The sequence below is a fragment of the Archocentrus centrarchus genome, chromosome 9 (genome assembly GCF_007364275.1).
Source record: "Archocentrus centrarchus isolate MPI-CPG fArcCen1 chromosome 9, fArcCen1, whole genome shotgun sequence".
Classification (NCBI taxonomy): Eukaryota; Metazoa; Chordata; class Actinopteri; order Cichliformes; family Cichlidae; genus Archocentrus; species Archocentrus centrarchus.
The window spans coordinates 14,881,626-15,122,918 of NC_044354.1; the positions used below are offsets into that span (position 1 = coordinate 14,881,626).

Below are 241,293 nucleotides of genomic sequence, written 5' to 3' on the forward strand. Positions count from 1 at the left end.
GTCACTAGTGTTTGTTCTCTACTGAAATGTTTGTCAAGGATGGCAGTTTCACTGGCAGAAAATACTGTGTCCTCTGACTTGTATTTTTCAGAGTTAATATATTAACAGCTTTTAGTTAATGAATTGCAGACAAGGCTAAGGGAGAGAAAAAGATAAATCCTTTTGTAAAACTTAAAAGTTGGTTCACGGTTTGGTCATGGGAAAATGGAGATGGCATTTGCTATCTGATCTGGTGTTAAATTTAATATTTGTTCATTCGTCCCTGCTAAATAGGCACTGCAAACAATCCACACTCAGAGCAGTCTTGATCAACTAGTACAGTTAGTCTTTGTGCTCCGGATTTCTGCATTTGTTCTTTTTATGCTGTTTTCCACCCCTCCTATCAGCTTGCAGCTCAGACTCCAGTCTCAATGGCCTTCTGTATGTAGACACTGAATAGGCACTATACAGCCTCACTCCTCCCCCACCATTTCTACCTCCCTTCTTCCCTCCCTCTTTTGCTCCCTGACAAGTGCATGTCCCTCGACACTCACCCTGACGTCACAGGTGACTCGAGCCGCCCTGTGGTGCTTGTTTCAGCGTGATCAGTTTCTGAATCAAAAGTTGAGGCTGTGGTGGCTGGCTGTCTCAATGCATCAGGTGTGCATGCAAAGAAGCAGGGGGGGAAGAGGAACAGCAACCAGATGAATGAGCTGCGCAGCACAGGACGTGATAGGTCAGCAGGACTAGAAGAAGAAGAAGAAGAAGAAACAGCCTTTATTGTCCCACAGAGGGGACATGCTGTGTCTATAAAGATGTCGAGACCTAAGAACAGCCTCTGGAGGGAGATGAACTTGTATTAATTATCTGGAACTGAACGATGATGTAAATAAGCGTTACCACTAGTTTCTCTTTGGATTTATACATAAGGGTAAGAAATGCTCCTCTAGTCTTTCTTTTCAAAAATGATCTTTCTTTTGGAAAATTGTGAACTTTCTGTACTTTTCCAGCACCTTCCCCATTTAACTAAATCTACTCATGTTTACTCTTAAAAAAATGTTGGTCTCAATCTTTTGAGTTCCTTTATTTACCAAAAAAAAAAAAAAAAAATTCATTTTTCCAGTGCAGTTTCAGCTTTTGATATTATTGCAGGGGAGAAAATTGTCTTCACACTAGTCTACTAGTCTTGAGGCGACAGTTTGTTGTGATTTGGCGCTATATAAATTAAATTGAATTGAATTGAATTGAATACAGTTGTGTGCAAATTGCAATACCTGAACTATCCAAACAGAAAAGATACACCGCTCTTTTAGCTGTGTTTGGCCAGTCACATTTATTTATTTAGGACCGAGACAAACATAAACGCAGGCAAAGATGAAAAATTTAGTAGATCTACTTTAAGCCATGATCGAAAGCTGGCCTCGGTCCAAAAGAAGAGGTGACAGTGTGACCTACTGGTTACCAGGAAACAACAACGTGCTTGACAATCGGGATTTTTTTTTTTTTTTCAGCTGAGAGAAACTGTCACAATTCCAGTTCAGCACCACATACTACAACTATGATGTGTGATTTGCTAACGTGATTATGGACAAAAACATTTAAGTTGTTATCCTTAGATCAGGCTTGCAAAACGCGTCTAGATTATTTAATTCCTTAATAATAACAGTTGAAACCTGTGATTTATTAGAACTATCGAAACTTAGCACAAAAAGTAAGGACATTTCTGTTTGATGGATTATTGCTTGTTGGCAATAAATCCTACAACGCGGGATGGGACGCTTGATACTATCGTTTCATCACTTCGAAAATGAGGGCTCACTTGACCGCGGTTTTCATCACCGTGTCGCGCTTCCGACGTTTGGAAACGCTCATGTGAAGTGCGGTTCAAAACGGTCATCATGTGACGGTGGCTAAGCGAGGATTTGGTGTGTTTCTGGGCAGGCGAGGCGCAAGGATTCACTTTTTTTTTTCATGAACCTGTCATTTGGGCTACGCCTTGTAATTACTGAATGAATGTTTTTGATACTACCTCTTCTATTTAGTGCAAGCGTATGTATAGTTCATTATTAATTTTGCTCTGGATTGTGGAAACCAATATAGGCTATTCAGTCACCAATACCAAGAGTGTAAATATCGGCTTATTATAATATTTCTGCCATGTAGATGAGAGAAAGAGAAAGAAAGACTACTGGGTGAACTCTACTGACTTAGAGAGAGAGCGGTGCACTGCGCTGTAAATTCGTCAAATTATCCAAATAAAAATGTGTCTGTGTAGGTTCTCAGTCATTCAGGTCCTCGCATTTACCAGATTGTGGAGAATCCCAGGTATTTAAATATCCGGGAATAAAGAAATTTTGAGAGGTGAAACGTCTTCAAGAAACTTATATAAGTCCAGTCGGGATTTTTTTTCCCTCAAGCCCCAAAGACTATCCCATTAAAAGAGAAAAATCAAAGAGGCAGAAATTTTCAGCTTCAACTCCCATATATTATCTAGTTTATTTGTTTGTTTTTACTTTAAACAGAAAACGTTGATTTGCAGCATCAAGTGACTTCCTCCTTGAAAGTGAGGATGATGATTATTTTTTAGTGCAAAAGTGGATCAATGAAGTCACCACACAGCTGACTGTGAGCGTTGAATCCCCAACACATTTCCATTTGTTTTGCATTTTCGAGCTTTAAAACTAGCTGCACACGCTGTAATGAGCTTTTAGTTTTAAAGAGAAATGGAGGTCAGTCCCAAAGTCTGGTGGTGCTGTTAACCCGCATACTGCACAGCCAGAAGTATTCATATTGTTTAAAAGAAGAAAAAAGTAAGAAAAATCTCATCCAGTAATTACAGGCAACCTATTTCTTAACAGTTCTCATGACAAGTGAGTTTTTTTTTTTCTTTTTTATTCCCACTGACCTTCCAGTGTAAAGATCTCCTAAACAGCAGGAAAAAGGCTGCAGGTTCAGTGTAACCAAAACCCATGCCCATGTTACAAGATACAGCACCCACAGCAGGATAGGGTTTTAAATAAAGTTAAGAAAAGTTTCTTTATGGTTCAGAGGTTGCTCGGAATTAAAAAGGAATTGGTCAGTGTGAAAATGTGAAAATGACTGTTGTGATTGGTCAGGATAAGGTCATGGAAATTTAAGAAATGTTAGCCCTTTTTAAAAAAAATGTGGGTGCAGTCTTTTCTCATTATATTGCATCTTATAAACTGTTTCTTGTGCATTACACTGAAACACTAAAGAACTGAAACAGCCTCATGAATGTCAATACAGAGCGTGAAAATAGAATTGTTCTTTACAGTCACATCTTGTGGTCTTTAACGGTCTCAATATTTTTCTTTCCTTGTTTGTTCGGGGATTTCTCCAAAACATGCTTTGATCATACTTATTGATAGTCTGTTATAATCAGTAACTTTGGAATTGTGCAGGGCTCATCATTGTTTCGCAGAAAAGCATTATAAAGATGTAGCGATAAGAAATTGGTCAGCAGGTGTCACTGGGGAGACGGGTTTCAGATTGTTTCGAAACTTTGATCCAATTGATCAAAAACGCTGTTTCAGTCTTTCACAAAACCTTGCTTTGCTCATCACTACTTATACCACTGGATAGCCTGTGTATTTCCCCATAAATGGTGTCACATCTGTAAGGAAAATGCATTTGTGGGTTGAGCAGCAGAGTTGAGTGTGTGGGCCACGCCCACGAAAAACTTACCATAGCTTCTCTGATAATGCTAAACAACATGTTCTGCTGAGTCTTGTTTTGAGCTTCTGATACAACAGGTGCTGACAATCAGGTGCCAGTAAGGCACCTGATTGTCAGGGACAGGCCACGGAAATAAGGCCACAAGAAGATGGCTTTGCCAACCTGTCAGCACTTACAGACCCGTCGCTATGGGCGGGCCCTAGGGGGCCGTGCCCGCCCACTGATACGCTTGGGCCCGCCCTGGCCCGCCCACCCAAGCCAGATCACTAATCAAGCTAATAATAGTGGTGCCCCCCCTGTTGGATTTCATAAGCCCCCCCTTAAGAGTGAGATCTGGCGACGGGACTGAGCACTTAGAAACTGTAGGCAGTTTTCTACAGATTTCCAGTCGAGATTTGCAGGTTGATATAGCTGACGCCTCTCTACCCAGACAATCTGTGGTAGACTAAGCAGCCAATCTCCGGTCTCATAGGGCTGCCAGGAGGCCTGCCATGACTGTTCTTCACTATCAGGGCTGTTTGCACTGGTGTCTGCAACATGTGCCCTGGAACCCGAACACGTGGAGGAATGTTATGTTCAGCAATGAGTCCAGATTCTGCCTACCATCCCGTGTGACCAGCATAAGGAGGGGTTGACAGGCTGTTGTGGCTGTGTATGGTTCTTCCACATGCTACCCCATGAGGCCCCTGTTTGTTGAACAAATAAATTGTTGAATTGCCAAATTGTTTCTTTAGTTTTCAATCATCCAATACACAACACCAAACCAGAGTCAATAACAGAATAAGCTGGTTGGCATTGGCAGAGTAGATTTGGTAAGTTTTTTATGAGCGCAACCCACATACTCAACTCTGTTGCTCAACCCACAAATGCATTTTCTTTACAAATGTGACACTCTTTAAGGGAAAATAAAAAGGCTTTCCAATGGTATGATTTATTGCCATGAAGCAAACACAAATTATCTTACTTTTTGTGCTAAGTTTACTTGCCATTACAATAAAATACCAACTCAAAGAACCCCTTTATGTCATGAATTTATTTATTTTAGCAAACTTTGATATGGGCTGTTATTCCAGAAAGAACTGAAATGATTGTTGGCATAGGATGGTGTGTTTTTTTGACTCACGTTTAGAGCAATGATGGCATAGGAGCCAGTAATCCAGGAATTTTCAAACAGCTGGCACAACACTGACTTACATTTTGGAAGCAGCAGCAGTACACAACAGGCAATTTAGTGCTGTCATAGCAGGGAGCTGTCTGGTGCTGGCAAAATGGCTGCTGTGCCATCACAGACTGGAACACTTCCACAAGTCTGAAACATTTGCTTCTTTTCTTGCCTTTTGTTCATCTTGTGCCCACTCACTTATCTCGAGACACTCTGCTAGGGCTCCACTCCAGATTAGGAGTCACTAGACTAAACTACAAAACTGTATGAACATTTAATTTTTTTTTTTTTTTTTTTAACTTAAAACAAAGTTCAGTTGTGGTCAGAACTTTACATGCACTCATCAGGGGCATGGATGATATGGTAATTTTGTATATTTATTTCTTTGAACTGTTCTTTTTCCAGGGTGGAATGATTGTACAGCATACATCTTTAATGAGTTTAAAAAACAAGAACTCGTGCACAAGTTTGAATTTATTTGGGATTTTCTCTAATCCACACAAGGTCAAAAGTACCCTATACTTTTGCCTCAAATATATACATACACCCACACTAATATTTGGCTAAATGTCCCTTAGCAAGTTTCACCACAACCTGATGCTTTTTGTAGTGATAAACAAGCTTCCGGCATATTTGTGGCTGGATATTTGACCACTTTTCTTGGCAGAATTGATAGAGTTCATTTAAATGGTTCGTTTCCTGACACAGACCTGGCTTTTAAGTATAGTCCACAAATTTTCAACAGGTTGAAGTCAGGACTTTGGGAAGGCCATTCCAGAAGTTTAATGTTAGCCTCCTTTATCCGTTCCAAACCCAGTTTTGATGTGTGGTTGTAATTGTCCTGTTGTAACACCCACTTGCATCCAAGTTTCAACTGTCAAGCTGTTGATTTCAGGTGAAGCTGATTTTGGAGGTAGTCCTCTTTCTTCATTATTCCAGGCATTTAGTGCAATACAGCAGAACCACTAGCAGCAAAACAGCCCCAGAACATGATGCTACCACCATCAATGCTTGACAGCTGGTACAGTGTTATTAGGCTTGAAAACCTCACCTTAACTCCTCCAAATATACCTTGTCATTCTAGCCAAATAGCTCAAATCTTTGGCTTATCAGGCCATGAGACATTTTCCAGGAGGCATTTGGTTTGTCCATATGGCCAGCTGCAAATTTCAAATGTTTAGAAATGGCTCCAGAGACCTTCCCAACTTGTGTAAACCTACAATTCTCCCTCTTAGATCTTCACTGAGTTCTTTGGACTTTCCCATTGTTTTGAGTATTAGTCAATCCAATGAGTGCTGTCAAACAAATCCTTTTTATGCTGGCAAAGAGAAACTACCAGTTATAGTTGGTCATTATCACTAATGAGAAGTTAATAAGCCTTGATCTTGTTAAATTTAAAGCTATCATAGAACCTTCAGCACCACTTGTTAAAAGTTTTAAGTGAGTGCATGCATATATACACTGCTCAAAAAAACTAAAGAAACAGTTTTTAATCAGAGTGTAGCATCAAGTCATTTAAACTTCTGCCATACTGATCTGGTCAGTTAAGTAGCACAGGGGGTTGTTAATCAGTTTCAGCTGCTTTGCTGTTAATGAAATTACCAGCAGGTGCACTAGAGGGGAAACAATAAGACAACCTCCAAAAAAGGAATAATTTTACAGGTCCTTGACCCACCAGCAGGACTGCTGTCTGCTGCTTTTACAAAGAGGATGAGCATTAGCAGAGCTCTACAAGCTCCAGCAGCCACTGGTGTGAATGTCTCTGACCAAGCAATCAGAAACAAATTTCATGGGGGTGGCCTGAGGACCCAACTTCCTCTAGTGGGTCCTGTCCTCACTGCCTGGTACTGGGGAGCCTGATTGGAATTTGCCAGAGAATACCAGAATTGGAAGGTCTTCCACTGGCACCCTTTTCATTTCACAGATGAGAGTGCAGGTTCACCTTGAGCACACGAGACAGATGTGGAATCCACATAGGGGCCATTCAAACTACTGAGCACCATTTTGAGTTAATACAATGAAATTTAGGTAAAATGGACTGGCCTGCTGCATCATTTTTTCACTTTGATTTTCAGGGTGTCTTTGAATTCAGCCCTCTGTAGGTTGATTGTTTTCATTTCCATCAATGAATGTGGTGGCATTTCATTCCTAACACATTACCCAGTCCATATCAGTATAGATATCAGCATGATTTTTTCTCCATTGAAATCTGATATTTTTTCAATGTGGCTGTATTTGAAGCTGTATGTATATTTTTGACAAAAATTATAAATAAATTCAAACCTGTGCACCTAATTCTTGTTTTTAAAAGTCATTAAAGATGTATGCTGTGCAAGCAGTCAACTTTGGAATAAGAACAGTTCAAAGAAGTCATTAAAAGTCACAAATTACAATGACATTCATACCCATACCAGTTTGGTTAGATAATGTCACAAATTCCAGGTAGTGAATTTCACTTTGTTATTTATGTAGCTGAGTGAGCAGGTGGGTCACCTTACCGCAGTCTGCAGGGGGGGGGGGGGGGGGGGGGGGGGGGGATGCAATATCACTTTCGATGGTAGTGCATTATTTATTTTAAGGGAAACTGAGAATCACAGGGTCAAACATTTCAAATCAAATATGTTGTTTTCTGTTTAAAACGTTCTTTAATTAAACACAATATGTCCAATGTCAGATCACAGGATGTTTTAACATTAGCTATACCTCTTATTCAGTCTGAACTCAGAAAAACTGGAAATGGTTTGCTGCCTTTGAAGGGAACGAGCTACAAAAACTATGAAACTTCATTCTCTGACTTCATGGCAACATTTTAAAAGATCATATTTATCTGCAACCTTACTTTCACATATTTTTCTTAATTTTTGAACATGTATAATTTATCCTTGTATTATGTGTCTGAATTCTTTTTTTTTCCACAAGTCTTTTTGAAAAAGAGATCTTAATGTCAGTGAGGCTACTTGTTTAAATAATGGATTTAATAACAATAATAATGAAGTAGACAGCCAAGTGAAATTAGGAGAACCGCATGTATGTGTCAACTGTACTGAAACACACCTCTCAGTGGGTGCATATTCTTGAGCACCTTAAATTATAGTCCACTATGACTCTGTTGTCCATGTAAAATTACCAGTTTGTGAATCTGCTATTAGTGAATCACTTTAAATTGTTTTACCAAAATAGCTGCTAACATGACTCGCAGCGCTTCCTACCCTCTGTCAGGGTGGTACCCTTGTTCCAAATCCACTCTTAAAGTTACACATTAAATTCTGCCCTTCCTGAATGGTAGATCCAGCTTTCACTGGCTTTTGTGTGCACATAGTGGAACAAAGATCTTTGGAGTCAATTTACAATTAAATACCCAAGTAACTATCTAAATCAACAAAAATAATTTCAAGTGTTCTTATTATGTTTGTGACGCTTGCTTCTTAAAAGCAGATAAAATGTCAACTATTTAAGCAGCTTCCAGGCAGAAAATGTGAACCATGGTAATGGTGAATTTGAAAAATGATTATGAAGATTAGATTTGTTTTATGTTTTCAGGTTATCTTTCTTTCTGCAGGACCATGACTGGCAAGCAAGGGAGACAGTGGCGGTCCATGTGCAAAGGCCTGATCCTGGGGACCCTTCTGACCAGCTGCATGATCCTAGTTTACTGTGTCTCCAACCCACAGGTCCACTTCAGCGTCCCTGAGTAAGACTCCTTATGCTGGTGTTATGTCCACACAAGTAATTTTTCTTGTTCCAGCTTCTCAAGTGGAATGAATTGCTGCTTTTGTTTCTTTTGTGCTGCAGCAAATTTTGAGAAAATTGCCACAAACCTCATATGCTCTGATTGTCTGTTTTCATTTCCCTCTATGTAGGGTTCCAGTGCCTTATTCCTGCGCCCACCGTCCATCTCAGTTCCACCCCAAACTAATCAAGAACAGTTCAGAAAAATACACCGCCCACCCCTGTGTTCCTAAAGTTGATATAATGTTTTTGAAGACCCACAAAACAGCCAGCAGCACCTTCCTCAACATCCTTTTCCGCTTTGGGGAGAAACACCGGCTCAAATTTGCCTTCCCTGACAGCAGAAATGACTTCTTCTATCCATCTTTTTTCCAGCGCTCCCAGGTTAAAGACTACAAACCTGGAATGTGTTTCAATATTATCTGTAATCACATGCGCTTCAATGCACCTGAAGTGGCCAAGTTGCTACCTGTGGACACATCCTACATCACCATCCTGCGAGACCCTGCAGAGCTTTTTGAATCCTCCTTCCACTACTTTGGCCGCCTGGCGCCTTTTACTTGGAAGATACCAGGTGATGACAAGCTGACTGAGTTCCTACTTCACCCCCATGAGTACTTTGATCCAGGAGGCTTCAACTCTTACTACCTCAAGAATCTACTGTTTTTTGACTTTGGACTGGACAACTCTCTGGAAGTGGATGATCCGCAAGTGGAAGAAGGAATCAAGTTCATTAGTGACCGTTTTCAGCTGGTTATGTTAGTGGAATACTTTGAGGAATCACTTATCCTGTTAAAGGATGCCCTCTGCTGGGAGATGGATGATTTGCTCTTCTTTAAGCTCAATGCCCGTAAGGGATCCACTGTGTCTAAACTTACTCCTGAGCTGAGGGCCAGGGCCCTTGAATGGAATGCTATTGACTGGAAGCTATACCAGCATTTCAATCAAACTTTCTGGAAGAAAGTAGATGCGTACGGGCGGCAGCGCATGGCTGCAGACGTGGCAGAGCTCAAGAAGAGGAACAAGGAGATGGCATCTATCTGCATTGAGGGGGGCCATCCTGTGGAAGCTGCCAGCATCCAAGAGACAGACATGCAGCCCTGGCAGCCAATTGGAGAAAAGTCTATCATGGGGTATAACTTAAAGAAGAATTTAGACAAAGCACATTGGAAGCTGTGTCGCAAGATGTTAATGCCTGAGATTCAATACTTAACAGAGCTTGGAGTGAACCTTTGGATCACCAAGCTGTGGGGCCATGTCCGAGATATCATTAACTGGTAACTGTGAGCATGAGGGGCCAATTCAAATCTGAAACACTGTATTAAGAAATCTGACTGCATGACTGACAGGCTGAGAGGTTAAAAATCTGTCACATTTTCTGTCTCGTTGCTTGTTTGCATTATATATGATTATGCACCTTTTCTGTGTACATGATGAGAGCTTGAGAAAAAGAATTGCCCTCACTGTCTACAAATACATAATCAATTTACTATATGCAGCTGAGGCTTAGTATTCTTCACTGTGAGTCACTTTTCAAATGTTTCAATGTTTTTCCTCTCAGATGTCAGCTTGTTCTAATGGATTACTCTGGAGAACTATGGAGTTCTGGATTTAGATCTAGAGCACTTTTGTGGATTTAAAAAAAAAAAAAACCTCTTTCCATCCCTGAGAAACCTGTGGGGGTTTTGAAAACATGGAAAGAACATTAGTTGGTTTGAAATAAATGAAGTCTTTGGTGTCCATCGGATAAAATACATGTGAAAATACAAAATGTATGTAAGCTTCTGTCTGTGGAGGACAAAATCAGCCATAAATTAAAAAAAAAAAAATGGGGGAACAAATATATGCCTTTGTCATGGCATACTTTTTTTTTTACTTTACAGTTACCAGCATTAACTCTCAGTTTACTCCAGAGTCCCATCAGTGCTACTTCTAAATCAAATAACCAATAGTGTTATTAACTATAAATGTGCGTCTCCAACATGTCTGTCATGAAAAATGTCTAATAAATAAAAGCAAAGGAAACAATAAATCAAAAAGCCATTACAAAACTATGCAATCAGCAGTAAAAAAAAAAAAACTTTTTGTTTTTGTTTTGTTTATTGCACATGGAGTTTTTATAACATAAATCTTGAGTTTCCTGCTGTATCAGTTTCTTTTCTTCACGTGGGAGCTTTACTCTTTAGTTTTTGTTTTTCAGTATGTAACAATGTGCTGCTCTGGCCAGTTGTTTTGGGCAGTGTACTGACAATGGACTGGTACTTGTGTAGTGAGCAAAAAAAAAAAAGCTAAAGCATTTGTCTGCCTAATAAGGTGAATCCTACCTAATAGTGTTAAACACCACTCACATGCGTTTATACAACCTTGCTATCAGAGCCACTTAATTTTTTATTTTTTTTTTGTTAATGCTCTATATCACTTACTTATTTATGTAAATTCACCCATAATATTTATTCAGTATTTGTTTGAATTCAGTGTTGTTCCTTTTTTGCATTTTTGGCCACAGCGGCTTTTGTTAGCAGTGGAGAGAGACAGTAAATGGGGGAAAGATACAGGGGAAGACACGCGGGCAAATTGCGCCCCACCGTATGTGGTCGCCTGCTTCACCACTAAGCCACCCAGGCACCCTAATGTTTTGCATTATTAATGGGTTTGTCGATCTTGTTTAATTAAGCTGAAATTTCCTGATTTTGTCCTCCATACAATAATTTGTTGTTACTAGCAATATATGATCAATCTTATTCTCAGAGTAAATTGAAATGTAATATCGCTTATTTAAAATGATCATTTCATTATGTTGAGTTTCCTCTCTGTGACAGTCTGTTTCATTTTTACTGCAATATGTGTGCTAAGATGCATGACTGCCCTGGGTGTATTGTGTATGGATGTACATGACCTCCCAGCATCTCTGAATTAAATGGGTTAAGATAAGTGACCATACTGCATCAGCCTTTTGGGAGTGAATAACAGTTCACAATTGTCCTGTTAAAATTAGCATATGTGCCGATGATGCCCCAAAATGGTAGCAGTTCCACACTTACCCATTAAAGCATTTATTTTGATGATCAGTGTTAGAAAATCGTAATTACATCCACTGTGATTTACTGATGTAAAAACAAAACAAAATAAATAAAACATGAAAAATCTAATGGGTATGTTTTTAATAGAAACTGTGTGATCACAATAGTTTTCCTCTGTTTGGCTGAATTCCTAATAATTGTGACATACTACAGTACAGATACAATCATGGAAGGATTCCCTCTGTTAATTCTAAGTTTTTAAATATCAGAATGTAATATAAAAAAAAAGTGTTTAAAAGGTCTTAAAATTTAGTAAATACAAGAGATGAACAGCAACACATGACATGTTACACTATGCCATTATTGATTTAACAAAAATTAAGCCAAAATGCAGAAGCAGTGTGTGAAAAAGTAAGTATGCCCTTATTTATTGCTTCTATAGGAATTACGAGGGTAAGTAGCAGCCTCAAGAGAGCTGTGCATAAACAAATGCTCGCAAACCTCAATGAACTGAAGCAATGTTGTAAAGACGGGTGGGCCAAAATTGTTTCACAGGACACTGTGGAGGAATTTTGGTCCTGTGAGACACTGATAAAGAAGATGATTACCTCAAGTTACTGCTGTTAAAGGTGGTTCTACAAGCTGAATCATTGCCAGTAGTAAATAACAGAAATATATGGCATGCTTTTTAAGTAGAAATATGCATACATTCTCTCTGCTGTTTAGTTTGTTTGCATACCTTTCTTTTTACTGTAGCCATACTGACACTAGAACTAACAATGTTAATAAAGCTCTGTTACATTAATATTACCTGCATGACAAGAACAGCAGCTGTATTTAAACATTCATTAAAAAAAAGTAATGAGCATTATTCCCTGAAGGGAATTGCCTTCAGTTTGTCAGTTATTTATCTGTCAGGGTCGTTTTAAAAACTGATTACTCCAATCAACACTCTTTATAATGACAAGCCCCTGGTCTTTAAGTAAAATATGCAGCATTTATGTAATATGTCCTATTGGAAATGATCACTTTTTATTGATGCACTAATGTGCACATACTGCTGGTCAGATGGAGGATTAAAAGCGTTTTGACTCCGCCTTTTTTTAAACAATACAGGAAGCGAAGTATTTGAAGTACACAGGGCTGCGGGGGCGTGGGTTTACAGCTGTGCTTTTTAGTGACTGTGCTTTTTGTGTGTCTAGTACCATGCCAGCATAGGTATTAAACCGGTTAGCCAGATGTTTTAGCGCTGTTTGTTAACTCGTCGTTTTCTGTAGGTAACTGATGCTTGTTTTGCGGCGTAGCACTAGCAGGAAGCTAACTGGCTAGCTAGCTAGGTTTAGCTTTGTGCTTTAATCACGGAGTGGAGCTAACAGTTCTCTGGAGGACAGCAGCTTCAGTATTTAACAAAAGAAAAAAAAAAGACTTGGGTAAGAGTAATACCAATGCCACACCAGAATTACTGGTGGTGGCAGAAATATTAGCTCTCACGCTGGAGGCATTAACAGCGCCGCTAACTGTAGGCGTCCCTGCAGATGAGTGGCCCTGACATCTGATTCAGCTGGGGGAATTATTAACAACAAAGTAAAAAACAGAGAATGTCCTGTAAATCAACTAAAGTGGCCCCGAGTGTTGATTTCGACCACAGCTGCTCTGACAGCGTGGAATATCTGACGCTTAATTTCGGTCCATTTGAGACTGTTCATCGCTGGAGAAGACTCCCACCGTGCGATGAGTTTGTTGGTGCAAGGTAAGGTTCGGACATGTGAGCAGTAGCTTCATTAAAGCGGAATACCTGTGGTCTTACTGAACATCATGTGGCTTCACGCAGGCGTAGCAAGCACACTGTTGTGGCGTACAGAGATGCAATATACGTGTTTGGGGGAGACAATGGGTGAGTGCTACAAGATCTTGTCAGACATTTTTCTGTTATGTTAGTTATATTTATATATATGTAACAATTCTGTGTCGCCCAACAGGAAAAACATGCTGAATGATCTGCTCCGCTTTGATGTGAAGGACTGTTCCTGGTGTAGGTAAGAATACAGCCTTACCATAAGGCATATAGACAGACTATATACTAAAATGTGATTTAACACCTGTCTATAATTCACAGAGCTTTCACCACTGGAACGCCACCTGCACCCAGATATCATCACTCAGCTGTAGTCTATGGCAGCAGCATGTTCGTTTTTGGTAAATAATTTTATTTAAAACAAATATCCTTTGTTTTATCCTTTTCATACTCAGGTGGCATTCCTGTAATGTTTGACTCTGATATGTTTTAGGGGGCTACACTGGAGACATCTACTCAAATTCAAACCTGAAAAACAAAAATGACCTTTTTGAGTACAAGTTTGCTACAGGACAGTGGACTGAATGGAAAGTGGAGGGAAGGTAATGTATTAACTTGTGTTTTTGTTTTGTTTTTCTAAATGTTGTGGATTGCGTGCCATGATATTATCGTATCATGGCTCCATGGTTCCTATCCTTACTGCTTTTGGTTGTCTGAAAGATAAAATGTTGGAAAAAATCTATGGGCTGATTTCTCAGAATAAGGTTTAGAGCAGGGGTGCCCAAACTCCCGACCCGTGGGCAACTTCTGGCCCTGCCCGCGAATTGATGTCAAAAATAACGTAAATTTGGCCCTTTGAGTTACTTTTTTGACATTTCGCCTTCCCATCCAATTAAGAGGGTTAAGCAAAATGGCAAAAAATTTGCGGACCGGAAGTAGGGCCGGGGCCGGAAGCGGCCCGCGGGTTGGGAGTTTGGGCACCCCTGGTTTAGAGTAAGCCAGGAGTAAGCCTTAAGAGAGCTGCTAACCTAAAACTAAAGGGGCTCACACTGTGCATGGTTGCCTCCTACCATTGCCAAGCATGACTATCCCCACCCCCAAATCCTCTACTGGCCTCCAGTCACACCAACCTTAATGATCCAGGCATGAGTTCATATCAGTTTGTCCTAGCCTCAGCTTCTCGTTTGCTCACGCTCTCCATTTTACACACAGACATACTGTAGAGAAGTTTTCTTGCAGAGCATTTATTCTTTTCGTGGCTTCTTAACTGGGGAAGCACTGACACACTGTCCCCTCACATATTTGTTAATTACACAAGGCAGCAGTCCTTGAATAAGCATTCAAGGAAAAAGCATTCTTTCGGTTGATCTATTTAGGGGTGGCTACAGTGGATCAACTGCCTCCATCGCACAAAATCCCTAGCATCCTCTTCTGTCACACCAACCCTCTGCATGTCCTCCTTCAGTACAGCCATATAACTTCTCTGTGGTCTTCCTCTTTTCCTTCTGCCTGGCTGCTCCATCTTCAGCATCCTTTGTCCAATGTATCCACTATCCCTCCTTGCATCTTCAATCTAGATTGACAGCATGCTGGATTTAGATTTACTGTTTGCTATTTTCAATTTGTATAAGAAATATTGGCAAGCCAAACACAAAGCATAGTGAACACATTCTATATTTAATCCCATTGAAGAGCTGTAGTGTGAAAGCAACTCTGTCTTCAGCAGTCATTTCTCACCTCAGTCATGGGCACATCAGCTTGAACAGTAGTGCTGCTTGAGGTATTTTTGCAGCACAGTTGTACCAGTGATCTCTCGTCACTAAACATAAACCCACTATGTCATCATCCCTGATATTGAGCATACAATCCTGAGTCATGAGTTGCATCTTTTTAGCTGTGAACAGTGTTGGGGAAACTCTAAATTAGGAATGCACCCACCCATTGCATTGATTAAAGAACAGTTCAGAGTTGATGAACACTATATATCCACCCACACCTGGTAAATATTCACAGGTGTATGCTCTTTAGAGTTGTTTCAGCCAGCAGCATTAGGAAACTTGGAAACCCTGCCCACTTTGAGAACTGTTCTGCATACAGTTGGTTCACTAGAATCACTTAAGTCACCAGTTTCACATTGAAAAATATTACAGATGCCAGTTATGTCATCAAAATGATAGATGGTTGGTGTTCATATAGATATTGCAATTAGTGATTGGTTAAAAAAAGTTAAGCCCACCTCCTTCAAGAATTCATTTAAGCTTCAGTTTAGTCCTAATTCTCCATCTTGCATTCTGCTCAGTTTAATTCAGAACAGGCTAAATCTATAACCATTTAAAGTCTTTGCAATCCCTTTGAGTTACATGGGCAAATAAACAATTTAGTCTGTAATTATTCTTAAGCCTTGTCTGTGAAACTCGTCCTAAAAATCCTGCGTCTCTGTTTCAGCTTGCCAGTAGCCCGATCTGCACATGGGGCCACAGTCTACAGTGATAAACTGTGGATATTTGCTGGTTACGATGGAAATGCCAGGTATATTTAGAAATGTCCTCTTTCGCCACATACCCACATGTATTTGTTTTTGTATGTAAACTTGGTTATTTCCCCTTGTGTAGGCTGAATGACATGTGGACCATCAGCCTGCAGGATCGAGAACACGCATGCTGGGAAGAGGCATGTTTAATTCATTTCCATAACAAAAGAGAACATAATTTAAAGTTCAAGATTTGGAAATTCTGGGTCAATGTTAATGTCCGTCTTTCTGTCTTTGTGTCCATCAGATCGATCAGAGTGGTGAAATTCCCCCATCTTGCTGCAACTTCCCTGTAGCTGTATGCAGGGACAAGATGTTTGTGTTTTCTGGTCAGAGTGGAGCCAAGATCACTAACAACCTCTTTCAATTTGAGTTCCAAGGCCACATGTGAGCAGCGTCCTTTCTTATGGACTTCAGCTACTTAGACTATATTTATCAGTGTTACCGGAGACTCATAACTCCATCTTCTCAGGTGGACACGTATACCAACCGAACATTTACTGCGGGGCTCCCCTCCACCACCACAGAGACGTTACGGACACACTATGGTCGCCTTTGATCGCCACCTGTATGTATTTGGTGGTGCTGCTGACAACACCCTGCCCAATGAGCTGCATTGCTATGATGTTGACTCTCAGACCTGGGAGGTGATCCAACCCAGCCATGACAGTGAGGTATGAAAAGGTTTGGAAAATTGAGATTGTATTTGCAATTTCATTCATCCATTTCCACATCTATGGACACAAGAACTGTGTCAATAGATGTGTTAGGTGGATGGATGATATCACAAGGTGAATTATTAAACAAGATATTGTTCCTGTACTTTCCACTTGTACTTTTTCTTGTTTTATATAATGCAAACAAGTATGTTTGCAAAAGCTGTTGAGAGATTTTTGCAAATATTTCCTTGTCATTTTGAGTTTATATACTCTTCATTCATCACTGTTGGACAATCCAAACAATGTATGTATTTAATCAAGTTTGTACAGATACATGCAAGATCATTAATACTATTATAAATTTCAATGGTATGGGGATGGCTGTGGCTCAGGTGGTAGAGCAGGTCATCTGCTAATTGGAAGGTTGGTGGTTTGATCCCTGGCTGCTCCAGTCTGGATGCCAAAGTATCCTTGGGCAAGATACTGAACCCCAAGTTGCTCAAGATGCATTCATCAGAGTGTGAATGGGTTAATAAGACATGTTGTATAGAGCACTTTGAGTGCTCAAGTAGAGTAGAAAAGCATGATAGAAGAGCCAGTCCATTTATGGTGTTCTTTTTGTGCCACCCCAGATGGGCATTTAAAAACATTTAGTGACTTTTTACCTTGCCCACTGATAATTGGAGGGAGGTTATGGTTTCAGTCGTGTTGATCTGTTAGCAGGATAACTTGGAAAATTATGAATGGATTTTGATAAATTTCTGGAGTTGTTGGGGGGTGGTACAAGGGACAGTTGGTTAAATTTTGGTGGTGATCTGGATCATCATCTGAAGCCGGGAGTTTTTTTTTTAAAGGATTCTTTACTTTTGTGAAATAGAAACAATATTTACATATTTGAGGATTACTCAGATAATTAGGAACAGATTTCAATGAAACTTTGTGGAAATATTCTTTAGGGCCCCAAGAACATATGATTTCATTTTCAAGGTCACCAAAAAAAAAAAAAAGCCTTCTCTCATCATTCGCAAAATTTTTCAATTCATATCTCAGTGAATTTTTCATCTATCATGATGAAATTTTGTGCTCGGATATAAACAGTTAATGTTAACTCATTGTCCTTTTTTTGTTGTTGTTGTTTGAAATTAAAATACTCACAATAATGCAAAATGAACTGCAAACCCAACACAAAAATCACAAACACATATATAATTCATATCTCAGCAAATGTTAGTTTTTCTTTTTTCATTTAGTTTTTTTAGCAGATGCCATTAGGGTACATAAACGGAATAATATATATCCAGATTATAAATGCCATTATCTGTTCATGTTGATATAATTTTTTAAAATAAAAATATGCAATCATATTTTACAGTTTTTAAAAGCAAATACAATACATTTCCAGGCTTTGTTATCTAGTAATTAATGATGGACTATGACAACATTTTTTTCCTTTCCCCCCCTCAGATGCCAAGTGGGAGATTGTTCCATGCTGCTGCTGTGATTTTGGATGCCATGTACATATTTGGTGGGACTGTGGATAACAATGTCCGCAGTGGGGAGATGTACAGATTCCAGGTTGGTGTCAAACCATCTCATTGCTGAGATATAACAATGCTTATGGTTTTAACAAAAACCTGTCCTGCCTTAAGATTCAGTAAAAGTTTTTCAACTATCAATTTTGCAGTTCTCGTGCTACCCAAAATGTACCCTCCATGAGGACTATGGCAAACTGTGGGAGAACCGTCAGTTCTGTGATGTGGAGTTTATTCTGGGTGAGGTGAGTTTTCATTGCTGTAAAACTGGGGACAAGCCTCTAAACTGAGGTGGGGTGCCCATTTAGCTCACTGGATTGAGCAGGCGACCCATATGCTGGAAGGTTATTGCTGGGGCCTGGGTTTGAATCTCCTGTGGGCCGTTTGCTGCATGTATTCCACCTGCCCTCTCTTTAAACTTTCCTGTCAACTCTCCTCCTGTTGTAAATAAAGGTTCAAAAGTCCAAAGAAAATACTTAAAAATTCATGGTGACTTTCACATGATCTGCCTAACTTAATTTTTTTTCCACTTGCCTGACTCATTGTTGTGTTGTTTGCAGAGTGAAGAGAGAGTCTTGGGGCATATTGCCATAGTGACTGCAAGATGTCAGTGGCTGCGGAAGAAAATCCTGCAGGCTCGGGATAGGCAGCGACAGGTTGGAACAATGTAGCAAGTACACCTCATCTCCTCTGAGACAGATAAGACTGTCAGTGTTGTGAGAAGATATTTATAAATATGAAAAATCAGGCAGTTCATGTAACTCAACTGTCACACACCCCAGAAGTCAGAAATATTCCTGACATAACTTCGAGCTCCTGTGTTACCATTCAAATATTAAATGGCTGAAAACTGTTAAAGCTGAACTGGGAGAAAGTTAAGAGAGGGCACACCATCATGATATTAGAACCTTTGTATAATATAAAGCAGTAGACATTGAATTGAATCTGTAGTCTCTACTGAGTTGATTGACCATGCTGTGTGATATGATGACATTAAACAGCACTTTTTTTTTTTTTTCTTGTAATTTGAAAAACAATGAGCACCGCAGGAACAATTAGCCTGTCAGAGTTGGGGCAGGTTTATCACTGTTATCAAGCTGTGCACTGCCTCAGAGACATTTTAAATGGCCAGTACAAACATGTTTTCATCCCCCTCGAGGCATAACAGATTGAAGAGCACTCTGAACTGTTTTTACATCATTCTGATTTGCATTTCAAACCGCAGAAAAAAACAGTGGTGGGGGAAAATGAAACCTCCACTGAAATAGGTGAGAGTGGAGCCGTTGTCAGACTGAAAGCGTAATGGATTGATAATTATCTGTAATATCAGGCTAGCACTTAGTATTTGTCCAACCAATTTTGTTGGCACAGAAAGGGAAACTCAAGAGGTTATTGCTTGTATCAGTTAAAAAAATAACCACTTCCCTTCAGACCTGATGTGCAAATTGAAGCTGCAAATGTAGTAATTTTAGTTTATTTTTAGCTTATCCAGCTGAGGCGAGGCATCCATCATCTGTCCACAGTTCACAAGAATTCCTACTCCTACTACAATACTGGTCAGAATTTCATCAAACTTACACAGAATGTTCACCTAATGGGTCTTAACCCAAATTGTGCTCAAAGTCCAGGTCTCAGTTGTCGTTTGACTGGCAATAATCTGTGAAATGTAATGGACTGTGAGCTGGATGAGCTGCATTCTCTAAAATTCTTTTTTTTTTTTTTTTGAAAATTCTGTTAGTCTTTCTCTAAAGAAAAGCTGCAACGACATGCTTATTGGGAGCTGGATGCTTTAATTAAAACCTATTTACCCAAGCTTGTAGGTGTGATGCAACACCACATATTCATATAAGCATCTGTAAGAGTGATGGGTCATTGGTATGTACATTGAACTGGAATCATAACACGTGCATAATTTACTGTCTTACAGAAGACAAAACAGGAGAGCAGTGAGGAGAGGGACGAAGGAGCAGCTGGAGGCCCAAGGGATATGCCAGCAGGCAATAGGCCATCGGGCACGCAGCCACTGTTGGAGGTAGCCATCAGGGAAGCAGAGGCCCAGCCTTTTGAAGTCTTAATGCAGTTTCTCTACACAGACAAGATCCAATACCCTCGCAGAGGTACCACTCTGCTCATGCTCCTTGTGTTTGGATGGTACCAGCACTGGTACCAAAGACAGAGAAAATATTTATTCTTGGTTGTATGTGTCTACACAGGTCATGTGCAGGATGTTCTCCTGATTATGGATGTCTACAAACTGGCCCTTAGCTTTAAGCTTTCCCGGCTGGAGCAGCTGTGTGTGCAGTACATTGAAGCGTCAGTCGACCTGCAGAATGTTCTCAGTGTCTGTGAAAATGCCAACAAGCTGCAACTCGACCAGCTCAAGGTACATCCGAATTAACTGTTAACAGCTGAAAAGCTTGTTTTACTGACCTCTAGTGGTTAAAGGTTCTTAATTTTGTTCCACTGGTTCTCAAACTATGGGGCAAAGACCTGCTGCAACTGGAGTGTGGACAACTAGAGTAAAAATTTGGAGTGAGGGTGCCGGAGTCAGCGGATGCTGACCCTTTTTTTGTAATCATTAAAACGCAATTTTCTTTTGTACATGATCAATTGAAAATTATGGTGTTTGGGACATGAACCGTTTTTGTGGTTTCTGAAGTGGGTCATTCCATGTGTCTGTGGAGTTGCCAAAGGATGTGAAACAAAGTCAGCTTTGTACTAAGCCACTCTTGAAGATTGGATAAGATTAGGATAGGAAAAGGATTGGTTAATTTGACACTAATATAAGACTTTTTTTTTTTTTCCTTTCTCCAGGAACATTGCCTGAATTTTGTGGTGAAGGAATCACACTTTAACCAGGTGATCATGACAAAAGAGTTTGAGCATCTCTCCACCCCACTGATAGTAGAGATTGTTCGGCGAAAGCAGCAGCCTCCTCCTAGGGTGTACTCTGACCAGCCTGTGGATATTGGGACCTCCCTGGTGCAGGATATGAAGGCCTACCTGGAGGGAGGCGGCTTCGAGTTTTGTGACATTATTCTGCTGTTAGATGGTCATCCACGGCCTGCACACAAAGCCATACTGGCAGCTCGATCCAGGTAGAGACAGCATTTTATATAGCTATAGCAAGCTGCGTACCTGTTTTTTTTGGGGGGGTTTTTTGTTTTTCTACCCTGCTTAGGCGGAATTTGATTTCATGTGGATTTTATGCTCCTGTGTTGACAGTTGCCTCTCATAGATGTAATTGCATTCTTTAATCATTGGATCTTGTATCATAGTTTTTTTTTATGGTCCATTTCAGCTTAATAATGTGACTAATCCATTTTGTACTGTTACTCCTCAGTTACTTTGAGGCAATGTTCCGCTCGTTCATGCCTGTGGATGGTCAGGTAAATATATCCATAGGTGAGATGGTCCCAAGCAAGCAGGCCTTTGAGTCGATGCTGCGTTATATCTACTATGGCGATGTCAACATGCCTCCAGAGGATTCCCTGTATCCTTCTCAGTTGCAGAGTTTTAGATGTCACTTTGCTGGGTTAAAGGTTTTTACCCACAGCCCCTCTTTTTAACATTTCTGCAGAATTAATTAAAAACATGAAATGAGCAACGTAATTGAAGGCAAAGGCAGCCTGTGATATGAGGCACAGTTTCTGTCCAAAAGCATACCTGTCTTCCAGCCTAGAGATCTTTCCTGCTGTTCAGATCCTTAAAAAAACAAACAAACAAAACCTAGACGTTATATTCCTACATAGAGACTTGTGTTACTTGTACAGTACAGTTTGTATCAATAATGGTAAAACTGCTGGCTCATCAGGAAAGCACTCAGCATTTAGGCAAAAGATTAAAAACAAGGTGTAAACTTGAACCCTGGAAGTATTCATACATTAGGAAATGGTTAAGTTAAGAATTAATGGTGGTTGGTGTTTAGAAATAGTTTGAAGTGGCTTAGATTAGGGACATGATGGAATGATTCATAAAAATGTCAATGCCAGAAACAAAACAAGACCTTGAATGTTTGTATTTCGAATTTATTACATTTGCATGGTTTCATATAATGAGTGTCTAATTCACACAAAAGCAGTTTGCAAATTCAACTACATGGGCTGTCCAGACACTCAGCCTTATGTTTTGTGTAAAATAAAAATCAAAGAGTTCTATTGGAGTGTTACATAGAGAGTGAACTTTGTTCACTTCCTTGACTCTTGATAAACAGCTATCTGTTTGCTGCACCATATTACTATGGGTTTTCTAATAACAGGCTGCAGGCTTACTGCAAGCAGAATCTCGAGATGAACGTCACTGTGGAGAATGTCTTGCAGGTATTTGTGTTTTTGCCCAGGGGGGAGCAGTGACCTAATTGAACAATGCTGTCCCGTACTTACTTGCAGATACTTTTTATTTTGTGTATGTGAATCATTTCTTCACTCACTTCTCACTCACTATTCTTCCTCAGATTCTTGAGGCAGCCGACAAGACCCAGGCTCTGGACATGAAGAAGCACTGTCTCCACATTATTGTCCACCAGTTCATCAAGGTGGGTGGGCTTGTATCCGAAGCCCTTGGGGTTTGCTGCCCACTCACTGCAGCTGAGCTAACCCTCTAGTCCCATCTTCTTTGCGGGAGACTGACACCTTTTGTCCTCTTAGTGGATCACCCTCCATCTACTACGTGGAGAGGAGACTGTTTACAGGCTGACCGGCTGTACAAGCATCTCATCACATTGCGATGAGGGTCAAAGTGTCGCTTTGATTATTGTTTGTTATCCAAAGGAACAAAGAAGCACTCAATTTTCACTTTACTCCACTGGAGTGTTAGCTCTTCTGTATTTCTGTTAAATTAATTTCTTTTATCTTCATTTTGTTGTGCATGAGCAGTCAAGTGCCGCTTATTCCCCATTTTTGACTCATTGTCCTATCTTCATTTAGTGTTCATTTTTCTTTCTTTTTTTTGTTCTCCTCCCCTCCCAAAGGTATCCAAGCTCCCCAACCTGCGGTCTCTCAGCCAGCTGCTGTTGTTGGACATCATTGAGTCACTAGCTACACACATATCCGACAAACAATGTGCTGAGATGGGCTCCGATATTTAGGATGACTCTTGTCTACTCTTGCAGAAGCCATGCATCCCTGCTGCAGCTAGTCATTCCTTGCATGCGTCATACCCCATGCAACTGATGCCTTTTTATCCACACTATATCAAGTTGTTCTTGTTTCTCCCTCTGCATCTCAGCGAGGAATGAAATCAGTGAAGGAACCAGATTGTATTTAGAATTGTCAAATAGTGTAAAATTCTGTTTTTATGTATAACTCAGCTTTTATTTATTTTGTATAGATTTTTTTTCTGCTCACTGCTGCTTTTGCATTTTTGATAAATATTCAGCTTACTGTAAGATTTCATACTTGTGACAATAGAAATATAATAAATCTCACCAGATGTGTTCTCAGTCATCTCAGTAAAACTTTACATCCATTAAAGTCAAATTGGTTATTTATCTAAATCTCTATTCATTGAAGTTTGTATTGTTCACATATATCATGTAGGAGATAATTCAAATCATGTAAAAATCTTTGTAATAATTCTTACCATTATTAACAAAATCTCTATCCATACAATACTGAAATGAGTATTTAGTAAAATTGTTATCATGTACTCAAAGCCTTAATAAACCTCATTCAAAATGAGTCGTGTGTTTCTGTGGTTCCCCCTGTACTCTGATTTCTAGGGCTTCTTGTGAAATGCTGAGCTCACTTAAAACCCAAACAAAATTCTGCTTTTTTAGAAATCACAGTGTAGCCATTTGGTGTCTTATCAGTACACTAAATTATTATTGAAGTTTCTGCACAATCATTTTGTCAAATAAAAAGAGTATCACAAAACTTAAGTTATTTTGAAACCCCAGAACTGATTGGTTTGATCTCTTTTTAGACTCAATAGTTCGTGGCAGGTTGTGTTTTCACAAATCTCCTGGGCTCTCACATATGACTTCATTCTTGAGCCCAAATATAACCTTCAAATTGCTTTTAAATCCCACAGTCATCCCAAGCAAAGAGCCGATAGCGACATTATATCAGCTCAGGTTAAAACCACAGCAGTTGCTTTCCTAACTAGCTTTATGCAGGGCCCATGCTAGACTGGATCAGCAGGAAGGTTGTTCTGCTGTGATTGGTGTTTAGGGTTAAAGCAGGTTGGTTCAGGCAGCAGTCCTCATCCAGTCTAGTAACATATGGCCTTCTCGGTGATAAAGTTTTTATTACTGCTTAGATGAGAAGTGTATGCCTCAAATTATAAGAATTTTAAATACCTGAACTTTACAGTGGAATATTCACACTTTTAGATTAGCCTTGAATACTGGTACCAATGTGAAATTCAAACTGCTGTCACAAGCTAAAGCCATTGTAACTTACATACTGTGTAAGAAAGCTGAAGGTCAGCCCTTGACCTTTCATCAAATTAGCATGTCCTTCAAGGGTTTCAGTTTTCACAGATCTATGCACGATAAGTTCGGACAATGCTCCTTGGTTTGAGAGGATGAACTCCTTTTGAATCTGTAAGGTTTTGCATTGCAAAGATTTTGGTTTTCTAAATTCGATGTGTTACTGGTTCTTGTATAAGTAGTGAGGTCAACCTTAAAAAAAAAAAAAAACTCAGTATGATTTAAATAACACTGAAAAAAATGTAAAATAAAATGTTGCATGTTTTGAAAGTGTATAGTAAAATTTGTTCATGTGACTAAGACAAAGGTTTGTCCTAAATGCAGAGGCATTATATTGGTTTTCTCTAAGTTGGCGGTTGTACAGCAGCATCTGTTACAACCAACAGAGGAATTCACAAAGTGCTGGACTCTTTTGGACTGTTTTACTGCTCCAGTGAGCACAAAGTGCTATTCATAGTTGAGATACTTGAAAAATTTGGCAAATCAAAACAAACATCTTAAATAAAATATATATCTGACCAAACTAATCCTCAACTTTTCAAGCTGGATTGAATTTCATAGTCATGTGAAAGGGTAACTTTTATTTCTTCTTTTTTTTTTTTGTGCACCCCTCATGCCCAGCTCGCTCATGTTTCATTCAAGTTGACTTGTGCACACACAGAGCCCAGAATCCCTCTGGTCATATCTGGTTTCATTTAAAAACAGAGTTCGTTGTTCGCCGTGATGACATTGAACACTGAGACCAAACAGTATGGCTGTTGTTATGCCATGGTACTAGATTATCTCCTACTTATCAAGTGCATTTTCTTAAGGAAGTAAGAAGTGGGCTGTCCAGGTCTGTCCTGCAGGTGGGACGGGCTACAGAGCCACTTGGATCTCTTACCTGCAGTTACTTAGACTTGAGCACAGATTCACAGCACAGACCTCATCGTACAAAGGCAGAAGATGGTTTTTTTAACAACTGAAATAATGCAAAGGACTGCGCTCTTTGTGACGGTTGGAGGCTTGGTGACATCTCTGATCACCACCTTCCTTCCACACTGGAAGACAATGAACTCTGATCTTAATGAAGTAGAGAACTGGTTCTCTGGGCTGTGGCACACCTGCCTCTACACTGAGGAGGTGGGAATTCAGTGTAAGGCCTACGATTCCATCATGGGACTGCCGATGGACCTGCAGATCTCCAGGGTGCTCATGTCAGTGTCTATAGGCACTGGCGGTTTAGCTGTATTGGTTGCTTTCCCGGGTCTAGAGGGAGTTGAGATGTGTGTGGAGCAGCCTGGTGTAAAGAGAAGACTCCTCATCTTTGGTGGGGTACTGTCCTGGGTGTCTGGGCTCACTACTCTGGTTCCTGTCTCTATTGTGGCCTACACAACCGTGGTGGACTTCTGGGATGAGGGTTTTCCTGATGTGATGCCACGATGGGAGTATGGGGAGGCCATGTTCTCCGGCTGGTTCGGAGGCTTGGCACTGGTCATTGGAGGGACTTTGTTCTTTGTGGCTGTGTGCATGGGAGACTACGACCAGCGGCCATCAAGTGTGCTAAACACCTCACAGGTGAAGCACAAGACACGGCACTACCTAAAGACAGAGGTTTTATAATTTGTTTAGTCCCATATGTGTAATATCTGCACATTCATGTACATCATATGGAAACATGACAGCCTGCCTGTGAACGATTACAGTCGTTCTACCAAGAGGCACAGAAGTTTTTTTATTTGTCCACTTCGTACTGGATTTAAAACTGAAAATCAAACTTTTCTGTGTGAAGAAAAAAAAATCTGATTCAACTATGATGTGATTGGACATGTTTTATTAAAACAATGTGAGATCATAGGTGACTGTTGTAGTTTTTATTCTCATTAAAATATGTAGTGTTCTGAAAAACAGAATAGGAGGACAATTTATTGAGCAGGACACATACTGTAGTGGAACCTCACTTAAAGGTAGGATAATAGCTGGTCAAAAATAACTTTTTGGTTAAATTACACAACCTTTGGTTTTTATATTTATTGACGTGTGCAATAAGCAATAAAAGTATGTCATACAGATTATTTTTGATAGGGAAATAGTCTACTGCTTTTAAGACCAGGTTTTTTTATCTACCCATTCATGCTCCATGCAAGAACATATATAAATATGCCTGTAATTTACATCTGCACTCATAGTGATTTCTTTCAGATTTATTTTATTTGTATAGTTTAGTCAGAAAAATGATATTCAGCTAGACTGAAACATGAATAAACTTATAGAAGCCTAAAATTAATGAACAGTAACTAAATCGTCTCCTGGTCAGTACGGAAAATGTCCCACATTAGTTGTGAGCAGAGTCTGTGTGCTCACTGCCAGGGCAGGAGTGAATAGATGAGCAGGGGTTTGCATTCTTGTGCTGCAGCTCCTCTGTGTTGAATTTCATTTTGTGGGGAGGGGGTTTGGTGCCATCAGCTTCTTTTAGAGCTTAATGTGCTCACTGTTATTGTCAGAACTAAATTAGATTTTTTTTTTAATGCTTCTTGGATTTCACAAAAAATAAAATGATAACATAATGAATGTATGTAAATCATTTGCTTACTGATTGATTTAAATCAAATTAACTTGTTAAATCTACCATATTAACTGCTAGCATTAATATTTTGGTAGAGCATTTCTTTTATAAGCCATGAATGATTCATTCACTTCTCCCTGCTCTCTTAATCTTGGTTTTTGGATGCTGCAGCTCTCTGTGACCTTTGGTAATTCAGTTAAACTGAATGATGAGCCAGTGATGTCAGATGGCCTTCCTTGCACACTGGGTGAGCCCGATAGGTCACTTTGTCATTTATGTCCACACCGCCCATCCTGGCTTTCATTCAAACATGCTTTTTTCATCAAACACAAGCAGCATGTCCACTTGTCAAAAATTAAATTAGTCCATGTGGAGAGTGGGAATAATCTTATTTGGTCTCTGTTCTTTTATTATTATTATGGTACCCCACCCCCCCCCAAGCAACAGCATTCTGAAAACACTGTAAAGGTGTTGGTGCTGCATCCTGATCATCACCCTGTGTCGCTGCTGTCATCATCATTTCCATAGAAATGACTGTGCGATTATCAGGTGAATGACCTTGTCCCAGCCTCCCCCACAGTGAGAGCATAAGGAATGGAAATATCTTGGGGGCTCATTTCTATAAGACTTGTTAGGCTATACCTTTTTAATCCTGCTCCACCTTACCCCCCTTCACTGAAACTGGGATTTACTGCAACAACTGCACTTTCAGGCTCTCTCCCTCTGCTGCACACACTGATAGAAGTGCAGCATTCACACACGTTAAGTGCTGTTTCAGTGTTTATGGCGTGCAGCAATCTCGACAGTAGTTATTTTATGCGCCATGGTGGTTAGTATAACTCCAGTAAATCCAACACACTGGTAAAGTTTTAACAATAGATGATGCCCCATGCAGCAGCACACTGCATTTACAGGAAGCAGTCAGTGCAATAGGTGGGCATGCAGACCAGGCAGTGCAGTGGGAAGGGTAGTAAGTCTTTGATCATGTTTAGCTGGCAAGTCAGGTCTTTGACATTTGAAGGCGATGCTGAAAGGATCTGAACAGAAAAGCAAGCCTGGCTGAGAGAGAGAAAGAGAGAGAGAGCGAGAGAGCGTGTTTTTAGGAAACAGAGAGGAGGGGTGTGTGGAGGAGAGCAGGGAACGGTGAGAATTCATGCTGTGTTAGCATCCCCTCAGCAACTCCATCAATACTGCATACAGCTGAGAAACTGGCAGAGGTCCTCCGTGCTGCGTTTTCAGGCTCGGCCAGCGAAAGAGAGCAACTCCCACGACCGGTCGGCTCAGTCTGCTGCTGCTTCTGCTGCTGCTGAGGGGGACTCTGAGAGGGGCAGAGCGCGCACACACACGTATACACGTACGTTCACCCACACACTCACTCACTGGAGACTCTGGTGCATCAAGAGGCAGAAGAGGAGTGCGGAGGAGGGTACGGAAGGGACACGCAGACTGGGAATACTCCAGCGAAGAGAGGCATAGGACTGTGAGGAGACCCGCGCTAATATGCTGCCGTGCTCCGCAGGGACGGCTGAGCACCAGGGAGTTTGACAGGATCTCAGTGCACCTGCTCCATGCACACTGGTAAGACACTTCATAATCATTTTACACCAGGTGCATAGAGTCAGAGGTAATTACTTTTTGTATGTTTATGTGATGCTGTGTGTGTGTGCGCGCGTGATCCCACTTATTTCTTGAAGTGGGTTTTGCCTGCATTGGCGCACTGTGGTCACATAGAGTACTTTTAAGGAAGTTGCGTGCTGTGGTACAGGGACCCAGAGAAGGATGCACTCTGATTCAGTTTGCTCACTGAAATCACAAAACAAAAACACTCACTGAATGAAATAAATGTAGACCTTGGATCAATTATGATCCCTCCCACTTCACGTATGTGAAATAATATTTTCTAGTCCGTTTACACCAGTAACTTTTACAAAAATTAGAACAGATAAAAAGTATCACAGCGCATCTACAATCATATTTTCACAGCAACCATATCTTTGTATGTGTATGTAAGTGTTAAGAAATTGGTCACTTGCAGAGCTGGTTTATGGAAGCACAGCTGCCCTGTAGGGGTGTACACCCCTCTGAAAAACTCTGTTCTAGTTTTCCATGACATCATGGAGAGGTTATCGCTCAGAGTAGCAGCAAAATTACCTGATACACCCATGTAGTGCCATTGTTAACCAGCTTCAGCTTTACAGACGGATGCATATAAAAATATATCTGTCTGAGTCAACATAAAGCCATAGGAACTTGTCTGCTCCATGAGCTCTGTATTGTTAAACAGTATATAATGCTCAGTGTTGCTTTGGTCTTTGTTTTCTTCAGCCACGTGGCAGCTATCACACATTATATCCCTTATTTACTCCCTTTTTCATTTCCAGTTAAGGCTTTTTCACAGCCTATACACTGTTGGAGTCACATGGAGCCATAACAAGGATGTCACCCCACTAAGCACAGAAAAGCAAAACTAGATACAAATATTGATCTGAATGAACTTGAACACACACACACACACACACACACACACACACACACACACACACACACACACACACACACACACACACACACAAGTTTCTTAATGGGGATTGTGATAACTAATCTGTAGTCTGTGACACGTAGGCACTGGAGTAAACAGAAATCAGTCAGAGGCTTCTCAGCATTACTGGGGACACCTAGGTGGAATTCAGCTTCATGGGACACGTGCGCTCCTTCCCTGTCCCATCTGCAATCAATACATGAACAGCAAAAAGTAAAAAAAAAAAAAAAAAAAAAAAGATCAATGATTGAAATGCTTTCAGTTTCACTCATTTGTCAGGTGCACTGAAGACTTCATTAAACTGCCAGTAAACTCAATAACAGGGCGGTAAGAGCCTGTCAAGAGAACACACTTGCTCAACAGCTGGTTTACACAATCACAAGATGATTCCTCAGGCTTATCTGGCATTTTACAAACTAGAAGAACTAACTGCTGACTGTGAGGGAAAGAAGTGTGGTCAAATATTAAGCAGCATGAGTCCTTTTATCAGCGGAGGATCAGAGACTTGTAACCTGTCAGGATACCTGCCAAGCAGGTGTTTTAAAACATTTGGGGTGTTAGGAGGTGAATGAGCCAATGAACAGCTGATCTTTTAGTACATATGGAGGTCGCAGCATGTTCCTCTTCTGCTAATGTTTATTTGTGAGCATCAATATCAATGCGTGCGATTAAATATTATCAACAGTTTCAGAGGGTGTGTCCATCAAAGGACAGGCATTTTGGCCATTGACATTTCTGCTTTGTTTCACTCACGTTCAGTTTATAGATCAGCCTCCTTTCCACCAACCAGGAGTGGCATTTTGCTAATTCTCACCTCTGACATTCCAGTAACAGGTTTTACATTTGTGGGGAAGTGAGTGAAACTGACAGCTTGTTTGCAGGCAGGATTATTAGCACTGCTTGGGGACAGGCCCAACAGTGAGCGAGAGTGAGGGATCTGCGTCATATGTTGTGAGGACCAAATCTGCTTAACCTACTTTAGTTTTGCACAAAATATCTTGGGTTTACTGGAGCTCCAGTATGGTAGCTATTTGTGATCCAATTTGTTGTTCATTAAATTTTTAGCGGTAGCAAATTATTAAAGGGGCAATATGTGAGGGGAAAGTTTTCATACACATCTTTAATCTTCAGAAAGGGTCTTTTTTTTTTTTTTTTGCTTTCTCTATTTACTGATATACGAAGAAAGCACTTGGTGGTGCTAGCCTGGATGTTAACTAAATGCAGGCAAATGTGATTGGCATAGATATTTGAATGATATCTATATATTTGATAACAGTGCAAAAATACAGATTAAAAAGATGCTTTTCCATTGAAAAGGCTGGTATTATTGGCAACAAAAATATGCATAAGTGTATTTTAGTAGATGTTTCCAACATCAGGGTTTCTTAAAGGGCTATGAGATACATCTGAAGAGTCATGAGATGATTAATGAAGTAGGAAAAAAGACATTATAACATAAAGCTGTATTATTTTTTCCCCCCATTCTTGCTGTCTTTGCTTTTTTGTGAAATATTGGATTACTTTACCTCTGGATAAGCAACTGTTTTTACTGGAAACACTCCATAAGGTTTAGAGAAGATTGCTGCCTGTGTAGAGCAAGCAGGAGGCAGAAGTGCCACTTGCTGTGATTTCACTGGACAATTACCCGTGTTGTTCTTACATGGACGCAAACAGAGCTGGCAGAAACCCTTTAACAATCCTAGGGCCCTGATACGGGCCCAAATACATGGGAAAATGAACCCCAGGAATGTTAAAGGGTTAAAAACTGTTTAATGTCCAGTTCAACTGCTCAGACATTTGCATTTTCACACGCTGCTCCACTGGGTATCAAAAAGTTCAGGGTTGCAGTGCATATGTGACTATAGACCGAGAGCTAAGACATTGGCAAGAGGTCCCTACAAAATGCCTTTTGTAAGAGACTGCAGGCCAAACAGGTCAAATCATCCATCAGCTTATCCAGAGGTGATGGATGGACATTATCACAGCTGATACCAAAGGCCAAAGTAAACAGAGCCAGGAAATTAATCCAGAAAAATGAAAATGAGGAGAGCATAAACAGATGCTTTGACTAATGGGAAGACAGGACTATATATACACACAGAGGGCCGATACGCAACAGGAAACAGGTGGGGAACGAGGCACAACTGAACATAATTAACACAGCTGAAGACAGATAGGCCAGGGCTGATAGTCACAAAGAAGGGAAAAACAGAAAGTAGTACTATCACTACAGAAAACTAACCTTCAAAGTAAAATAGAAAATAACATGAAGACAAATAAGAACCCAAACCTCAAAACACAGAACCATGGCAGAAGAACCTGAGTAAATGTAGTTACTTTCATGCAGTGTAAGCACATACATTGTGCAGATACAAAAAAATCAGTGTTAGCTGCAGAGTACTGGCCAACTAGAGGAGATCTTTCCATTTCTCATTTGTCCTCAGGAACTTTCTCCAAGCAGCGCTCCATTCAGTACTGCAAAGTTTTTTTTTTTTCTGAGGTTCAAGGACATTAAGATGTGCTCAGAATATCAAGCAGTCCTTTTGGTTGTACCTCAATTGGATAATTTGGTGATGGATTGCCCCATGTTGAGTGATACACCTGCCATCCTATGTATGCTGAGATTCATAGCAGTCAGTGAGTAACTAACTACAGTATGTGTGGGTGAAATACCAGAGCTGGCAGCAATGTGAGGGTACTGTGGAAACAAAACAGGGGGGGATTTTGAAACTCAAGGGGCCCCTGCTTCCCTTTAAAGCGCAGTGTGACGAGAAAGCTAATAGGTGTCGGAGTGCTGTTAATATTTAACAGTTTCCCATGAAATATGCATGAACAAAGGTAACAGTGTGTGTGGACATGTTCCTAATTAGCACAATTGCTTCCTTTTTACAACAACTAGCATGTTACATAGATAAACAGTGGCTGGGTTAGCTCTCCTCATGTGTACTTCATACACTACATTGCCAAAAGTATTTGCTCATCTGCCTTCACATGCATATGAACTTGAGTGACATCCCATTCTTAACTCATAGGGCTTGATATGATGTTGGCCCACCCTTTGCAACTATAACAGCTTCAACTCTTCTGGGAAGGCTTTTCACAAAGTTTAGGAGTGTGTTTATGGCAGTTTTTTACCATTCTTCCAGAAGCACATTTGTGAGGTTAGACAGTGATATTGGCTGACTCCCAAAGGTATTCTGTCAGGTTGAGGTCAGGATTCTGTGCAGGCCAGTCAAGTTCTTCTACACCAAACTCACTCATCCATGTCTTTATGGTCTTTAAGGGGGCTATCCCTAAACTGTTCCCACAAACTGTTCCAAATATGTGGGAACAGTTTGGGCTATCCCCAAACTGTTCCCAAACATGCTCCCAAAGTTGGGAGCATGACCAAAATTACCAAAATGTTTTGGTATACTGAAGCACTAAGAGTTCCCTTCACTGGAACTAAGGGGCTGAGCCCAACTCCTGAAAAACAACCCCACACCATAATCCCCCCTCCACCAAACTTTACACTTGGCACAATGCAGTCAGACAAGTACCGTTCTCCTGGCAACCACCAAACCCAGACTCCTCCATCAGATTGCCAGACGGAAAAGCGCGATTCATCACTCCAGAGAACACGTCTCCACTGCTCTAGAGTCCAGTAGCAGTGCGCTTTACTCCACTGCATCAAATGCTTTGCATTGTGCTTGGTGATGTAAGGCTGGGATGCAGCTGCTCGGCCATGGAAAACCATTCCACGAATCTCTCTACACACTGTTCTTCAGCTAATCTGAAGTCCACATGAGGTTTGGAGGTCTGTAGCGGCTGACTCTGCAGAAAGTTGGTGACCTCAGTTTACTATGCACCTCAGCATCCACTGACCCCGCTTTGTGATTTTACATGGCTTACCACTCCGTGGCTGAGTTGTTGTCATTCCCAATCGCTTCCAATTTGTTATAATATTTGAGAGCAACATCAGTCACTTTTTGTGATAACTGCAACACAAACATGGAGACAAATACATACTTGTTAATGTTAAAAACAAAACAAATACATTTTCTAATACTTGAAGTTTTCACAGCAAATCATCATGTCCAGCGGTGAGATCACAGCATGGCGATGTGTATGTTGCTGGTGATGTCACTTGCTCTGTGTGTGCAGATTAAGTGGGGAAGCTGACGTGTGCGATGGCCAGCTTGGATCTGCAGGTTCTCAGACCTCCACTTCTGCGTTACTGTTACCTCCAAAACAAGCAGCCCAGCTCGACAATCTGACTGTACCTCCCTTCCTCTCCCCCCTCCCTCCCTCTCCCTGGGTGTCCCTCAATCCTGGGCCCACCATGGGAGGATGCTTCTCCAAACCCAAACCAGGTAAACAGCATGTTTCCCCAACTCAAGCAGTGGTGGATTAGTAAAAGCTTAATAACAGCTTGGGTAGGTGTGGAAAAAGAGGTGCTTCCTTTAAAGTCTAACCTATGAAAGGAGCACAAAATAACAGAAACAGTCTGCAGTACAACTAAACCAAAGAATTTAAATTATTGTTGGAAATGGTAGTTCATTGGTCTGATGGTATATGGTGTGCTTGGTATTTTATATTTGCTATCCTGCTACTATTTCCAGAAGGGCTGGGTAATATGGTTGAAATATTTTTTTTGCAATATTAATAAGAATATTTTGTCTTTAAAGACAATACTGTGCAAAAGTCTTGACCCACCCCTCATTTCTTTCTATTTTGCTTCCACGATCTCAGATTCCAGGCTTTCTAGTAATTTTTTAAAGTGGTCTTGAGCAATAGTTCCCCAGGCTTTCTGAAGGTCTTTCAGAGTTTTTCTTTGGACACTGGCTGCTTTTTCACTCATTTTCAGTCCAGTCCTTGTACCTGACCATTTTCAGAGGAATGTTTGTTGTGTTTTTTTTAAACTGATGTAGGAATCATTCAAGCATAAAAAGGGCACCTAACCTAACTCAAGGTATGAATCAAAAGTGGCTAAAATATCTATAGCAGATGAACAGTATCTGAAAGTCATGTCCTTAAGAAACAGGAAAAAATTCAGCAAAGACCTGACACAAGACCTGAGAGATGCATCTGGCTCTTCAGCTGATCCATCTCTACTGTTCACCAGCCTCATCAGAAATGGTCTCAGTGGAAGGGTGGCTGTCAAGAATTCAGTTTTTGGTTCAAATAATTGTCAATACATATGGAGGCGGTCAGGAGAAAGGTACAGCAGTGAGTGTCTACAGCCATCTGCAAAACATGGTGGAGGCTCCGTCATGGTTTGGGGCTGCATTTCAGTCAGCGGTCAGTTGATTGAATTATGAACGCAGAAAAGTACCTTCCAATTTTTATACGCCATGCAGTACCATCTGGAAAGCATCTGATTGGCAACAGCTTCATTTTTCAGTGTGACAGTATCCCAAACACACTGCCAATGCAGTAAAAGCATCCCTGGATAGAAAAACACATGGTGGAACACTATCATGGATTAGTCATTAGCCATGGATTGGACATTATTGAAGCAGCGTGGGATCATCTTGACAGGGAACAGAACAAAAGGCAGCCAATGTGGCTCACGACTTTTGCACAGTACTCTGTATATATTACAGTATATTACAGATTATGCCAGAAAAATGCATATTCACATCAGCATTACAGCACTAAACTGTGGGAACCTGAGACCAATTGGTGTGTATTAATGTTTTAAAAAGAAAAAAAAAAGCTTTATGTTTTTATTTGAGAAACTTGTTGAACAATAAAATAAGAATATTATCATATTAATGACATTAATAGTCAATTAAAAGTGACTATAAGGCTGATGGTTAAAGTTTAACTCTGATGAATATTTGATGTAAAATTTGGAGGGTGCTGAGGGGGTTGTTGTGGTTTGAAAAAAATGTCTTCTTTTACAAATATTCGCTGCATGTGGGTGTGTTTAAAGAAATACTGCAGCTCTTGTAGTAGTTGTAAGAAAGAGCTACAGGAAAATATAACTAATTATACAAAAAGCATCCTGTTTTAATTTTGATTTTAAATGTGGTTAAAATTATGAAGTTTTTTATGTATATAGGGACTGTTTGGTCTCTTTGTTTATAATTTTCAGAGCTGCTGCTTCCAAATCCTGTTATACACTTCCTCTCAGCCTCCTCTGTTTGCAGTTTATTTGTTTTGTGTGGGAGGAATTTAAATGCTTTCTCTGCTGTCTTTGGTCATTAAGATTACATACTGAGGCACAAATATTGAAAACTGACATATGTACAATATGTATGTGATCTGTATGTTCATCACCTTAGCGTTGGTGTGCCTCAGAGATATTGTAATGACACACTCTACTTAACATGCAGCTGTATGGAAATGAGATTAAATCATCTGTTCAGTGCATCATATGGAGAATAAGTGAGAAAGATGAGACACTAGTTGTATGTAAATGATGGTGCAGAGGCTGCTGACTGTCAGGCAGCTGAAGACTAATCACAGTTCAATCTCCAGCTACTAATGCATACTCACAAATCAAAGTTAACGGGACTGTTTATTAAAACAGTCTTTCAAATGGTGGGAAATATAGTTCTAATATAGTTATAAAAATCTTTATGTAGATTCACATAAGGAACTTTTACCATCCTTGTCTCCTAAAAAGGAAGTTCCTATACAACAAGACCAAAGAAGTCAACTTAAGGAGGAAGGTGGGATACTTTTGCCTTTAAGTAAAAAAAAGCCATTTCATAACAACACTTTACCCAAGTACAAAAAGGGTAAAGATATATACAGAATAAAACAAATGTAATTCAATAGAAGATAATATTAATGTAAAACCTAAACAAAGTAGCCTATGCTAAGACTTTAAACTATGATTTATATTCTAAATATACAGTAAATACTGTACAGGACTACATTTAATCTAAGTGGGAGTAAATTTGCACCATGAGGAGATCTATGAAGGAGGGAGGCCTTTAAAGACACAACGCTGCTGTACCTTCTTCATCTGCATAAAAATATGAAGAAATAGAAAAAAGTCACAAATACTGAGAAATTTTACATAATTATCTCTGCTGTGTTTCCTCTTGACTGAATGTAAAGTCTGTGTTAAAGCTCTGGGAACTGAATTGGACAAATTGCAAGCATTAGATAAAATATATTTATATATGTTCTAAACCTGTTAACTACTTAGTCTGATCGAATGAAGCATCAGTGTGGCGATGTCTCTTTTAGCCTCAGATATTACAGCTGCTTCTGGAGATTCTCTTCAGCCGTGGAAAGCTTTCTCTTTCTTTTCTCCTGCAAATGCACTCACTACTATGATTTTCCATTGATTTTAATTAAGACTTGCTCAGCAGGAGAAAATTCCAGCCAGATTACTGTGTAAGAACCGGATGATCAGCACATTTTTCCAGCCGAACAGATAAAGCCTGCTGTAGTGAAAAAGGAGTTACACAACCACTTCTTAATGTTCACAAATATAAAGCAAACATCAGCGCATCAGAGAAAACCGAGTCTCTCCAAAATACACTCTGCCGCAGTCTGTATTTTTTGCTGTCTCCTTTTAGGAGAGCTAAAAGAGAGTTCCTTTGAGAGCTGTTCTTAAATGTCAGTGATTCCCATAAATATCACATTATTTATATTTTTTAGCATGGACTTAATGATGAGTGAATGATTGATTTATTTTTTTCATTTATTTGCAACTTGTCAAGCTACCTTTCTATTTTTTTAATACCATATCGCCAAAGATACCTTTTTCTACATTTTGAACAACTGAATAAGAGTTACACTCTAGAAGGCAGGAAAAAAAAGAGGACAGGATTGCACAGTTCTCCCTTCACCTGCTCACTGCTTTCATTTGTTTCAGCTTTTTGGAGATGTCGGAGTCAATTTGTCCCAAGGTTGCAGACATCTCTCTAAGCTGAAAGGCAAATTGCTGCTATGAAACTCTGGAGAATGATAGAAGTGAAATAAAACAGAACAGAATAATAAAGTTAAGTCCACTGGTGATTGTTAGTGTCAGTATTACCTAAACTGATTTTCATTTTAAAGCTTTACATCATTATTCAGCCAGAAGTATGAATGAACTGGATTTGTTCACACATTTTCTGAGAGGGCCATGTCTGTGCTGTGCAGTTGAAGTAAAAGTGGAACTCTCTCTCCTGGAAAAAGAAAAAGAGGTGGACGGGTTGTCGCCTAATGGCAAAGCGAGTCCTTTTGCTGACTGCAGACCTAATGGAGCCCTGGCTCACGGCTCTGATGATGACTCCACCCTTCTCCCTCTCTACCACAAACCTCGAGACTATGTGGAGGCCTCAGTGTGCCACGTTAAAGATCTGGAAAATGGACAGTAAGAACACGATAATCCAACTTTTTTATTCTCGCACCTGTTGATGCACATTTAAAAGATGATGAGATATTGATGAAAGGTGAAGCTCAGAAAGTATTGAATTGAGGAAGACTGTAAATTGCAAGAGTAGGATTGTGTTTCCTTTTGCCATTAAAATAAGGCAAACTTTCTGAGCTTTAATGGTAGCTAATGACTAAATTGTGGGCATGTTTGGAGGTCACCCAGAATCCATTCATTTTTTGATTTTAGTGTTTCTAGGTGACCTACATAGATCCATGACTACACACATAGTTGGATCCATAAGTATTTGGACAGTGATACAATTTTTGATGTTTTGCCTCTGTACACCACCACAGTGGGCAGTAGTAAATCAAACAATCAAAATGTGACTGAAGTGCAGACTTTCAGCTTCTACTCAAAGAGTCTCTGGAGCTTGAAAAAAGGGAGCCTGGACTTATTTTTGCTTCTTGAACTGTTTAGGCATTAAAGACATTTTTATACATGGTCTCCCATTTTCAGAAGCTCAAAAATAATTGGATAATTGAATGACAAGTGGTTTACTGACCGGGTAAGGCCAGTTCCTGTGCACTTTAATGATAAACAAGTGGTGCCCAGCACAACAAACTCAGCCCCAGTTGAATGTTGTCTGTCTCACAAACACCTCTTCAAACACCACTCATCGAGATAACATAGGTCTTTATGTCCATGTCCATAATTTTCCAAGGTCAAAATGTTGAACTAAAATAACTTTCATTTTATGGTCATTTTTTGTGAACGCTTTATCTCTTATAATGAGATTTGTCAGGTGGGCGATAATAGAGGAATTGAGCGATTGAATTGATAGAGAGTCAAAAATCGTGTCATATATTTGCGTATCTAGATCATATTAAGTGTTACATGTCTATGGACAATAGTGATGAGGGTAATGTGTCTTTTTTCAGCTGAGATATGGCCAAAAATATGCGTTAAATGGAGTTTGCCATGTTAAATTCAAGTAGCCTGCAAATCCAGAATCTAGATCGGATGTTCAGTTTGGGACTAGTTCTTGGCCCTCCACAACTGTGTACCAAATATCAGATTAATCTGATATTTTGAGGAAGATATGTTTTTTTGTTTTTTTTAAACTGCCCTATATTTTTCAGTTTTTCTTCACCCAATTAAAAAAAATGAGGTGATCTAGGGATCATTGGCCATTTTTTGTACAAATTTGGTATAAATTAGACTGGTAGTTTTGCTGTAATATTGTTAACAATCAGACAAACTTACCAAAAACAATACCCCCGTTCCTCCCTCCAGGGATGGGGTAATTAAGCAGATAAAAGATTTGGAGCTGATTCCACGTTATGAACTTGTATTTGGTAACTGTTTACTGGAACTCTCAGTATGAGGTCCAAACAGATGTCACTCTGTCTCTTTAAGATGCTCTTTTTATACCTTTTTATCGTGTTACAACCTATTACTAATTAACTTATTTAGTTGCAAAATGTTCCCCCAGCTGTTTCTTTTTAGTGCCACTTACCCCTTCAGCCTTTTGTTGCCCCATCCCAACTTCTATGTTTCTATTGTGAATATAATCTCATAAAATATGCATTTTTGAGATTTGCAGATCATTGTGTTTTATTTCTATATACATTTTACACAGTGTCCCAACATTTTTGGAATTGGGGTTGTAAAACCACTTGAATTAAAGCTGAATATGTGCTCTTCAATCACATTTTGACTGTTTGAGTTAAAATCCAGTGCAGTGGTGTACAGAGGCAAAATTACAAAAACTGTCACTGTTCAAATACTCTGGACCTAACTGTACCATTTGGTTTTGTGTGTTTGACAGGATGCGAGAGGTCGATTTGGGGAGTGGCAGGGCTCTATTGATCAAAGAACATGGGGAGTTCACAGCGATGGGCCACAAGTGTCCCCATTATGGAGCGCCCCTGGTCAAGGGTGAGTCATTTATTTTTAGTTATTAAATGAAACATAGCTACTAAATATTTTAGCTTTTTTTAATTTTTTTTATCATAACTGTCATAAGGAGAAATCGTTGGGGGCTAGTGGCCAGGCTGGACACCAGCCCAAAAGCAATACATGGCTTGCCTGCCTATTGGCTGACCACTCACAGGAGGCCCGTAGGGGTTAGGTGCTTTGTGGATTGGGCAGCAGTTGAGGACGAAGGTCCTGTCGATCCGATCCTCAGTTGACAAATCTGATTTTAGGAACATGGAATGCCACCTCTTTAGTGAGGTAGAAGCCTGAGCTAGTTCTAAGGTTGAGAAGTACCAGCTAGATATAATTGGGCTTTGCTCAACAAACCAGTCTCCTGGAGAGGGGGTGGACTCTGTACCACTCTGGAGTTGCCCCTGGTGAGAGGCGATCAGCTGGGGTGGTTGTATGTGTATCTCCCCGGTTCGATGCCTGCACATAGAGATTTTCCCCAGTGGATGAGAGGGTTGTTTCCCCGCACCTTCGGGCTGGAGAATGGGTCCTGACCGTCGTTTGTACCAAACAACAATTCAGTATGCCCAGCCTTCTTGGAATCTCTGGGCGTGGTGCTATAAGGTGTCCCTGTTGGGGACTCCATTGTCCTGGGGAACTTCAGTGCCTTTGTTGGCAATGACAGTGTGACCTGGAGGGGTATGATTGAGAGGAACGGCCTACCCCATCTGAACCTGAGGGGTGTCATTGGACTTTTGTGCTAACCACAGTTTGTTCATAATAAACACCATGTTCAAGTATAAGGGTGTCCATAAGTGCACTTGACACCTGGATTCCCTAGGTCGCAGGTCGATGACCAGTTATGTAATTGTGTCATCAGACCTGTGGCGGTATGTTTTGGACCCTCAGGTAAAGAGAGGAGCAGATAAGTAAGTAAATAAATTTTATTTATTTAGCGCTTTTCACAGACAGTAGTCACAAAGTGCTGTACATGCAAAAACAAAAAAGACAGTAATTAAACACCGTAATAGCAAAAAACTAATAATGTAAAGCTAAAATAATTAAACATCATAATAGCCAAAAACTAAAAAAATCAATAAAAATTCTCAGCAGAAGGCCTTTTTAAAAAGAAAAGTTTTTAACTGCTTTTTAAAAGAATCCCCAGAGTCAACTGAGCGTAGATGTAATGGTAGACTGTTCCACAGCCTTGGTGCCACTGACTGAAAGGCTCTGTCCCCCCTAGTCTTTAGTCGTGTGCGGGGAACAACTAAGATCCATTGATCTACCCTCACTGATGGCCATAAGCTCTGAGTAGAGACTGAAAGAATGAGATTGTGGATATGAGCAGTAGAAATGAGCTTCTCCTGAAGTGTTTCTGGGCTTTCCCTTAGAGACAGAGTGAGGAGCTCAATCATTCAGGAGGGGCTCAGAGTAGAGCTACCACTCCTCCACATTGAAAGAAGTCACTTAAGGTGGTTTGGGCATTTGACTAGGATGCCTCTTGAACGCCTCCTAGGTGATGTGTTTCAGGCATGTACTACTGGGAGAAGGCAACAAAGCAGACCCAGGAGAGATTATGCCTCTTGGGTTGCTTGGGAATGCCTTGGTGTCTTCCCGGATAAGCTAGAGGAGGTGGCTGGGGAGAGGGAGGTCTGGGTGTCTTTGATTATGGATCTAAGAAAATGGATGGATGGGCCATATCCTGTTATTTCAGGTGTGCTGTCCAAAGGACATGTGCGATGTCCCTGGCACGGTGCTTGTTTCAACATTGCAACAGGAGACATTGAGGACTTCCCCGGACTGGACAGCCTGCCCATCTTCCAGGTGACCTTCCGCACTGGGACTAGATCTTAACGTGTGCCAAATCACTGTCAAAAAGTGTAGACATCACTTGTGTCTGTTTGCTCTAGGTCAGAGTTGAAAAGGACAAAGTGATCATTCGGGCAAATAAGCAGGTAACGTGAAGAAGAACATGGAGAGTTCATGCAGGAAAGTAAACCGACCAATTAATTGATCTCAGATCTTTCTTTAATCATGTTCAGGCTCTTCAGTCACAGAAAAGGTCAAAGCCCATGGCCCGATGTTCAGCAGTCATAAACTCCAGCACAGGATTCAGCCATGTTCTCATTATTGGCTCAGGTTAGTGTGTGTGTTCGTCTTTATTGTTTTAAATCTCACACCTGACCCTAAATTCTATTCTCTTCCTTTAAAGAGTGATGGGCATCATTTTTTGGTGAATTTACTGTTAGGTCCAGCAGGTTTGGTGTGTGCAGAGACACTGAGGCAAGAGGGCTTCACGGATCGCATTGTCATGTGCACCATGGACAAACATCCTCCATATGACAGGCCTAAACTGAGTAAGGTTTGTACACAGATCCTGAACACATACAATGAGACAGAACTCACTTAGCCAATAACGTTACATAACAGAGGTGCTGTTTTGGTCAGCGGTGCTAAAACAAGTTCTTTGGGGAAATGTTATATACTTCACAGCAGCCACACTTTAAAGGACAATAGCTTGTGCTGAAATAAATATAAAAACAATTCATAAAAACATGTTAAAAATCCTGATAACAGTTCGTTTTCCAGCATGATCACAGAAAATATTTAATTAACTGCCAGGTCACGGTTGTCGTTACAGGTTTTAGAGTTAATATGAATTTCTGTTGGGATCTGAAGACTAATGTTAATTTCTTCCTTGTTGTTGTGGATTTGACCCATATTTGTTAGGCTTTTTTACTACTACTATGACCAGATTGAATGTAGGATTTGTTTCATTTCTGCTGAGAATTTTTAGAACAAGTTCAATAACATCATTGTTCATTTTGACTTAACAGAATTGAACAATAGTGTGGAATTAAAGGGTTAAAATAAGATTTCTAGACTGTGCTCCAACGCTTTTTTTTACTCGGTGCTACTTTGCTAACCCTCAGTCTTTAGAGAGCACAGCAGAGCAGCTGAGACTGCGCTCCACAGACTTCCTGCAGGATCATGACATTGAACTTCTCACAGAGAAAGAGGTGAGAGGTGCTGACCTTAAAAAAAATTAAATCAAGACTGATTAATGATGTTTAATGATATATATATATATATATATATTTTTTTTTTTTTTAATTGGGGCTGTTTATAAAAAATAAACTAGACAAAAATAACGAATTTTTTTTTTTAGGTGGTGGCAATAGATGTGAAAACACAATCTGTGATATTTGAAGATGGCTTGAGGATGGAGTACAGGAAACTTTTTATTGCTACAGGAAGCAAGTAAGGAAAAAAAAAAAAACAATAATTTTTCTGAACGATTAAGGAGATGAGAATATAAATGAGTAAACTGACAACCAATTGTGCTCTTGTTCCTGCTTGAAAGACCAAAACCAATGAACTACAAGGGCAAAGACGTCAGGAATGTGTTTCACCTCAGGACGCCTGAGGATGCTAACAGCATAGCGAGGCTAGCCAACAACAAGAATGCTGTGATTGTGGGAACATCATTTGTGGGTGAGACAAAGACACATTTATGAGCATATTGTTTACATTTGTGCTGATTCAAATGGGTTATCTGAAAATAATGCCACAGACTATAATAATTATTTACACTGACATCACTCAGCAGGAACTGCTTACGAGTAAAAGGTTATTTAGTGAGTAAGTAATAGTCCTACTTAAAGCAAAGTGTAATAGTAACCTTTAAATCACAGCTCTCCATGAACCACATGATTAATTACATGTATCACCATCCAAGCAAGAATTTATCCTACATCTACTCTACTGCTTAAAGAATCTTAACATTAGATTTAATGAAGTTTAATTTATATTTTACTTTGTTAAACAATAAAATGTAATCATGTATATAGTGCCAGTCAAAAGCTTACTTTGCTTCTAAATAACATCACTGCTCCGCTATGACTTTTAGTTGTTCAAAACTAATTTTAAGAAATATACATTTTCCAAAAACTTTACATTTATGAAGATACTGCCTTCATGCTTCATGCTCAGAAAGTTTAATTTTGTACATTTGTGGGTCATAGTTTTTTATTAAACTTGTTTCAGATAATGAGAAAAAACCCTCAGATGTGTCTGACTTTTTTATATACACTGCTCAAAAAAATAAAGGGAACACTTAAACAACACAATATAACTCCAAGTAAATCAAACTTCTGTGAAATTAAACTGTCCACTTAGGAAGCAACACTGATTGACAATCAATTTCACATGCTGTTGTGCAAATGGAATAGACAACAGGTGGAAATTATTGGCAATTAGCAAGACACACTCAATAAAGGAGTGGTTCTGCAGGTGGGGACCACAGACCACTTCTCAGTACCTATGCTTTCTGGCTGATGTTTTGGTCACTTTTGAATGTTGGTGGTGCTTTCACACTCGTGGTAGCATGAGACAAACTCCACAACCCACACAAGTGGCCCAGGTAGTGCAGCTCATCCAGGATGGCACATCAATGCGAGCTGTGGCAAGAAGGTTTGCTGTGTCTGTCAGCGTAGTGTCCAGAGGCTGGAGGCACTACCAGGAGACAGGCCAGTACACCAGGAGACGTGCAGGAGGCCATAGGAGGGCAACAACCCAACAGCAGGACCGCTACGTCCGCCTTTGTGCAAGAAGGAACAGGAGGAGCACTACCAGAGCCCTCCAAAATGACCTCCAGCAGGCCAAAAATGTGCATGTGTCTGCACAAACGTTTAGAAACCGACTCCATGAGGATGGTATGAGAGCCCGACGTCCACAGATGGGGGTTGTGCTCACAGCCCAACACTGTGCAGGATGCTTGGCATTTGCCAGAGAACACCAGGATTGGCAAATTTGCCACTGGCACCCTGTGCTCTTCACAGATGAAAGCAGGTTCACACTGAGCAAATGTGACAGACGTGACAGAGTCTGGAGAAGCCGTGGAGAGCGATCTGCTGCTTGCAACATCCTTCAGCATGACCGGTTTGGCAGTGGATTAGTAATGGTGTGGGGTGGCATTTCTTTGGAGGGCCACACAGCCCTCCATGTGCTCGCCAGAGGTAGCATGACTGCCATTAGGTACTGAGATGAGATCCTCAGACCCCTTGTGAGACCATATGCTGGTGTGGTTGGCCCTGGGTTCCTCCTAATGCAGGACAATGCTAGACCTCATGTGGCTGGAGTGTGTCAGCAGTTCCTGCAAGATGAAGGCATTGAAGCTATGGACTGGCCCGCCCGTTCCCCAGACCTGAATCCGATTGAGCACATCTGGGACATCATGTCTCGCTCCATCCAATCAACTTCACGTTGCACCACAGACTGTCCAGGAGTTGGTGGATGCTTTAGTCCAGGTCTGGGAGGAGATCCCTCAGGAGACCATCTGCCACCTCATCAGGAGCATACCCAGGCCTTGTAGGGAGGTCATACAGGCACGTGGAGGCCACACACAATACTGAGCCTCATTTTGACTTGTTTAAGGACATTACATCAAAGTTGGATCAGCCTGTAGTGTGTTTTTCCACTTTAATTTTGTGTGACTTCAAATCCAGGCCTCCATTGGTTAATAAATTTGATTTCCATTGATGATTTTTGTGTGATTTTGTTGTCAGCACATTCAACTTTGTACAGAACAAAGTATTCAATGAGAATATTTCATTCATTCAGATCTAGGATGTGTTATTGAGTGTTCCCTTTGTTTTTTTGAGCAGTGTATATATATATATATATATAACTTTTTTGGAACATTTTATACCAAAACACAAACGAGAAACAAGAAAAAACAATGGGAGGAAAAATATTAACCAAAGCCTGTGTAAAATAAGACCTGTACAAGTAAACAAATACCACACAGCAGCATAAAACAATGTATAATATCTCTAAAACATCAGTGTTTAACCCTGTGTCTAATTTGAATTTTGTTCATTTTATTTTAATTTACAGATTTAATGTAAAATAGCATAAAACTTGTGCTGCTGAGAATTACATAAATTTTTAATTTGCTAAAAAAAACAAACTTTTGCAAAGATATCATATAATCTCATATAATCAAAATGTTTATCTTTTATTTAATACATTTGTACACTGTACAGTTTTCAAACATTATATAAATATTTTTATCTGTAGTATATTGCTTTATTATATTACATAAAAAATGTAAAAGGGTTTAACTCTCAGTGTATCACTGCTTTGCATAATTCTGCATTAACTAATGTCTTTGTTAATTGTTGTTTATTTATTATGCTGGCAGGTATGGAGGTGGCTGCAGCTCTGACTGACAAGGCCCACTCTGTCTCTGTCATCGGGATCGAGTCGGTCCCTTTTAAAAAAGCTCTCGGGGAGAAAGTAGGGAAAGCCATAATGAAGGTAGAGACGCTCTCCTGGGAAATCAAGCTTTTCAGAACATGAAGCACTTCCACAATTCTATCATCAGCATTCTCCCTGAGAGGAAACTATTAGTTAAAATGCAAATCATGTTTCCCAGGTCAATACTTCACCACAAACGGGAGTGTAAATCTTCTTATTAGCAGTGACTGATCATGCAGACACATGAAAATTCAGAAGTGAACACTCCCTCTCTCTGTTTTCAGGTGTTCACTGGAACTGTCTGTATGTTTTTGTCTTTGCAGCTGTTTGAGGCAAACAGGGTGAAATTCTACATGCTGAATGAGGTGTCAGAGATGGTTGGCCATCATGGACAGGTATTCAGAAAGTGAGAGAAACAGCATGATGCTTGGACGCACTATCATCTCTCGTTTGATAACATGACAAAAGTCAAATAAGAAGGAAGACACTGAAAAACCTGGAGCTGATGAACTTTAAATCCTGTTACGTGAAATCACTAAATGAGCAACTGACACATCTGACGCACAGTATAACTGAACTGCAACTGAACAAAGAACATTATGCATTTTTGAAGATTGTGATTCAAGTGAATTACAATTGTGTGGCAAAAGTAAAAAACATAGCTACTACTACTGATGTGTTCACTGAGTTTGGGATATTGGAGACTGTATTAATCTCTTTGGGGAAATTATCTACATAACTTTAACTTTGGGAGAAACTGTGAGTTTACTATATTTATCATCCTATTTCTCAGGAAAGGAGCTAACTGAATGGAAAATGTATTTTGATGGTAACATTTATTTTGTGTGAGACGTGTTAATGTATCAGTGCATATACTAGTACATGACCAGCAGCTGTTTTTTTTCTTGTTACACAGTTGAAAGAGGTTGTACTGAAGAGTGGAAAAGTCCTGCGGGCAGATGTGTGTGTCATCGGAGCAGGTGATATGAAACACAATACAGAATATGTCCTTATTGTCTGCAATTGATTTAAATTAGTTTAAAATGACTTTTGGTGACTTTAAAAGTGTGTTTTTTGCTTTCCCATTCTGCTCTTCTGCAGGAAGCATTCCTGCAACAGGGTTCCTGAAACAGAGCGGCATCCACTTAGACTCCAAGGGCTTCATTACTGTGAACAAGGTACTGTGCAAAGCCTGGAGCCTCACTTAAGCTGTTTGTGTCCCATTTTGTTAAATTCTTAATTTTTTTTTTCCAGAATATGCAGACGAATGTTGATGGGGTCTTTGCTGGAGGAGATGTAGTGATGTTTCCTTTCCCACCACGCAACAACAAGAAGGTGAACATCCCTCACTGGCAAATGGCTCATGTACACGGTGAGTTTGTTACAGCTTGATCTTGAATGCATTTATACTGCATAACAAAGGCTTTTATAACTCACTGGTGTGAATATTTCTGGTTCCCATTGGCACTGGCAGGAAGGGTGGCAGCTCTTAGCATGATGGGCAGAGCCACTGAGATCAAAACTGTGCCTTACTTCTGGTCGGCCATGTTTGGGAAGACCATACGCTATGCAGGTACAGTAGGCAGGTCTTCCATCCATCTTTAGAGGAAAGAGTGTCTGAAAGTAGCCTGAAAGTATTAAAAGGAACTCATGCTGTGAAAGCAGGATCAGAGATTGAGAGTAAATGAGTGTACTGTGAAATGTTACTACGCTGCCATCTAGCTGAAAAAAATGAAGCCCCTGTGACCAAGAATTGGGCCTATATGATTTTTATTTTATTTTTTCTGTTTGTGGAGGTTATGGTGATGGATTTGATGATGTCATTATACAAGGAGATCTGGATGAACTGCGATTCGTAGCATTTTATACCAGGTAACATTTATAGATTTTTAAAAGAAAATATCTTTTCTATCACCTTAGTTTGTCTGAGTTTGTTTTGTTTTTTTTAACTATTGTGAATATTTATCTTTTATTGTGAAGGTACCTTCTCATTATTTCCTCCTCTGGTCCATCTATAGGAGTGAGGAGGTGGTTTCTGTCGCCAGCATGAACTATGATCCCATTGTATCCCGAGTGGCAGAGGTCCTAGGATCCGGAAAGACGATTAAGAAGCGAGATGTAGAGTAAGTCTCCTTCAAGACCAGAATGTGGTCATAGTTACAGTCATCCTTTTGGTGTCTCAGGTTTATGATGAGGAAATACCTGACAAATGCCATCAGTCTGACAGAAAACACAGTAAGTCATGGAGTTTGAGTTTATAATCACATGAAAAGATTTGTGCAAGCCAAACAAGTTCTTATTTTGACACACTTCAAAGCAATGACGTGCAGTTATTTTAGCATTTTAAAACTGTATTTTAAGAATATTTTCCCACTAATTGAGTATATACATTCACTGGACACTTTATTAGGTACGCCTTTCTAGTAACAGGTTCGACCCCCTTAAGATTTGCATTAATTCTTTGTGGCCTAGATTCAACAAGGTGCTGGAAACATTCCTTAGAGATACTGGTCCATATTGACATGATAGCATCACACAGTTGCTGCAGATTTTCATAACAAGCAGTTAAATAGGTGTACCTAATAAAGTGACTGGTGAGTGCATATTAAATACACAGAGTACAGTTTTCAAGTGGAGTGCCCACTCTGGGTCAGGGACTAGTTGCTGCCCCAGGTGGAGGAATTTAAGCATCTCGAGGTCTTGTTCATGAGCAACCGGAGAAGGGAACGGGAGATTGACAGATGGATCGGGGCTGCGTCTCCAGTGATGTGGACGCTGCACCAGCTTGTCGTGGTAAAGAGGGAGCTGAACGTGAACGCAAAGCTGTCAATTTACCGTCAGTCTACTTCCCTACCCTCACCTATGGTCACGAGCTTTGGGTAGAGACTGAAAGAACAAGATCACGAATACAAGCGGCATGAATGAACTTCCTCTGAATAAATGAATGAATACCTTTATTAGTCCCACAATGACTTCTCTCTTAGAGATAGGGTAAGGAGCTCAATCGTTCAGGAGGTGCTCAGAGTAGAGCTGCTACTCCTCCACATTGAAAGAAGCAACTTGAGGTGGTTTGGGCATCTGACTAGGATGCCTTCTAGGCATGTAATACTGGGAGAAGGCAACAAAGTAGACCCAGGAGAGACTATGTCTCTTTGCTTGCTAAGGAATGCCTTGGTGTTCTCCCTGGATAAGCTAGAGGATGTGACCAGGGAGAGGGAAGTCTGGGCTTCTCTGCTTAGGCTGCTGCCCCTACGATCCGGCCCCGGATAAGCAGAAGAAAATGGATGGATGGATGGATGGATGGATGACGGACAGTTTTCAAAAAAGAACCAGCATGGTTATGTAGTATTTAAATAGTTTACACAGTTGAAATTTCCAGGTAAACTTTTCTTTAGCATTTTACTTTAACCCCCCAAAATATTATACTAGTATTATGTCTTTGAGTGTGTATCTCTACAAATAATAAATTGCTTGTTATGAACAAATGTTAAACAGTAGACAAAACAGAAAAGAAGACACAGACAATCAGGGTAAATAAAGAAGAATACTAGCTGCAGGACTAAAAAACAACCATAGAAAACCCGAAGTAGAGTCTGGATGCCATAAATGGCTACTGAACAACTTTAAATGGAGATGGCCCAGTCAAAGTCCAGAACTCAACCTGATCTGAACCTAAATTGCTGTGGTGGGATCTTACGAGAGCTGTGAATAAATGAAGGCCCACAAACCTCAGTGAACTGAAGCAACATTGTAAAGAAGAGTGGGCCAAAATTCTTCCACAACAATGTGAGTGACTGATAAAGTCCTGTGAAAAACTTTTTTCACAACTGTGTACAGATATAGGACTAAAAACTGTGATGGTAACACGTAGCTATAATCACAGTGAATAACATTAAATTACACACAGTGGTTAAGAAGCCTCTGTAAAAGTCTATATGTCTGCTTGACTATTATTAGGAACTACTGGATCTGTAAAATGCAGCAGTAGTATTAAACTAGTGATGTTGGATATCTTTCTGTCCTTTTCCCCTTGTTTTTGTGATTACACTGTTCTTGTGTCTTCTGTTTCTAATAATGCTTGCACAAAAACTGAAGGATGCTAACACGACTTGGCAAGTATGGAAAATTTTTCTTCTTTTCTGTGTCACACTTGGCAGCCACTCACATGGAGCTGCAATTTATCCACTAATTTGTGATTTGGTTGGCATCTTTCTGTGTGTGTGTAATTGCTGGATTTTGTGGGGTTTTTTTTTTAGGACTGGAGACATTTCTTGGTTGATTGACAAAGGCTCTCAATGACTTCCCATCTGAAGTTCCCAGTTCTTCGGACACCTCAATATGGACACTCATGGTGCTGAGACACTGAGCAGCTAAACACAAACTAGGGGATATGACTGTCTGTTTGGGACACATTCACCTGAGAACATCACTGAAACTTGCTTTTGTTCCTGAGAGACACTTTAACGCGACAAAAGGAGCCACACACCGTCTGAAAACACTGAATGACTGTGTTGACGGGTCTTTTACTGGCGATGTCATGTTTCACAACAGAGCAATACTGGATTCAGCCTCTGTGCTGCTGCAAGATGTATCTACCTGTACACTTTTGTTTATAAGAAGCCAGGGATGGGCAATGACATTCTTTTTTGTACAAATAACATTGTATATAGTTATAATCCTGAATGCACTGTAAAAAAATAAGAGCATACATTTTTCAAGTGAATGACAGACTTGGTCGTATGCTTGCGTACAGACTGCAGATCTGCATGGTGTAACTTACTATAACAGGAGTTAAATTAAGCCCCAAACCAGAGAAATTTTAATGTAGACACATCAGCAAAGCTTGATTCTGCAACAAAACAAACTGTGTTACCACTTCAGCACCACCCTGAATGCAGCTTTAACCAACTCACCAACTCACGCTCGCAGCTTTAATTTGTGATTTATTATAATGGTTAGAAGCTTACCTCTCTGTTGTGGTTGCCTTGCTAGTAGAGTGCACAAATTAAATTCTTATTCTTTGATCATGTACTAGAGCTTACTCAATAGATTCATGTATTTTCTAACAAATAGGTAAAATGCCTCTAAATGAATAGTGAGCAATAGTAGTTTAAGGTTATTTTTTAAGCCGTCACCCCCCCATAAAGACATTATTTGTTACTAACTCAGGGAACTGAGGATTGTGGCCTGGGCTTGCCGGTCCTTTTGCAAGCAGAAATGAATTTGTTGCTTAAATATTTCGTCCCAGTTATTGCAGTTTTACTGGTTCAGAAATACTTGCAACACACTTTGGGGTAGAAAGCAGATATGTGATTACATCCTGGTGTGCCGCAGATCCCGAAACACTTGAGCCCTGACACACAAGTCAACACAGCAATTTAAAAGGCATTGTTCTCCCTGCAGAGATGTCTGGAATGGCATTTTTATAACTAAACTTTGAAATAAAAGCCTTCCAACAACAACTGCTTTGTATTACATTTTATTTTTCATGTTATTCTACCTGTTATTTGTGTGTCTGCTCTTGAGTTTATTACCTGGAAAACAGTTTAACAGTTTTTAAAAAATGTTTAATGATTTCCAAAGAAGTGGCAGAGCATAGTTTGCATGTTTTTTGACAGAGTTCATTCTTTGAATTGTGGTTGTTAAAAAAATATATAGATAAAAATCACTTGAGTCTAGAGTGACAAACTTTTGGAAACATTTCACAGTTTCACCAAAAAAACAACAACAAAAAGAAAAACATAAATTAGTAGCCATCAAGCACAAAACAAACTGGGAGTGTTCATTCTAATATTGCAAACAGCCTGTAGATGTTTTTCTTGATTTTTTTTTTTTTGGGATAAAAATAATGATGCACCGATCCAACTTCTCTCTTCTGGTACAGATTCTGAAATGTCAGCTTTTGTGTGCTTTTGACACATAACTCTTAACAATCACCTATTTTTTTTTTTTTTAAATCCAATTTCTGTGCACCACAGGCCTGTACTATGAAGCAAGATTTCATCTCATCTGGGCAGCTTTAAATTTAACCCTGGGCTTTCTGTATTACAAAAGCAGATCACTTCTTACTAGGTTACATCACCAAAGTAATTTATGCTGCACAGCTAACATGCTCTGCAGCAGGTTATGTATGAGAACAGAGATTAGCAGGTATGAAATGACCACGCAATGACCAATCTATTCTCTAGAAAATAGCATTGCCATTCCTGGAGGATCCCTCACACCTCTGTGCACTGACGGTAAGTCTGAAGTCTTTCCCTAATGGAGACGCAACAAGAATAAGGCAGCAATTGCCTCAATTTTCTGTCAGATCCTCCTGTTTTTTTCATGATAGAGCTGTAATGCCAGTAAGTCTGTTGACTTACAAAGTCAGCTTTCCTTTTTGGTTTTAAATAGGTTAGACCTTATTAAACCAGTAGTGCTTTTCCAGTCTTACTGACCAAAGTGCTTCATAAAGTGCTTTTAATACTATAATTTTCCTCTCACATACACTCACTCTGCTTTCAGCCGATATTGTGTGTGAGAGACTGCTTCATATTTTTCTAATATTATAGTTTTATGTCCCATTGTAAAATCAGTCTGTAAAATGATCAACTGTACTGCTGATGTGGAGCATTGGATCGGTGCATCTCTATGAAAAAGCAGCTCACCTGTTGACTTCTGTCAACACTAATAAATATATCTACAAACACTGGAGTGAAGGTAATATGTGGTGTTCCAATTTAAATCTATCTATAAAGGACTGGCAGGGTTCAGTGCTCATTAGCACAACTAAGAGGTACACAACAGTGCAGTGACAGATTTACTACGGTTTCACTGCACTGTGGTGTTCATGAGGTGCAAATCACAACATTTTACAAAACACAACAAAAAAACTAAACAAACAAACAAAAAAAATCACAATGTAAAACTTGCTTTTTACAGGAAACGTTGGAGCAACATTTTTTGTTTGTGACTGGACAGAATCAAACAGGTAGATGGCATTTCCAGCTTCTATTCTAGTCATACATTAAAATCTCACTTGAAACCCCCAAAGGACAATTGAATCAAATATGGTCCCCATCGTGGGACCATGCACTGCTAAAGCAGGTGTAACGATTTCTAGGTGTTTTAACTTTCTTGGGGGTAATTTTTTTTTTAGCCTTTATTTGATGGAACAGTAGAGAGCAGGAACAAAGGGAATGACACATAGGAAATGGTACAGTGAAGAATTGAACCCGGGCCACTGCCCCAATATGCCCGTCAGCATATGGGTCACCTGCTCAACCAAGTGAGCTAAAGCAGTGCTCCCATTGTAATGATTTCTAAGGCAAAAGTATCAGCTTAAAACTTACACACTATTCTCTGTTGGTTTCAGCAATGGGAATAATGTATCTGAAGTTGAGCATGCATCACGCCAGCCCAGATTCTCAGGCCTAGATCTTTAACGGGTTAAAGGAGACATTTTAATGCCTTGATAGGCCACAGGGCCCATGTGATCTTATAATGACAGAGCAAAGTTGAACTTGATTTTTTTTCTTTCACACTGTTCAACGATCAACCAGAACTTTAAAAAAACTGAGAAAACTACAAAAAAATTGGAATGAAGAAAGACTCGGCTCCATCATTATATGATCACATGGGCCTGTGCCCTGCCATGTTTGCTGCTGTTTGTTTTTTCTTTTAGGTAGGAAAGGGAGAACAGTCCTTGTCACATTTTTGTATGGGCTATAAACGGACAGTTGAATAGGGGAACATCCATGAAGCACACCAATATAATGCATGATAAAAAATGTAAAACAGCAAGGTTAAGCCACTACAAAAAAAAAAAAATTACAGTCTAAGTTCAGCAAATTTTGTTTGCTTTTTCTACTAAAATACCCAGAAATTATGCACTTCTTAAAATTACTTACTGTATAATTATTTTTCTAGTGTATCTACGGCTAAGTATTTGTAGGTAAATATAACCACAAAGTAATACATGATAATTTAATGTAATTGCAGGAGAATTAAATCACAGGCCATATTATAGAAGTGCTACCCTATGTTGAAAACATATGAAGAAGATCAGTGTCTTTCCTTATTATTTCTATCTTGACTTTCATCCTATCAATACTGGTTTAAAAATTGCCCAAAGAAACTGCTGAGAGCAGTATAGAAATAGAAAAATTAACGTGTTGCCAGGAACTTGGATTCTATCCAATCACAAACAAGAAACTCTGGCGCCACCTTTTCCAACAAGTGTTTCTTTTTGCTGCTGTGTGTGGCACCCCTGGACAATCGTACGGTACTGCTGCATGAAAGTACTCAAATGTACTGACTGTGGAACATATAATTATTATTACATGACAATGATTTATATTATATTAAAAATATTTGATGGCTGTATTAATCACACCACAGAGTAAAAAAATAACGGTAGGACTCTTTGGAGGCAAGAGAAGAATTATCAACTGTATGAAAATATTTCATCAGGTGTGCAACTAAAATGCCCAGGTTTTAATCACAGCATTGGTTATTGCAGGCATTGCTTAAAACACATTCTGGTAACACTGCGTTGAGGACAGTGCAGTGAGGTTTATAGACTGTCAATGCACGACAACAATGAGAACAAACTGTATAGAGGAGATCGTAAAAAAATGATTTGCTGGTAAAGGCAGCTCCAAGTTCAAGAAGAAAATGTGTCATTTGTAAACATTTCACATTTTTCTCACATTAATTACCCATATGCTATATGAAAAAAAAATCCAGTCACAGTACAACTTTCATTAAACAACTACAATCATAGCTCATCCAGTAATCAGTAATAAAGGCACTTTTCAAATCAGCTGATGAGATGATAATTGTTGGCAGTGATCTCAGCTCATCTAGAGCTTACACCTTTAACATGCCCATAAGTGTCTTCAGCTTACCCAGGGTCAGAGGTCATATTCTGCTGCACACTGCTGAAGATACCATTCATACAACTTACCCTGTGGAGAAACATTAGCTGTGTGAGATTTGCAGTCCTGATGTTTGATCAATGATAATATCCATGAACTGATTTTTGTTTTTTTGCCAACGCAAAGTTAAACTAGGTAAAAACACAACACTGACATAAATTTGACTGCCTTATGAAACACTGTTGTTAACAGTGGACAGTTTTAAAGCTGTGATTTTTTAAATAAAAAAAAAATAAGAGACAAAATATTCATCTAACCTTCTTAGTCTTGACAATATCTTGGATATAATCACTGTACTCTGCCATTGTCCTCTTCTCCTTCTTCGTCAGAGTCTTATTCCTTTGGCTGACAATGAAGAACATCACAGCATTAAAATTCTCACTTTCTCTGTTTACATTTGCATATACACTCACCAGCCACTTCATTGGGTACACCTGTTCAGCTGCTCCTTAACGCAAATATCTAATCAGCCAATCACATGGCAGCAACTCAGTGCATTTAGGCATGTAGACATGGTCATTATGACCTACTGAAGTTCAAACCAAGCATCAGAATGGGGATGAAAGGTGATTTAAGTGACTCAATGTGCTAGACCAGCTGCTCTGAGTATTTCAGAAATTAACGATCTAATTGGATTTTCCACACACAGCCATCCTAGGGTTTACAGAGGATGGTCTGAAAAAAAAAACAAAAAAAACACAAAGGCAGCAGTAACTCAAATAATCACTACAATGCACAAGGGTGCGAAAATGTTGTCCGGTCTGATCAGTATTGATTTCTGCTGCCACATTTGGATGGTAGAGTCAAAATTTAGCATAAGCAAATTCTGACCCTATCTTCTGATCTTCTAATTGCTGCTTCCAGCAGGATAATGCACCATGTCACAAACAATCTCAAGCTGGTTTCTTGAACACGACAGTGAGTTCACTGTCCTCAGATGGTCTCCACAGTCACCAGATCTCAAAACAACAGAACACCTTTGGGATGTGATGGAACAGGAGATTCATATCATGGATGTGCGGTCGACAAATCGGCAGCAACTGCGTGATGCAATCGTGTCAATATAGACCAGAATCTCTGAGCAATGTTTCCAGCACTATGCCACAAAAAAAATGACTGGTGAGTGTATTTATGAGAGAGATAGTTTACAGGCTGAATCTTAGCATTTATAAAATTATCTATCAATCACACCTTATATTTTTTAATGGTTTTTGTGAACAATGATGATGTAACTTTCTAAACTCCTAATTAATGCTAGTAAATGTGTTGCTTAGATCAATCAAAAGGCTATAAAATTTGTTCAGTTTAAGAAGAAAAGCAGAAAAACATTTTTAAAATGTAGATGCTGGAATTCTTTAATGATTAAACTTTTTTCAACTAATCAGTTATTTCATTATTGTAAATTAACCTATACAAGTTTATATTACATATTTGCTGCACTTACCCTGCAAAATACTTTGCCAGGAAAAGCAGGAGGTAGCAAAAAGCCCCAAAAATAATCACAAACACTACTTGACTATCTTCTGGTATCCAGTCCCATAAATACATCACAATTCCCTGTCAAACACACCATGAATAGACAGTCAGAAAGCTCAGCACACGATTAAACCACTAATTAAATAATATTTTATTGCAATATTATTGTTCCATAAGTCTCACTGCAGTGCTACATACATAAATGGATAACTGTGAAGACTTACCGTGAAGATAGTGATGGCTCGAGCTGCACCTTCACCTAACAGCTCTTCCAGCTGCTCTTTGGAGAAGGTGTTCACAATAAAACTGAGGATGAAGAGTAAAGGCAGGAAAACACCAAAAGCACCACACAGGAATGAGTGAAGAAGGACGCTTTTGTTGTAAGCCACATTAGCCCTGTGTGCACAAAAATAATAATATTGTGTTATTATACATTTATTACAACTGATAATATCTGGCAATGGTTATCTGCTCAGTGCACACATAATATATTTTATCAAGATGCTGTGGCTTGAGAGGTCAAACCTGTCCTGCTCTAGTCTGCTGCTGATGGTGGAACAAATAAGGTCACCGTCTTTCTCCAGCTGATCCAGTGTCTTCTGAACAGCCTGGTTGATGGTCTTCTCGATGGTCTGACAAACCCCATCGATCTGGTTCACACACCTGCTCGGCTAAACGAGACAAGCGGCTCGTTACTGACCGTAAAAACACTGCGCATCTCAATAAAGGGTAGTCTGGAAACTTCCACGACGAATCCTGAGGGTATTCTGACTGACAGCCTTGTGCACTTGGCAGAAAGCGAAGCTGCACTTGCTCAGCAAAAAAATGAAGTGGTGGTCTAGAGGGATGCACAAATCTACCACACATCTACCACGCAAACTTTTTGATTGTAGATCACAAGCTGCTGCAGCAATAACTCAGGACTGCGGCTATCATGGTTTATAGTCTTTACCCCACCACAACTCCAGAAGCTGTTATTAAGGTGTCACATATTTATTCTTTTATCCATTAAAAGCATAAATATTTCATTACAAACACAGTAAATTAACCAACACAAAAACATGAGGTTAATTTTACCTTCTGCGGGTTCGGGATGTATATTGTTGGCATTTCAAAGCCACATTTGTTGAGACCTGGACGGCGACACAGTTCCTGGACTATCTGCATCATCACTCTCTGATGAAAGAATTAAAATTAAAAAAAAAAAAAAAAAAAAAGTGAATCTAACAGCTTTAACTTTCTTGGAAACAAAAATAAATAATATATATCAGGTAAACCTACTTGTCTGTCTGTTTCTTTCCCAGCTTCATCTGCCTTGCTGAGGTAGAACATCAGCTTGTCGCCGCATTTTTCACTCAGCTTCTCCACAATGTTGAGCGTGCGTTTGCAAAGCGCTTGGCCCATCGGGTCAAAGAACACAAATATCAGGTCCGACTGTTCTCCTGTTCAAAGGAAAAAAAAAAACAAAACAAAATCTATTGCTTTCCTACAACACATCAGCTGTGCAGATATGTCAGCACTGAAGAGACAACTTTAAAGTACAAAAGACACACCCAACCAGGTGATGGCGCTATTCACGTCGAAAGGGTAGATCATGTCCCCGTCCACCAAACCCGGGGTGTCCACGAAAGTCACCAGGCTGAATTTCTTCTGCTTGGAGGTGGAGATCTCAGCAGACAAGTAGTCCATAACACCTGGAAAACACAGATGATGTGTGTGTGTGAAGCATAAAGCAACAGCAACACAGATGATGAATAGAAAGCTCGGTACACACAGGAAGGAGAAGCCTCCAATGACTATATTATTATGTGCTACTGGAAACCGCAGTGCGGTCAATATTTGGGAGCCTGGGGGAGATCAACGACAAGAACTCAAGTCAACTTTTATCCTAAGAACTTTGCATTTTCAGGATAGCATTTGTAGAACAGTCACATTCTGTATATACGCTGTTAACATGCATTAGCTGTGCACATGTGCTAAAACGCATTCAACTCCTGTGATGGAAACAGCAGCAGCAGCCACACCCTCACACATGAAACTTTTTTTTTTTTTAATTAAAACATTTACGAGGCCTCTGTTTTCTCACTGTCCCCTCTGCGGAGAGGTCTGTTGTCATGGTTACACACAACAGCTCTTCAACTGGCAGCTTTAGTGTGGGGCGTGGGACATAAAGCTAGCCAGTGAAGAACGACTGTGAGGCAACGCACTGAGAGGTTACGATAATCCACCACAACCATCACACATAAGCCCGAATCCCAGTCCCCACTTTACCCACTTAAATAGAACAGAATCACTATTGAGATACATCCCTACTAGTGACAAAGTAACTCCACCCCCACCCCCACACGCACGCACGCACACACACACACACACACACACACACACACACACACACACACACACACACACAAAGGAGGCCTGGCATGACACTGAGGCTGTTTCATGCAAAGAGGCAGGTGTCAACAGCCAGCACAAATCACATCCTTGTGCTGCAGTGAGCAGAGCCACTGCTGCTCTGGCACATTAGCATTCCCTTATATTTCTCCTACATCAGCATGGCCACAATATCAATAGATCTGCCTCTTATCACACGCCTAAGAAAAGTCTTGCAATATTGAGTTATCCCTGTTGTGCGAAAGACAACAACGAATTGAGAAATATTAGAAAAAAATATCTGTGTTTAGGTGTGCGCGGATTTCGTCAAGTAGCTTTAATTTAGAGCGCTGCTCGACTGCATTTCAATTAATCCTAAATAGACAAGTACAAGCAGGGACAAATATATTGATCCGTGTGGGGGAAAAAAAAAAAAGTTCCCACAGCTGAAAAAGAAAATGAGAGTTATACTCTCCGATGAGTGCTAAGTTCCTGAACTGACTGTAACTGAGAAGGCTGTGCAGGAGATCGTGTGCACAAGGAAAAGGGCAAAGGCTGCAATAATGCTGCATCGACCAAGACTAAAAAAGAAATTGTTCAGCTAAACGGGTGAAAGCAGACATGGTGCAAATATTTCTAAAGAAATCTGAGAAGCCAAGGATCTTGATTGACTAACAGAAAGGTTTTTTTGGTTTTTATGTGCAGTGAAAATAGTCAATTCCCACAGATCACACAGGCTAAACCCATGACAACAGGTTGAAAAGATGGAGACATAAAGATCTAAGTATGGAAGCATATTAAGAAGCATCTCCAAGCACATCCCAAATAAGACCAAACTGTACAGTCAGCAGCTGCTCCCACATATGGATATATGGAGCTTTTCTGATGAGTCATCCTCGACCGCTGTGACAGGTAAACAAATGCCTGATACAGCTGATTTCCAGAGGCGGCGGCGATGAAGTTGAAATAAAAATCCTGCTTGTATTCCAGCAGCAGATCATTGCGAGGCTCAGGCCTGCGGAGCGAAGCTGTTGCTGCTGGAGTCTGGGCTGTGTCGTCTCTAATGGCTGTGACATTTCTCAGCAGCTCCTCCTGACTAAACTGCACTGCTGCCGATGGGGCGTGTGACTCATACGCCATACAGTGTTCGCTCTGGTCCGCACCCAGTGAACCTTCACTCTACACACTGCCTGTCAACACTCACACACACTCCCTCCCCTCCCCTCCACTCCACTCCACTCCTCCACACTGCACACCCCCACTCAGGCAGCAGGCAACACCCAGACTCTGTAGACGACCACCACGTTCGCAGTGACCGGCCGGCCGGGCGGCGTCTCCAAGAGCGCTGCTGACGCACAGACCTGAGGAAAACTGTCTTAAAACAATATGCTGCTCACATCACAGCACTGCACTCGTGTGAGAAGAGGAGAACAGGAGTCTGGACTGATTTGTCATCAAATTTATGACTCAGTACCGAGTCATCAAGGTGAAGCACCTAATCTCAACCTTAAATCACAAAAGCCTCTAAATAAGAATTAATTATGGCCCATGAGTAACAGAGTATTAAACAGACAGATTTTCCTGTGAAGTTTCGGATGTAGGGACGAGTCTTTAAAATAGACTTTGATGAGCAGCATCCAGAAGTAAATATTCATAGGCCACCAGCAGAGCCTTATCTTAAACCTCAAAGGTATCAATCTCCTTCTGCAGTTTGTGATTACATTCATCTCCTGCTCACTATTCTTGTAGTGCTGCTGGACTAATGCTGCATCCCCCTGCTGTTCCAGCAGTTTTGACAGTCTCTTTAAACCATTTTTCTTAAATCATGATTCCAATGAAAGGCAGCCACAGTCAAAGAAACAACAATCATTCTGTAATTGTAGAGACTGATTGGAGCTGATTTTATCAATTACCACAAAAACATCTTATGCAAGAGACATTATCAAAGGCGGGGAGATGCAAAGCCCCACATTTTAAGTGAATATTCTAATGTAGAATATATACTAAATGAGACATTTAAAAATACCTCTGTTACCTGATGTGTCAAACCATTTTATGATTCAAAGACAAGAATGAAAGTCTTACCTTTGAACTCCAAGAGTGGTCGAAAGTGAGGATAGAGATGCAGCGTTGCATTCCCCTGTGAAAGGGTTAACAGGACAGTGTGAGAAATAACCTGCTTTTTTTTTTTTTCCTGCAGTCTTTCCCGCCCCTCTACAACACAGTCCTCTCTCATTTTAGTACTTTACACAAACTGGTGTGCTGCGGCTCAGGGTGCGTGCTTTAGCTCTTCCTGTACATTGGAGATAATCCTTCCACTCTGCAGCCCTGCACTCCAAATATATTATTCATACTCATCACCTTCACCACAGCAGGATATGAAAAGGTAGAGGGAAAGGATATGAGAGAGGACTGAAAGGCAGGTGTTTCCCAAGCCTGTTCTCATGCTGCAAAGATGCTTCTTTGTGTGTGTGTGTGTGTGTGTGTGTGTGTGTGTGTGTGTGTGTGTGTGTGTGTGTGTGTGTGTGTGTGTGTGTGTGTGTGTGTGCGTGTACACAACAAAGCCCATAAGTGAAGCAGCATACAGAATGAGAAATCATCCCTTGCTGAGGGAGTGCCTTCCATCAAACATACTGCTTCAGCAACCTTTATGACTGGCTGCAGCTTCAGTTCCTGTTACTGAAATTAAAAATCCCCAAATTCCTTGTGCACAAATCTAAAAGGTCACATCTAGATAGAATAAAAACAAATTTCCTAACAAATACCGAGGACAAAATAAAGCATTACAGTGAAGTGGAAGAGTTAACTGTCATGGTTTTCCTTTTAAGCTTTTTTGGGGATTCCTTCTCATAGATGCTGAAGCCTTTCTGTAGCATTGCTGCGCATGTCGGCTGTTTGCATGCTGTTCTTACCGTCAGTGATTCTCTTTTGCGTCCACTTGTGATGAAGGTAAACCCCTGAGTTTCAATGGCCACCCCCGTTTTCTGTATGTGCTCTTCAACATACCTAGAAAGATAACGGCATCAAAAGTGCATAAGATCTAAAGCAACATCTTATTTCTTGCAGGGTAGCTCCATATGAGAAAACGCTGCAGAACTATTCAGTAGACAGTGACAGGAAAAATACATTTAAGAAGCTCAAGCAATGCACTGCTTTCATTTTTACCTGACAAATAAACATAACAATAAACTTACAATTAATTAATTTCATTTATCCATAACAATCTCAATAATTGAGCGTGTTGCTTGTGCAAAAGGATGTGAACCTGTGATGAGTGATATATTACTGAATTAAGACCTCAAGAGACTAGAGAACAAATGTAAGACAGATAAAATCTCCTAAAATCAGTTTGCAGTCTCACAGTGATAATAATCACAATGAAAACATAAGAGCATCTTGAACATCAGGAAAAGATGAGTATATAGGAGTCCTAATGATTTAACAAACTAACAAATGCTGCAATACAAAAAAAGGTCACTTTAACCAATTTGTAAACAGCAACAAGTACAGAAAAGCTCTGTGTTTCTGTTTATTCCCACCTTCACCACCAATACTGTAAAAAACACCAGCAGAATGGGAGTCTGCAGGTCTCTCCTCTCTCTCTAAAATATGTGAGATCAGACAGTATAAGGGGCAGCACGGTGTTGCTGTGATTAGCCCTGTTGTCTCACAGCATGTCCTGGGTTTGAATCCACCGGCCAGCTGGGGCTTGGGTGGGTTCTCTCTGGGTTCTTTGGCTTCCTCCCAGTCCAAAGATATGCCCTGTTAGGTTAACTGGTGATTCTAAATTGGCTTTAGGTGTCAATATGGCCGTGAATAGTTGTCTCTGTGCAGCCTTGTGACAGACTGGTAACGTGTGCAGGGTGTACCCAATCTCTTGCCCCATAACAGCTGGGAAGGGCTCCAGCTTAAGCTGTTTGTCTCTGTCAGTGAAATAAACTTGGATTTTTACATTTTATCCAGCAAATTATGCTGTTTCAAAGCTCTCGGGCAGAAGTTACAATTAATGTGATGAAGTGTTATTAATTAGAAGTATTAACCAAAAATAGACCTTTGAATTTTGGATTTTTATTCAAAAAAATGTGGCAGTGATTCCTACAAAATCTAAGAAGAACAAGAACAAGATGATCATAGTGTAGTGGTTAATAGATTTGTCTAATCCAGTGGCTCTTAATGGACCAGGGTCCCCCTCGGTGGTGGCAAACGGTGATATGAGAATTAATCCGATGTTCAACATTTGCATGTTATACACATTCCCCACCTGTCATGACCCTACACCCCACAGTTTAAGAAACACAGATGCAGATGCATCCACTGTAGTGACCCCTGTAAATAAGGGAGCAGCCTAAAGGTCACTAATTCTACAGACTATGTATTTCCTACCTATAATTCAAGGGCAAAACTTTGGTTTTGCCAAAACACTCAACTGACATTCAAAATAACAAATTACATCAACAACCCACCCACCCACATTTCCTGGGGCAAAAGTGCCGGCCTGCATTCAAACCCCAAAATAATTTTTAAAAGTCATGTGTGAACAGGATGTTCCCATCACCAGTCTCTCTTTCACACATGGAACAGAGCATGTGACGGTCAGGCAGCGTCAGTAAAACGCATCAACAATAACATGTATTACCAGTTAATGAAGGAGCTCTTTCCTGCAGAGTGGTTACCCATTATCATCACAATGATCTTCTTTCTGGGAGGCAGGAGCCGGACTCCAAGGCTGTTGGCAATTTTTACCAGGCCTGAAAACACATGTTCACACAAAGCAATCAGGGAACGCAACAACTAAAGCGGTACCTTTGTATTGAGATGCTTTAGACTGGATTTTACTATAAAACAATGTTCTTTTTGTAAGTAAATCGTAACCCTGCACAGGTTGACAGTTAAACACATGGTTAAAGAGTAAGAACACCAAAATTTTACACAGCCACAGATGTGGCCTCCAAAAATTATTAAAGGTGATTTTACCCACAAAACCCTTAGACAAACTCATGTCTTCCCTCACAACGCCACTCAGTAGTGTTACTGATCACAGCTGTGAAAGGATACCAGCTTGTGCTTAATGGAGCAGCGTCTAGGTGTGTGTTCCTACTGTTATTTATTACACTATAATAAGTTTTTTGTTTTGTTTTTTAATAAAAAGGACACAGTGATCAAGGCAGCTAACATGAATAACATGATTATTGATGACTCCACACTTCTACAAATATTTAGCTGCTAGAAAACAAGGTGCTTTCTACAGACCCCAGACAGGTATAATAATCTCCTATTATTATAAAGCACACAGCAGGAGGCTCCCTTACGTTTAATAGGGCTGTGTACGTAATTCTGCATGAATGCCTACAAACAGTCAGACAGGGGCACTGCCCTGCGACGCTGCAGAGGAGCCTCTGAGGTGTTCAATGTCACGTGTTTGACACACACTAGCAGCTGCTGCAAGATGACAAACGCACACACAAACAGACACACACTATACAAGCAGCATTACACCTTTAAGTCCACATAAACTTCAGTCCGGGACTTCAGTAGTGGCACCGCTCGGCTGCCATAATATCGCAACCAGGCGTCATTTTTCTGCTTTACGGTCCTAACTTTGCTTTAGCCTTAATCCAGATTATCGGTTATTTACCGTTTTCACTGTCCACATACAGATTGTGGCACTCCTTCAGTATCCTCTCACTCGGTGTGGTGATCGCAGACTCCAGAGGGTTTGCTACAGACCGGGGCTTTCTGCCCGACATGGTTATCGACGCCCTAAACTACGCGGGGAAGGGTTTCAGGGTTGCACAACCACCCTGCGGAAGAAGCGCCCCCCTGCGGGCCAACTCTTACATGACACCTGAACAGGCAGGCGTTACTACCTCCTTGCTTTACATTTTTCATAACATTTTTGTTTGTCCATAAAAACAGATGACAAAAAAATAATATAGTGTTGCCATGTTGAATTTCCCCAAAACTGTTCCCAAAATATAGGCCACGCGCCTCTGGTGGGCCGTGAGTGGTACTGCGTGGGATCCATTTACAGCGATTGCCTCAAGGCATTTTAAGTGTAGGGTCAAAACCCTACAGTATTAGAGAGAAAACACCAACAATCAAACAATCACTGATGAAGAAGCATTTGGCAAGAGTGTGTGTTTATGACATCAACAAAGACATGCAGTTACTGGAGTAAGGTGAATTGGTGATTCCAAATTGTCCATAGGTGCGAGTGTGAGTGTGAATGGTTGTCTGTCTCTCTGTGTTGGCCCTGTGACAGGCTGGCCACCTGTGCTGGGTGTACCCCGCCTCTCGCCCTATGACAGCTGGGATAGGCTCCTGTTGCTAAAAGGAGAACTGTTGGAGAGTTTTACAGAGAATGATTTCCTGCAGTGTTATTTGTAAATCAGAGGGAGAATGAGCTCTGCTGCCTCTGTAGTGCGAGTGGAGCAGGTCCAATGGGTCATCCATTTTACACAGCAGCACAACCTTTTTGGAAATAGTTATCAAAGCATCAGTTGAATGAATGATCTTTTGAGTTACCATTTTCTAAATGCGTCATTATATTGACCACTTTTACAAAATCAAGGTCCAACATTTTTTGCTTTTATACTACGAGTAGCCTAAGTGGGTTTTATTTGGATAAGCTTTGAGCTGCGTCACATGAGCGTGTTTTTTTTTTTTTTTCTGTCTGTCTGTGGAGCTGCCGTCCTATCCAGGATCAACAAATCACTACTACAGACTGAAACTAAAGCTGAGCTGCACATTTTGAAAAAGTAACCTTAAGTCTCAAGCTGAGCAAATTCTCAGTGGCGCTCGCAGGATTAAAACAGTGATCTTGGAAATGTCACTGGTGTCAGACTTTTAGAAACTATCGTTTTATCAGTAATCTAAAGCAATTTAAACCCAAACATCTTACTCACTGTTGTCCATGGAGAACACTAAAGCACATTTATGGTTTATGCAATTAGAAATTGCATTTACTTCTTCTTAGATTCTTCTTACATGTTCTACTACATTAACAATAAATTTGGATTACTATTTTTCAGTACTCATTGTAGTAGTTTCTTTTCTCATGAGCATGAGAGCATTTTTTTTTCTTTTTTTTTTTTTTGCAATTGACAGTTCAAGTGTGAAGGATGTAACACAAAGAGAATATTATTTTAATATTTGGGTTAACAATCCCTCCTTCACCCGAGAGCAAACCTCAGCATGCAGCAGGAATGCGCTTCAACCTCTTAATCAGCCCTCCACACTGAGCTGTGGTCATGTGCTGCACCTTGCAGTCGGCTGTTACTATGTACAGTAACTGACTGGTTTACTCCAGTGCAAAATTTAGTCTTTCTAAATAGTTTACGCAAACATAATTTTACGGCAGCTTTCAAAATGAACGTGGAAGAGAGTCATGCGGATTCAAAGAAAGAGGTGAGTCACAAACCATCTTCGGTTTGCATTCACCTGCTGAATGCAGTTTGTTTGGATGGGTTTTTAGGTGAATTACAGCCGTACCTAAAGAAAAGGTGAAAGAAAGAAACCGGAATCATTTGTTTACTGTCCTGAAATCAACCAGCAGTTTTTGCACCCGTGCAGGCGATTTAAGTCGGAAATGACCGCAATAAAAATGCTTTCAGAGTTTTGCTGTTCTGCTTTTTGCGTGAAAAGTTTGCAGTTCACACATCGATGGATTTTATAACCGGGATTGCAAAACGATAGTGTGCAAAGGTGTGAAGGTTTGTACGGAAATTTGAGCAATTTAGGGTTTTTTAAAAATTATTATTATTGTTACTACTATGTAGCCCATTCAATGGATAAAGACGTCTTCATTCAAATGAATAATAGTCACGAGGCAAAACCATGAAGAGAAACGTTAAAGTCACATGAAATAAAATGGATATAACCTAGAACATTTTTTAAGCAAGCTGTGTGGAGGATTTCGGTTTTAGTTTAACAGTTTCATTATTTTAATATTAAATAAATGTCGTTCATATTTAAAATTATGCTAAAAGTACAATTTGGGGGGTTGCCAGGTTGACAAAAATCCGTTTAGTGTACTTGGTATTGAAATCTATAATAACTGCAGTTGGAATGATTGATTGTCTTCAGTTATGATGGGGATTTATGGGCATTTCTTCTCTGCCTGGAGTCTTTATGGTGGAAAAGAAAAAAACTTGTTGCACTATGACCACCCCAAATGTGTTCTTATTAATGACTTTATTAACTTTTTTAATGTTACAAATCACATGCATATCTTTTTTTTTTTTTTTAAGACATGTGCAGCATTTTCCACAGTTTACCCATCCATCTCCTGCAATTATTCACAAAACATCGCTAACTGCTTTTTCTATATTTGAAATATAGGGGGAGTCAGCACATAGCATCTTTGCTGCTGACTGTATAGCCCACAGGCATATGTTATGGCATGACTGCACATTTTTTTTCTCAGCCTTTTAAAATCTGAATATGGTATTTCATACTTCCTTTATCACACTTTTATGACATCAAACTTGTGCGTAACTCCTCAGGGTTTGGATCTCGATGTGCTTTCCTTCTTTTATCCTGAAGTACTTAAACTAGACTGCACGCGGTATTTGGATGCAGTTGAAGTGCCGTGAACTCCGAATAAACACGGAATAATTTAGCCAATTCCCCACATCCTGAGGGCACTTTCTGACAACAGATCACTTGTATTATCCTCAACATAAACTCATCCCCCGTCTACTTTAAGTTTCCTGTTGAAAGCAAGCGGCTGCAAGAAGGATACTCCGTACTGACTAATTCTGCTCTCCGCCAATGAATCTGCGACTTTAATCAAAATAGAAGTGACAAAAATGCCTAAAGAATACGAGGATCAGTATCAGCCTCTTCTAATTAAAGCAACCAAAGACGCAAAGCGGCCGAAGGTATGTGGATTGTAGTGGATTAAGAGTTTTGAGAAACAAAAGTAGGTCTGTCAGGATGGTGGGACGCGGCTTTCTGTCCAAGATGATACTGAAATGTTTTTGTTTGTGTGTCTCTATTTTTCTGGTTGCAGCTTCCAAACAAATCGCTTCTGCTGGCTGTGTGTGCTGCTGGCATTGGGGGGACGTTTCAGTATGGATATAATATAGCTATCATCAATGCACCGACAACGGTAATCATTCTGCTGCCTCTCACTGGACTTTATCCTCCAAAATATTATAGATCTAAAGGATCATTAGAACACGCACACAGGAAAATCTCATGTTTCTCTGATTTGTAGCCACGCCTCTGTGCATGAGCAGATGTCACCTGATATAATTCTAACATGCACAGTTGGCCTGATTAATACCAAGTTTAGTGATCTTAATCAGTGGCAAAAAAAAAAAAAAGTAAAAAGACAAGCAGCAGTATTTTTACATGTTTTGCACTCCAGTCACTGAGACAGTTTTTCTGTTAAAGTTTCTTCTTTTATTTCCAGTATGTGCAAGATTTCATCAACCAAACCTGGAGACAGCGTTACCAAACTGAAATGTCAGAAGATGGTCTTACCCTCCTCTGGTCCACTATCGTGTCTATATTTACTTTAGGAGGGCTTGTAGGAGCATCAACTGGTGGAACATTATCTGTGAAGCTGGGGAGGTACAGACACAAAAAGAAAAGCAAAAGAAGAACTGGAAAATTGTCTTACCTTTTGCAAATAATGGATTTGATTTTTCTTTCCAGGAAAGGGACACTGCTGACCAATAACATATTTGCTTTACTGGCTGCTCTCCTGATGGGTCTGAGTTACCCTACAGGGTTATTTGAATTGCTCATCATCGGGCGTCTCATCTCTGGATTAAATGCAGGTAAATAGATCACGGACACATAAATCTTTCATTCCTGAACATAAGAAAAACACAGATGCATGGATTAGATGTAAGATTAATAACAGCTAATGATAATGCTGCATGAAAAACCTCTGAAATGTGTTTCTGATATTTTATAGGCATTGGCATTTGTGTTCAGCCTCTGTATTTGGGAGAAATAGCTCCAACTTCATTACGTGGCGCTATGGGAATGGGAACTTCAGTGTTTATCACTGGGGGGATTTTGACTGGACAAGTGATTGGCCTCAGGTGATTATTAAACAACATTAGAGAGTTTTCCACATGTTAAAATGTTACATCCTTTCAAAGAAACATATTGATCTGAAATTCTTTTGGGATTATGCAGAGAGCTTCTGGGTAAAGAAGAGCACTGGCCCATCCTGCTCTCTACCACTTGTATCCCAGCTTTTCTGCAGTTCCTGATCCTGCCCTGGTTCCCGGAGAGCCCACGCTATCTGCTCATCGACAAAGGAGATGAGGAGGGTTGTAAGAAAGGTAAAATTTTCTGCACCGTTCCTTCCATTTCAGATCAAAGGGATTTTATGTTTTGCCAGGAAGTTCAACCTAATGCATGTGACAGTGTAAAAAAAAAAATGAAGACTCTCTTTTGCAGAAATGACCAGAGGCATAGACATTTATCTTTTCATTTCAAGCATGTGATGACATTCTGATGATGGAAACCTTCTGATAGTCCCTGTGAATTAATCAGATATGAATAAAGTGCACGCAAAGACTTCAGTTATTGTATCGTGTGTCTTTCCCCTCTGCAGCCCTGAAGCAGCTGCATGGTATAACCGAATGTGATGGTGAACGGGAAGATATTGAGAAGGAGAAGAATAACTTATCAGATTTTCACGCCAAGAAACCCTGGGAGCTCTTTGTTGATCGCACTTTACGCTGGCAGCTTCTCACCATAATACTCCTCAACGCTGCGCAACAGCTCAACGGCATCAATGCTGTACGTACAGTATATGATGCCCCTCTGAATAATCGCTTTCATAACTTTACAAAAAGATATAGAAAGGATTTTCTTGGAAAGTGAAAGTGTTTTTGTGTTTATGTGTTTTTTTTTAATTTGTTGTCCTCGTCTACATTCCCTTTAGATTTACTTCTATGCAGATTACGTGTTCAAACAATCCGGTATTCCCACCGATAAAATACCATACGCGACTGTCGGCACTGGTGCCTGTGAATGCATCACCGCTTTAACATGTGTAAGTATGAGTTTCTGGTCATGTACTTTTAAATGTCCTTTTCTCAGAATAACTCCTTACTCACCCACACCTCAAAACTGAAGACAATCAGATTTTCTCAACTGCTGAAGCAAAGCCATGGAATAGTTTCCTGCCCCACTTTTTGAGTGTTGCTGGTTTTATTTTGTTTCATTATTTTCCTTTTAAGGGTGTACCCTTGCTACCATGTTTATGCGTTAGCTGTGTATGAATTACAGCCATTTTTATACACAACCCACCATTTTCAGAGGCTCAAACTAATAATACAAATTTTTTAAATATTTGGTTGAAAATCCTTTGTGGTCAATGACTGCCTGAAATCTAGAACCCATGGACATTACCAAATGCTGTGTCCTCCTTTGAGATGCTCTGCCAGGCCTTTACTGCAGACACCTTTAGTTGCTGCTTGGTTTTGGGTCTCTTTGCTTTCAGTTTTGTATTTAATAACTGGAAAAGCATACTCTGTTAGGTGGAGATCAGGCGATTGGTTTGGTCATTGAAGGATATCCCATTTCTCTGTTTTGAGAAACTACTGGATTGCTTTTGCAGTATGCTTTGAGTCATTCTCCATTTGTACTGCAAAGGGTTGTGTGATAGGTTTTGCAGAGAGTATGGCAAAGTTCATTCTCCTACTTCTGTCAGCAGTCACATCATCAATAAATACTAGTGACCTGATTCTCCTGGCAGCCATACAGACGTGGACAAAACTGTTAGCACTGTTAAAGAAAGAACACCCTACAGTGGTCACAGGAATAACTCAAAACTGGCAAAAGTAATAATAAATAAAAATTTACTGAAAATAAACTCATGAATTGTGGTTCAACCAAATTATTTAAAAAAATAAACTAAGGAAACTGGCCTGGACAAAAATGTTGGTACCCCTAAAAAAGATTGATAATAAGTTGACCATAGGGGCATGTTAAACTAAGAGGTGTCCTGTAATTAGCATTAGCGGTGCCTTCTAATGTATAATCAGTCACTGTGCTGTTTGGTAAAATGGTGTGTACCACACTGAGCATGGGCCATGGAAAGCTAAGGAGAGAGCTGTTTCAGGAGATGAGGAAGAAAATCCCAGTTTGCCCTACGGGTGGCATCGAGTCATAGGCTTTCTTGCAGTCAATCCAGGCGGTGCACAGGTTGGTCAGTCTGGTCTTGCATTCTCGAGTGACTGCTCTATCTACCAGTAGCTGGTGTTTTGCTCCCCTGGTATCTCTGTCGATTCCTTTCTAGGCCCTGCTCATATATTGTGCCACGCGCCTGCTCATCTTAGCTGCTATAATGCCTGACAGGAGTTTCCATGTTGTACTGAGGTATGGTATTGGCTGATAGTTGGATGGGACCGGTCCTATTTGTGCTCATGGAGTGCAGGTAGCTCCTTTAGCCAGTAGGTGTGAATCATGTCAGGGCCTGGTGCTGTTCAGCTCTTCATAGTTGACGCCCTTTCTTGGATGTCTGCCACTGTGATAGTTACTGGATCCTGTTCAGGGAGGTTGCTTTGGTCTGCTCTTAGATCCACCAGCCACTCTTCCATGTAGTCCTCCAGTATTCCGCCTTCTCCAGCCTCGGTGTGGGGCTGTTCTCATATTGTTCCCCTGCCACGGAGAGTACAGCTTGGATGGTTTACCAGAGAACATCTAGTTTATTCTCCTGGCTTTTGGAGTGTGGGCATGACAATATCTCCCTTAACCTGACATCCTGGCTACCCCTTGCTGTAGTTGTACCTCATCGATCTCTAGTTGTGATAGCAGTTTCTTCTTGCAGATGTTGGAACACTGAGCTACTAGTTGCTTTGATGCCCTTTCTTTCACATCTATCATTTGTGGTGGTTTTCAAAGTGAATTATACTGTTGTGCTTTAATAAAACTTCTTGGCTTTAGAAGCTGGAATATTAATCTGCTTTTGCAGTTTTTTCACTGCATCAGATTATGTATACAAGGGAGTTTTAGACCACAAGATTCCACGTGAATAAGTCACAATAGAGCTCAGCCGTGCAGTCCAGCAATTTAACAATAACTCCGAACATTTTAGCCAGCCATGACCAAAAGGCAAGAGGTTATCGTGCTATGTGCTTTCTTATATCCACATTTTCAACTTTTGGCTTTTATGCCATTTTCACTCATGCACTGCAGCCCTGAACCTTTTCAGGCAGATGGGAAATTAAACCCGACCAACTCCAGAGATGAAAGTCTGAGTAGCACTATATTACATCCATGTGAGACAGCACAGGTAATTTTCAGTCATTTCTCAGCACACTCTCCTGAACTAAACTGAGTTTTTCCAGGAGTGACAGCCCATCTGAAGCAGACTATCTTCTCCTGTGTGCCACCTTTGAGAAAGTGCAACTCCTGACACTGAGTTTGTGTGTGAAAATGGCTTTAGTCATGTGTACTCATATTTATGACCTTATCTCCCTTAACTGGAAAACACTTGGGATGAACTTTTGTTGTTTTTTTCAAATTATGAAAAATTAAAGCATGAGAAAGGAAAACACAGGAATTTCAAAAGGTTTACATAAGATGACTGGAAATAGAAGGAAAAATACTGTAAAAAGACATGTTTGCCTGGAGTCTTTCTGGTCTTGTGACATGCTGTGTGTCTCACAGGGTATGCTCATTGACTGTCTGGGAAGGAAAGTACTCATCATGGGAGGATACACACTGATGGCTATCTGCTGTGTTTTATTCACGCTCACACTCACTTTCCAGGTAATTATCTGTAAGCCAAGAAATACATAAAAAGAAAGAGATATTTAAGCCAGGGTTTAACCCTTGTGTGGTGTTCATGTTTTTGCTACTCAGTCAATATTTATGGGCCTGATGGGCCGACAACATTTTTGTGTTTTTTAGCTAATAAATAAATAGATGGAGATTTGATGTCCTGCACACAGCTAACCACCATCTATATTGTTTTGGCTTGTTTTGGAGCTGACTGATGGTCAATAACATGCTCTTCTTCAAGCTCGCTGACTCTGAATTGAGGTGCTCACCTGGTTCAGCAGGTGGCCTGTGTACTGAAGGCTGTAGTCATCACTGCAGGGGCCTGGGTTTTAGTCTGTCCCAAACCACTTCCTGTGTGTCATTTCCCCTCGCTCTCTGCTCGCCTTCCTGTCTGCACCGTCCTAGCCGATGAAGACAAAAGAACTCGTGTTCTTTAATCTTCATCATTATTATTAAGTTTCACTGAGCAGACAATCTTTTCGCCATCTTGATCGATAAGCTAAGATATTTATATTTTGTTGTGTCCCACCCTCGATTTGCAGCTGCGATAGAGTGTGAGAAACTATAAAGTGGCTCCCAGGAGACAGAGGGTAAAATGGGCAGGAATGTGGGAGCAGACAGGTGTAAGTGTTTGAAATGTAACAATGTTGGAACCTTGTGCAGGAAAAGCAGGAGCAGAAAGGGAAAAAAACACATCATTTTTCTTTTGGTAAACACTGGGAATAGTTCCAGCAGACCCAAACAGCACACAAGGGTTAAGGCATTTTATTGTGCCTAGTTGTGTTAACATTTCTCTTGCGTAATTTTCTTTTCTCTCAGGATGCCAGCCCAGTTGTTCCGTACCTGAGCATGGCCTGTGTTTTTGCTTTCATCTTGAGTTTTGGCTTAGGACCAGGTAAAAATGTTCTTCCTTTCACTGACACCTCGATATCATCAGCTGCGGTTACACATCAGTAACAGAGATTTCTTTTGTTCCTTCCCCCATGAAGGTGGTGTGACTAACATCTTAACCACTGAGCTGTTCACACAAAACGCACGTCCTGCAGCATACATGCTTGCAGGGTCAGTGAGCTGGTTCAGTTTCTTCTTTATCGGCCTGGCCTTCCCCTTCATTGTGGTAGGTGCTCAAAATAATTGAGAGCATGTATGACGATTTTGAAACATTTTATCACTATCTGGTGCATTTAAAACAAACATTTAAACCTTGATGTTGGACTTGGATATGTCCCACTCACTTGTTTCACTTTTACAGATCGGGCTGAAGCAGTATTGTTTCCTGGTGTTCTTGGTTGTCTCCTCCTTGGTGGTGATATACATTTTCCTTGTTGTCCCTGAAACCAAGAACAAAACCTTTCTCGAAATCCAGAGCGAGTTCCAGGATTCCAAGAAGAGAAAGATCGGCTGCTCCGATGGAGCAGGGACAATATTGCTATCAACTGCAATATGAAACGTACTTTTTTAAAACAAAGTTCTTGTTTTGTTTTGTTTATTTCTAACAATATTTATCACCCAAATTAAATTATAATGATTTATAGTCCACATGTGAGAGAACCTCCTGAGATCCAGGCTCATGTTTGAGATGCATTTTTAATTTCTCCTTGTTATTTATGATTAGTTGAACCCGATAAGTATATAAATTAAGTGCCTTTGAGAAGATGTTGTTACTGCCTTACATAATATTTACCTACTTTTTTTAAAAGTGTGACCTCATATGGGGATAATGGGACTTATTTTACAGCGCAACATAATAAAGACAACATGACAGTATTAAAAAGAATGAAGTATAAGGTGCAGAAAAGCCAAAATGTAATGCCCTCATATGAAGATGCAGGGTGTCCGATTAAAACGCTCACTGGCCACTTTGTTAGGTACAGCTCTACAACTGCTCGTTGATGCAAATATCTAATCAGTCAATCACATGACAGCAACTTAAAGTATTTAGGCATGCAGACATGGTCAAGTTGGCCAGCTGAAGTTCAAACTGAGCATCAGAAAGATGATTTAAGTGACTTTGAACATGGCATGGTTGCTGAGTATTTCAGAAACTGCTGATCTGCTGGGATCAGTAGAGTTTACAGGGAAAGCTTTGAAAAAGAGAAAATATCCAGTGAGCGGCATTTCTCTGGGTGAAAATGACTTGTTGATGTCAGAGGTCAGCGGAGAATGCCCAGGTGGCTTTAAACTGATAGGAAGGCAACCGTAAGTCAAATAACCACTTGTTATAAACAAGATATCCAGAAGAGCATTTCTGAATGTAAAACATGCAGCTGGGCTGCAGCAGCAGAAGACCACACTGGGTGCCACTCCTGTCAGATAAGAACAGGAAATTGGGACTACCACATGGCTTACCAAAACTGGACAACTAAAAATTGGAAAAGCATTTCCTGGTCTGATGAGTCTGATGAGTAATATTAAGATGGTAGGGTCAAAATTTTGAAACATGGAATCCATCCTGGCTTGTATCAATCAATGAGAAATATTTCCAGAATCTGCCATGAAAGCAAAGTTCTGAAGGCAAAATGAGGTTCAACCCAATAGTAACAAGGTGAACCTAAAAAGGTGTCTGCTTAGTGTATACAGTGATGTTGGTTAATGATGAAGTTTATTGTAAACTGTAGTTCCTTCATAGATCTTCTAGTTAGTTAGTTGTTATTGTATCTGTTTAATTCAACTAACATAGATCAAGTGATCTTTATATGTACTACTCTGGTATCACAAAGGCTGGTTTGTATAACTTTTATAAAAGATGCTCCACTGAGAATTTTCAATAAAGACCAGTTTCATTAAAAATATTTTTTTTAAAGTTTCATAATTTTTGATCTAGCTCAAAGTGAATTTTGTGTGCCGTTTAGGCTGCTTGATATTCAGTTTCCTAATCTTTCAGCACAACATGTGATCTGGAGAACAAAGGGTTTGTCATGTATCACATGAATAAAAAGGGTATTAGCAAGAGTAATTGGAGAGAGTCAAAAAAGTATGAAGAAGTATTAAAAATTGCTCATAATATTAACAGGAGAGAAAATATATTGAATACATAAAGAAGAAATCTTTCATTAATTACATGCTTGCATAGTTACAGTACCAACTGACATCTCTGAGTAAATCAGAAGATACAAAGTTTGACATAAACCAAAGACACAGCTTAAGTGTAGTCTGTTGTATAAATCTGTCTCATCAAGGTAAAGTATGATTATAAAAATGTGCTCAGATGCACAAGCAAATGGAGATGGCTTGTTTAATCACAGTTATGCCACTGAGTGCTCACGCTGGCTCAGATTCGCATTCCTGCAGATGACCTCAACAAGCACAACAGCTCTTTTACCTTTGCCTTTTTTGGTCATGTATGACTCCATTGTATTTTATACAAGAATGCCTTCTAAAAAAACTAGTTAGGTGTTTGTCACAAATATACTGCTTTCCTTATCTGTGTCAGATCTATAAAATGTTCTGATTAATTGTGTTTGTTTGGGGTTTTTTTTATTACTGTTACACGGTGGAACTAACAGAAAGACAGGAGGCAGAGCTGGAGGTAGCAGAGTGGAAGATGCTCAGGTTTTTATTGGGAGTGAACAGAATAAACATGATCAGAAATGAGTACATCAGTCAGCTTGGGTTGAGATGTTAAGAGACGTAGTTAGAGGCAAGGCTAAGATGGTTTGGACACGTGCAGCAGTGAATTTGTGGATATATTGGACAAAGGATGCCGAATATGGAGCTGCCAGGGAGGAGGAAAAGAGGAAGAACACAGAGAAGATTCATGGATGTAGTCAAGGAGGATATAAAGAGGTTTGGTGTGACAGAAGAAAAATATAATCAAAGCCTATGCTCAGAAAAAAAAAAAAAGAAACGAAAAAAAGACCCATACATTTAAATTGGCATGACCTCACTCGGTCACTTGAAGGTTAAGGAAATAAAAATCCAGCCCCAGCAGCTCAGCAATGCAACTAACTCCTGATTCAGATGATATGCTTCACTTAGCAGAAAAATGTAGGCAGGCAAGTGTTTTTTTTTTTTAAACATTACGCTACTGATTTTAAGCAGTGAGCTCTCGTCTCAGCAGGAAGCAAAGACCATACATGGCCAGATTAACCTACAAGGCATAGATAAACTGTCGACCTTTGTTGAACCTGCCTTCTCTCTGTTTATTATGACTTGTCTCAGTCACTTGCAAGTTAAGGAAATATATGGTGTGTAATGTGCACAAAAATCCATCCCTAAAGATCCAACCAGCCCCCAGCAGCTCAGCAATGCAGCTAACTCCTGATTCAAATGATATGCTTCTCTGTATTCTCCACGCACTCTGCACCCTGTTGCCTTTAAGCACGCTTCAAACGCAGTTAACAGACTACTCTTGATGCTTAATATAGTTTTCTACACAACTAACAAAACTGTGAAAAAGGTGTTAAAATAATGTTTTATACAAGGCCTAAAAGACCCTGCCCGAAGTTCAAGTAATAGTAGAGGCAATGCCTTAAACTGATAAAATGTTGCCATTAGTGAAATGTTGAAAGAAAGAAATGTAAGTCGGAAAACTACAGATGTTTCAGTGTTTAAATACTGTCACATATATTTAAAAAAAAAAACAGCAAGAAAATTTTGCAAGACATCTAGAAAACATAGGGAAGGTGTTTAATATCAGCCGCGTGTTGGAAAAATGATGATAGGATGAACTCATTAAGCATTTATATATAATAATCATTATATTAATCTGTCTTCCAATGCATTAACCTCTCTCGACCACTGGGTGGTGTTTATTCGCTGATGCAGTTACAAGTAGGCGAAGAAGAAGAAGCTCCTCCCACTCAAGATGGCGATCTAGAGGTTTGGGTCCATGCTCGTTTTGTTGACATTTATTTCAAACCAATTTTACGCGTTATTAGTGGAATTACGGTTTCTGCAGCTATGTCGAGACTCATCATTAAAAACCTCCCTAACGGGGTAAGTAAGCAGCCCGCTCGCATATGAACAGACCGTAAGAGTAACCTCAGTTTGATGCCACCTGAACTTAACTGAATTCTGTGTGCAGATGAAGGAGGAGAGGTTCAAGTCGATGTTTGCTGCCTTTGGCACTGTGACAGACTGCTCTCTGAAGTTTACCAAAGATGGCAAGTTCCGCAAGTTCGGCTTCGTCGGCTTTAAATCCGAGGAGGACGCAAACAGAGCCCTGAAGCATTTCAATAAGAGCTTCGTGGACACGTCCAGAGTGACGGTATGACCTCAAACCGTGGCTCCACCGCACACACAGTCTGTGCACAGGGTTAACGGTTTGTCTGTCCTTTTTTCTAGGTGGAGATGTGTAAAGCATTTGGAGACCCCACTAAGGCAAAAGCCTGGAGTAAACACACTCAGAGCTCAGGGCAGGTCAAACCCTCTGCTCCGGCTGACACTGATGGCAAAAAGGTAGGAAACACCTGAAGACGGGAAATAACAGGATTTGAAACTGGTACTTTGTAATTACTCAGGTCGTACTTGGTGATAAACAGCATTTAAAGTTATATTATGTTGGGTTAACTGAGAATAATATAAATAGTATTTTATGGAATTTGTGTTAACTCTAATAACATACTGTGTGTGTGTGTGTGTGTGTGTGTGTGTGTGTGTGTGTGTGCGCGCGTCTGTCTGTTTTGAAATTTAGAAGAAGCAGAAAAAGGAATCCAGGAGTGTTCTGGGAAATGTGAGTAAATAAGAAACTTACATTTATCTGCTTTTAAATCAATATAAGATGGGTAAAGAGATGAGCACTGGACCTGTGTCCACATCTCTGTTACTATTTGGCACAGACTACCAAGTAGTATCTTATTCATTGGAAGTATGAATCAGATTAAAAATTTTTCTACATGAGTGCCAGAACGGCTCAATGGTTGAACGGGCGACCACATATGCCGCATGGTGGTGCAGACAGCACAGGTCCGAGTCCCGGCCTAGTCTCCATTTACTGCTTGTCTTCCCCCATCTCTCCTCCTGCTTTCCTGTCTGTCTCCACTGCAAAACTATTTAAAAAATTAATTAAAAAAAAATTTGTCTACATGAACATCATCCACCCACTCATTTTCTTCTGGTTATCCTGGTCAGGGTCGTGGGGGGCTGGAGCCTGTTTCAGCTGTCATAGGGCGAGAGGCAGGATACACCCTGGACAGGTCGCCAATCTGTCACAGGGCTAACACAGCAAGATAGACAACCATTCACACTCACATTCACACATATGGACAATTTAGAATCACCGATTAACCTAACCCCACTAAGTACATGTCTTTGGACTGTGGGAAGAAATCGGAGTACCTGGAGAAAACCTAAGCAAACATGGAGAGAACATGAAAACTCCACACAGAAAAGGTGGATTTGAACCCAAGACCTTCTTGCTGTGAGGCAGTAGTGCCAACCACTGTGCCAACATATTGCCCGTACATGAACATCAGTGATTTAAATATGTCTGTATGCTCACCAGATACTTCATTTGCTACACCATGCTAGTAAAGAGTTGGGCCCCATTTGTCTTCAGAACTGCGTTAATTCTTTTTGGCATAGATTCAACAGGGTACTGCAAACATTACTCAGAGATTTTGGTCCATATTTGTTCCTGCCACTAAATTAAAAAAAAAAAAATTGCCATCTGTGACTCGAAATTTTGAGGGTTTTTTCTCGAAATCTTGACTTAGTAACTATCTTGACCCTGTCTGCATGCCTAAATGTTCGTGCCTTGTGATTAGCTAATTAAATATTTGCATTAACGAGCAGTTGAACAGGTGTACTTAATGAAGTGGCCATGAGTGTACAATATATTAAAATTTTTTTTGAATACCTTGTCAATTTCTGTATAATATAACATTTAATCTTTGGATATCATTTTATTACCTCCTTTCAGCTGGAAGAGGAATCAGACTTTAAGGAGTTTCTGTCAGTGCATCAGAATCGAAGCCAAGTCCCAACCTGGGCAAACGACACTGCGCAGGAAGCAGCCGATCCCGACAGTAGACAGAAGAAGACTCAGAGCAAGAAGAAGCTAGCTTCAGATGATTACCTCAACTTTGACTCAGACCAGTCAGAGGATGAGGATGAGCAAGAAGAATATGATGACAGTGAAGATGAAGATGATGGTTGGTAGTGGTTGTTCCCTCTTGGTGTATGTAGTAGATGAGCAGTGTGTATAAATTTTTGGGTTACATCATCATAAAATACTAAAATTGTTATTCTACACAGAAATCTTTATCTGAAATAAACCATATGCACACACTCACAAAAAAATTGGATTAAAAATTATTAGAAAATATTTAGCCAGGTGGAGTGAATGATTTTTAATTGATTGCTATGCTGTTGCTTTCAGATGCCACTAAAGAAGCACTGAAGTCTGGGTTATCAGATATGGACTACCTGCGGTCAAAGGTGGCACAAACAGCAGACATGGGGGAGGATGACGAGAACAAAGATGGTGACGAGGAAGAGGAGGATGATGGTCCTTTACTGCACACAGACAGTGCCTATGAGAGTGGAGACAGGGAAAACATCTCAAAGGTCAAATCTTCAGTGTCCTCTGAGGAGAAGAAGCAGAGCAAAATGAAGAAAACTGCCAAGCAGGAGGTGACTGTTCTGTCAGAGTTTATCTTTTAACCTTTAACATTCAGTGAGGCACATTATTTGTTCTCACTTTCTACCTGTTTACACCCAACCGTGTCTATTTACTGCAGACCGAACCAATGACAGAGTTCACAGTGAAGCTGAGGGGAGTCCCATTCACTGTTAAAGAAGTAAGCAGAAACTTCTACAATTCAGCATTGAAATATTCAGCATATCTTATTTTCTAAATCTGTGACACTAATATTTTGTTTTCTGTAATTCCAATAGAAACAAATTCGAGAGTTCATGACCCCGCTGAAGCCTGCAGCAGTCCGGATTGGGAAGAATGAAAGTGGAAATAGAACAGGTCTGTAAATGAAAGTATTTAATGTTTCTCAACATCAAATGTCTCACCCACGTGTACTGTATGCAGTGCTCTGAAAAAGTATTTGCCCCCTTCCTGATTTCTTGTGTTTCAGATGATCAAACAATTTTTAATATTGGACAAAAATAAACTTGAGTAAGCACAAAATGCAGTTTTTAAATGAAGTTATCCAAACCTACCTGACCCTCTGTGAGAAAGTAACTGCCCCCATTTGTTAAATCATGAATCACCTGTGATTAACCACATTTTTTTTGAAAGTTAAATTCAATTTCCCAGTCCTGATTACTGCCAGACCTGTTGAATCAAGAAATCACTTAATAGAACCTGTCTGACAAAGTGAAGTATGCTAAAAGAGCTCAAAAAGCACCACAAAGTCACTGACATTTGTCAGTCTGGAAAGGGTTACAAAGCCATATCTAAGGCTTTGAGACTCCAGTAAATCACTGTGAGAGCCACAAATGGAGAAAACTTGGAACAGTGGTGAGCCTTCCCAGGAGTGGCCGGGCTACCAAAATTACCCTAAGAGCACATCGACGACTCATCCAGGAGGTCACAAAAGAAACTTGAACAAGATCTAAAGAACTGCAGGCCTCACTTGTCTCAGTTAAGGTCAGAGTTCATGATTTAACAAAAAGAAAGAGACTGAGGAAAAATGGCATCCATGACCATAAAGAACACAAAGGCTCATCTCACATTTGCCAAAAAACATCTTAATGATTCCCAAGACTTTTGGGGGGAAAAAGTTGAACTGTTTGGAAAGTTCGAGTCCCGTTACATCTGGAGTCAAACTAACACAGCATTTCATGAAAAGAACATCATACCAACAGTCAAACTTGGTGGTGGTAGTGTGATGGTCTGGGGCTACTTTGCTGCCTCAGGACCTAGATGACTTGCTGCAACCATGGAACCATGAATTCTGCTCTCTACCAGTGGCCTCATCAAAGTCCAGACTTAAATCTGATCGAGATGCTTTGACGTGACCTTAAACAGGCCGTACATGCTGGAAAACTCTCCACTTTTGCTGCATTAAACCAATTCTGCAAAGAAGAGAAGAGTGAGCAAAAATTCCTCCACAGCGATGTGAAAGACTCATTGCCGGTTATCACAAACACTTGATTGCAGTCCTTGCTGCCAAAGGTGGCACAACCAGGTATTAAGTTTAGGGGGCAATTACTTTTTCACACAGGGCCAGAAAGGTTTGGATACATTTTTTTTTTTTTTCCTTAAATTAAATCTTCATTTTAAAAACTGCAGTTTGTATTTCCTCAGGTTATCTTGATCTAATATTAAAATTTCTTTGATGACCCAAAACATGTAAAAGTGACACACATCCTAAAAAATGAGCAATCAGGAAGGGGCAAATACTATATTATACTACTGTATGCGGGTATAGAATGTAAACAGGCCAGTACATCTAAACCAGTGTGCTTTTCTTTTTTTAGGTTATGTATACGTGGACTTGCATTCTAAGGAAGAAGTGGAAAAGGCCTTGAAGAAAAACAAAGATTATATAGGTGAAATTATTATGACTTACTATCTTATTTCTGTACATAATATTTGTCTGTGTATTCGTATGAATGAGGTATTACAGGGTGTAAAATCAATGTTTAAAATATGAGTGAAAACAAGTGCAATGATATGCCAAACATTTAAAGCCAACATTTAATTGAAAAACAAAAATAGCCAAAGACATTTATACATTTATTTCTCATCCTGCCTGTGTGTAAAAGTTGTCTCGTGCATGTGTTTTCAGGAGGGCGTTACATTGAAGTCTTTCGTGTGGATCCTTCTGCGGGAAAGAGCAAGAGAGACGGAAAGGATAAAGAAAGCGACGGAAACTTCACCAGGAAGCTCAAAGAGGATGAGGAGGAGGAAGATGTTTCCGAGTCAGGTCGACTCTTCGTCAGAAACCTTCCTTACACCTGCACAGAGGAAGACCTCAAAGAGCTGTTTAGCAAACACGGTGAATTAAAGACTCCTTCAAGACACAAAAACATTTATTACAGACCTGCGGAAAGAAATGTACTCATGTCCCAACTGTTTTATGATTATAAAATCTCTACAGGTCCTTTATCTGAGGTGCTCTTCCCTATTGACTCTCTAACCAAGAGACCTAAAGGGTTTGCCTTTGTAACCTACATGATACCAGAGAATGCTGTGACAGCTCTCGCTCAGCTAGACGGACACATATTTCAGGTATTTATCTCTGCACTTCTTTATCACTTTACATGTCCCCTCAGAATTTAGCAGTGCAGTTCAGCTGTTAAATTCATCTGACCGGAAACTTTCTTCCATTTTTAGGGCAGAATGCTTCACCTGCTTCCCTCCACTGTGAAGAAGGAAAAGCTTGACTCTGATGCTGGCGGTCCTGGCTCCTCATCTTACAAACGGCAAAAAGATGCTAAAAATAAAGCTTTAAGTTCCAGGTATACATTAGCAAACCAACCCTTGCTTCTTCTTTTCCATGCTGATTTTTTTTTTTTTCCTTCACTCATACATGAATTTTCTGCCTCTGTCTAGTTCACACAACTGGAACACCTTGTTTCTGGGTACAAGTGCAGTGGCAGATGCCATTGCTGAAAAATACAACACCACCAAAAGCCAAGTCCTGGACCACGTGAGTGACTTTATATCCAGTTTGCCGTATTTTTGCCTCATTGCATCTTTTTTTTTTTTTTTAAACAAATTTTATCAAATAGTATACAACAGGTTTAATACTTAAGTACTAATCAAAAGAAGATTAAAACAGCCCCGGAATTATTAAATGCCACATTCAGTGGTATATTGAATTTACTCGGTAAGCAAAAAATTCTTTAAACTGCAGAGAGCCACCTGGTTAAAGGGTCCCAAGTAAGCATGTATTCATGAAGCTTATCCAGTAACCTGTCTGTAACAGTCTCATAGGCAGCCAACTGTGCCAGTGTTGTTATCCATTCTCCATATGGAGGTGGGTGCTTACTCCTTCAGTGTCTCAGTAATATCTGTTCAGCTCTGGTAAAATAAAGAACAATCCATCTTTTTTCAAAGGAAGAGAAGGCAGAGTCTTGAAGTTTACGTGTTGACTCTAACATGGACAGCTTTAAGATCTTTTCTTTACGACTTCAAAAATAATCTGTTGAATATTATTTCAACACTCTCTTTAAGATCAGGAGAAGTCCAAAGTACATGTAGAATAGAAGCCTCTTATTGGGTGCTTTTTGCAAAGCATGTGGACTGAGCTTCTTTGGTCTTTGCGCTTCCCTGCAGGAATCAAAGGGAAGTGTTGCAGTGAGGATGGCTCTGGGAGAAACACAGATTGTCCAGGAGACACGACAGTTCCTATTGGACAACAATGTCAGTCTGGATTCCTTCAGTCAGGTAAGTTTGATTTACTTCAGTGCCCGTAATCCAAACACGTGAGTTAAAATTTTGAAGTTTTCAGCTTGCACCCTCTCATCCACAGGCAGCAGCAGCGAGGAGTGCAACTGTGATCTTGGTGAAGAACCTTCCAGCTGGAGTGCAGGTGTCAGAGCTCGAGGAGCTCTTCTCACCTCATGGTTCTTTGGGCCGAGTGCTGCTGCCACCTTCAGGACTCACTGCAGTCGTTGAGTTTCTGGAGCCAGCTGAAGCAAAACGAGCCTTCACAAGGCTGGCTTATAGTAAGGTGTGTGTAACTTTTCACCTGCATACAGTGTGTTTTGACTGATGGATATGGAATACTTATTAACATGCCATGTTAATTTCTAACCCAGTTTCATCATGTTCCACTGTATTTGGAGTGGGCGCCTGTCGGAGTGTTTGTGGCCAAGTCAGAACCAGGTAAAATCTCTCAAACACAACCCGACAATCTTCTTGGAGAGGGTAGTATTTTCTAGACTTGAAAGGTATAATATGTATAACCAGAAAGCACCATTACTCTTTTTTTTATCAAACTATCAGAGAAAGAGGTGGCAGAGAAAGAGGAAAAGAAGGAGAAAGAAAATGAGGAAGAAGAAGAGGAGGAGGATGAACCTGTACCAGGTTCTACACTTTTCATTAAGAATCTTAATTTCAGCACCACAGAGGAGAAGCTGCAAGAGGTAGGTACTTTAATAAATACAACTTTGTTATATTTAGTTATTAACTATTTAATCACTGACTGATGTTTATGATGGTTTATTCATTTATTGCAGACATTCTCCAAATGTGGCAAAGTCAAATCCTGCACAATATCCAAGAAAAAAGATAAAAAAGGTACTGAAAAAGTTTTCAAAAATATAATTTCCGAACATATGACTGAACAGATAATACAAATTATTCATTATTATTCAACCACAAATTATAGTTTAGTTTAGAAATGAATTTTTGTAGACTCCTACAGAACTAGATTGTTTAACTGAGGATCTGTGCTTTGAAAAGTATGTAAAATTTCTGTCACTATTCAAATACAGTTTTACAGAATGTTGGAAGCGAGCACAAACTAAAGAACAGCAGCCAACTCTACATTAAACTGTTGTCATATTTTAAGTTATCATCTGAAGCCTAATTACAGGCACGCATGCTGTTACTATTGTGCTAAACATCTTTTGTTTCTCTGCATATTCTTGTGCTTATTGTTTTGGATTCCAGGCAAACTGTTGTCAATGGGTTATGGTTTTGTCCAGTATCAAACAGCAGAAGCAGCACAGAAAGCCCTGAGGCAGCTACAGGTACCATCCCCACTTCCTCAGAGACACTCTCACAGCTTTTCTCTGTAAGCAGGTTTTTGGCTAATGTGTGATCTCGCTCTTTGAATCCTCCTCCAGCACTGTAAGGTGGATGATCACCAGTTAGAGCTGAAGATTTCAGAGAAAGCCACAAGGTGAGAAGTGAATCAGAAAGTTTTTTTTTTTTTTGGTAGTTTGTGTGGGAACATGTGGACCTCACTCCTCTTGTCACTACTTATTCATTTTTTTTTTCTTCACGTGTGCAGGACAGCTGATGTGTCACGGAAGAAGAAGCAAGCTGAGAAGAAGCAGACGGGATCCAAAATCCTTGTGCGCAATGTTCCTTTCCAAGCCACTGTCAGAGAAATCAGGGAGCTTTTCTGGTAACACGCACGCACGCTATTTTTTTTATTATTCATGCTGTTAGAGCGAGCTAAATTAATACTAACATTTCCTCCTTATATCTCATCTTCTCAGTACGTTTGGAGAGCTGAAAACTGTGCGTCTTCCAAAGAAAGCAGCTGGTTCAGGGAGTCATCGAGGTTTTGGCTTTGTTGATTTCCTCACCAAACAAGATGCTAAGGTTTGTGTGTGATTTGTGATATGAAGAAACATCAATTTCATCAATACTCAATTACTGTGGCATGTAGATATGTTGGTCTCATCATTTAGCTGCATGTCCGTCTGTGGATGTCTCCACAGCCAAATATATTATATGATTTAACAATCAAGGGCACCAATAGAGGAAATACAGAGGTTATATGCATTTTACTGATCCAAGTTCTGTGATTCACAGTTCTTTCAACAGCATATTGTGAAATAAAATGTAAAAAATTAATTGTGGGATACTTTCATATCCTTTAAAAACATGTAATGCTATTCTGAATATGAGCACCTACTGCTGTTTTGGGACATTTTTGCCAAAATGCAGGGATCAAAATGTATTTTAGTCAATTGTGGTTTCAATTATGAAGTTTTGACCTTAAAACTGATCTTGTAGCATGTTGTGAAAAGTAGAGCCAACCAATGATTTTAAGTATCATTTTCAGTTTCAGTGACCCAAAATTAGTAAAATTTGACATTTATTTTGGAAGGATTTTGGCTGTTATACTGATGACCACGTATATTCCTCTGTTTTCCCTGTAGAAAGCTTTTGCTGCACTGTGCCACAGCACCCATCTGTACGGGAGACGTCTTGTGCTGGAGTGGGCTGATGCTGAGGAAACCGTGGAGTCACTGCGACGGAAAACAGCCGAACATTTTCACGGTAAATCCACCAAACTGTCAAAGGATGGGATTAATTAAATAAAAAAAACAAGTGTGCCAATTTTTAAAAATACATCTCCTTTTATTCCATCTCAGTGGCTGCCAAAAAGCAGCGAAAAGCAGAGGTTTTGGAAGGAATTCTGGAGACGATGGAAACTGAAGGTGGTGTGGAAGACTGATGTCTGCGGTCCCTGTGACAGCATCAGCACAATCCTGAACCAAGCTCCTGTGTGAAAAGGACTATGAATAAAACATGGATCTGAATGTCTGCAGGAAAAAATTATAATGAAATTATTAACTGTTCCAATTTTCTCTGGATTCCCGTGACTTATATTTTGTACAGAATGAAACCTCAAAGAGATCTGATGGACTGTTTTATATAAAAATTGTGTACGTGTTACTTTTTGTCTCATGTCTTCTTTGTGGGAGTGACTGAAACACGAGGAAGTAAGGGGGGTCTTTTATTTTGAAAGTACACCCTTTATATAGTCAGGTGACTGGGAGGTCACATGATTTGTGTCTGTAAACATGGCGTCCAGGTGTTACGGAGGTAGAAGTTTTACTGAGATTTTATATATTTTTAAAATGCTTCTGTTTTTGTTTTGCTTGTACGCGGCTGTTCGAGCAGAAATACGAACGGCTGTTATCGACAAGCAAACGGGACAGCTGTCTGTCATAGAGGGATATCGAGAGGATTTTGTGGCTTGGGCAAACTTCACTGATGATATCGACGCATCAGGGTGAGTGTTTTTGAAGCTCAGGATGATCTTTAGCATTTGTTATCAGTTAAAATTTTAAACCTTTCCCCCTAAGGCTCTGCAGAAGAAGAAGGTCGCTGGTGAAAGGTGACTGTAGGCAAATGTCGCAATTTCTTACAGAAAGTAAGGAAAGCATTGTGCATAGCTTGTTCCCTTTATTGTTTTAATTATTCGGTTAATCGTTTAGCTTATAATGTGCAGTTCCACAGACAGTGGATGTGACTACTTCTCACAGCCAAACGTCGTAAATTGTATCCACCTAGTTCAAAAATGTAATAAAAATTTAGAAAAAGGCAAAGCAGTCATCCCTTATGAAGCTGGACCAATATGTCTGGCAGTGTTAATGGTCTGATTTATTTCCATTTTCTTTTATTGTTGACTTATTGAGCAACATTTAACTCTTGTGGTTTTATTTGTTTTGGGGAATTTCTCAAGACACAAACCCAAATTAGCAGAAGTGAAACACATCACACGAAAGGATACTTACTTTTTGTGCAAAATAAGAAGTATCACACAAAAACCAATACAAACACACAAGTTGATTAAATAGAATAGTGACATACATTACTGTGCTCTACTCACATCTTCAAGAAGGGGGACTGGAGGGTGTGCTCCAACTATCGGGATATCACACTCCTCAGCCTCCCCAGTAAGGTCTATGCCAGGGTGCTGAAAAGGAGCGTTCGTCCATTAGTCAAACCTTGGATTCAAGAGCAACAATGCAGTTTTCATCCTGGTTGTGGAATGCTGGACCAGCTCTTTATCCTCCCAAGGATAATCTGAGTGTGGGTGGGAGTTTGCACATCCATTCTACATGTGCTTTGTGGACCTGGAGAAGACAATTGACTGTATCCCACAGGGTGTCCTATAGGGATGCTGCAGGAGTGTATGGCTCATTGTTACAGGCCATCCAGTCTCTGGATGGGTGGATGGATGGACATCACTGTGCAAAAGTCATGAGCCACCCCTCATTTTACGTAGACCTTTTTTAAAGTGGTCTTGAGTAATAGTTCTTTAGGCTTTCTGATGGTCTTTCAAAGTTTTTTTTTGGACATTGGCTGCTTTTTCACTCATTTTCAGTACAGTCCTTGTACCTGCTCATTTTCAGAGAAATATTTTTGTTGTTGTTTTGCTTGTTAAGCCACTAAACACTGATCTATGAATCATTCAAGTATAAAAAAATATAACTAACTCAGAGGATGAACCAGTGTTGTATCTACACATAATAAAAAAAAACATCCCAAAGATAACATAGTTTGGAGAGAGATACAACAGTGAGTGTCTACAGCCATCTGTAAAACATGGTGGAGGCTTTGTCATGGTTTGGGGCTGCATTTCAGTGGTGTTGGAGATCTTGCCAAAATTTATGGAATTATGAATCCAGAAAAGTACCATCAGATTTTGTTCCACCATATAATACCATCTGGAAAGCATCTGACTGGTGGTGTCTTCATTTTTCCGTATAACAATGATCCCAAACACACTGCCAGTGCAGTAAAAGCATACCTGGGTAGAAAAGTACACAATGGAACACTATCAGTCATGGATTGGCCGCCCAGAACCCAGACCTCAACAGTAGAAGTGTTGAAGTGTGGGATCATCTTGACAGAGCAAAAGGCAGCCAACATCCAAAGAAGAGCTTTGAATGTCCTTCAGGGAGCCTGGAGATGTATTCCTGAAGACTGCTTAAAAAAAATGGCTCAAGATTTTTGCACAGTACTGTAAACCTCATAAATCTAACTTCTCTTGAGATAGTTTTATCTTTTTTCATGTATTCTTATGCTCTCTTCAGCTGGTCTTTCTTGGAGGTCACTACCAGCAGCCAGTACAATGACAGCATCCAAGCCTACGCTGCAGGAGCAGTTGAGGCTGCAGTAACCTCTCAGGTCAGTTTAAACCTCATTTGGTCAGAAGTTCAAATATTTTTGGTTTTGTTATTCTAATGACTTGGTGTGTATGTGTGTGTGTGTGTGTGTGTGGGGGGGGGTCTTTTTTGTTGTTTTGTTTGTTTGTTTGTTTTAGCTAATCTATAAGCACTGGATGAACACTCTGATGGGTTACTGCGAGCCCTTGATGTATGAATCTGCTTACTGCGAGCGCCTTAAATCTTACATAATAACCAATATGCAGTGGATTCAGGAGCAAATCAAGAAGAACCCAAATTCACCCTACTGGTACCAGGTACTTAATGAGCAAGACTAATAAAATATTTGTTTGAAAAGGATTTTAGAGCCCATAAATCAGATGTTTTACTGTCTGTTTTTTCATCAGGTGCATCTGACATTTCTACAGCTGAAAGGTCTGGAGGACAGCTACAATGACCAGCTATCTTTCCCAACAGGGACATTCTCCCTCAACCCATTTGGCTTCCTGTTAGTAGTTACTTCCATTTCTGTAATGCTCAAACATTTTTTTCCCCACTTTTCCTGAGATTGTGAACTTTTACTTGCTGTCTCATAAGTATTTGTGTTTAAACAGACTTTTTCAAATGGGTGGCGATCTTGAGGACCTGGAATCAGCTCTGAATAAATCCAGCCAAACTCGACCCATTGGCTCTGGCTCCTGCTCTGCATTGATTAAGCTTCTGCCTAACAATAAGGAACTGCTGGTGTCACACGACACTTGGAACACCTACCAGGCAATGCTGCGCATCATGAAGAAATACATCTTTGCCTTCAAAGTTTCGCCTCTAGGTAGTTTATTGAAGCAAGTGGATCTCTTAATTGATGCAAAGATTTTCATTGGGAGTGATCAGGAGAGACAGGATTAGAAATGAGTCTATAAGAGGGACAGGTCTGGTTGAGCAGTTTAGAGACAAAGCAAGGCAAGGCTGAGATGGTTCAAACATGTGCAGAGTAGGGGATACTGGATATATTGTACAAAGGATGCTGAATATGGAGCTGTCAGGCAGGACGAAAAGAGGGAAGACCACAGAGGAAGTTTATGGATGTAGTGAAGGAGGACATGCAGAGGGTTGGTGGGACAGAGGACAATGCTAGGGATAGGGTGAGATGGAGGAAGATTATCTGCTGTGGTGACCTCTAAAGAAAGTGGCCAAAAGGAGGAGTGTCTCCTGATTCTTTTAATGCCCTGTTGTAATGTAATGCCCTTATTTACCAGTGTTCACTGTCTTCACTCACAAACTCCATTTATTATTTATAATATTAACACCAACACAATAGCCATAATCTTTTATCCAATGACAAAACAAATATATTTCCCTAAATGTTTAACTTTAGTTTTACTTTACTTCCAGCTTAAAGCTTGAGGAGTACACTGGCACCATTTTTGATATCTTCATTTTGTGAGTAAAATTTAGTGTAACTTCATTATGTGCTCTCGTGGTTTTCAGACAATTATGTTCTTCCTGGAAGAATTCAGGCGTTCTCATCTTATCCTGGATCGATCTTCTCTGGAGATGACTTTTATATCCTAAGTAGTGGCTTGGTGAGACCTCTTTGTACTTGACATTATATAACCAGCGTAATTTAAAAAAAAAAAAAAAAGGCTGCGTGTTATTTGTTATTTTGACTATTGTTTTTCTGTCTTTAGGTTACTTTGGAAACCACCATTGGCAACAGCAACCCTGCTCTGTGGAAATATGTTCAGCCCACAGGAACAGTCATGGAGTGGCTAAGGAACATTGTTGCAAATCGACTGGCTGCTACTGGCAAGGACTGGGCAGAAATTTTCAAACAGTACAACAGTGGCACGTGAGTTTTAATCATCAAAAAGAAACTGTCCAGTTGTCCTTTTTTAAACAGCATTTCTCATAATGCAATCTGCTGACACTGCTCCAGGCCGTTCTATTTTTTGGCTTGTGTTCATAATCCCAGCCAAGTTTATGTAAGATTTTTGTTGTGTCATGTGACCATCATGTGGCTTGATGATTCAAGACAACAGAGTAAGGGCTGCTCAATTGGGGCACATTTAATTGCGTCATCAGGAGTGTTTGCTGTGAACTGCTCAGTTAGTTATGAATGTAGTGGAAATTTATATGTTAATCAAACAAAAAAAAAATGTTAAATCTTTATGCTATCTTTTGACTGTGCTTTTTAGGTATAACAACCAGTGGATGATTGTTGACTACAACCACTTCACTCCAGGAAAGACCGACATCACAGAGGGGCTCTTTGTTGTGTTGGAGCAGATTCCGTAAGTCACACCACCCAAACTTGCATCAAAATAGATAATTTATTCAGTTTTTCTACTGATAATAAGTAAGCCTATTGTAACTGAAAGTATCCCCACCCCCCACCCACCCATGTTGCAGGGGACTCGTCATTTATACTGATAAAACTCAGGAACTGCTGAAGAAAGGATACTGGGCTAGTTATAACATACCGTAAGTACTTAGTATGTAAACATTAAGGTGTGTTAATCTATACCCTAGATTATGCATGCATTATTGTTCTTTAAAAAAATTATTTTGTTCATAAATGCTAATGCTTTATAAAGGTACTACGTGGAGATATTTAATGCCAGCGGCTGCAATGAGTTGGTTGAGAAGTTTGGCTCGTGGTTTTCTCTGGACCAGAATCCTCGGGCTCAGATTTTCAGGAGAAACCAGACAGATGTCACAGATGTGGATTCCATGGTTCGTCTCATGAGGTATGGTCTGTGTTTGTATTCTCAAAATGTGCTCGATTGATTTGCAAAACACAATCTGTAACAGATTTTATAGTTTGTTTTTTATAGGCAAGGGGAAAAAAAGTCACTTAATTATGAGGTGCACTGTTCCTCCTCAGGTATAATAATTTTAAAGAAGATCCACTATCAAAGTGTGACGGCTGTAATCCACCTGAAAATGGAGAGAATGCAATCTCAGCACGTTCAGATCTGAACCCAGCTAATGGAACATATCCATTTGGCGCCTTAAAGCAGAGACCACACGGAGGAACAGACATGAAGGTTTTCATTTTCACATCTCCCTTTGCCCATGTTTTAACCCATCATGCAGATGCAAGTTTGGATTTTGTTTGCCTTAAATGAAAATGACTATAGGAGATGTTCATTGAGTTTGATCCATTGTGTGTATTTCTGTGTAGCTGACTTCCTATGAGATGTTCCGAGAGTATGGCATGCTGGCAGTGAGTGGGCCAACCTGGGACCAAGTGCCAACGTTCCAGTGGAGCACTTCCCCCTACAAAGACCTGATGCACATGGGTCACCCTGATGTCTGGACTTTCAAGCCTATAAAAGTCATCTGGACTTCTTAAGTGGCATCATAGGGTATATACAATAAGGATATTAATAAATGTAAATGGTTCGTGCTATGCTGTTTGACAAAGGGAAATGGTAAAAACAATCATCACTGCTTGTCACAAAAGTGTTGAAGTGGTACAGTAGTAGTTTTATAATAGTCTACTATTTGAATAAGAAGACTCAAGAGTTGATTGTTTTTGAGTTTTCTATTTCTAATCTAAAATTGAATTCTGATTTTCACCAATCTAATAAATATGCACATTTCTTTGGAGAAATCACCAAGTATTAATACTCACATTGATACTGATGCACTTTGTCATGTTTTGATTGTAGAATGAATCATTCTGTATTTTCTGAACTTTTTAAAAAAAAATTTTAAATAAACAATGAAGGAAACCTTTTTTTCTAAATTTATTTTTTGTGTCTGTATTTTATCATTTAAAAGCCATGCAATTTATTGTTTCCAACGGTTTAACAAAAAACACGAGAAAAAAAATGCTTGCAGTTTAGTGAAGACAATGTTCACAAAACCTGGACTGTCCACCTTTCAAACACTTACTGCATAAATAAAAGAAACGACCTGTTTGGGTGGAATAATTATGCAGAAATATTTTTACAATTCAAAAGCTTTCAACTATTGTTTTAAGGTTTCCTCCTACTGTGTCTCCCTTAAACTGCACTTTAGTGTCATGTTCTAAACTCTGTTGCAAACGTACCAAGCTAAATGTGAAAATTAATTAGCTGGTAGGGTACTTAAAACCTAACACCTCGTGCACATTAATAAACATCTAAGGCCGGTGCTAACCTGTTTCCCGGCGGTTGTAATAATAATAAAGATAATAACAATGTATCTGTTTTGTCTTTGTTATAGTCTCCCTGCATTGCGGATTTTTATGTTGTTAAGAAAATGAATTAAAAAAAAAAAACAACTCCTTTCGGTCATGTGACTTTGTGACTCGTAAACTGTCATAAACTGACAGCGGTGTCAGTTTACGACACCGCTGTCGTAAACTGACAGCGGTGTCGTGTCGTTATTTTGGTGCTGAACTTCAAACTTAAATGTCGAACTTCCGTTTTCTTATCGTTAAGAAACTATCTCGGTATATTTTACCAAAACTGGCGACGTGAACAGAGCACGTTGGTTTTGAGGTATGACTTTATCTTTCAGCCAGCTAACTAGTTAGCGTCATAACAGCAGTAACCTGTACGAGCCTTTTGTTGGGTTACACGTCTGTGCTGTTGTCTGTTTTTAGACTGTATTTAATGTCATGACTGCATCGACGTATTCTTTTTCACAAACGAGTGTAGAACTGGCTACACAGTCACATGACATACAGTATGCCCTTTCACCTTTTTCATTGTTGTCCTTGTTTTCATTATGCTGAAAACGAGGTAATTTCATGCAAAGAAATGATTAAAATACAAAATCAATCATGTTTAGAAGGATACCAGTTTTGTTAAGTAATTAGCTTCATATATGGTATTTCTTCTATGTACAGATTGTATACATCTTAATGCTCACTATGACACTACATAACTAGTGTATCCATGTAAATTTAAATTAGAAAAGTCTAACTACTAGATACAGGATGTTTTCATCTACAGTGAAAGACTTTTCTTCATGTATGTGGAATATATGGCTTGTATGCCCACACCAAACTTACTGATTGTGTGTAAATACACTACTCAAAAAAATTAAAGGAACACTTTGAAAACACATCAGTTCTCAATGGAGAAAAACAATCATGCAGAATATCTATACTGATATGGACTGGGCAATGTGTTAGGAACTAAAGCATGCCACGTCATTTAATGGAAATTAAAATGATTAACCTACAGAGGGCAGAATTCAAAGACACCACAAAAACCAAAGCGAAAAAATTATGCAGCAGGCTAGTACATTTTGCCAAAATTTCATTGCAGCAACTCAATATAGTACTCAGTGCTTGTATGGATGCCTGACAAGGTCAGGACATGCTCCTAATGAGACAATAGATCTCCCAGATGTGGACCAGGGCATCACTGAGCTCCTGGAAAATGTGAGGTGAAACCTGACAGTGTCGAAAGAAGAGAAACATGATGTCCCAGAGGTGTTCTATTAGATTTAGATCAGGCGAGTGTGTGGGCCAGTCAGTGCTATCAATTCCTTCATCCTCCAGAAATTACCTGCATGCAATGGGCCATTAATTGAGTACTTATGGTACTGGGGAGGAAAAATGTGAAATTTCTCTCTTCTGTTTACAGTTCACCACATCCCAGCTGTTTGTGGATCCTGATGATGGGTTTCTGGCAGCCGGTGACTAATCTTAGAGATTATGTGTCCCAGAATCCTCCAGGAGCGACTTTTTTCCTGTGTTTGCTCACTCTTGCTATTTCATTCATCTGCTTCAGCTCGTACAGCTACACTCACACTCTGCCTAACCCAGACATAACAAAGGTAAGGATTCATTTAAACAAGATCTATTATGCTTTTTGCTCTTTTCTGTAATATGTATACACACACACACACACACGCATGCACACACACACACATATATATTTAGTACTACTACAGTACTAAATATATATGTGTTTGATATGCATCCTACAGTAGTGGATGCATATCAAACACGGACCAAGTTTCAAATAAATAATTTCTGCTTATGTGCAGATAATCCTTGTGTGCCAAAAGCTGGGGCTGCTGGCTGCTCTAAGCCCTCTGTAGCCAAAAGTTTTTTTTCTATTTGGCTCGAATCTTCTGTTCATGAGGGGCAAGTAATCAGATGAAATTTGCCCTAAAGGTAGAGGAATTAAAATGACTGGGTTCAATTGAGGCCTGACATCAAACCAGTGTGGATTATTTTGAGCAGTGACTCATGCAAAGAAATTCAAGTTGAGTCTAAAAATTACAATATAGACCTGGAAGTGATTTATAGTGGGTTTCTTTACTAAAATGAGCTCATTTTCTACCATGCCTTCTCTGAATAGATAATAGGTGCTGGTGTGCATAGAAAACATGATACTGTGCAGGCTGTGACTGAATGTACCCATTCATTCTGTACTCTGACTGCATATAAGTCATGCACTTTATTCTTTTCATAGGACTGGAACCGTGTGTTGTCTTCCTTTTCAAGATTCCAACTATGTGTGAAAGCAAATGCAAGTTCACCTGAGCTGAGTCCCTCAGTCCACCCACCTCTAATTGAGCCAGAAGAGGACAGAAAGACTTCAGTTAACTCAATAAAGAGTCCTTCTCCTGTCACCTATTTACATCTCAAGGTTCCTCTTGCTCTTGTGACTTCCAGCTCTCCAAGTGCCTCGCTGACAGATCTCAGTCTACACACAACCTTGAGAGCCAGTCAGCTACGTATTGGGGGTTAGTTGAGTGGTTTAGGTGTGAAATTAAGTGGAAATTTTTATCACTATACATTCTAATTGTAACTATTTTTACTCCCCAGGCAATGAAATTGTTAATTTGAGACTAGAGTTTCTATCTGACAACAGTACCTATACCTGCCTCACTATAAGTGCCCCAAGTAACCTCCTGCCCAATAGTGTGTAAGTTTATCATTTTCTGTAAAGTGCATGGTTCTAAACTTAGGTACTGCTTAACTACAACTATTGCTCAGTGACCTTGTGACTTTTGTTTTTGTGTGGTTTCTATGGATATGTTATATACTTAAATGAAGCCTACCTCCGGAGTGCCCTGAATCAGAGAAAAATATTTCATCCATCTATGTGGAAGCGAGCAACCAGCCGCCTGCGGCATCACAAACTTGCTACAGTCTGCACTCCAAGAACGATCCCACTCTTACAGTTATGTTAACAGAGGTAGTGTGTTGCACATGCACAACATAGCTTGTTCAGCCACAATTCAGAGATTTTTCATCCTCATTTATTCCCTGCTCCTTTAGGAGGAACAGGGTGTGGCAGTGCAGCATCTGCTGGAGGTCAGTGTGTGTCTCCTCGGAGTTTGTTTCATGCTCTGTTTAGCTGCTTGTCAGCCACATACACTAAAACGCCGCAGCCAATGGAACGGACGGAACCAACAAAGTGTAAGTCTTCACCACCCATTTTTTACAACCTCTTTGCTGAGAAATGTGCAGACTGTTTAACCTAACTTTGCTACTTTATTTACAGGAGCCCTTGATAGACAGCTGAACAATTAACTCAGCTGATGGTTGAAAGAGAGAGATACGCCATACTACCTAAAATGACATCAAACAGAAGAAACCAGTTTGTTGGTAGAGTGCTACTGACTGTGGAAACATTTGTATAATGCTGTTTTGGAGAAAGCTCTCCTAAACTCATACCAGAGACTAAAGTCAGGCTATATCAGCCTATGTTGGATCAGTTCTGACCAATTTATCTGTCTATCACAAGTTTTGCACCATTGTGAATGTGCAATATGTAAAATCCATTTGAGAAACATGGCCATGGTAGAGAAGGAGGTATGATTCATAATATGCTTATCAAAATAAAGACAAAAACAAATGTTAAAAGAAGTTGGTGCTCAAGAAATTGCTCAAAAATCAAGAAAATTGATTTAATTTAAGTTAAAATTGCTATCATATGTGCCTTATGTTGTGTGTGTGTGTGTGTTTTTTTTAATAACGAAGTGTTAACAGGTCCTTGAGTCCTTCTGTGCATTCAAATTACCAGTGTTATAAAATGATGTTCTACAGGATTTCATGCTCCTCAGAAACAAATGACTGCAGGCAAACATGTTTTTTTGCTTTAGGAAAGCTAAAGGAATATCTTTACTTGGGCTGTTTTTCTTCACAAGTAACAAAAATGTGATTAATTTGTCAGTGTCAAATGCAGGTATTATTGTAATCACTGTACTGTATGGTAACTGTAATGACAATGATTCCTCAACCATTTAGAGAAATGTAAGCCATGAAGACCTTGTATACTGGCGGTAACAGTTCATTTAAGCTATCTCATGGAACCTCTAAAAGATTTAATATTGCCTGGGGTATAAAACAAGGATGCCTGATATCTTTTCTGTTCTTGTTAGTAATGCAGATAATGACAGTGGACATTAAAATGAATTATTTGGGGGGGGGGTAACAGTTTTTGGGAAACAGCTGAAATTGAGTCAGCTTGCTGATGACACGAGATAAACAGGAAGTCAAAAAAGTAGATTTAGGATCGGATAGGAATTTAGGATGGTTTTGCTTTTATTCCCTCTGAAGAAATGTGAGATAATAAACATAAATTGCATCCATGTTAAACACACTGTAACCTGTCTAAGAGTCACTTTATGTAAAGATGCAAAACAGGTACCCTAAACTTTGAGCCAATTGTTGAAAAAATTAAGAGGAAGTTTAACCACTGGTTGATGAGAGATTTATCTTTATTTGGCTGGGTGCACTTATCCAAAGCTGAAGGTATAGCCAGAAATGTATATGTTACATTGTCACTTGATAGCTCACAAAACGTCATTAAATAATTAGACAAAGTAATTTACAACTTTATTTGGAAAAATAAGTCCCATTAGAAAGAAGTACTTTGTAATACCAGAGATTGTGGAGGTCTTGAAATTCAAGGTTTCGGTTCTCTAAATTTGTATAAAATTACATTGATTATTAAATATTCAAAAAAATGAGTGAAGTATCTGGAATATCTTCCCCCAACAACTTGTTCAGTCCTGTTGGTGGTATCAGATTCCTTTTAAAATGATGCAACTTCTCTGTTGATTAAATCCTTATTAAAATGTCCAGCTTTCATAAGCAAGCTCTGACATTTTAGTTTACAAGCATAAATACTTAGTTTGGAAAAATAAGGACATTATAATTTAATCACACATGGTTTAATAATGGCAACCCTACAGTGGGTCAGTTGCTGAATCAAATCTGGATCCAAACCAGCTTTCCTGCACTTTGTTAATGAGTTCAAATAATAAAGCAGCACCTTATGTAATTTTTTATATATATATATATATATATATATATATATATATATATATATATATATATATATATATATATATATATATATATATATATATATATAAAGAGACTCTTAATGAATGAATATAATGTATTATCTATGTGACATCCTGGCATTATGTTATGCCATTGTAACCTTTGTTGAAGCATGCCCATTTTTATTTATTTAGTCAGCTCTTTCAGTTATTGACTGTATCTTCATTATTTGATTTCATATTATTAGTGTTTATGATTTTTACCCGTGAGTATACTTTTCATTTTAAGGTAAAACTTAAGAGCTGAAAGTGATGAACTTCTGAAGCTCTCCGGAGGCCCCAGCGGACTGGTGCACCGGTATGTTATTTCATCTACGTATCGAGATGTCGTCCAATCATCGGTTAGAATCATAACACGGTGCCTTCCTATTGTCCACAGCTATTGGGTGAGTATCGAAAAATAGAGGCGGGATTTGCGCAGACCAGGGGGAAAGTAAAGACCTAACCATCGACGTTGAGGTAGTTGGATCTTCGCGGCCTCGGGGATTGCTTATGTCAAGGAAAACAAAACGTAACGTTATGTTGTATTTGGACTAACTATATTAGAGAGGAGTCCGTGCAAAGTTGGCGGCTTATGAAAGCGCTTGGCAGAGTCGTGGAAAGCTAACGCTGGCTTTATCTTCCCAGAGTGTACCGCTAGCTAGCTGCCGTTTCCTCAAACATTCCAGCGCTAATGTCGGTTAGCTGCTAATGTTAGCCGTTGATAACAGTTGCAGTATACTGTCTGAACCGTTGTAATCATGTTGTTGTAATCATATGACTTAGTCATATTTTAAAGAAACCCAGCCAGGCATAGAGCTGACTTATGCTCAGGTGAATGCACGTTAATGTCTTCACAGCTAACGCCGCGCCTGAAGACGCTCTTTGCTTTGATCATAACATTTTGTTGTTCCTCAGCAGGCCTCCCACGTGGTACTTGCTGGTACCTTCACCTGCGGAGTGGCTTGTAATTACACAGGAGTGTCTCCTCTGACTTGTTGCAAATTGTAAACACTAGCTAATGTCAGGCCATGTCCGGGATGTCAGTCAGTGGATTGAGGACGCGTGCAGATAAATCAGCAGGATTTATGATCGTTTCTTTCCTTTTTTAGAATGAACTAGTAGGGCTTCGTCGGTCAGCAAGAAGACGAGGAGGTGACCAGGAAGTTCATAGTTAACAGTTGTGAGTGGCCATGGCCTACTCCAGCTACAGCAGTCTGAGCAGGGCTCAGCTTACTTTTGAGTACCTGCACACAAATTCGTAAGTACCAATTTTTTGGCAATTAATATGCATTTAAGAACTTAACGCTACACAGAATTAGAGCTAGAACTAACAAATAATACTGACCTCCAACTCACTGCATACAGCTCACACAGCATACTTGTTTTTGCAAGATGGCTGAAAAACCTACAGCAAAACAGTGCCCAGAAATGTTTCTGTTGATGCTTTTCAACACTGTATCTCTTATTTACACTGTCTCTATGCCAGACTAATGGCTTGTTGAATAGACAATAAGATGTTGTACTGAAAGAAGAGGGGAACTTTTTCTCCTCATTTTGTTGCATGCCATTTTATATTTAAAATATTCACCAGCCATCAGAAATACTTTCTACTCTGTCTGTACGCATGCACGATTCGAGGCCTATACTGATGTTTAGTTTTTCAATTTGGTTAATAGCTGATGCTAATACTTTTTTTTTTTTTTTGCTTATTGTGTTTAGGTTTTTGTAATGTATTCTTTTTTCACTTATTTGGCCCAGGGAAAAAATTATATTACATCATCATTACTATCAGCTGATAGAAATACTACAACAAATTTGTTAGGCATATGCTGGTGTTCCATGCTGGTGTACATGACATGGGGTATAGTACAATACCAGTCAAAGGTTTGGACACACTCACCCAATGGGTGTGTCAAAACTTTTGACTGGTACTGTATGTACTTAAAAGATAAGGTTCAAAACAGTCAGGAGAAAAGGTGGAGGATTATAGTCTTGTTAGTGTGGCCACACCACACATGTTGAAATGAAGATAATAGTGCTTGCTTCAGTCAGTCAAAAAAAAAAAAGCATGCAATGTTGGTTCCTTGCCAGCATTTATCACTCAGTTTGATCAGTAATGACACAGAAAAAAAAGAAAACGTTTTACGTTTGTATTGTATGTTATGTTCAGTGTATGTGTGGCTTATGTTCAGGGTAAATCCTTTGTTGTTCTTTTGTCATAATACAGTATTTTCAGTATGTGGTAATACAGAAAAAAATGCTTACTGTCATGTGAAGGGTGGATAATCAGTCCTTGAAGATGGGCTTATAGTTTTACAGTTAGCCAGGAAATGCATACTTAACTGACAGTGCTTAATTTTATACTGACACATATTTCCTAATAAGTTTGTGGAAATTACAGTTTTTATAATTAAATAATAACCACACATAGACTATTTACGGAGTTGAGATGCTGTCAACAAGCATGTCCTCATTCACTAATGAACTTCCCATGTAAATTGTTACTGTATTAATAAAATATGTGATCTGATTTTAGAACAACCCACGAGTTCTTATTTGGAGCCTTGGCAGAGCTTGTGGACAATTCAAGGTAACTGTAATAATTTGATAAAGTCTAGTGTTTGGGAAAACTTGCATTGGCCTGATATCTTTCTTCTAGTGAGCAGAAAATCTTACATATTTTATTTCTTTCACAGAGATGCTAATGCCACACGTATAGACATCTACACAGGTACACCTCACAGTAAAACATCCTGTTTGATATACTGAAACCACTAGGTTATTCTTTTTTAATATCTGTCTTTTGATTTCCTGTTTTTGTGACAGAAAAAAGACAAGAGTTGAGGGGTGGCTATATGCTTTGTTTTTTGGATGACGGCATTGGGATGGATGCTAGTAAGTCTGACTAAATTATTAGAGGCAACTTATAGCAAGGATATTATTTTTGTAGAACCATTATGAGGTTCTATAAAGTGTGTAATTTGAGTGTTTCAACTTCTTTTTTTTTTTTATTAGGTGAGACAACCCATGTGATTCAGTTTGGAAAGTCAAACAAACGGTCTCCTGAGTCCACTCAGATTGGCCAGTATGGAAATGGACTGAAATCGTGAGTCCTTCTATGATTGTTTGGTATTAATTGTGCAGTTATACTCTAGAAGTTCAGCATTTTCATGTGAAATTTAAACGTGTTTCCACAGGGGCTCTATGCGCATTGGAAAAGACTTCATCTTGTTCACAAAAAAGAACAACACGCTGACTTGTCTTTTCCTATCACGGACTTTCCATGAAGAGGAGGGACTCGATGAGGTCAGTGCCAACTGTGAAACGGGCTAATTTTTTTTGTTGTTGTTGTTGTTGTTGGGTCATACTGTAGCCACTCACCACACATTAATTTCAAAGTGTGCTTTGATTTAGGGCTACAACGATTCCGCAAGTAACTCGAATAATTTGATTACAAAAAGGCCTCGACACAAATTTGTTGCTTCGATTCTTCGTTTAAACTCTACAGCTCAGGTGTCTCCATGTAAGTGGAGCGTTTCACCCACATTAGCAGCAGTAAAGTTCTCCATCACTGCAATGGATTTCTACACTCGTGTGTGTGTGTGTGTGTGTGTGTGTGTGTGTGTGTGTGTGTGTGTGTGTGTGTGTGTGTGTGTGTGCGCGCGCGCGCACGTGTGTGTGTGTGTGTGTGTTAGCAGACTTCAGCAGGCTTCCTAATATAAAAATATTGTATCAGACTATATTAACAGCTCATCTACATATTTTATTTTAACTTCTGTAACTTTACTGTAGATTTTTCACTGTATAAAACAAATGGTGGTGGATGGGAGCAGCTAAAAAGTTCACTTTTCTGGACATGGGAGCTTTTTGATCAGGTGGTTTGATGGAAGGACTCCTGCCAGCTTTTTCCCAGGGAAGGTTTTAATGGTGAATACTGTAAGAAGCATCTTTACTGTTGTGTTATCGGTCGTTTTCTTGAAAAACTGTGGGCTGCATGGGATTAATGTTTTAATACTTTATATTCACACGGGTGCTCCTATATACAGACATGCAATGAAACCTTGCACTTACACGGTGACACCTGAGCATTACAGAGTTGTAGATTAAACAAAGCATTGAACCAAAAAATTTATGTCAACGATTTTTTTAATTTTTTTTTTATAATTGAGTTATTTGAGTTACTCGATGAATTGTTGCAGCCTAAATTTTACAGTAGCCTACTGAAATAAAGCCCTGAATAGTGGAACAAAAACTGGCAAAATGTGTATTGTTGAAATGCATTCAACTGTTGACTAAATTTGATTAGAGTAGTTTACTTATTTTACTCTATAGTTCCTAAAAAGACTAATGTTTCAGAATATTTACAGATTAGCAATGTATTGCTCAATCACAAATAATTATGTAATCGTATATTAACATTAATGATTACCATTATGCAATAATGCTTGCAACGACAGTGCATGTCAACTCCTTTTACATGTAGACACAGTAGCTGATGGGTAATCTTGCTTATCTGTTGGCAGCAACATTATGTCCCATTGTTCAGTCGTTACATACATTGACCTGACAAAACCATAGTCATAGATGTAAACTGCAGTTTGACTGGTTGTGGAAGAGATGGCTATGAGGTGATAATTATAGTTTGGTGTAGGTCACAGGCAATATCAAGTTCACAGTGATATATTTTTGCATTTAATGAATTTGCATTGTGATAAGACAAGTGATAAGACAGTGATAAGACAGTAATGTGAAAAAGAGGACACCCCGTTTCATTTCTAAGGTTTTATGCATCAGGACATAAAAACATCATGTTTTTTTTTTTTTTTCAAGGTTCTAAACTTAGTTAAATAAAACCTCAGATTAGTAAAACGTGTTCATCTGCCATGATATTCAACACATATTACACCATTACTTATTTAACTTATTTAACAAAAACTAAGTAAAATTGCAGAAGCAGTGTGTGAGAAACTACACTCTTGCTGGTCTGACCTTAAGCCCAAGGTCAGATATCCTCAGAAACTGCAAAAACCCCAAGCACTACATCTCAAAGTCTACAGGCTTCAGATAGTATGTTAAATAATAAAGTTCATGACAGTACAATTAGAAAAAGACTAAAAAAGTTTGGCTTGTTTGAAAGGGTTACCAGGAGAAATCCTCTTCCCTCTAAAGAGAACATGACAGCCTGGCTTAGATTTGCAAAGTTGCATCTGAACCAACCACAAGTTTTCTGGAACAATATCCTTTGGATATACAAAAGCAGAGTGGAGAAGTTTGGCCATGATATCATCACATTTACTGAAAACCAAATATGGCATGTCAGCCAGCACAAACATTTCATACCATCTGTGAAGCATGGTGGTGGAGGGGTGATGATTTGGGCTTATTTTGCAGCCACAACCCCTGGAGTCAGTGAGGTGACCTCTGTATACCAAAGTATTCTGGGGTCATCTGTCTGACTGATAAAGCCTGGCTGGTTGGTCATGCAGCAGAACAATGATTCCAATTGCAGCAGCAAATTTACAATGGAATGGCTGAAAAAAAGAACCAAGTGTTGCAATGGCTTTGTCAAAGTTCAAATCTCAGCCTGATTGAAGTGCTGAGAGGTGGCTGTACAAGCTATTGAATTGTGGGGAGTAGAGTGCTAGAGTTTTTTTCTTTTTTTAATAGATAAGAACATGGTGTAATATGTGTGTTGTTTGTCATCTGGGGGTTTAGTTACCCAACATGTTGTGGAATGCAAATCATGTGGTTAAGGTCACATTCAGTATTCTCAGTCTGCCCAGGAAAGTTAACTCCTCTGGGCAGTTATACTTAAAGGTTTTTCCACCCCCCACCCCCATCCACCTCTACAGGTAATAGTACCTCTTCCCTCTTGGGATCTGAAGACCAAGGAGCCTCTGACTTCTGATCCAGAAAAGTATGCCATAGAGACAGAACTGATCTTCAAATACTCACCTTTTAAAAACGAAAAGCAGCTGATGGAACAGTTCAACAAAATAGAAGGGAGCAGTGGTAAGCATTAAAATGTGTGCCTCCATGTTAAGAGATTAGTTTTTATGGCCATTTAGCAACCATTTTGAGCTCCATTGCTTGGTAATGGCATTTTTTTGATAATTGTTGCTTACTTTTGGTGTGGTGTTTTATGTTATTTAAAGGTACACTAGTGATCATATATAATTTGAAGCTGATGGACAACGGAGAACCAGAGCTGGATGTAGAGACAGACCACCAGGACATCCTGATGGCTGGGACACCTGCTGAAGGAGTGTGAGTGTAGTTGTTACTTGGTGTGTTGCCATTCATCTATTTATCACTTGGGCTTATAGGTAAATGGGTGTGATTTTGGTGGTCAGTGTGACCCCACACCCATTTTTGTGACTTAATTATCACAAATGTCCAGTTAGGATGAACTGAAACATATTGGTGGTCAGAGTTCAAGATCAAAATGTATGTAGTGGCTTCAGTACACACATTTTGGCCATAATTCAGTAATACATTTGGATTCTGTGCAGCTCGCAAGTAAGACAACTGCTGGTTAATGTTGTTGTTTTTGTGAGTGTGTGTGTGTGTGTGTTTCAATTAAGTTACATAATCAGATTTAGAATATTTGATGTCCTTCTGCACATGCTTGTCAGTATATCAAGTGTTTATCCACAGGGGATACTGGTAGAGCAAGCTAAGTTTAATATTTTATTTTAAGTCAAACTATGTATCATGTAGAAAAATGTAAAAATCTTTACTGAAAGCTTTTACAGGGTTTCCGCAGGGTAGTAAAAATTAGTAAATTAAATGAGGTCAAATTTAGGCTGGTAAAAGGTAGTAAACAGAATTTGACTTGGTAGTAAATTTTTCATCACCCCTTCAATATATTTTGATGTTTCCATTGATGCAGACTTTTTGTTTTAAGTTCGTTTAACTATAAGATCTATATAGAAATATAACTACTCAGCAGCAGTGGTGGCCAAAGTACTGACATTCTGTACTTAAGTAGAAGTACAAGTACTTGTGTTAAAAACTACTCTGGTAAAAGTTGAAGTACTGATTCAACTTCTGTACTCAAGTAAAAGTAAAAAAGTACAGGCTCTGAAATTGATGCGCGGAGTCATGAATGTAGACTGGCTTAACCCTCTGGAGTACACGGACGCACCCGCGCGTCAATATGACATCGCCGATTTTAGATGAAGTAGCATCGGGACCCTGCTGCCATGAATCGAAAGTGCAGACGTCAAACTATGTACCAGTTTTTAAATTACGTAAATAGGCCAAGTAAAACCAGAGTTATGCCCAATAATTTATGCCATGCTTTTTTCCTGTATATTGTCCTCAGCTTCGATGCGTGTTTTGTGCAAAAATAAACGGCGAAAACGTGAGTTTCGCTAACAGGAAGTGCTTGCTAATAAAAACAAAATAATTCCTGACAAACTCCTTCCTGTTGGTGGAAAAAATGCCCCCTATCAACCAATCAGAAAATTATGCGGTAACACAATGCATTTGGGTGCATTTGGCTGCTGAGGAGCAGGTGAAAAAGTGGTAAAAGCGAAACATTACTGTCAAGTTTTGCCTGTGATGGGCCCCTCAGTCTTGTGGAGGACAGAAACTGTTTTTTGAGGTGGCATAAATAATTTGTGAAGCTATGAAGCTAAAAACAAAAGTAGTCAAAAATGGCCAAATATACCCCGGACCCCAGAGGTTAAGCCGGTTATGGGGAATGATCGAGAGGCGTTGGATAAACACACACACACACCTGAAACGGTGTGACGGCGATCAAATCACACCGAGCATCCACCATTCAATAGCAGTGGATTCGTGTATGTGGGGAGCAGATCCCTATTTTGTTTTTTGGTGCTACACAAAGCACTGCAACTGCAACCTCAAGGTCAGCTACGACCACAAGTATTGCCGTCACACCTCAGCAGCAAACCAGTATTCCAATATTCTATTGGAAAATAAATAATCAGCTTGTGAAATTTGAATTTCATTGCATTTTGTTTATATTCTTAAAAAAGCAAATTTAGATAGATTCAACTCATTGTCATTGTGCGCACAAGGCACACAACAAAATGATTGTTCCAGATCACTCATACAGAGACGAGCATCTGTGGTCATGCAGCCAGAGACTGGCGTTACTGTAAGGCAATGCGGTTTAACACAACGCAGTGCACGGACAGGGACTCAAACCAGCAACCCGCCGGCTGCAAGGCAAGCGCCTACCCACTGTGCCACTTTTTGAAATGTGTTTGGAATATTAATGTGTATGAGGTCTTAGTCAAGACAAAGTCACAGTTACACCTTCAAGTAAGTGGGATAAAGTTTTGTCTTTGGTGAGAGATGGGCGATCATCTTACATGGCTTAGTGCTGTGAATCCACCGCTACCCCCAAAAAAGCTGCTGCTCGATTTTGTGCTGGTAGTAAAAATATTTTAGAGGTAGTAAAAATAGGTAGTAAAAGATAGTAAATTGAACTCTAGGATTCCTCTATAAACCCTGTTTTAACATCAGCAATTCCATTGATCATTGTCTAAAGGTACAGCCCTGTAGTCTGTACAGACATGGATGCAACCCCAAGTTGACTAGTTGGAGAAGGAAGAAAACCACAAAGCAGTAAAAATAGTTGTATGACATCATGTCTGATTCACACCCTCCTGTTCACAGGAAGCCAGAGAAGAGGTCGTTCAGGGCGTATGCAGCTGTTTTGTACATTGACCCACGCATGAGGATTTTTATCCAGGGTCATAAAGTCAGGACTAAGAGACTTTCCTGCTGTCTTTATAAACCAAGGTAATACAGTAATGCACATATACACTGTGTCTAACTTCTTTATTCCAGTGATCACACTTTGACTTTCTTTTTTGTTTAAAGGTGTTATAAATACTCATCAACTCGGTTCAAAACCCGTGCTGAGCAAGAAGTGAAGAAAGCTGATCATCTTGCAAAGATTGGTGAGCCAGTATTTTATTCATCCTGCAAATTAAAGTTTGCTTTAGCTTTAGTTGACTTGACAATAATGCGGTGTGTATTTCAGCGGAGGAGAAGGCCAGAGAGGCGGAGAGTAAGCGCATTTCTTTGGAGGCCAGGTTAGGAGATGACCTATCAAAAGACTCACGGGTAAGCTAAAGGAAAGATTTTGGTTGCCAAGTGCAGCTGTGCAGTGTTTATGTAAAGTAGGTTTTAGGCAAGGCCAGTTTATTTGTATAGCACTAGTTAATGACAAACCAAGACAAAGTGCTTTACATAAAACACTTAAGTCATAAAGGCAAATTTTAAAGAAACACAAGGAAATAAAGACAAAAAATAGATTAAGATTAAATATATGGTGTTTTATAAGCCAAGTGTAGTATTTTAAAGTTGGTCTGTTGATGCGAGACTGGAGAAGACTTGGAAGAGGTGAGCAGTGCCACAGATGCTGAAAAAAGGCTGGTTTGACACTGGCTCTATTTAATGTACACACTTAGGAGCATTGACAAGTGTGGACGTGACAAAGTAATTGGCACAGTGCTGAAGACTGTTAAAGCCTGAATTATGCTTCTTCGTCGGGTCTTTGCCGGGCCTACATACATAACCGGAAGTCCCCCCTGAACCCTACGCTGTAATCACAATCCTTGCAGGCTGCGTCGACCCGATATGTAGTTACGTTTCTCAAGAGGTGCACGTCAGGTTATGTCATAGGTTGCGAAATAGGGTTCAGAGGGATTTCCGGTTACATACATAGGCCCAACGCAGAAGCATAATTCAGGCCTAAGACCTTAAAGTGCCTGGATGTTTCTCAAAGCTCACAGGGATGCATTGCAAAAACCATATACTGTACATCAACCTCAGATAGTTTTCTGAAACAAATAAAGCATACAGTTTTACAGTTACAGATATGGGTAAAAATGCACTTTTAGGAAATTAGAGAAGAAATAGGCCAGAATAAACTTTTTTATTAAAGAAGAATGATTGCTGCCTCATAAATGGAGGAAATGTGTTTGTCAGTGTCCTTTTGCCTTTATGTTAGGGTGCTTGTATGTGCAGTCTTAATCAGCCTCATTAAAAAGAAGATTTATGTCCACATGTTCTGACATGGCATGGTAGTGTTTGGACATGGATAAAAAATATTTGTGCTCAAAACAGGACACACATAGCTCTCTCTCTCTACACTACAGCACAACCCCCCAAAATGCTGGTATTTTTGATAAATTTCTTAATTACTGACGTTTCCCTCCTTTTTCTCTGCCAGGCAATTCTGAGAAAGGTTCAAGATGCAGCCATGATGCTACGAAGGGATGCTGACATGAAAAAAAGGATTCTTGAAGCCAAACAAAAGTATGATTAACAGAAATGCCAGACCTTGTAGATTATAAGCTGTTAAAACCCTGATCCTCCTATTGGTTGGTAATATACAGTTCCAGTCAAAGGTTTGGACAAACTTACCCATTCATGTGAATGGATGCATGTATCCAAACTTTTGACTGGTACTGTATATAAAAAAAATGACCTTTAATTAAGAGTTATCTATCCATTCTCTTCTGCTTATCCTGTTCAGGGTTGTTGGGGGGCTGGAGCCTATCCCAGCTGTTTTGCTGACCAGAATAATTCATGTGTCAATTTTATGTATTATACATACTGTGTTCTGTTGTTGTTTTGTGCCGTGAAAAATTCACCTAAACAAAACTCTGTAAATTTTGGTGGATACGTTTATTTTTCCATATGTGTCTTCTCAATCTACATTTCTTCATTGTACTTCAGAGCATTAAAGGAGCCCAAGGAGTTGAATTTTATATTTGGAGTGAACATTGAACAGCGTGACCTGGATGGGATGTTTGTGTACAACTGCTCTCGTCTCATCAAGATGTATGAAAAGACTGGTCCTCAACTGGAGGGAGGCATGTAAGTAAAATGCAATTAAAGACTGAAAAGTGGCAATAAATGATTATGTTGTATTATTTACCAGTTATTTGGTTTGTGTGTCTTAGGGCATGTGGTGGTGTGGTTGGAGTAGTGGATGTCCCATATTTAGTTCTAGAGCCTACTCACAACAAACAAGACTTTGCAGATGCTAAAGAATATCGACATTTACTTAAATCCATGGGGGAGCATCTGGCTCAGTACTGGAAGGACACCAACATTGGTAGGTTTTCCACAATTGCTGGATTTCCCTCCACTCTCCTGGAAGCATGTTCTATGATCGCTGGATTATCCTGCTACAAAGTTAGAAAATTCAGATACAGTTGTAATCACTGTTGTTGATCTGCCGGTCTCTGAAGAGTACTAAACTTTGAGATGATCTTGACTCAGGACATTCCTTTTTGATACAGGTGGCAGGAAGCGAGAGATAGACAGGGATAGAGAAATGTTTGAGTCAGCAGTGAAGATGCAAGTTTCATTACAGCTGCATTAAGGGCTGTTTTCCTTTAAAAAAAAAAAAAAAAAAAAAAAAAATTAATTAATTAACAACTTGATTTAATTATAACAAATGATTCTATGCAGCAATATTTACTTTGATCTCATATCCACACCTGTGTTTGTCATGCAGCACAGAAAGGCATAGTGAAGTTCTGGGATGAGTTTGGATATTTGTCTGCCAGCTGGTCTGCACCTCCATCATCAGAGTTGAGATACAAGAGACGTCGTGCCATGGAGATACCACTTACTATTCAGTGTGGTAAATTATGCACACATACATAGAGGACTTGCTGTATCTCATGTTTCTGCAATAAACTCACTCTCTGATTATGCTGATTTTTCTTTTTCTTTTGTTTTGTTTAAGATAAATGTTTAAAGTGGAGAACGCTGCCTTTCCAGATGGATGCGGTGGACAAACGCTACCCAGACAGTTGGGTGTGTCTCATGAACCCTGACAGCACCCAAGACAGGTAGGACCACAATGAGGGTTTTCGGATAACTTCAGTACATTCATTCTGTAACTGCTTATCTCACTTAGCACAGCAGGCATCGTTTTTTTTTTTTTTTTTTTTAATTGTTGTACTTATATGTTGTTTTTGATTGCAAAATAACTGTTTTTAGCATAATTTAAAAATAATTCAATTTACAACAGAATTATAATTAAGTTATACAACTAAATTGTTTCTATATAGAGAAGCAGCAGAAATGGTTACAACAGGATAGTGATGACATTATCGTAGTAGCTCAACTGAAAACTACTGAATGGAGCTTAGAAAGATCATCTTGTGCTTCTTCATTGAAGGAAGAGACCACAGTCTGATTAGAAACTGAAAATACTTGGCAAGTAAGGGGCTCGACACACGGGGACCGACGTCGCTCGCTCTCCATTCATTTCCTATGGAGCTTGCGCGATGAGGCGACAATCGCTTGCCCTCCTCCAGCTAAGCGACCGGCGACGTTCGTGCATGTGAAATTTCGAGCTCGTACACGTAGACGTGCACACGCGACCAGGCGACGCGACACAACAAAGTTGGAAAATGTTCTACTTTTGTCGCTGTCGCGTGGCACTAAACCAATCAGCAAGAGTTTCATTGACTGACCAATGAGCGAAGAGTATGCTACACACTGCAGTCTGCAACCACTTTCAGCAGGAAGGAAAGCATCGTTTTAGCTGTTTGACTTTCCTATATTATATGACACTTCACGCAGTGATTATCGAGTTAAACATAAAAGGCAGCCATATGAGAACGTGTTGGTGCAAGACTAACGTTAAACAGACGGATAGAGAGGACTTTTGTGCTAATATAGGATGAACGCGAGGTTGTCTTTTTCTTTTGTAGAGGAGACTTAACAGCAAGATTTCTGTCAGTTCCAATAAAATCTTCAGACTCCTCATCTTTATTGCCGTGTCTGACACGGACTGCTTTGAAAATGTCTAAATCCCTCCAGTTTCATAACCAATCACATTTCTTGGAGACGAGTGACGTAAGAGCGCGATTCGCAAAGCTGCCGTCGCTATCGCGTCCCGTGTGTTCGGTTTCACCCCAGTGGCGATGCGACCCATTCGTCGCTGTCGTTTGTCGCTCCCCGTGTGTCGAGCCCATAAGGCTGTTAGCCTACAGCTTCTTTGTAACAATGTGCATATCAGCCCATCAAGTGTGCTGGAGTTGAACATACTGGTGATGGATGGCAGCCAGTGTTATCAATTACTTAGCTTTGTGAAGATTTTGAGTGCCTTCACAGTAATAAGGGTAGCTGCTGAGTGGGTTCACTTTTGCCACAGGTGCCTTTTGTGCTGAGAAGAGAGGCTGCAGTGCAAACATGAATGTGGTCAGGGAAGATTTAGCATAGTCCCCCCTCCCAACCTATAATATGATAAATAACAAGATTAAAGACAGCACTGACTCTGAGTGAGAGGAGGCAGGACTATGTGGGTGCTGCAAAGTTGTCAACCCACTTTGGAAAAAGTGATAGAGCTGGTATTAATATGTGCATGTGTGTGTTTGTATTTGTGAAGACAATCTGAAATTCAGGATTAGGATTTGTTATATTAGCTGAAGTGTTTGTGCAATGAGAAATTACATACTAGCATATAATATATATGTTCTATATGCATGGCTTTATATAATGTTTGTAAATTGTGTTTTTAGATGTGATGCACCTGAGCAGAAACAGAATCTCCCATGTGGGGTTTTAAAGAAAGATAAGCTAACAGCTGAAGATAAACAGAAGGAGCTAGCAGAGAAAATCAAACAGCAGCAGGAGAAGCTGGAGGCCTTGCAGGTAACTCGGCCGTCTGTTGCTGTGTTTTTTATCTCTCTCCAATTTGTGTATATCATTACAAGTGTATTCTGTTTGTTGCTGCCAGAAAACCAGCACTGTCAAATCTGCAGCAGATATAAAAAAGCTTCCATTGGAGGTCAGCATGAAACCGACCGAGAGTTCCTCTCAGGTAAAAAAACCAAAAAAAACCATACTGTACTTCATTCTGGACCAGTTTTTCTTTCTTCACAGTGACCAGTTAGGTTTTAAGCTTTCATAAGTAATATATATCTCAAATTACTATTTAACTCTTTACATATTGTATATGTATTTCTGATTCTAATATCACTGCACATATGAGCAGTAACAGGAAAACTGCATTGGTTTAAACATTTTTATGATCATTTTTATAATGATTAAAGAAGAAACTTTTGACTTGTTTTTTTCCAACATCACAGGTATGCTTCTTTTTATTTATTTATTTTATTTATATATATATATATATATATATATATATATATATATATATATATATATATATATATATATATATATATATATATATATATATATATATGCACTGTAAAAGAATCAGACTATGGACAAACGCCTGTTCTTCTTGGCTAATATCTGGTTAATCACTAGAGACTTCTCAAAAGGCTTAAGTACATAGTAACTACAAACGCTGCTTTTGATGGTGAGCTTCTTTTTTCTTTTTTTAAAAAATTGTTATCACCTTGAAACAATAGTTTTGTCTCCTTTCACATGTTGCCAATTCAGGCAACTAGGTCTTCTGAAAGGTCTATAACACGCCCACGCTCCCCACCACTCCCAGCTCACCTCAAAAATGCCCCGAGTGCCCCACCAGGACGTACAGCTTCTCAGCGCCCCAGCCGAACACCTGCCCCACCAACTCCTCCACCAAAGGTTGAGCCATCAAGGTCCAGAGCTGCAGCAAAACCTCCTCCACCTGCAGCAAAACCTGTACCCAAAGCTACTGCCAAAACACCTCCAGCCAGCCGCAACTTGCGGGTATGTTACAGGCTTGATTGAATAAAAAGTTTTGTTGTGAAAGTATTTGATATGGTTGCAAGTATCGATCCAGCCTTAAAGCAGTGTAAAATACAGAAAGCTGTCTCCTCATGTAGGCATCCACCAAAGCTACACCTGCCAAACCAGCAGCTGCTGGACAGCGCAAGAGAATACTAGAGCAGGAGGAGAGTGAAGAAGAGGAGGAGGAAGAGGAGGAGGAAGAAGAAGAAGAAGGCAGCGAGGAGAGTGAAGAAGAACCACAGACAAAAAAATCCAAGATGGCTGCTGCTGCCAGTAACCGTGGTAAAGTGGTAGAGAAGGCCCCGCCTCCCAAACGTGGAAAGTTGGATGAGGTAAACAAGAGAGACAAGCATTGCAGATGTGTAATTCTACTGAAAGTATGTTACAGCTGTGGAAAACTATTGCACATCAAATGATGATGGTTAACCCTTTAACACTGAGCGTGTTTCAAATGTGCCGCCAGTAACGCAACAGTGCAAGTGAAATTTTCATAATAACCACATGTTGGCTGTGAAATGCAATTTCTCAGCTTTCAGACTTTTGCCTTTGCTCCCCTGGTACCACTTTTGCTATATGAAAAATTAATTTAATTGATGCAGTGGAAAAGTTAATGGATGGACTTGGAAGTGCTTGTATGATTACAGTATCATAATGTCTGCATTCATTCAAGGTGAAGTCTGTCATAGTTTTAAATTAATTATATTCCAATTATGCAAAAGCTTCACTCATACTGCTCGCTTGCTTAATGGCGTCTGAACTCAAAGTAACGGCAGTTAAAGTGTCTTAGACTCCTGCTTGTGACTCTTAAGGGAATATGGGTATTCCTGAGTTGCCCATCAAGGTATTGAACCTCCGATCAGAACCCCTTTGCTATTGACCTTGCAGGTTAAAACACTCGCTCACCTTATGAAGAAAGGAGTGTCTGCCCCTACACGGCAGGCACCAACAACATCATCCTCTGCCCTTAAATCCCTTTCTGCACACGGGGCTAAAGAAAAGGTAGCTTTACTGGGTCCTTCTCTTCTACCGTCAAGTCAAGCTGGGGCCGTGTCTTTGCTCCCAATTTCTAACCATCAAAACTTATCTTTTCAACTCATGTAGTTTAGTATCAGATTAACATTTGATTTTCTAGCAGTCTTTGCAAAACTGCAGCAGTCCTCTTACTAACATACTAATAACAGTTCTCTTTATAACCACGCATGCCATTCACTTCCACCTCTTTGAAGAAGAGTTGTTAAAGACTTCCTCTAACCCACCTTCCTTTTCAGTGAGTTTTTACTCTTACTGTTGTGGTCATATTTTGTTGGTTTTTTACAGGCACCTGATAAATCTCAACAACAGGAACCAGAAAACGACACTAAAAATGCTCAGAAAGGTGAGATGATGGCCCACCCTATACTGGCATGTATCACATAAAGAACTGGAAAAGGAGGATTTTCCACCTTTGCATTTTCTTCTCCAGATAAGGGTCTGCTGGTTGAAGTACGTGTCAATAAGGAGTGGTATACTGGCAAAGTCATCGCTGTGGAGGCGAATAAACAAAGTGTCCGTTGGAAAGTTAAATTTGACTATGTACCTCGATCCACCCCTAAAGATCGATGGTAAGATGCAGTCTGCGAACACTGCTGTCTGAACATGTTTGTTTACATGCCAGATGATTAAAATCCTATACATGTGTGTATGTCTCTGTTAGGGTATTTAAGGGTAGTGATGAAGTCCGGCTGATGCGGCCACCATCTCCAATCTCTCAGACACCTGACACCCAACAGGAGACAGAGAAGGGTCCGGCACCCATGGAGCCAGACACTACTCAGCCAGGAACCAGCCGAGAGGTGACTGACAACCTGGTTGCCATGTTGAGGTGCGCTGGTTACAATGATTAAATGTTATAACACACTTTTTTATATTCTGACAGTTTCAATATCATTCCTCATTAAAGTCTCTTAGCTCTGCTGTGTGTTTACTGTACTCTTCATGTTTCCAGAACAATGCTGCGTTACTTCTTCCCTCCTGCTTTTCGGATTCCAAAGGACGATGTTAATAGCATGACAGCCGAGGAGCTGGTTGCCTTTCCTTTGGTGAGATAACTTTATTTGTAGAGCACCTTTTAAAAACAGTTTACAAAGTGTTGTGACAGACAAGTAAAAGCAGAGTGCTAAATTCAAACACAAAGACAGGAAAACAGTGTATAGAAAATTAAAATACAAACTGTCAACAATTATATCAGAAAAAAGAGATACATAAATCAGTACAAAACAGTAATAAATTATGGAAGGACAATAAGAATGAGAACAATAGAAGGTTGAAGGTTTGATAGTCATGACGGTGGGAAGGAAGGAGCAGTCTCTGCAATAATGTGCTTGTTGTATCTGTCTGTCATGAAGAGAGTGAAAACTGAGCTGTGTATTTACCAGTCTATCTACCTTCCCACCCTCATCTATGGCCACAAGCTGTGAGTAGTGATGGAAAGAATGAGACTGGTTACAAGTGGTGGAAATGAGCTTTCTCCACAGGGTGTCTTTTCCTTCCCTAAGAGAGAGGGTGAGGAGTTCAGTCATTCAGAAAGGGTCTCAGAGTAGAGGCACTACTCAACTACATCAAAAGAAGCCAAGCTGAGGTGTTTCAGGCAACTTATCAGGATGCCTCCAGGGCGCCTCCTAGGAGAGGTGTAACTTTACAGGCATATCCAACTGGGTGGAGACCACAGAGCATGCCCAGCGAGGTGGCTGGGAAGAGTTCGGTCTGTCCAACTCTGCTGCTTAGTCTGCTCCGTGAACCCGGAGAAGTGCCAGAAAATAGATCCTTGGGTGTGAGATGAACCTACACTAAAAAAAATAGTTTTACATTGAAATGAACAAAATAACTAGCGAGTGGCCTGTATCTGATGCAAAATGGACTGTCTCCAGCAATAGTACACATTGACCATTGAAATGATATGTGAACTGCTGTGCTTTCTTGTCAGTTGTATTGCATATCTGTATTGATGATTTTGTTTTTGTTCTCCATTTAGAAAGAATATTTCCAGCAGTATGAGTCAGGTCTCCAGTCACTGTGTAATTCATACCAGAGCAGAGCTGATGCCAGGGCCAAAGCTGTGGAGGAGAAAAGCAACAACACTGAGCTCAAACTAAAGGAGGCAGACGAGAAATTACAGAAACTCCGGACAAACATTGTAGCACTTCTGCAGAAAGTACAAGAGGTAACACTGCTTAATCTGTGCTGCTCATGAATTTGCACATTACTGACACTCAGACCTCTCCAGAAAGTGAATGATTATCCTGCCTTTTTTCCCCTCCACTTACAGGATATTGACATAAACACGGATGATGAACTTGATGCTTACATAGAAGACCTCCTTACAAAGGGTGATTAAAGAAGGCATATAAAATGGAGTATGTGAACATTAACAGACTGGCTAATATTGCAACTCACCAAGGACCCACTCTTGTGTGCAGTTGGCTGTGAATATTTGGGGATGTTTTCATTGAACCCTCCATGTGTTGAATCAGTTTGTAACTGGTTTGTCTTTTTAGGCTTTCATTGTTGGTAGCCTCAGCCTGTGGTTTTATTTTGTCCCATTTTAGTACCTGCTTACATATGTTAACCTATGTTTAAAACATGCTATCCTGGTTAAGCTGTTAAATAATTTGTATGTTTAATGCAGTGTATGCTCTCTTTTATATAGTCAACTGTTGTTGTGACAAACTACATTCTTCATTTTGGTCCATTGTCATGTGACATTTTCACACTAAAGACTTGGGCTTAACTGGTCTCTGTTCTTTACTGGAGCCCGTAGGTAAACAGTTACTTTTATTTTTTGTACACTAAAAACACATCAGTGTTCCCATTTCTCTCTCCATCCTGGACAGAAAACCAGGTTCATCTTTTACAGTTGGGAGATGTGCTTCATCCATAAACAAGAGCTATTTACTGGGTTATATCAGTATGTTTATTGTTCCTTTAAATTCCTTCTTCATTTAAGCTTTGACTGTTCTGTTTATTTTCAGAAGGAAAATATGGTTAAATGCAGAATTGTTTAATAATTATTCAGTGCCTGTGTCCTTCTTTTCAACCAGATTTTTAACCTGTCATAGAAATGTTTTATTAAACGGTGCATGCTTTCAGTCTTTATGTTCTGATCAGAACAAAGGATTCTGTATTTTTGACAAACCTTTACTTAAAACAATAAAACTGGTTCAGCAGCACATTGTGTTGTTAGTATGTTGTCTATAGTAAAATATTAGTGGTAGGAAATTTGCATTTGGATTTAAGTAAATGTTACTGTCAGAACAAGATTTGTTACCATGACAGTAAAAAAAAATAATCAGTTTTATTTGTGTTACTTTGAGCATTATATTCTGTGGATTATTTTTTTTTATTTTACAAATACTTGATGTCAGACTGCTCGAAATGCTTGAGTCCACATGGTTTTCTTACACTTGGTTTTATATCAGTGAGACAAAAGGGGAATAATGAACAGCAAGTGGGTGGGGATTTTTTTGCACAGCCCCACCCACCTGCTGGCCAAACCTTTGTTTGTGAGGGAATGCCAGTCAGTAGGAAGATGGCTTTGTGATCCAAGAATAATAACTTTATTGTGCTGGAAATGCACGTACTAGGTCCCCTTTAAATATAGGAGTGACTGTAGAAATCATGCCTCTTAATCCTGTATATGTGACAGACTTATGGGATTGATAAGAGAGACAGTTGTGATCTTAATTTTCTGAGCTGAGGAACAACTGATGTTAGCTTTAATGGACTTTATTAAATTAAATGGAAGCTGCTTAGCTAGTAGTACACACAGTATAGGCCAGAGGGATTCTGTGCAATACAGGACACCTTCCACCAGCTTCTAGTATCAGCTTTTATTGAAGGCTCAGATTATTGTTAAGGACACTTTCTACCAGGGCCCAGACTCTTTACAATCTAGGAGGGTTCAGCCATTAGTCTGCTGAACAACTCAATTAACATATTACATTTATTTAGTTAACTATGAATATAAACATGCGGTTTTCCAGTCATCTATTCAATGCAGTTATATTTATAAGCTGTCGCCCTGCACTTTCATCCTTTGTGTAAACTATAGATCCTTGCTGGAAGTGTTGCTTGTGTTGTTGCATGGTGTTGCTGTTGCTGCTGCTCCTGCTGCGGGGGGGGGGGCTACTTGAACCTTTAAACGAGGGAAGACTTTTATTTTGAAGGCGAAAGTTAGGTTACCCGCTGTGAATGTGAAGCGGCTTGGAAAACATTTGGTGAGCTGGCTTATAGTACGTGTATCTTTGACATTTGGAACGCTTTTAAGTTTGCAAGTAATTCGGCGTTATTTATGTACGCTTGCCTATGAATGAAGCGCACATAGCTTTGTTATTAGCTCCTGGTTAACTCCTGTGTTGTCGGGTTGGAGTGCTAAGAGTACACGTTATGATAAACAGCTATAAGAACAAGATAGCAAGTCTATACCGCTGTTTAACATTAGAATATATATTTAATAATATCAAGGAAGCCCATAAATACAAATGGGAAGATAATATCTGCACAAAAGCGACAACACAATCAAATGAACTTTGACCCATTTAGTTATTGTTTTGGTCGTCAGTTTCCTCCATCATCTGCAAGTCAGCTATGCAGTTATTTATTTATTTGTTTTGTTTATTATTATTACTTTATTATTTAATTTTATAGTCTTTACAGATTGCCAGTTGGTATAGTTACGATAATAATGCGTATTTCAGTGCTTCATGAAAACTGTCTTATTGAGAGCAAAGATGAGCTCTGAATCAGCACCGGAAAAACAGTCGATTCCTATGCTGAAAATAACGATCAATAAATTATATCATACTGTTGCCCTACTGAATACAAGTATTTACTGCTTTAACCAGACTGATTTGTATTCGCTCCTTACTTCACTTGTTGTGCTTCAGTGCAGCTGCCATATTGTTACTGCTGTATTTCCTGATGTGTGTTTATGGAGACAGGAGGTCTGTGCTCTTTAAAATCATTATATCTCACTGAATTTTGTGATTTTTCCACGAGTGTCCTCCCAGAATGGTTCTTGCCAGTCCCTGCTCTAATGCCATTATTTTGACTCTCTAGTCTCACCTCAGACTGAAGGTATTGGGCCATGTCAGCGTGCTCAGCCCTCCTGAGCCGACGTGTAGCCGGAGGCTCCTGCAGGTTGTGGTGCATCACCCCTCCTCCTCTTCGATCACTGATCCACATCAGGTCAGCCAGTGTAGCTGAGCCAGGCAGAAGAAGATCAGATGAAGAACAACTGTGGGAGGCAGCAGGCTACCTGCCATTCACCCGGGCCAGGATAGGATCGTTCTTTCAGGAAAACCCAGTGCTGAAGAACCCGTTTCTAGAGGATGCCTTACTCAGAGGATACCTGAAGAGACACCTGCCTCAGGAGGTGAGCAGGGATTACCTGTTTTGCCTTAGAAAGGGTGTCATATTAGCAGTTTTAGAGGCAAGTGTAAGGGGTCACATTAAATAACAATGTACATATAAGGTGTGTATAATTAGAATATGTTGTGGTCTTGTGATACTGTGCTCAAAGTTTTTCTTATTGATAAGTGGAACAACAAGTGTTTAGTATATGCAGAGTGTTAGTTTTATATGTGATGCATATTTTTCCTTACGTTTTGCAGCCCCGGTATGAAATCAATAGCAGTTCGACTTTGTTACATGTGCATGTTACCATTATTTAAAACAAAAAGCAAATTCATGACAACTTGAATAAAACAGCTGAACAGGATCTGTCTTATCAGGTAAGCAGGCCGAGATCTATTTCTTAAGGTCTGTGATTTCCAGTATGCATGTAAATTTGTTCACAGGGGATTTTCTCAGACTTGTCTGCATTTGGAGAACACCTGGCAAAAGAGGTGGATGGTTGGGGTAGGGAGTGTGAGGTCAACCCTCCACGGTTGGTGCATTTTGATCCCTGGGGTCGCAGAGTGGACCACATTGTGACCTCCCCGGCATGGAAACGCATGAAAGACCTATCAGCGCAAGAAGGATTGGTGGCCATTGGCTATGAGAGGTCCTTTGGGGAGTGGAGGTTTGGAGGCTGTTGCACTTCCTTTTTTCAGTTTTTGCTCATGTGTCTTATTTCAGTTCAGTAAAGTGTTTTTGCCAGTTTCTAGAAGTAAAACTCTGTGTGTGTGTGTGTGTGTGTGTGTGTGTGTGTGTGTGTGTGTGTGTGTGTGTGTGTGTGTGTTCCTAGTCGTGTGTACCAGATGAGCAAGTTGTACCTCTTCTCTCCCTCCTCTGGTCTCTACACTTGTCCTCTGGCTATGACTGATGGAGCTGCAAAAGTCATCCAGGTGTGTTAAAACAAGTCAGACTAAAGTGACTAATGCAGTGTCCTGTAAACCACCACAAACACTATTTTAGCTGTAAATCAAACACTTCTGATCTGTGCAGCTTAGGAATCTGTGCTCAGTGATCAGAACAGCAGAACTTGTAATGGGATTTATGTATAATTACTTGCAAGGAAGCAACTAATATTCAAATTATTGCAGTATTCTGATAATTGAAAACTAAATTAAGTGAGAAATATTGTAGCGGAGTTTAACACAGTAACATTTTAAGAATATAAATTCATCTTCCCATTTGCCAAATGCTACAGACCATTTCATGCTCAGACCTCAAGGTTCAGAGACGGTTTCATCCCAAGAGTTAGGTACCCCTGTAGAACTGTTTGGACAGGCTGAGATACCACATAATCAGAGCCATATCTCTTAACAGTTCACCATATGCATATTGCACCCAGTTTCCTTTTATATTGTACATTTGTATTATCTTCTATCATGTTATTTATAGCTTTAATAGGGAGTTTTTTTCTTGTGTTTGTATTAAGGAATCAATTTGACAGAATACGAGTTGTCAGTATACACAACATAACCATACAAAAAGCGCAGGCGACAACAGAAATATTTTCAGGAACATACAAAAAAAAAAAAAATGAAGAAAATGAAGAAGTAAATAAATCCAAGTCTAAGATCCTGTGACTAGTAGGCCTCACAAACTTTTTAACTTCTGTGCTTTAATACATTTTTTTAATTTATCAGTTCACTGGACTGAACTGGACTTCACTAGACAAATAAATTTGCCAGCTTCTGTTTACCATTGTGCCATATACCTGGAGGAAGTGTATAAATTATTAGATTCCTGAGCGACTGCTTGCAAATCTGGATTTTGCAGTTATGGGAGTATAGCAATGCATGCAAACAATCACTTCTGTCCCTGTAAGCACAGTGAATGATTGCTTGTCTGTGTGTGAGAAGTCCATAGGTGTTTCGCAACCAGTAGAAGAAGCTTACAGTCGTTTGACCACTCGCCAGCCTGAGCGCTTCTGGACATCTGGACAGTGGATGACAGAGAGACAGGGAGGATCTGATGTGGGTAAGTAGTGACACATTATTTTCTACATTTGTCAGTGCCAGCTTCAATCAGTAGATAAAAAGCTGCAGTACAACAGTATTGTAATTCTGTTTTTCAAAGGATGACTACTTTTTGTGGAGGAGATCCTTTGTTTGAAAACTTGCATGGTGTTACTACTTTTTAGCTTTATCATGCAGTACAAGAGTAACTATTGTAATGCTTCATGAGTTGTCTTTCATTGTTCTCAGCCAGCGGCACTGAGACGGTGGCTGTTCCACAAACAGATGGTTCCTACAAGCTTCATGGCTTCAAGTGGTTCACCTCTGCTACAGACGCAGACATGACCCTCACACTGGCCAGAGTGCAGGACCAGACAGGAGCAACCATACCAGTACCGCTGACTTCTACCATCAGTTGCAAAGCATTTTTAATGACTCATATGGTGCTTTCATTGACTGCTGTTTTCTGTCCCTCAGGGTAGCAAAGGATTGTCTCTTTTCTATGCGGAAGTGAGTCGAGATGAAGATGGCCGACTGAGGGGAATTGAGGTTCAGAGACTGAAGGACAAGCTGGGAACACGACAAATGCCGACTGCTGAGTTGCTGCTGGATGGCCTGCCAGCGCACAGGGTCAGTTACACACACAGGATCACTGGTTATAAAAATTTATTGATAACTGTAGACTTTGTTGCCTTTCTCTGCAGATATGACAACTTGTTTACAACAAAGCACGTTATGTACAGCAGGGATAAACAAAACCTTGAAAATTTTCAGTGATTTTATTTGCCATGAAAAAACTGCTGACCTCAAGAGCCACATAAGGACCACAAACCCTTGGTTTTTAATGATATCACCGTGTGACTTTGTAAAAACACAAATCAGCTTATACACTATTTCTAATTTAACCCACTGAAAATTGTGGAGCTGTGCAACTTATGAGAATATCAGCTGCTTGCACCAGCAGCGCTCAGGAGGTAGTATACACTCAGCTCGAGGTAAGAAACTGTGAATGGCTGCCAGTGAATTAATATGAATACAGATCAGTTACTCAACTCAACTTTATTTATAAAGCACTTTAAAATCAAATGCAGTTGGCCAAAGTGTTGTACACAACTAAGAACAAACAAGCAAAACACAGACATAAGATAAGGAAAGAATTATTAAATAAATAAAAACCACAGTTAAGCAAATAAACAAAGAAAACCAACATCTCAAACTGAGTTAAAAGCCAACAAGAAAAAAATGTGTTTTAAGAGAGGACTTCAAAGCAGAGAGTGAGTCAACCTGACTAATGTGCAAGGGAAGATTGTTCCACAGTTTTGGGGCAGCAACTGAAAAAGCGCGGTCACCTCGGGACTTCCTCTTTGTCTTTGGGACAGCCAGCAGTGCCAGATCAGCTGACCTGAGTGAACGTGAAGGAACGTACAGGTGGAGCAGATCAGACAGATATGATGGGGCGAGGCCATTTAAAAACAAATAAAAGGATTTTAAAATCAACCCTAAAATTAACTGGGAGCCAATTAAAGCGGTTAGAACTTTAAAACTACCTTGTTAATATAATGTGGGTCTCTCTTGTGCCTCTAAAGTAGCACTGACTTCTCTCTGGCTCTCCTCCAGCTATGAGGATGTTGGCAGTAAATTCCTTGACTTCTGTAAGCCTCTTTGGATCAGAGTTGCACCAGTGCACCCTGTGGATACCAAATGAGACTGGAGTCTACACGGGTAGGGTTCGGTGGGGTGGGGGGGTTGTTGGCTCTGCTGTTTGCCCCCTGGTCTATTACTGGGTAGAATTGGACTTCACCTGTCTCCCTTCTTTTAATATACAGCACAAGCCTAACACACATTCACACATAAGATTTATAATAGCTATATTTACATAGAGCATTATAGGGCTCACTATAGGTGTTGGGGGCAGGCTGGGATGATGGTGGGGAGTCACATCGTGGGACGGGCTGCCTGACAGTAGTGTACATTGGTCCCCCGCCTCACTCTTCCCTACCCCATATGCCCTCCATGTTAATGCAACTGACTAATCCTTCTAGACATTTAGGTGGGGTTCACACTAGTGAGGTTAAAATAATTCTAATCTGACAATTAGAAAATGGGTTGGGGTGGGTGCCATGGCAGCTATGTTGGGGCTTGGTTTTTGTGTCTGCTGTGTCATCTCCTGGCTCTGGGCAGGTTGGGGGTGATGCTGGATTTTGGGGGCAATGTGACCAGAGGATGGGTGGGGGCTGATGGGTCCTGCCAGCTTGGCTTTCCCCTTTCCTTCTCTTCCCCATGATCTGCCCCCATGCACTGCGGTGAAATGGGTGGTGCATGCCCGTGTCCTTCCTGCGGGCCCAGTGCCTTGTCCCTATGCCCAGCCTTCTGGGTTGGGGTGGGCACCTTTTGCTCTGTCAGTGGGTGGTGGGGGTGGGGACTCAGTTCTGGTCTGGGCCTCTGGGTCTGGTTATCCTGTAACACTGGACGTGTGCCCTAGTGCCCTGGTTGTGCTTGCTGGTGTCCTTTCTGGGCCTTGGCTCTGTTTGCTGTCCCTTGGATCGTGCTCTGCTGTGGGCTCCTCTTTCTGGGTGCCCGTGCTGCCTGGCTGGGACCAGAATGTGCTCTCTGACCTCTGGGTCCTGGCAGGGCCCCGCTCACTGGTGGAGTCCTTCCTAGATGTTTCTGGCTTGGCACACAGGTGTCCACTGCTTCTTGGTCTTTGCTGTTGGTTGCGGCCACTTGGGGCTTCTGGGCTCATGTGGGTTCTCATTACCACTCTGTGTTATGATGTTTGGACTTTGATGGAATTGGGGGTGTCCTCACAACATAAATCACCACACTGCCTGCTTTTGTTTCTGCATCTTTCTTTGTCCTTGTTTAAGTGTTTGGTTGCTTGGTTTCGTGGTGATTCATTTTGCTGTTTTTAAAGGATTTTGGATATTCAATATTGGGAAGAACGGGTGCATGTCTTCACAAATGTGCAAAAAAATCCTAATAATGTATCAGAAGAATACCAGGTGACAAATGTCTCAGCCTGTAGGTGGTGGTACATATGACATCTCAGCTTGGTACCTAAGGAAAAACATCCACTGAAACCACGGTCTGTGTTTTCTCGTGTTTTTTTTTCTTTCCCCCCAGGCTCGTCACTTCACGTTGTGAATTCCCATGTTGCTCCCTTTCCTGTTCGGGCCCACTTTTTTAACCAATCAGAATTTGACCTACCCATAGCACACAAACACGACTGTGCAGTGTGCATACACAGAAACCTTCCCTCTGCATAGCCAAATACCCACGCACGGGGACCCAAATGTGGCCCCTGTGCGTTACCAGCATTACCTTGCTGGGGGAGAATTTTATTGGAATTTGTCAAGGTGTGAGCATTTTCTTTGTGGGAGAAAACTATCCACTGACAGAACACACAGTTATATGGCAAAACCAGCGGCAGCAGTGTAATTAATCATAGATTACAGACATTTTCAGATAGTTTATGCTCCACTGGACACTGGAAATACTGCTGTTAGAGAAACATGACAACCCATTTTCCTTGTCATTTTTTTTCTTGTAATATTTCAAAACCTTTGACAACTTGTTTCCTACAACAGCTGTCAGTGGAGGGGAGAGGTGTGGCATCTATAGCTAACATGCTGACTATAACCAGGATCCACAACAGCATCTCTGCAGCAGCCGCGATGAGAAGGCAGGACACTGCTCTTACTAACACACTGCATTCTGCACTTATTTCTTAACACACAGCATGAGAAAGCTGGTTAATAATTGGTGTAAATGTGTGTCTTCACAGGGTGCTCCAGTTAGCTCGTGACTATGCCAGTCGGCGCACTGCCTTTGGAAAGCTTCTTAAAGACCACCCGCTGCACATGCAGACTCTTGCGAGAATGGAGGTAAGCTGGCAGGCGGTGAACAAACTGCACAAACTCTACACAGTGTTTTTACTCACGCTTCAGCCACATTTGCTTCTCACACCAACAGGTGGAGTCTCGTGGAGCCTTTCTCCTGGTGATGGATGTGTGTCGTCTGTTGGGCCGAGAAGAAAGTGGCGTGGCGACTGAGCATGATGCACACCTTCTTCGGCTCCTCACTCCCGTGGTCAAACTGTACACCGGGAAGCAGGTGAGCAGCTTGCATGAATGTGAGTGTGAGCTGTCATCTAGCTGTTTTGATTGTCTGACTGTTTTGATGTTGTGTTTGTCTCAGGCAGTTGCTGTGGTGTCAGAGGGTTTGGAAAGCTTTGGTGGACAGGGCTACATCGAGGATACCGGCTTGCCTGGAATACTCCGTGACGCACAGGTGAGGTCAACACCAAAACTGCAACAGTCTTTTATTCTTTTTGTAATTCTCAGGCTGACTTGTCTCTTCCTCTTGCAGGTGTTGAGCATATGGGAAGGTACAACAAATGTTCTTTCTCTGGATGTGCTGCGCTGTGTGGCTCGTAGCTCAGGGATGGTTCTTCATGCCTACTTCGACCAGGCCAAGGTCAACAAGTGATCCTGTCACCCACATTCAGTGACCAAAATCTTCTCTGTTATAGAGCTGAACAAAAATAATAAAGTGCTCTTGTTTTTTCCTTCTTTTAGTCTCTGCTGGCAGGTGCCTCCAGTGTTTCTGCACTGGCACCAGCTGTGAAAACAGTGGTTGATGCCCTTTCTGAGCTGGAAGAGTTTGTTCAGATAGCAGCAACCAGAGCACCCAGCTACCTGGAGCTAGCAGCCAGAGACCTGGCATACAGCCTGGCTCGCATCTACACAGGTGCGTACCACACACATAAAGTCAGAGCTGCAACAGTTAGTTAATTTATAGTTTAGCTGATCAACACAAACATAATTGGATATTTTATAAATAATTCTTTCAGTTTATTTCCAAGCATAAAAGTCAAATATTCTCCAGTGTTATCTCTTCAAATGTTTTCTGTTTGTCTTTGTCAGACTAAATATCTTAGACTGAGTCATGAACTGAACTGGCATTTTGAAATATAAGCTTGGGCTGACAGCATTCATTGTAACAGACCAAATAATCTTCTGCTAAGTCAGCGTAATCAGTCAACTGTGGAGTTGTCTCAAGAAAACAAAGCCTATTTACCTGCATGCACCCCCCCATAACTCCCAACTCTGTCTTATCAGGAGCCCTTCTTATTGATCATGCATGTTGGAAAGGAGCTTCTCCATCTGACACCTATGCAGCTCTCAGGTAAAAAAAAAAAAATTAAATTAAATAAAAAAAAAATTTACAGTTCTCTTAATTAAGCCATTATAATTTTTAACTTATTTATCATGTGTTTTTATTTCCCAGGTGGTGTGAACAAGACTTGTGTCCTGTGGCACAAAACCAGAGAAAAGGTCACTATGATTCAAACACTTCACTTGATGCTGCTTTGATCTTTGACCAGTCAGTACAAGGCTGAAGGATCACTGAGTGCCGATGAATAATTGTGGCTCAGTCAGCTGCTGCTGCTGACCCCTGTGCCGTTTTATTTTGTGGATGAAATTCAGTTTTGAATAAGCACATCAATGAAATGGAGAGTGTTTAATACAGTGTCGTTCTGATTGTACTAAGAATTCAACTGGTTGGTATTTTTGATGATGTACTTTCAATATCAGTATAAATATGGAGCTGTAAATTCCTACAGTTAAATTAAAATCTTAAGTAAAGGCAAAAGATCAACAGCCCAGAGATTAACTACACACAGGTAGAAGAGAGGAAGAAGAGCCCTGCCTGACCAAGTGCGTTACACGCTGCCTTGTTGTACTGCTGGAAAACCTGCAAGTACATGTTAATATGCAAACTCTAAAACAATGAAAAAATTTGCAGTTTATCACCATTTTATAATCATTAAACTGTAGTGAGTTGTATGTTTATTGAGTTGCTGTTTAAGAAATTAATGATACTGCCAAGTAATGCACATCAGAAACATAAACACCTGATTATTATCCACACCTTACATCCTACCTCTATACATATTTTTATATATAGATGTGTATTACTATATTATCAATAGGGATAGATATATACATATCAATATATCATTTTGATATGTTCTTATAATGGCAATAAGTATGTTAGACTGAGCTACAGTTAAGTACCATTGATCTTTTTCTGCACTTTCTTTGCAAATTTAGTCACAAATGATGATTTTTTTTTGTGAGCAAAACAGGATTGTAGGTCACACATTCAGTAGGAGAGCTGAAACCATGAGGCAGGGAGAAAACTGACTGCTTTGATCTCTTTTTTCTTTTCTTTTTTTTTTTTTTTTTTTTTGCTCATTTATCAAATTAATGGTTTGCACATTCCCAATTTTAGATTGTCAGCATTTGTTGCTTTTCCTTTTGACAATTTTTAGCAATTTAATCATTTTGTAGTCATGTCTCTTGGTCCAAAACAAGACCTGTGTGCACTTTGGACAATTTCATATTAAAAAGCTTCAGTTCTAAAAAAAAAAAAAAAAAAAGTAAAAAATAGACAGAAAAGGCTTGTACAGTTACAGCATTAGCGTTAATGCATGAGTAATAATATGTCTTTATTCTTCTTACTGTAACCACTTTTCCTGAATATATTTATATAGCTCTAATAAACTAATAATAAATATTTAAATACATATTTTTAAGAGTATTTCAACAGCAGCGTATTTGTTGTGCTGTCTACATTTCAGTACTTTGTACGTTTCATTGCTTCTTATGTATGAAAATTCTGAGTTTAAGAGGAGTCCGTGAACGCGGCACACGTCTGATTGGGAAAGCAGTGGGTGGAGTTTCAGGATAAGGTGTACAAAATGTACGAGGATATTAAATTTGAGCTCACAGTGTGTGCAGGCTTGGAAACAAAGTATTAAAGGACAGCCATAGATAGAGCAGCGGGGACGTGTTTATGAGGTCTCAGGAATGATTTAGGCTGGCCGGTCGGGAGTTAATGGTCTAAACCAGCCCAGCGAAGTCCTGTTAGCTCACCAGCAGAATGGAAGCGGCTCCGGGATAAAGTGAATCATGTCTTTGGGTGTTTTCTTGTCACTTTTGCTGCTGGCGCTGTCGTGTGACCGGCAGGTCGCTTCGGGCTCCCAGCTCTTCAGGAACCAGTCTGGTATCCGGGTCGGATTAAGTGAACCGTCCTCCTCAGCACTGATGGCTGAAAACAACAACGATGAGGTCCGTGAGATTTGTTTTTTTTGTTTGTTTGTTTTTTGTTTTGTTTTGTTTTGTTTTCCCCCGCTGCAAATGAAGGTGTTATCTGTGAGAATTGTATTTCATTATCAGGTGTTTGTCAGCTGGTTGAGGTCAGCAGGTTTGATTGTTTCTTTTTTCCAGCTGTCACATGATTAGTAAGAGATACATGCATAAATCAATTTTGATCTGTTTAGTTCACAACACGATACACTTACATGTACATAGACACTTAGTATAAAGCAGATCGGGCGCACTGTGTCTATACTGAAGGATCTCTGAATGTTCTTTCATTGACTGAAAACACTCAAAGTATAAAAAAAAAGAGAAAAAAGAAAAACGCACACTGATGCTGGTGCCAAACACTCAGGATTCCCTTAGAGCCACTGTTTTTGTGGTAATTCAAGTGCAGTTTTTGTTAAGAAATATCTGGCACCATGGCACCAAATTATTAAGTCAGGATCTGTAATGTTCCTCATGTTGAGTTGGGTATGTCTCATTAAGAAGCCTTTTTTTTTTTTTTTTTTTTGTACGTCTGATTTTAAAAACTCTATTATTTCAGTCAATATTTGACTCTCTGGTAACCCTGTATAGTTCATTAGTTGCAGCCATTACAAGCAATTCAACTCAAAAGGTATGTCAGATGTGTTGCCTTAAAGAAGCTCATGTAGTTTAAAAAAAAAAAAAGAAAACAAAACAAAAGAACAGTTTCCTTCCAGGAAAGGCACTTCAGGTATGTTTATACCTGAGATTATAATCAGTAGTGGGGTTGTACTGGACTGCATTTAAATGAAATGTGCAAATAACTTCAACAGTCTCTCATCTCTAGCAGTGAGATTTATTGTCTTTGTAAGGGTAGAGTTTATGGGTGATCAGTTGGATTGGATTGAATCAAATTCAATCCTGCTAACAGAGGAGCCACTGTTCGTCTGATAAGATAAGCTCGTTAGTGGATCTCTGCTGAATCTCTGGGTATTTTGGGTCATTGTAAGCAGTGATGCAAATCAAAGAGCATGCCAGCGATTCATTGTTTATGACTTAATATTACATTATTACATGTTATGATAATATTACATGCCTGTCATTGCTGTTATCATTTATCAGAATGCATCACATCCTTTTCAGCATTTTTATGAATTTTTCATGGGCATACCTCATGTGTATTTGAAATATATGAAACTTCAGCAAGTAAATAAATGTATGTTAAGTTCAGCTTGATCCATCATTATGAGAGAGATGCTCAAATTTAGATTTCCTCTGTTGTTTAAACCGTGTGTGTGTGCATGTGTGTGTGCGTGTGTGTGTAGTGTGACTTGGTGATGAACTACAGCATTGCAGATCGCTGTGCATTTGTGAAGAAAACACCAGACTGTTCAATGGAAGATGGCTTCATCAATTACCTTGAACTGGCCTTCTGTCTGCTACCTCCCAACCTCACACCACTCACCATCATTCTCTGTGTAAGACTGTTTTTCCTTTTTCCTTTAAATATGTAATATATATACACACAAACGCATGCGTGCAGTAAATTGGGGCAGATTCAAACCTGGGCATTAACATTACAGCATGTGGGTTGCCTGCTCAACCTTGTGAACTAACCTGGCACCTAAGTTAACTGTGTTTTTTTTTTAATGTGGGTAAGAAGTGTTAGGTGCTTCTATTTTTGAGCTTGTTCTCTGTATGAATCAACATAAAACTCACATGAGGAAGTTGACTTGCTGTGAGAGAACTAGAGGAAACTATCACTTTTGTTCTAGCTAAATGATGTGTTTTCATAATTAATATTTTTCTGTTCCCCTGTTTGCAAAGTTCTTACTTAAAATAGAATTAACTACACTTGTTAAAAACACTAAGTGAGAATCTGCAGATGAAATGTACCAAGAGAAATCTGTCATCAGGAACAATGTGACCATGTTTATCGGTGTAAATGCAGTCAAACTTTTTTCTTTTGTAAACCGCGTATCTGTTGCACAGAATAACAGTGTGTGTGACTTTCTTTCTGCTTTTTCACAGATTATATGGCTCTTCTTTTTGTTTGTCATTCTGGGACTTGCTGCCTCTAAGTTGTAAGTGTTGCTCAGATTGCTGGTGTTATTGTGTGTCCCTGATACATAGACCACACACACACACACACACACACACATTCATGCTCTTAGTTAAATAGTCGTGCAAAGAAGAGTCACATGAGAGTGGAGAATTTTCACTGATGTTTCACTTTTGTTTGTTGCAAAATTGTGAGATTTCCTTAAAGGAAGCATGGTTGCTTCTGTATTTCTAACCCACCCACCTCACTTTAACACTAGTACAAAGAAGCTGCCATAAATAAATATAAAATGTATAATAGGACTTTTTTGTGGTATTTCAATTATTCTTTGCATTTCTCAACCAGCTCATTTGCAGATTAAAAAAAAATTTTTTTTTCTTTCCTCTCCAGCTTCTGTCCCAACCTGTCAGCCATCTCTTCCAGTTTGCGCCTCACTCACAACGTGGCTGTATCCTTTCTCTCCAGCACTCCACATGGGCTGTCAGTTTGACAGAAGTTTTTATATAGTTATGCTATAGTTTTATAGTATGTAAGATATTTATGTACTATGCAAAATTTTTAAGCCACCTCCAATTCCTTCGCATTTTGCAAGGAAAATGGGAAATAGATTCAGTGATTTATTGAAATGTGTGCAGGCACACATGGAAGTATGGAGTGTTTGTTTTTGTTTTGTTTTTTTATTGATATAGTAAATAAACAAAAAAACTTTCCACTGAAAATGGTCAGGTACAAGGACTGGACCGAAAGTGAGTGAAAGAGCAGCCAATGTTCAAAGGCAAACTTTGACCTTCAGAAAATTTCTGAAGAAATTAAATTACAAGAAAGTTTGGCTCCATGGAAGCAAAATATAAAGAAATGAGGGGTGGCTCAAGACTTTTGCTCAGTACTGGGTATATTTTAGTTTCTGTGAGGAATATTTTCTTTGACCGCTGTCCGTGCTCAGGGTGTGACATTTCTGGCTCTTGGTAATGGCGCTCCTGACATCTTCAGTGCCATTGCAGCGTTCTCCCACCCACACACTGCTGGATTGGCTGTGGGAGCCTTATTTGGTAAGCACAGACTCTCACAGGCTCAAACGGTTATATAAATAAATGGAAAAAAAGTCTTGAGACCTGACAGCCTGTTTGCCTTTCCAGGAGCTGGTATATTTGTTACTACAGTAGTTGCTGGCAGTGTGGCGCTGGTCAAGCCTTTTACTGTAGCCTCTCGTCCATTTCTGCGTGATGTCATCTTCTACATGGTTGCAGTGTTTTGGACTTTTCTCATACTGTACAGAGGAACTACAACGCTGGGAGAAATACTGGGTATACATGAACACACGCACACATAGTGTAGCATTATTTGTGTTACTACTCACCCTCTTGATTAGAGATTTGTCTGTTGGTCCTTCTTAGGAAGCATTTTATCGAATTAAAAAAAAAAACAATTTCTTTTAAACTCTCATAATTTACCAACTGTAAACACTGAGTTTCTCTTTTGTTATTCTGCTCCTGACTTCAGTCAGTGGGGTATTTCAAAGTAAAAAAAAAAAAAAAAAAAAGATTTCTATTTGTTATGAGAGCCCCCAACAGTGGAGCCAGGACCACAAATGCATCTTAGAGTAATTAAACATGTGATTTTTGTCATCTGACACATTGCTTTGACCTCAAGAAGCTTGTGATGTAATATGGTTCCAGGTTACAAGAAAGTTATGTTAGGTTTGGGCAAAGATCCAAGAGTGAATTATTACTGCCATGCAGGCTAATTTCTCTTTTTTGTTACTGTGGCGCTTGTTTCAAGACAGAAACTTCAAAGCAGCCCCAGAGTGCAGCTCAAAGATTCACCCAGCCATACTTTCCAAGAATCACACTCTCTGTGGTGGCATACATGTCGCCTTTATAGCAAAATATCAAATTTAAAGTCAGACATGTTCTGGACATATAGTGGGAAAGAAAATTTTCTAATAGTCATTTATATTTCAAATGATTTTCAGGCAGTAAATTGAAAAATGCACAAAAGAACATAGTTGAGGAGGGAATCACTTTTTGTACATATGTGAGCAATATAGTGGTGTTATACATTTTTCTCTGGTAACTTTATAGTGTGTTGGCCCTGCGACAGGCTGGCGACCTGTTCAGGGTGTACCCTGCCTCTCACCCTATGACAGCTGGGATAAGTTCCAGCACCCCCGCGACCCTGAACAGGATGAGCGGAAGTGAATTGATGGATGGATGGATGGATGGATAGACTTTATAGCTCATGCCATGTCAACCCATTCATCTATCCTTCTGTCTGTCGATAATTCACAAGAATCACTACTTTTCCTTGAGTACTGATCAGATTTTACCTTGTAGGTCTGTACTAAAGGTCATGGTCATATTGTCGTTTTACAGGCATGTCTGTATTTTCACAGCATAAACTGCATGCACGCTACTTACAGTTTAACAAAATTCTTGCTCTTGATATTCTGAGTTCACATATTTTTATACCCATGGTTACTATTATAATACTCCTGAACTCAAACATTCATTTGGCGATGAATTAGATGAATTTGTCCTTATGACTGTGAGCCTCCTTGACTTCTCAGTGGATTTTAATTCTCCTTAGTTTGTGCCACCACTGACAAGAAAACATCTCCTTTTTTCTGCACTTTGCACATTAAAATATCACGTGGATTGTAATTGATCATGAGCCGGATTAGCTACTACATAATTGATGATTTCCCCCACATATACAGTGGACATTATTGCACTTTTTTAAGTTTCAGAAGCATCTTTACTACAAGATCTCCTGCTTTATTTACTTATTTCTTTTGTCCTTTTTCCTAGGGTACCTTGCCCTCTATGTGCTGTACGTAGCAATTGTTCTCATCAGTGCATTTATCTACAAGCGGCAAAAGTATTCTGACAACACGACTGTGCAGAATGTTACACATGTTCCAGGTTAGATATACACACACACTCTTACACACAGACACAACAAAACAAAACCTGATTCACACAGTTCCCAGTGATGATCATTATTTTTTTTTCTTTTGCAGCGGACTTTCATTCATCTGACTCATCAGATGATGACGTTCCCTCTCTGACAAGTAGAAGTTTCCATCAGGAATATGGTAGGAATGCAACAGGAATGCATGGGGGGAAAAAAAACACAAGGAAATATACTGCAGCACTTTCCTGTATGATCTGGATCATAATATGCACGTTTGCGTTGCAGAATCAGAGTATCAACCACTTCTGCCTTACTCTGAGTCCACGAGTCAGATCCTGCTGAGGTCTCTGAATCCGGTGGACAACCGTAAGTGGAGGAGGAAATCATGGAGGTGGAAAGTCCTTAAAGTACTCAAGGTGTGTTTGAACCTGGTTCACATTCCAAAGTGAAATCCAGGCAAAACTTGTCTTGCAGTGTAAATTATTCTGTGGTTCTTGTCCTGCACCCATCAGACACCTCTGGAGGTGCTGCTGCTGCTCTGTATCCCCATAGTCGACCCTGACAAAGAAGACAAAAACTGGAGACGCCCACTAAACTGCCTCCACCTGATCACTGCTCCTCTGGTGTGTGTGCTCGTCTTCCAGTCTGGAGAGTGTAAGTGCTTAACTTTTTATGAAAGAGGCAGCATGAAGTCCCATAGCCTTTATCAAATTTGAATATATGATAAAATTATCCTCTTTTTAATCTCTTAGATGGAAATTATATGATTCAGGGGCAGTTTCCCCTCTGGCTGCTGTTTCTTCTGCTGGGACTTCTCCTGTCTGCTATTGTCTTCTGCTCAACCAGCAATGACTGTCCTCCCAAATATCATTCAGTAAGTGTGTCCGTTTCAATCTACACACAATGTATGAATTAAACCTGAGAATAAACCCCTCTGAGGGGCAGTGTGGGTGAGGGTTACTAGTTTGTTTGTTTGTTTTTTTGGTCATGTATAATACTGTATCCTAGCAGAGACTAGTTTAATCTATTGGTGATGCAGTAGTTAGCACTGTTACTTCTCAGCATGAAGGTCCCTGGTTCAACCTATCCCAGCTGCCATAGGGCGAGAGGCAGTGCCTGCATATCTTTGGTGTTATTTAACTCTCCCACAGATCTTTATTCATGATTCTCTGAGTGCTGTCTCTCTCTCTCTCTCATGTCTCTGATCCTCCTGAAGCACAGTGATGCTTTGAGCTAAATTAGCTCTCTCACATGCTGTACCATGTTCAGTACTTTTTATTTTGATTTTTTTCTTTATGATTATGATATTTGTTTATAATTTTCTTGTTTGCTTTTTGTCCCCCCCTCTCCAGCTCTTTGCTCTTTTGGGGTTTGTGGTGAGTGCTGTGTTGATTAGTGCAGCAGCCTCTGAAGTAGTCAGTCTTCTGCACATGCTCGGGGTTGTGCTCACTCTGAGTAACACTGTGCTGGGGTTGACTCTGCTGGCCTGGGGAAACAGCATTGGAGGTGACACTTGAGAATCTGATTCTGTATTTTTCTCCAAAATGTATCATTATGTACTTTAAAATAATTTTTAAGTGTCTCTCATTTTCAGACTGCTTTTCTGACATCACCCTTGCCCGGCAGGGCTACCCACGGATGGCTATATCTGCTTGCTTTGGAGGCATCATTTTCAGTATCCTTGTTTTTAATGAGTCTTTGTAAAAACAAAGCCTATAATGCATGTCCAAAAGAGGCTGCTGTTGACTCTATCCTTGACTCTACTTCCTTCAGACATGCTGTTTGGAGTGGGTTTAGGATGTCTGGTACAAATGGTCAAAACACACGCCAATGTGCAGGTAATCTCCTTTACCATGCAGAGAAATATAGCCCCAGCTCCACGGGTCTGACCACTATGATGATGCATCTTTGTCTCTTGTACCTCCTCAGGTTGAAACAGCAGGTTTGTTGACATGGATTCTTGCAGGATCTCTGGGTTGTCTTTGGTCCTGTCCTTTGTCATCGTTCCACTGCGCCAGTTCCACTTGGGTCGGATTTATGGGGTCTTTCTCCTCATCTTTTACGTCATCTTCCTTATCATTGCGCTTCTTACAGAGTTTGGAAAGATCCACGTTACACAGACCTGACACTGTGGCCAGTCTGAAAAATGACAGCTTTTTCTACACATTTATACACTATTTTTTTATTATTATTATTTTTACAAAAATCAGCTGTAACCTTCGTTCCACTTGCCTACAACCCACAGTCTTCCTGTGGTTGGGTAGTGAAACCAAGTGAGCAAAGTTTGCTTAATCAGAATATAGCATCAAATCAATTACATTTCTGGGATATTGATCTGGTCAGTTCAGCAGAGGGGGCTGTTAATCGGTTTCAGCTACTTTGGTGTTAATGAAATTAACAACAGGTGCACTAGAGGGTTTCACAGAATAGCGTTATCAAGATGTGGCAATAGCCAAATTGGCAGAGATGGTTTCAGATTGTTTTAAAGCCTCGATAAAATTCGCTTCACCCATCACTCCAAAACAGACAAGAACAGGAAATAAGACAAGAATACATACAAAGAAGAAGAAAGAAGAAAAGGAAAGAGAGAAAAAAGAGACGGGGAGAGACGCAGAGACAGGAAGAGAAGCAAGACAAAGGGCAGGTACCTCATTATATAAACTGTGGATGTGAACTCTGCCACTTGCCTTTGACCCCTCTCAATTTGCATAAAGTGTCATCCCCTGAAACCTGATCACAGACCAGTAACTTCCAGGCTGCTCTATCTGTCTTACACTGAAGATGATACATTGCTCAGGGAAGACTTAAACTAGTCCACTGCCTTCGTCATTTGAAACACTGAATTATCTACATGTAATATAAATCAAAATGTTAATGACTTTTGGATGCTGCTTTGGGGGAATTAAATGAATTTGATTTGTTTGGGTAACGTGTGTGCTAGACTTTTCTTCAATAGATTTTGAGTCAATAGTAAATTTTACCATCACACACCAACATCAATGAACTTCACAGTTTGACAAGTTTTTACAGTTTATTCAAATTCCTTATTAACTCAAATACATTACAGAATAAGAAGTTTATAAAAGTAAAATATTTTAGGTCTGCTGAGATATTAGTTAAGGAAAATGTCTAATTTGTTCAGTTGAGCTAAAAGTAGTGGTTTAGCATTTTGGTCTTTGGAAACTTAGAAGTGTTAATACTGATCAGATGAGCTGTTAACCTAAGGCATCAGGTTTAGGTACATGATTTACAATAGGGCACAAAAGGCCAACAGCAGTATATGCACACAACATACTGTGGAAGTCCAGGCTTGGTGGTTGCTGCTTTCTTTGCCTTAACCACCCCACCCCCCACCACCCCTACAAAAAAAATAAAATATGGAATGATAATGCGTGTATCCCTAGCAAACTGTGCATTAGTTAATGCTGTGAGGTCCAGTCTGTGAGTGAGCTGAGGCTCTGGAAAGGGCGAAAGTCAGGTATGGGACTGTCCGGATCCCGCTCCAGGCTTTGGTTGGTTGAGGCAGGTTTTCCCTTGAATATTCTGCATACACCTTGAGAAACACAGAATACAAACCTGTAATAATAGTTGCAACTCCCGTCATCGTATTCAGGATGATTTCTTCAGTTTCTTACCTGTATCTCCCCTCATACATTTCATGCTAAGGTCGCTCTTCGTCCTAGACCTCGACCTAAGTACACTAGAGATGAGTGCTGTGCACAACAACACAGGAGTAAAAATGAATTAGTGGGACTACTTAAAGAGCAGAGGAAGGAGATGTAGTAGCTTGTGTGTTCTTACCCCACCCCTGTCCATAGCTTGTAAGACTCCCTGCATGAGCTGAGGGAAGACGATCCTGGGCACATCTGTTTGTATAGCTCAAGAGCAGTTAAAACGCCATCACGACTCACCTCTACTTCAAACACGATCCCATTCTCATCTACAGCATGTAAAACACACATTAAATTTAGCTTCTGACAGCTCTTTAAAAAAAAAAATCCTTTGAAATATCTCAGCTCAAAATATAGTAAATGTGAATTAAAAAGGACAGCTTTTGTGATTTGAACATCTAGTCTATAAATTCAGTCACACTGCATACAAGTTCACACACTCAAACCAACCCTCTGGATTTTCCAGCGGCTCCCGATTCTTGCGACTGTAGTTCATGCGGAAACACAAACGCATCTAAAAATGAACGCCACGATGATGTCATCACCACCTGCAGAGTGCACAGACAAAATTGCATATATGGTTACATTCCCACACACTGATTCTTCAGCAAGTTGTGCAGAGAATGAATGCACGCACAACACTAAAGCAAGATTACACAGCCTTCTTAGGGAAGGTGTTTGTTTTAGAACAGTGGCAGGGGAAAAAAAAAAAAAAAAAAAAAAAAAAAAAAGGCTTGCATTTGTCTGAGATCTGCAAAATCTCAACTGCCATGATGTTGATTTAAGCTTTGTTTCTCTACTCAAATCCCTACTCACATTGTAACTATATAAAAAGTCATGAAGTACAGACGGCTCCAGTGGCTCGTCATAGACGTTACTCCTTCTGTGGAAGAGCAAAGAGCAGTCAGATGAATGCGATGAATGCTTAGGCTGCTAATTTAAACCACACATAAACTTGATCTTACCATGGTGATGTACCAGTTGTTGACCACAGTCAATTCAAACAGAGTCACTGGAGATAAATGAAATATTGCTTTTAAAATTCTAGAAAACTGATGCCGCTTAGAATAATAAAGCACATACACAATACACTCCCTAAAATCTCAAAGCAAAAATGAACTGAAGTGATCCCTTATAAACTGCTCAAAAAATAATAAAGGAACACTTTTAATCAGAGTATAGCATCAATTCAGTTAATTTCTGGGATACTGATCTGGTCAGTTCAGCAGAGGGGGTTGTTAATCAGATTCATCTGCTTTGGTGTTAATGAAATTAACAACCGGTGCACTAGGGGCAACGAGTCAACCCCCAAAATAGGAATGGTTTTAACAGGTGGGGGCCACAGATTTTTCTCTCCTCATCTTTTCTGACTTTTTTGTTTTTACTAGTTTTGCATTTGGCTAGGGTCATTGTCGCTACTGGTAGCATGAGGCGAACCTGGACCTTACAAAGGTTGCACAGATAGTCCAACTCCTCCAGGATGGCACAGCAATAGGTGCCCTTGTCAGAAGGTTTGCTGTGTCTCCAGCACAGTCTCAAGAGCAGGAGAGATTCCAGGAAACAGGCAGTTATTCTAGGAGAGCTGGACAGGGCCTTGGAAGATCCTTAACCCATCAGCAGGACTGGTATTGCTCCTATGTGCAATCTGCTACAGGATGAGCACTGCCAGAGCACTACAAAATGACCTCCAGCAGGCCACTGGTGTAAATGTCTCTGACCAAACAATCAGAAACAGACTTCATGAGGGTGGTCTGAGTGCCCGACGTCCTCTAGTGGCCCTGTCCTCACTGCCTGGCACCAGGGAGCCTGATTGGTATTTGCCACAGAATACCTGAATTGGAAGGTCCACTGGCACCCTGTGCTTTTCAAAGGTGCGCGCAGGTTCACCCTGAGCACATGTGACAGACATGAAAGGGTCTGGAGAAGCCATGGAGAACATTATGCTGCCTGTAACATTGTTCAGCAGGACTGGTTTGGTGGTGGGTCCAGTGATGGTCTGGGGAGGGGGATGGAGGGATGCACAGACTTCTATAGGTAGGCAACGGTACCCAGACTGCCATTGGGTATCCTTGGACCCACTGCATATGAACTAACGCCTTCTTGTTTTTTCATGGTAGCTGTAGATAACACATAAAATTTAAACCAGAATTTTGACAGAATTCTTTAAAAAAAAAAATGAATAAAGGGATTGTACCAAAGCTACTGAGAATATTGTTGAAGTTATTGAGATAATAGTAGCCCTCTTCCAGCACTGTTTTGTTGCCTTGTGTGGTGTTGATCAGTCTGTAGGAGTCGGCCACTGTGCTCGTGCTGAGGGGGAGACAAAAACAAAACAAAAAAATTATGAATGGCTACTGGGGAAAAGGAAAAAAAACAAAAAACACTTTCCATTTGTGTCTCATGATGCCATGACTCACTTGCAGCAGTTGGGATAAACCACATCTGCAAAGAACTCCATTCCCACAATGGCAAAGGAATAGTAGAAGATGATTAATGTCAATCCCAGACTCGCCATCCTGGGAAGAGCTCGAACATGGTGTCTAAAACATTACGATACCTCTGCTTTATCTTAAATAATCTGCAAAAAACAAGCAAAAGGTTGAACATAAGACAATTAATGTATTAAAAATACAGCCACATATGCTGTCACATTATACAATTAGACTGGAAATCCCACCGGAGCAGTTGAAGCGGTCTGAGAACTACGATAAAGTAGAACGGCGCCTTGTTGAAGGCGAGAGCAATCAGGCCTAAGAAGGCAAACACTGTCACAGAGAAGTCAAACCTGGACAGAAGAGCACAGTGAGGATTACCACCAAAAACCACAGAAACACGGTTTCATAAGGTAAAAGACATTTTGTTATTTTTTAAACAATATAAAGTACAAGTACTGAAAAACTGAATTTAATTACTGAATCCAAACATTCTGACTCAAATGGAGTCCATTGATGTAGACATTTTTGTGCTCATTCGAGTGCACCATATAAAATTGTTTGAATCCGAGGTTTTGGATTCAGCATGGATTTTTGTTTTCAATTCATTTAAATAAAAAAAAAAAAAAAAAAAAAAACAGTGTTACTCACAGATTCCACCCAGAGCTGAAATAGGCCACTGGCCCCAAACCCGATATTTTCAATAACACTTCTACACCATAAACTGAAAGTGGAAGGACAGACATGGAGTTATAGTAAACAGATGCAATCCTTGTCATCTTTAATACTATCTGGATTTTCTATGTTGGAGTGGAAGTTGCCATGCAGCCTACTCACTGGTCAGAAAAACAATGTAACTCCAGGGAACAAATCTGGACCAGGAAAATCCACCTACAGGAGGAGAGGAAGGTGAAATACCCGGAGTTTTAAAACACATTCCTTCAGTTGTGTGCATTTAAAGTACAGTGCAAAAGTGCTGTGCATTTTCCTAGCAAAACAAAATTTTTGCAGGGAAACATGCAAATGTACATGGACGTATATAAGGCAAACACAATTCAAACAAGCTTGAAATATTTGCTATAAGCACATTTATCTTCAACACATCCTGAATTCTCTTCTTGCATTTCTTTAAGTAGTCTTCAGGAACAGTTCTCCAGGCTTCTTGAAGGACATTCAAAGCTCTTCTTCGGATGTTGGCTGCCTTTTGTTCTGTTATTTGTCAAGATGATCCCACACTGCTTCAGTAGTGTTGAGGTCTGGGCTCTGGGGAGGCCAATCCATGATTGACAGTGTTCCACTGAGTGTTTTTCTATCCAGGTATGTTTGGAATCATTGTCATGCTGAAAAATGAAGCTGTTGACAATCAGCCTTAAATCATGGTAGAGCCTCCAATGTGTTTTACAGATGGCTGTAGACACTCACTGTTGTAGCTCTCTCCTGACCTCCGCCATACATACAGTACTGATGAAGATTTGAACCAAAAATTTCAAATATGAATCATCACTCCACAAAACTTGTTGCCACTGATTAACAGTCCAGTCCTTGTGTAATTTGGTATACCTTAGCCTCCTCAATTCTCTTAAGAATGGATTATTGACAGATTTTCTCTTATTTCTTAAGGACATGAATTTGAGATACTGTTCATATGCTGTATTTTTTTTAGGTCTGCCACTTCTTTTGCCCTCCACTTTTCCAGTTTCTTCACATTTTTTAAGGACGCACTGCACACCAAGTCGAAATGTGCCAAGATATTGGCTAATAGCTCTTTCAGAATCGCCTTGCTGGTGCAAAAATATTATTTAATGCCTGTCAAACTGTCTCATCTTTGGCATTTTCCATAGATTCAACTAAAGAAATGGGAACAAATTATGTGTTTCTGTGACAGGCTGCTAGTATCAAAGTGCCTAAAGGTATATGCTTCTGAAAATGGTCAGGTACAAGGACTGGACTAAAAATGAATGAAAAAGCAGCCAATGTCCAAAGAACAACTTTGAAAGACCTTTAGAAAATCTGGAGAACTATTGCTCAAACCCACTTTAAAAATTACAAGAAAGTCTGGAAGCAAAATATGAAGAAATGAGGGGTGGCTCAAGACTTTTGCACAGTAGTGCACATCATGGTGAAAGATCTTACTATTCAGTTGGTACGTCTCCACAAGGATCCACACACCATTGATGGCCACCACATCTACAGGCACACAAAAAAAAAAAACACTGATGAGAGACTTTGCTCAGTATCTCTGATGGCTGCTGGGAGAAAGTCAATGATTGCACTTACACATGGTATATTGGAAGGCCTTTGACTTCACGAGCAGATTGATGCCTAATAAAGTAGAGAGGGAAACATCGACAATAAGGAATCAAAACCAAGTTTATTCTGTTTGACAACGGAAGAAGAGAAAAGAGAAAGAGAGAACTTTCCTTTGAAAATGAGGAAGGCTGTATGTGGAAGATCATCAAACCAGTGTTCTCCACTGCGGCGCGCCTAAACGACACAGATTGCCAGCAAATGTATATTGCAATCAACCACAGGAGCACAAAAATAGAGCAGCTACACAGCAGAAATGTCAGGCTAATTACCCTCCATTTAAGGCCAGTGACCTCATAGAACTTATAAAAGTCCTGCAGGCTGCAACAGAACACACCCCCCATTAAATTAGTGGCAAATTAAATAAATGTAAAAGGCTTTTCAAAAGTTTGAAAAGTGGAAGTGAGACAGCTACCTGAGCATAGGAGCCCCTGATGTATTAAGAGCTTTATAGGTGAGGAAGCGGTCTCTTGCAGACATCCTTGGTCTGTAAAAACGCATTAGACCATCAAACTGTTTCAGTGACACACCCATCGGTCTCTGTAAGCAACAGCAACACAGAGAAATCTAAGAAAGGCAGCAGAAACACCTCACAGCATTAAAGAAAGAAAAAAAGATTAGGACCAACAAATATAACAGGCATACCTGACGGCTAACTAACAGCTGAAAGGCGTGGTCAATAGCAGACCGTTTGTGAAGCAGAAGAGATTTAAACTTCATTTTCTCAACATCGTTGAATGTATCAAACACCACTGCCAGAAGCTGCAGAAGGGGGCAGAGAAAATGATGATGAGCAACTGGGCAAACTGGAAACCATTTTTAATAGGACTCAAAGACATCTTATCAGCGGTTAAAAAAAAAGAAGAAGCTTTTTGTACCAGGTTCATGATGAAGTAGAGCTCTATGGAGAGGTATACAATGAAGAAAACACAGGACCAGCGGTTCTTGGAGTAGGCCGGCATCACATCAGGGAAACTACACGAGTGAAAGAGAGCTGTGTGAGATAACCGAGTCATAAGATGCAAAAATAAAAATGCGGAAGCGACTTAAGCGTGAGTGCCAAAAGGATTTAGGAGAAGCTCTGAAAGTGATGAGTACCGTTTACACATGTGTAAAGATAACCAAGTGACAGTAGTACATGTATTGCTGTGCTTACTTTGCTGTAGTCAGCAGCACAAACAGGCTGACAAGGCTGTTCTCCAGAGTGCTGAAGTACTGTGGTGAGAGGATGGGGTTCAAGAAAGGAAATATGACTGGACACAAAATTGGCACAAAGAGAAGAACCACACAAGTCCCTAAAATTGCATAACGCAAACAAACTCTTGTCAGGGAGACAAAAGACTCAACATACCGGGTCAGAGGTGTTTGTGGAAAAGAGGCAGAAGCCTGGAGGAGACAAAGGGATGATCAAACACAAACATTAACAAAAACCAAATCTCCTCAGAAGACATTCCCTCTGTTTTGATTATATAAGTTTCAGGAAAAGAGGACAGAAAATAATCCTTCTTACCAAGAATAGCAAATATAACCATGAAGAAAAGCAGCAGCAGAAGGATGTCAATAAAAGGTGGGAGTGATTGGAAGATCTGACGCAAGTTTCTGATCGGAAGAGAGAAACCTTGTCAGTGGCAACTGCATTTCAGAATACAAACAGGGGTGTATTTGTTCATGTGACATTATCAAGAGCAATAAGTGAAATGTTTTAAACTCACTCTTGTTGGTGGAAACAACAGAAAACAACAACCACAAAAAAACTTCTCAGTAAAATTTTAAAGCATGTTAGATGGAGGTGAAATTTAACTGACTGTTACGTTTTGTCTGGATTTGGAAGCCTACAGAGATGAGTCACTGTTTTCTTTCTTATGACAAGGATTATGCTTGGAGCTTGGGTGGGGATGATTAGTTTCTCTGTTCCCTCTAGTATTTTGCAAGTAAAATTTGTGCTCAATGATGTCATTTCTACTTTGTGACACTGACTTTGGCTTGACTGAATCCATATGTGTGAGTGTAGGTCATTATCTACCTGCGCACAGCCCCACAGTATCTACAGTCCACCAGGAATATTGGTCTGAGCGCTCTGGTCACTCGCATGTGAGAGGTTTGTCGGATCAGAACCACTATGGCCTCCACAAACTGTACCAGTAACACACACGTCTGTGCAAAGAGAGAAAACAACATGAGCGATGTACAGTGATGAAAGCTGAACAGTAATTGCCTTTCCTCAGTCTGACACACAGTGCTACAGCAAATATTCAACATGAGTGGCTGACTCTGACCACCCTGTAGAATTATTACATTATTATTCAATTAGTAAAGTATCCAGCATGTATCAGTTACCTTGACCATGGTCCTCTTGTGCCGTATGAAGGTGTGGAAGCCTAACCAGCGGAGTTTCATGCATAGCTCAAATGCCACCATAACCAAAGCCAGCAGCTCCAGTGTGGCATGCACCTGAATGATATCAAATACACACAAATTATAACGGAAACCAGGTGTTATACACTTATTGTCCACTTTGTTAGGTACACCTATTCAACTGGTTATTAACGCAAATCTATAAATCAGCCAATCCCATTGTTCAGACTAGTGGTCGTGGTGTAATTGTGTGTGGGATATTTTCTTGGCATACTTTCGGTCCCTTAGTACCAACTGAATATCGTTTAAATGCCACAGCCTACCTGAGTATTGTTGCTGATGCCTGCTTCCAGCAGGATAACGCATCTATCATGTCACAAAGCTCAGATCATCTCAAACTGGTTTCTCAAACATGACAATGAGTTCACTGTACTCAACAGTCACCTGATCTCAATCTGATTGAGCACCTTTGGAATGTGGTGGAACGGGAGAGTCACATCATGGATGTGTAGCCTGACAAATCTGCAGCACCTGTCTGACGCCATCATGTCAGTATGGACCAAAATCTCTGAGGAATGTTTCCAGCACCTTGCTGAATCTATGCTACAAAGAATTAAGGCACTTCTGTAGGCAAAAAGGGGATCCAACCCGGTACTATCAAGATGTAAATAATAAAGTGGTCGGTGACTGTAAGGTAAGGTTGTGTTTTTAGTTCATATGAGTACACATCCACTCACATACACATCCAGGCGCAGTGACGGTACAGCAGGAGCCTCACACAGTGAGAGCATTAGCAGGAGCAGGCCTGTCAACAGCTCCATCATGTAGAATAGGTGGTTGTGGGCAAACAGGTATGCTGCCAGTGCCTTTGGGTTTCGAGGGTGAGTGAAGAACTTATCATTGTTCTCTCCTTCCTGTATATAAAATTAAGAAGTTACATATAAAAGATGCATATCTGTGGAAACGAGCTGGCAGAAGTGAATGATGTATGGGTATGAACATTTCTCATTTTTTTATGATATTAATCGCTGGAACAGAGTGGGGTTTTTTTGTTTTGTTTTAAACACAGACTTGTCTCTGGAAAGTCTAATTTTCTACTTCCAAAGTAGAAAATTAGAAAATGACAGAAAATTATTGGTTTTCCTGTACTGGCCGTAACTTAATATTCCAACCAACAACATAAAAAGAGCCTTTAAAAAGCATAAAAAAACAACAAGATAAGTATATATACCTAGTGAATGGACAAATTACATTTTATTTTAAGTTGCAGCCTTTCACGTAACAATTTAATACAGCCCAAGCAATGGTAATTTTAGGGAGTAAAACATTCAGATACAGACACACAGATATACTGATACCAGCTTTGTTGAGTGATTTATCAGTAGCAGAGTTTGTTATTTGACATCAATTTTGCATTGGCTACATATTCAAACATGGTGTGAGAAAGAAAGACTTTACAAAAGTAATTTATTTGTAATGAAGATTTCTTCTTTCCCTAAATAACAAAAAAGCACACCCGGTTTGACAAAATTGGTATTTTACACATCTGTATCATGTCGGTCCAAAAGTCTTAAAATTAGACTCATCGATAATATTCATATTCTGTGAAATGTGCTGCAGACAGTGAAGAGAGTATTGGGTTATCTTTTTTCTGTATAAACAACAAATCTGTGATAGGCCAACATCAGCCAATAAAATCAGTTAGCACAATTTGACAGAGATTGTGGCTTTTTAAATGCAATGACAAAACCCTATGAGGTTATGTTTTTGTATTAATGACAAGACCAAAAAGGAAAAAAAAAAAAAAAAAATCACATTATTGGCAAAAAGTGGCTTTAACGCACATCTCTGTTTTGCTTTTTTATTTTGCACAATGGTGTATATTTATAAATGTATAACTTCCTGCAGCTAATCAGGGTGTAAATATAGCTCACAGAAAGAGTACAAGGTTTAATCATCTACAAGTAATCCAGTGTAGAGGGTGTAATAAAATGAAAATGACCACGTGAATGCGTGCATACACTAAGAAATGCAGCAATATTCTGGTTGTAAATACCTGCAGGTAGATGGCTGCCTCTTGGTAGTTCATCTCCCAGCTTTGTCGCAGGGATACATTTTGGGATCTGTAGCTTTGTGGCCCAGGCGTTGAGATCACAGCATTGTTGACTATGTCATAATTGCCTCCTCCATCTGGAAGACAACACTTAAGTGTGAGTGTGTTCATGAAGCCCTTATTTATAAGAGTCACATATACTTCTACACACCCACAAACAGACTAACAATGCAAAAAGGGGTATCCGCCTACCAATGCAGTCCAGTTCTAACTGTAAGGCAAAGGAGGAAGTCACTACTGGGCTCTCAATATGCGAGCGATCTTCATGGAAACCAGCTGCCTGTCTATGTAAGCTCTCCATGGGTCAGTCTAGATTCATCAGCTGTGTGAAGGTATTAAGGTCCCTGAATTCCACAGAGCAAGTGCACATGTGTGTCACATTCACAGTATGCTGGTCTTGCTCCAGCACCCATACACATCTGGAGATACAGATGGCCAGACATTCCACACAGACCGGATGCAAACAACAGAAATAAAGTCACAAGTGGATCCGGATGAAGTCCTCACAAATCCGGAAATATCTTGGATATCAAAAGGACATGGGAGACTGAGCCCCTTTTGAAATAATCACAGATGCTCATGAGGTTCAGCACTTGTGGTTCTTTGTGAATCGGTTGCTTGTTTTGGAACAACTATCACATTCATAAGAGATATTTGTCACTGGTAAGAGTGATATTACGCTTTTTTGGCACACTGAAAATTACACTCCTGACTTAGTGGCAGTGTGAACTTTGGTCCCAGTGCTACCAGTTAGTAGAAAAGTATGTTTTCAGTCATATCACACTGGCTATTAAACCTCTGTCTTACTACAAACAGGATATAGACACAAGACAGAAAGAAAACAGGAGGAACTTATTTTGCAATACCAGACAACAGAGAGTGGCTAACTTCAGCAGACATGAAAGCACTATATTAGGACCTAAAACAAAATAAGGTAATCTTAAAAATTAACGCAAATTAAAAACATGAAATCCAGACGAAGTCAGTATTCTCTAATGACAAACTCAAGCTTGGTCCCAGGTTCTTCCTCAAAAAAAGCGGTCCCTCCATGCGTCTTTCTACAGCTGCATACTTTACTCCTTTGAGGTGCTCTTCCTACACACTGTACATCACATAATTCCTCTTCATGTACGACTCCTTGGAATCAAACGTGCTGCAGGTCATAGATGCTTTCTGTCCACCATGACAGCAGCAGACTGAGCTGAAACGGAAAGCTCAAGTTCCAGTCCAGTGGCAGCCTATCCGTTACTCTGACAGAAGTACACCCATCGTCTGCTGTGTGCCATTCTGACCCCTCATTTGTTTGAGAACAATAACATGTTTGAAGCTCCCAGTCAATAACACAGTGACGTCAGGCTCACATAAACAGATCCAGCAGTCATGTCTGTTTCTCCCAGAAAATAAAGTGTAGTTTTGTGATGAACCAAAGGGTCTTGACCAACAGCAATAAAAACTAAATTCCTCACTTTCATCCAAGCATGTGATTTGCCACTCAAGTGATGCAAGCCAGCCTTATTTCTCGGAGTCCAGGTTCATGCTCCCTCTCTTTCCAGAAGGCTTCGGCAGCAATCAGGCAAGAAGAGCAGAAGTTGTCCCACTTGCACACCACTCCCAGATATGACAGAAAAAACCCTCCTCTCCTCTTCCTGCTCATGGCAGAGCTAGAGAAAGTGATCCAGCGAGTTCATACGCACACACAGGATGCAGACATTCACACACACATGCTGCCCATGAGCACCAGGGAGGGGCTGAGGGGCACACGGTTCTAAGCTGAGCCAGCAGTTTTTCAGGTGGGTCATTTTGTAGCTTATATGTGAGGAAAACAAAGGCAGCAGGATTACTATGTCAAGCAGATGCACGGATACTCATACATACTCCACCCACACGTGATCCCAGAGCCCGGTGGACAATCTGTTTTCTCCATTCAAGCAGCAGAGCCTGGATGTGCAATATGTATGCAGCTGACTGAACATTAAACAGCTTCAGACTGCACCAGTACATTATGGTAAGTAAAAAACCTTTAACTCCATCTATATACAGCTATAATAAAATAATCAGTTTATACAAATGCTCCTCTAAGAATACTGTAGTGTACTGCACCCTTCATAAAAAAAAAAATTTAAAAAAAACTATCAGCAGCCACTACTCTGCAGACAGTTTATTGTTGTGCACCTTTAGAGAGGCATTATTTAACTGATTTAGTTTAAATACCTGGGGTCAACCATCCAAAGCAATGGGCAGTGCACGAAAGAGGTGAAGAAGAGCGCACAGGCAGAGTGGAGAAGAGTGTCAGGTGATTTGTGACAGAAGGATAGCAGAAAGAGTGAAAGGGAAAGTTTACAAGATGGTAGTGAGACCTGCTATGATGTATGGCTCAGAGACGGTAGCACTCACAAAAAGACAGGAGGCTGAGATGGAGGTGGCAGAGCTGAAGATGCTCAGAGTGATCAGAATGGACAGGATTAGAAATGAGTATATTAAGAGGGACAGCTCGGGCAGACTGTTTTGGAGACAAAGTTAGAGAGGGAAGGCTGAGATAGTTTGGACATGTGCAGAGGAGATATGGTGGATACATTGGACAAAGTATGCTGAATATGGAGCTGCCAGGCAGGAGGAAAGGAGGATGTCCCCATAGAAGATTAATGGCTTTAGTAAAGGAGGACATGCAGAGGACTGGTGTGACAGAGGAGGATGCTAAGGATAGGGTGAGATTGAGGGAGAAGATCTGCAGTGGCAACCCCTGAAGGGAGGAGCCAGAAGTAGTAGAAGAAGAAGAAGAAGAAGAAGAAAGAAACCTTTAGAGAAGAAATGATTTATCTGATGTAACTTAATGTACTCTTGGAACCTTTAGTTTGCTGTAATGTTGAACCTAATAGTTTGTCCAGCCTATTTAAAATACTGGGCGTAAACAAAAGTGTACAATATAATGCAGCACCACGGCCTCCAAAATGACCCTTCCTGAAGGTAAGGTGTGTTTTCTCACTAGGATCTGTGTGTATTACTTGTATATTTATAAACACAGCAAAACAGTAGCTACACTAAACCACTTCCCACGGTCACGGTCCTTTCCTTGGTATATATATGTACACTGTTTCCAAAGCTTGACTGCATAAGTATGTGAGCATGTCACTGTTTAAACTTACTCTCGTCTCCTCTTTCACCCTCTTCGCTGAGCAGACCACTGTTTGCTTCGTCCCAGGTTAAGATGAGAGGCACATCGTCGTCAGTCTCCATGCTAGCTAGCAAATAAACAGACTACAACCTGCTGTGAAATCCACCCTTCCGTCAGACTTAATGTAAGCTACCTAACAGCTAAGTAAGTGTTAAGTTTGCTCTGCAAACAGCAGCAAAACTGCACATCTTGTTGGGGGCTGATGAGAGGGTTAGACTTTAGCTAACAAACCGAGCAGTTTCTACCCTTTGCTGAGTTCAGATATCAAGGGCAGAATACTCACAACGGGAACTAACACCTTTTAAACCATGCGAGACAGACATGGAGCTGGGGAGCTTGCCGAATATGGTTTTTGTCCTGTCACAGATGACATCCGTCGCCGATTTAACTGTCTCTGTCACTCAGCTAACAAGCCGTCCGTCTCGCTCCATCGCGGCAGCATTATATCCGCACAGCTCCACAACTAGTCCGATCGCATATAGAACCGATAACCATTTACAGCAAATTTACATCTAGATTAACCTCTTTGAAAGCAACATAATATACAAGAACGGTACTTCAAAGGCTCTAGAGATAGCTACAACTTAAAGGCATCGCTGGATAAACAAACTTTTACGACACTGGAAGCAGTTCACGGCAAGCTAAGTGCGTGACCAGTTGCTAAATTTTCAAAATAAAAGTTGGTCATTTTAAAACAACGCTGGATGTTAATTTAAAGCTAATACATGTATTAATTTGTTTTAAGTATGATAAAAAAAAATATTCATAAATATAGATTTTGTCAACATAAGCTGTCTGCAAAATGAGCAAACTGAAACGGTCACGGGCAATATTGGTTTCCTAGCAACAGGCAAAACCCTACACACAAGCCGACGCACATCGACAGGTATGTAGCTTAGCTCGTTTTGTATGTTATACAAGTAAAGTAAAAGCTGCTTATGTGCAACAAACAAACAGAAGACAAAAACATTTTTTTCATGAATGTTAATTTATAAAATTACGATGCGGTGTAGTTTACAACGTTTTCTTTTAACGTTAATTATGTGCTGTGAAAAAATATTCGCCCCGTTCTTGATTTTTTATTTATTTTTTTTTTGCATATTTGTCACACGTTTCAGATAATCAAATTTCAAACAAATTTTAATATTAGACAAAGATAATATTAAATGTAGTTTTAAGTGATGGTTTCATTTATTAAGGAAAAAAAAAAAAGCTATCCAAACCTTACTGGCCCTGTTTGAAAAAGTAATTGCCCCCTAAACTTAATCAGCCGGTTTCCTAGTCATGGAATAAGCATGGTCCTAGACTAAAAGGAAAAAGTCCATGAAGACCACAACAGGAAAAAGTATTTAGTCCAGGATTAGACATAATCCCTGTACGGGAAACAGGGCCAATAACTGGTTGTGCCACGTTTGCAGCAAGAACTAAAATTAATTATTTGTGATAAATGAGTCTTTCACATCGCTGCGGAGGAATTTTGATCCGCTCCTATTTGCAAAATCGTTTTAATTCAGACACATTGGAAGGTTTTCCAGCAAGAACGGCCTGGTTAAGGTCATGCCATCTCAGTCAGATTTAAGTCCGGACTTTGACTAGGCCACTCCAAACCCTTTATTTGGTTTTGTTGAGCCATTCAGAGCTGGACTTGTTGGTGAGTTTTGGATCATTGTTCTGCTGCAAAAACCAAGGGACCTTGAGCTTCAGGGCATGAACTGAAGATAAGATAAGATAAGATAAGATAACATAAGATAAGATAAGATAAGATAAGAAAGTTTTTCTGTCACATACACAATTATACACAGTACAATGCACAGTGAAATGTATTTTGTGCCTGCAACCGATACTGAGTACTAAAAAAGTATAAACAAGATGAATAAAAATAAGTAAATCACACTATACATACTATACATAGAATAATAAAATAATATAGAATATTACTGAACCCCTGACAGCATTCTGGACATTGCATATAATATAATAATTTACATTGTGCATAATAGTCCAGTTTAGGGCTCAGAGTTGAGCAGACGGATGGCTTGTGGATAAAAACTCTTCTTCAACCTTTCACTGTTAGTCCTCAGGCAGCGGTAACGCCGGCCTGATGGGAGCAAGGAGAAGAGAGAGTGTCCGGGGTGGCTGGGCTGTTTAAGGATCTTCATAGCCGTTAACCATCACTGCTTGGTGTAAATGTATTGCCGGTCAGGCAGGGTGGTTCTGATGGTCTGTTCAGCTGAACAAACCACCCTTTTTAGGGCCATGAAGTCCTGCTTAGCGCAGTTTCCCATCCAGGCGGTGATGCTCCCACGCATGATGCTCTCGATGGTGCAGGTGTAAAAGTTCCTGAGCATCTTTAGTGGGAGCTTGAAGTCTCTCAGCCACCAGAGGTGGTAGAGATGCTGTCTGGCCTTCTTCACAGTGATGTTAATGTGATGAGTTCAGGACAGGTCCTGTGAGAGGTCACTCCCAGGTATTTGAAAGTGTCCACTCTTTCCACCTCACCACCACTGACGAGAAGTGGATGGTAGACCCTGCTTCCTGCTGAATTTCACAATCAGTTCCTTTGTTTTGCTGACGATAAGCAGAAGGTAGTTCTCCCTGCACCAGTTCTCCAGGTGGGAGACCTCCCTCCTGTAGGCTGTCTTTTCATTGTGGGAGATTGGTCCCACAACAGCCTTGTTGTCAGCAAACTTTGTGATGAAGTTGGACTCTGATCTGGCCTCACAGTCGTGGGTGTAAAGCGAGTACAGCAGAGGGCTGATCACAGCCCTGGGGGATCCGGTGTTGAGGGTGAGGGAGGATGAGGTGAGGTGACCCACGCATACCACCTGTGGTCTGCTGGTCAGGAAGCTGTAAACGCACCTGCACAGGGATGGGTCCAGGCCCAGGTCCAACAGCTTAGAGACCAGCCTGGAGGGGACTATGGTGTTGAATGCTGAGCTGTAATCTACAAACAGCACTCTCACATAGTTCCCCTTACCAGTGTCTATGTGGGAAAGGGTCTTGTGGAGGAGGAAGTTATGACATCATTTCTGGAAGAAGGCCAGACATTCTACTTCAGGATTTTCTGGTAAAGCAGAATTAATGGTTCCATCAATTACAGGTCCTGAAGCAGCGACACAGCCCCAGACTACCACCCCCAAGTTTGACTGTTGGTATGATGAAAGCTAGAATGCACTTGCTTTATGAAAACTAAGCCAGTATAGACAAAAGTAGACATCTGTAACATGGGTTTTTTTTTTCCCCCAGTCAAAGCCATTGAGTGTCAACATGTCTGCAGAATGTCCAACGTTGCTGCCAAACAGCCAGAAGTCAGAAGATGTTCAGCTGTTACAGAACAAGAACCTCTCTATTGAGGCTCAACGTATTTTAAGCATACTTAAAAACTGCATCAGTAAAATTGAGACTGCAGCAGTTTTGCCCGCTCTCCTCCAGCTTAACAGTGTGTCTGGTATTGGTGACACAGACTTGAGGAAGATACTTCAAGAGCATCAGCTGTTAGTGGAAAGACTGGAGAAACTAGAAGATCTAAAGCAGGAGTCAGATGGAGAACAAGAGAGAGATGCTGAGGAAGCAGGAGAAGAGGCGAGAGCTCAGCTTGAAAATGACCTCAAGAACTCTGTCAGGGATTTGCTCCGGTATTTCCGAGCCCATCCAGATGGCATTATTGGCTTGAGGGCAGAGCTAGATATGAAAGTAGAGGAAAATGAGTACAAATTAATTAAAGGACTAAAAATGCTTCATAACCACATGGTAGAAAAGTTACTGGTAAGCCCGGATGAGGAGGTACAGCAGATCCTGAACCAGGAGTCTTTACCCTCTGCACAAAAGCTGGAGGGAAAGATTTCATGGGAGGAAGAAGAAGTAGCTAGAGCTTTGAAGCAAGTAGATGCAGAGGTAAGGCATTAAGGCACTTGGATGCACTAGAGAAGAGGAATATTCTCTTCTTCCATCTTCTCATCTCTTGTATATTTCTGTTGATATTACAGATGTCTCAGAAAGAAGACAAAATCAAACACTTGGAGAGTTTGCTGCAGGCGTGCAGCACACAAGAAGGTAATATGTCAGAAGATAACATGTCACCTTTTGAAGACCAACAGATCCAGGCACACATTAAGAAATCAAAGCGTGACCAGGATTATTTACAGCAGGAAATCAATAAACAGAAAACTCAGCTCAGAAATGTGATGCTTGAAAACAGAAAGGCTGAGAGGTTACTCCAAGAGGTAAGTTTAGTATAACATTACTGTTTCATATTTGAATGTGTGGTGATGTGTTTGGTTTTCATTAAAACTCATGTCCACTGTTATTGTTCTTTGACAGAAGAATGAAAAGGTGCAGGCGGAAGTTGACTTGTTAATCCAAAAGTTTGATGATGAAATGGAAAGAATCCAGGTACAAACTTTCCACTATAAAGTACCAGAAGTTACTGGGTAAAAATAGTCTGCAGAATCTTAACATGGGGTCTAATCCTGCCTGTAGTAGTAGAGTTTGATCAGTCCAGTCAAGATTAATATTCTGTTGAGTTAATTTTATCATACTGTAATCAGAAGGTTTTCACGGTGCTAAGCACAGGTAGCAAAACCACAGAATAAACTGGGTAAGATGTATGCTACAGTATCCTGGCTAATCCTGTTGTGCCAACATTTACTGTGTTTACAGTACAGGACCAGCACAATATTCACACATGGACTGGAATAGTTTAAATTTACATAAAACTTGTGTCTATTCCATGAGGTCAACGTGTGAAATAACATCCAACTTTTAATTTTTGAGACAGTATCATTTTCACTGATGCATTTACACTTGTGTAACATCTGGAAATAATGGTGAATGACTTGGATTCTTAGTGTCAGTGAAAGCATTACTTATATTTTGACCAATTTTTTTCCTTCCCTGTACAATCCTATCCACCATCATCTCCCTCTTCTCCACCTTTCTGGCCCTCAACATCACTGCCGATGTCACTGGTCTCAGGCCAACCTGGAGGTGGATGAAAGTGCTTTTGAAATGGAGGAAAGGGAGTGGAAGATGCTGGAGAAACCCTTTGCTGATCTGGAGATGGAGTGCAGTCAGATCCAGGAGAGGCGGCGGCTAGCTGAAGAGAAGAGAAAAGAGGAGATCAGAGAGCTGCAGTTGAAGACCAAAGCTGCCATTGTGGTCCAGGCCTTGTGGAGAGGCTACAGTGTTCGCAAGGCCTTAAAGAATAAGGGCAAAAAGAAGAAGGCCAAAAAGGGCAAAGGCAAAAAGACCAAATAAACCATGTCTGGTTTCATCATTGTTTCTACACCAGCACACATTCCTCATGAAGAGCATGAATGTTTTTGGATGTTTTATGTTTTTAAATAAAGTCTTTATGTGTCAAACAAGTATTTCCTATTTTTGTGCATTGAGTAGATTCCATTGCACTGTGTTACTTTTAAGAGCAAAATTTAATATTTGCATACTGAGTTGTTGTAGGCAACATCCTTAATGACAAGAAACAGCAGATAGTGTAACTTTTTATTTATCTAAACCAACAGAAATCATGTGGTCGGCAGTTTGGATGTCTACTCAGGTCCGCGCGTAGCTGTGTACTGAACTGGTTGATTGACATCTTTTTGCCTATGTGGGCTTAGATGCTACTTTCTGAGTGAACACATATACAGTTCTTGTTAGAATGTAGTTTCCTTTTTCAGCAAATATCCAGCACATGTACACTCAGTTTTTAACTGGAAACAGGTCAAACCAACCAAATAAGATGAAAGGGGGCTGATGCATTGGGTATGGCAGCTGCTGTTGACTTTAAAGGCCATGAGGAGGCAGTGCAGACCCCTGTGTTCTGAATGATGTACAATACATTACTATTATTTGGCATTCATACCAGAAAGCAAGGACTGAACCACTGACAGCATTCAGGGCATTGCATATTTATTTGTTAAAACAGTCATCTTAAAAGCTATAGTTTACTTACTACTAGAATCATATTAGGATTATTAATCAAGCTCTGATAATTAGAACGAAGAGTTAACGTTCTACTGATTACTCACTAAAGTCATTTAAAGTGTATTAATCTACATCGTGAGGTTATCAGAGTACTTCCCAGTATTCACTAATATGTAAATTTCACAGTGTAACTAAGTCAAGTCACAAATATCTTTATTCCAAATCATAACAAATGCCAATTTTACACTCCGCCCTGCCCTAATGTAGAGTAACTGTAAAGCAGAATAGGAATCTTAGCCACAGTGATTTATTTGCTGTTAATTGCACATAGTGTGAAAGTTAACAGAGGCTCGCTGCATTCAAATCTAAAGTTTAGTGAATTCAAAGCTAACTTTAAATGAACTATTCAATGATAATTTTGTAGTTAAAAAAGAAAAAGAAGAAGAAGCAAATTTAAGATAGTTTGTCTTAAATTGAACCATGTTCAGGATTTCTTTTTATATCAAGTGTGACATAATTTTTGGCCTTGTCCTTTGCAGAGTTTGCTGTTGTTTCTCTGTCATTCATATCCACACCTCCTTCTCTTTACACCTCATTTCACAGAGGTTGAGGGTCACCATCCCGATCGGTCTCAGTCCCAGTATTGTTTGTTGTTTTTTGCTGCTGTATGTTGAACATAGTTCTACTTTCTGCATTAGACCGCTGAACTGAGCAAAGAAGATAGTTGGAGCCTGTAGACTGTGGTGTAACTAAAGGGCACTGATGGCAGACTTTGATCCAGGATTTACCTAGTGCCTATTATTCAGACCTGAGTCTTCTCTAGCTCTGGATTCCAGACATCTGGCTGTTCTTTCAGGTCTCCAGAATCAGCTTTTGTTTTCTCTGCTGAACAACTGGCATCTGATAGACTCTGATAGAGCATCGTCAGACTGCCACAGACGTAAGGGTGAAGCCCCAAAAATAATGCCACCATCTGCTCAAATCACATCAAGTGTCATCTAAACTAAAGCCACCCCTGTTATAGGATTGATTTAACTCTTTGATAAACTAGGGAGAAACATTCGATAACCTATTATTCATCTTTGAGAGACAATCAAGATTTAGAGCAGCCAGCCATAACAGCTAAGCAATTTTCCAGCAGTTTTGAAGTCTTTTAAAAAAGACTAAAAAGCTAGCATGAGAAGTCCCACAGCCATGAAAAATAGTCCCTCAATATCATTACAAAACACACAGCAGCAGCAACAGCTGCCTGAACTGTTGACACATGGCAGGTTGGGTCCATGATGTTCTTCTCTGAGCTCACATCTGCATGCCTCGGGACAGAAAGAAGTCATTAAACCAGGCCACATTTTTCCACTCTTTACTGGTTCAGTTTTCAGAGCATCTGCCCACTGTAGATATCTGTTCTTGGCTCATGTGTTGATGTGAAGTGGTTAGTTAATTTTCTCTGTTTCAAACCACCCTGATCCTTCTCCTCTAACCACTCATCAACATCACTCATCCATCTGAAGAATTGCCGCTGACTCGATGTTTGAAGTTTTTAGCAACTTTTTAATGCAGTTTCAGTGTCTATTGTACTATTGTGATGACAGCCTAAGAAGATCAGAATATTCAAACCAGCCCCAAAACACCTGGACTTGAACACGGGACCTGGGATTGGTCATTTTCACATTGAGCTAGGAATAACACATATCTGATCAGGCTTAGATGTAAATAATCTTCTGCAGCTGAAGAGGGCAGAGCTCCCTTCATGTCCTCCTGCCATCTCCACTCTCATCTCGACAATCAACATGCTGTTTACACGAAAGCATACTACTAATTATTATCATTGATTGCTCAGATTGATTCTGGCTGGGTTTCACACGCTCAAACGCTCAAACCCCCTGTGATCACTCACAACTCTGTTGTCTTTGAACATTTTGAGTTAACAGTACATTTTCTTCCAGTTTAAGCTTAGCCTTAGTAATTAGACTGTCTAATAGCATGCATAGGTCTACAGAGTCCATGCCCACTGGTTAAGTGACAACACATACCAGGGATTTTTGAAGGCACACTCCAGCATTTCTGCTCAGACCCCATCAACAACTTTCAAAACACTTAATCTGTAAGACAGCTGTGTTATAAACTGAATGGATCAGGTGATGAACTAGTTAGCAGGTTTAGAGACGCTTAATCAACTCTGGTAGTTGTTTTTTGCTCTGCTTTAAGTGTTATATTAGGCAATCAGTTAAAAAAAACACGTATAATAGAAATAGAATAGAATAGAATAGAATAGAATGCCTTTATTGTCATTATACAGGATGTACAATGAGAAACAAGAACAAGAAAATATCTGTGTTACAATCCTGTGAAATACTTAAGCTGAAAGGCTCCTTTAAAATACAAATATGTACATTAATTAAATAATTAAGAAATAATAAAGTGTATTAAAAGGAAATAGAAGGCAGTAGAATACATAAAAAGGCATTACAATGAGGTTTAATGGAAACTTAATGTGTGTGTTGTGTGTGTATGTGCGTGTGTGTGTGTGTGTGTGTGTGCGTGCGTGCGTGCCATGCATGGTTGTGGAAGACGTTAGAAAACTTCTTGTTTTACAACGTAAAAAAAACACTGAAGTTGCAGTTGGATACCTTGCAAACTTTTAAAGGTATTAAGAGAAATATGGCTCTGTCCACAGGAGGCCTCTTACTTGTTTTCTTCGGGCATATATTATCTTAGAATTTGTCCATGTATATGATTAAAAACAACTGAAAAATGTTTTTATAGCATTGACATCACTGATGTGACCCCTGAAATGTAAGTTTCAGACATCTGATTGACAAGTGCTACCACTGGGAAATGTGTGATTATTTCACTCAGAGCACCAAAATCACACTTAAGATCACAACCTTTCACTGCCGACTCTGACAGCACTGGACAGTACATGCAAGCACGTGGTAACACACTATGCTCCTTACCATACACTTGACTGGCAGGCACAGGTGCACATGATGACACTTTGCCTGGAACATGTCAGAAATAAGATCAGTTTGTCAAACTGTTTGGGCTGCTTTGGATAGAAAGATGTAAGCCTCATTCCTGTAAGGATTTAACAGCAATTTCAACCCCACTGTTTCAGTTCAATTAATTTCATTTATATCACACAACTGTCGCCTCAAGATGCTTTATATTTTAGGGTAAAGATCCTGCAACATTAGAGAGAAAACCTCAACAATCAGACAACCTCCTGTGATCAACCCCCTGTGACAGTGGGAAGGAAAACTCCTTTTAGCAGGAAGAAAAACCTCAAGCAGAGGCAAGCCCAGGGAGGGGCAGCAATCTGCTGAGACTAGTTGAGGGGTGAGAGGAAAGATAAATTTGTCATATTTTTTCACTATAGTTTTGTTTTGTAACAAGACACTTGAAAGGGGGAGTAAGATAAGCTTAAGCGCGCGTTGTGTGTGTGTGTGTGTGTGTGAATAGACAGATGAAAGCAATCTAAATATTACATTCTGTAATATGATCAATAGTAAAGACACTAATGGGTGTCCCAGTACTTTTCTGTCTTCATTTTGAACACTATACCATTTTTTTCCATTAAACATCTTTTTTGTAGAAATCTTTGCTCGGTAACTGTACTTGTGTGAAAACACAAATGGAAGTTTCTTTGACATTTTGTTTTCGAAGGGAATGAGATTCATATACACTCACAGACACATTATTAGGTACACCTTGTTAGTACTGGATTGGACAGCCTTTTGCCTTCAGAACTGCCTCAATTCTTTGTGGCACAGATTCAACACGGTGCTGGAAACATTCTTCAGAGATTTTGGTCCATATTGACATCCATGATGTGACTCTCCATTCCACCGCATTCCAAAGATGTTCTATTGGATTGGGATCTGGTGGCTGTAAAGGACCACATGACTACACTGAACTCTTTGTCATGTTCAAGAAACCATCCATTTATCCATTTTCTTCTGCATATTTGGGGCCAGGTCGCAGGAACAGCAGCCTAAGCAGAGAAATCCAGACATCCCTCTCCCCAGCCACCTCTGCAGTTTATCAGGCAGAACACCGAGGTATTCCCACACCATCCTATAGATATAATCTCTCCAATATGTCTTGGGTCTGCCCCAACATGCCCAGAACATGTCACCCAAAGATGCAAAAGAGGCATCCTAGTCAGATACAAGGCAGGATGAATCCATGCTTTCATGTTGTTTATGCCAAAGATTTATCCTACCAGAAATGGAGATTCATCAGACCAGGTAACACTTTCCTGTATTCTACTGTCCAATTTTGGTGAGTCTGTGCAAATTGTAGCCTCAGTTTCCTGTTCTTAGCTGACAGGAGTGGCATCTGGTGTGGTCTTCTGCTGCTGTAGCCTCATCTGCTTAAAGTTCAGTGTTTTGCTCAGAGATGTTCTTCTACACACCTTAGTTGTAATGAGTGGTTATTTGAGTTACTGTAGTCTTCCTATCAGCCCAAGTAGTCTGGCCATTCTACTCTGACCCTCTTTAGCAAGTCTTCTGGACCATGTCTACAAGCCTAAATGCATTGATTTGCTGCCATGGGATTGGCTAATGAGATATTTTTGTTAACAAGCAGTTGAACAGATGTATCTAATTATTGGCTGGTGATGATTGATCTGGAGCAATAAGGCTTAATTTTGACATTGGAAACAGTGGTTTCCTCAATAATCATGATGGAAAGTTCCAAATCAGTACTACTACTACTAAATTAAGTGATGACCTCACCTTTTCATGGTCATATGATGAAAGCTATTACTCTTTTCAGAAAATTCTGACTGAGATCATACATAAAATATATTCAAAGACTTGTTATCACCTTTAAGTAAGAGCCCCTTAGGTTTCAATAGATGGTAATTTTACATTGCGTGTTCATACTGGTAGCATAGTGCCACATGATGAATAAAGAAGACGGCATTAACACACTTAATGGAAATGCTGTGTGTGCTGTTATTTTTGCATAGTAATTGCCAGGTGTGGTGAAGATGGTGATGATGACAGCGACAGTAGCAGAACCAGAGAAACACATCTGGTTCAATCTGCTGAGAAATATAGAGGAGAAAGGAAGAAAATACATGACACAAAAGCAGTGAAGGGGAAAAACAACAACACAGATAGCTGTAGGCTGAGATGCTCCTCTATTCATTTTTAATGAATGGCTGGCTTGCTGCATACACACACACAAAGTACTTTATTAATACTAATGGAAAGATCTGATTTTAATAAAAGCATGTTGTGTTGGGTGATGTGTAAAGTGTGAGGCTGTGGAGATCGAGGTATCACACCCATGTAAAACACCAGCAGACCTTTTAACAGCTCAGGAGGATGACGAGAAGAAGACAAACAGGTCAGAGTCTGTTAGACACAAAACCTATGAGGAAGTTGGAAAGTACTGACAGCTCTGTTAATATCTATTACCCTTATGACACCCATTTACACTGTAATTTTTCTCTTACGTTGCAGGTATGCAGTGCAATATTGTTTCACTGCATCACATTTTAAACTATCAATCCTTTCCTGTGGTTTGGTGTTTAAATTTGAGTTATTTTGAGCCCAGTTGGATTATGGGTTATCTTTAAAAATAAAAGTTTGGCAGCTTCAGCACTTTAAGGATTCAGTGATGGACTGACTCAGGGTTTTTCCAGCTCAGAATAGGCCTCTGGGAGGTGACTAAGCAGTAAGCACGAAAAGCTCACATGTAAAGTCAAGGAGAGGATTCTGTGTTGTGTTGTTTGAGACAAATGTACGTGTTTCACTGTTATTTGGGGAAATTTTGATCAACCATAATGTGCACAAAGTTTATATAAGCAGCAATTTTTTATCAGAATGAAGGCTTGGATTGGCTTGGATAAAAAATTTCTTTAATTAATTTTTTAAAAAATCTATGCAAAACTTTTTTAAAAATGTCTGTCACTTTGGATAAGTGTAGAAGAATTTTCTAGAATGAGATGGCATTTTAGAAAGCTAACAGATGAGGAATATAGCCACAGAGCTGTGAAAAAATAATTTCCCCCTTCCCTATCTCTTAGTTTTTTTCCATATTTGTCACACTCAGATTTCAGATAATCAAACAAATTTAATATTAGACACAAATCGTCTGACTAAATACAAAACACAGATTTAAATTGTGATTTTATTAGGGGGGAAAAAAAGAGCCAAACCAGCCTGCCCCTATATGAAAATGTAATTACCCCCTAAACCTAACAACTGCTTGTGCCACCCTTGGCAGCAAGAACTGCAATGAAGTGTTTGTGATAACTGGCAATGAGTCTGTCACATCACTGTGGATTTTGTGGTGTTTTTTTAAGCTTTTCAGAGGTGGACTTGCTGGCATGTTTCAGATCATATCTACTGTATAACGCAAGTGAGCTTGAGCTTCGGAACTGATGGCCAGATATTCTCCTTCAGAATTTCCTGTTTGAGAGCAGAATTCATGCTTTCATCAATTATGAAAGTCGTCCTGAAGCAGCAAAGCAGCCCCAGACCATCACACTACCACCACCATGTTTGACCGTATGTATAATGTTCTTTTTATGCAATGCTGTGTCAGTTTTACTCCAGATATAACAAGGCTCAAATTTTCCAAAAGTTCAACTTTGTCACGTCAGTCCACAGAATATTTTGTGAAAAATTGTGGGATCATCAGGATGTTTTGGCAAATGTGAGATGAGCCTTTGTGTTCTTTTTGGTCAGCACTGGTTTTCTCCTTGGTACATGGATGCCATTTCTGCCCAATCTCTTTGTTATTGTTGAATCATGAACTCTGACCTTAACTGAGGCAGGTGAGGCCTGCAGTTCTTTAGATGTTGTTCTGGGCCCTTTTGTGACCTCCTGGATGAGTCATCGATGCTCTCTTGGAGTCATTTTGGTAGGGCGGCCACTCCTGGGAAGGTTCACCGTTGTTTCAGGCTTTCTCCATTTGTGAATAATGGCTCTCACCATGGTTTGCTGGAGTCCCAAACCTCATAAAATGACCGTATCTGCCAATGAAACAGCTGATAATCTGATGTATTCACTGATAGTACAGAGGATTGTGCGTGTTTCCTCCCACTTCTAAACCACATAGAATAATTTCAGTGTAAATGCACCTGACTGTTTCCTGCAATGTTGTAGATAAACAAATTCAAATATTGATATAGATATGTAGAGTACTACTGATCAACAACCATCTCTAGGGTTTACAGAAAATGATCTGAAAAAGAGAAAATATCCAGTGAGTGGCAGTTCTCTGGGTGAAAATACCTTGTTGATGCCAGAGGTCAGAGGAAAACTGCTTCAGCAGAAAACTGCTTCAAGATATCCAGAGGAGCATCTCTAAAGGCACAACACGTCACAACACCTTGCAGGAGATGAACAGAAGACCACACCAGGTGGCACTCAGCTAAGAACGAGAAACTGAGGCTACAATACACACGCGCTCACCAAAAATTGGACAATAGAAGACTGAAAAATATTGCCTCATCTGATGAGTTTCCATTTCTGTCGTGACATTCAGATGGTAAGGTCACTCACCATAACTGGAGCGCAGACATCTTGTACAAGCTGTTAATGTAATGAACCTACACAGGAAGGTATAATATCTGTATTGTACTAATTGCATTAAAAAGGTCCACAAACATGGTGGAGAGGTCTATTTCAGTGGATCAAATTAGTGCAGTCAAAGCCTGGCAGATAGCTGCCCCCATCTGTCAACAAACACTCTGTGCAGATAGCTGTGGAATCTGAAGTTGCCCAAGGACGCCAATGGACTGCCCATGTGCTACCACTGCTGAACCATAACTTCCCCAGGAGTCAATATCCATGTCTCAGTCAAAGAGGCCATGTCCTCAATCATGCATAACTTTAAGTAGTCATAAAACGTAAACAAAAATATAACTCACCAAGCTTCAAACTTGTTAAGTGGGGCATTTGAATGTGGGCATCTATGGGCATGGACTCGCTTTGGAGTCACCCTCAAGAGGCCATCTGAGGAACTGCAGTTTTTGCCACTTTTTTTGGCCTTTTGTTTTCCAGCTCTTGAGGCTGAAGCACTTTATAAATGTGATGTCAGACATTAAGTTTAATTCTGGTATTGTTCTCAAATGTCTGATTTAGATTACTGCAAAACTTTAAAAAAGATTATTGAATCATCTGTCTCATAACCAGTGAAAAATGTTACTTTTCTTGTGGCTTACACACACACACACAGACACACACACACACACAAATGCACACATGCACGCACACACGCACGGAAGCACACACACACACACACACACACACACATACACACTTAAGTGGACGGGTAACAAACATTAATACATCCATAATTGAAGGTCAACAGTGCGTTGCAAATAGATATTGAGAGGGAGTTTGTGTTTATGCTAATGCCTTGTCAGACAGAGAGGCCGGCAACTCTCTGACACCATCTATTAATAATGAGACAAGACTGCAGAAATGCACTGGGTACGAACCAAACAATGCTGCTCCTGAGACCCGACAGCAGGCTTGATTGAGTGCTTTGAAATTGGGCTCAATGTGCATGCATTCTTTGGAGGAAGTGATGTGTGTGAATGGATTTGTTTGTTTATTGATGTTTGTGTTTTGTGTTTGTCTCACAGCAGTGGTCTTGTCTGCCCTGTTTGCAAACATGTTTGTACAGGAGTGGCAACAAGCCTGCAGGAATGAGCGGGTCACAGAAATACAGCGAGAGGGGAAAGCCTGCCAAGAGACGCTGAGGCAAATAGTATCTCTATACTAGAGAAAAGCTAAAGAGCGCTGCTGCTGATCTCTGAATACAATGGTATGTACTTGTTTTGAAGAGTTGAAACATAACATTTCTTTAATTATAATTTGGGTATTGTTTGAACCTATTAATCTGATCAAATAAGGGGAAATCAGCCTGTGACATGGTATTAGGCCTTTTCTTATTTTATTAGTTTGCTGAGCCATCTGGAAAAAAAAGTCACATTATTTCCATATATTGTCATTTGATACATTATCATAAAAATATTAGCTGTAAAGTCATTAAAAAAATAAAATAAAGAAAAAAGGAGTAAGTGTTTCTGCTCCAAAGTTGTATTCCTAACACTGTGGGAAAGGATTTTTTTTTAATAGTAAATAATAAAAAAACTATAAAAATATAAACCTTTTTTGTGAGATTCTGGTAGAGAGTTGGACTTACGAGTTGTACACTTTTAAAACTCCTACAGCCATGACCTATGCATAAACACTATGATGACGATGTTCTATTATTCGGACCAGGGAAGCTGTGAGGACACGGCCAGTCTGCACAGTGTACAAACAAATAGAGTGGCAAAGTGAAGTGCTTCTGTCCTGCCTGGACAAGTAGCTTGGAGTGAGGTCAAGGAGTGTGGGCTGTAATTTCTGGAATACGTTGGTGTGTGTCTTTCTGTCATGCTGGTTGGGTGTCTTTGTCTTCAAGACAGTGTGCATCTGCATTTGTCTGTGTGTGTGTGTGTGTGTGTGTGTGTGTGTGTGTGTGTGTGTGTGTGTGTGTGTGTGTGTGTGTGTGTGTGTATGTGTTGGGGGGGGTGTCGGAGGGTGTGTGTAGGTGGAGGATTAGCGTGCCTCTCCAGTCCTCTGGCTGTAATGAGACGGGACACTGGCTCCACAACTTCCCGCTGCCCCCACCGCCGCCCACTGGGGGAGCACCTCTGTCCCTTTTCAGTCTGTCATATGCGTTTGGCTACTGGTTGTGGGACTTTAGTTGCATGTTAGGATTTAAAACAATGAATACTGTGCACATCAGAATCGAGTGAGAGTGACAGAAAAACTTCTCTTCAGTGGGACTCAGTTTTGGGACCCGATGCTACGTATCATGTTGCATGTTTATTTTTGTTTTAGGGCCATCAGCTGTTCTTCAAAACTGGCACTGAGTTGTTCAAGTGGTCTAAAAGTGAGAGTCCAGCATTGATGGGGAAAGCTCCATCAGGCTCCATCATTGTGATGGTTCTGAAGTCTATAGATAAACAGCCATCACTGATCAGGTTAGTCTGAGCCCTCTGACCCTGGACGGGCCTGTCTGCTGTTAGTTTGACCCATAACCTCTCCCTTTGTCTTTCAGACTCAACATGCAGGACAACCCCAAGCGCACTCACTCACCCGCGCACACACACTCCGACTTGGCCTCTTATCCTTGACAGCCCTTACCCTCATATTAAGATCTACTTCAGTGATTTCAGGGCTGTTTCAGCCATAAACTCTCATTTAGGGGGAAATTAGCTTGGCTCTGAGTCTTGTTACTATACCGTCCTTAACAGCATTACGCCATTCTTGGCTTTTAAATAACAACAAGGATGGATAGTACTGTTCAAATAACCTCCACCATCCTATTTTGTTACACTACATGTAATGGCCAGGCATTCATTGTTTTACATTATTGTATTGCCACTGTGATGTCCTCTTAGTGCCATACAGAACTCTAATTAGTGACTCTGACATGTGGAAAAAATTGTTTTATCAACCTATTCTACAGTGATGTCCTCTCAACTTGTGAGTACCAGAGGAAGCTGTACAAGGTTTGGTAATGATGTTGGAGTTTCTGGAAAGCCACTTAGGAAAAATCCTACAGGCTTAGATGTGTCCAAACTTTTAAAACATGGAAAATGTGCTCATCTAAGCTTGGCATTCCAAAGTAGCAGTTGTTTTGACTAGTGCCATGCTAGTCAGGAAGGACTAAGCTGTTGCCCTTTACTGCCACAGAGACGGAGCACCACCAGACCCACAGAGACGAGCCATAATCAGCTTTACCAATTATGCTCCATCTCAGACCACTTATTCCACGCAAAATGGCATCACTAATGCTAGACATCACACAAATGCCTCTCAGAGTTCTGCGAGCGACTCCAGTACACATTTATATTTTCAAACAAATAGTGCAGACTGTAATGAAAAAAGCTTTAAATAAGTCTTTGATGTCTTTTAAAAAAGCATTGCAACAGAAATCGCCGTGCACAGTTGGGCAGCCGCTTTAACATGCAACACAGCAGAAACATCACGTCCTCAGCAACCCTCCCAGTTCAGTCACTATATAAAAATGTAGCTCTGCAGGCCAAATGAGTGACATTTAAAAATGTCAGTCTTTTAACATGTGGTATCTTGACATGTGTGTGTGTGTGTGTGTGTGTGTGTGTGTGTGTGTGTGTGTGTGTGTGTGTGTGTGTGTGTGTGTGTGCGTGCGTGCCTGCGTGCGTGCGTGCCTGTGTGCGTGCATTGGAGGGGGGTGATGGGGAGATAATGATAAGCACCACTTAGGCTCTTTGATCACAAAGGTTCATCAATCTACTGTCTGACCAGCGGGAATGAGAAAGTCCTCCACTGATTAATTAAGGTCCTTTACACACACCATACACAGATGTACACACACACAGACACACACATGACCTGTGCTTGCTAGTGTTTAATATTATTTCAACACTTAACCCAAAGCTTTACTGTCTTAACTTCCCAGCCATGCAGAATCATGACCGAGCCCTGTTACACTACAAGCAGGCATGAAACTATCCGAGTCTCCTTGTAGCACTGGAGGCCCCCTGAGATCTTGCCCCCCCCCCTTTTTTTTTTTTGTCTCTAGAGACAAAAGGGTTAAGGAGGAACAGACCCTCTGAAGAGCTGCCTGCTTAGCCTCTGACCTCATGGTGTATGAGAGACAGAGAAAGGAAGAACAAGAGACTGAGCGAAAGGGAAGTCTGAAAACATCTAACAAACATTTAAGTATATAATTAAAGTGAAATAAAGTGGTTAGAGGTTATTTAAACATTTTTGCAAACAGAAAAAATAGCCATGAATTCTCAGGTGTAGCCATATAAGAGGTTTTTCATCTACAGACACAGAAGCATGAGATGCTGGACAAGAAGAAGGACGGCAAATGGCAATTTGAAGGGGAGTCTACGAGAAGTGTGGGGACCACCAACATACCCCCACCTTCCTTTGTCCTCAATCCCAACAGACCCCTCCTTTTTCAGGGCAGCAGGTTGTCAGTGAAGTGCTCCAGCTGGTGGAGACTGGAGATGCCAAACAACCTGTCAGAGATAAGAAGAGGTAGACAAGGTATGCGCAGCTCCCAGACTACTCTGGAGGTTTGGCTGCTGAGGAGAAGAGTTACAGACACTGGGGTCCATTATGCTTGATAAGACAGCATAGTAAACACTCTTACACTTTAAACAATTCTCTCCAATGCTGCTGAATGAGGTTACACTTCTTATCAGATCTTTCAAATTCATACATGTCTCGAAACAGATAAACTGCTCTCCACTTAAAAGAGTTTCCACTCCAGAGGTGCTGAACATACTTTAAATAACCCACTGGGAATGTTAATCGTTTGTCCCCGCTGTGTTCACTGTCTAATCACAAAGAAGAATGCTACAACCAACCAAAGGACTTTCTCTCTAAAATTTATTCAATTTTCTGTTTATAAATCCATTTTTTTCCCTTAATTTTTCATAGAACAGAAAAGTTTATCACAACTATTTATCACCACTTGGAGATGGAGTGTGAAAGTAGAAGCACACCCTCAAAGAGAAACAATGATCTCTGAACAATACCATCTTATTTCACAAGTTAACAACAAACTATTCTTTACAAATCTAGAGTAATAAATACTATAGGCAGGAACAGGGTTAAAAAAATCGATAAAACAATCCTTATATCATGGTGACGCACACAAACACTCTCTCTCTCTCTCTCTCACACTCACACACACACACACACACACACACACACACACACACACACACCACACACACACACACACACACACACACACACACACACACAGAATTCGAACAGATATCGAGGAATGATGAGGAACTTCTCTCTGGATGGTTTGTAATATTAAAGCATCTTGACACAATTCACTGCATGTTAAAACACTTGGGCAGAAATATTTAAAAAAAAAAACCTGCCTCATACACAATGTCTGCATCTTTTTTCTTTTTTTCTTTTTTAACAAAAAGCGTGACACTTTTTTTGTTTGTGTTTTTGTTTTCACATTTAGCTAAAAGAATGAAAGTGCCCCAAAAACAATTCAGATTTAAAATGAAAAGAAAACAGGAGCTGGTGTATCAACATGATCACATTTACAGCTCTGTGTTTCTTTGCGATTGCTGAGCAATCCTCACGTGTCAAGGATCACCACTGGACTCATGAATAATTCACAAACAAACAAAAATGGGCCAACGCACGCACACATAACACACACACTGCACTCTTGAACCAACTGGTCAGCTAGGGATAAAAGAAAGCCACGTGGTCATTGGTGTGTTCTGAGTGAGCAGAGGAAGCCGATTGGTCAGGCCAGGGTGACTGAGAGGACAGCAGTGACAGCTGTGTGACGCTGAGTTGTGCATTTACCCAGAATGCAGTGGAAACAGTGTTTACAGGTCTTTGGGCCCATAGCGCGGTCTAAACAAACTGTTTATCTCGATGGTGCAGCGCCCGCAGCTACCACTGCCTGTCTCATTGGAAATGAACTCATAGCATTCTTGAGCTGAGCTGACATAGGCTTTACATATACACAAGCGCACGCGCACTCGCTCGGACAACTCATGCCTTTTCTCCTTCAGTGAGACTGAGCATAGAGCTGTGCTTTGAACGCTAAAGAGAAAAAATGTCTCCCTCAGGCTCTGCTGTGAGAGCTCAGATTATTTTGGTCAGTAAATGTTACTGCCTGTCTAACAGTGGGTCACAATTTAAATCCTTCACAATGTAAAAAAAAAATCACTGAGAGGAAAACAAGCCTAGTGCTCACAGCGCAAACATTTGGATGACACCAATCTTTGAGTTACGCAAAGACAAGGAAATAGAACTTTAATATTCACTTTAGTGTTAGAAGGAGCATCCTCTCTTTTATGAACATCTGGAGCATCATACTTGTCCACGTCCTGTCCTTGACAATCTAATACTCCTTCCAGCACAGGGGAGAAACATGACTAACAGATGAGACCTCTTCACACAGCACAAGATCACACTTTTCACAATTACATTACAAAATTAATATATTTAGTCCATATACAGTGCAACTTCTTTCAGAAGAGCAAAAAGAAGACTCTTTAAATTTGGGACAAGGAATCTCTATCCACTTATCAGTCTTTAGGTAAATCCTCTGGTCCAGTTAGGAGGCTGCACTCCATTCTGGCACTCCACATCGGATGTGTGTGTGCGTCTCTAGTGTGTGGTAGAGAGGAGGAGACAGATTGGGCGTGTATCGGGGATATTCTCTGAGAGGAGAGCTGAGCTGCCTGCTGTGAATGTTTTGGGAACTCTGAGATGGTGGTGCAGAGGTCTGGCTCTGATAGGGATCGTGGGCAATGTGTTCTCCAAGTGGCGGAGAGGTCTGGTGGGCTATAGCGCTGAGTCGAGAGCCCTGAGGGCTGGAGCTGTAGGGGGGGTGAGGAGTATAAGGTGGGTAAGGCTCCACTGGGGTCATGGCAGTCGGAATAGGGCAGGTGTATGACCAGGATGTACAGCTGAGTTCATCCATTCGGGGCTCTGATCCAGCAAACATGCAGGCCTGACGCTGTCCCATGTCTGAGCTGTAAGGGGAGTCAGTGAGTCCCAGGGCTGGGTTGTTGGACAGACCAGATGGAGGAGGTGGGTAGGAGGAGAGGCGATAATACGATTCGCCTTCACTTGGTGAACTACCAGTGAAAGGTTTCTTGTATGAAAGCTGGTGGTTTCCTGAGGAGCAGTTTTCCTCCACTATAGAGAGACGGAGAAAAAATATTTGGTTTTCCATTTGAAGTTAAAGACAAATGAGAACTGGAAAAGTTCCAGCTCAGGATTTATAACTTCCCATTTATTGCAGTTTAAGTAGCTGAGATCCAAACAAAAAAGTGTACACGTAAAGTTTGTCTGATTTCAAAGTAGGCCTATATATTACTCTATCAGTCATTTATACTTTAAATATTAGCAATATGGCATGCTTCTTAAAAAAAACAACAACAAAAAAACACCTGAACTGCACCCAAAAAACTTGGGGATCTGAGTGAAATGCTTATGAAAACAGAATGTGATGATTTGCAAATTAAATTTGATCCCATCAACACATTTCAACACCTGGCTGAACATCTTAAGTTAATGAGGTAAATTTAAAACAAGCCAGTGACATAATTAGGTATTAACAAAGGGGCACAGAGGTAGTAAAACTATTTTCTTAGTCTTTTAGAAGTAAAGCTGAGGTGGAGTCCCCCATTCTGTGAAAGACTGCAAGCAACTTAAGAATATTGTTTCTCAATTAAGAAAAGTTGCAAATAATTTAACAAATTCATCATACACTGTACATAATATTAGGAAAAGATTCTGACAATCCAGAGGAAATCAATACTGAATAGCTATGATCTTTGGGGCCTTCCAAAACAGACTAAAAAACAGACTGTGGTGGAAATGACATCATGGGCTCAGGAAGACTTCAGGAAGCCACTGCCAGTGAACACAGTTAATCACTGATTTTACAATTTCAAACTCTCCCATGGAGAAAAGAAGAAAACATACAGGATATAGGCACAGAAATGCTGCTGCCTTCTCTGGGTCTGAGCTCATTTGTGCACTGGCCCTCCAAAATCTTAAATTATTTTTAGAAATTATGGATGCCACTTCCTGGCTAAAGAGGGAAGGAGCCATCTGGCTTGCTATTAGCTCACAGTTCAAAAGTCAACATCTGTGATAGTATGGGGAGGCATTAGCCTACATGACATGTGTAACATATGTGAAGGCCCCATTAATGCTGAACAGTAAATACAGGTTTTGGAGCAACATATGCTGCCATTCAGGGAAGGACTGGGTTATTTCAGCAATGCTACACCAAACAATGCCAGATGTTGCCAAGTAAGAGTCACTTGCTTGCAGTCCAGACACCTACTGAAACCATTTGGTGCAATCAGTTCCAAAATGAGCGGGGTTTTTTTTTTTTCGAAAAGATTTGAAAATGAGTGCATTCTGTTTTTATTCACATTTTAAGTAAATTTAATATTAAATATTTCATATTTTTGCACACATTACACAATGATTTCCCCCCCTGAATTTTATGCCCTAAAATTCATCTTGACAATGTAATAAGTCTCACTTTCTCAGTCAAAGTGCAGAAGTTGTTGCACAATCACTGCTCATTGAATTTTTTTTCTTAAAGCAGTTGATTAATGTCTATTTAAACCCAAGCAAGTGTATGTAAATGGAGATATGAAGATACATGATATATTCAGTTATTCAGCTGTTGCCTCAGCTGTTGTCACAGTTTGCAAACACAAACTGAATGGCAGAAAGAGCACAGGTTATCATAAATTTGCTCTTTTCAGTTGTTTTCCTGCTTCATAGCTATATGTTTACTTAAGCCTGATGTATACACATGGTTTCCTCCTACCTTTTCTCTTGGTGCAGTGGTACACCTGCTGCTGTTGGCCAGGTTGCAAGTGTGGATGAGGCAGGGTGTAATGCGTGGGAGGAGAATTCAGCAGTTCCTGAGGGCTGCTACCATTCAAGCCGTTCTCACAGCTATAAGGGGACCCAACAGCCTCGGGGGAGCCACGCAGACCACGACTCTCCCCACTGAGGGGACTCCCAGTGGAACAGGCTCTCTGACGGACAGTACTGCGAGGGACCACTGGGTAATCCTTCCTGGAAGAGAGATGAAAACAAGATTACAGCATAGGACAACAATTTATCTCAGATGCTGTAACAAGCACGGGAAACTGCACAAACCATCTTTTCCTGAATCTGTAAATCTATATAGGTATTAATATTCTGCCTGATTGAATTCTTGTTTTTTCCCCTTTTCCTTCAGGTCTATTTAGATATTCTCCATCCTTTCAGGTCTGATCTCTTTCTGTGCGCCCTGCCCTCTTGGTGAACTTGGCGATGTGCGGGAGACAGCGGGCCACATCGCCCTGACTCCCACTGAGACAGTAACACACTCACGCGCGCGTACACACACATACACACAGTGCTGTTGTGAGATAATTCACCGTTCTAAAAATAAACATCCATCCTTGTCACTTCAGATAGAATCTCCTCTCCTCTCCTCTCCTCTCCTCTCCTCTCCTCTCCTCTCCTCTCCTCTCCTCTCCTCTCCTCTCCTCTCCTCTCCTCTCCAACAAAGCAGAGGTGCTGTATTTAATGCTGCTCTCCCGCCTTCCGTCTCCCCCCTTGTCTTTCCTCAACCTCCATTCAGTGACAGCTTATCCCATTGGCTTGCAAAAACCTCTAAACTGCCTGCCACAACACTACTCGAATGGAGATTAGTTCAGCACGCAATCAGACACAATGTAGGGCTGTCAGCTGATCAGCAGTGACAGCCTAAATAGACCAGCAGCAACGTGATATCATGCACTTATCAATGCAGTGAAGAAAATGACGCTGGGTGTTCGTCGTCTTTGTGCTGCATATTCAGCACGAGGTTTCAGGCTGAGAAACCTTCAGGTGACAATGGCTCACATCTCTTTATACCACTTGGCTCCACTCACAGACACACTCATGTCTTAGACCATATGCACCCCATCATAACAACCTCCTTCCCCCAGCTGACAGAGGGAGAGAGAGAAAAATAGAAATCGTCTCCTATAAAAGCTCACAAGCACACAGCCACCAAAAATGCACACGCATCAACAAAGCCATACTCACCCTTGTAACTTGGCCATGCGATGCAGCTCATTGTCGTCGCTGCCTCTGAATCCCTTAGCAAAAGGATTATTCTCTATCTTCAGCTGTGTGATCTGAGGACAAAGCAGAGCAATCTTTTTTTACTCAAACTCGAGCACTGCACAATGGCATGTACACGGCTCAAAGGCACATTCGGCTTTTAACTATTTTTTTCACTGACTAAATCAGCAGTTTAATATCATTCAGAGGCCCTGCGAGTGTTAAAAGCAGGACTGCTGAAGCGCTGCACGGCCAACATTCCTCAGCCGCTTACGTCTCTAACGGGGCGAACAGTGTTCTCGCCAGCTGACACAGAATAAACTGTTTACCCAAACAGTCACCAGGTTTAAGGATTTCAGGCCAAAGCTTTTAGAGGTCCAAAGCTTCAAGCTTTGATGTTAAAGCTTCAAACTTCTCTCAGTGATGTCATGGAGGTAAATCTTTGCAGTTTTGAGGGATTTCATTTGGTCAAAGTCCAAGACCATCACACAGCAGGCGAGCAGGCTGAAGATCTGACACGAGCTCGGGTACAAACAAACTTTGAAGTGCTGAAAATACTGATAGCCCTCACAAAACTGCTGGCTGATTTCCACAAAGCACCAGTTTCACATTGGTGCTTTATATATTAGTTTTATTAATAGTGGTTGTTTTACTATATATCACGGCACTATAAACTCTTTTTTTTTTTTTAAACAAGCATATGCTTCACCAAAAGAGATGAAAAAATGAATATGTAAAACTAGTAAATACTTAACAATAATAATAGAAGAAGAAGAGCTGTTATAATTATTCTGCTCATTTTTATCAGTATAATATATTATTATTTTATTATTGTAAGTCTAATACAATATATATATATATATATATATATATATATATATATATATATATATATATATATATATATATATATAAAGTGTGTCCAAACTGTATTGTAAATATTTATAATATAATTATAAATATAATCATATGATAAACATAAATAGTTCATAGTTAGTAGTTACATATAATAATTTAACAACTATTAACATTTTTGTATAGTGTATTACCTACACAGTATCAAATTTAGGCTAATTTAATATTACATTGATAATAATAGTAGCTAACAGCTTAAATACACTGTAAAATATTTGCTTATAGTACTTTAGCTGTTCAATGTACATAAAACAAAGCCGTGCAAATTGGTTATAAACTAAAAATCTCTTCTGATGGATTAAATACTTGTTATAGACTTATTTTCTGAACCTTGTTGGGCTTATTTTATATAAACGTTAATTATATGATAAATAAAAGAATGTTATATTAAAGCTACAAAATGTATCCTTCCATTTTATCTGCTGACCAGTTTTGTTTACAATGTATACTTCCTAAAAAAAAAAAGGTAGAAAACTTTCTTATGTTATCTGTTTAAGTTACAGTTATTTATTATGAAAAAGAAATGTGATCAAAATGAAGCCATCACATGTAAACTTATTCAGCAGAGTGGCTCAAAGCTTCAGCAATCTGTCTTTCTACTGGATGCTGAGGAAACTGGCTCAGCTAAGATTAAAGGAAAGAAACAGGTCATTACAGACTGACACGAGCGCGAAAACACATACAAACGCACAGTGAAAGAGGGAGAAAGAGAAACTTCATGTTTACATGTTTATGAATGCTAAGTAATGACGCATAAACCAAGAGGATGCTAATTGACTTTTTGGATACAAAATAAAGACAGTAATACAAACAGAGTGTGCGTGTGTGTGTGTGTGTGTGTGTGTGGGGGGGGGGGGGGGGGGGGGGGGGGGTTGACTGTAACTACTGACTAAAGGCAAAAAAATAAGCATGCATCGCTATCACTGATTTGACAGTAGAGCAGCTCTTACATGCAACCATAAGACTTTGAGATGCATTTCCATTATTGTTTGAATAACTGTAACATACTGTAGCTTAGCCAGTGAAAAAGCTCAATACTTTTTATTCATATCAACATCTGCATAAACATCACTACTGGATTATACTATTATAGGGATTTCAAATTCATCTGTGTAACCATACCGTACTCGAATACATTGTAAAACTCCCAGTACTTGCAAATCTATTTGCAGGTGGCTCCTCGTGTTTAGCAGTGCTTCATAGCGTGCCCCGCTATTAGGCTTACCTTGTGGTTCTGATAGGATGTCACAGCGATGAAGGCAGTCTCAGGGAAGATGTGAGTGCAGAAAGCCGTGTTTTTGGAGCCAAAGCCATTGTTCTCATCTGCCTTGACAATATGGAGACGAGGCTGGTATTTGTGCATGGAGTTGAGTATTATCTACACGGAGGAGATATTATGTAGGTGAGACTGACAGAGCTGTCATGTTTCTGGAAAATCATGAGATACTTGGACCTAGACTATAGAATCCAGGTGGAGAGTAATCCCACGTAATGATACTTTGATTTCCATATTACTTAGCTGACATAAATGTTTAAAACAGGGATCACTTGTGAGCAGGATCAAAGTGAAAGTTGATAGTACTAACATTAAAGGATCTTTCTTTATAAAGTTACAACCCAAGACCAACTTTGTCCTAATAATATGAATCCTGCCAGAATGAATTACGTGTGTTTTGTTTTTTGTCTTTGTTTGTATTAACCTCTTTTTTTTTTTTTAGCCTTTTTGATTAGAACCCAAAATTATTGATGAGGATCTTGTTTTCCTATAAATGTGAATGTAAGAAAAAAAATGTTACTGTAAAAAAAGGGGAAAAAATCTTAAATCAATATATTAATCTTCATTTATTAATCTGGTATGGCATCTGGAGCCTTTTGAATACATGGTACGCCCATGAACATCATCTGATATGATGAAGGTAAGAAATCTGTCCAGCGCTCATTAATCATTAGTCTATCAAACTATTTCAACTTATCACAGTTTAAATTTGCCTAATTATACTTTCTGATTGATTTGTTATATATTATTATCCCATCTGTTATTTGTAAAAAGACTTTAACATCTGGTTTGGACGTGCTTGTAATCTTGAGCTATTAAAAACTCTGTGAATTCTGTACGCCGTCTGAACTATTTCCCACGACACTGATAACTCCACAAGTGGTTCTAAGCTGGATGGCGGCCCTCTCTGCGCGCTTACGGGCGTGTGCGCGTTTGTTTACCCAGGGAGCTCGGTTTAAGCGCAGCGACATATCCGCCGGTGACATGCATTAGCTAGTGGACTTTAGAGTCACTGAAAATATCCCCAAAGTAACACGCATGAAAATTTCACCTTTATGTTCGTTTTTTTTTTTTGTTTTTGATTTTGTTTTGTTTTTTCTGAGAGCGCATGCACAGAAACCACGCTGCGCGCGCAGAACCATATCCTATCACCTGCTCTCACGCCCTGCAGCTCCCCGCGCCTGTAACCGTATGTGTCTCAGCTCTGTGCAGTGTGAGCTGCGCGTCCCTCGTGGTGATTTGTGTTGTGTTGCGATGTTGGCTGAGTTATACTCAGAGGAGTGAGCTTCATGTGCTGCCCGCTGAATACAAGAGAGGACGGGCTCCTCGGGTTTTGGCTGCCTGCTAACTGGACTTGTGCTGTACTTTGTATAATCATTTTTCTTACACTAAAAACACCACTCAGATTGAATTATATAAATTGCACATAAAAGCTATTTAGTTTGGCCTGCAGACCACCTTCATTAGGAAAACTGATGGTTTGTATCCTCATTAGAAGTAAAAATAATGGAACGGTCACAACTAACTTCAAAAGGGCAAAAAATATATCTTTTTAAATTGTAGCAAACAGTCTGTCTGTATATGCAGACCCAGAAATTAACCACGCAAGCAAAAATACCGTTAACTAGACAGACTCACATGTCCAAAAGGGTCCAGGTGGTTGTTGGTGAGTTTGAGCTTCTGGAAAGAGACGAGCTGGCGGCTCCAGTGCGCCCCGGTGGCTGGAGAGTCCGGATGGACGTAGAGCCTACCGGGCATCGCGGGCTCTGCCTTCCCCGTTATCGACCTATATGACCAACGCAACGCACTTGATCGGAAAATGGTTGGACACTGACACACACATACACACACATACACGGTCATAGCGGTTTGTTTGAGCTGCCAAGTGCTGCTCGTGGTGCAGCAGGCCAGCACTGCCGCCGGCCGCAGAAGGCCTGGTTGATTCTTTAATTAGACCAACTATTTTTTGCTGGCGTTTACGCAGATACCCACATCTGGACCTTAACTTAGTTAACCCAAATGAACCGTTTCCTCCTAAACTGCTCTATCTCTTAATCCTGTTAACAAAGCCTGTGTTTTTTAAAGTAATAAATAAAAATACAAAAATAACAACAACAACAGAAAATGTATCATCTAGCCGACTATTTATTAGTGACTATTTTCTCCTTTTGTTGCAGTCGCTGAGAAATAGACTACATGCTGGCAAAGTTTTGGTCATTTTGGAAAGAAATGTGGCCTCTTACACTGGAAGTCAGAAATTCTCCACACTCACAAGACACCAGAAAACAAAGCCCTGCAGGCTAGCACCCATTTACAGGCTACCTTGGAAACACCGAGCGCCTCCATTAATTTTACTCTCTGAGCTGGGACTTTGTTTCAGGTAATCCACAGCCCCTCATGTCTTTGTAATAACCAAATGATGCTCTGAAGAGGCACAGATCTCGCTGCAGAGTCGGTCCCCTCAGCACCACAACACACATACACACACATACAGTTGAACGGGAGATTTTAATCCGGTCTACGCCGTCTGTCCGCCCTGTGAACCCGTCATATTCTGATTTAACCGGCGGGCAGACATGGGGGGAAATACGGGGAACTAGGCCATCCCAGTCTGCAAGAAGGACCCGACCTTTAAAGAGTGCACAAGCGTGGGTGGAATGGCGGGTATAAACCCACATCAACAAGGTTTACCCAGAGTTCAGTTCAGAGGTTTCTTGATGTAAAATTCATAAGCAAAGAGGAGGAACGAGATGACTGAGCCTGAGATTTGAAAATGTGGATATTTCTTTCTGGAGGCTACTAATTCTTTTATTTATTTATTCATTTATTTTAAGTAGCTGTCTTGTTGTTATTGATCTCGTTTTATTTACACAAAATAGTCATTCTTTTTTTTCTCTCTCTTTTTTCTTTTTTAAAATGGGGAAACTGACCTACGCCAAACACACAGCCATATTGTATCACTGCCTCGCCAACATGACTTTGAATCTCCTGTAAGTGTAGATGTTAGAGATCACACATGTTCCTACGAACCATTTGTTGTCTGCGAATTTGTAGCGATGGTCATCGCCGGGAATGATGTCCATCAGGAGAATGTACTTGGTTTTGGGGTTGAGTCCTGTGACCTTCACTTTGTAACTGGGGAACATCCTCCTGCAGGGATCACATCCAGGAAAAACAAAGAAAAAACTGTGACATTTATTATTAGATTCTGATTTTTTAAAAATGAATAAAAAAAAAAAAAATATATATATATATATATATATATATATATATATATATATATATATATATATATATATATATATATATATATATATATATATATATATATATATATATATTCATTTAGGCCTTTCTGCTTCCCTGAGACAAAATGTCTCCTGAGGCCATACTATGTTTTGCCCCGTTAGGTCTACTGTTGGATCAGATTTGTTATTATTAAAAATCATTCTCGTTCTTTTAGTTCTCGTGAGGCTTTTCAGACGGGACACAAGACATGAATTCAGAGACACACAATCGACTAATGACAGGCTATGAAAAATTAGTGTCTATTTTAGTCATTAAACAGTTTTACCTTCCAGCCTTGGTGATGATCATTTCCGTTCCCACTTCGTCAAACTTGGTCCAAAGTTCCCTGTCATGAAGGAAAACTTTGATTCCCTCCATCCCCTGTAAAAAATATCAATAGTCCACAAGTTAAACTCTGAACTCTAGTTATATTTGAATGAGTGTTTAGTAATTAATATGTATTATAAGATAAATCCATGGTAAATTAAACCGACAGCAATGATGGCGATACATCAGTGTGAGGCAGCGACTACTAGACGGACAGCTACTAGTTGTTGGCTCAAAGGAAAAAAATTTTTTTTTTTTAAATTAAAATCCAGAGTAAGCTACAGGTTGGTACCTGCGGGCTCGACGCGCTCTGCGGTGAAGCTGGCGAGTTTAAGGCGAAGCTGGAATTTTCCTGTTTGGTTTCCTTCGGGGAATCCATACAGTCCGAGTCAGGGCGCTCTGCAAGGCCGAACTGGTCCCCCCCGTTTGCCATGTCCCACTGATGCGCGCGCGCGCGCACGCACACACACACACACACACACACACACACACAAAACACAAGGTTAGTGCCACACACAACACACACTTGCCGCTTTCACTGGTTTATCTGATCAAATTTTATGCGCTGTTTGACACTGAAGGATGCCAACTGGTTAGTGTTAAAGGGTAAAGTCGGCACCATATATGAATAATAATTTATTTATAATAATAGTTTATATGTGAAGAACAACGCCATTTGTTAAAAAGAGCACAAAGAGGCCACACTTTGATTTTGTGAAGTTAAAAAAAAAAAACAACACACAAACAACTTCTGGCCTTGTTTTTGCAAAAAAGGATCATGACTTACGATAGATTACAATGGCTCACATTGAGTTACACTATGGGCTAACTCATCCAATCACCTAATTACAAGCTTCCTCTTAAAAGGAGATTAAACGTGCAGCTTGAACTTGAGCATTGTTTTCAAGGAAGGCTAAAACTCACTACTAGTTTTACATGGTATAAACAGCCCAACTACCAAACTACATTATAGTTACAGATACCATAATAAATGCACTGTTTTCATGGTTTGTATTTCAGACTCAGTGCATGATAACTGCAGCTTTACATTCCAGTTAACAGTTGAACTGTACAGCTACTACAACTACCGCCTGCAGTTCTGAAAGTGCATAGCACTCACATCAAATATAACCACAGCGTGTGTCTGGCATGTTTATTTTCTATGGTCTCTCTGAGGGCCTTTACCTCAAATGCACTGCCCTGCTCCCCCTGCAGAAAACACGCTCATCATCCTCCTGCGCGCTCTGCAGGCTGCTTGAGTAATTTTTGTGCCTTAAAAAAAGTGTATATTTTAAATATTTCCACGTTGGTTCTTAAAAAATCCACATTTCCTCTGTAGCTTTATCATATCGTATTTTTTTTGTTTTGTTTTTCCTTTGCTTCGTTGTCCGACTTCCTGCACGCGCACATACTGAGGCGCGTCCGCCCAGCTGCTCCCCGTCCACGGCTATAGTGAAGTCTGAGCTCTGCTCACAGCGGCTGTAATTCCTTCCTCATTTGTCTCGCTCACTCCCCATTGTCCTCGCGGACTCAGCGGTAGCCTTGATCTGAACCCAGCTCATCAGATCCTTCACAACAAATGGAGTCAAGTCCGCCTTACATATTCCGCCCTCCCCCTTCTGCCTTCTCTGCGCTCTCATAGGTCTGCAGCGTGCATCGGTATCTGCAGCCCAAATCATGGCTGTGACACTGGCCAATCATGCGCACGGACACATACACACAGACGCACGCACACTATGCACGCACACTATGCGTGTATATATATATATATATATATATATATATATATATATATATATATATATATATATATATATATATATATATATATATATATATATTCATACAGTGTCTATTCTCCTCACAACATTAATCATTTATTTTACAGCCTTCTCACTTGGTACTTTGTCATACACACTCCAATTTGACAAAATAACTCTGGGTTCATTTCCTACCTGAAAAAAAAATTGTATTATTCATGAAAATGTCCTGCTTAATAAGAGAAACGTGTTACTTCCTGTCTGTTTGAGGAGAGAGGGGAGCTATTTTACGCTTGAACTAAATAAACATTTGACTTGTGATGGGTGAATGGAAGGAGACTGCAGGCCAGACTAGAATAAAATGAAACATTTTACACAAATGTTGATTCATGTGTGAGCAATCCCCACGCACGAAAGCAAGACAGACAAACTGGTAACGGCTGGCAGAATTATTGACGTACCAGTCGGTTATTGATTCGTATTTGTGCCATGTTGGTGATTAAAACACAAATACATTTGTTACTACATGCCAAGAAAATGTGACGCGGATTTGATTTGTGCATTTTCAAGATAAACTCCCAAATATCTAATCTCACACGAAGTACATACAGACATCTTTTTATAGGAGATTATTCAGTCACAGAAAGGCCTATAACAGCAACAGCATCGAGTTGACGCGAGCGCGCATCACTTTGACTGGATTACTGTAGATCCTGATAACCGGAGGCATCCAGAGTTGAAAGTTGAAGAGGTCACCGGGAGGTCAGCATTACACATTACCACCGACGTTACTCCATTCAGCCTCACTGCAATCTCTCATTCAGCCTTTTTTGAATTTATTTAAATATCAACCAGATTTTCTGATTAATAATTTACACGAAATGCCCGAAATTTTCGCTACGATTTTTTCGAGATACATGGCAGTTGGGCATGGGCTAAAAAAGCTTACTAGGAAATATTATAGCTTACATAGATTGACATACTGGCTTTGGATATAACGGAACCCAGTAGCTATTCGGTCTAATAATATTATTATATTTAATGTGAAATGTTATCCCCTGCAGGGAATTCTTGCGCATAAAAATCTCTCTTTTACGCGCGAGAAAGTCTCGGGTTTAATCCACCTGCACGTGACTATGTTTTGCTTCCAAAAAGCATTCATAATTGCAGGTCTTACCGTTTTAAATGATTCAAAATCCCAGGTGTGGACCTCTGGTTATCGCAGCTTGGTGCACAACCTCTCCTGCATAGCGCGACAAGCGGGTACTGCAGCGAGCGTGCTGCCACTGGGAGAGACAGGGTCCGTACCCTCTGTGTGTAATTGTGTGTGTGCTGGTGTGCGTTCATGTGTGTAAATGCAGATCCATCAAGTTTCCGAGCTGCTCGGACACCATACCAATAAGCCTATCAATTTATAATCCCAGACACACGCTACAATTGTGCGTTTTAAGCTGGTGGCGCCAATTAGGTTACACACAGCGACAATTTTAAACTGATCAACAGATGAAACAAGTTATTTAGTGTTTCCCACTGATTATCAAACTGATGTAAATGTTATACTGAAAAGGCTATGAAAGAACGAATGCGACGTGTAACATATTTTTAGTAGCAGTCTACCCTCTGAAGTCATTTCTGAACAATATTTCTGGGAATTTGAAAATACCATTAAAGAGAAGCTGCAGTAGATTATTTTACTGATGTCACTGAGACTATACAGTCTGGACATATTAGCTTTTCCCAGAAGGATTGGCCTGAATAATGTTTCTCACATTCATTATATTTGTTTACAGAAGGCTTTTATTTGCTGGAACTCCTCATGAGTCATTTTATAGTCCGCTGGTCAAAGATTTTGCTTTTCAACTACAGTGATAAATCAAAAATGCCAACTTAAATATTTTTGCACAAAGAAATATTATTTTGTTAAAATTGTAATAATATGACGACACAACTGGAACAAAAGTCCTGTAAAAATAAGCGGGACGATTCCCAGAATGAACTTTCTCAGAATTAATTTTGACCCACATTACTTACTCACCTCATCCGAAAGAGCAAACCGACGCACACGGTAAGTCAACAGTGTTGCGCCACATGGTAGTTACTGTACACTCGCCAAAGATAGGTAAAAATAAAAACAAAGCAATACAAATAAATCGAAGGGGTTTCTGAGTAAAAGCAACATATCCTAAATATATTTGGGCCTTCAAGCAAATTAACATGCGGAAGGTTGCTGTAGTCCGTTTATTTATTAAGAGAATTATAATCATTTTATCTATTCCTGGAAAAAAAAAATACGGTTTTATTAGTCTGAATGCAGTTTTCCGGAAAGTTCTCCAGAATGTCAAATAATTACAAATACACAAACGGAATCGAAATCTGCCGCTTAAAACACACGCAGTTTAACGCTTCCTTGCAAACGTTAAAAACAAAACAAAACAAAACAAAACAAAACAAAAACACAGAAAATTGTCCAAATCATTTTTCTGTGGACGGCATTTGTGATAAATAGAGACGTCTTTGTCTACATGATAATTTGTCAGAATCTTTGGGGAAACACTGAGGATTAATAACCAAATAATTATTTAAAAAAAAAACACACAATACAAAAACAAAAACAGCATTTCTTACTTTACAAACAGCCTTCATACTTTTTAAAAAGATTTTTTCTTTTATCAAGACCAGAGGTATGGACATATCTTTGACATTAAAATATTTTGACTTTACTTTTGAAACCCACTTTTTGCAGGAGACACACACACACACACACACACACACACACACACACACACACACACACACACACACACACACACACACACACATGCACACCCCATTTTGAGCAGTGCACAACATTCATAAAGTTGGTGTTTGACTGAATACTTTTATTTATTTACTATTTAAAATAGAACCACATTTACCATTTAAATCTTTATGTTTTGAGTGATTAGTCTCATTATCAATTTGGATGTTTTTTCTTTAGAGTATAACTCTTCATTTGGTATGATCCCACAGCTGTTGAGGTCCATGCAGAAGAAAAGCTAAAGGCAATGGTTTGAATAAATGAGGTGGCGGTGGCGGCTGGAAGGCTCATTATTGTCCCATCCTGGCTTCAGCTGACTGGATCCTCTGTTCTCTGTCTGGAGGAAGTGGTGAAGGGGTCCCAGACCTCCTGCACTCAGCAGGTCTGTCTCACACACCTCCAGCTCGGCCAGAGTGAGTGTGTGCATGTGTGTGTGGCATTGGAGGGCAAGGTCAACCCATTTCTCTGCAAACAATCACATCACACAAGGCAAAATACATTCCAACCCCCCCACCCCACCTCCAGTTTGTAAGGTGGTCTGATGTGGGAACAGCGGAGGGTGGAGGTTTGGCAGTGGTCCAGAGTGGGCCTCTGAATCCAGATGAAGGAAAAGCTGTTCCACATTAATATGACTTCATATTACACATGTTAGAAAGCCTCTGCTTTCTGCAGGGCTCTAGTTAAACGCTTTGCTTATCTGTAATATCAGTGAATTAACTCACTTCAGATTAGAGTACTCACTGAGTAATCTGACGTCACAGTAAGAAGACTTCTCTCTCTCTCTTTTTTATCTAACTCACTCTCTAAAAGACTCCACTCAAAAAAAAAAATCATGTATTCTTTACACATTAACTAGTTGAAACTGAATTATTACCATATAAGAACCAGAGGAAGTCTTGCAATTAGAAGTAGTATCACAGTCGCATTCTTTTAAAACTTTACAACACTGTTACCAATGAATGAATGACCTGTGGGTAAAACTCTGGAATTATGACTCACTCACCATCAAAGCTCTTATTGGTGGAGCTTCTCTGAGATTTTAAGGGTCTTAAATAGTACTTGGCGTTTAACCTTCATCTCATACATGGATATTCAAGCCACAGTGTCTACGCTTCTTGCACTGGATTAGAGATCAGGGTTTATAAGCTATACAAAACACAGACAACAAAGGTTTAAACATCAGGAGAAGCAAAATACATGGAAAGAACTTCTTTTCTAGAATGAAACTTGACTGAACATCTTTTTTGAATGATGTTTAATGTTTTATTTTGATATAATGAAGTCACTCTGTGATTACTGATAATACACTTATTTTCTAATTAATCTGTGTTTTGATTTGTCCTCCCTGATTGTATTACTGTGCTGATATTTTGAAGTGTAAAAGTCAAGAGGAAAATGCTTCATTCTTAAACAGTTATAATACTGTTTCAGTGCTTTAATCCTGCTGTTGATACTGAATGGCATTACCGCTTCTGATTAAACTTTTTAGGGTTTTACGGTCAGTCACTGCAAGCTCACTGAGTTTCGAGTATGTTGCTCACTGAGTGTTTTGACACACTCGATAGTATGTTGAATGAAGTAAGGTGTGTCGCAGCTCCCTCTAGTGGTTCTCTTCTGCAAACGGGAAAATAATAATTGGGGAGAAAAAACATGATTGTGGCAGTCATGAGAAACACATCAAGCACACTATATTTGTCTCCATCATTTACAGATTCCTCACGCCACTGTACAAGGAACAACACACTTTGATCTTCGAAATGCTGAGAGATACAACTTTATTTTGTAACATTTAAAATCACCAGAATGTAACCAACGTGAGTAGGAGGCAGAGAGAGAGGGTGCAATGTGCTGCAGAGTCACTCATGTGGGAACATTAACATTTGGGGGAGCAGTGTGTCTGCCTGCACTCATAGCTGCCTGTCACTCACAGGCATCAGACTGAAGTGCTGCGTGACCTTTATGTTATGTTTGTGCAGACAGGAACAAGAAGTTCAACCTTGAAGGCTTCCACTGTGATGTCGTATTTCCAGACATTTATCTCTTTGCTTCTCAAACTATGAACAAACACTGCGAGGCAAGAAACTCATCAGAATACTTCAGATCTTTCTACGTTGCTTTGAAGTTTCAGATCAGTAACAAGCTTCATAGTTTAGAAAATATTTAAATTGGCCATATTTGGAAATTGTGCACATGCACATGTTCCCCACAATCTCAATCTCTGTCCACTTAGATTTCTTTCCTAAACCTCACGAAACTTTAATCACCAGCTTCATCTCTACTTTTCCTGCCACATGTTTCTGCTTGGATTTCTCTCATTACCTCCAGGAGCTTTGTCTTTAACAGACTGAAAACTAATTTAAGCACAGCTGACATTTCACAAGCACTGAGGGCCTTTTTACCTATACTGACACAGTTTAAGCTGTTCAGTTGGAGACATTTCACTCTCACCAGTCGCACAGCTGCACTAGGAGGCACAGAGGGAAGTGGACAGGGGTCAGGGCAGAGTTTTAGGGCAATTTATCTAATGGATTTTGCACTGGATGTGTGAAACACTTCACTTAACTCAGCCTCCAGCCACTAAATTGGCATGTGCATGGATGCTCATGTTTGTGTCTATAAGTCATGCATGTGTTTTAAGGTGACAGTGTTAAAGGGCAATTGCGCTGGCACTGACCCTTTGAATGTTTGGAAGTTGGGCATTTTTGCCCTTTAGAGAGAAAAAAAGTTTTTAAGACTCACTAAGATCACTTCTATCAAAAGGTACTTGGTTTAAAATCTCTACCAACATATAAAGCATTACATGGCAGAGTAGGGAAAGCCATAAACATTAAAAAAAAAAAAAATTATCAAAAACAGTCCAAACTAAACAAATAAAAAGCCTCGTTTTATTTACAAGAAAGAAAATTAACATTACTTGCAGGCAGATGAGTGCACATAGCTTCAGAAAACGGAAACAGGAATAAACCTGGTACCACATCAATAAAATCTGTAGGTGAGCCTATTAAGCGTGTACAAAAAAAAGGGGCATAACCTAAGAGGAAACTGTAGTATGTGGTGTGAAAGCAGTGACAAAACAAGGAAAAAAACAAGTAAAAAGAAACACAAAGTGCAGATAAAATGATCAAAAGTAGTGGCAAATCTTCCCAGATAACGCCGCAAAAAGAAAATTGCTTTACCAACAGCTTAGCTAAATTTTATAAGTACCATGAAAACACTGCAGTATTAGTATGTTACCGTGTTATAACCAAACAGAAGAGTCACAGTTTACTGAAAATTGATCTTTTAAGCCAAGTATTAAAACATAGTGGTGGATATGAAAGCCCTGAGAGGCAAGTGAGAACAAAAACAAATATGATGATCTATTTGCAAAATCAAACTTGTTTTCTATTTTGGATTTATGAACTCTATGAAACAAACAAACAAACAAACAAAACACTAGCGCTGGTTTGCCACGGATATTTTTTCTAAATTCGGCACATGAAAAAGAGAAGCAAATTTTTTGAGTAACTATATTTTTTCTGGCTGTGAATATGAATGAAAGAAAAGTTGCCAGTGTCAGGATCATTTTAGTATGAAGTTACTTTAATCTCATGTTGTAAAAATCTTTCGCAGGGAAAACGTGTTTTTCTACATTTCATTTTTTCCAATGAAAACAAGTGAGAAACGTTTTTTTTCCCTGCATTTTGTCACTTGTGTAATATTTTTGTTGGCCACAAGAGGGTAAAAGAGGCCACCTAAAACTAAACTAAAAGCATTTAATTCCTTCGTGCACCCTTAAATACAGGGTACATATATTATGTCTTTAGAAGTTATCTAAAATTCCCATCTTGCTTCTCTTACGTAGGTGGGTTAGGGTTTCCGAGCATGCTACAAGAGAACATGCCAATGGACACAAGCTGAAGTAAATTGTGTTGATACAGATGTTATCCTGCACACGGTCATTAGTGTTACTCTTCTTCACATCAACAGTACAATCTTCCTAGTAACTTAGAGTTGCTGCTGTGGAAGGCATGGTGAGCCGTGGGTGAAATTATTCAAATGGTTAGAAAAGCCCCCTTTAAAGACACAATAATCCAACTAGAGGGAAAGTACGAATGGCTTAATCTCTTATTTAAAACATGGAGTGGTGGTGTAATGTGGCTAAAATGAGGCCTATGCAAGCAAACACTCCAGAAATAGAAAAAAGCCTTTTTTTTTTTTAAACCCCCTATCTTTTTTCACAGATTTAGCAAAAAGTAAATAAACAAAAAAAAAAAGTTACTTGTTCTAAATCCATACACATGAGAGAAAACAATATGGATCAGATTTAGAAATAGCTCACCAGAATTCCCCCCCTCACTTGCCTCTGAGGGCTTTCAGAGCAAACACATAAACGGGAATAAAATGCTTGTGAATTATCCTGTGAGGCTTTTCACACACGATGCCTCTCAGGAGCAGAGGAGGAAAACAAAACTAAAAATGACCGATACATTTAAACGCAAAAAAAAAGCTTGAATATAAAACTATAATATGAATGTGAACACTTGTAGCTGGGGTGATACTGTGATCCTGCTAATACAAATTTGGTGATAATGGAGAGCAAGAGTGAAAGCGTGTGCGGTAATTTTTAAGTCTGCGAGAACAATTAAACGAAATCATTCAAGTTTTCAGAGGAAGTTGCACTTAAAAAACAAAAAGCAAAAAAACAAAACCAAAAACAAAACACTCCATCTCATTTTTTTCACAGTCTTGTGTACAACAAGCACTACGCCTCTTAGCCTTCCTCCAGCCAGGTGCATCCTTCATCTGCAAAACTGCTACTTCACCAGCTGGGGGCACCAAGCTCATGGAATGGCATTGAGGCAGATGGTCACAGTGTCCCTTCAATAGCAGTCACATTCATTTAAAACAGGTACCGGTATAGCCCACACAGGACTCTGCTCAAACCTCTCTGGACTACACATCTGTGGTGCGGATGCTGTCGTCATCCAAGCTGAACGGAAAGCTGCAGGCGGTTTGAGGCTGAGGCTGCGATCGGTGCCTCCGACGCCCGGTCGCCGCATCTGCGGATGCTGTGAGCATCCCCAGTCCACTGGTCGAAGGTGCTGGATGTGCACTGGGGCAAGGGTTTGGAGCAGAGAGGGAGTTAGAGGAGGAGGAAGCAGAGGAGGAGGTGGATGAAGAGGAGGGCGAAGGCAGAGTGGCCACAGAGCTGAACGCGCTGTCATCATCCTCGGTATCCACAATAGAGGGTTCACACGGCGGAACAGGTGTCCAGGGCTGCCAGCCTGGTGCCACAGAGCACGACTTGACCAGTGTAGGTCTCCTTTCTGCTTCAATTTGCTGACCACGAGACGTAGAGGAAGGATTATGACTCCGATAGTAAGAAGAAGAGCGTTTAAAAGAAAAACCCTGCAATTAAAGAGACAAAAACATCAGCATTATGATTCATAACCAAGAATTTCCACTTTTCCCTTAATTTGTAGCTAGAAGGAAGGAATTATACATTTCTGAAGATAGTGACCTTAGAGGGACCCCTGAAATCCTGGATCTTCACCTGAATGTCCCTGATCCAACCATGCATGTCCTCTGGAGAGTCTGTCTGTGGATGGAAGGTGCCTGTGTTACTTTTCACACTAGCTTTTGTGTCAGTTATAGAAAAACAACAACAGTCGGCACAAGGTGCTCTATACTGTAAGATAAAGACCCTACAATGAGAGAGAAAACCCCCCAAAAATCAAACAATTCCCCTATGAGCAAGCACTTGGAGACAGTGGGAAGGAAGAACTCCCTTTTTACAGGAAGAAACCTCTGGCAGAACCAGGCTCAGGGAGTGGCAGCCATCTGCCACGACCAGTTGGGTGTGACGGGAAAGAGTTCAAGGCTAAGTGCCTGCTTTAGCAGGTAGTGAGAGTTCAGCAAACATATTGCTGTTGTTTGAATGTAACACAAATATTGATCATAACCCTAATTGTCTTTAACCCAAGCCACGTAGTAGATGAGCTGATTTCAACAAGTCAGAGATTTATGAACATCAGTATATATATAGATAAATATATAGGCCCAGAGGCAACAATGATGGCAGCCAAAGAAATCCTTCAAGTTACCAGTACGTGATAGATCACTTAAAAACTGCAGTGATCCTCAGTTGTAACAGTACTTTTTGTCATATGTTTATGTTCAAAAGAATGTATGCCAGCAGATCACTATCTACCCTCAAGCTATTAAACATCTATAACGGCCTCCGGCTCCAATATTCATCTTTATTTTAGTTTAAGATCATTTCTCATTATGGCATCCGCTCATGTAATGAGGAGGTCTGGGTATCCTGCCCTGTTTACTTCAGTTTATTATTTGTTTTTCACACTTCCTTTTTTTTTCTTGCACAAACAAACAAAAGCGCTCATGCCTGCAGTCTGTCTCTCTCCCAGCACTTCCTATCTGACCCCCCCCCTCCAGTGCCTCAGTCAGCTGTTCTCCCAAGGGGGGGTGGAGGGTGAAACGGATATTATTGTTGTTATGGTAACAGATGGCAGTGCCCCTTTCACAAAAACAAACTTCGCATGCTCCTTGAAAAAGCGGCTGTGCCACACATCAGCAGCAGAGCATTCAGAGAAAACATGTCAACACATCAGGACGGATTCACCGGGGAATGCAGAGAGTCTAAAAATACGACAAGGACCTTCCCTTCAATTTAAATGAATGCAGACTTTTTTTTTTTTTTTAATGAGTGTTATATACAAAAGGAAAAAAGAGGTTTTACCTGAATGTAGAAAGTTCGGCTGCCGGTGATGATCTCAAAGAGATTATCTCTCAGCAGGAGATCCCTGATGCGACACAGAAAGTGAAAACTTAACAAAAGCTAGAACTCAAGTCCAGGAGGTATATACAAATGAATCCATTAAATTTGCAACTGAAGCTTAACTTTAAGTCTAGACTGACTATTTATTAATGGAGAAAAACAGAGGCTTTAAGGGTGGGGGTGGAGCACTGGGTCGGCTGTAAGAGTGCATATAGTGAGACAGTAGACGTGAAAATAAATGTCCATATTGAAACTGCAAAAGCTCGTGACAAAAATCCAACAAAGTTATTTTCCATGTACTTTTTAAAGATGCACAGCTTGAGCTTGTCACTTTTCCAGCTGTCAAGTTGTGCTCAGTGGTAGACTTTAATACAGGATCATGAGCTAAAACCAACACCTGTACAATAGGAGTTGAGGTTCATCCCTCGCTGAATCCCTCTCAGTGATGATTTACAGCTCCATATTTTCTTGGACTCTCTACTAGAGTAGCTGTGAATGATTGACAGCTCCAAGCAATTCTTAATTTTCTTGAGCCATGGTGCATCTGTTTTAGCTCCCTTTAACCATCTTCTGATTTGCTACCCTTCACAAACAAAAGGTTTGAGCAGTGGGTGGAAGGAGCTTCTGTGAGATGACTATAAAGAGGATATATCTCTCACTATCTGAAGGCTGAACCTTTGGCTCATTAGGATTACTTGCAGGCATGCTGACATCATTATTTGAAACTTTCACCACCTTTGTTAGGAAGATATATGACTTAGATTTAACGGCTCACTTTAAAGCCTGTAAAACTGATGCAAAGGTGTTAAGGATAAACTTGTCCATACATGTGATGCAACACGTAAAAACCGGTTAAGAGTGGATCATCTGCTCACATGCAAGTATTCGGAATTGTTTACATAATATAGAGATAACCAGACAGAGAGAAAACAAAAATGCTGGCAGACAGACAACTGTTCATGTTTGACTCACCCCGACTTGACAAGGCATTCATGCACCTTCTGAATGTCCCTCAGTGGAATAGATCGGAGAGGCTCTTTTTCCTAGGACAGATATATATATATGTTTTTTTTTTCCACATTGTATCATTTTACTTTTTTCATGCTTTGTCTGCTGTAACACTGTAATATTCCACCTTTTGTGATAAACCATTTCTTATTTTATCTTATATTCAAAGGCCACAGTCACTCCTAAGCATGTAGAAACAAGGGGAAAAAAATTAAAAGCCTGGCTCCTCACCATCTCAGACTTGTAGTAACTGACTGTGTTGTCATCCAGGGTGAAAAACCGCCTCTTCCAATTCTTCCTCTGAAACACATACCACATTACTGTTTGCGCACACGCTCCTTTTTAACTCAGGCTCAGACTGAATCTGTTACAAGACGCTGGGCACTCACCACATTTCCTTGTTTAACACAGTAACCACATCTCAGCACACCCGGCCGGTTGCCCTTCCTCTCTCTCCCTTCTGCCTCTTCGTTGTCATTCTGAAACATTTCACAAAAACCATTTTCATTATCATTTTAGGAGTCACGGTCAATGTAACCACCACTGTCAATATCTCAAACTAGCTTATGCACACCGCATCTTTGTGTGTTTAGCATTCTGTGTGTAGCATTGTCATTTATGGCACGGTCGGTTTCAGCTTCCTCCGCTTTACCTGAATCAGAGTGTGCACCACCACACCGCCAATAATCTCAGCCTTGTAGGCCTGTCTCTTTCCTCCTTGAGCGTCACTGATCACTGCGGTCACATCGGACTTCACAGGTGCAGGGCAAGACTTGGGCACCTGTGAACAGACAGGACAGCTTTAAGAGCAAATAAGAGGACTTAAATTGTTGAATTTCCACAGCTGCTCTTGCTTGTGTGGCTCTGTGAATATTGCCACAATCCCGTGACTGTTTTAGTGCACAGATAACAGGAAAAACAGCTTGAATGTGATCTGTTATGAATGCTTGCAAGCTTTCTCAAAAGCCACTGATGCACACTGGTAATCAAGTGTAATAAAGTTAATTAGACACTCAAATTTTAGCACTTCTTTTGGGGTGTGCATATCCAATAGGAAACAAGAAAAGAAGAAGACCCCCCCCCCCCCCCCCCCCCCCCAAAAAAAAAACAAAAAACAAAAAAAACCAACATAGAGCAGAAACAGTAATAGGGTTGTGTGATGCTGTGCTCAATTTTGTGCATTCAGAGCCATTATTTATCCTACAGTTTCCACACTAATAATACATCTCAATCATGCATTTATCATTTATTAATCATAAGTAAATATTTAATAATAATTGCAATAAATCTAGATGAGACAGACAAAATAATCATATCATTTGAAGTGAAGCATTTTAATAACTGCTTTTTTTTTTTTTTTTACTGTGGTCTACGTTTATTTGTGCATTTACATCATGACCTTTAAAAAAAAAAAAAAAAACCAAAACAAAAAAACACTAGCTCACAAAAAAGAGAAAAAAGGAAAAGGAAAAAAAAAAAAAAAAAAAAAAGGCGGCAGAGCAGCCCTGCCCTCAATAGGGAAGTGAAAACGAGTGAACAGTGCCGTTTCCTGTGTCAGTGAGCAGGTGAGAGAAGCAGAGAAACACTCTTCTCTGTTACCTGCCATCGTGAGACTGAATGTCACTGATCAACGAGGCTCCCGGGCATTTCACTGAGCATACACACAAATATTATGCAAATACATATATACATGTTTCAACACCTTCACCACAGTGACGTTTGTGTTATCACTCTTTTTCTTGCACATTCACAATTTCCTCATTCAGCAGTGTGTGTGTGAAGGGGTATTTGTGGGCAGCGTGCTGGCATTTGCACCCGCCTGGGCCAAACTGGTTTCAGTCTCACCACCGCAAAATTGCAGCTTCCTGCCCTCAGGTGGAAACAAATCCCCCATCAATAACTGCTAGATTGAGCGTTCTCTTGTGTAATGGCACTTACAGTTATCTTGCTGGCCTTGTTGAGAGCAGCCACCCAGTCTCTCATGTCAGTCACATCATTGGCTTGCAGGAAGTACCGTCGTGAAAGTGCATTGATGACTGCAGAAAAAGAAATCAATTTCATGAATATCTACAATGACTGCACTGGATAACATGATCACATATGGGAAATTATGTGATTGTTAGCTACTTCATCAGCGTGACTCTGTGTTCCCCTGAAAACTCACCAAAGCAGAACTCAGTCTTGGGTTTTTGCTTCGTTGTAGCTTCACTCACCTGAGAAAAACGAGAGAAGAAAAGAAAAGTGAAGGAGAGGAAAAAATAGGGAAGAGAAGATTCACATTTTTGACATTGATTTGACTGAGCGTCCAGGGAGAAGCTTTCAGCACTGCAGTGCAGAGAAGCCAGATGTCTTTATCTTTGGTTAGCTCAGTGAGTGTGCTGACATCTGGAAAACTTCACAACGTCTGCCTCAGTTCTGTGCTGCATGTGACCGTTAACTAGAGATAACTCTGACCTCTTTGTGTATCTATGAACTCTTGCACGAATTTGCATGTTATTTGTGTGTATTCTGTGAATTCCTGTGTGCTTGCTTTTTAGATATCTAAGTTAGTGCACTCGACTTTACAGTATGCAACCACATTGCAGAGGCAGGCGTGAGAGTGGTTTACCTTAGAAATATAGGTTAATCTCAAGCTGCCAACAGAGCTGGCTCCACTGGGCAGGTTCTGCATACAAACACAAATACACAGACTTGTCATTGGCTCAGAGTCCAAGGTTATTTGGCTGCGATTGGTCAATTTAATTTCCTCTTGCTGTTTGTGAAAGTGTGGGTTGTGCATGTGGCGCACCTGAGGGTTGTCCATATACCACAGCAGTGCATTTCCCTGCGTGTCAAGGATGAAGTATCGTCTCTGGAAGCGGCAGCTGTTCTCCTTCTCCTCGATGTCCAGGAAGCCGCACACACGGTTCAGCCGGTCCACGTACGGCATGCTGCCGATATCACATATCACTGATACCGACGGACAGTTAGGAAGACAAAGGCTCGAGTGAGATGGACAAAATGTGAAGGGAGCAACAGAAAGACTAGACAGACTAATAGGACAGAAAGGCAAAGACAGACAGATGTGGAGGATAAATCATCTTTCATTTAGTGCTCAAACACACACAAGCACACACGCTCGCACACACAGGAAGGAATAGACCCACTCGCACTCAGCAGTTTTTCATGTGACGTGATTGAGGCTGAGCAGCAAACCCTGAAGCCTGAGGCTGAGCTGAGGCCCTCCACCACAGCCAAAAATTACAGACTGCACTCATGATCTGCACACACGCACATTTCCACTGGCCAGAGAAGAGAGAGGAGAGGGAGAAAAGGCAGGGAGAGAGGGAGGGAGGGAGGGAAGAAAGAAGATGAGAGGAGGGGGAGAAAGTTGGTGAGATGTGTTCATTGAAACGATGCCATGCGTGTGAATCACTGAGCTGCTGACTGATTCCTCAACGCAGTTAAGGCTCCTTCAGCTCAGATACTCAAGCATGATAAGAGTGCCTCTCTTCTATAGGCTTTCAATTCAATTTAATGAATTGGCAGACACCTCATAGTAACTTTAATTGTTTTTTTGGTTTTTTTTATTTCTGTTTGGGGGTGGGGTGGGGGTGGAAGGCTTCTGGCTTCATTTATATTCTTGTCCTCCTTAAGTTACTAAAGGAACTTTCAGTCGATGGTGCCTCTTTTGCATCTCTGTGGACTGAACGCGAAGTAATCACAAAGACAAACTGCAAAGTTGGATGCACCAAACAATCAAACAAAAAAATCCATCTGGCAGGTCCTTACTTCGCCAAATATTTGAATCTATGGAAAGGCTTGAATGTAATGAGGCCAGAAAGGTAATGTGATGGCAAACTAGGCCACATCTGTGACTGATCGTTTTATACAAGACCAAAAATTATAACGTGACAGTCATATAAAATACATAATCAAGACTGAATGGCTGTCCGCCCTGCCAGTACTTTTACGGGATCGTCCTGGCTCAGAAGCCTTCAGGAGATGGAAATTATCAACATTTCCATGAAAATATTCAGACAAGTCGCTCAGAGGAACACAAGACAGACAAAGAAATACAAGCAGAAACACAGAAATATGGCATCTTCACTGTGCCGACGGCCCTCCAGTGAAGCTATTTTTAAGTTCATACGTAAGAAAATGCTTCATTTTGAAACTGCTTTGAAAAAATTAGTGGGTTGTGCCTCTGATCCGTTAGTCTGTTGCTACTTAAATAGGTCAAAGATACAGAAGCACTCTGCAGAAGGTCTTGGTGTAATGGAAAAAATTAAAATGATGCCACAGAGGTCAGCTCTGACAGTAGCACACTCCCCACACATACACCCGTGTACACACACATGTAAATCATTTGGGGTATCAGAAAACATCTGGCTTTGCCATTGCAGAGAGAAGCAGCGGTGAAGCTGTGGCATCGTTGGCAAAACTTTCCCGATAAATGTCATGTAAACTGTCTTTACATTTCTATCAAATACCCTGGCTTTGAGACGTGGCAGGATACACACATACATGCATAAAGCAATTAACAGATTGTGTGCAGGAAAACAGAAAACAATGTACAGATCACAGCAGCGATAGCAGTGTTGTCATCTTATGCCACTTCCAAGGTAATGAAGTGAAACCCACCTACACTACCTTTACAAATCTGCTTTATATGTGTGCAAGTGCAGTCTCTCACTAGACTGGCATAAACTGATAGTAAAGCTTCTGCACACCTAAACAGATGTGTGGTGTGTCTGGATTTAAGATGAAATTCAGTCGTTCTTCTTAATCACTCAGGGAACTTACAGACAGACTTAATACAGCACTGTAGCATCTTTTGTTTTGCCTGGTAAATGCTTCACTTTGTTCTCAGATTTATCAAAGTTCACCACAGAGCTGCTAAAGACAAGGCTCAGTAGTTCTGCCTCTGGCATTTGAGTCAACTTTGACACGTGAAAACAGTGAATAGCTCTTTAATAAAACCACAGCTTGTTGTGTCATCAAACAACCTTCACCTAAGTAGTTTCCACAGTCCCTAAATTAATCTGGATGTAAAAACAAACAAAACAAACAAAAAAAGACACTGCTCTCAAAATATTGTATAGAAGCATAAAAGATCTTGAAATCCTGTACATAACTGGGGTTTCTTCATCTAGTTTCCAGAGCTATTTTAAGATGACATTTTGTGGATCAGTTAATCGAGAAAATCGTTGAACTGGCAATAAAACCAGTTTCGTGCAGCACGCCCGTGGATGCCAAGTTTGACTGCCGAGTGTTCCACGTGATTATGAGCATGCAGTGAAAAGTGCTTTTAAAAAAATGTGATCAGGCACAATTACTCAGCAACACCTGACAGACATTACATTTATTCAGCTCAGATGACCTGCACTGACTCACCAGATCCAACGACTCAACGGCCTGCCACACCTACCGTACCATCCGCGCGCACACACACACACAGACACACAAAGTCAGAGTCACAAAGTACCCTTGTCGACTTTACTTACCCGCTGTGGAGAGTCGGTGTGCGCCACAGCCAGCGCCCCGCAGGGCTACGAAGCAGAGGAGAGAGAAGCGAGTTTGGTGAACGGGAGCATGCTAAATAAAGTTTTTAAAGCCTGAAACAAGCAGTGGATATTCGCGAGACCGGCGTGCATGAAACCCCAACACCCTCTTCAATTTGTTTGTGTGATCGGATTACAGAATACTTGTCTTTTTTTCCGGGTTGGACGTTTCATTATTAGAATAAACCAGCCCCGGATGTGATCTATGCGTCCCCTGAGCACAAGCAGGGCTCTCCTCCTCCTCCTCCTCCTCCTCCTCCAGTCTGTTACTGCTGTAAACTCAACAGGTCTTTCTCGCTCTCTCCTTTTACCTTCGGTTTTGAAATTGCGAAAAAATAGGAGGGATAACAACAATAACAACAATAATAATAATAATCATAATGTGGCAGAGCTGGAACAAGCACAAGACACGCTCTGATGAACCCGGTGGTTCATATAGAAGAGCTGAAAAGGAAGGGAGTGTAAACCTGGATAAACAGGAATACAAGGAACATCGTGTCATTTCCACATTTGACATGGCAGGTGAGCCTGTCAGGTGCGAGATGATGTGCCAAAAGCAGTTGGTGCTTTAGGCCTACATTTAAATCTTCTCCACCAAAAGCGGGGCTGTTGTTACTATTTTAAAGATACTAAATGCCACTCCAACTGCCTCACAGGAACATTTCATATAGCTTTTTTATATTTTATTTTATTATTCTTTTTTAAGCTGTTGTTTCAGAGGTTTTCAACCATTTCAAGAAACCTTCAAACCTATCCATTTCATCAGAGAGGGAGCTGGCCGCAGGCAGGTTGTTTCATCATGTACTTTCATGTCAATCTGTTGAAAGAGCTCCTCTTCAGACCTTTAACCCCACAAATTCTCATAAATGTCACATGACCCGCAGCGTCATCAATGGCAGCCGCAGCCCTACATGACAGTCCCACAGCTGCACTATGTAAATAAAGAGAAAACATTCAGTTATTTTGATTAGTTTGTGGAACTGGAAGAGTTGAAGTTACAACTGCTTGTAATCACGTGCAAAAAAAATATGCAAATATCCTTGTGGGAAATATATTTCATGAAAAAGCTCTGTGATTAAACTTATAAATTACTAACCCTATAACCTGAAACTGTACTTTTTTGTTTGCAAAATCCTTACTTGCAAAACAGTAACTTCAGTGTCAAATATTGTGTAAAATATTGGCCCATCCATCTTAGAATGTCACAAAATGTAAAGCGGCTCAGAGCAGTCTAAGAAAATACCGAAGGATTGCTTCACTTTTTGTTCCACCTTTTCACGAAAGTGACCGCAGTTGGAGGCGTGTTATGAAACTCCTGCAAGATAAAAAAAAAAAAGAGGGCTTAAAAGATGAACTGACCTGACCTCTTGGTTTCAACACCTCACTATGTCTAGTAAAGATTCCGGGTTTAAAGTTTTCACACGTGTAAAGTCTGAGCCGGAGCGAAGCCCGCCACCTTTGTACGAGCTACACTGATAAACATCTACATTCACAGGAGAGACTGTGTTGAGTTTTCTTGCTTTCGGTGAAAATTGTGTCCTCCCGTTAAGAGGAAGTGGTTGCACGTCATATGACCTGCCTCAGGACGGAGACCTACCTCACTGATTTCATATCCTGTGGCGACTGCACAGAAATCAACTTATCACTGTTGCAAAAGGAAGCTTTGAAGTTTCCACAGACCCTTCTTTTATTGCTGAAAATCACAGACTGAATGTTTCCTTTGCTGCACAGATAATTCTAGAGATGTGCTTTTACATCAGGGACATTAGTAAACACAAATGTAGTGAAATGCAGGGTATCAAATGCCACACCAAGGTTACTTCAGCCACAGTTTGACATGCACTGCACCCACACACGAAATGAGGGTGTGATTAAGTCTCTCTTTATTCAGACAAGTTTGCATACAGAAAAATGAACAAATAAAGTACTATAGGTATCATCACAGACATTTTAAACCCTTTTTTTCTTAAATAAGTTTCAGATTACCATGCAACACAGATGCATTTTGTGATTATACTGTATAGTGTGAAGCAAGCTGTGCACTAAACTAATGAGGCACCTCATCACTTACCAAAACCACACCCAAGGGTACACCAGAGCTGTGAGTTGTTCTTAACTTTGCACACATTTATTCACCACAAATACTCCCAGGTTCAGATTCTCTTAAATTCAACAAGCCACTATAGAAAAGGAGGTTACTATTTTAGAGGATGTTGAGAACTTACACAAAGGGAGCCGCTTAAAGCAGCTTGTACCTGCAGAAGAGACCACACTGCTTCAGTTTACCACCACAGCCATCAGAAACCTTCACAATTTTTGTCTCAAACCACATGAAACTCTGTAACTCAAATCCTTTTTTTGAACTTAGCAGATAAAGAGGAGGTGATGAATCACTTGACGGGGGGGGGGGGGGGGGGGGGGGGGGGGGGGGGGGGGAAAGGAGGAGGTGGTGGAATTTAGAGGTGACTCAAGGCCATACGCAGCAGCAGGGCTATGATCAGCAGGACTGGACTGGAAGAAATTGCCCCTGTGCTGTTGAGATGACCACCATGGCTGTGACTCTTGTGGGGGCCATTGCAGTCATCGCCAAAGCAACACTGCATCTTGGCTCCGGAGGTGCCGCTGTTAGCCTTCTCACAGAAAGCCTTGTATGTGCACGACTTCATCACAGTGTCTGAAAGAGAGCGGGTTAGAGAAGGCCACAGGTAAGTTACTTTGACACAACTGTAGATGCACACAAATAGGCACACACAAGAGAAGCAAAAAGAGATCTGTGATAGTTACATGCTTGTTCACTAATATGCCAAAAGCTTTAGGTAATTTTGATGCATAGAATACTGTCAGATGTATCTGATCTGTTACAAGTTTGTTCTGTAAAATAACCTCAAAATATCGCCAGATTCATAAACAACCATCTTTAGTCACAATAAAAGGTCCTGCAACAGATCTTTTAGAAGAGTTGAATACACGAGGAAGGAGAAGCAGCTGAGTGAGTTTTATTAGTTTGTGGTTGACAGATATTAATATTGACTTTAAAACCTCTTTTGATGGCAATGGAAAATGTTTGAGCACTATTTTAAGGACTGCTGGTTTCCTTAATATGTGACAGCATCAAGCAGTCGGTTGTCAGTGTTGTGCTGACCTCTAGTGAGGCACTATTGTATCCAGCAGCATCACACTGCTTCTGCGTGTTTTTCCATGTCTTTGTATTACTGTGTGTTTACTCACTAGGCCCAGTGATGGTGGAGCAGGCATCAGCGTACTGAGGACAGGAGATGGAGCCCTGACGGTTGCAGTCGTCCTCATTGGATGCCACGCATGTGTGACATTTGAGAGCATGACCTTCGCAGACAGGACAGGAGAGTGCGCCTGGCTTGAGATTAAGCATGCATATTCAAAAGGTGGGTGCAAGCATGCAGACATACAACCCTGTTCTTATTAGTCCATTCACGGGCACGCACACACTGAGCAGAGTATAAAGCTTCTGTCCCCTCCTCTAATTTGAGACTTGGGCACATCTGCACACACTCAAAGTTGCTGGACTGAACTAGTGTGAAGATTCGTTCAACATACAGGCTTAATTCGAAATACAGCAACTAGCCTGATTTATACTGTGCATCATTTGCAACGTGCCAGTTGAAATCACATTTGCTGCAGAATAAATTATCAATATTGAACCAAAGTCTGCTTGTAACTTCTCACCAATCTGTCAGCTGCTAATCAGCCAAGTTTAGCCCCTCTCCCAAAAACTTACTGTGGCAGGCCAGAGAGATGAGAAGCAGCAGTGCCAGAGCAGTCTTCATGGCAGGAGGGCAAGGGGTTTCTGTGTCTTCAAGAGTCCAGAGAAAGAGTGGATGAGCTAAGATGAGCCTCTGATAGAGGGGACACCGAAGGTTGAGGTGCAGCAGGAGGGGAAGGTGTCTGAGGGCATTAAAGTCTTATCTCTGTAATCTCCATCCATGATGCACAGCCAGCACACTGCAGTAATTGACTTAACAAAGCAAGCTTTACCAGGGAGACACAGTTGCAGTTTGGTGTCATTAACAGAATTATGAGGTCATTTGTTTGTTTTTCTAACTACTAAAACGTTTCAAAGTGTGCCTGTAAAATGTAATGTATGTGCAAGACGTAAGCATTATGCATGGTCACCAGCAGCGAGTCTAAACCTGCTGCCATGACACACATACTGACACACCTACACAGAGAACTGAAAAAAATCAAACACAACTGAACCAATTATATTTAGGTTTATTCCGGAAGAATGTACAAATGCTCACACTTCTTCCACACAGGTGTGACATCACCATTGCTAATCCACAAATATAAATTTAAATAATTAAAGGGGCTAAAGTTACAAAACCAAAGAATTAGTTATCTGGATTAAATGAAGAAAAACTAAAAGTGAAGGCTTATATTTTTAGTTCTTAGTTTATAATAAAATCCCAATAGGCATTTTTTTCATACATTTGTCTTATTTTGCAGACATATTTTTCTACATTATAAAAGCTTTTTTTTTTTTTTTAAATATGTGAAGTTGTTGCAGCTCTGTGCAAATACAACTAGTTTTTAGTGGCATGTTAATAAAACTATGTGCATTCTGAGAATTGCAAAGCTGTGAAAATAACATGCAAATGAACTTTTTGTATTAGTAGTGTATTGCGTAAACACAGGCATTAAGGCGTGTTCATCATCACACATAAGCAATGGAGAAATTACTCACAAAGGTGTCAAAATCTGAGAGATAAATGTGGTTAGTGGGCAGTCAGTGACATACTGACTGACTGTTAAGGAAAAACCGATGACACACATTACAGCTGTAATATAGAGCCACTATTTTTCACCCTTTCACTTGTTCACGATTGTTAACACAGGTTAGTTAACAGAACGTGGTGGAGCTGATTTTATTTTCATGCGCACAGGATGAAGCTGTCTCTGCGAGGATGGTGAGGATCAGGCAAAACAGTGCCACTAAGATTTTACGTGATTGTCAGGTTATTTTACGTCAAAAGTGACTGACTACTATTCTATACCTTTTTGAATTGTCCAGCATCCCAGATAAGTCGCTGTTTACATAAATGATATTAATTATGTGCAGCTTGGTTTCAATATCATAACTAAAAGAGCAAAACCCTCTGAGAGCTGCTGTACTTCCTCAAATGATCCTAACCCCCCCTTTCTTCCCGTTTTGTGCAGCTTGACTTTAACCTTAACCTCATTCTACCCCAACAAAATCCCCCTGAGCCTTTTTCATTCAGCGTAAAATCCATGTTTGCTTTGTAGAAAAATACATTTTATGGATTGCTTCTTTAATAGAAAATATTCCTTCTCAAAAGCCTGTCAAATCACAGGCCCAAATGTAACTTTAAAACTCCACCCTAGATTAAATCTGATGTCATCCCGCACGAGGAGTTGCTGGGAATTTAGCTGTTAAGCTGCTGGGAATTTAAGTAGAGTCACAAGCGGGCTTTTGTTCGCTGGAATGATTGACAAAACCATAAGGGCTCCGGGTGGCCTCCAAGTGGGCACAAAGTCAAAACAAACTCAAGAGAATCACATGTAATTAACATGTAGAGAGTGCTCTTGGTTCTGGTCATATGTAGTGCAATTGTAATATACAAGAAGTTACTTTAGACATCTGTAAATAAGCAGGCTCTGAGATGCAGGGCAGGCACAGGGTACAAAACTGCATCGGGGCTGAGGGCATGCACGGGACATCGCTGTAGGGATGTGGGCAGGGCCGGAGGAACGGACGACCGTGGCTGCTTCCCATAAAGAAACCTTCAGTCTGTCTTTCCCATTTTAGCAATCAGCTCATCGCAGATTTTTGTCAGTTCCTCGATCTCTTGATTCTGTAAAAACAGAACACAGGAAAGTAACAAACCACTAAAAGTGCTTTTTTTAAAAACTCAGCAGGACTGTCCTTTACCAGAAATCATGACCTAGATACTCAGGACCCCACCCCCACCCAAAAAAACCCAAAACAAAACAACACAAGCCTTCTTGTAAGCAGTTTCATGTAGGAACAAATTGTTTTTTTTTTTTGTTTTTTTTTAATCAAACTACACCCTCCAACCACATCACTGTGGAAGGAAGTGTCCATCTACCCATGACGGGAGGCTCGTGATCATGCAAATGTGACAAGATGTAAACTTTAACGGTGTGGCCCTCAGCTGAGCTGTACGGTTAGCCAGCTGCATGACTCTTTTAGTTGAAAGAATATGAATGCAAATCATATGATTCTGTGGATATTGCATATCATTTTGGTTAAAATTATTGTGTAGTGAAAAATAATATACTTCTTTTTTTGGCTGCTCCCATATTTGTCCAGTATATGTCCAGTATATGCCCAGTATATGTTGTCCAGTATATCCACTATCCCTCCACTGCACACATCCAAACCATCTCAGCCTTGCCTCTCTAACTTTGTCTTCAAACTGCTCAACCTGAGCTGTCCCTCTGATAAACTCATTTCTAATCACTCCCAATTAAAATTTTAACATCTTCAGCTCTGCCACCTCCAGCTCGGCCTCCTGTCCTTTATTTTTGGTCAGTGCCACCGTCTCCAAACCATACACCATAACAGGTCTCACTACCATCTTATAAACCTTCCCTTTCACTCTTGCTGCTATCCTTCTGTCACACATCACCCCTGACACTTGTCTCCACTTAACCCACCCTGCCTGCACTCTGTTATTCACCTCTTTCATGCACTGTTGCGTTGGATAGTTGACCCCAGGTATTTAAACTCATCCACTTTCACTACCTCTGCTCTTTGCCCGTTCACCTTTCCACCTGTCTCCCTGTCATTCACACACAGGTGTTCTGTCTTGCTTTCACTGACTTACTCTTCTCTTCAGAGCATACCACCACCTCTCCAGGTTCTCTTCCACCTGTTCCCTACTGTCACTACAGAGCACAATGTTGTCTATGAACATCACAGTCCATGCCTGACCTCATCTGTCAGCCTGCCCATCATTATTGCAAACAAGAAGAGGCTCAGAGTCAATTCCTGATGTAATTCCACCCCCACCTTGAACCCATCTGTCACTACTGCACACACTGCACCACAATGCATTTCATCTAGAATTCGTATGCATGATGAGGGTCCTAATCACCTTCTGCAGCAGGGCTTGTTCCAGCGACTCATTCTTCATCTGTTCCTTCCTCAGGCTGGCGGTCAGCGCCATGTTCTCTGCACCTGCCTTTGAACGCACCTGAGCGATCTCCTCGTTAGCTCTAAGAGATGCATGAAATGAGAGGGATTAACAGAAACTGAATCTGTTGAGTGTTTTGTTTGTTACAGCAATTTTGTTTTTAATCTCTACATACTTGTCTAGTTTCTCCTCTGCATGCAGTTTTAGTGTCTGGTATCTCTGCTCCTCCTGCTTGACTCTGGCCAGATACTCTTGTGCACACTTCTTCAAAACCTCTTCATTCTGCATGAGGAAATAAACACAGTGCACCTTTACATCTTTACAATGTATATCCATCCATCCATCGCCGGGTCACAGGGTGCAGCAGAGAAACCTAGATCCCCCTCTCCTCAGCCACCTTCTCCAGCTTATCCTTAACATCGAGGTGTGCCCAAGACAGGCCGAGAGAAATAATCTCTCCAGGATGTCCTGTGGGGCCTCCTCCACATGCCACCCAGGAGGCATCCTAGTCAGATGTCCAAACCATCTCGACTGGCTCCATTTGATGTGGAGGACTAGCGGCTCTACTATGAGTCCCTCTTGAATGACTGCACTCTTCACCTGATCTCTGAGGGAACCATAATTTATTTAGCAGCCTTCAGTCTAAACCCATGTTTAGAACCCATGCCTAACCTTAATCCTCTTTCAAGGTTTGCGCTACTATTCTCTCATCATCACAACACACGAAGTTGACAGACATGAACTTTTCTTAAAACCTCTTACTTTTTTAAAGCCCTCTAGGGTGCTTTTCATATTTTCGTAACGGCGAAAGACGTCAGAAAGAGATCGCTCTACTGAGTTCAGGTCTGCCAGAGCGGCATCCTTCTCCATCGTCACCGCGTGCAAAGCCTTCTGGGCACTCAGAGTGTTGCGCTGCTCATCCTCTGAGAGAGGAAGAAGAAGCTATTGTCAAGGAGTGGTAAATAAGTTTTTCTCAGACTTAATTGCATGAAACATTGTGTTTAAATTACAAAAAGGGATGGATTTAGTTTTTTACTGCTGCTTTGGAGATCATAACTGCACACTTTTTACGAGATAACACAAATTCAGCTAAAATTTTGATTTAAAGGAAAATAACAGTCCATTGGGTTAGGGTTAGAAACATTTCAACTCACCAATCATCTGAGCAATTGTCTTCTCATATTCTGCAACAATCTTTCTGCAATAAGACATAATAGAGGGTGGTTTCTAAAGGCTACATATTCATGATTCCAGTTTAAACTCTAAAAGTGAAAAAAGTGATTAAAAGTGATAAAGGTGTGGTAAATTAACATATCTATTTAAACACTAAATACTTAGATGGTTCAGTTTTTCAAAACATTGCATGACCACTGGTGGTTTCTCATGCTTCTAACCTCATCTCATCCACTTCTTTTCTGCAGTCTTCATACTTTTTCTTCCAGTCACTCACTTCAACCTCTTTAGTGATGATCTGAAAGAAGACATTTCCTGTGAGCATGAACTGTGTGCATGACTTAAAATTTGTCAAGTACTTACAATCTACTGAGGCAAAAAAAATAAACACACTGATGACATGCAATACTTGTGAATGAGTGTTAAACAAGCATGTACCTCCTCTCTGATAAGGGTGAGAACCGCCTGTTTTTCTGCCTCACTGATGCAGATGGAATCCAGGACCTGACTTCCCGTTTTCTGCATCTCACTTCCCCCCAAGTTGTTCTTCAATTTGCACGTGTCTTCATACTGCTGAGAGCAGAAGGAAATCAGTCATGCTCTCCTGTGTCTTTTTTTGTACAGTGCTAATAAGCGGTTTACCCACTAAACCGTCAAGAATTTACAAGTTATCCAGGACACAAACATTTTTCTTGATTTCAGAATACAGCGTTCAACAAAGCCCCCTTAAAACTGTACAAACTGCACCCTTTAAAAAAAATAACTCCAGCTTGTCTCAGTACTGGTTTACTGTTTAATACCATTTAATATTTCCAAAATATATTCCTTGAAAATTGTACTATTGTTTCATTTTTGTGTAACATTTTCTTTTATATGAACATATTCTACATGCCTGCGCTTTTTCTTCACGTTGTTTTTCTTTTTTCCCCTTTCAAACCTGTTTCCTGCTCATCTTTCACCTCATACCAATCATGCCCTTCAATCAATATTCTTACAGACCTCAATCCTTCTTCTTCTCTCTGTTTCTCTCCTCTCTTGTTTTGTCCTTCCCTGGATTATGGCTGTCATATTCTAATCTGCTGAATGATAATCATAATCCCTCTGTCACCTGAGCAGATGAAGAGGGTGGCATACACTAAATACCTCCTATAGCACAATGAAGTCATCATATCAGTACTGTACTAGTTTTGAGCTCTAAACCCCAATCTGGTCAGTCAGCCAGACAATTTTTCTATTTTTACTGTGTAGAAGAATCCAATTATGTGTTATGATGCACATGGACATCAAAGTAAAACTGTTACTTTTACAAGTGGTGCTGGAACATGCCGGGACTTGTCAATGCCACTTCTTTTATTGAGTGTTTTCTCTGCAGACTGGAAAAGGGGGGCATAATTTCAAGTGGCATCGCTTAAAGTTGTCCATATCACACGGAACCACAAAGGACGCCAAAATGACATATTTTAAGTAAGCTATATAGGTTTTGGGCATCCAACAGAAAGAGTCCCGTTGAATAGTCATTGTCATATCATATCTTATTCTTTAATTTTTTTTTTTTTACAAAGATTTTATTTTTAATCACAGCAGCTAAGCAAATTAAAACAAATGAGAAACAGACTGAAGTTTAAATACTTGAAGTCTTGCAGGTCACTGACAGATCTTTTAATCTGGCGCATGGTGAAAGCTTGGTTTGACAAATAAAAGATTGTTTTAGCCCCACCTAGTGTTTACTAGGTGGGATTTCCATTGAAGGTGCAGTTGTAGATGAGTTTCTGGCACAACTTCACCTACTTCCATGGAAGTGCATGGAGGAGGGAAAAGGTCTAAAAAAGGTCAAAACTCCAACAACACCATGACCAAGATGAGAAAGCCACAAGCCAAAAGGCATTGGTCTAAGAGTAAAGTTGTTCTTTATAGTAAGAGTTTCGCTGTCTTTAACTATACTGCTCAACAAAATTAAAGGAACACTTTTCAATCAGAGTGTAGCATCAAGTCAGTTAATCTTCTGTGAGAGCAGGTTCACCCTGAGCACATGTGGCAGACATGAAAGGGTCTGGAGAAGCCGTGGAGAACGTTATGCTGCCTGTAACATTGTTCAGCACGATCGGTTTGGTGGCGGGTCAGTGATGGTATGGCGAGGCATATCCATGGAGAAATGCACAGACAGGTACTGGCTAGGCAAAGGCACCTTGACTGCCATTACAGTAGGTATCAGGATGAAATCCTCAGACCCATTGTCAGACCCTACACTGGTGAAGTGGGTCCTGGGTTCTTCCTGGTGTACAACAATATCCAGCTTCATGTGGTGAGAGTATGCAGGCAGTTCCTGGAGGATGGAGGAATTGATACCACTAACTGACCCCCACGTTCACCTGATCTAAATCCAATAGAGCACCTCTGGGACATCATGTTTCAGTCCATCCAACGCTGCCGTGTTGGACTTCAGACCGTCCAGGAACTCCGTGATGCCCTGGTCCAGATCTGGGAGGAGATCCCCCAGGACGCCATCCATCATCTCATTAGGAGCATGCCCCAATATTGTCAGACATGCATACAAGCATGCATACAGACTACTGAGTACCATTTTGAGTCACTGCAATGAAATTTTGGGAAAATGGACTAGCCTGCTGCATAATGTTTTTCACTTTGAATTTTGGGGTGTCTTTGAATTCAGCCCACTGTAGGTTGATAATTTTAATTTTCATCAAACAATGTGGAATCCTGTCATTCCTGACACATTACTCAGTCCATATCAGTATAGATATCTAGCATGATCCCCCCCCCCCCCCCCCCCCCCCCCCCATTAAGATCTGATGTGTTTTCAAAGTGTTCCTTTCTTTTTTTTATTTTTAGCAGTGTAGACTGAACATGCAGTAGATGTAGGGAAAATGTCTGGGTGATAAATTGTGATGATATCTCACCACAGAGCAGCAGTCTGATGCCTCAGGTTTGGATGTCACCTGGCAGTCTTGGACTAGAAGAAAACAGCAAACTCATGTTAAAAAGAGAGGGTTGTATTTTGTGTCATATAATGTAACAGATTAGCATACATTTGTATTATTGTAGAGGTGAGTTGTATTTCAATGCTTCTAGACCTCCCAGCACATTTTCAGTTTTTCTTCAATTGCAATTGTATATTTTCTGTGACTGTGTTAATTACTTTGAGAGCTGTATTCCTGCTAAGCCACAATAAATAATTTTCACAATAAAAAACAATCATGCCTTTGAAAACAAGAAATCCGCAGGCTGCTGGACTTGATGCAGTGATGCACTATTTTGCAGCATTTGAGGTGAATATGGAAAGATACCAGTATTTTAAATACTTCCATATTCTGCAGTATTACACATTTTCTCAGTGTCAGTGCAATGCAATGACGGCTTCAAGTTTCCAGATTATCATTTAAGTTCTACGTTGGACCAGGTACAAACCCTGAACTCAGAGTTTGAGTGAGCACAACCTTTGAGTGTCGAATTCTGCACAAATATCATTCTGTACTGGGAGGTATCAGATTTTTGAGGGGAGGGAACTGCCTTCACTTTCTCATGCTCATAACTCACAAAGTAACAGGTTTCAGTGTGACACAAAATTACATGTGAAGTTAATGATTACTGTGTGCGTGTGACGGTATGCAAAGATGACCTAGTTACTGTGCAGTATTGATTAACCATGGTTGATTGTTTCCCCAGCTGAAAGCTAATGCAGGCTGACAAATTATTAACAGTTATCTGATATCTGGACAGTAGGGTAAGTATATAATGAACTCTTTGCTATTATAACAGTGTGTATTATGGCTAGGTGGCCAAAAGATAACCAGATATTTTAAGTATAAATATACCTGATTTAATAATTTTACTCACTGTTTTGGTCCTTTTCTGGTTTGACCCCAACACTGCTCGCCAGTTTCTCCTCATCTGTGGCATGGCCTCCATGATGGTCATCCTTCAGTAGCAGAAAACATAATCATCCCCACTGTGTAAATGTAGTTTAAAGAATAAATGCTACCCAGCCAGTCAGAAGCTGCTCAAGAGCAAAAAACTTATTAGTGCTTACCTGTCCACTGAAGTCCTTCTGCACTGGCTGGTTCTGCTTTACTTTACAGGAGTTCCTAAACATGAAGGCAAACAACATCAGCGTTAACACAAACCACATCATATCTGTGTGTGTGTGTGTGTGTGTGTGTGTGTGTGTGTGTGTGTGCGCGCATGTGGACAAATGTGATGATGAAAAGAGAAAGGAGGAGACAGACAATGCCTTACAGCTGGGCCACATAGCTTTGCTTTGTGTGTGCTGAGCTTGCATGCTCTCCAAAGAGTGCTGAATTACACAGAGGAAAAACCAGATTAATGAAGAAGCTGTTTGCCAAATTTAAATAAGAGCAAGAGCATTTGCACAGAGCATTAGAGGGAATTATAGGGTCACCACTAACCCTTTCTGTCTTCTACTTAGTATACATGAATTCCACACACTTTCTCCCTCCTTTGTGATTGAAGGAGAACTAATGAATGTATGCAGAACAAAAAGAACTGCAGTTACACCACACAAATACCACACCCACAGTTACAAAGTACTTACAACAGAACACAGAGGAAATGGACTTGCTCAGCAGTCCTGATGCCACACAGAGAACAGGGAAACAGCATGACAGGTTTTGGAAGGAAAAGGAAGGAAAGACAGAGGAGAGGATGGGACAGGGGTTAGGATAAACACAAGGTGAGTGCAGGGTTACTGTAGTTTAGTAAACTGAAAACCAAGACTAAAACTAGATGGCAGATATAGAGAGAATATCATCTAATAAAAGAATCATCCAAAAATGTCCTAAATTCAGAATAAATACCATCTGTCTCTTAGTGCTGTTTTGGGATCATATGGGATGAAACAGCAGTGATCATCCACCCAAGAAAAATACAAAACACTGATAACCCTGGCGTCTTGAAAAAGCTTACAGAATACACATCAAGATCATTTTTGACATATATGAGTAAAACAATAGTTAAATTGATTGTTTAACTATCTCTCTCACTGTCAAATTCACTAGGCCTTGGGCATTGAACAGGATTTATAGTTTGTAAAATTACCATGCATGTGCCTAATCTTTTTAAAAACTCTGATGAAGTGGAGAATTTGTAGATATGGCCAAAAACCACCAGTGGGCGTTGTTTCACAGTTCCCATATCCCAGTGAATGCAAGAGCTTAGAGAAAATGTTGAGGTTAACACCTTTCGAAGAAAAAAAATTCTTTCTGCAAACAAAGAGCTTTTGTTAAAAATGCTCCATCCAGATATGAATACAGAACTCTAATATCCACCTTTTCCCAGATCATCAGCATCTATGGATTAAATGCAAGCACAGCAAATAAAAACTTTTCTGACTGAACTCTAAAACTTCTTAAAAATAGAACCAACACTACAGCAAACAAACAAACAAAAAAACAAAACAAAATTATAAAACATAATAATACTGAATATTACTTAATCGATATGCTTTTTTTTTTTTTATAAAAAAAAAAGCTATCCTTTTTCAAGAGACACAGCAGGCCACCACAGCTGATTAAAATGGGAACGCTTTGATCTCTTAGGTTCATTGAGGACAATAGTGACCATTCACTACTGTTCCCTACAGCTACTAAAAGAGAAAAGCACTTGTTCAGTTTGAAAATCTGTGAGTCACACTGGCTCAGATTCAGCATTTGTGTAACTGCAGTCGCTGACTGGAACGGGGATGATTATGGCTGATGACGGGAAAGGATGGGCCTTTGTGTATAAGTCTTTAACGTACTCACGTGATAATTGACCCATTTGGCTCACAGGTCAGTTTTGTGTTTGACAGCAAAATGTCAGAGTCCATGTTGCCATTGAGCAAATCAGAATCCATACTGATGTCATGACTGAGAGTCAAGTTTGAGTCTGGGCTGGAGTCGGACGTCACCGGAGGCTCGTCATCCACCTCTGAAGGATCCGGTTTGTTCAGTGGAGACACGACAGACAGCGACGGGGGCCGGGCAGTCTGTGGAAGAGTCTTTGATGGGGAGATGACCTCTTCAGGGCCGGTTTTGGTGCTGAGGGTCAAATTAAGGTTCTGATCCAAACTGAAGCTGCTGTTGTCAGTCCAGGAGCTGGTAAGGTTGTTCAGAGAATCGACCCCTTGGGACGAAGCTGTACCAACATCCTGACTGGAGATTGTGTCTGGAATGTGTTTTTAGCATCAGGAAAAACTGTCAACAAAAGAAACATGGAAGTTAGTTTATAAAGCATTTTATAAGCACAGAGACTTAGAGATGCTGATTTAACCAACATAGCTGAAATTTACACTAAAGTAGGTCTATAAACAGAGTGAACTGTCTACAGTGAGACTTCCAACATTTAGGATTCACAGCCTTACAAACATATTCGTAAGAGCTTTATAGATCTAAGTGTGACACAGGGCTGCAAGGATATCTCTAATGTAGGTAGGTGACTGATCCTGAAGAGCTATAAAAGAGATCAAAAGAATCTTGAACTGAATTCTGAATATGACCATAATGACATGAAGATCTATGTCAAACAAGATTTTTTTTTTATCCTTCCATTGCACAAATATATGGACCTATACCCATGACATGAAGCTCCCAGTGCACAGTTTTTGTGCTGATGTTAGTGTCAGAGGAGGTTTGGAATGGTTATTGGGTCAGTAATGCGACTTTTATGCTCTATGCACCTCAGCACTTGGCAGCCCTGCTCTGTAACTTTACATCATCTGCCACTTCGTGGCTGAGTTGCAGTGGTTCCTAAACACTTCCACTTTGCAGGAATCGATAATGCCACTTACAGCTGATGGTGGAACATGCATGAGGGAAGAAATTTCACAAACTGGCTTGCTGCAACGGTGGCATCCTACTACAGCATCATGCTCGAATTCAGTGAGCTCTTTTAAACAACCCATTCTTTCACTAATGTTCGTAAAGGTTGACTGCATGGCTAGTTGCTTGATTTTACACACCTCTGGTAATGGGACTGAAAACACCTGGATTTAAAGATTAAGAGGTGTGGCCCAATAGTTTTGTCCATATAGTGTATCATGAGGTAGTGCGGGTCATCTATCAATTGCAAGGTTGGGTTTCATCCCCAGCTTCCCATTTCAAATTTCCCTAGTGCTAGGTACTGAACCCTGAATTACCCCTGATGCATCTATTGGAGTGTGTGTGTGTGTGTGTGCGCATCTGTTAGAAGGTGCTTAAAAGCACAGAATGAAGTGGTGTCTGAATGTTGCTTGTTGCAAAAAGTGCTTTGAGTGCTCACAGTACAAAAGCACTATATAAGTACCAGTCCCTCTAATAGTGAATATTACTCTGTGATTCCGTCACAGAGTGACAGAAGGATTGGGACCGTGGCTACAGTGATGCAGACGCTGCACTGGTCCATTGTGGTGAAGAGAGAACCGAGCATAAAAGCGAAGCTGTCGATTTACCTGTTGAGCTACCTCCCTACCCTCACCTATGATCACGAGCTTTGGGTAATGACCGACAGAACAAGATCGCTGATACAAGCGGTGGAAATGAGCTTCCTCCGAAGGATGGCTGGCCTCTCCCTTAGAGATAGGGTGAGGAGTGCAGTCATTCCAGAGGTGCTCAGAGTAGAGCCACTAGTCCTCCAAATTGAAAGGAGTCAGTTGAGGTGGTTCAGGCATCTGAGTGGGACGCCTTCTGGGCACCTCTTGGGTGAGGTGTTCCGGGCATGTCCTAAATGGAGGAGGCCTTGGGGCAGACCCAGGACACGCCAGAGAGATTATATCTTTCGGTTGGCCTGGGAAAGCCTCGGCGTTCCCCTGGATAAGCTAAAGGAGGTGGCTGGGGAGAGGGAGGTCTGGGTTTCTCTGCTTACGCTGCTGCCCCCACAACCCAGCCCCAGATAAGTGGAAGAAAATGGTTGGATGGATGGAGTCCTTCACCTAACTTTGACACTGTAACATTTTCACATCATAATTTTTTCCTAATATAAAAATACAATAGGGAAGTTGACCAAGATGCTAAATTTAATAAGTTCTGCAATGGCAGAAAAATCTACTGCAGACACTAAATGCTGAAAGTTCCTCCCGACTCTCTGATCGTAAACCATGAAATCTCACATCCTCATCCTCTGCCTATGTTAAGATTGCATCTGTCTCTTAAGGATTTAACCTTGAAATGATTCATGAAACTTTTCCTTCTCCTGTTAGAGTACTTAAAATGGCTGCTGGCTTCCTCACAGAACACTTCACTTCCTGTGTCCTCACACATCTCTTTAAGAGCTAGCTAACAACCACAGCAGCAGTTGAATCACACTGCTTCTGAAACACAGGAATGCCTATAAAAAGTCGCCCCCACACACTGCTAAACTTACACAACTACACCCGTTAATAAACTGACAGAGACCTCTTCCGTATGTGCTAAACATGAATCGAGGCTTTGTGGTTTCAGCTCTTTCTCACATCGTTTGCTCTGATCGAATACTAATGTGAGACTCATTACATCACGCAGTCAGTAAATGTAAGTTTAGCGAAGCTTCAGCTGAAATCTGGGTACTTTCAGAGACACAACAGAAACGCCCTTTGGAGACAAGGAACAGATGTAGAGGAACCACACCCAGTCATGCAAAGGACGTACACACCACCACGTGGCTTAGCAACAAAAACAACATCAGGCTGAATTACACATTCACAGCTCACTAAAAAAAAAAAAAAAAAAAAAAAAAAAAAAAGAAGAGGAAAAGCAGGCAGATGAGGAACAGAGAAACAAATACAAGCATACACAACTGTCTAAGGTTTCATCTTCATTAAATCACATCAAAAGGTACATCTGGTTAGATTGTGGCATGTGGATGTTCCCATGAAAAGCCAGCAATTTCCCAGAACCATGGGTCTTCTAATTATAGGGAACCCAAGTATCAGTTTCTCCCCACAGCTGATCTTTTATTTATGAAACTAACCCAGATTTTCTTTTTACTTAATGTGACTGTTTTAGCATAAAAAGGAGAACACTATTGTCTGCAAACTACCTTCAATAACAAACAGGATAATCCATATTACTGTGGTCAAAACATCTCATTTCAAATAGCTGCAATGTGTGCCGAACAATTTTATCCTCGTACACGGACAGCACAGCGTGTGACTTTTACTTTTTAATGATCGCTAAAGGAGATGGAGAAACATTTGTGATAAACAGTTGTGGCAATCCCATTTGTTTCCACAAAGAAAATGCCATTACCATGGTAAAGTGTGGTACTTGCGTCTGTATGTGTGAAAGCAGGGCAGCTGAAGAGGAAGGGGGTGAGAGGGACCCCAGTAGGCCTTGTTGGCAGCTTCAAAAAGACGGGATTCAACCCACGTCATTTGCAAGTCTCTGGCTAACTGAAGAGAGCTCATTTACATGTCTGATTACCTTTCATGTGCACACTGTGGGCAGATGACAGCACACTGATCCGGGAGCAGATTCTGGCATGCTAACACCGTATAATGAGCAACATAATATTCCCAGTATGGAGTTACACAAAGTAACTTTGCATTGTCAGAACATTTTAATTAGAACACTAGTCTAACTATTACTGTTACAACAAAAGTGTCACTGCCTCAAATTACAAAAGAAAAGAAGAAAGAAAAACAAATCCAACCCACAAATGAATGTAAGAAAATGCCTGTAATGATAATTACACACAGAGGAAAGCAATAGTCTTCATGGGCAACAAGCAGTTATTTTGAAGTAATAACAATAACACTGCTGTTGTAGTAAAAACTGACATTTGTGACATCTTTCTGTATGTCTACTTGTCCAAACTGACTCTCAGTGCTGATTTAGACCTGACACGTTTTATGAGGGGAACCTTTCACACTGGACATTTTAGCAGCAATCTGAGAATCAGGCCAGGTATTGTGTGCAATGCCGATGGATTATCTGTCCTTCCGTACCAATACAAATACATGTTATACAAACTGTGGAACACTCGTTGTCAGCATTGTGTGACACAAGAAAAACCGGCTTGTTACCCAGCCCCACCTGAGAGTATCTAATGTCATTCTCAGATCAGGCTTTTTCCTGCACAGAGGCGTTTTTGAAGCCCCTCTAAGATCTAAAGGAAAATCAGAAATTATTAGAAATATATACTCACTGCCCACTTTATTAGGTACACATAGTAAGCACCAGATTGAACCCGATTTTGCCGCCAGAACTGCCTTAATTCTTTGTGGCACAGATTCAACAAGGTGCTGGAAATATTCCTCAGAGATTTTGGTTCATATTGACATGATAGCATCACACAGTTGCTGCAGATTTGTCGGCTGCACATCCATGATGTGAATTTCCCGTTCCACCCCATCCCAAAAGTGCTTTTTGGATTGAGATCTGGTGAACGTGGAGGCCATTTGAGTACAGTGAATTCAGTTTTGTGATCAAGAAACCAGTTATGATGATTTGAGCTTTGTGACATGGTGCATTTTCCTGCTGGAAACAGCCATCAGAAGATGGGTACACTGTGGTCATAAAGGGATGGCCAGCAACAATACTGCTTAAATGATGCTAAGCTGGTACTAAGGGGCCCAAAGTGTGCCAAAAAAACCCCACCCCCCACATCATTACACCACTACAACTAACCTAAACTGTTGATTCAAGGCCAAATGGATCCATGCTTTCATGTTCTTTAACTCACCTAAACTACCTTTCTTTCCCATTCTGATGCTTGAACTTCAGCAGGTCATACTGACCATGCCTACATGCTTAAATGCTGCCATGTGACAACAAGCAGCTGAATTGGTGTACCTAATAAAGTGACCAGTGAGTCTGTTTCAACTGATTTTGTTAATTAGGCTTTCATTTACTCAAGTACAAAGCATATTTTGTTCATGAAACTGTCAGAATTGATAAAGACTGAGACGTATAAGCCAACAAAGCAGCTGCGCTATCTCACCTGTGTGACTGGAGTTGTCCAGTTGGCTCAGCAGCTCCACAACACTTGGAGACTCGGCCTCCGGAGTCTCAAAGGTCCCCTCAGAATCTGAACTGTGGGAGAGAGGAAGAAGTTTATTTATAATACTGAGGCCAGAGCCACAAATGAGCTCAAGTATTCGCCATATTATTTGGAACTAAAAATTACATGTTGACTTTTGAAAATAAAATGTGCTGAAACTGAGAAAACACAACTCACAGCATTATACTCACAAAAATCTTTGGAAGACAGGATAAAAATAACCATCACATTGCCTGGTTTAACGAAAGCTTTTCAAACAACAGTGTACTGTCTGTGAGAACAGAGAGGCATTGAAAAGGTTCATAAGCCTAAATAGCTACGCATATATCCTGCAAACAGCTACTAAATTATGCATATAAAACTTTTAAGGCCGAGTTTGTGCACTGGATCATACATTTCCTTCTAACAAACATGCAACAGCTTTTCAATATGGATTTTATGTTTTCTTTAAGTGACTTGGAAACAATAGATTCAAAAGTTCAAAGTGACCAAACACAAAATGTTTCTATTTTAAAGGAAGTTAGAGGAAGGGAGAGGAGAGGAAGTGAAGCACTACAAGGCCACCTGCATCCTTTGCTCTTTAGTAATGACACACTGTGTCCCACAGTACACACACACACACACACACACACACACACACACACACACAGTCTTTGGGTCTGCTGTGTCCACTGCCAGAGCAACCAGCCAAAATTAATTTCCAAACTGTGGAGAGACTGAAAGGAACAGTGAGAGTTTGTGTGCATGTATGTGTGTGTGTGTACCCACTCTCAGCCACTTGAAAGCACATCAAAATATCCGCACTCTAATGAAAGACAGCACAACAAGGAACAAAGCTCACAGTGCCAATACCCAGCTGCACTCCACCTCTGATAACCAGCTCACACAAACACACTGACACTCTGGAGCTCTATACAACCCCATCATCCACATCTAATCCTAATATACATAACCACCCACCCCACCACTGTGTACACACACACACACACACACTGAATTGCATCCCAGTGATGGCCCCAACGGCTGCAATCTTACAAGGTTACTTAGAGACTAGAAATGGACAAAAAAAAAATAAAAAATCAAAAGCTTTGGAAAGTGTTTTTTTATTTCCTGCCCACAGCTTTCAGCTTTTCCCCAACTGCCAGCGAGCCTTCACACACACTCAGACACACATAAAAAAACAGGCCTAGGCAGTCATATTCTCAATATATTGGTTCTCAAACAAAACACGGTGGTGCACATAAAACAGAGACTCATGAAACAGCAGTCTGAGTGCCTTTATTTTGACTCAGAATCTGTTTTTAGCAAACGACAGCATCACCAATCACCAATCCTGAGCACAGGAAAGAATCAGATTATCACAGCATTGTGCAGTTCGTCTGCTGTATGAGATGCTCTCTCGTTTTCTGTATATAGCCACCACCTGTCAGCGTGACTCAGGGAAGTCATCACACAAACGCCCACATTCACTATCAATCTGTGGGAGTCCGTGGCATCAAAAACCTTCTCTGTCAGAGTGTATTTATTATACAGAAGCATCTATATTTCTGTATTCAGTTTTACACAAACGTGTGGCTAATTTCTCTTACATGTCTTCTCTGTTATCCTTTGCTCCGGACTGTCCATCGTCTGCTGAAGCTCCAGTGACTGCTGACCACGTCCATTTCGCCCACTGGACCGGAGACAACCAGGACATCCTTGCAACACGTTCAGTTCTGAACCCAATGACACTTCTAATGATTAATAGTGAACTTCCTCTTCCTCTGGATGTGTTTAGATTAATGCTGCTGTCAACAAAATTGACAGTTTGTCTTAGGCTGAAAAGAAGAAAGGCAAACACAAGCGCTCGATCTCTCTTTTTGATTTTCTTCCTCCTCTTTTGCTTTGGCTGTTTCACTTCCTCCTATTGCTTAGCCGCTTAGATTTCCCATCCTGCTCTTCTGCATTGTTGACGCTCGTGAGAGAGAAACGTGTCTCACACTGCTGCAGCTGCTTCTGTTGCCGCTCTGCTCTAAACAGCGCTGACTCACACAGCGTAGATTACTGGAGCATCAGTAGTCACTCCCCCCTCTGCTCCCCTCCTTTTTCCCCCTCCACTCTGTCTGGGTGGATGATCAGCTGGTTAACAGACATCGGCTCGCCCTGCTCCCACATTTGCTAACTCTCTTGTTTGCCCTCAGGAGTTTGCCTCTCCTCTCTCCAATTCTTTCAGGGTTAAGCAAGGGGGGGGGGGGGGGGGGAACCAAAGCTTCCTGTTTAAAGTGGCAAGCAGAGTCTGATTTCTCTGGGACAAACTACTGTACATTTGTTCATAGAGAAAGCAAATGAAGAGCTCAGGGTAAGGGAAAGAAATAATAGGGAATTATACATTTTAAAAGCTGTTAGTATACAAAGTATCCTGAATTCATACTGTTGCAAAATCCTGCTTTCCTGAAATTACACCCTCCTGTAAGGCCCATTTCCCCAAATCCCCCTCCCCCCATAATAACTTAAAAACATAAAATACAGTGCATTTAAAACTCTTACTATCTATACACTCCCCAGCCACTTAATTAGGTACACCTGTTCAAGTGCACATTAATGAAAATATCTAATTAGCCAAACACATGGTAGTAGCTCCTTGCATTTAGGCATGTAGACTTGATCAAGACAACCTGCTGAAGTTCAAACTGAGCATCAGAATGGAAAATTAAGTGACTTAAGTGAATTAAGTGACTCTGGTTGTTTTTAGTGGCAGACTGGCTGATCTGAGTATTTCAGAAACTGCTAATCTACTGTGATTTTCCTACACAACCATCTCTAGGGGTTTAGAAACTATATAGTGAGCATCAGTTCTCTCAGTGAAAATGCCTTGTTAATTCCAGAGGTTAGAGGAGAATAGGAGAACGGCCAGAGAGGAAGGCAACGGTAACCCCAATAACCACAGTCAAGATAAGCAGAAGAGCATCTCTGAATCCACAACACATCAATCCTTGAAGCAAACCAGCAGCAAAAGTCAGCTAAGAACAGGAAACTAAGGCTACAATTCACATGGACTCTCCAAAATTGGGACAATAGAAGATTGGAAAAATGTTGCCTTGTCAGAATGGGTGAGACTTTGGCATAAACAACATGAAAGCATGGATCGGTCCTGCCTTGTATCAACAGCTCAGCCTGGTGATGGTGGTGTAATGGCCTGGGGAATATTTCCTTGGCACACTTTAGGTCTCTTAGCATCAACCAAGCATCATTTAAATACTACAGCCTACCTGAGTATTGTTGCTGACCATGTCCATCCCCTTAGTAATGTGTACCTAATGAAATGGCCAGTGAATGTACTTTGACAGCTTTCCAGGTAAAATAAAATCTTTACAACTTTGGCTGCTTTAAAACAGACATTGTGACTTTTCATTACTCTGGAGTGATGGATCTTTCTTCAAATTAAGCGACAGAGATGTTGCTCAATCACTTCATTTGCTCACTGTGAATGCTCCAAATGCTCACTGTGAGTTTGAAAGGTGACTGGGCATCACAGAGGCCTGGATAAAGAAGATAAACCTAAATTCAGTAGTAATTACGCAGCTCCACACGACACAGGCAGCAAAGCCATTTAGATGAAAGCTACATCACCGTGCCTCTGAGGCTGTTCATGGGTGGCTTATGTAAGTCTAAGGCCAGGCTTTCACATTTATACCTCTTCCCCCACCCCTCACAGGCACACACACGCAAACCCACACAGGGTATCTAGGCCAGATGAGATGTGTTCTCTGAAAAAAAAAACATGAACCATGACTAATCTAACAACAGGAAGATGCTCCAACCACTGCAAAAAAGGTGAACTGGGAATGAGAATAAAAGCTTTTTATTTATACTTGAAGGTACCCATCCTGCCAGTTACCGCTCACATGAAACACATGGAAGGAAAGACAAATGCTCTATTATCACACTGAGCTGATCCACAGAGACACACAGGCAGCTAGAGAGGAACAGATTAACCAGTGCACTCACACATAATTTTACACAATGGAGAACACATAAAAAAGAGGCTTTGTTCAGTCTATGGTAAGTTGACAGTAAAAACAGAGCAAATTAGAGGCATGGTAACCAGGAAACACTGATTTCATTAAAAGCACAGAGACAGGGAAAGGTGAGACAGGGAGATAACAGATTATAGAGATGACAAGATGATGGGATGTGAAAGAGAAAAGAAAAAGAAAGTTTTGGGCGGGGGAAGAATCTCAATCATTTGATTGTGTTTGTTTTGTCTCCTTTCTCACCGATCAGGACAGATGAGATGATACAGCCCTTTGTCCCACAGAGGACAGTCTGCCTACAGCTAACAAAACCCTTTAAGCAGCACACAAAGAGGAAGTGGAAGGGCCATGCAAGTTTTTTGTTTTTTTTTTTACAGTTGCAATTGTGGATTCAAATACTAAAACCAAGCCAGGCATTTGGAAACACTTTAGGTTCAAAGTGTACAATTAATAAGCATAGAATTAAGAATATAAGTTCATTTGAAGTTATCAAATGCTTTATGCACAAACTGTTCACCCTGCAAACCCCGGAGATGTGAACTGACTATATGAGACTCAAAAGACCCTCACTCTCTGCCTGGCAGAGTCATAAACCGCAGACAGAAGCAGGAGGAAAATAGAGGGAAAAAAAAACAACTCTTATGTAATACCTTGAAATAGCGCACATAAGTAATAGTGGCAAAACCCACACGTACACATTCTCCTGTAAGTGATCATGGGCTGTCATAGTACCGCACACACAAACACACACAAACGAATATGGCACATTAAAAGGCCACACTGCATCCATTATACACACTTGACCGGGTTTATTAAGTGGGTGTGCCGTCAGTTACTCTAGCAAGAATGCACATCCTTAATCATGAAATGCATTTTGACTGAAAGCAGCACGTGTGATTACAAGCTAAGAATAAACTGGCCACGATAAACACGTCTGTGAGCCACAACAGAGGTGATGTGATACTGGTTGAGATAAGCGTGTGTGTGTGTGTGTGTGTGTGTGTGTGTGTGTCTGCCTGCAAGGGAATTAGTGAGGCATCTCAACTATCACAAACTGTTTATTCCTACTCCTAATCCGCTGCACTATGATATAAGTTTAGCCGGCCTCAAGCTCATTTTAGTGCCAATATAAAGTTGACACACTTTCTGGATTTCCTTAAACACTGGCTATGAATAGTAGTTGTCCTTAGACAAATGCTAACAATAATTTTTGCTGTAAAGCTTTTATGAGGGTATTTTTTTAATAGGGATTAGAAGAAAAATCCTAAACTAATGGGCATGACATTCGCCGTGACATTTATTGAGCGATTTTTAATTTGGACCTTCTCAGCTTTCCCTCTTCATCAGTTAGACAAAAGGTCACTCTTTTGCACAAAGTGTTTGCCAGGTCCTCTGCTTCTCCAGATGAGCAGACTGCTATGAAACTTTGTTGGAGAGGAAGGCAATGCTGCCGTCATCTCCAATGGCAACACTGCCTTTCCCAGCTGCTGTAGGAGAGGCAGGGTACACCCTGGAAAGGTCACCAGTCTGTTGCACATCTTAAATTTTTTCTTCTTTTATTCTGTTCTATGTATTTTATTTAAGTTGTGTTTTATGTTTTCTCCTGACTGCGAGACACATCCTCCATGAAAAGGAATCAAGTTAAGCTGCAGCTGAAATGACATTGGTCAGCCCCAAAAGGTTATGAACCCTTTGATTATGACAGTCATCTAAACCCAAGTTTATGTTTCTATCCCCAGTACAGCTAAGAATAACAGAGTCATCAGTATGTTTTTTTGTCCAATGTAATTACAGCTTTCATTCATTTAATGTCAGACTTTAGCTCTAGCTGTGTTTCAATTAGAAGTTGCACTCGAGTGAATGCGCAAAATGTCATCCTTGAATGCTTCTTTGAACAGCAATTACACAGCATATACATGCCAGTGCTACTGTGCCCAGCCTCAAATGGCTATAAATAGTAAAACTATTAGTTTTTTTAATTTAACAGATTAATTTGATTTGCCTCTCTAAACAAAAATAATCTTCCAGTTTGCTGCTATACATAACAGAGCTCTGATTCCCTTTCAGCTGAAAGTCTCCATGGATTCCTGAAATAAGTAGTTTCTACCATAGCTTTTACATAAGAGCATGTCTCATGTCGCACAACACACAGTCTTTGTAATATTATCTAATCTAAATAGAACACTATGATGGCTTATTAAATTATATGGCTCCATCTAGTGGTCACTACTGTAAATATTTCTCACATAAAAAATAAAAATGAAATGACACAGAAAGGGCAACATTAGCTTCAGCCAGCCCTTCGCTGATCATTTAGCATGGATGGAAAAGGAGTGAGTGGTCATTATGGAGCAGTGTATAACAAGTCACACATCACCTTTGGAAGCTTAAAAATTTCCATTCTGGATGGGAATGAAGTGGCCTCTCTCACCGTGTGTCATGACCGGGGAGGAAACGGACGAGGAAGGGCAAACACGCAGGACTCCGGAGATTGGCATAACTAAAGGCATTTATTTATGTAAGGAAAAACAAATACAAACAGCTTAGAAGGGAGACGACGGGCAGACACAACGAGCACAGGAACACACGGCACACAACGTCAACGACGCGACAAGGAACCAATGGAAACTGAGGGCTTACATACACAATGGGTAATCAGGGCAAGAGGAAACAGCAGGGAACAACAGGTGAGGCAAAAGAAACTAATTACACAGGGGAAGCAAAGCTAAACACAAAGCACAAGGAAATCACACTGGCAAAATAAGACAGGAAGTGATAAACCAAGGAACACGCAGACGAGTCACAACACTGGGAACATGAAAAACATACAGGGAGGACAAACTCAGGAAATAAAATATTAACACAAAACGCTGGGCAAACAGCCCAGGACATGACACCGTGTTAAATGTTATCCATAGGCCACTGCATGATTGGATTTGTATGAAAATGGTGTCGGCCACAGTATAATGCAGTGGTTATCACAGTCACCAAATATTTACCCAGCTATACACCTGTGGAAGATTTTGAACAGAACACTCTCCACCACCATCATCAAAGCACCAGATAAGGAATGACAGTGCTCAACTCTCCAGGACAGTTACACAGACTTGTAGAAATACTATAGGATTAGAATTAAGTTGTTCTTCCAGCACACGTTGGCACGACACCTTACTGCAAGACTTTATGCCACTTTCATCTTTCACCTGTCTGCAGGTAGAAACATGATGCTGTTGATGATAATTACAATCTCAATCCCAAAAAAAGTTGTGTGGTTTACAAATCTCATAAACCCATATTTCATTCATGATGGAACAAATACCAAATGTTTAAACTGAGAACATTCATTTTGTGTCATTTTGAATTTGATGGCAGCAAAAATATTCTTTTAACAACAGTAACAACAGTCCGTAAACTTTTCTTTTGGAAGTGGGGGTGTACAATCTTTTGTTGATTTTTTTATACTAATGCAGCTAAGCATTATAAAGCAGTGACTTCCAAAGTGGTAGGCCTATGTTTGATCTGTCATGTATGTTATATGTTACATGTCACAGAGATAAATTCACACAAAGAGAGGCTGCTGCTCCAAACTCTTCGATATGCTTTAGCAAAGCTCATCACCAAAATGTCCATGAATATTTTAGAGAGAACATTCAAGTATTTGCATCAAAGCAGAAAACTAGCTTGGCATGAACAGAGTTACAGTCCGCAGAGCTGAAGCACTTGCAGCGCTGCAATGCACTAAAATAACCTGACAGCGGCATGATAAAACACAGAGAGATGGAATAAGGCGATAAGGAGATAAGGAGAATAAGAGAAGAGGACTGATGCACAGACACCAGCTGAGCTACTGTTTATGAATACAACAGGAACACAAGAGCACACAATTCCCACACTATAGTTCATGTACATTATACAAGCACAGGGTCAACACCCCCTACTGTACTTCATGCTTGTGTGTCCATTCCTATTCTTTCCTCTTCAAATCAAGTTTGACTGCCATTAGAAAGGCAATATAGCTGTAGTCATTCTTCATTTCATTGTAATATGAAACACATGGCGCGAATTAAAGTTTTCACCCATTAATTTCAGTTATTCAGCCGTGAATTTCATCTTTATGCTGGCAATCCCTGTCAGCAAAGGCTTATGCATAAATAAAATGTTGATCCTCAGATTTGTCACCGTCTTCATGTATTCACAATGCACGCCTCTCTAAAGATAACTTGTTCAGTCTGCATTGGCCTGATTTGTACCACAGAGCAAGAAAGGAGCTCCAAATGCAGGGCAGCTTCTTCCCAAGTGAGCCACTATCAGGATGTTCAGGGGTTTTGGAGAGCACAAAGTCTAGCGTACACCTAAGTCTGCTCCAGTTAAGATATAAAATGGATGATGAAGCCAACTAAATTTAGATCCTAAGCTGAAAGCTCCATTCCCACAGCAGTGGTTGGTTTCCCAGTTTTCCCACAAAGAGGACCCCAACCCCCACCTGACCTAACAAAAACACAGATGGATGCAGAAGACTACAGTATGCTTGAGCGGTGAAATTTTTTTTTAAAGCAGCTGAGCATTTCTTAAACATGGCTTTGTCTTAGGATTTGTCCATCTGAGCTCTCTGCAGCTTGTGCTTACAGTCACTCGCTCTGTTTTGCTGCCACCTCCAAAATAATATTTGTTTCATTACATGGCGGCATATTAAGAGCCACTGACACAAACCACTAAAATAAAATAGGGGGAGAAAGTGCTGATTCGCTACAAGGAGCTTAGGGAAGCTTTTAAGTAGGATAAAGTGAAAGGACTCACTCTCTGTGACAAAGGATTAACAAAAAGAAGAGGACGAGCATTGAGCTGAGTGCTTTCTAGCCTCAGCTCAAACATCTTCATACCCTTTTTTTTCAATATAAGGGCTCCAGACAGCTGCGGTTTTCACATCACATCATTTGACATTGATGTCAAACACAACGAATGAATGAACAGGAACGTGCGGTACCTGCTCAGACAGAAATAAACAGCACAATTTTAATGCACTGCATTGGAATTAGGGTCACAGCTGCATAATTAAAACCTGCCAGCAGCATTGTCTCTTCTACTGTGGTAACTACAAAAGCCATCAAAACTAAACAAGGCTTGCTCGCTGCTTCAAACCTTCTGCACCCCTCCTCAGTCGAGCTCGCTTGCTGTCTGCCTTTAGTCAGATTTGAATACTTAACTAGTATTCAAACTCCTACAGCCATCTGATGAGAGAATTTGCCTAGCAGGGAAAGTCCTGGTTGCTTCAGTGTCCCAGCACTGGACTTTGATTGCTTATCTCCCACTCCTCTTCCTCCTCACTGACAGAAGCATCCACACTAGTAACACCGAAAGGCTGGAGCATCTCTCCCTTGTGTGATTTTCCTTTTCTCCACACACTCGCATACAAACATATAAATAACGAGTTTAGTCTTACATGCTGCTCTTCTTGCGAGGAGAGCTGACAGATCCCTTCCTGTGCTGGCTCAGGGAGCCCCCCATGGCAACAGCAGAGTCTGTGCTTGTTACAGGTATGTCCCAGATGTCCTCTTCCGCTTCCGAGTTTCACCTCTGCATCTCCTCCAGACAGTCTGGCTCAGCGTCATAGCTGCATGACACACTGCTTCTCATGGCTGACGAGTTATTATTTAACCAAGCCTCTCCTCTTTTCTCTTTCACGGGCTCTGTTGATGCTCTACAGTACATCATCAGTACTACACACAAATGACTCTGGTGAAAGTCCCACCTCCTTGCTCTACCTCCCAACCTCCATCATCTCTCTCTCTCTCCTTCAAAACACACACACCAGAGATAGATAACATACCCCTTGGAGAAAGATGGAGAGGTTAAATCTGTGTGTGAAAGAGAAAAATTCAAAACAAGTCCAAAGACAGTTAAACGGGGGAGGGGGGGGGGGTGTCACTGTGTCACGGGGGTATCTGGCAGGCTTGACAGAATTGTTTAAGACAGAGGGAGCCTCTTCTATTGTTCGTGGGCTGAACAACAGATCCGACATCCAGGGGGAGGGAGAGTTGGCGGCATAAAACACAGCTCCACTTGTTGTACCACATTCCTGCTACCTGCTGTGACCCAAAGCCCACCCCAGCAGCCCCCCAAGAGATGCATGCCAACAAACGTGCCCTTCACTGTGAGAGGTCCTTTTGTTTGTATACTTTAATTTTCTTATGCTGGCTGGTTATATTTTGACCCCTTACCCTTAATCGGCCTCTATGTTTATATCAAAATCAGGCCATACAGTGAAATTAGAGGCTTAATCAAGGCTGATAAAGGCTGAACACTATTATGAAAATATGAAAGGCATTGTTTAACCATTAATGTGAAGAAAAGCCTAGAATTGTCCTATAGTATTGGGGCAGCCCTCCTGCAGAGTAACAGTGCAGCATAGCCACTTAATTTTTAAATAAAAAAAATCACAGCTCTTTCAAGCCAGATGCAATCCAGTTTGGCCACGTCTGTCTTTACTGATTAAATTAAGAATTGTTTAAAACCTCAGAGTATTGGAGGGCCAATCACTGTGAACTACATAGAAGCTTTAGTAAATAACTTCCTCCCAATGAAATGAATCACGTTTCAGAAACTGGAGGCGCCAGTTTCTGAATGACCCCTTTTCTACTCAACAAGCACAACCACACACTTCAGAACTACAGAAATGCTCTTATAAAAGTACAATTCACCACCTATGGATTAAGGCATGAATTTTTTGTGATCTCTGCAGCTCAACTCGAGCATTACCTTTGCTGTTTGTTATCGTGTAATTTACACCACGCACTCGAGAAAACATGAATGACATCAAAATTAAGGCAACCACTTTTGACGAAGAGCTTTAAAACTAACCGTAAAAACAAGTTTAAGACTTTAACTTGCCTCATAGCTTTTGCCCAGATCTGCAGGTCAACTCACCCGCTGCAAGTGATGTGTTTATCACGCGACTGCGCATGTCCGAGTGATTTGCTATAGTAACGTCAATGAGACCGTACGTTTGTCAATTATGAAAAATGTCTCACAAAAAGGGTCTCACAAAATATAAATCTTTGTCAACTTTGCCATCGCAACCTGGCTAATGAGGCTATGGTACATATTTTTAATTGAATGGCTATACCTGTAACTTAACTGCCTTCAAAAAAAATGCTGTATCTTAATATATATTAGAACTTCTTAACTTTGTCCCTGATTAATATTCTGTAAATTATAATAATTAAAAAGTAATCAAAAGCGATTAAGACATTTTTTGTAGTTTTACACCTCCGCAGCGGATTGTACATCAAACAATCAGCACGTGATTTAACTGCAGACTTTCAGCTTTAATACAAGGGGTTTTACAAAAGTTTTACATGGACGTGAACTATTTTGTGTCTTTCTCCCAAACATTATGGAGGACATTGTAAATCTAAGACTCAAATATCAAAATGAAATTAAAAAACAAAAAACAAAAACTAATGATAATTAAAACCGCAAGCGGTGATATCGGGCCCTCGCACTCCGCGCGCGTCGACCTGTGGCGCTTGTCGACCCGTGCCGCACTCGGAGGTTTTGTGATCGTGATGGGTCTCTAGAAAGTTGAATTCTTTTATAGGAAAAGGTATCTTTTGCTCTCGGCATAGACGCAATGGAATATTTGGGGGTGTGGTCACGGCTCCAGCATGCAAAATAGGGCATGGGTCTGATTGACTTTTTTGATGGGCTGTTTGTCTAGATGATGTGGAGCCAATTTGGTCTCACTGGGTGAAATGCCCTAGGAGGAGTTCATTCAAATAGCAGGCCTGAAAATGGCAAAAATTGACACTTTCAATTGAAGATGCTGGACTTCCTGTAGGGTTTGGAGTATGGCTCCAAGAGACTTTTTTGTATGTCTTAGGATGTTACATGAGTGTGCAAAATTTCAGAGCTGTAGATAAAATGTAACTCAGGGGCTAGCTAAAAAACATGGTATATTATGATATTTAAAGCTGCCAGTAGGGGGCGCTCTAACGTTTATGGACTTTATGCATATCAATGTGTTCAGGGCAGGAGGCTTATCAAATAGATGAGGATTTTGTAAGGAATGGTGAAAGATATTTCATGTATTTCAGAGCAAAACTAATTCTGTGGACGGTCATACAAATTTTCATTTGCTTCTGTAGGGGGCGCTATTGCGCCTACAGTCTTGAATCTGTAGTTATGGATTCAGCCTGGGTGTGTACATGAGTGATTAAATTTTCAGCCTGATCAGACAAAGCATGTGCGAACAAGTGCACAAACAATTTTGGTGGTGAGGGAGAAAAACAAAGGCCAAATTTAATGGCCTGGTGTGACAAGGCCGTTTAATATTTTGTAAAGATTTCCACAATATTTGATGGGCTACTTGTGTAGATGATCTGGAGCCAATTTGGTGCCAGTGGGTGAAATGCCCTAGGACGAGTTCGTTCAAATAGCAGGCGTGGAAATCGCAAAAATTGACACCTTCAATTGAAGATGGCCGACTTCCTGTAGGGTTTGGCGTATGGGTCCAAGAGACTTTTTTGTACGTCTTAGTATGTTACATGAGCCTGTACATTTTCATACATGTAGATAAAACGTAGCTCCGGGGCTACTCAAAAAACATGCTATTTTAAGATATTCCGAGCTGCCACTAGGCGGCGCTCTAACGTTTATGGACTTTATGCATATGAATGTGTTCAGGGCAGCATGCTTATCACACCACTGAAGTTTGAGCCAGATTGGGCAAGTTGGCTTGGAGTTACAGCCATTTTTGTGTTCATGGCGAATCATCGAACTTTGCCGTCCCATAAGGGTCACGCCCTTTTGTCAAAAACTCACAGTTTTGAAAACACAGTAAGTCCAACTTCTTAAGGCTTTCCAGGTGAAATTTGAGATGGTTCTGCTAAACCACCTTGGAGCTGGACCTCCAAGTGTAAAATATGACATTTCCTGTTCCCACTAGGTGGCGCTGCGACTGATATGAAATATTGTCATATGTATGTGTTCAGGGGGGCACCCTCATCCTACTGGAGAAGTTTGATGCACATTGGATCATGTAGGTATGAATGAGAGGCAATCAAAATTTCATGGCGAATGATCAAAGTTCAAAGGGACATAAGGACCCCTCCCCCTTGGCAAAAACTCACCATTTTCGAGATTTAGATTCCCCTGGGGGTGTAGGTTAGACAAACCAAATATGAAGATGATAACGTCTAAAACCTCTGAGTTATTAGAAAAAGTGTGAGGGCTGCAAATGGCCAAATTTGCATAATTAATTCAAAATGGCGGACTTCCTGTTGGGTTTAGGGCATGGCTCCAAGAGGATTTTTTGTGCGCCTGGACATGATATACATGTGTATGAAGTTTCATTCATGTACGTGAAACACAGCGGTGGGGCTCCAGTTTAGGGGGCGCTAGCGAGCCATTTGGGCGCGCCCTTGCCCGAGCCCATTAAAATACTTAAATTTTCACCAGGTGTGACGCATGTGCAAAGTTTCATGAGTTTTTGAATATGATAAAGCCCCCAAAAAGCCAATTCATTTGCCTGAATAATAAAAAAAAAAAAAAAAAAAAAAAAAAAAATAATAATAATAATTAAAGCCGCAAGCGGCGTTTTACGGCCCTCGCTGCCTGCGCGACCGCCAAACCCAGCGCGAGCCGCCAGTGAGCCCCCGCGAACCCCCAGCGAGTCACCTACGAGCTCCGCAAATCTCCAGCCAGCCACCTGCGAGCCCCGCAAACCCCACTGCATGCCGCCTGAGAGCCGCTGCTCCTGCAACCTGCGACCTGCCTTCCCTGCGAACAACCTGGCCTGCAAACAGCCTGCAACCCACCTGCGAGCCACCTGAGATCCCCCTTCAAGCTGTCAGAGATCCACCTGTTCTGCCAAATGTAATCCCCACTGGCAAAAGATGAAAATCTTGGCAAGGACGGACATGATAACACTGTTGAATCTGTCTATTTGACTGTTGCGAAGTTTTCTAGCTTTTTTCATGCATATCAGAAAACCTAAATGTGATTCTCACCATCTAATGCTTTTGTTCTATCTGTAGGGGGCACTAGTGCACTTGTTGCTCTGAATCCACAAATCTAAATTAAGTCTTGTCCAGTACATAAGGGAAAGGAAATTGCAAGCAAAGTGCAGAAAGAGTGCGTGAGTGATTGCGCAATACGTGTGACAAGGTTGTGGTTTCTCCATAGTGACGTCATCTTGACATTGGGGTGGTGGTCACGGCTGCAGCGTGCAAAATAGGGCATAGGTCTGATTGACTTTTCTGATCAGGAGTATCTGAAGAACATGTAAAAAAATTTTCATGCATTTCAAAGAAACTAATGCGGTGGGCCTCCATACAAAATTGCAGTTTCTTCTGTAGGGGGCGCTATTGCAGCAATCGCCATTGTTTCTCCACTTATGGATTCAGTGTAGGTGTGTTCATAAATGATTCCATTTTGGGGCAGATCGGGCAAAGCACGTGCGTTTGATGGCAGGAAAGAGGACGGGAATTTGTGGTCAAACGAACGCCAAATTCAGGGGCCTCATGTGACAAGCCCGTTGAATTGAATACGAAGCCTTCGATAACTTTGGATGCCCTATGTCTCTAGATGATGCTGAGCCATTTTGGGTTTAGTGGGTCAAATGCCCTAGGAGAAGTTCGCGCAAATACGAGGTGTCCAACAGTGCAAAATTGGCAAAAACAGAATTTCAAGCCAAGCTAGCGGATTTCCTGTGGGAATGTGGGCATGGGTCTCATTGACTTTTTTGATCGTGCTGGGGTAAAGAATGTTTGTTTCGAATTGCATGCATGTCTGAGAAAGTAAATTGTTGGCTCCCCATATAAACGCAACGCACATTTGCGGTGTGGTGGCGCGTGTGGCGTGCAAAATTGGGCATAGGTCTGATTGCCTTTTCTGACCAGGAGGATCTGAGGATTGTGTACAAAAATTTTCATGCATACCAGAGAAACTAATTTTGTGGACCCCCATACAAATTTTCATTTTGTTCTGTAGGGGGCGCTATGGCATCAATCGACGTGGTTTCTGCACTTATGGATTCAGTGTAGGTGTGTTCATAAATGATTCCATTTTGGGGCAGATCGGGCAAAACATGTGCGATTGATGGCAGGAAAGAGGACCGGAATTTTTGGTCAAACGAAGGCCAACTTCAGGGGCCTAGTGTGACAAGACCATTGAATTGAATACGAAGCCTTCGATAACTTTGGATGCCCTATGTCTCTAAATGATGCTGAGCCATTTTGGTGTTTGTGGGTCAAATGCTCTAGGAGAAGTTCGCGCAAATACAAGGTGAGCGAAATTGCTGACTCGGCGAAAGCCAAATTTCAAGTCAACCTGGTGGATTTCCTGTGGGTCATGCAGGGGTGCGTCAAGAGGATTTTTTGTTTGTCCTGACATGATCTAGGTGTGACGAGAATTTCATGAATCTAGGGCAAACTTGAATTTGGCCTCTCCCATAGGGGCCCGAAAAATGAAATTTCCAGGGGGCGCAGTGTAGCCGTGTTTTTGAGTTAGTTTGTGGCGACATTAAAATACGTAATTTTTCGCCAGACCTGACCACCATGCAAAAAATGGTGACTTTTCGCGCATGTTCAGGGGGTCAAAATTGGGTTCAAAGAGAGAGAAAGTATAATAATAATAAAGAAAAATAATAATAATAATAAAGAATAATGGAGAATTCGAGCAAAAACAATTAGGCGTTTTCCCAGTCACCCCGACGCATACCTTTTCGGAAACGTCTCGACCTGACCCACGTCCCTATGAGGTCGGGGGTCACTGGCGACCGCGTCCCATGCGACCGTGGGGATTTTAACGCATTTTGGGGTATGTGGCATAGTGAATCCAATAGGCTCCTCGCCGAGACTTCGTCGGCTCGGGCCTAATAATTAAAACCGCAAGCGGTGATATCGGGCCCTCGCACTCCCTGCGCGTCGACCCGTGGCGCTCGTCGACCCGTGCCGCACTCGGAGGTCTTGTGATCGTGATGGTGTACAGAAGGTCTGTAGAAAGTTGAATTCTTTTATAGGAAAAGATATCTTTTGCTCTCGGCATAGACGCAATGGAATATTTGGGGGTGGGGTCACGGCTCCAGCATGCAAAATAGGGCATGGGTCTGATAGACTGTTTTGATCAGGATGATGTCAAGAATGTTGAAACACATTTTCATACATTTCCGAGAAACTAAGTTTGTGGATGCTATACAAAATTTCATTTGCTTCTGTAGGGGGCGCTCTTGCAGCTACGTATAGCCTTGAATCCATAGTTATGGGTTCAGAGTGGCTGTGTACATGAGTGATTACATTTTCAGGCAGATCGGGCAAAGCATGTACGAACACGTGGCCAAACAATTTTGGTCGCCATTGAGAAAAATGAAAGCCAACTTCAATGGCCTGGTGTGACAACACCATTTAATATTTTGTCAAGATTTCCACAATATTTGATGGGCTGTTTGTCTAGATGATCTGGAGCCAATTTGGTCTCACTGGCTGAAATGCCCTAGGAGGAGTTCATTCAAATAGCAGGCCTGAAAATGGCAAAAATTGACAAAAATTGACACTTTCAATTGAAGATGCTGGACTTCCTGTAGGGTTTCTAGTATGGCTCCAAGAGACTTTTTTGTACGTCTTAGGATGTTACATGAGTGTGCAGAATTTCAGAGCTGTAGATATAATGTAGCTCTGGGGCTAGCTAAAAAACATGCTATTTTATGATATTTCAAGCTGCCAGTAGGTGGCGCTGTAACATTTATGGACTTTATGCATATCAATGTGTTCAGGGCAGGAGGCTTATCAAATTGATGAGGATTTCGTAAGGAATGGTGAAAGATAGTTTCATGCATTTCAGAGCAAAACTAATTATGTGGACGTCATACAAATTTTCATTTGCTTCTGTAGGGGGCGCTATTGCGCCTACAGTCTTGAATCTGTAGTTATGGATTCAGCCTGGGTGTCTACATGAGTGATTAAATTTTCAGCCTGATCAGACAAAGCATGTGCGAACAAGTGCACAAACAATTTTGGTGGTGAGGGAGAAAAACGAAGGCCAACTTCAATGGCCTGGTGTGATAAGGCCATTTAATATTTTGTAAAGATTTCCACAATATTTGATGGGCTACTTGTGTAGATGATGTGGAGCAAATTTGGTCTCACTGGGTCAAATGCCCTAGGACAAGTTCGTTCAAATAGCAGGCGTGGAAATGGCAAAAATTGACACCTTCAATTGAAGATGGCCGACTTCCTGTAGGGTTTGGGGTATGGGTCCAAGAGACTTTTTTGTACGTCTTAGGATGTTACATGAGCCTGTACATTTTCATACATGTAGATAAAACGTAGCTCCGGGGCTACTCAAAAAACTTGCTATTTTAAGATATTCCGAGCTGCCACTAGGCGGCGCTCTACCGTTTATGGACTTTTTGCATATGAGTGTGTTCAGGACAGGGTGCTTATCACACCACTGAAGTTTGAGCCAGATTGGGCAAGTTGGGTTTGAGTTACAGCCATTTTTGTGTTCATGGCGAATCATCGAACTTTGCCGTCCCATAAGGGTCACGCCCTTTTGTCAAAAACTCACAGTTTTGAAAACACAGTAAGTCCAACTTCTTAAGGCTTTCCAGGTGAAATTTGAGATGGTTCTGCTAAACCACCTTGGAGCTGGACCTCCAAGTGTAAAATATGACATTTCCTGTTCCCACTAGGTGGCGCTGCGACTGATATTAAATATTGTCATATGTATGTGTTCAGGGGGGCACCCTCATCCTACTGGAGAAGTTTGATGCACATTGGATCATGTAGGTATGAATGAGAGGCAATCAAAATTTCATGGCGAATGATCAAAGTTCAAAGGGGCATAAGGACCCCTCCCCCTTGGCAAAAACTCACCATTTTCGAGATTTAGATTCCCCTGGGGGTGTAGGTTAGACAAACCAAATATGAAGATGATAACCTCTAAAACCTCTGAGTTATTAGAAAAAGTGTGAGGGCTGCAAATCGCCAAATGTGCATAATTAATTAAAAATGGCGGACTTCCTGTTGGGTTTAGGGCATGGCTCCAAGAGGATTTTTTGTGCGCCTGGACATGATATACATGTGTATGAAGTTTCATTCATGTACGTGAAACACAGCGGTGGGGCTCCAGTTTAGGGGGCGCTAGCGAGCCATTTGGGCGCGCCCTTGCCCGAGCCCATTAAAATACTTAAATTTTCACCAGGTGTGACGCATGTGCCAAGTTTCATGAGTTTTTGAATATGATAAAGCCCCCAAAAAGCCAATTCATTTGCCTGAATAATAAAAATAATAATAATAATTAAAGCCGCAAGCGGCGATGAGCGGGCCCTCGCACCCGGCGCGCGTCGACCCCTGGCGCGCTCCAGCCAAGCCGCGCGTCGACCCGTGGCACGCTCCAGCCGAACCGCGCTCGGAGGTTCTCGCAGACGAGAGAGTAGCTGGCTCACCCGGCTGCTGACGGCTCAGCAGGCTAGCCGTACTTCGCGTCGATCGTCTCCCGCTTCCACTAGGTGGCGTCGGTGAGTGCCCACTAATTAATATGTCACAATGCTCTATGTAATGCCTGCAGCCATCAATGAAACTGTAATGACCATAGGATGATGAGTATCAGTGTCCTACTGATTTCCTGTTGCCACTAGGTGGCGTTATGAGTGTGAAACAAAGCTGATAGAGGGGTGTGTCCGGTCTCCCTTACCCTCCCATTAAGCCTGTGAAGTTTGAGGCAGATCGGACAATGTATGTCAGAGATGTAACAATTTGGTGCACTGTGGTATATGAGTAAAATCCCACATTTAGAGGGTTGCTACGGCAACACCGTTCAATATTCTACAAAACCATGAATATCTTTTGATGGGCTACTTGTGTAGATGATCTGGAGCCATTTTGGTGTGACTGGATGAAAAGCTGTAGTAGAAGATGATTCAAATAGCAGGCCTGAAAAATGTGAAAAATGCTGCAAAAATGACACCTTAATTAGAACATGTCAGGCTTCCTGTTGGATTTCGGCTATCGGTCCAAGAGACTTTTTTGTACGTGTTAGGATGTTACTTCAGCATGCACGATTTCAGGTACACAGACCAAGCACTGCCCTGGGGCTGATGTTTAGAACCTATCTGGGCCTGAAATGGAAAAAAAGTCCAAATTCAGAGGGTTGCTACGGCAACACCGTTCAATATTCTACAAAACCATGAATATCTTTTGATGGGCTACTTGTGTGGATGATCTGGAGCCATTTTGGTCTCACTGGGTCAAATGCCCTAGGAGGAGTTGAGGCAAAAAGGCCTGAAAAAGGCGAAAAATGCTGCAAAAATGACACTTTAAAGTAACGTGGCTGACTTCCTGTTGGGTTTGGGCTATCGGTCCAAGAGAGTTTTTTGTAGATGTTAGCATCTTACATCAGCAGGCACATTTTCAGGTACATAGAGAAAGCACAGCCCAGGGGCTGATGTTTAGAATCTCTGTGAATTTGAAATTGAAAAAAGTCCAAATTCAGAGGGTTGCCATGGCAACACCGTTCAATATTCTACAAAACCCTGAATAACTTTTGATGGGCTACTTGTGTAGATGATCTGGAGCCAATTTGGTGTCACTGGGTGAAATGCCCTAGGACAAGTTCGTTCAAATAGCAGGCGTGGAAATCGCAAAAATTGACACCTTCAATTGAAGATGGCCGACTTCCTGTAGGGTTTAGGGTATGGGTCCAAGAGACTTTTTTGTACGTCTTAGTATGTTACATGAGCATGTACATTTTCATACATGTAGATAAAACGTAGCTCCGGGGCTACTCAAAAAAATTGCTATTTTAAGATATTCCGAGCTGCCACTAGGCGGCGCTCTAACGTTTATGGACTTTATGCATATGAGTGTGTTCAGGGCAGCATGCTTATCACACCACTGAAGTTTGAGCCAGATTGGGCAAGTTGGCTTTGAGTTACAGCCATTTTTGTGTTCATGGCGAATCATCGAACTTTGCCGTCCCATAAGGGTCACGCCCTTTTGTCAAAAACTCACAGTTTTGAAAACACAGTAAGTCCAACTTCTTAAGGCTTTCCAGGTGAAATTTGAGATGGTTCTGCTAAACCACCTTGGAGCTGGACCTCCAAGTGTAAAATATGACATTTCCTGTTCCCACTAGGTGGCGCTGCGACTGATATTAAATATTGTCATATGTATGTGTTCAGGGGGGCACCCTCATCCTACTGGAGAAGTTTGATGCACATTGGATCATGTAGGTATGAATGAGAGGCAATCAAAATTTCATGGCGAATGATCAAAGTTCAAAGGGGCATAAGGACCCCTCCCCCTTGGCAAAAACTCACCATTTTCGAGATTTAGATTCCCCTGGGGGTGTAGGTTAGACAAACCAAATATGAAGATGATAACGTCTAAAACCTCTGAGTTATTAGAAAAAGTGTGAGGGCTGCAAATCGCCAAATTTGCATAATTAATTCAAAATGGCGGACTTCCTGTTGGGTTTAGGGCATGGCTCCAAGAGGATTTTTTGTGCGCCTGGACATGATATACATGTGTATGAAGTTTCATTCATGTACGTGAAACACAGCGGTGGGGCTCCAGTTTAGGGGGCGCTAGCGAGCCATTTGGGCGCGCCCTTGCCCGAGCCCATTAAAATACTTAAATTTTCACCAGGTGTGACGCATGTGCAAAGTTTCATGAGTTTTTGAATATGATAAAGCCCCCAAAAAGCCAATTCATTTGCCTGAATAAAAAAAAAAAAAAAATAATTAAAGCCGCAAGCGGCGTTTTACGGCCCTCGCTGCCTGCGCGACCGCCAAACCCAGCGCGAGCCGCAAGTGAGCCCCCGCGAACCCCCAGCGAGCCACCTACGAGCTCCGCAAATCTCCAGCCAGCCACCTGCGAGCCCCGCAAACCCCACTGCATGCCGCCTGAGAGCCGCTGCTCCTGCAACCTGCGACCTGCCTTCCCTGCGAACAACCTGCCCTGCAAACAGCCTGCAACCCACCTGCGAGCCACCTGAGATCCCCCTTCAAGCTGTCAGAGAGCCACCTGTTCTGCCAAATGTAATCCCCACTGGCAAAAGATGAAAATCTTGGCAAGGATGAACATGATAACACTGTTGAATCTATCTATTTGACTGTTGCGAAGTTTTCTACCTTTTTGTCATGCATTTCAGAAAACCTAAATGTGATTCCCACCATCTAATGATTTTGTTCCATCTGTAGGGGGCACTAGTGCACTTGTTGCTCTGAATCCACAAATCTAAATTAAGTCTTGTCCAGTACATAAGGGAAAGGAAATTGCAAGCAAAGTGCAGAAAGAGTGCGTGAGTGATTGCGCAATACGTGTGACAAGGTAGTGGTTTCTCCATAGTGACGTCATCTTGACATTGGGGTGGTGGTCACGGCTGCAGCGTGCAAAATAGGGCATAGGTCTGATAGACTTTTCTGATCAGGAGTATCTGAAGAACATGTAAAAAAATTTTCATGCATTTCAAAGAAAGTAATGCGGTGGACCTCCATACAAAATTGCAGCTTCTTCTGTAGGGGGCGCTATTGCAGCAATCGCCATTGTTTCTCCACTTATGGATTCAGTGTAGGTGTGTTCATAAATGATTCCATTTTGGGGCAGATCGGGCAAAGCACGTGCGATTGATGGCAGGAAAGAGGACGGGAATTTTTGGTCAAACGAACGCCAAAATCAGGGGCCTCATGTGACAAGCCCGTTGAATTGAATACGAAGCCTTCGATAACTTTGGATGCCCTATGTCTGTAGATGATGCTGAGCCATTTTGGTGTTAGCGCGTCAAATGCCCTAGGAGAAGTTCGAGCAAATATGAGGTGTCCAACAGTGCAAAATTGGCAAAAACAGAATTTCAAGCCAAGCTAGCGGATTTCCTGTGGAAATGTGGGCATGGGTCTCATTGACTTTTTTGATCGTGCTGGGGTACAGAATGTTTGTCTCGAATTGCATGCATGTCTGAGAAAGTAAATTGTTGGCTCCCCATATAAACGCAACGCACATTTGCGGTGTGGTGGCGCGTGTGGCGTGCAAAATTGGGCATAGGTCTGATTGCCTTTTCTGACCAGGAGGATCTGAAGATTGTGTAAAAAAATTTTCATGCATACCAGAGAAACTAATTTTGTGGACCCCCATACAAATTGTCATTTTGTTCTGTAGGGGGCGCTATGGCATCAATCGACGTGGTTTCTGCACTTATGGATTCAGTGTAGGTGTGTTCATAAATGATTCCATTTTGGGGCAGATCGGGCAAAGCATGTGCGATTGATGGCAGGAAAGAGGACGGGAATTTTTGGTCAAACGAAGGCCAACTTCAGGGGCCTAGTGTGACAAGAGCATTGAATTGAATACGAAGCCTTCGATAACTTTAGATGCCCTATGTCTCTAAATGATGCTGAGCCATTTTGGTGTTTGTGGGTCAAATGCTGTAGGAGAAGTTCGCGCAAATACAAGGTGAGCGAAATTGCTGACTCGGCGAAAGCCAAATTTCAAGTCAACCTGGTGGATTTCCTGTGGGTCATGGAGGGGTGCCTCAAGAGGATTTATTGTTTGCCCAGACATGCTCTATGTGTGACGAGAAATTCATGACTCTAGGGCAAACTTGAATTTGGCCTCTCCCATAAGGGCACCGAAAAATGAAATTTCCAGGGGGCGCTGTGGAGCCATGTTTTGGAGTTAGTTTGTGGCGACATTAAAATACGTAATTTTTCGCCAGACCTGACCACCATGCAAAAAATGGTGACTTTTCGCGCATGTTCAGGGGGTCAAAATTGGGTTCAAAGAGAGAGAAAGTATAATAATAATAATAATAATAATAATAATAAAGAATAATGGAGAATTCGAGCAAAAACAATTAGGCGTTTTCCCAGTCACCCCGACGCATACCTTTTCGGAAACGTCTCGACCTGACCCACGTCCCTATGAGGTCAGGGGTCACTGGCGACCGCGTCCCATGCGACCGTGGGGATTTTAACGCATTTTGGGGTATGTGGCATAGTGAATCCAATAGGCTCCTCGCCGAGACTTCGTCGGCTCGGGCCTAATAATAATAAACGAAGCAATTACAATAGGGCCTTCGCACAGTTCGTGCTCGGGCCCTAATAAACGAAGCAATTACAATAGGGCCTTCGCACAGTTCGTGCTCGGGCCCTAATTAAAACCGCAAGCGGTGATATCGGGCCCTCGCACTCCGCGCGCGTCGACCTGTGGCGCTCGTCGACCCGTGCCGCACTCGGAGGTTTTGTGATCGTGATGGGTCTCTAGAAAGTTGAATTGTTTTATAGGAAAAGGTATCTTTTGCTCTCGGCATAGACGCAATGGAATATTTGGGGGTGTGGTCACGGCTCCAGCATGCAAAATAGGGCATGGGTCTGATTGACTTTTTTGATGGGCTGTTTGTCTAGATGATGTGGAGCCAATTTGGTCTCACTGGGTGAAATGCCCTAGGAGGAGTTCATTCAAATAGCAGGCCTGAAAATGGCAAAAATTGACACGTTCAATTGAAGATGCTGGACTTCCTGTAGGGTTTGGAGTATGGCTCCAAGAGACTTTTTTGTATGTCTTAGGATGTTACATGAGTGTGCAAAATTTCAGAGCTGTAGATAAAATGTAACTCAGGGGCTAGCTAAAAAACATGGTATATTATGATATTTAAAGCTGCCAGTAGGGGGCGCTCTAACGTTTATGGACTTTATGCATATCAATGTGTTCAGGGCAGGAGGCTTATCAAATAGATGAGGATTTTGTAAGGAATGGTGAAAGATATTTCATGTATTTCAGAGCAAAACTAATTCTGTGGACGGTCATACAAATTTTCATTTGCTTCTGTAGGGGGCGCTATTGCGCCTACAGTCTTGAATCTGTAGTTATGGATTCAGCCTGGGTGTGTACATGAGTGATTAAATTTTCAGCCTGATCAGACAAAGCATGTGCGAACAAGTGCACAAACAATTTTGGTGGTGAGGGAGAAAAACGAAGGCCAACTTCAATGGCCTGGTGTGATAAGGCCATTTAATATTTTGTAAAGATTTCCACAATATTTGATGGGCTCCTTGTCTAGATGATGTGGAGCAAATTTGGTCTCACTGGGTCAAATGCCCTAGGACAAGTTCGTTCAAATAGCAGGCGTGGAAATCGCAAAAATTGACACCTTCAATTGAAGATGGCCGACTTCCTGTAGGGTTTGGGGTATGGGTCCAAGAGACTTTTTTGTACGTCTTAGGATGTTACATGAGCCTGTACATTTTCATACATGTAGATAAAACGTAGCTCCGGGGCTACTCAAAAAACATGCTATTTTAAGATATTCGGAGCTGCCACTAGGCGGCGCTCTACCGTTTATGGACTTTATGCATATGAGTGTGTTCAGGGCAGCATGCTTATCACACCACAGAAGTTTGAGCCAGATTGGGCAAGTTGGCTTGGAGTTACAGCCATTTTTGTGTTCATGGCGAATCATCGAACTTTGCCGTCCCATAAGGGTCACGCCCTTTTGTCAAAAAGTCACAGTTTTGAAAACACAGTAAGTCGAACTTCTTAAGGCTTTCCAGGTGAAATTTGAGATGGTTCTGCTAAACCACCTTGGAGCTGGACCTCCAAGTGTAAAATATGACATTTCCTGTTCCCACTAGGTGGCGCTGCGACTGATATTAAATATTGTCATATGTATGTGTTCAGGGGGGCACCCTCATCCTACTGGAGAAGTTTGATGCACATTGGGTCATGTAGGTATGAATGAGAGGCAATCAAAATTTCATGGCGAATGATCAAAGTTCAAAGGGGCATAAGGACCCCTCCCCCTTGGCAAAAACTCACCATTTTCGAGATTTAGATTCCCCTGGGGGTGTAGGTTAGACAAACCAAATATGAAGATGATAACGTCTAAAACCTCTGAGTTATTAGAAAAAGTGTGAGGGCTGCAAATCGCCAAATTTGCATAATTAATTCAAAATGGCGGACTTCCTGTTGGGTTTAGGGCATGGCTCCAAGAGGATTTTTTGTGCGCCTGGACATGATATACATGTGTATGAAGTTTCATTCATGTACGTGAAACACAGCGGTGGGGCTCCAGTTTAGGGGGCGC

At 40.6% G+C, this 241,293-nt stretch overlaps 17 protein-coding genes across 28 annotated transcripts; 12 read left to right on the top strand and 5 right to left on the bottom strand.

Annotated features, from left to right (window-relative positions):
* The first annotated feature begins 559 nt into the window (after positions 1-559).
* Positions 560-11,649, top strand: gal3st1a (galactose-3-O-sulfotransferase 1a). 2 transcript variants are annotated; one of them, XM_030737814.1, is made up of 3 exons: positions 560-910; positions 8,378-8,528; positions 8,698-11,649. In XM_030737814.1, the coding sequence occupies exons 2-3, from the start codon at positions 8,401-8,403 to the stop codon at positions 9,845-9,847; spliced, it is 1,278 nt and encodes a 425-aa protein (XP_030593674.1). In that variant the 5' UTR covers positions 560-910; positions 8,378-8,400; the 3' UTR covers positions 9,848-11,649. The 2 variants fall into 2 exon arrangements, with proteins under 2 accessions (XP_030593674.1, XP_030593676.1); XM_030737816.1 differs by having other exon boundaries at positions 8,397-8,528.
* A 1,058-nt stretch (positions 11,650-12,707) lies between these two features.
* lztr1 (leucine zipper like post translational regulator 1) lies at positions 12,708-23,761 on the top strand. The gene is made up of 19 exons (XM_030738386.1): positions 12,708-13,336; positions 13,418-13,480; positions 13,566-13,622; positions 13,703-13,782; positions 13,875-13,983; positions 15,827-15,910; positions 15,994-16,051; positions 16,159-16,298; positions 16,384-16,585; positions 18,035-18,145; positions 18,255-18,347; positions 18,663-18,758; positions 20,030-20,219; positions 20,316-20,485; positions 20,917-21,200; positions 21,446-21,595; positions 22,316-22,421; positions 22,556-22,636; positions 23,072-23,761. Exons 1-19 carry the CDS (start codon positions 13,185-13,187, stop codon positions 23,186-23,188), a joined length of 2,343 nt encoding a protein of 780 aa, XP_030594246.1. The 5' UTR covers positions 12,708-13,184; the 3' UTR covers positions 23,189-23,761.
* Positions 23,762-25,444: 1,683 nt separating this feature from the next.
* Positions 25,445-26,160, top strand: cldn26 (claudin 26). Its single transcript, XM_030738432.1, has one exon. It carries the CDS (start codon positions 25,478-25,480, stop codon positions 26,132-26,134), a length of 657 nt encoding a protein of 218 aa, XP_030594292.1. The 5' UTR covers positions 25,445-25,477; the 3' UTR covers positions 26,135-26,160.
* Positions 26,161-28,402: 2,242 nt separating this feature from the next.
* Positions 28,403-51,538, top strand: aifm3 (AIF family member 3). Its single transcript, XM_030737727.1, has 21 exons — positions 28,403-28,655; positions 33,760-33,968; positions 37,705-37,918; positions 39,750-39,859; positions 41,562-41,671; positions 41,758-41,802; positions 41,890-41,986; positions 42,097-42,209; positions 42,781-42,867; positions 43,017-43,108; positions 43,212-43,342; positions 46,053-46,168; positions 46,432-46,503; positions 47,025-47,088; positions 47,210-47,286; positions 47,363-47,480; positions 47,583-47,681; positions 47,905-47,980; positions 48,127-48,231; positions 50,204-50,224; positions 50,365-51,538. The coding sequence occupies exons 2-21, from the start codon at positions 33,938-33,940 to the stop codon at positions 50,405-50,407; spliced, it is 1,821 nt and encodes a 606-aa protein (XP_030593587.1). The 5' UTR covers positions 28,403-28,655; positions 33,760-33,937; the 3' UTR covers positions 50,408-51,538.
* Positions 51,539-51,931: 393 nt separating this feature from the next.
* On the bottom strand, positions 51,932-64,650 carry LOC115785352 (uncharacterized). The gene is made up of 12 exons (XM_030736887.1): positions 64,514-64,650; positions 63,515-63,626; positions 61,791-61,884; positions 60,964-61,018; positions 58,059-58,199; positions 57,787-57,947; positions 57,583-57,681; positions 57,031-57,176; positions 56,730-56,901; positions 56,474-56,586; positions 55,287-55,374; positions 51,932-55,059 (listed from the first exon to the last, which is right to left on the bottom strand). Exons 1-12 carry the CDS (start codon positions 64,623-64,625, stop codon positions 55,006-55,008), a joined length of 1,347 nt encoding a protein of 448 aa, XP_030592747.1. The 5' UTR covers positions 64,626-64,650; the 3' UTR covers positions 51,932-55,005.
* Positions 64,651-66,163: 1,513 nt separating this feature from the next.
* Positions 66,164-75,353, top strand: slc2a11b (solute carrier family 2 member 11b). Of its 2 annotated transcripts, none has more exons than XM_030737899.1 (12): positions 66,164-66,285; positions 67,892-67,990; positions 68,297-68,457; positions 68,542-68,666; positions 68,807-68,936; positions 69,034-69,182; positions 69,458-69,645; positions 69,791-69,901; positions 72,523-72,624; positions 73,456-73,531; positions 73,626-73,753; positions 73,889-75,353. In XM_030737899.1, the coding sequence occupies exons 1-12, from the start codon at positions 66,247-66,249 to the stop codon at positions 74,081-74,083; spliced, it is 1,503 nt and encodes a 500-aa protein (XP_030593759.1). In that variant the 5' UTR covers positions 66,164-66,246; the 3' UTR covers positions 74,084-75,353. The 2 variants fall into 2 exon arrangements, with proteins under 2 accessions (XP_030593759.1, XP_030593758.1); XM_030737898.1 differs by lacking the exon at positions 66,164-66,285 and adding an exon at positions 67,613-67,760.
* Positions 75,354-77,443: 2,090 nt separating this feature from the next.
* Positions 77,444-86,902, top strand: rbm19 (RNA binding motif protein 19). The gene is made up of 24 exons (XM_030737897.1): positions 77,444-77,574; positions 77,663-77,845; positions 77,923-78,036; positions 78,272-78,310; positions 79,499-79,730; positions 79,958-80,211; positions 80,319-80,378; positions 80,476-80,554; positions 82,015-82,086; positions 82,326-82,535; positions 82,638-82,768; positions 82,874-82,998; positions 83,093-83,189; positions 83,819-83,929; positions 84,015-84,215; positions 84,304-84,370; positions 84,491-84,630; positions 84,724-84,784; positions 85,160-85,239; positions 85,336-85,391; positions 85,503-85,619; positions 85,714-85,819; positions 86,383-86,503; positions 86,599-86,902. Exons 1-24 carry the CDS (start codon positions 77,539-77,541, stop codon positions 86,679-86,681), a joined length of 2,775 nt encoding a protein of 924 aa, XP_030593757.1. The 5' UTR covers positions 77,444-77,538; the 3' UTR covers positions 86,682-86,902.
* A 114-nt stretch (positions 86,903-87,016) lies between these two features.
* On the top strand, positions 87,017-92,876 carry plbd2 (phospholipase B domain containing 2). Its single transcript, XM_030737549.1, has 12 exons — positions 87,017-87,242; positions 89,053-89,146; positions 89,283-89,441; positions 89,532-89,632; positions 89,739-89,953; positions 90,613-90,707; positions 90,813-90,973; positions 91,320-91,415; positions 91,534-91,605; positions 91,719-91,871; positions 92,009-92,171; positions 92,309-92,876. The coding sequence occupies exons 1-12, from the start codon at positions 87,031-87,033 to the stop codon at positions 92,477-92,479; spliced, it is 1,692 nt and encodes a 563-aa protein (XP_030593409.1). The 5' UTR covers positions 87,017-87,030; the 3' UTR covers positions 92,480-92,876.
* A 583-nt stretch (positions 92,877-93,459) lies between these two features.
* LOC115785977 (transmembrane protein 248) lies at positions 93,460-97,912 on the top strand. The gene is made up of 7 exons (XM_030737944.1): positions 93,460-93,614; positions 94,710-94,902; positions 95,547-95,820; positions 95,903-96,002; positions 96,134-96,275; positions 96,359-96,499; positions 96,585-97,912. Exons 2-7 carry the CDS (start codon positions 94,741-94,743, stop codon positions 96,603-96,605), a joined length of 840 nt encoding a protein of 279 aa, XP_030593804.1. The 5' UTR covers positions 93,460-93,614; positions 94,710-94,740; the 3' UTR covers positions 96,606-97,912.
* A 799-nt stretch (positions 97,913-98,711) lies between these two features.
* Positions 98,712-117,312, top strand: morc2 (MORC family CW-type zinc finger 2). Of its 6 annotated transcripts, none has more exons than XM_030737828.1 (28): positions 98,712-98,819; positions 99,525-99,673; positions 100,952-101,005; positions 101,112-101,146; positions 101,242-101,310; positions 101,431-101,521; positions 101,613-101,721; positions 104,268-104,427; positions 104,571-104,682; positions 107,068-107,193; positions 107,275-107,354; positions 107,438-107,520; positions 108,632-108,717; positions 109,141-109,281; positions 109,368-109,522; positions 109,928-110,056; positions 110,162-110,267; positions 111,948-112,080; positions 112,166-112,249; positions 112,840-113,091; positions 113,208-113,444; positions 113,998-114,111; positions 114,430-114,487; positions 114,575-114,713; positions 114,806-114,973; positions 115,097-115,190; positions 116,123-116,311; positions 116,417-117,312. In XM_030737828.1, exons 2-28 carry the CDS (start codon positions 99,606-99,608, stop codon positions 116,483-116,485), a joined length of 3,141 nt encoding a protein of 1,046 aa, XP_030593688.1. In that variant the 5' UTR covers positions 98,712-98,819; positions 99,525-99,605; the 3' UTR covers positions 116,486-117,312. The 6 variants fall into 6 exon arrangements, with proteins under 6 accessions (XP_030593688.1, XP_030593685.1, XP_030593684.1 ...); XM_030737825.1 differs by having other exon boundaries at positions 98,804-98,892; XM_030737824.1 differs by having other exon boundaries at positions 98,806-98,944.
* Positions 117,313-118,299: 987 nt separating this feature from the next.
* Positions 118,300-127,957, top strand: LOC115785423 (acyl-CoA dehydrogenase family member 11). 2 transcript variants are annotated; one of them, XM_030737012.1, is made up of 15 exons: positions 118,300-118,364; positions 119,206-119,521; positions 119,946-120,169; positions 120,335-120,434; positions 121,398-121,515; positions 121,743-121,885; positions 121,971-122,123; positions 125,081-125,175; positions 125,278-125,377; positions 125,466-125,606; positions 125,691-125,783; positions 125,862-125,969; positions 126,071-126,242; positions 126,614-126,680; positions 126,783-127,957. In XM_030737012.1, the coding sequence occupies exons 2-15, from the start codon at positions 119,234-119,236 to the stop codon at positions 126,892-126,894; spliced, it is 1,914 nt and encodes a 637-aa protein (XP_030592872.1). In that variant the 5' UTR covers positions 118,300-118,364; positions 119,206-119,233; the 3' UTR covers positions 126,895-127,957. The 2 variants fall into 2 exon arrangements, with proteins under 2 accessions (XP_030592872.1, XP_030592873.1); XM_030737013.1 differs by having other exon boundaries at positions 118,327-118,379.
* Positions 127,958-128,238: 281 nt separating this feature from the next.
* Positions 128,239-135,866, top strand: slc8b1 (solute carrier family 8 member B1). Its single transcript, XM_030737014.1, is given in 16 exon segments — positions 128,239-128,629; positions 129,952-130,104; positions 130,658-130,710; positions 131,079-131,136; positions 131,632-131,737; positions 131,825-131,992; positions 133,496-133,609; positions 133,708-133,782; positions 133,887-134,017; positions 134,114-134,255; positions 134,354-134,475; positions 134,954-135,107; positions 135,196-135,276; positions 135,375-135,439; positions 135,531-135,570; positions 135,573-135,866. Coding segments are annotated over 16 exon segments (1,776 nt in total). The 5' UTR covers positions 128,239-128,470; the 3' UTR covers positions 135,728-135,866.
* A 747-nt stretch (positions 135,867-136,613) lies between these two features.
* On the bottom strand, positions 136,614-150,281 carry tpcn1 (two pore segment channel 1). Its single transcript, XM_030737019.1, is given in 33 exon segments — positions 136,614-137,048; positions 137,051-137,074; positions 137,077-137,115; positions 137,118-137,177; positions 137,255-137,290; positions 137,293-137,314; positions 137,403-137,437; positions 137,440-137,541; positions 137,723-137,774; positions 137,776-137,820; positions 138,085-138,155; positions 138,228-138,284; positions 139,467-139,582; positions 139,690-139,789; positions 139,792-139,850; positions 139,950-140,057; positions 140,356-140,428; positions 140,542-140,595; positions 141,838-141,891; positions 141,982-142,028; positions 142,127-142,188; positions 142,284-142,332; positions 142,427-142,551; positions 142,657-142,773; positions 142,890-142,986; positions 143,168-143,226; positions 143,363-143,397; positions 143,522-143,610; positions 144,035-144,165; positions 144,349-144,462; positions 145,104-145,280; positions 146,423-146,556; positions 149,623-150,281. Coding segments are annotated over 33 exon segments (2,466 nt in total). The 5' UTR covers positions 149,714-150,281; the 3' UTR covers positions 136,614-137,016.
* On the top strand, positions 149,423-155,014 carry drc10 (dynein regulatory complex subunit 10). 3 transcript variants are annotated; one of them, XM_030737017.1, is made up of 6 exons: positions 150,380-150,537; positions 152,752-152,803; positions 152,898-153,545; positions 153,638-153,874; positions 153,972-154,043; positions 154,626-155,014. In XM_030737017.1, the coding sequence occupies exons 3-6, from the start codon at positions 152,919-152,921 to the stop codon at positions 154,905-154,907; spliced, it is 1,218 nt and encodes a 405-aa protein (XP_030592877.1). In that variant the 5' UTR covers positions 150,380-150,537; positions 152,752-152,803; positions 152,898-152,918; the 3' UTR covers positions 154,908-155,014. The 3 variants fall into 3 exon arrangements, with proteins under 3 accessions (XP_030592876.1, XP_030592877.1, XP_030592878.1); XM_030737016.1 differs by lacking the exons at positions 150,380-150,537; positions 152,752-152,803 and adding an exon at positions 149,423-149,448; XM_030737018.1 differs by lacking the exon at positions 152,752-152,803 and having other exon boundaries at positions 150,381-150,537.
* A 12,949-nt stretch (positions 155,015-167,963) lies between these two features.
* tbx5b (T-box transcription factor 5b) lies at positions 167,964-180,643 on the bottom strand. Its single transcript, XM_030738480.1, has 9 exons — positions 180,207-180,643; positions 179,314-179,460; positions 178,981-179,075; positions 178,437-178,556; positions 177,045-177,192; positions 175,356-175,508; positions 173,198-173,289; positions 171,942-172,195; positions 167,964-170,284 (listed from the first exon to the last, which is right to left on the bottom strand). The coding sequence occupies exons 2-9, from the start codon at positions 179,452-179,454 to the stop codon at positions 169,698-169,700; spliced, it is 1,590 nt and encodes a 529-aa protein (XP_030594340.1). The 5' UTR covers positions 179,455-179,460; positions 180,207-180,643; the 3' UTR covers positions 167,964-169,697.
* Positions 180,644-186,441: 5,798 nt separating this feature from the next.
* Positions 186,442-197,116, bottom strand: plekha2 (pleckstrin homology domain containing A2). Of its 2 annotated transcripts, XM_030738319.1 has the most exons (12): positions 196,854-197,115; positions 194,156-194,316; positions 193,976-194,032; positions 193,532-193,580; positions 193,306-193,403; positions 192,020-192,148; positions 191,757-191,846; positions 191,599-191,667; positions 191,332-191,402; positions 190,321-190,384; positions 189,082-189,159; positions 186,442-188,969 (listed from the first exon to the last, which is right to left on the bottom strand). In XM_030738319.1, exons 2-12 carry the CDS (start codon positions 194,294-194,296, stop codon positions 188,514-188,516), a joined length of 1,302 nt encoding a protein of 433 aa, XP_030594179.1. In that variant the 5' UTR covers positions 194,297-194,316; positions 196,854-197,115; the 3' UTR covers positions 186,442-188,513. The 2 variants fall into 2 exon arrangements, with proteins under 2 accessions (XP_030594179.1, XP_030594180.1); XM_030738320.1 differs by lacking the exons at positions 193,306-193,403; positions 193,532-193,580 and having other exon boundaries at positions 196,854-197,116.
* Positions 197,117-201,138: 4,022 nt separating this feature from the next.
* On the bottom strand, positions 201,139-218,241 carry LOC115785338 (transforming acidic coiled-coil-containing protein 1-like). Its single transcript, XM_030736865.1, is given in 14 exon segments — positions 201,139-202,759; positions 204,026-204,146; positions 204,240-204,346; positions 204,827-204,987; positions 205,219-205,262; positions 205,459-205,535; positions 205,676-205,807; positions 208,156-208,208; positions 209,093-209,174; positions 209,286-209,340; positions 211,015-211,403; positions 211,406-211,446; positions 216,146-216,237; positions 217,795-218,241. Coding segments are annotated over 14 exon segments (1,530 nt in total). The 5' UTR covers positions 217,902-218,241; the 3' UTR covers positions 201,139-202,690.
* Between the last annotated feature and the right edge of the window lie 23,052 nt (positions 218,242-241,293).

What these genes read in the sequence shown, in the direction of transcription:
- gal3st1a (XM_030737814.1), top strand. Translation starts at nt 8,401, where the DNA reads ATGACTGGCAAGCAAGGGAGACAGTGGCGGTCCATGTGCAAAGGCCTG. An exon ending in GTCCACTTCAGCGTCCCTGA is followed by an intron (nt 8,529 to 8,697) that starts GTAAGACTCCTT and finishes CCCTCTATGTAG; the next exon opens with GGTTCCAGTGCCTTATTCCT.
- lztr1 (XM_030738386.1), top strand. Translation starts at nt 13,185, where the DNA reads ATGTCCTGTAAATCAACTAAAGTGGCCCCGAGTGTTGATTTCGACCAC. An exon ending in GATGAGTTTGTTGGTGCAAG is followed by an intron (nt 13,337 to 13,417) that starts GTAAGGTTCGGA and finishes GGCTTCACGCAG; the next exon opens with GCGTAGCAAGCACACTGTTG. An exon ending in CAGCAGCATGTTCGTTTTTG is followed by an intron (nt 13,783 to 13,874) that starts GTAAATAATTTT and finishes GATATGTTTTAG; the next exon opens with GGGGCTACACTGGAGACATC.
- cldn26 (XM_030738432.1), top strand. Translation starts at nt 25,478, where the DNA reads ATGGTTTTTTTAACAACTGAAATAATGCAAAGGACTGCGCTCTTTGTG.
- aifm3 (XM_030737727.1), top strand. Translation starts at nt 33,938, where the DNA reads ATGGGAGGATGCTTCTCCAAACCCAAACCAG. An exon ending in TGTTCTCATTATTGGCTCAG is followed by an intron (nt 41,987 to 42,096) that starts GTTAGTGTGTGT and finishes ATTTACTGTTAG; the next exon opens with GTCCAGCAGGTTTGGTGTGT. An exon ending in GAAGACCATACGCTATGCAG is followed by an intron (nt 47,682 to 47,904) that starts GTACAGTAGGCA and finishes CTGTTTGTGGAG; the next exon opens with GTTATGGTGATGGATTTGAT.
- LOC115785352 (XM_030736887.1), bottom strand. Translation starts at nt 64,625, where the DNA reads ATGTCGGGCAGAAAGCCCCGGTCTGTAGCAAACCCTCTGGAGTCTGCG. An exon ending in AAGAGCTCCTTCATTAACTG is followed by an intron (nt 61,885 to 63,514) that starts GTAATACATGTT and finishes TTATCTTTCTAG; the next exon opens with GTATGTTGAAGAGCACATAC. An exon ending in ACATCCCGAACCCGCAGAAG is followed by an intron (nt 57,177 to 57,582) that starts GTAAAATTAACC and finishes TGTCTCGTTTAG; the next exon opens with CCGAGCAGGTGTGTGAACCA.
- slc2a11b (XM_030737898.1), top strand. Translation starts at nt 67,689, where the DNA reads ATGCCTAAAGAATACGAGGATCAGTATCAGCCTCTTCTAATTAAAGCA. An exon ending in TCATCAATGCACCGACAACG is followed by an intron (nt 67,991 to 68,296) that starts GTAATCATTCTG and finishes TTTTATTTCCAG; the next exon opens with TATGTGCAAGATTTCATCAA. An exon ending in GCATCACCGCTTTAACATGT is followed by an intron (nt 69,902 to 72,522) that starts GTAAGTATGAGT and finishes TGTGTCTCACAG; the next exon opens with GGTATGCTCATTGACTGTCT.
- rbm19 (XM_030737897.1), top strand. Translation starts at nt 77,539, where the DNA reads ATGTCGAGACTCATCATTAAAAACCTCCCTAACGGG. An exon ending in TTAAAAACCTCCCTAACGGG is followed by an intron (nt 77,575 to 77,662) that starts GTAAGTAAGCAG and finishes TTCTGTGTGCAG; the next exon opens with ATGAAGGAGGAGAGGTTCAA. An exon ending in TGTGGCCAAGTCAGAACCAG is followed by an intron (nt 84,371 to 84,490) that starts GTAAAATCTCTC and finishes TCAAACTATCAG; the next exon opens with AGAAAGAGGTGGCAGAGAAA.
- plbd2 (XM_030737549.1), top strand. Translation starts at nt 87,031, where the DNA reads ATGGCGTCCAGGTGTTACGGAGGTAGAAGTTTTACTGAGATTTTATAT. An exon ending in AGGCTGCAGTAACCTCTCAG is followed by an intron (nt 89,147 to 89,282) that starts GTCAGTTTAAAC and finishes TGTTTGTTTTAG; the next exon opens with CTAATCTATAAGCACTGGAT. An exon ending in GTTGTGTTGGAGCAGATTCC is followed by an intron (nt 91,416 to 91,533) that starts GTAAGTCACACC and finishes CCCATGTTGCAG; the next exon opens with GGGACTCGTCATTTATACTG.
- LOC115785977 (XM_030737944.1), top strand. Translation starts at nt 94,741, where the DNA reads ATGATGGGTTTCTGGCAGCCGGTGACTAATCTTAGAGATTATGTGTCC. An exon ending in CAGTCAGCTACGTATTGGGG is followed by an intron (nt 95,821 to 95,902) that starts GTTAGTTGAGTG and finishes TTTACTCCCCAG; the next exon opens with GCAATGAAATTGTTAATTTG. An exon ending in TTACAGTTATGTTAACAGAG is followed by an intron (nt 96,276 to 96,358) that starts GTAGTGTGTTGC and finishes CTGCTCCTTTAG; the next exon opens with GAGGAACAGGGTGTGGCAGT.
- morc2 (XM_030737828.1), top strand. Translation starts at nt 99,606, where the DNA reads ATGGCCTACTCCAGCTACAGCAGTCTGAGCAGGGCTCAGCTTACTTTT. An exon ending in TGATCATCTTGCAAAGATTG is followed by an intron (nt 107,355 to 107,437) that starts GTGAGCCAGTAT and finishes TGTGTATTTCAG; the next exon opens with CGGAGGAGAAGGCCAGAGAG. An exon ending in AGAAGCTGGAGGCCTTGCAG is followed by an intron (nt 112,081 to 112,165) that starts GTAACTCGGCCG and finishes TGTTGCTGCCAG; the next exon opens with AAAACCAGCACTGTCAAATC.
- LOC115785423 (XM_030737012.1), top strand. Translation starts at nt 119,234, where the DNA reads ATGTCAGCGTGCTCAGCCCTCCTGAGCCGACGTGTAGCCGGAGGCTCC. An exon ending in AACTGTACACCGGGAAGCAG is followed by an intron (nt 125,607 to 125,690) that starts GTGAGCAGCTTG and finishes TGTTTGTCTCAG; the next exon opens with GCAGTTGCTGTGGTGTCAGA. An exon ending in GAATACTCCGTGACGCACAG is followed by an intron (nt 125,784 to 125,861) that starts GTGAGGTCAACA and finishes TTCCTCTTGCAG; the next exon opens with GTGTTGAGCATATGGGAAGG.
- drc10 (XM_030737016.1), top strand. Translation starts at nt 149,428, where the DNA reads ATGACCCTTCCTGAAGGTAAG. An exon ending in TGACCCTTCCTGAAGGTAAG is followed by an intron (nt 149,449 to 152,897) that starts GTGTGTTTTCTC and finishes TTTTTCCCCCAG; the next exon opens with TCAAAGCCATTGAGTGTCAA. An exon ending in ATGAAATGGAAAGAATCCAG is followed by an intron (nt 154,044 to 154,625) that starts GTACAAACTTTC and finishes CACTGGTCTCAG; the next exon opens with GCCAACCTGGAGGTGGATGA.
- tbx5b (XM_030738480.1), bottom strand. Translation starts at nt 179,454, where the DNA reads ATGGCAAACGGGGGGGACCAGTTCGGCCTTGCAGAGCGCCCTGACTCG. An exon ending in AAATTCGCAGACAACAAATG is followed by an intron (nt 177,193 to 178,436) that starts GTTCGTAGGAAC and finishes TTGGTCATATAG; the next exon opens with GTCGATAACGGGGAAGGCAG. An exon ending in CATCCTATCAGAACCACAAG is followed by an intron (nt 173,290 to 175,355) that starts GTAAGCCTAATA and finishes CTTTGTCCTCAG; the next exon opens with ATCACACAGCTGAAGATAGA.
- plekha2 (XM_030738319.1), bottom strand. Translation starts at nt 194,296, where the DNA reads ATGCCGTACGTGGACCGGCTGAACCGTGTGTGCGGCTTCCTGGACATC. An exon ending in TGGTGCACACTCTGATTCAG is followed by an intron (nt 191,847 to 192,019) that starts GTAAAGCGGAGG and finishes GAAATGTTTCAG; the next exon opens with AATGACAACGAAGAGGCAGA. An exon ending in ATTTCAGGGGTCCCTCTAAG is followed by an intron (nt 188,970 to 189,081) that starts GTCACTATCTTC and finishes CTTTAATTGCAG; the next exon opens with GGTTTTTCTTTTAAACGCTC.